At 37.9% G+C, this 276,475-nt stretch overlaps 1 protein-coding gene across 1 annotated transcript; it reads left to right on the forward strand.

Moving 5' to 3' along the window:
* The first annotated feature begins 10,362 nt into the window (after window positions 1–10,362).
* On the forward strand, window positions 10,363–205,466 carry mAChR-B (muscarinic acetylcholine receptor). Its single transcript, XM_083144624.1, has 2 exons — window positions 10,363–10,489; window positions 201,659–205,466. The coding sequence occupies exons 1-2, from the start codon at window positions 10,374–10,376 to the stop codon at window positions 204,186–204,188; spliced, it is 2,646 nt and encodes an 881-aa protein (XP_083000750.1). The 5' UTR covers window positions 10,363–10,373; the 3' UTR covers window positions 204,189–205,466.
* Window positions 205,467–276,475: the final 71,009 nt, after the last annotated feature.

Genomic DNA, 276,475 nt, shown 5'->3' on the forward strand with positions numbered 1-276,475 from the left:
ATAATTATAATTGAAACATTATCTTCAGCTACGCTGCCTACCGTGCGGGCATTACCTCGACTAGAATAGGCTGGTTAGCCTGCTACGATAACTATATGTAGTTGATATACACACACAGTCCGACAATTAAGTAATGAGACAGTCATTATCAAACGGAATGGAAACAACATATTTGAACATTACCAGTTTATTACCCAATGCACATCCTTCCTGCATCAATACAGCAATTGGTACGGTTGGCCAACGATTGAGACGACACCTGCAAGTCTTCATGTGGTATGACTTGAAGATTGGACGTCACAGCCTGTTGGGTGTTGCTGTGTATATCAAAAGTGCGTTAATTTCAGCAGCAGATTCACCTTCGGAAACAGGAAATAATCAGAGGGCGGAGGGATCTAAGCAGTAGAGAGGATGATTCAACACCCTAACTTGTTATTGAACTAGGAATACGAAGACAAGCACTGCTCGCTGCCAACGTGTATTATTGTGGAGCAGAATCCAACTGCCCGGATTAGGATGCTGAAGTCGGACACGGTCAGTTCTCTTTCATAATCATTCAGAGCACTACGATAGCAACAACAAATTACGGTTTCACCCTCTGGAACGTGATTAATACATGATGAATAATGCTTTTGCTGTGGTGAAAGAACACAACATTGTCTTGACGTTTGTTTAGTGACTTCCATTCTGAGTTTCTTGTTGTTTCGTAGGAGGACCGTAGCAAAAATGCTCTGTTTCATTCTCTACAACAATGGACTTCAATTACCGCTAGCAGTTTTCAGAATCTATTTCATGAAACTTGATGTTCACTTGCTGTTCCATGGCGATTACGTGACAACACCTTTACACCTCCCTCGCGACATGGTGGCATAATTCCCAGCATTCCCATTGCAATTTCATGAGGTGTTGCCAGGTTGTAGATTATGGACGACAGTGCACACGTTTCTTCACATATTGAATGCACACGTGGGACAACAAAAATCAGTCTCATTACTTAAGTGTCCGACTGTGTATTGCGTTCAGTGTCGTGAGAAAATACCATTCTTCATATATTTAAGTATTATGGAGCATACACTTCTCATTGATATAATATTAGGCCTATTGATCAGATGAAGTTTTCAAATACATCGTCATTAAATTTTTAACCGGCAACACAAATATTTTTAACATTAACTCTGCTTCAAAAGAACAGTTAGATACCTAAAAATTTCAGCGATAAATGTTCAATCAGGCTCGCTGATATTTCTACGTAGTACATCTCATGTGTGCCAAAATAATAACGTAATACTTAGCTAGCTTTGTGCAGCTATATAGTTAGTCCAATTACCATAAAAGCATTTTCCGAAACCATTTTTCTGTGTTTCTACCATTCTGTGTTCCGGTAACTGAACTGTTGATTACCATTGAGCTTTTGTAACTATTAGGAAAATGTTCGTTCCATTTATAAAAACATTCGTTCTGTATCGCTTCCGCTTCGCCATTAGGTTCGCCATTTTTAATGTTTCCCAATGTGACTTCTGATGCAGAACATTATATAAAATTACATGTTTTGTGAGTTATCGACTTGCAAACATCATAAATAGTGACCTCGCTGAACACACACTGAGATAACAACCTACGATTTATTTTCGCATGGCTGTTTAACACGATGTCACTAGTGTTACCATCCTGTGCTATTGAAAAATTTCGCGAGGTTGGATGTAACAAAAACTGAACTGAACGTAACAATAGACATGTGGCAGGAAATCCTTCTTCACTGAGTTAAGTGCAAGGACAATTGTATCAGCCCTTGGGGGCAAAGAAAACTAATATTACAGTATTCGGTGAAAAACAAAAATAATTTTACATTCTCTGAAACGTTATAATATATCAATCTAATTTGTTCCATAGCGTATGTAAAAACTGTACAAACGATGGAATATATTACTGCAATAATCAATTTCGAAAGTCTTCGGAAACACAATGCAAAAATATTCGCAGTTATTCAGAGAACTGTAAGGTGACTTGTGTGCGACATTACTTAGAATGTTATAACATTGTATGAGCCAAAAAATTGTAATTAATTTTATTTAGGGTTTTTAATTGATTGATTGATTTGGTGTTTTAAGTCCACTTTATGCACAGTAAGGCAAATAGGGACTGGACCTACAGTTTTAAAGTGAGATCCGAACCACTTATGCCTCCACCGGGTATCGAACCCGGGACATTTTTATTTAGGGCTTTTTTGCTCCTCCATGAAAAATATCCTATTCTACTGTTAAGATTATTTTCTAGTTTTTTGGTGTGTATGAAACCACCAATAAAACATTCGAGTTCAGGGTGAATTTAATAGCACTGTACAGTAGGAGATTTTACAGAGATCCACTTCGGATAGAACGGTAAGAGTTGGGCACGAGATGCCGTGGACAATCTCATACGTGGATTCTCTTGAATTCAAGGGTCAGTGCGTTTTTGTCAACTTTTTGATTGTTTCATAGAATGTATTTTGATGAAATTTTTTTATATTTGCACGAGAAATAATTTTTCTTCAACGAAAATTTCAGTCAGTATTATCTGTCTGTTCTTTGTTTATTTCAGTGTTTCATGCAGTATTACGCCAATACTGAACTTCGAATAATAAGGCGTTGAAGAGATGCGCAGAAAAGCCTCAAAACATATTACAATCTGACTACTTTATACATTTTGCAAATACATTTACACCAATAAATACAACTCGAATTTTGAATATGTTTTCCAGTATGTGTAAACTCCTTTAGATTTATCTTAGAACATTTCACATTAACACGGGCTTGTTTGGAATCGTAATTATTTTTTTGCAAGTAAAGTTAATATCTCTAAGCCTTAGGTTAAGTATATAAGAAATTGCAATATGATATTTTTTTATATCTAGTCTCATAAATTACTATGAATTCTAAAATGGGCACTTAGTTTTATATTAAAATGTAACGTGAAACAAAATAAACTTTAGACCAGATGTACTAAGGTTCTAAATTTCTCAGTGGGGTGATATTCAAATTCATATTTTATCACTCATTTCTATATTCTGTATGCCCATTGCATTTCATCCGTGTAATATACTAAAACATTGAATAATGTCAATACAAACTGTGTTCGCATTGATGTATCGCTATGATAACTAAATTGCTGGGAAGTTTGGCATCTCTTTAAACTTTCTAGTGAGCAATTTTAAAACTTAATTATATCCTATTATAACCTTTGATATTAGTAGAAATAACTTATTTAGTTGACAATTCACATAAAAGTTTTTATTCTACATTTTTTAAAAAATATATCTATCTCTTACAGCGTAACTGTTTTTAAACATCTGTGTGAGTAAGTTTAAATGTTTTGTATGTAGCAGCTTAATGTTGCTATATATCCAAGCAAAAAATATAACCTTTTACTCTATTAGGGATTTGTAAAGAAATTATGCAACATTAAAAGTCTTCCTAACGTTTATTGTATCTTAAATCTTATAATTACGTTCCGCCAATTTACAACGCCACAAAGTCCAAAAGGTGCCAAGGGTGCAAAAATTATTATGGCTCTGTCTTTTTATCAACTTGCCTGGGCCCAACAGTAACACCTCAAATATTTCTGTGAGCAAATGAATGATTTGTAATATTGAACTTATTACTATGTTATTGTTTATTGTATTTATGTCAATATTAATATAATAGTAATTATATTTGATGATAAGAAGAATGTCCAATCATAAATCTGATAAATTTAAAATAAAAATAAAAAATAGGATTAATTTCTAACTGAATCAAAAAATGACTTGAATTTCACTAGCTCTAAATCAAAACGTTAAATTCGCACCCCGATTTCTCTCGATTTGTGTGGGGGAGGTTCATATTCATTTAAGAAATATCCTAGAGTATAATCGTTCTTCCTAGACCTAAATCTGTCTCTGTTAATCGTGATAAAAGTTGAATGTTGATTAGATGAAACAAGTGAAACATCAATATATTGATTCAACAAGTTGAAGTGCAAAGCAGAAATAGACTGTGTAATGACGTCCGTGTTGCATTAATCTAAAGTACTAAGATTTTTTAATCGATTGAGTTAGTGTTTAAAGTCCACTTTATGCACAGTAAGGCTAATCGAGACTGGACATACAGTTTAAAGTGGGATCCGAACCACTATGTTCCACCACCGGGAATCGAACCCGGACCACTTGATACAAGGCGACGACGCTACTACTACGCCATCGGGGAGGCCCGTAAAGTGCTAAGATACAAGGCAGAAACACATACACGTTATTTCTGTAACTGACATGTTTTGTTTTTTTGTTTGTTTATTTTATACTTAGAATGTTTTACGTCCTCTATATACATCTGTATCACGACAATTTAGATGGGTTCTTCTTCTAAAAGATAGATAATCAATCACAATGAAACATTCATGTCTTACGTAGGATTCAAATTTCAGAGCCCCTGGATTCTTAGCGCGTAACACTAACCCATTAGTCACGAGAACTGTAATAGGAGCAAAGGGCAATGGAAATATAACTGACAACTTTCAAAAGTCGAACTGATTAAAAAGACCAAGGAGAAATAATAAAAATTATAATTGCACTGAAAGTGACAGAGGGAGAGAGTTACTTGGGAAAGAAAGTAAGGAATTTAGGAAGGCAGCGTAAGGATTGACAAGTAAGAATTGAAGAGGTTCAAAGTATTAAATGGTTGCATCTGAAATCCCAACACAACATATATACCCTGTCCCAAGTTTCTATGAAGCAGGCGAAGGAAAATAAGTCTGCGCAAATAGTGACGCGAGACGACTCCGTCAATGAACACGTGAGATGAACGGGAATGCGTGGAGGGGGAAACCGACTGCAGTTACCAGCCTTCGCTCTGCCCACTCGATTACCTCCCCATCTCTAATGCTAAAATACAGCAATTCAATCAATCAATATTGCTAGAGATAGGTGGGTAACATGAAATTTACAACTGAACTTTATACGCAAGATCGTGTAGGATTCGTGCATCAAAACCTTAAGACGTGTACATTAATACTACGAAACTTGTTACTCTACTAATTGTAAATCCAATGAGTAGAGTTCATTTGAACAAAGTGAGAAATTGTTATAATGTAGTTAAAATGTTCAAGATTCAAAGGAAGAAAAATCAGAAGTTGAGGACTAAAAGTGGTAAACGTTGTAAGTGCCAAAAGCGAAAGTGTTGGGAAATCGCATCGTTCAGCACATTAGCTCGTAAGAACGTGCATACTAGTGACCTCTTTACACGTCCTTTGAACTACTTAGAGGGCTACCAGCCACATTTCACGTTTACCACATTATAAAGCATGGCACATTTCACAGTTTAACGTGGAAAACGGAGTTTGAATTATTGTGGCACTTACAGCGTTTACCAATTTTAGTCTTCAGTTCACTGTAGCTGGGACCAACTAGATTCTTCGCCGCCCCTCTCGCCCTCTCCCGACGGCCCCGGTTTCGGCTTCCATGGCACGCACGGTACGTTTAGTTAAATTCTGATACATATGATTTACTGTGGTACCAGTGATAAAACTGCACTACTCGGAAAAAAACGAATGTGAATATATTTTTTCCGCTTCTGTGGTATCAGTTTGAGAGATCGGTTCACCATCTTACAATCACAGCTTCTGGGTTAGAGTCCTGATCCAAACATGGGTGTTCCCAAAGGAAATAATTCAAGCATTCATCAGTTTCATAATGTATCGTCGAATTTAGCCTAAAAGGGTAGAAAAGCGACGCAAATTATCAAAATGCGGCACAATATCTTCGTTCCTTGAGGGTGGTCTGCATTTTACAGTTATTCCCGATATCACACCCTAACACTCTTTCTTGCTATGTTACTATTTTGTACGTAGTACACCCAAATGTCAACCTCACTTTCACGTAGTACACCCTGGACTGCATTTTGAAGGCTGTACCTGCGGGCAGTATAATCCTCGTAGGGCTGTGGGTGTTGTCCTGTGTTCTGTCCTTATGTGCGCTGAGCGACCCTTCACAGCCTCAGCTTTTTAACCCAAGTAAGAATATTTTAGTCCTCAGACATTATAGTCATGTCTTATTAGTTATTTTATTTATGGTAAGGGACTGGACCTCGTATAATGTGACGAGTGCAAAATAGCCGAAGTGCTGACGCACTCACAACTTCAAATTCAATCAATCAAGCAGTTACATTCATTCACTTTTACAAGAAATGTTCCCGCTGCATGAATCTAAGCAGTAAGTAAGCAGAAGCTCAGAATTTCCCAGCATTTGTTCATGCTATAGGTATTTTCTACTCTTGCGGCGGGCGCTCTATATGCTCGCAAAGGAAGTGGGGGCCGGGGAATAAGCAGCAGACCAACCAAATAACAGCGCTGGCGCCGAGAGTAATGACGTCGAGGGAAGGAACTATTACGTTCGCCTAGTACAGGCTGCTGAGTTCTTATGGGGCTGGATTGGTCGCTTGCCCGCTCCCCACTTCCCTTGCCAGCATATAGAGCGCCTACCGTAATATTGGAAAAGAGCCATGCCAAGGCTATGCAGAAATATCACCCTTCCTCTTCTGCGAGCTCTATGGCAGCACTTTATATCGTATTTCAAAGTAAAACACAGACCAACATAGCATATGCATTTGCAATGATCTTGTAACAAACAAATGCTTTGTAAGTTTATCACCTTGATATTCTCTGCACTCTCGAAACTTTTTGGTTGCGAATAGTGAAGAGACTATCCGGAACTTATACCTGCCCATGAAGAGTATTTAACTCGTACGTTCTCTACCTTGCGAGCCTCGTGTAGCACAGGCAACTCACGCTTCCACGCTATAACATACATGTTACGTGAAGAGTGGCCCCGTGGACAAAGGTTTGCAGATGATTCGTGAAAAACTTATTTATTGATGCCGTTATTGTTACAATTAATACGAACAATTTTAAAAGTGTGGATCAAATGGACAGATGTACAATAACTTTTTTCATATTTATTTTTCCATTTCACTTAAATCTGATCAGTAAACAAAACAGCATTTTCCATGATGATCTGTTTTCAAGTTTTTCCATTCTGCGTTTGGCCTTGAATTATTGCTGGTCAGATCCTCGAACGATATCGATACAACAGTATAGGTGGGTCTCATGTGACGTCAGGAAGCGCACAGCCGCCATGTTTGCGGACAATTTTATTTGTCGTTTCCAGGGAAATGTCCACCACGTAAGGTTCCTTACATCTACACGAACTCCACGTTTGTTTTAAATCACGAATTACTATGTTAGTATCTCCCGCCCACCCGGTTGGATTCCGTGTGCTTACAAGAACTGGCCTCAATCATGGCTGCTCGAAGCCACAATGCAACAGTGTGTGACGTAGGTGAAACACACCTATACGGCAGGCAGAGTCATGTTACAAATAAGAAAAGACTCAATTCTCAGAAAAAAGACAATAACAATGCTTGAAAAACAACAATAAATATGCTGTGAGGCAAGTATGACTCACGTGGAGTGCAGCGGAATATTTGATTCTAGGGCCGGGTGAGTTAGTTGCATAGGACTCACGCACATAAAATAATTCAAATTAGCTACTTTTAAACTAATCATCGCGAAACATATTGCTTTCAACGTTGTTATTATTATATTCTCGAAATAACACATTGTGCCCCTAGGGATTTCTTTTCTATTGTGTCATCCATTTTGTACACTAGCGAGGGCCGGCCCCAGTGGCAGACGCCAGGGGTCACTGGTTCGAATCCTGGCATGGGCATGGATGTTCGTGAGTGTCCATTCATCAATTTCATCATATCATCACTCCTCCTCATCTTCGCAAATTAGCCAGAAGTGGCACAAAAAGGGAAGTAAAATAAAGCAAATCAATGAATCAGACTAACGAGGGGCTGGCGTCTGGACTCACAGCCTATATAATCCTCCGTGAGGCTCGCGTTGTGTCGTTCCTACATGTTTGTGATTACCCATTCATCCATCTGATCTTAACGTCATTCATCCTCATTTTCGCGATTAGCCAAAAGTGACAGAAGTAAAATAAAACAAATTAATCATTATTCTTCTTTAAAACTCTGTTTTTTGTTTCTTCGTAACTCTTTCCAATTGATGTACACTGTCCTATGGAATGTACTAATTCCTACTTCGTTAGCATATGCCTATTGCACACTGCGCTATTTTGGACAAGAACCGAATTTATGTTTCCAAACGAAAGCGGACAGAGCAATATCGTACAATCAGTGGCAAATCCTCCGATTAGACAATGGCGTGTTGATTCAATTCTGGATGCAGTGGGTTTTACAGCCAGTTGAGCCACTACATGCTCAGATTTCGTTTAGGGAAAGCTCTCTCACACAATCCCCTGAAAACCCCGCTTTGTGTCACAATCCGCGTCACTTCTCGTTGTGAAAGATAAAAAAAAACATTATCTCGTTTTTCACGAATCTCGCCAACCGCATCCGATTCTTTCTGGAATGTATACCCAATGTCCGCAGCAGTCAGCTAACGATATCCATTTAATTATATTGATTGACTGGCGATTATATTCGTCATGAGAAAAATCTTTAAAATTATAAGTATTCCGCAGTAGACAAAAGCAGTTTCCTATCTATCCTTCTCAAAACTTCTTAATTTCACTTTTAACATAATACGGGACACTTCCGTAGTAGTTGAGAGTGGTGTTGTGATGAGGAGCACAGCTGGCGATACTCTGTAGCTTAACACTTGAGTGAACGCAGATTTCGATTTCAGTTTTTCTAATCAAGCACTCCCGGGTTCGATACCTTGTAAAGGCACATTGCACAATATTTCGGATCCCACTTTAAACTGTAGGTTCAATCCCGATTAGCCTATCAGTGCGTATTATAATATAATAATAATAATAATAATAATAATAATAATAATAATAATAATATTTGCAGATGACCAGATTATGACGGCAGCAAGTGAAGATTATCCAGTAAGGAATTTTTTCAAACTTCAATCAATTCTTACAAATTATAACACGAAACTTTCAGAGGATTAAACAAAATCAATAGCAATTAAAGGTAGGAAAAATAACATACTATAATGGAAATAGTGATAAATGATAATATAATTGAACAGGTAACTTTGTATATTTGGGAAGTCATATTTCACAGTTCGAACACCAAAAAGATATTGAAGAAAATTAACAAAATATAATATATTAAATGGAATTTTAAAAATAAATTTGGAAAACTTATGAGAAAAGAATTTCAAAATAGATACCGTAACATAATTTTGCAAACCGGTTTATGTGGTTTATATCGTCAACATGATTTATTTATTAACCAATCGCCTATAACAGAGCGAATGCTCCAATTACAATAGGCATTACAATTTGCTATATACAATATAATTTACATAAATATATAATACATGATACAAACACATAGTAATTATTACACAAAACATTAGATAAATATGAATACAAAAAGTTATACAAATACAAAAGTTACACAAATACAAAAAATTACATACATATACATATTACAAATTTTGAACAGAGGAGAAAACTAAAGGACAGAAGAAACAAAACATAAACAAGTAACAAACTATAAAAGCTTGAGAAGAATAAAGAAATTATACGAATAGCACTATTTAAATAGGAAACAGGAATAATCAATACAAAGCAAAAGTTCAAATTTGAATTCGTTTATATGTATACAAAATTTAGAAAGCTATAAATTGTATTTGAGACTATAAATAAATCACTCTAGAATTAGATCTGTTTTATTTGTATATTATATCTAATATGTTGTTTAAACTATATAGATAGTTTTTAATATTAAAAGCAAAATCCAAATCAATTCCATTCGGGACAATATTATTATGTTTACTTAATAATCTAATGATTGGAGAATTTTGATGGAATTTTGTGTTTGATTTATTGCAGTATAATGGTTGTCTTACTCTTAATACCTTATAATTGACGTTAAAGTTTATCAACTGTATAAGATTTTCACACTCAAGTATACCATTGACAAGTTTGTATAGGAATATATGGTCAGCCGTGATAGAACAAGAATAAATTGTTCACAAATGAGATTTTTGCATACAGTGTATTTAAAACCAAAACTCAAGCAGATTTCAATTCCTGATCAAGGACACAAATAAATCAGTATTGCCAGTACATATACCGATAACCTAATGTACTACCACGATACCAACTCTAACATCCATACATTCGTTTCAGGCAACGTCCCCCTGACTTCCTAGCTTCTCCAATATAGAGCAAAGTCGTCTCACTTAAACGTGGTTTCGAGCTTCTTGCAATAGTAATTAACTAATCCCGTGCATGTTGTTCTTGCAGATCATATACGCAGACAGGGGAGAATGGGAACGAAGCGGAAGAGAAGAGGAGTCTGTAGCTAATTGGATGAACCATGGAGGAGGGGGAGGAGCAGGGGGGGAACTACACCGACCTCTCGAACAATTCCACCGAAGGATTTAACAAAACAACCCCCATCTACTCCATCGGAGTTGATTACATCTTGCAATGGTAAGTATAGATTTTCTTAACCCAATTAATACTCGTGTATGCCTCCCTCTGGAGGAGTTGTAGTGCAATATATAATGACTTTTACCTTTACTGATCTCAGGATTTCAGTGAATCTACAGTCTGGGGTTGTTGTTTCCTAGGAGTTGCGCTGCCCTGTACTAAAAAACAGGATTTCTGAAAACATTGCTGACCTCGAAAGACTTAACTCCAAACGTGTTAGTGATTAAGTTTACCTTAACGTTTAGTGGAGAACATTCATGACACTTAAATAGGCTCTGCCCAGTTATAATTTATAGGTCTCATTTATAGCAACCAACTCAAGAGACCTTTTTATCAAGCATCGTACTTCCTCTTCTGACGTCAGGCTAAATACTTTAGTAGTTTGGATAAATGTAGTATTTATGCTAAGAAATTTAAACCTAACAAGCCTAAACTAAAAAACTAAATCATTCCGTGCTGATGAGTTGTGTGCGATGAGTGATAACCATAATTTATCAGTTGAGTTAATCGTGACTTCGTGCATTTCTTTCTGTATTCAAGATAAGAGCTGAGGACCATGGAAATTTGGAACCGAGTTCTGGACATAAGGCTTACATAACATTTGTTTCTAACAATTAATTATTATTTTTTTCCACTATGGTAGCTTAAATTGTATTTTTTACTGGTTTTCTAACGATATAAAACAGTGTTTTGCTCTTCATACATGAACGTGTTTATACAAAATACCGAAAATTACAGTTGCATATAGTGAAAAAACATAAGAATCAAAAGAGTTTCACAAACTATCATATCTGGGTGGGGGTAACGCCACATACTTTCTTGATCCGGTCTTGAGTGGGGATAAATGTGATCAGCATCACGCCCCTGACCGTCTTTACCCCCCAGGGTTTCCCCCAGCTAACCACGTCATTCGATCCTAGTTGGGCATCGGGGTCGCTTCCAAAGTTCCCGGATTTGAACCACCCGGGAATCGAACTTGGGACCTCTAGCATGGCAACCAGGCACGTTACCGACTTACCAACCGCGGCCACTGTGATTGAAACAAACATTCGCAGATATTTCTGGGTTTAAGATCTCGGCGGTGAAGCAATGAATGTGTAAAATACACTGATTTATGAGGTAGTTCAGAAAAATACAGTTTATACAAGCCTTGCGGTTTGACGAACGGATAGAAACCAGTATCACAAAATGTATCCTTCCATACAAGTCCATTATTTTCTTGATTTAATCCAACTTCCCCCTCATTGTAATTCAGCCTACAGATATGCAACAACCAATCAATCACCTGACTGCTCCCATCGCACAACTCGCAGACGACTTTGCGTGATAAACCGAAACTTTAGCTTACGTACACTTCAAAGGAATTCCTATATTTGGATCTTGCATTAAAGTAACGTAGCACATGGAAGAAAATCCATGTCTGAATACTTCAAAAAGTGGCAAAAGTTCTTATAAACATAGACCAGAATTATAAGGGGTGTCCCTAAAGTCACTTACTTATATGTCTGTGAACGAATGGATGAAAAGCAGGTAGTTATCAAATCGCGCTACGTCGCCAGGGGCCCGGGTTCGAATCCCGGTATGGACATGGATGTTTGTAAGTGTTCATTCATCAATTTCATCATATCATCACTCACCCCGATCTTCGCAACTTAGCCAAAAAAAAGTGGCACTTATATTACTCTGGAATGCTAGATAAACATGCATAAAAGCCTATTACCGGACCGGCCTTAGGAAGAAAGAAGTGGCATCGGAGCATTGAGGACTGCCACTCGAAGGACATCTAAAGCATCAATTTACAATAAAATTAAGAAATACGATTTACGAGTTAGCACACATCAAGAGTTACTATTCAGGTTCGTAGATAGATGCAAGAATATGTTGTTACATTTTCAAAATAAATTTAAAGTTATATATTTTTCATATTTTAAAAAAAGTCAGTTGTTTTTGTCAGTTGTTTATATTGGCTTATTTGTACAGTGAGTGTCTTGTGTACTAATTTTCCGTGTTTGTGTACTATTGTACAATTTTTATCCCGTAACGACGCTGATCAAATCTCTCTCTCTCTCTCTCTCTCTCTCTATCCCCGTTTTACAGTACGTTTGGCAACATAGTGCGTATCCGACGCTCATTTGTTTCGTCTCCCAGGAACTTGCGGTGCCTTGTGGCTCGAAAATGCCCGATGTCTGTCGAAGAGAATTCAACTTATCGCTGATTCGTTGTTTCCCAGCCGCCTTTTAGAAGTATAGACCGTATAAGCCAAGAAAAAGTTTTATGGATGAATGCAGAAACATAAAATACGGTTCACAAAGAGAAGTTTAGTCATTTTACATACGACTTCTTCTTCCACCTTGGAATCATATTTTAAACCAAATGTTTTCATTTTTCGTTAACATCACTCCACATGCTAATTCTGTCGTAACGTCGTTCATTGGCATCTTAGGTGTCTTTTTTTTAGTTCTTGCATTTTTACATGCCACAGCGTGAAACAAATATCGTCAGACCTACGTAATAAGAAAGGTAAAGTGCTCCCCTATGCTTAGCATCACGCCATGAAGGCGTATAGGTGGTATGGGGGTAATGCCCTACACTTTCTTGATCTGGTAGTGACCTACATCTACCTTTAATAAATACAAATCGCAAATGTTATTTGCACTGGGATTTACCACAGATATACAATCCTAAATAATATTATAGAGAGTGTCCGAGATGTCCCCGTATTATACACATGTTAACCCCAGATATATATGTGATATTTTTTTATTACTGTAACATATGTGTCTATTCATTTGCATTATAACATACTTCCAAACTATATACATTACGTTACAGTACATAGTTTTCCCCGTGCGTTGTCGTTTGTGCACTGACACATGTCACTAGGCGTAGTTATGCATTGAGTAATGGAGCAATAACTGACACGGATTCGAGCGAGCGTTCCATCTGACCTTCAGGGCAGGGTTGCCAACCACGAAAACGAAATAATCCCCAACAACCGACTACCGGCCAATTTTCAACACTGTCCCAACAAGACACATGCAAGTAGGGGTACGGAGACTTCTAGGACATACTGTTCCTTGTTTCATTTTTCCATATTGTTGTATAATAGGCATAGAGGTCACCTTTTTCCTCTATATCAAGTAAACTGTTTTTTTTTGTTTGTTTTTTATCCCAGTGGCAAAATTGTGATAACCGTCTGTCCCCGCAGTGGAATTGTCAGCCAGTGTGATATGAGATGTGATATGTCTGGATGCGGAGGGAGTTGAATAGTGTTTGCAAGAACTTTAGTTGACAAATAATTAACGAAGGAAACACTGGAATTTTAAATGTTTTTTTCGTTCAAATTATGAATGTGTTAAGAGTAAGAGTATAAGGATGCCTAAATGATCAACCAAGGCCTAACTTAACAGTTTATATTTTATAAATGTAGTGTTTATTTAACCACATGCACTTTTAATTATAACAGAATGGATATATTCAAAAAATATAATTATAAAACTATCAAAGATATGACAGCCAGCAATCGGTATGCTATTAAAATACCTTGAGTGGACGACCGTTATTGGTCACGTACCGTAACCACAGCTCCATCGTGCCAGTACCGTCGACAAAATCAATGCGTTCTAAAATCAACTAATTCGTCACGTTCTAGCCCTATCGCCAACACCACCAATGCCCTAATTTCCCTTACTTGTAAAATTCGATCCACCCTTATCACCTTATAATAAGTAGGGGAAGAATGCAAAGTTCTTAACCTCGATTTCAAGGAGCTCATTGGTGGCGCTCAGAAAAAAGTTTTCCAGTCAATATCGACACATCGAACGCAGCGTGTTTCTGTTACTATGGTGACAGGCCGATTCAATGGTTCCGCATGTTACGCCGGTTGAGCCGCAGAGACTTCTGCATGGCCACACACTCAAGGTACGCGGGCAAACATCTGGGCAGAGTCTACCTCCAGCACAGCTCAAAGGTGGGACTGGGTGCTTTTCACCTATGCAATGTAATCACGAGATTTGATTTTCGTTTCGTTCTAATTATGTTTATTCCATGTCAAGGTGCTCCTGCATCTCAATTTTTAAAATTAAATGCAATGCTGTAACTTTATAATATCTTGTGAGTGAACAATCTAAATTTGTCATGTGCATAAAAATTCATGTATTATACATAATTAAGTTAGGAGGTTTTAAATTGTTGTTTTAAGTCCACTTTATGCACATAAAGGCTAATCGGTACTGGACCTACAGTTTAAAGTGGGATCCCAACCACTATGGGCTTCCACCGGGTATCGAACCCTTGATTACAAAGCGAGGACGCTACCACTGCGCCATCGGGGAGGCTACTTAAGTAAGTTAGGAGATATTTCACATATTATTATTATTATTATTATATATTTTTTAAACTTCTTTTATTTACTTTTGTTTTCTATTGTATAACACCAAAAAACAACTAATTTATTCTCTAACTATTACATTTCCCCCTTAACTCCATTATAATATTCAAATGTCAATTACCTTTTCTCTTTACGGGTTCGATACCCGGTGGAGGCACATAATGGGTCGGATCCCACTTTAAACTGTAGGTCCAGTACCGATTAGCCTTACTCAATCAATCAATCAACCTTCTTTCTTTGTCTTTAATAATTTATTTTTCATCATCTGACTATTCACAGAAATTAAAATAAATTTCTTATTAAGTAAACAAACAATGTTCCTTCTATCTCACCCGTGACACAAAATTGTTCACTTATAGCTATAAATCTGGGAAGGTATTTTAAGGGTACTTATGTTTAATCAATAGTGTTAAGTATCGTATTTCATTGCACAAAATCTGTAGGAAAAATGTTTCTTAAGTATCAGTAGAATAGTTACTTTAATTTAAAATAATGTAGTCAGCGTGTCCCACCCGTGACATTGGAATGCCCCTTATATTTTTCATTTTCTTTACCTACTTCAGATTTGTTTATTGTGGACAACAATTTCTTCATTTCCTTTTATCTCTTTTCATAATCCCTTCCTCTCTCAAATTGATGTAGTAGTTTGTTTTGTGAGAGTGTAAGGGTGTATGGGTTGATACTTTCCGAAGAAACCAAAATGTCTACCTCCCTTCCACGTAGTACACCCTGGATTGCATTACTCAGACTAGCGAGGCTCTGGCGTCTGGTCCCACGACCAGTATAATCCTCTATGGGACTTGTGTTTGCGTTTGGCCTTCATTCATTTCATGTTATCACCATAACACGTACACGCATGTGACGTGGATAGGTTAAGCAGGTCAGGTTTGGTGCTGTTAGCTTATTCGTCCCAAGTTGCTAAGGCTGTCGCTAGGCACTCGTAATGGAACATCTCAGCTCGAATGACCCCGTTGTGCATCTTCGTGGCTTCTTACTTCTTACATCATTCAGGGTTCAAGTACAAGCCTAATTTTGGTCTTGTACCTCATAATTTTAATTATATTATCGTTTTACCAACCTCATCGTCACGAATAGACTAGAGGTAAAAAAAGCGACGCGGAAGGAAAAAGGTACAAATAATTTTTGTAATTTTACCCTCAATTTTACGTGCGTTTCAGGGTAGAGTCTTCCGCGCAATACTCCATCGGCGGCTATTACACCGGGCAGCGAGAGCGCGTGGATGCTACATCCGCGTAAATGGAACCACTAGCTATGTAATGAAATAAGCTCCTGCAATTACACGGACAGTTAACATCAAAATGAGCACATAGCTTGTTAAAAGAGGTGTTGGAAAAACATTTACGGCATATTTTTAAGAAATTTTCAGTAGCACACACAGAATGTCTTCCGAAATTACTTCAAATTCTCTCCTGATATTTTCTTTCAATTCTTCTAATGTATGGCTTTAAAAGCTTGGTAGCTCGCCATGCATACGTCATGCAAATGTCTGTTTCTTCTGCAAAGCGCCGGAGTGATTTTTTGAAAAGTGTGTAAGAATCATGCTCCAACGTCGTCTAGTATCTCCCCAGTAAGCACACGCCGTTTCACCCTTCGCTTCTTATCAAGAACAGACCCTGTTTCCCTAAATTTGCTCATAAGTTCTCGAACATTGTCTCAGTGTGGAACAGGAACATCTTGGAATTCTGCTGCCAAACTCTTTCTGACTTCCCTACAAGAATTCGTAGTGACGTAAGAGTCGTACATAAAAATGCGTTGTTTTAAATTGTACGTGGCATTAATAGACTGCAGAAAAGCACCAGTAATAAGTAAACTAAAACAAAACGATCTAAAACACTTGTTAACACCGTAACACTTCACAAACACGTGCAAACTGGACACCAGCTATCTGGATACTGAAGCATTGACGCGTCCAGTGCCCAGGTCAGCGTACAGATGTGGGTCTAAATGCCGGTAGACGCGCTCCCACCTGCCCGGTGAGCGGGCTGCTGTTTCGTGGACAACGCGCCTTCTCCGCTTTTTATTCAGATTTTTTCTCCCAACTCGTGTGACAGTTAACAATATTTGTATCTTTTTAGAGAACTTATGAAACGAGGAAATTTTTCCGTAATTTTTACACTAACGTAAGTGTGTTACTATTTTTTTGAGTAAACCCTCTTCGATTTAAACGATAGTTTCCAAATTTGTTCATGACGTGTGATCTAATGACTGTTTCTTTCTGTGAGTATGGGAATTTTGGGCATGAATTTTCTCCCAGTAGTCACTCATTCGTCAGCTGTTCGCTACGTTGTCAATTAAATGCCCAGGAGGAGTTGTTTTTTAGAATTAGTAGTTTTTGGTCGCAAGTTGGAATATGTCACGAAAATCTACAAACTGCAATAACTCGAAACCCATTGATTTCCGACCACCGGTGCATAGGGTCATATTTGCTGCAAATGTGCTCTAGTATTACCCCTTTCCAGGAATAGGTCGAATTACAAATCACCCTGTATGTATGTGCATGTGCATGTATCTATATGATATCACTTTATATAGATCTTTCCTGCCTCAAAATAATATATTCTCTTGAAGAATACACTCACAGCATTTTACGCTTTGTCAATTATCATTTTTTTGATTTCTTACACTTCGGCACATTGTATTACTTCCTTATAGAGCTGTTTTTTTCATTTTAACTTTTAGTCAGAGTTCCATTTTACAGTTTCAGCCTTTTAGTTCTCTACAACTATTCGTGACTCTCGTCTCTTACATACACATCTTATTTCTAAATTCCATCATTCTTTAATTTCACCTCTTAGTCACGCTTTTCCTACTTTCCTTTACAATCAATGCTTTTAGACCATTCTCGTTAGTTCTTCTTTTTTCGAAATATTTCACCTCTGCCTCAGTCAGTCGATTTATTCTCACTTTCCATTTGTTCCGGTTCCTTCTTCCTATAAGAGCCAATTTGTTCCGTGTTCCTCTCCAGCATTTCAGACTTTAGGTTCCTACTTAGCATTCATTATTCATTGTTATTCATTAATTTAAATTTCCTTTTTCTTGAGGATATAAGTTCTTGTGAGTCGTATTTCCTTGTAGTTAAAACTTCATTCCGGAAAAATATTTTTAAGCAGCGAGTCTCATTTTCATCATTAAACCTACTGAAAACGTAATTTCATCCAAACTTTAATTTGTTCGCATTACATGGGCCGATTGATACAGTGTTCAAACGAAAAAAACAACAAAACTTTATCAGGTTGAAATTAATATATTTTTGAACATAGTCAGTTTAGTTCAGTACACCTCTGCAGACCAGTTTGTTTGAATTAGTTTTAGAACTCAAAAGAGCCACTTTCGGTATTCGGACAAAATGTCATTTGTCGTACGTTCTTGGCATGCCTGCCTTGCGCATGCGCAGTGTGTGTGGATTGTTTTTAGAAGGAGCGTGTAATTTCGTGATATTATTGCATCCAATACATTGTATTATACATACAAGGAGAGTCATTAAAATCTAAGACATCTATGCATGTTTCATTGTACTACCAGAGAAGCATTTGCATTCACGAAGTTACGCTAGGAGCAGCAGGAAGGGGGACTCGTCGACCAGTACTCTGCCATGCTGCAACTTTGTTTCAGTGTCGGTGACCTTCATTGGGCTACATCGGGATTGCGCACACTTTTCCGGTCTTATCAGTGGTATCTGATAAGCAGTTGACAAGCTGTCACAATGTATGGGATTGCGCACAAAAAAATGAGTCGATGTTGTCAGATGTAAAATGTTCTCAAGCCCTTCTCACTTCTGTTGTGTTTGTTTGTGTGTGTTTGTGGACTTCCACGTGTTTTTTGCTGGAAGGGTAGCATTAGATAGGCATAAAGGATGAACCTGATTGGTGGACTAGAATGTAATGGTCGGTGTATCTCCGTATTTATACCGAAGGTCAAGAGCTTCGATTGACAGAAGTGTTTGTATCTGGTCTTGGTTGTGTGGATTGCCTTCTCACGCTGAAGAATGGCGGATTTCCGATTATGTGTTACTGAAAAAAGGGTTGGCTTGTGTGATTAAGTATCGTCGATTTCGGGAAAATAAGAAGTGATCACAGTGGCGGTAAGTAAATTAAGGTTTCGTCCTAACCTAACCTAACCTAACTTAACCTATCCTTATGAGATTTACTATGTTATTTCTAATTTCTATATCTCTTCTTGTCTAAAGAAAAAAACAGTTTTGCGCACGGATTCTAAAGCTATCAAAGTGGCAACGTTGGATCAAAATCTGTGCGCAAAACAGGTCAGTGAGATTTGTGTGCAATTCTGGATCTAAAATGTGCGCAATTCGGTTGCGGTGCTTACTTGTTACTCGAAAATTTTCTTTCAAACTGCATTTTTTTCAGGTTTAGAAATAAATGTAAATCGAACGGATGATAAAGCGGATGATGTAGCTATTTAGACCCCACCTCGTGAATTTTAGTCATGGTAACACTTGCAGTGTGGGATGGCCCATTGTCGCCATGGAAAAGCAATCTTCCTGTAGCCACATGTGGTTGTCTTATCTTGATTTCATGCCCTGAACGCTGTAACAATTCTAAATGTTAGCCCAGCCTAGTTCGTTGCATTTCTTGACTATCTCTGCACGATGCAACACCTACTCGTCTACTTCATTGATTTGATGTCAAGTAGTTTTTTTGGTGTCTGCACCACGTTCTGGAGCGGTGTAGGGTCACGTGGTGGGTGCTAACTAATCAAATGAACATTTAAAGCAGCAGACAGGAATTTGTTGAATCTTGTGACCTTGAACACAGCTTATCGTCTACTTGGTTGAACGTCATTTCCTTGCACCAGTCTTACACCGAGATACACTTGTTTCTACACCAAGTGTCAAAAGGTGGAGCGAACTAGACTGGCTAACACTCTCCTTGATGGTTTATTATTTTTAAAGATGGTCGACGAAAATTGTTTCACGCACATTCCCAAACACTGTTATTATCACTTACTTTGGCCTTCTTCGTCGATGGAGATTTGGAATGGTACCAACCCGACGTTGCTTGGTTTCAGGTGCGTAATGGCGAATCCAAGTCTCATCTTAACGTCATATATTCTCAGTCCCGGCTATCTCTGGAACGGGCGAACGAAAGCAAGTCTCTGCGCAAGTACAGACCATTCGGTTTAGCTTGAGCTCTGGCCTTCACCTGCGCAGAAGCCTGCCGCCAGCGCGACGATGCGAGTTTTCCACTGAGAGCAGAGTTGCTAACCGCTTTAACAATTACCTACATCCATAATCGCTTCAGAGCTTATTGGTAGGGGTGTTCGGTACTTGCATTAAGTTTTTTTTTTTAGCGACAGTTTGAGAAGGTGATAGTTCAAGGAAAAGAATGACAGGGGATTTTTTGTCGGTAAAACCAACATTGATTAAGCCCCCTTGGCGAAAGAGACATCCTCCCTCCCCTTCTCTTCCTCTCCAGGGCGGGGGTGGGGGACAGATCGTGTAACCACGAGTAAGGTGAATGTTGACCTGTGTTGCTTAGGGTGTTTTTATTCAACGGAAGATGTGGTGAAAACTGGAAAGAGTATTGGAGAAAGCAAAGTGATTCACAAAGTAGAGAAATTAAATTATGTTAACGTGCATAAGCTATATGAAGAAAGAAGCTGACAGTGGTCTTACGTTCAACGTGAAACAAGTGCAAAAGCGTCTTTCCGCACTTACTGATATGTCCGTAAGTACTTTGAAACGAAAATGATGGCTACAAATTAACTGGGAACGAATTAGTAACGCATAACAAACCAGGCAGAAGAAATAAATTTAAAGTGATGTGGACGATTTTGACAAGTGTGTTATTCGTAGAGTAATTTTTTTAATGAGACAACAGCATATAGCTTTTGCCAGTTTCATGTCTAGTAGAATTGTAACTTCCGCGCATTGCAACACTGCTCCTATGAGTCACGACAAACATTTCCCGCTTTGCGCATGCCAGAGCTCAGGGTAAATCGAATGCGCTGTAGTGACTCCGGAGGACTGACTAATGAACGCGTGCGAGGGGACGGGATTGCATGGAGGGGGAAAGCGACTGCAGTTACCAGCCTTTCCTCTAGGAGGGTAGGTCCCGTTGACCAATTGGCGGCGAGTCAGAGGTAGAGCCAATTACATTGTCCACATTTCTAATAGGTATGCGTATTCATATTACTAATACAATGAAGCAACTTACGAGGAGATGTGAGCAAGGGTGAGCACACTGACGGGAGATTGCTTCCAATCTGGGCTGCTGTCCTCCATCTTTGGTTCCCGTTTCGAACGGCTGATGTTTTCCTGAGGCAGATTGTTTGCTCGTCTTATTCGTGCTCTCAGGAGTGGGGCAATAACTGGAATTTGTTCCGTGTAAGGCCAGTAACGTTATTATTAATCGGGTAGGGAGTCTGAACTAGTGGCGTTACAAAACTCAGCTGACTATTTCATTCAGCATTGTGTTTGCCACTGTGCAAATTAAGCTTTTTTGTTTTTGGGGCATGCCAACTTATTGGCGTATGTGTGGCTTCATCTCTGGAAGTACGTTTTTTTTTGGTACATGATACCAGACAATCAAGAAAACTATTGCCTTGCGGTTCTAAGTAACTTAGACATTATTTCTGACCTTATGAGAACATTTACACGTAATTTATAAACATTTTAGTATGTTCACATGATAATAAAACCCAACTCATACACAAAAAGAGCTATCCACCTAGTAACACCGAAAACGTGACCAAACTTAATGTTAACCTAACCTACATACAAGTTTCGTCTGAACACTTAAATATATGTAAATATTAGCACTTTCCCAAGTGGAAACAGCCTGCTGTTGACGCATCGTGAGGTTCAGCAGTTGCTTCTGTAATCCACAAGGCTGCAGGGAAATCTTTGATGAGTGGACACGAATGAACTTTTTGAAAATTGCCCTTGACTTGTGAAATCATACCTTCCTTCAAAACAATTTTAATTAAGCCACCAATTGCATTTTCTGTGCGAGTTTTCTTCGTGAGGTCCCTTCATCAATTGCATTCAATCATAATTCATCCTCATCTTCGCGATAAGCCAAAAATGTCACGAAAAGTGACGCTAAATAAAAAAAATACTAAAAACGAATCCTGTATTCCAGATGAGAAGACTTTCTATTTGTGTTACTTTACGTCACTTTTCTAACTCTTGGGTTAATCGGGACAATGAGGAGAAATGACGAAGTGTTGAAACTGTGATTGGACAAACACAATGAGACCATTATTGACCAAGGTTCGAACATGGGAACTTTTGACAACTCAGCCACGGAGGCTCGCACACCACTTACAAATCAAACCAATAATGTGTTCGTAATTTTGAATATGTTATATTTATGTAGATAAGCTGAGATTGACCCGGATTTCCAAAGGTCTATGCTTTCTCACCACAAGCATGAAGCCTATCTTGAACTGAAGATTCGGACGCCAATTCTATATTAGCTACTGTCTTGACCAATTATGGACGATTTCGTGAAATGCGTTCTTCTCATGGAAGAACTATCCATAGTGTGTGCATAATTATCATTTTCTTTCATGGTTTATTGTTTTGTGTTTTTCTCTTTTGCTCCATGTTAATGAAACATATAGAAATTAAAATTTTATTTATCACAATAAAGAAGAGTATCTAGTTAAAATATCATGTGAATAATAGTTTATGTGCAGTTGAATGCATGGAAGACATTGCTGTATCATAACCTAGCCTTTCTTGTGGATGTGTTTTAATTTTTTTTTTCAGTTTTCTTATTTTACGTCGCTTTTCTACCTCTTTAAGTCAATCGCGACCTTAAGAATGAATACTGATAGGATGAAATTTATGAAAGGTTGCACACGGACACAAAAGAAAGCCAGAACTCAACTTGACCCTACGGTGTCGATGCTATGAGAGTCAGTGGCATAAATATGTTGGCCTCCTGAGCTAGCCTGCACATTCCTTGTGTTTTTATTCATGCATGTAGTCGGAAAATATAAACATTCAAGCATTTTAGGTTGTTGGCCTATGTTTTAAAACGTTTCAAAGTTAATGATGGTATGAAAATTACTGACGTCATTCCCTTTCGGTAGATGTTTAATGTCGTTATTCAGTCTCTTTGAACCAGTGCTGGGTTTCAGTTCTCTCCAATGTACAATTGAGCAGCGTTGAAATGGTTTAAAGGTTCTTGCGTGCACGGTTTCCTATCGTGTGCCACTTGAGCTTCCTTTAAGGCTCAGTCTTAAACGTTGATAACCGCATGCGGTGGCTGAAATCCAGTCGGGGGGGAGGTTAATGTAACAACAGGTGGGGAGGGGGAGGTTCTAATCCAAGCTTGTGCGCAGAGCGGTGCGTGCCTTCACCGCAAGCGTAGGGATCGAGTTCGACATTAAAGCGTGCAGCTTCGATACTTCCTTGTTTCTGGCAGATAATCTAGGAGGAGTTGACATTAAGACGGCGTCACGTAAAGCTTTCAAACAGGAGGGACCTTTTTTCAGAAAATGAAAATGGATTTGTGTGTGAAACGGGATCGAGGAGTAAATGCAGTGTGAATTTAGGTGCAAATTACTTTACCTGCCTGGAAAACTGCTTGAGGTAAAACAGCGACGGCTTGTAACTCAAGCGGGGTTGTAAATGGTCCAGGAATTTTAAATAAATTCAATTCCGGTCCAGGAGAGAAATTCAGTGTGCGTAAATTGGTTCTGGACCGTAAAGAACATTTTTATCTGTAAAGAATTTAAATACGGTCCAGGAACCATTTTTCCGGATCAGTTTAAATAGGATCCAAGTACCGTATTGAATGAAAGAATACGCAACTTGGACCGAATTTAAATTTGGCGAGAAAAGAAGTTCCGGTCCTGTTACGGAATCCTATAGAACCTATTAGAATTTATGGGTTCCTGGATTTTTAACAATCCCAGGGTTGCTAAAGGTCCAGGAATTTTAAGTAAATTTATTCTCCCTCCGGAAGAGAAAATCAGCAAATGTAAATGAATTCTAGTCCGAAATGAACATTTTTATGTTTAAAGTATTTCAATTCGGTCTAGGAACTTTCTTTCCGGATCAGTTTATAAGTGCGGTTCAGGAGCTCCAGTCCCGATTAGCCTTACTGTGCATAAAGTGGACTTAAAACAACAAATCAATCAAATAAATCAGAAAAAATATTGTTATCCGGGAATCCTTTATTTTCGATTTCATACGACCATCGGCGGATTATTGAAATGGGCGATGGCGCTGGAAAACTAAGACTAAATTGCCATTTCTTACCCCTTTGACACTTAAAATTACCCTAGGAGGTACTTTATCAAACATTCGTAAATCTAACTCCTTGAAAGTCAGTTTTAACTCTATTTAAGCTGAAATTTAGCTTTTTTATGTGCATCAGGTTTGGCAACACTGCCAGGATTGCCGTAGGGGGAGGCAAGGAGAAATGTATTTTGCTTATGGGAGTATTATTTGATTTGTTCTCTTGGGAATAACAAACTTCCGATGGCATAGAAAAATATATCAACGGAAAGACAGATTGATGATGATTTTGACCAGTGGAAAGGTCGAAACTTCGAATTAATAAACTTCAACTTGAAGATAAAAGTTGTTGAGTTTTATTTCTCCATAAGAAATACATGGGATTATGAAAATACTCACTCATCATATTTTTCAAGCATCGTGTCTAGCTTAATAATCGACATACAAAAACGCTTCCACTTGCAACATGGGGAGAAATTCATACTCTTGCATACCCTCAGTTTTTTTAGTACCTTTCCCCATTCCGACGATATTGAAATAAATGCACACATGGTGCGTAACTGTAACTCCTCACCTTAAGGCCACAAACCTATGAGTAATGCATTCGTCAAACGGCTGCTTCGTAGCTGAAGTAACGGTTCTTTCTGAATTACAATATTTGCTAACGAAGAAAGTTTTTCTTGTGAAATTGTATTCCTGAGGCATGTGTTTAATGTCTGAGGCATGAAAAGCTTCTTCCACGGACGTTTAAAATTCACACTGCAGCACTTGCCAGATTTCTTAACTTCTTTACCAACACTGATTGTTAGTGATTCGTTAGGACGCCCCCATTGTAAAACATCTTTTTTTTTTAATTTGGTCTTTCCGACGAGAAAATGAGATTTCTAACAAAACACACAGTAAGGAAGATTTCACACCGAAACAACAAGCTGGAAGCGTAATTTGTTTCTCTGCTCCGTTCGCATGATGATACCTATTTAATTGCACATCAGCTTATTAATCACCAGAAGAAAACGTGAGAAGATACATTGCAATTTGTAAATGATGTAAAATGTGTGCAAGTTATTTAAACTCGGGAGAGGCATGTTGTCCATGAGAAAATGAAGAAATCATATGCACTGACCTCCACGCTAGACTTTTCGCTTTCCTTTCCAACATGGATAAAGCAAAGTCCTAAACACTAGAGCAGTAGTTCTCAACCTTGGAGATCGTGGCCCAGTATTTTATTATTTAAGTCAATGCTCGGATACCAAGAATTTTCCTCGTAAATACCTTTACAGTATTTAAAATTTTACACATGAATTAACATGTGTTAACCCTTGAAATTAAATAATGATAAATAAATTCCGTCATGATCATAAAGAGTGATAGTTCAATTACGTCTAGGCTTGTTGACTAATTTTATAAATATGGATGGCGTAGCTGTAACGTCGTCGCATTTTAATAAACTGATCCTGGGTTCGATAATCAGTGGAGGCACATAGTAGCGAAGATCCCACTTTAAATTATAGGCCTGTCTGTGCAAAAAGCGAACTTAAAACAACAATTCCATCATGATGTTGAAGGCAAATTACAGCGGATAACTGCACCAACAAACTTGACAAAGCCAAAAGAACGTTGTGTTTAAATCTTGAAACATTGTACGAATTGATACTTTATTATATCAACAAAGTAGAGGTTCAAACATGCTGCCCTACCGGGGGCGGGCTCTCTGCGAGTTTTAATATATAGTTCATTGGGGCGAAGCATTCACTCCGCATGCCCGAACGCATGCGCGTTATTGAGAAAACAGCCGAGTCCTAGCGACACGCAAGCGTCAACGTGTGTGTCAAGTCACTGTGATGCGAAGGGTTGCATTCATTTCTGAAAATTCGTTTCTAAGTAACAAGTATCGCCTGGACTACATTTGCATATTATAAAAAAACTCAATGTACATACACAAATCGAAGTTATCAGTAAATATTCAGCAGCACATCTTGATATCATGCATGTTTTATTAGCTCAATTGTGGCAGGGGTTAGGAAATGGATTGCCTTGAATTACCACATTCACTCTTTTCTACGTATATTTGATAGAGTCTGTGAACAAAATGGCTGAATGGACTTCTTTCAAATTCACGTAAGGCGCTTCTTTATGGTATGTCACTTCGACCAACACAAAAGGGTCAAGGGCCTCCGCAATGGCGTAATGGTTGCGTCGTCCCCTTGTAATCAAAGGGTCCCGGCTTCCATACCCGGTGGAGGCACATAGTGGTTCGGGTTGCATTTTAAACTGTAGGTCCAACCCCAATTAGACTTTCTGTGCATAAAGTGGACTCAAAAAAACAAGTCAACAAACTGGATCGTGGTACTGGATCGTGATTGGAACAATGCCCTTCGTCTGTACTTTTCTCCCTGTTGAAGAACATCACGAGTGTATTGTTGTTTTCCTGCTGTTACTGTTTCATCATGAAATGGTAATTCAGTACTTATCTGAAACTATAAAATAAATAAGAAAATTACATTAAAAACTCAGATGATAAAAAAATGTGTCACCCATCTCTCTGGCAGGGTAGAAAACTTACCTTCCACATGTTCCAGTGCTTTCACCCTAAATGGTAATATCACACTTTAACCAACTCTTTACAGCCCCTGATTCCCTTTCTGTCCCACAAAACCACCATTGTTATCCTACCAACTACCATATTGATCCACGAAGAGATTTAAATTGGCATTTTGACAGACTCAATATGGTACAAAATGGGAATTCACTTGTTCCATTAAAGGTTGAATGTCGATAAGCTGTAGCGTCAGCGGAGGTTAAAGGCTCAAGCATATATTAACCGCCATTCAAGGATTATTTGTCACACAGAATGCAAACAGGCCACAGGTAGGGAACAAGAAACGTAAGTCAAGATAAAAACTGCTATTGAAAACCCAGTCGGAAAGTAACGTAAATTACGTATTTATGTAACGTTTGTATTTTTCTTGCCGGAAAATAGCTCCTGCATTTGCCATGTCACAGTTTATCTTTTTTCTCTTCTATTTATGTTTTCTCGTGTTCCTAGATCTCCCTCCTTCATTTATAAATTTCTGTTGCGTTCTGATATGTAATTTGTAAATATTTCCCTACAAAAGTATTACAATAATCTGTCCTTTAAACCATTCCTCGCACAGTGTTTAAAGACATATTTCGTCCATATGCTTTCCATGTTAATGTGCTTTTTCAGTTAGCTTTTCTACAAATATTTCTATGTACTGATTTTTTTTCCCTGGTAATATTCCTCTTGTTCTTTTATTCCATCCAATCATTTAACTTTCTTGTTTTTGAGCTTAAGACGTCATGCTTTGGGCTCCGGCTACAGGACGCGCGCAGGATCGTGCAACATGGTTTCCTAGCAAGAATCCTATAACCTGATCTATCCTCTCCCACGCGTGCCTAATGGTTGCCCATCAAACTTTTCTTGAATTAATTATTATATTAAAACAGCACTCGAATAAAGGTAATGCAGTTCAGTATTATGAACATTTTCTCCATTCATCTGTTTTGTCATCTCTAGAGTTTATGAATGGAAACAGAACCACAGTGTAATGTGCCTATGCACCGAGAACTCCTTGGTTAATAGGTGTCAGCAACTACGCTAAAAGAGATACCTTTGGGGCATTCTACGTGAAAGTGCCCCTGAACCTCAATTTTTAAAATTAAATGCAGTGTTGTAACCTTATCCTATCTTCTACGTGAAAAATCTAAAATTGTATTTTAGATAATAATTGAAGTATTATACATAATTAAGTTAGAAAGTAGAAGCTGTTTTACATAGTATTAGTTCATTTTAACTTTTCTATTATGTCCCACCCACGCTACCAAAGAAACAATTAATTTCTCATTTAACTGTTATATTTATCCCTCAACTCCACTAGAATATTCAAAACGTCAATTACCTTCTCTCTTCGCCTTAAATAATTTATTTTCCATAATTTGACAATTCGCAGAAATAAGAATAAACTTATTAAGTGAAGAAGCAGTGTTTCGTTTGTCCCACCCGTGACACAAAATTGTTCACTTATAGCTGTAAGTCTGGAAAGTATTTTAGGTGCAGTTATGTTTTGTCAACCGTGTTAAGTTTCATCATTCATTACACAGAAACTGTAAGAATAATATTTCTTAACTATCAGTAAAATAGTTACTTTAATATCGAAAATATAGTTCGCGTGTCCCACCTGTAACGATGGAATGTCTCTTTGTATTATCAAACTCTATCCAAAGTGATGCCAAAAAATGGTAAAATTTTGGATCTTTAAATTCTGAAAACATAGTCTATAGTGAGATTTGAAAATGTCAAGAGATTTGCTTTTTGTGCAATGTGAGGAAAATTACTTTTCTCGTTCGTCATCTTGAAAAGCTTCCACCGGTGGTTTTTGAATGCAAAACCACACAAGTCCTCCATCTAGCGATCTAAAAATTCAATTCATTTAGGACAGTTATTGGCACAATACAATTGTTCTTTTGACCCGTCAAAATTATGCATATACATCCTACCATAATTGAACTTTGGAAAATACACTTTGCATGCTTCATGCTCGATACAGACATTTTCTTCCAACCGGAAACACGATTTTAACGTCCACCATACAGAATGCAATTTGTCAAATCCACCGTGTATCACAAATAATTTTCAGTTCAATTTTTTGCAATTTGTGTTCTCTTCCTGCAATTTTAAAAATAATGCAGTAGAACGTAACATAAAAACGTACAATTGCTGAAGTAATGAGAGAAACATGTGACCTTCTTCAACACTACGGCGTACCAGCAACTATAACAATTAAGTCTTTGATTGTAGCAATACACAGAAACTAACTAAGGAAATGTCTTCATGAAGAGAGTGTGTACAACAGTAACATGCTACTCAAAATCGTTTCAGCAATACAATTCTTAGCATCTATGCAAAAATCTGTCAACAGTTATTTTTATATTAATTAAAAGCGAATTAGCCGTCAGTGATGAACATGGGCAATACAAAGAAAAAATCATACATCAATAGCGTATAACAACTGACAACTATTCTAATTTTCTAATATCTTTGGTTTTACCAGCAAGGAGAACAAATTAGCTTGGGGCATTCACCTCTCTAGCCATAGTGTGAAGCAGCATTTTACTCAGTTACTACAGTAATTCATTCTTGATTGAGTGGTGAGTGTATTTTGCATTTTTACGTAATGTGGTAATTTCGTCACGAATACGCCTGTCATGTTTAGCCGTGAACTCTGGTAATTCAAGAAAAATTCCTTTATTTTCACTGTGTTTAATTTAATCACAATCTGGGGGCTACAAAGGGAAGGGGGCTGAGATCTGTTTTAAGGGGTTTCAGCTCCCATGCACATAGTACGACACCACACGTTACCTACACTAGTTGGAAGTGAACCTATACTTTCTATTCTCCTTGTATTATATAATTGAAAAGTAGACAAAGATTTAAAAGAGCACTTCTGTCACAAATAATCAATAACATGACAACTGCCTTCGTTTTCCAACTCAGCGGAAATATGGAGGAGAGACAGCCGTCCCTTTGCCTTGCTTGTAAAATACCCCGGCCATCCCTTGCCAGTCGTTACCCAAGAACAAGTAAATCGGAGCCTTTGATCTTCCGAGCGGCTGCGGAGACAGAAGGTAGCAAATACCGAACGCGACTCCCGCGCAAATTGTCCTACTTTTTTCTTCTCCGATCACAGGTTATAAATAGTGTCAGTGCGGTGACTGTGAGCCCCATCTAGTGCCAGATTGATCAATGTTTAAAGCAGTCCTGTTGAGCGGCCATTCGTCTTCCATGGATTTAAAGCTGGCTGACGGGAAATAGGGCGCGTGCTTGAGAAAGGGCCGTGTTAAAAATGTTGTAGATATTGCATTTCGAAACCATTCATCAATGAATTTACCTGATATTTTTAATTGGGCCACTCTCATTGGCTCGCATGTTTAGTAATGGGAAACAGGACTAACTAACTAACTAAACTTCTTAGACCCAAAGGTTCATGGCTGCAGCAACACAGTCCCTATCTGAGCAAGATCTATATACTCTTTTCCATCTCAACGTTTTCCCTCCATCTTCGTCTGGGCCTTCCTACTGGTCTTACCATCAGGTTTCCCAACAATAATCCTGTAAACTCTTCTATCCTCTCCCATTTGTGCCACATGGCCTGCCCACCTAAGTCTTCTTGATTTAATTATTCTAATAATACATGAATACAAAGTATTTAGTTCTAAATTATGTAATCATCATCCCTCACCTGTGTCCTAATCCCTTTTAGGTCCAAATATTTTTCTAAAGATCTTACTTTGAAATACTCTCAATTTATATTCCTCTTTCAATGTGGCAATGGGAAACACGAGGCAAGCAAAAAAAGTGGAGGTCCATATAATTTTAACACATTGCATCACAAATACTTTAACACCGTGAGGCTGGATTAGATGACAAGGGAAGTTGATTATTTTCTTGCAAACAGGTGGTCTAAGCATGTCTAAGGTATTTTTGGTAGTCAACATAAACAGGAATTAGATCTTTTTCACATCTTTCAACAAACAAACAAACCAAAAAAAATTCGGATTTGTTTGTATTAAGTTCTGATATAAGTATTGTGAACAAAACAAGTTTCCTTTGCTTCAGTTACTTTTACATGTGTGAATTCTTACATTTTTGTACTTGAGAGACTGTTTTCAAAAGTTACTAAGGTTTCGTCATCATTGTAGGTGAGTGTCCCTGTAGTAAAATATCTACAAGTGCAATTCTTCTTGACTCTTGTCCTTGACTCCTTGACTGGTGGCCTCTCCGATGGTAAGGCATGGATGTTTGTTTTTATCTATCCTGGAGTCCTGAATGAAAGTTATAAAAATTGAGTTAAATTGACATGATGTTGACGTGGGTAACGCTGCTGCTTCGGAGTTTTCCTTTTAATTAAAAAAAAAAATGGCGTAGTGGTAACGTCGTTGCCTTGTAATCAAGGGGTCCAGCAGTGGCGGCGATTGGGTTCCAAACCCGGGGGGGGGGGGCCAAAGTACCAAAATTGGTGGGGCAAAGACAGTATATTTCCCTTTGTAGATAAGGGTTAGCATAGTAAGATGTCAAAAGTGGCGAAAAGTGAGGGCAACTGCCCTACCTTGCCCCCCCCCTAATCGTCGCCACTGGGTCCAGGATTTGCCCGCGGAGGCACAATGCACAGTGTTACGAATCCCACATTATACTGTAGATTCTGTCCAAATTAGTCTATCTGTGCATAAAGTGAACTTAACAAAAAAAAACGTACGTGACCTTTAGTCCCCAATGTGTCTTGAATTCTCTTCTTGTGCTTTTGAGCACTTTTCTTTCTTCACTTTAGTCTTACATCCTCGATTCCTCTTATTAATTGTGTTCAGCAGTTTGCTCCAGTGTAATTCTTACTTGAATAATCCAAAGTCAAATTGATGGTAAATGCATTCTAGTTGAAGGTAATTCCCCAAAGAATTTCACTGCCTGCTTTCCGCGTGTTCCATATGGAGATTTTTTTTTTTAAACATCGCTGCAAGGAACTCCACAGAGAATTTACGATTCTTGCCTGCCTCTTCTGTTTGAAGTCAAGAAGCTATATATAATTCACTCTGTGTTTTCGTATACCAAGAAATTGAAATGCGAGTGGATAGGGGATAGATTTTGCTGCAATACCTTGGCCAGTGGAAAAGATCTGAGCGAAACGAAAAGAAAAATATTCGGATGTATGTTGCCTGTTTCTCAAATATCTTCCCCTTCTGTGGGGTTCGGTTTGGTACAAATGAACAAGGGATTTTAAAGTAGTAATCACAGAAAACAATTAGTATTGTGGCCCTTCAACCACGACAAGAATGATCTTTGATTCTTAATCTACCACCCTGTCCCAACAGACAACTACCTATCCAACTATGCAGGACTGATGGATGACCCGACAGATGATGTGTGACAGCACAGTGCTACATACGTATTCATGAGTTTATGTTGTCTAGGATGAGAAATGCAACCATGAGATCACCTAATGTGCCTAACGTCATTATCCTCGAGTTACCTTTGAGTTAGGTCTCTCAACATGAGTAGGGGCAGAGACTACATCTTTTGACTGCGCGCCTTCTTTTCTCCTTCACAAGCTTATCTAAAATATCTTAGCTGAGATTTCTAACAGTTCCGTTAATCCAATATACAGGGTGTCATTTTAATGGCGCCCACGGACCACAGATTCGTATAGAGGACATCAAGACAAACAACTTTTCTCAGTAACATTTTTCTCGTTGATGAGTAGTTTCGGCGCTACAGTCCCTCAAAAAAGACCGTTTTGCCGCCTGGATGCTGGCAACCCAACACAACATTTGATCGTATCTGTGACGTCATTTCCTGCGACGAAACAGCGCACGGCAGGGTTGGAAGGAACACACAAATTTTGTGAAAAATGACAAACTACCAACCACATTATTAGCTGTAGAACGAATAGAGAGACGCGTCCAGTAGACCGAAGATCATTGTCTACCAGCCAGATGATCAGCAATCATCTCAGGGGAAGGGGGAAATGAACCAACGATATGAGAAAACGTAAAAACGTATTCAAAATGAAGTGTCAGTATCGGAGTTTATCTCAGTCTACATGTAAAATATCAACAATAATTAATTTTATTGGACTTACAGCTTACATGTGGCTGTTTACGCCCAGCTACATGTCAAATATTTGCAAATCTCGTTGCAAGGTTGATATCTACAGGTTTGTGTCCAGATGCCTTGTAATACTTTTATGCTGATAACTGAAGTATCCGAGGTTCACGTTGTTACATTACGGCTAAAACACGTACAGTGGGATCCACTAGTTTTGCTCGGCAAATTGTCCATGACTATTTTTATTAATTATTCTCAGATATCCTATGCGTTTTTAAGCGATGGATTTTTATGTATGCTGATGCAGAAGTTGTCGACACCTTGTTTAGAGTTTTATTTCTAATTATTGAAGCTTTTATTGGGTCAAATAAAGTGCACGAACATGGTGATGGACAATTTGCACGGTAATACTCATGGATCCCACTGTACAACCACAGTAACAGTCTAATGATGTATCAGTAGCGAATATACTGCCCTGCTCACAGTTGCAAAGTATTAAATGTGTATCCGGTGCGTAGATAAACACAGTTGTCGGAGAGTTTGCTTTACTGCTACTTATATCCCTGTATTTTCAACCATTTTGTCACTTGCCTCATAATGCCCTGAATATACATTATATTATGTGTTGCTTACCTTTGGAATTTTGAGTTCTTTCATTTCTATTTTGTCATCTGTTCAGTGTGTCACAGAAAACTAGTATCAGAAGGACGAAGTGGATAGACTAAATTGTAGATACCAACTTACTAACTAGATTTGCAAATATTTGACATGAAAGCTGAGATAAAATTCGATATGACCACTTACACTTGAATTCTACTTTCTTTCTACCATTTTTCGTATCGTTTGCTTACTTCCTGTTAGGTTACAGAACTTGTTTTCTCGTTTTGTTTTACGGTACATAATGTGGCTGATTGTAGCTATGTCATTTTTCACAGAATATGTGTGTTCCTGGCATCCCTGGAACGCACCGCTTCACGACGGGATATGACGTCACAAATGCAATCAAATGTTGTGTGTGGTTGCCAGCATTCAGGCGGCAAAACGGGCCTTTTTGAACGACTGTAGCGCCGAAATTAGGCACCAACGAGAAAAATGTTACTGAGAAAAGTGGTTTCTCTTGATGTCCTCTGCACGTTTCCGTGGTCCGTGGGCGCCATTAAAATGACACCCTGTATATATAGCCCCAATCCCACCACTCACTGACTCACTGACATAAATGTTCTCCATGAAGGAAGCCCCGGAGGCGAAAAATGCCCGATCACGACCCCCATGAAATCCTCCCAAAAGGCCGAGAAAATTAAAAAATCACTCAATCGGCCCTTCCTTAAGGGTGAAAATGCCCTTTTCTCACGTCCTTAGCAACCGTTGCCACGGGCATTTCTTTTGCACACATTGTTTCCTTCAATTCTTAATTGTCGAGATACATTATATTTCTCACAGATCAATATCACACAGATGAATGAACTCATGACTTTGAAAAGCTGCCTGAAACAAGGGTGACATTTACATAATAAGGAGTTTCAGCCCAGATACAATTCCGTAAATATTGTTATACTCAATGCGTAATTATCTACATCGTGCTTGTTTTAACTAAATGTTTAGGGGTATAATGACATGCAATTCCTTAGAGCTTACCGTGCCTGTTGTTGTCCATGGAAACGGACGTTGCTAGGGAACTTAAAGAAAGTTTGTTTTCACCCCGAAAACTACTGTAAGGGAATTATGCTAGACTCTTCGAATTTCAAAATGCGAGCATCAGCATTTTATTACAGAGGCAAGGTAGGAATTTGAGGGGAATGACGGAAAACAGTTATTATCCAATTACGTTCAAAAATGTGAAAATGACAAAAGAAGTAAATATAACATTTTTCAATTTATTGTCGCAATTTAATTCGTAAATGCAAAACATCCAACTAATTATCTTGAAACGGTTATTACTTACTCTGTTCATTATTAAGAAAATAGACAATAATAGTTTGAATATTTGTACCTTATTAGAGCCCATACATACATAAAGTTACTTTCTAAACTTTTCAAAGTTATATGTTCCCCATCATCCAATACAACATGCAGACATTTTCAAAGTCATTAAGATCATTGAGGAACCCCATCTATAACGTGATTGCATTCACAACGTGGCCGAAGGTCACGCATGCGAGCGTACAAGACGTGGCCGAAGGCCACGTCGAAAGTACGCGAGTCTGTAAGAATATACCGGCTGGTCCAAAAGTCCCTGAACGGTCACATATCGAGAGAAATACACATCGAATCGGAAAACGAAAAAATACGTGTTTAATAAGTGAAAAAAAGCTATTCAATGATATCACACTTGATTCCCCACCACCGCCCCCTGGGGGTGGGGCGGGGGGCAACTGTGAAATTTTAAATGGAAACCCCCATTTTGTATTGTAGAATCGGAAAGATGACTTCATTCTGAGTCCAACGAGCTATCAACCATTCTCATAGCTCAATTCGAAACGGAGATATAGCGGAAAAAAAAGAGCCGTGAAAATTTCATGAAACCCCAAAAAATTTCAGAGGGACGTATCTCTGCCCCTAATTGAGCTAGAGTGAAAGCGATTGAAGCGAAATGAAGTCCTCTTTCAGATTCTACAATACAAAATGGGGGTTCCCATTTAAAATTTCACAGTTGCCCCCCCCCCCTTCGCCTCACCCCCAGGGGGCAGGGGTGAGGAATCAAGTGTGATATCATTGAATAGCTTTCTTTCACTTATTAAACACGTATTTTTTTTCGTTTTCCGATTCAATGTGTATTTCTCATGATATGTGACTGTTCCGGGACTTTTGGACCACCCGGTATAAGGTTCTAATAATGTTCTTTGAAAAGTTTTTTTTACCCCCTTTAAAGATTAGCTACTATGTTCTAGATCATCCGCAATCTTGGGAAATAACAATGTCAAAAGCAGCTGCTGTATCTTACTTGCTTTTAGGATGAGTCGAGTAGCAAGCCGACTATATTACATTGCTGTGAGAGAATTCCCTTGGAAATCCATTCGTTGAGGGTAGTTTTATAGTATTTATGCCCTAGGATTGGTTTTCTAGAAAATATTACTAGATATAAATGTGTGAATTTTCTCGATGATGTTAAATTTAGAAGAAGAGAAACGTTGTATAGCAGTAACATAGGTATATTAATATATCTACAAATATAACCACGAAATAAATATGCTGCTTTTCAAAGTGAAGAGCTGTGTGCATTTGACACACAGATAATGTTACTGGCAAGGGAAGAGCACGGGTTCTCACCCACGATTCTCCTATACCTTTTTTTTAAAAAAGTAAAGGCATATTCAAGCCTAGCAAGTGGAAGAAGTGCTAGATTTCGCAGCTTCTCCAAATCAAATTGTTGGGAAATAGTCACCTTGCCGCCTGGATTAGAGGCTACAGATCACGTCCCCAATAAAGACATGGGCAGATTTGTGCTAAAGGTATTTAACTCTGTGGGGCAGTGGCGCAGGAAAGGGGGAGTATACGGGTACATTGTACCCTCCTAAATATTTGAGGGGCGTTCTGACCCCCTAAACCGTTGAATCAAGTTGTACCCCTTGTACCTCCCTCAGATAATTTACAGACATATGGTGTTACTGTTAAAATTATATATTTTCTAATCGCTCAATACAAAAGTTTATATTGTTTATAGCTTATAAGCATTATCTTCCTTACCACAGGAAAACCAGAAACAAGAAAAGTCTCTTATTTTTCTCAAGTCTCGAGACGAGACTGAAATAAATTTCTGCAAAACCAAACCGAGATGATCTCGTTGAAAACTTTGGTATCATATTTGAAGAAATTACTTAAAATAAATGTAAATCACTATGTCTTATACAGATATACCAAGTGTATATCTTATTTATTTTTCAAATAAGTCGTATATTTTGTTCATTGTAATTGCAAAGTAAATTAAGTAGTGACAGTTGCGAGCCTGTCCTGTCCGGTCTCATCTACTCAGAATACAATTCCGTATTTCGACAGTTCGATAGCGTCGAAACAAAATCTAGAGCAGAAAACCGTTATCCCGTTATACCGTTATATATATACTATATTGCTATAATGACATATATATTGTGAAAGTTTGAGTGGTGACACAATGCATTTGATTTCTTTGGTTTATTTTACTTCGCATCATGGCGAAGATGAAGATGAGTGATGAAATTAATGAAGGGATACTCAGAAATATCACCCACGAGCAGGCCAGGATGATTCGAACCCGCCACGGAGGCCGGCGAGGTGGGAATGTGTTAAACATTTTCTTTGTAGATGCGAAAATCTTGAGCTGGTGACGCACATAAGTTTTCGCTTACATTTTCACATAAACGAGGAATTGAAAAAACACATTTTTAGTATTTCATATAGAAGTACTTATGAAATGCGCTCTAGAAGTCTGAGAAAACACTGAATACATGGCTCGTAAATGGCACTGTATATGTAGACCTCTTCATATGTTGCGTTACTATATTTTTACATATGGCTAAGGGGCTATAAAATGAACTGAACTGAAGTGGAACCTTATAAGTATGATCTATTTATATGGTTTCCATATCCAGGTGGGTGAGAGATTATTATTCCTGGTTCGGATTCCTCAAGATAGAGGAGAGGGGAATCTTTCTCACACTCTTTAATCTCACCCTGCATTAAAATGAATCTAGATGTATCTTTGTTCGCAATTTTTACATTACGAACTCCTTATTTTCCATTCCGTGAAATTCAAAATGGGTCCAGAACAAGGTTCAGAGCTTTATATGTTTTGGAATTGTTATCTGGTCTTACAACCTGCTTTTAAAATAACCATAAATTCTAAGAAAAACAAGAAAATAAAAATTATTTATGAAATTTGCCTTTAAGAACGGAAAATTCGTGTGTGCTGTTGAAAAATAGAATTCCCCATGCTCTCACAATATACCTTGGTTTACATATATATATGTATGAAGCATACATACACACACACACACACACACACACACATATATATATGGGAGGCTGAATTTTGTACTACATTAAATGAAAAACGTTCCTGCGCCACTGGTGTGGGCTATATCATACCGTGTAACTGTACTGCTGATTATTTCCCTGTAATATGATTGTCACACAAAACATAAAATGAGTACACAACTGATATATTTATACAAAAGAATATAAATGTAAGTCGCACGATAGAAACAATACGTGATTGTAATTGTCGTTCAAAAAATGTACAATTTTTTCGTCTTGTTGCCTTCTCTTGAAACTGTTGTAAAAGAGTAAAAACTTGGACGTAAATAAAACACAAGGCATGTGAAAATTGTTAAAACTTCGAACCTCTTATCAGAATTTTATGTTTGTTCACTCTAAATCATTATACTATAATTATAAGAAGTCACTAGAAAACTTGGATCGGGTGAGCCGAAGTTGGATACTGATATTTTAGAGTGAGCAAGTACACATATACTGTAGTGTGTAAGTTTCACTCACATCTGCTCCCATTCCCACACTTTTCTTCTCCATGTTTGCTTATTAGCTATTTCTCTGCTCCAGTGCTCCAGTGCTCCAGTGATACCGGAACGTGAATCCGAAACCTTCAGTAGCGAGATCGAGTGTCGAGATCTAAATATAATCTGTTACTGAGGCGGCTCCAGAATATTCCTTTGTGAGATTTTGCATTGAATATTAATTATATTTTGTCATTTTTGCATTCCAAGCACTCTATACAGCTCAGCGTTTGACCTAAGTATGGATACTTTTGTTTTAGTTCTTAATAAGGATTGATTGATTCATTAATTTCGTTTATTTTACTTCTCATTTTTGCCACTTTTGGCTAATCGCGAAGACGAGGATGAGTGATAATATAATGTAAATAAAGAAGGAACACTCATAAAGAACAACCATGAACAGGCCGAGATTCGAACCTGGTGCACTTAGCCTCGTAGCACGTTGTGCTAACCACTGTGCCACGTAGGCCTGCTCTTAATAGAGAATTGATCCTTTCATTTCTTTTATTATGAATTAATTAATGTTCAAAGGGCGTTTTTCATTTAATTGTAAGAGCACGAACATCATTCTCTTTTCAGTAAGAAATAATTATGCCTCTTGCCGTATTTTTGCGACAGATTCGATTAGAAATTTCGCTAAACTATCTAGGTATAATTTCCAAATAAATATATTGTTGTAACATTACAGTCCCAGTGGTCGAAACGAGGCGGCGAACACATTATATTTGCATTGTTCATTCATCGATTTCATCATCATCTCCCGCCCGTGTCTCTTGCCATTATTGATGACACTCGAAACACGATGGAGGCATTTAGTCTTGAATTTCAGTCCGCATTTATTGGAAATTATTTTTCTTGGCTAGTTCGTAAATACTGTAAATACTTCTTGCAACATCGGAAGTACCATTATTCTTTTGAATTTTGATCAGGCAAGACTCGCAAGTTGTTGTTTCTCTTAACAAGGGAAGCTACTAGCAGCCCTGCACTGCGTCCCTGGAACGTATCGTACCGTTCTCTGTGTTGGGTTAGATTTTCAGCTCTTACAGTGCAGAAACTTTGCTCTTTGGAGGTAATGTTTATAAGGGAAAGTTACCTGTTTTTTAAAATGATATATACACTGTATATGTGTTTAATCTTGGTTAGAATTATCATTATTATTACTGACTTTGCTGCACTCTAAAAAAAATAAGATAGCATTTTACAAAATGTAACTTTCACACTATGTGACCAAAAAGACTGTTTTCTTGTTGATCAGCGTGTTTCGCAACGATACGTTTTGTTGCACGTATTCTTTGCAGCAAAGTTTCAAAAATAAATACTTTGTAAAGTACTCCTTTACTTTTTAGTGTTTGGGACCCAAACACCTCTCGACATTTTTGGCGTCAATGCTAGTGCAATGACACAATGCAGTTCTGGAAACACAGCAGTTTCTCGCAACATGAACATATATGAGATGAGGTCCAGTACATTTCATCATGTCAACTTCGGTCAGATGAGCTTTCTTTGTGGCGTGTAATTTCCCCTTTCAGTAGCTCCATGATAGCAAACGGGCTGTCTCCCATCTCCCATGCGCCATAAGTTAACCATGGAACACTAGCGTGTTCCTATATTGAAGTATAACTAGCGCTACGTATTTTTTACGTACATGCAGCAAAACATCATAAAAATAATATTTCGATTTTCTTTTAACATTTTTGGTATACTCTTATATTAAGGTTTATTTTTCATTTTAAAGTGTATAAACAAGGTTTTATTAAACATAGAATATTTATAAAGAATATCGTGATTGACAAGCTTTTACGTACATTTAGAATGAAGGCGAAAAGTTTAAACAATGAAAAACAATAACAATAATACTGTAAATAAGGAACAAAAAAAACATCTTACAAGAAAATAGTGCATGTCTAAGCTTCTTTTCAAAATCTAACTATCCACAGTCGGATAGCGTAGTGCCTGAAATGTGGAGCCATATGAACGTATTTTGTTCCTCGGAAATCAGATCTTGCATAAAAACATCATTAAGGTTCGCATATTTTACGTCTAATTTTCTCATTAGTATGTACAACTTTGTACAAAAACAGTGCAGTAGATCACCACTAAATAATAGCTTGAAATATTCTTCAGGTTGTTTATCGTTTCGTGTGGTAGGGGTTGGTCCAGGTCTAACTTTTACAAGATTTCTATCAGCAGTCTTGTCCTGACTTGAGTCACTCCTAATGTTCCATGTTTGCCTCTTAGAATATAAGCACCAGGAAATGACTAGAGGATCCACCGGAATTGTCTTCACCAGGTGTGACGGCTTTTGGAGATATTTTCCTTTGTTTTGGCTTTTACTGTCGACGTTCCACGGAGAGAATCTTCTGAGGTCTGCCTCCTCTTCTGTCTCCTACCCTGCGACTTTGATGTTTCTTCACAAATCTATGCTTTTTGGATCTCTTCACACATTTCTTGCACTAAGCCAGTTTCATAAGAAACATACTCTATCGTAATCACTGAAGACATGTTCCTTAACTTCTAAAATATCTTCTTCACTATCTTCCTCCATCTGATCTTCACAATTAACCAACAGTTCGTAGATTCTATCAGATGTCAGTAGTCTCTTACACATTTTCGGTACGCCTATTACCAGCGGCACGCAATTCTTACGTGGACACACACGCCGCTATTGCTAGAGGCACGTCGAAATTACGTTAAATCTTTTTCTTGTTTCACTAGAGCTACGAAAAACTGACGTACAGTGCACAACATAGACAATATCAAGGCGATCATTACCCTCATTTCCCCAGTGCTGCTTTACGCCTGACAGACTGCTCGAGGGACTGCTAGGTGGAGGGGTGAGTAGGTGAGAGGTGGGATTTAGGGAAGGGAATTAAAGACAAACACACGCAAATTTTACGTACACTAGTGTTATAGGGTTAGGATGCAATAACCAAATTCTTGAATGATTAACTAGATCTATACATTTATATTGTACTCATGTACTAGAAGGACCTGCTACAGGTTGTTACTATTGTTGCATTCGTATTCTCATCAAGGATCTGCAATACGTAGTCACCAAAGTCACGTAAGCCCTACGGGCTTCATATTAACTAGGCACATATAACTTTTCTGTCATATGGTTGGCCGTCGAGAAGACTGTGAAACCGAGCATGTTTCTCACACATACATACAGATTATATGTACCCTTTAATTACGGGGGAAATCCGTGCAAGTCGTTGGACAGAACCCTGGTATCAGTCACTAAGCATAGTAACCCAAATTATGTTAATTTTTCCACCTCTCCTGCTTTGCTTGCTTGATTTAATTGATTTATTCGTCGCGATTAGCCAAAAGTTTCAAAAAGCGACTTAAAATAACCTAATTCAACCAAGAAATCAATTGATTTATTTTAATCGCTTTTCTGCCATTTTTAGCTAATCGTGAAGATGAATAAAGATAAGATGAAATAAATGACTTTATGATTTTTGCACAGGAAGTCCATTTTATGCACAGGAAGTCTACCTAGTACCTAGATTTTAAAGTGAGATCCGAACCATTTGTGCCGTCGCCGGGTATCGAACCAGGATCCCTTCATTATAAGGTGACAACGTTACAACTACGCTATCGTGAAGGCCACGAAATGAATGAAAGGACAATCGCAAGCACTGCGAATTAAACTTTTTTCTTAGGGGGATGCCCACTCCAAGGCCGTACGCAAGATTTCTTGTCTGGGGGCATAGTAAGATTTCATATCTTGAACTTCAGTCATAGAAATTTGTATTTTATTATTATTATTATTATTATTATTGCTATTATATTATTATTATTATTGCTATTATATTATTATTATTTTATTATTATTTTATTATTATTATTATTTTATTATTATTATTACAAGTTCAGACTCCAGTCTGCTATCTAGATAGAAACTGGATTCCCCTTACTTCTATTCCATAAACATCTATCACTTTGTTGATGAACAGCAGTAGTTGTATTTGTGGTGGGATAAACTCGAGAAAGTATGAACCCCCCCTCAAGCAGATTTGCTATACTTAAAACTATCTCAACATGAGCATATGAGCTTTTTGCTCAAGTGTGGAATCTTGTCTAATCCAAGATTTTTGTGAAAATGCCCTCGGGAATTTTCTCAGAAAGTATGACCTCCTCAGATTGATGAGGCTACACTTATAAAAGCTACTTCTGTGAGATTGTTGTTCATAAATTTGTTAAAAATATGCTTCTCTTGTGGCCACACTTAAAACTAGGCTATCCACACACATACACACACATACACCCACATACACCCACACACACACCCACATACACCCATACACACACACACATACACATACATATTTACTTCTGGTTTAAGTTCAATTGGATACCAGCTTCAATTTGTTTATCTAATATTAAAACAATGTAATTCTTCTAGAATTGCTCTGTGACTCTCTCATTTCTTACATCATAAACATATGATTTTTCTCCTATGAGAATAACACTACATATGGTGTCTTCGGGTAATGCCTCATGGAATTCACAGATAATTTTAATGTTTGTCCTGTCATTCACTACAACTTGTTTTCTTTTTGAAGTGTTGATTACAAACATGGGTCTCTGTGTCTTGAATTCATCTGGTGAGTAATACATGTCAGTATTGCCAGTAGTGACCCTTTTGAAAGCCGAAAAAGCTTCATATAATTTAAGAAAATCATCCTTGGACATGTCTAAATTATAATTTTCTCTAGGAAAAACCTCATTTCTGCCATTTTTAAGATATATATTTTTGATGTTGCAGTTATCAAATCTACTTGAATTTTTTTCCTGATTATTGTGTCTCCCAGTCTGAAACAGTACCACCACAAAATCAGGCATGTCATATTGTATGCTGGAGAATGAATTTGTCGCATCAAATTCATAATAGGTACCAGTGGCAGGCTTCTGTACAGCTTGATATGTGTAAAATTGGAGAGGAATCTGTGGATTTTTTAGTATATCTGCTTTGTATTTAAGAGCGTAACTGGCTTCATATTCAACAACTGGAATTCTTAGCTCCATAGTCTGAATAATGCACTTGCCCTCATCAGGTAGGGTATTAGGCATAGCTTCCCCTGTAGGGTTTAATGTGCTGTACCTCATCAAAGCATTGTTATCATTGGCAGCTCTTCTAAATGTGATTCTTAAACCACCCTTCCACATAATTTCTTTGTAATCCGAGAAGAATCCTGGCAACAGGCGCATTGGGAACAGCACTGTGTGACTCTTGGATAATATTTTCTCACCAGCTTCAAATCCACCTATTTGGTAGTATGAAGCTTCGGTTTTGGATAATTTTAGTGTGGCCAAAGCTGTGGAGGTAATACCGGGATAATCTATTCTGTTTATAACAACGCCATGCTTTCTGATCTCAATTTCAGAGAACAGATGCGGCACAAAATTGTCCACCAATCTTATATTTGAATTTGCCGGATAATCTGTTCCATCGAGCTTTACAACATCAAATTTGATGTATAGATCTGCTCTGTGGGGGTGTATAAAGCCATCCCCTACATCAAGATCCACCTCTATCTCTGTGTTGGGTTGATTTAAATTTGCAAATGTCCTCCTGTTTGGGGGGAATGATTGCAGCTCATAACTCTCAATATTTTCCATTGTATGTATTTTTATTTAAATGTTAATCTCTATGATTGCAGTTGTTGTGGCTCCAGCAAAATCAACTAATTCTTCTTTTTCATTAGTGACCATCAATTCAATATAATCTATTCTATTATGGCACACGGGAAAATATAATGTTGGGGATGGATTGTAGATGATGGGCTCCATGAATTCAGAGTTAGGTTTGAATGTTGCAATGATGCCTGTTTGTTTGTGAGAGCCTATGCCATTTGATTTGGTGATCATACCCTCGGCCACATTACAGTGAATATTCAGAGTCTCTATGGCTAAGAACTTAGGTATATTCATAGCAGTGTGTTTGATGCCTGGTTCAAGTTTTGTGTTGTTCTCAAAACCTAGCAGCTCTCCTATAGTAGCCAGATTCACTGTTTCTGTAGCAGATACAATTTCTACTCTGTGAGTGACAGAATTTTGACTTAATACTATACCTCTGGGTAATTGAGCATTTAGAGTGGACAGATTATATTGCCCTGGAGTGATGACAATGTTTTGATCCCCTACTGCAATTGTGTTGTTGTGGTGTGTAATATTAGGGATTAAGTACATGCCGTAAAATGCCCTGAGAGCTATTGTTTTGGGATACACTATGTCATCATGCAATTTGAGTTTCAATATTGAATTTTGGCTGGTGAGATGGAATACCCCCATGATGTTTCAGATACCACAAGGCCTTTTGAAAATTTTCAATTGATGGTTTATTTATTTGAGACATATATCTGAGAACAGATAAGCACAGATGTCCGCAATTAACATCTTTGAAATTTTGAACACGGGCATTATTGTAATAAAGATTAGCTGATTTTAGATATTTTACTAAATTTTCAGGCGGAACACCTCCAAATGAATCAAACACAAATGCCTCATCTTTTAAATATTTAAGATAACAGATCCAGTGAGTGCCCTGATTTTTGTACTCATCCAAATTAACAATTCCACACTCTTTGTTGAGTGGTTGTTCTGGTAAAGAATCAGACATGTACACACCTCTAAAATGTTTGATGCCCAGTGGCTTGATTAAAGCTTCAATATCTTGGTTTGTAAGCGGCTCTTGTTTTTTTTAAACTTACTCATGGCTCTCTTAACACCTTTGCCTTTTTTCTCCATGGCCAGGTTATGGCGCCTCTGCTCATCTAATTCTGCCCTATTTTTCTTGGCATCTATTACTGTTTTTGCTATGGCGGCTGATCCCCCCGCCAAGCTCCCCACAGCCCCGAGAGCAGCTAAGATGGCAGGGATGGTAAATATGAATCCCCCCACATGTGATTTTTTTCTAGATTGTTGTAATTTTTTTAATTGGGGGGTGCTAAGCAACAATTTCATACCATGTCCCTTTGCAAGACAAGAATTTTTTTTCTTGCGCTGCTTTTTGGTCAAGAGACTGTCAATAGTTTTAAGAGATTTAAGACCTGCATAAGGTATTTGATACATAACACCCTTGGCCTTCATTGTAGGTTTATTATATACATGTTCACAACCCCCACCCCAGTTTTTGTTTGGTGCTCATAGCTATGGTGGTTCCCAAAGCTGCTATTTTTTCACTCAAAGAAGCATCTTTGCTTACAAATCTACCAAATGCAGCCTCTTCTAATTTCTTGTCTGCAACATGTCTCTTGTCAAGATCAGTATGTGTGTTGTATGCTATATCATGGTCTCTGCAAGCAGCATCTAGGGGATTAACACCAGGATCACCTCTGTTTAATCTATGGTCCAATTTTGTGCCTGGACCACAATACTGATAGCCTGGAATATGTAGTTCAAATGGCAACTTGTTTATAATGTCATTAACAAGGCCCCGGCCCTCAGAAATATTCCAAAATTTAGGTGGTAGAGTATTAATAATTTTTATGAGATATCCAATCCCCTTAGTGTCATTCACTATAAAATTAGACAATTTGGTGCTTATCATGTCCATAATTCCAACCTTTTCATTGTAAAAATTGTGGTTCACAGCATTTTCCTCCCCGGCTATCACCAGCAACCTATCTACAAGTTTCCTGACATCATCAACCCACACAAATTCTTTCGGTAGGGTGTTGTATTGTTTGATTCCACTACCTGTCTTGATCTGTGACCATATGGGCTTGATTAAATTATTGTATTTTGCCCCACTGCTCGACTTCACTCTTTTTTGTGTGGGATCATTGTTCTGGTACAGAGCATCTGATTTTATTAATATTTCTTTGTAATGTTCATAATCTTGATCTGTGTAGCTGCCAGGCCTTTTCCTAGTCATCAGTTCCCACAATCCAGGTGTGCCGGTGTACTTAACAAAAGCACCTTTTTCTCCGAGACGAGATTCTGAATATACAATTATATCATCTCCCATAAAAGTTACTCTGAAATTACCAATTCTATGTATGATGCTACCATCAAGCTCTGTGTCAGCATATAAGCCAAAAACCTCATCTTTGTTGTCTTTAGGTGTGGTTAAATATTTTTGAGCAAGAAGACCCAATTCAATAGGATCCTGACTAGCCTCAATTCTTCTAGGAGCAACAGGACTAGGTGTATGAATACTGGAAAGTGGGGTGAATGGATAATCTAATATGTTCCTAGCAGCTACAGGCACAAGTTCTGTGATCAAATCTTGATTTTGCTCTGTAACAGTTTTGATATTCTTACCTAAATTATTAATAGCATCAATTACAGGCTGTTCTGTTTGTTTGTGTTTTTCATAAATTCCCCGGTTCTCTGATTTCCATCCCTTAAATCTTTTTACAAGATAATCTCTTAACTTAAGATCATCAATGACTGGTCGTTTCATGGTTATTTATATACGTCTCTACGTCTAGAAAATCGTTGATTTTATTTCTGTATTTTCCAGTATTAGGTGTTCTTGTCATATCAATTGTGACAAACCCATAACTGTCCTGGTTCCAGCACCTGCTGCAAAACTTGGAAAAATCATTGTAGCTCAAGTCCCCACCTACATATTCATCATGTATGTGTTTGAGGTTGGTATGATCTTGATGAAACACACATATAAAATTGCTGTTGTCCCGAATCAGTTGCTTGGGTATTTTTGAAAAAGTCTGTGCCAGGTAGAAACAATCAATGTTTTTGTGCCGGCTCTGTGTAAAGAAATTCCTAACCTTGTTTTGATTATCCAGTATAACGTCATCAAACACAACAACAGAATTATCGAGACATTCGTGAAGTGGCTTAACATCTGGTTCAAAAGTGGCAATATCCAATCCATCATATAGCTTCATCAGCTGCTGATATTTTAATTGTTCCAAGCTCTTAGAGAAGACATACAAGTGCCTGTTTTTCCAGTCTAACCAGTTGGGTGCCAATAAAAAATTATCAACCATTAGTGTAGTTTTACCACAAGCAGATGGCCCAACAATAAGACACCTAATATTTTCAGGCAGCAATTTGCCATTTCTCTTATTCTGTTGTTCAGGTTCTGGCAGCCTTTTTATAACATCCCAGGTGCTCATATTATCACTTTGTCTGCATCGATCCAGCTGTTTTCCGGATGACCTAGCCATTTGACAAATAACTTGTTGCCTTTTCTGCGGATAATTTTTTCTATGAGATATGTGTCAGGCTGTTTAGTTTTGCTGAGCTCTTGTTCATAGAACCTGCCTTTGAGAATTTCTCCTCGGTGATCCTTTATTATATATGTGTTAAGGGTCCCGGGTTTAACTTGAACCACTGTAAATAATTCAGTACTCCAGTTTCTTGTAAAACCTCTCTTGAATAAGTGCTTATATTTGCTTATTCTTACTTGATCCCCCACCCTGTATTTGGCCCTTCTTGTTGTTGGCTGGTATCTAGGATAATAAACAGTCCTGATCAATTTTTGCTCATCAGATGGAGTTACTTCAGAGGGTTTCATGTTGATTGTGGAATGGACCGAGTTGTTATATTTATGTAGAAGTTCTGGAAGAATATTAATCCATTTATAATTACCTTGAAGTGTAAATTGTTTATACATAAGATTTTTCAAGGTTCTGTTGAATCTCTCTACAATTGAGGCTTTGAGATCACTGTAACTCGAGTAATGTTTTATTGCCTGGCTTTTAATAAATTGTTGAAACACTGAATTATAAAATTCTTTGCCATTATCTGTTTGCAAATAGCGCGGTGATCTTCCACTCTGATTGATGATTGTCCTGATGGCTTCTGTAACACATTTTCCAGTCTTGGATTTGAGTGGCACAGCCCAGGCAAATTTTGAAAATGTATCTATTACAGTGAGTAGATACTTGTAGCCCTTGTTGATTTTGTCTAAGTTTTTCAACTGTCCACTTGACAACTCAATCAAGTCGCTCTGCCATAAATCATCTATGCCTTTTGTAACTACTGGCAGTCTCTTAAAATTATGTCTGGCTTGTCTGTGTAATTCATCAACAATAATTTGTCTAGACATAATATGAAAACAAGAATATTGCAACTATAGGGTGTTCAGCAGCTGATACTGCAGGATTTTCTAAATATAATTTGTCCCCTATTTGTATTTTAAATTCCAAAGAGCCATCATCTTCAACATAAGATGTTTCTAATGTATTGGGGTCTGTAAAATCCTCCAATTCCACACTGGTCATTTTCACTTTGTTATCAGCATTTGTTATTGATAATGTGGGGTAATGATGTGCCTGTGGTTGATGCCAATATTTGATCTTGATTGGTCTAAGTGTGCCCCCAACAAAAAACTGGTAATAAAATTGTGCAGGGGACAGCATATATATTTTGCCACCTGGTGTAAATGGTGAATCATATTCTTTGTTGGGGATGCTGTACAATTCAAGAATTACTGTATGTTTAGGATTCTCGATTATGCCTGTTATTTCTTTTTCTGCTGTGAGCAATCTACTTGTTACAGATTCAAGGTGCTCATTGATGGTTCTAACAACATCATCATGGCCTGGCTTGATTTTTATGTCCACAATAAGTTTCTTGTATTGTTGCACAATCTCTTGAAGCTGGGTGGCAAAAACAGACAGAGCATTTGCTTGATTGGATTCCATGGTCCCTAGCTGTTGCTTGATATTAGCTACAATTTGTTGCAAATTTTCAACAACTGCCAATTTCGAATTTTGAGCAGTAAGATCATGGACTTGTCTTCTGATATCCTCAAACAGGGCATGCAGTTCATTAATATGTTGATTGGTTGGTAGAGTGGCCACTGTCTGAGTGAGTTGTTTGATCTCTGCCTGGATATTCTTGATATCTTCTGATTTCAATATCCTATTCACTGCCCTCTTTATATTTTTAAGTTCCTGTGATGTAGGCAAATTTGATACTGTATTTTGTAAAAATTCAAGTGCCAATTTCACATTGTTTAATTCAGAAGCATCAGCCACATTTTGCATAGCATTTTGGAGCAGGGCTATATCTGCCTGAGAGGGTGTTGATTGCTGTAAAATTTCAAGTTTTGCTTGGATATCATCGATCAAGTGATGAAAATGAGATAGTTCAGATTCAGTGTTGAGGTTTTCAAGCTTTGTGATTTGTTGCTGGACACTAACAAGGGTATCTACAATACCGGGCAGGCGGGATTCTAGTACATTTGCCAAATCACTTTGCACTGCTGCTATTGTACCTTCAAGATGGGTTATGGTACTTTGAATTTTTCCAAAATCTTCATATGTTTCAAGTTGCAGCTTAATATTTGCTACACTCCGAGTTATTGCATTCAAAGCATCAGAAGATGGCAAGTTGTTCATAAAATTTTCAAGTGTCTCAATTTTTTCTTTAACCTCGGCTATGGCATTGTTCAAGGGGTCCAGATTTGGTATTTGGAGTGACTGAATCTGTTCCTTTAGAGTGGAAATGACTAGATCAAAATCTTCTTGTGACTTTATGCTTTTGACAATTGTTTGGAGCTGTGTCTGGACATTATTAATCTGTTCTTCCAATTGCTGTTTCAATTGCTCAGAGTTGTTAGCCTGGGTCTTAAATTTGGCTTGAAGAGCTGCTACAGCTTCTTCTAAACTTTGAAAATTATCCAATGTGGCCAGATCAGTATATTTCTGAAGCAGCACTTTGAGTTCAGAATCAATTTTAAGAAGAGGGTCCATGCATTGTGATTGTAAATTTGTAATTTCTAATTGAAGACTGGCATTGAGTGTGGTTTGTAAAGCTTGTAAATCACTTCTTAATTTCTTGACTCTGACATCAAGCATAAGAATCTCATCACTGTGATCTTCATGCCTTGTATGGCCAAATATATCATTAGGCATTTTCTTTTAATGGTTATTTATTATAGAGTATCTGATTCTTAATTCTATAAAAAAGGGTATAAGCTTGTCATATGACCCAGGGACCTCAATATATAAGCAGTCACCAGCAGAAACAGTATATACAGTGCCAGAAATCATGTTTGAGTGCTTAATTCTATAAATATTTCTCCCTACTGAAATCTTGACATCACCCTCAGGGGTTGTAATAAATTGCAATTGCCCACCTACAGGTAATTGGTAATGATTTAAATTATTGTTAAATATGTACAATGTTTTGCCTGTTTCTTCATCATTATCTGTAAATATGCTGTTCAGATGAATAATTAACAAGCCACTCAGTTTAGACAGCATATCAGAAGAGGGTTGTGGTGTCGGCAGGTCCATAATAGCCTGTTTTTTGAACCCAAATAAGTTCATAGGCATGTTTATTTATTTCAAATCATGCTCTGTAATTGGGCATTGTTTCCCACTTTTCAAATCACAATGCCCCCAAGGTAAAGTATGCATGCCGCATGATAAAATGCATCTCTTGTCATCATGTGGGTCCAGGGCCACTTTTGTTACAATATTTGAAGTCAGCAAGTGATTCTCACTCTGAATTCTATTTTCTGATGTTCTGATTGAACTCTGGGATTTGATGCAATTTTCATAATCTTCAAATTGGAGATCTTTTTCAACAGTTACTTTGCCAATGCCCTTGGCCTTTTTAGCAACAGCACCACTACATGTTTCAAAGGTGTACATCTTGGCACTTAACCCAGCAAATGCCACAATAACATCACCAAGTGTCTCATCTTTTAACTTGCCAGGCACCTTTTTGTTGTGGGGTTGAATTCTTGTATGTTCACTGGTATCAAAGTATTGAAACAATTCAGGCTGTGACATATCTTGATAAACATCTTCTGTTTGAATATCAAGAATAAAACTATCCGTGTCCATGTACAATAATTTTACACGATCACCATAAAAAGGTTTCAGCACATCATAATACAATATTAACATATGTAATTTGGACAATTCCAATATCACAGCCCCTACATAAATAGGTTTATCAAACTTAATCTTTGTTTTCATCATGTTGAAAAGTGCCATGTGCTCATCATAAATTCTTCTATAATTGAAGTTGGGCTTTGCAACCAATTTTTTGCTCCGGCTGGGGTCAGTAATTATTTTAACATCGGTATGTTTCCTGACATTTTCAATTGTTTTGCCATATACAGAATTCACCATCAATTTAAACAAGCTCTTATCAAATTGGCTCTTTGCAGATGTTCGAAGCTCCGTGTTTGTGTCAATGTATGGTTTCAACCATTCTGAGTGCCTGAACCTTAAGACTTTGCCAACTTTGGTCACTTGAACACCATGTTTCATCAGGAACTGGAGGTTTTTGTAATATATAACATAATCCTGTTTCGGCTCCAGGGTCATCATGAGCTTCTTCTGTTTAGAGCCAGGTGAGCACTGAACCTCGGGAATTGGGGGCAGATCAGAAAATTTGTTGTGCAAATGATCTGGAATTATCAGATCAACCTCTAAGATGAGGCCACTGTCACTGTCATCAAAATCCTGAAGATCTTCAATATTGAAATCTTCAACCCACTCAAGCCCTGCATATGGCAGTTTTTGCATCATGGCATGACCATAAAGGTTGTTTGCATCTACATACAGTATATAATTTGATGGCCGTGCTGGATCATAATCAGGCATATGCTTGTTATTTGCTCTGGCATATCTCTGGGAACATTGCACCATCCCTCCTCTTATACATTTCTCCATAAACAGATACATATCTTGATCGTGGATTAGATCCAATTGCATTTTAGTGTTCAAAAACGTTGCAGCCCATGCTAGGCCCGGGGCACTGAAAAAATATATTGGGTCCAGTCCATAATTTTGCATGGAAGATTTTCTGAATGCCTGCAATATATCAGCTAAGAGAGTGACATCAAGTTTCAAATATGCCATGTGATAATCACCAAATGTCTTGCATTTTAAACTGTTCCACATCAATTTGGCATGGTAATAATCTTCATCAGTGATTCCAGATCCTCTGATTTTGCTGTAAAATGCTTGTTGTGGTGGCAGGGAACACTCATCAAATTTAGAAAAATCTGTGACATAGTCATATGGATATACACCTTTCCGCCTAATTAATTTCAGGTCCTGATTTGGAAACAATGCACGTGTGATTTTCAAGTCATCATCAGATAATTGAGAGGCCAGTGTAGCCAGGCTAGCAGATAAAAATCTGTGAGAATCAAGAAATCTTATGTGAATAGGAACACCATCAACTTTAATTATCTTGCTAATAGATATATATTTTTCATCATTTTCAGCTAAAATATTTAAATTCTGCTTCTCAAACCCCTCGTACCTGATCAGATGATGGAAATCATAATTGGATGCTCCATGGCAAAATATGGGGATAAATCTTGGTCTCTTGATCTTAATATTACAGCTATTACACAGGGCCTGTTTATATCGACCATCTGTATGAGAATGGTGATGAACCTTGATATTTGTATCTGAAAATTCAGAATCACATACCGGGCATTTTTCTGCTTGGTTGAAATCTTCAATCTGCTCCTCTGTTAAAGGCAACATAGGTTTTGATATTAATAAGATGTTAGATGCTATGTCACGGCACACATTTTCTATTCTATGTGCAAATATTTTGATGGCATCTTCTCCCATGTATGAATATTCTTTAATAACAACACCATCCTGTACAACCACACAACAAAAGCTGGAAGGTTCATGTTGCTGGTATGGTGTACTTGAAGATTCTTCAGGATCTGGGCTACAGAATGCAATAGGTTTGAGGTTCGATTCGAAATCACAGACAATATATGCTGGGTGTTCCAACAAGGCTTCAAACTTTTTGAATTTGCAATTTTCACTTGGATTAGGCATCACCATATGAACAGGTTTATGGTTCCCACAGTATTTCAGATGCTCAATTAACTTGTTTTTAGCAATTTCTGCACTCTCTTCACAAACACCATTCACCATTTTTCTACCATCAAATACAGTTAAGCATCTTCTGCACAACTTAAATATTTTTTTATATTTGTCTAGTTGTGTTCTCACTAAAGCTTCAAGATTATGTATCAGAGTGTAATGGTATGTGCAATCCCCTTCAATTAAGAGCAGATCAATCGGAATTGCAGATTCATCATCAATTGTACTGATTCTGAGAGGTGCTATCGGGCAATTGCCAGTGGAACAAATAAATACATTAATAGATAATTGTTTGCCATTGATATGCCTGGCCTTTTTTTCAAATTTATCAATATTCTGAACTGACATTGGATATTCCAAACCCTCCATTACATCGTCAAAATCGTGTTCATGCTGTTTGTAATAACTTATTCTCTCAGGATTCCTTGAAACTGGAAACAAAGCAGCTAATATACACCATAAAAAGCATTTCTGGTCGGTATTTTCTATATTAACCACGGCTCTTTTGTTTTTGATATTAGCAGGCAATGGCAGATATGTAGATCCTTGTAATGGGCTGAATTCAGAAATATTAATATATAACTTGTGTGATGAACCGCATAGGCTCCATCCGGACTCTTTTGCCGCAAATTCAGAGTGTTTGATATTTAATTGATTTATCAATCTGCTTATTATTTTGTCTGAATTTGCATTTGAATATACAGGTACAGTTTCTGTTAAGTGGGGATGTGTAAATTTTGTGCCGTTTGGCTTCTTATATTGTACAAACAATTTGAGGGAGAGCTTATAAGAGCCATTTTGTGCATTAAGAATTGCCTGCAGATTAGAATTTATACTGTTCAAGAAATTCTCAATGCCACATCTTGGCTCTGATACAAACCGGTAATCCCTAAGTTGGGCATTAAAACTGCTACGGATAGGTTCATGGCGTGGCTGCTTTGCTGCTCTGGCATTAAGAGGTGCTTCGTGCCTTCTTTTCAGTGCTTGTGAGGGCAATGTTGATGACTGTGCAGAGCAAGTATTTTTATGTATATATGTAAAATATTCCATGTTGTATTTTCTATTGCATTTGGGGCAAATTTTTGTAGGAGTTCTGCTTTTGTCTGGATTACAAATTTTTTGATGCTTGGCCCAATTGGGGCTGGATATATTCTTATTGCATTGATTACAATGTTTTTGATTTGGCATTTTTGTTGTTGTTTATTATATACAATTTCCTGGGATTCAAATCAAAACTTTATACTGAATAAAAAATATCAGTTGGGGTTCAGCACTGTACTTTGTGTGTGTGTATGTATATATGTGTGTATACACTTAATATTTTTGGCTTTGGTATTTATATACAATTTCTTGGGGTTCAAATCAAAACTCTATACTGGATCAGTTGGGTTCAGCACAGACAAAAAAAACTGCATAGCTCTATGTCAATTAGTTCTTGAGTTTTGTATTTAGGAACCACTTTGGCCCCCCTGCCAAAAATTGGCTTTTACTGCACCAGTGTATATTGTCTCTATGACATTACTTGGGTTATTCCGCCAAATTATATGCTTCAAGTCTCCTATACTTTGGTGGAGCCTGTTCAGGTTCTATCCCCCGCGATGTGGGTTCCACTGCCGATCCAGCAATGGTGAAGAATCTGCACTGTGCCCTGGCTTTTATAGTTTTACAGAGCCAATAGAAACACTGTGGGGTGCATTCAGAAACATGAGCTATTCTCTAACATTTTTGCCGAAGTACTTTCTTCTGAATGCACCTCCCGTTTTTCTGCTGAGCGTACATGCAATCCAGACTGCAGCGCCTCCCCGGTGAGGCGAGCGGAATTGTCTGGAACTAATCGATCAGAATAAAACTGCCGGAGCTCTAATAAGACTCAATGCAGGCAAATAGGACTGTGCACCGTGCGGAAAGTATCGATCCCACCGCTTTGGGGCCGTCATGCGCACATATTGTTCAAGTATTGATCTTATATCCTCTCGGTGCTTGATTTTATATATGAACAGATTACAACAAAGAAACTGAATGTAACAAATGCAAAATATCCCAGTTTCTATTCAATCCATTTATCTGAATTGAAGAAACCGGCAATTCACATATCCCCATATCATTGTATGCTTGTCCTATTATTTCACTAATAGGCAATGTTCTTGAAGAGTCCTAATAGGCAATGTTCTTGAAGAGGCCTAATAGAACAAGATACAGCGGTATGAGAAATATGTGAATTAAAGATATTTTAGTAATATACGACGTCTTAAGAAAGGCATTTTCAGCTCCAAAGTACTTTGTTTATTGCTTATTACCACTCCCTATTACTGGCAAAAGGAGTTAAAAATATTGACATAATAAAAAAAATTTACTTGTTCCCAAGTATTCACCGAGTTCAGGCATTTGTACATAGATGGCTCTGTTGTTGTTGCTTATCAAATATATATATTGAAAAAAATTGACTTGTTCCCAAGTGTTTACCGAGTTCAGACATTTGCACATAGATGGGTCTGTTGTTGTTGCTTATCAAATATATATTACATTGTTATAAGAATTACATTGTTTTAATATTAGATAAACAAATTAAACCTGGTGCCCAATTGAACTTAAACCAGAAGTAAATATGTGTGTATGTGTGTGTGGGTATGTGCGTGTGTGTCTTGGCCTAGTTTTAAGTGTGGCCACAAGAGGAGCATATTTTTAACAAATTTATGAACAACAATCTCACAGAAGTAGCTTTTATAAGTGTAGCCTCATCAATCTGAGGAGGTCATACTTTCTGAGAAAATTCCCGAGGGCATTTTCACAAAAATCTTGGATTAGACAAGATTCCACACTTGAGCAAAAAGCTCATATGCTCATGTTGAGATAGTTTTAAGTATAGCAAATCTGCTTGAGGGGGGGTTCATACTTTCTCGAGTTTATCCCACCACAAATACAACTACTAACAGCTCATGTCTTTTTGTACTTTTTCACAAAACACAGACATAAAACAAAACAGACATCACTTAATCTACTGTCCTTCACGTTACCTTTGATCTATGTTTTCACATGCCGAAGGGTACTGCAAAAGAAGAAATAATTGAACATGACTGGGTGTCGAGATCAGATCCCAACTTTTCGTAATTCCGAACAGGCAATAAATTCCAAAGGATCTTATTTTAGAAGAGGCTACTTCTTGATATTTTCTGCACTATAAGTGTCTGAAATTTCCTGAAATTAACGGTTTATATTAAAGAAGTGCAAACACAATCACTTGAAGAGGAAACACTGTGTACACTTAGAGATTTAAACCGCATCGGGAAATTTCGACAATTCTCCAACCTGATCGGGAAATGAAGAATTTTTTCAGTCCCGTACGTCAGGATTATTAACATTTCTTCTCAATCTGGCGACCAAAATTTTCCGCCCTGCGCATCCCTAGTTACGGCAGTTAACATGATTCTAATGTCTCTTGTGAAAACGTTTTCTCGTTATTTTGATGAACATGGCAGTCAATTGCTGTAACAGACAACCTGTAAATCGAAGAAAACCATATTCTTTGTAATAAAATATCGCTACAATTTCACCATTCGAATTACATTAGCTTTTTCCAAATATATTGGGGCGAGCAATTGCTCACCCCCCTTGCTGGCACGTTGACCCAATCAGGGGCGTATGTGTGATTTCATTTTGGGCGTGCAAATTTGTCGTATATATGTTACCAGTCAGTAAACTAAACTACTGCCTTGGTAGTACCTTAGAACATTGTCCATTGAATCTTACTTAATACATTTATGACGTAATTTAGAAACAGTGTATGTAGAGCAAAACACTGCTTTAATAGTTACCGAATCAAAGTAAGTAACCTGTAAGCTTAAGTGTAACCCTACTTCAAATAATAAATAATAGTAACCATAATAATTATTAATAATTTACATTCTAAGAAATCCCAAACTTGTACAACAAAAGAGATATCTAAAGCCCGCCTTAGACGAAAGCATATTTCTGAACATTTATGCGACGACCAAAAAGCTACCATTTAAAGTGAGAAATGTTATGGCATTTCAGATGCCATGGCATATTTCATGGCATTTCTCAATGATAGAACCCGTCCTATTTCTGTAGCATTTTTGGTAGCATAACCAATCAGAAGCGACCTCTAGGTCACGAGTGAGGATTTAATGGCGGCCGCGTGAGATGTAAACAATGTATCACTTCACATAGTCAAAAGCTGATAACTATTCAACCGAGAGGAATAACGTTTCGTATAAAACGTTATTAGATACAAAACAATGGCGCTGCTTAAATACATACTTTACAACGTTTACTTTACACGTATGGAAGAATATTTTATTTGTTTCAAATGTAAACACCGTGATTTCATCATAGATGGTGTAACTGGACGCGCCTTTCGTGCTGCATATGTTATACATTGCAATCGCAAAAGCTAGCCAAGTTACATGAAATGCTTTCGTGTAAAGTACTGTACAGAGGCCCTTGAACATAAATATAAAGTGTTATCTGCTATAAGATTTTTGGAAGCATTTACATAGCATTTATGCTAGCAAAAATGCTAACGGAAATGCTTTCGTCTAAAGCCGACCTAACTAGTTAACACCGAAAACAAATTTCCATTACCAGGTTCAACGTTCATGTCCATTTAACCTACCGGTACAAATTTCTTGTGAACACTTCAATACATGCTCGGTGACGTTGGTCAGTTGCATTATGTCCACAAGACTGCATACTTTTCGGCAGGGAAATATTTGATGACTAAACAATTAATGGACACGAATGATATATCAGTCATGTTATTGCAGTTAAGAAATGGTATACTGTATGCCTTAAATTCAATTTTATTTGAGAGGGGGTAAAAACATCCCTGGCAGGGATAAAAATAATTTTATTTTGCGGGGGATAAAATGTTTTGTGGGGGTAGGGGGGAAATCCCTGCCATAACAGAGCCTAGCTAGCCTGCAAACACCTGTCTCTTGTGAGTAGCAGTATATATATTTGCCCATTGTCTTCACAGGCAATTTGTAGAAATTTTTACACAAAATTTATACATGCCACTATTATTTCGAGAATATTAGGTTGGTGATATCGTTTAAAGAAAGATACCATTTTTAATACTCTGTTGTGTCAGTTATATCTATCTCGATATCCCAAAATTTTGTTTCTTTGAAAGGTGTGCAAACTGGAGTCGTAACAGGAGATTCACCTCACCTTGCAGAAGTTTTCAAGCTTGACGTCTCAGGTCTGACTTTGATTATTGCAAACTTCCGCCCTTCCACGCTGTCCCAGAAAGAAGAATGAGCCCAAAGAGCTCTGGGTCAACTTGTCAAACTTCGGAACCTGCCCGCTGCACGCATTTCCTGATAATGTCCCTTAACCGGATGTGACGTCAACTGATTGCTCGTCAGTGATCCCTGTCCTCCTGGGTTTTTTCCCTCGGGTGTCGGAAGAAAGCAAGCCTCGCTAGTCCCCCCTCTCTCTCTCTCTCTCTCTCTGGGCCGGGATGCTGCTTTATCTGCTACCACTACCAGAGATAAACTGGGAAAACATCTACATTCATCCCAAGGCTCAACTAAAGTACAGGGTGTTCAAGAAGTACTTGCCCATCTCACATTAAATAGACGCAGGTAACGTATTCCTTGAAAGTCACGAGCTCAATGAAAATAGTGCACTGTTTGCATTGTAATTAGCAACAAATTGTTTCTCTCTATCTGTAATGAAGTTACAATTGAAAGCCGATAATAATTGATGGATCAATTCAAGTTAAGCGGCTTGTCGTGTGTCCGAATTCACAGGTCCTCATTAACCACCCCTCTCCCTTTCGTTCCTCCATTCCAAATTTAGGGCATGTTGAGGGCCTGTTTGTGTTAATAGAAGCAGCCACACGTATATATACTTGAATTCTTTGTAGGGTTACAATCTGCATCAATGGTAGACCTTGTTGAAAGAGAATCTGAAATTCAATCGAAGTTTAGCATTAGGACAGCCTTAGACGAAAGCATTTTTCTCAGCATTTTTCTTAACATTTATGCCATGAACAAAAAGCTACCGTTTAAAGTGAAAAATATTAAAGAATTTAAGATGCCATGGCCTTCTTCATGGCATTTCTCAAGGATAGAACCGGTCCTATTTCCATTTTTCGTAGCATAACCAATCAGAAGCTAGCTCTAGTTCTAGGATGCGGACGAGGGAGATATTAGCCCAATCAATGAAGTACACAAAAAGGCCAATGTCGGGAATAATTCCATAAAAGCTGAATTTTGATAAATTGTTAGAACACTACTAGTACTGCAAAATCCCGAAAGTCCTCCCTCCTCGGGGTGCTCCCCCTTCCCCAGTGCCCCACAAACATCAATTTCGCGGACTCTCAGTTATTGACCTATATCTCCGTAACCAATCGTTGTAGGCTGGTAAACGTTTCTTAATCTTAATTCTCATTAGATGGGCTACAAAAAAGATTCTGTTTACTTTTTCGATAATGTCGGTGGTTTTGCCGTAATTTAAAAAATAATCTTCAAAACATGAATTTTTTCTAGTACTTTTTTAAGTTTTTGCCTTTTTGCTTTTGAACAAATTAAATGACAAGAAATTGTTTCGAATAAAAGTTGTAGCCTATTTTATAAGCTTTAAAGCGATATAAGTTTCAATGTATTTTAAATGAAGGGTACACCATAAAATGTGTCTCCAAATGGAGGATAGTACCAAAAAAGCATATTCATCACAGTCCGGCGATTTAGTCCGGAATCATTGACTGTTTAATAAAATAAAAGCATGAAACTTGGTAGAATTAATTGTTGTACCACTTAAGATATGTTCAGTCAAGAAGCCAATCGCCATCTGTGTTCTGACGGCCGCCATCTTGAAAAGATTCCGCCATATTGGATATTTTTGATTTGATATAACTCGGGAAAGGTGGCACCTAACAACATATTTTGTTCTTTTTTTTCAGAAATGTTACAAATAGTGTAAACATCAATAACATTAATAAATATATTTTTAAAAAAATAAAAAATGTAGTTTTGTAGAAGAACTAACTGTTTATAATACCTTTTGTGAATAACGGCAAGTTGAAAGTTTAATAATTATATCTAACTAAACAATAGTATTTGATATCTTGTAAGGTTACGAGATGTTTGTTAGAAGGCTTTAGACGAACTGAACCCTTCATATATGGTTTTTTATACTTATAAATTTATATTTAATAAAATTTTGTACAACTTATATACAACCCAATTTGATTTCTGAAAACGGATTGAAAGAAAAACACATATTCATTATAATTAATGACCCAAAAATAGTGAAAATTATTTAGAAAATATTTTGTTATGAATTTTTCATAAGATCGTTTCCTTTCTTTGATCAGGTTTCAAAATCGTATCCTTCACATTCGCATGATGTAGTGGAAGTAAGATTTTCCACTCAACACTTGGAACGTCCAGCGTACTGTTTGCTTGCTGCGTGTTTTATGATTTATCTGTATGTATGCAGTGCCGGATCTATAAGACGCACTACCCCGCAGTGCGGGGTCCAAAGATAAACAGGAGCCCCTTACCATTCATGTACATAATATAGGGTTCGCAAATATGTGTACATAAATCAATAAACGTAGTAATTTGTCTAGCACGGTAAAAGTAAATGAATAGGAAGGACCACTTTGTTTGATTACTTGAGTTCGTTTTAAGTACACTGTAAGCACAGAAACGCTAATATGGGATGGGCGTACAGTTAAAAGTGCGATCCAAACCACTAGGAATCTAGTTTAAAGTTTGAAAATGTTACATAATGAAGCACAAAAACATTTTTTCCATGCTGATTTATGCAGGACTACGAGTGTTTCTCTCAAATTAAGCATGTGGGGACGTAGTAGCCATGCAACAGCAAAGTATCAAAATCTCAATTTTCAACAAAAGTGGAATTTGTTTTTCCATTGTACTCTTCATTTGTTACTAAATTTAAGTTGGCTAACATGGTATAGTTTTTCGTTTTGTAACTTCTATTTAATAGTCCACACCACAAACTAAACTTCAATTTCTTTCTAACCACGATTTTTTCTTCCCTAGATCTGTGGTGCGGAGCTACTAATATACGTAGTATTAGCTGCTGTTATAACGACCTCATTTTCTTTTAGTGAGATCCTTACAATCCAGACTTAAAATAACAATTCAATTCTAACAATTCAGACATTTATTTTAGCATTTCTTTTATGTTCAACACACACACTCTTATATTATATAGAGGTAGATAAATAAAGGAGGCCTTTGGTAATATTTTGCGGGGAGGCCCAAAATTTGTATATTCGTGATTTACGTGATTCAGAATTCCTATTACACCCTTCTAGGTGTTGTAGAGGGGACTTAGTAGATCACGTTTTGATAAGGAACCCATGTCCGGAAACGTACCGTTTTGGTACTACACAGATGACAAGATCACATAGCGTTACCTGCGTCACTACAAGAGCTGCTCGATATGGCGACCCTGAAGTTCGTTGCAAACAGTGTACCTCCGAAGGATGTTTGCGTACACACGCTTAAAAATATGGTGTGTGATGAATCGTGTCTGCTGCAGCCATAACTCGTACAACCAGGTCTTCCTCCGACACTACAGGAGTCTCATAAACAAGACTCTTCATGTGGCCCCCTAAGAAAAAGTGAAGAGGAGTTAGATTCGGCGATCGTGGTGGCCAAGGAGTTGGTCCTCGTATGTTTGATTGAGATGTTCTCGGACGTCATGGGAAAAGTGTGCTGGTGCGCCATCATGTTGGAACCACATGTGCTGTCGAATGTGCAGCGTCACATTGTCCAAGAACTGCACCAATACTTCTTGCAGGAAGGACAAGTACCTCGGACCCGTTAGGCGGCCCGGAAAGAGGTACGACCCAATCAGACGACCATCGATGATACCAGCCAATACATTAATGCCAAACCGTTGCTGAAATCCATGAGAATGTATGACACCAGGATTTTCGTCATCCCAAATGTGGCTGTTCCGACTATTGAAAACACCTTCCCTGGCGAAATGCGCTTCATCCGTAAAGAGAATAAGCCAAGGAGTTTTGGGAACTTTCGCACAACGGTGTAGAAATCATGCAGAATACGCCAGACGCTGCTTTGAGATACATTCATGTGACGTGCAATGGTGCGAGTACTCGTCGTCGGGTTCTCGTCAGTTCGATGAAGGATCTCCTCTTCAACGTCGAGAGTGCGCCATGTCCGTGGAGTACCACAGTCGGCACTGTTAACTTTGAAGTTACCTGTTTCTCGCAGCCGTTGCTCTAATCGGGGAAAAATTGTATGTGATGGAGTGACACGATGCGGAAAACGCTCTGCATACAGACGTTGCGCAGCTCTACCATTACGTCCAGCTGCGCCGTAAGTTAACAACATGTCGGTATTGTCAGCAAACGTGTATTCAACCATACTGTACTGTCTTCCGCAACGACTGAATAGCAACTGACGTGAAGGTCGAAGCACACCGGATTGGAAACAAAGGACGATGGAAGCAGCACATATGGCATCAAGTGACTGAAGACGTCGCCCTCCGTCAATGTGGGTTGCCTACCGTGAAGCGGGAGATGTGAAAATATGTGATCTTGTCATCTGTGTAGTACCAAAACGGGACGTTTCGGACATGGATTCCTTCTCAAAACTTGATCTACTAAGTCCCTCTACAACCCTTAGAAGTGTGTAATAGGAATTCTGAATCACCCTGTATACATACACCCTGTGTGTGTGTGTGTGTGTGTTAATATAATTTACTGTTAAACGGTTATGTGTAGATGTTTCAAATGAAGAAAGATGCTTGAAGAATTAGTGTCAAGTTATATTCCTCACACGCACACACACACTCTAGTTAGTTTATTTTAGAGTCCTCTCTGTGCACTTGGCTAATCGAGACTCCAAATATCCGAACCTTAAAATGTATCAACTAAGATATACATGAAAGTCCCCAACTATTATCGAAAGAGGCTTTTAAGATAAGTTAACGGGCTAAGATTTTTATTCCAATTATCTGTCGGTTAGCACCACTGTATCCCCATGTCCACTTTACTAACCGTCGACAATGAAGCTTCCGGACAAGCTGGTGGCTTCAAGCTTTCATTTCCTCTTCCTTTTTTCTATTTGATTCCGATCCCAAAAGCTTTTACTCGGATCCTGCTATAGTCGCTGCGCCTACAACTCCTGCGAACCACAACCCTCGGTAGTCTTTGTTCTTCGGCTTCCACACGAAGTCTCCCACGCAAAAATCTCCTCATTTGTTTCCTTCAGGCGCTGTGAGGAAGCGTCTCCCATACGTCACAAACCATCTCTCGCTTCCATTTTCCCTATCTTTGTCGCTTCTTGTTGTTTCCTCAATGCTCCTTCCATCAGCTACGACCTTTTAGGAGACTCTAGCAAAAAGGGCGAGTCGATTGCAGCTTTGTTCTTTTCAGCAGAGTTACCAGTTCCTAAATTTTGTAACCGAAAATAGACCAACGGAATCCACCAGCTAGAAGTCCCGATGTAATGTTAGATGTTGACGTATCTTTTCTACACGTATGTAATATTTGTCACTATTAGTCCACTAATTAATGTTATTCAAAACGATTGATAGATTGATTGAATTGGTGTTTTAAGTCCACTTTATGGACTGGACTGGACTGGACCTACAGTTTAAAGCGGGGTCCGAACCAATATGTGTCTCCACCGGGTATCGAACCCGGGAACCCTTGGTTGCAAGGCTACGACGCTACCACTACGCCATCGGGGGGGGGGTAGGCTCTTTATTCAACACGAACATGATGCCTTAACTTCGCCATGTACAAAAGCCGATAAATGAAATAAAAATAAATAAATTATGGAATTGAAAGTATTGTGTTACATATACCGCACTTAAGAAATAACTTTTTAAATTGTAAATAGCTATTTAGATTGAATGTTCGATGTAATCGCCAGATATCATAATTACTTCCATGGATTGAGGGCATACCAGCAAGCATGTAGAAATATAGTAGATGGGTAAAGAGCCCAGAAATAAGAATAATGTTAAAATATTTATAAAACCAGCTAAAGAAATAGGGGAAGTTAGCAAAGAGAAAACTGAATATATTCTTACAGATCGAAACCAAGTGTTAGGTAAAGTCAAAATTTATTTATTTATAACAACTCATTTGAATCCGTTTTCAAATTCAAGTTCTTAGAAGTAATATTAACATATTAAAACAGGCATAAACCTTCGGGTTTAAGAATGCTAGAGAGTTAGTAAGTTAGCAGAGCAGAGGACGTAAGATATGCTCCTGTATCATAATAAAAAAAAATATCAGAGGAATCTGAGAGGTCTTAAATATCTAAGTTCCTTGTGTCTCCTTGATTGAAACACCCTGGTTTACATAATTGCATATGATAAATACTAAACAATCAATGTATTATATCTAACGTTTTACAACATGCAAAAAGTGCTAATTACAAGGAAATATCTCAAATTCAAAACTTATAAAACGGCAATGCAATTTAGAATTTATTTCTATTTCTGATGCATAACTTGTGTGTAATTACATGCAATTACAAAATCGGTTTTATTGGGAAACACTATTATTTTACCTATCAAAGTGGTAATTTTTAATAATATCCATCCAATATTTCTATCATAATTGTCATAGGAATCCGTCTATGCTAACACAATAAAAAATGGGGAAATGGCTTTTGCAGTGGCGGCGATTGGGTTCCAAAACTAGGGGGGGAGGCAAGGAGAGTATACTTTCCCTTGCTACATAAAGTTTAGCATAGTGCAGGGGCAAAAGTGGCAAAAAGTAGGGGAGCAATTGCACCTCTCGTCTCCATAATCGCCGCCACTGATCTCAGGATATAAAAAACTACGATGGCCTTACGAAGTGTCATCACCTATCTCAACAATATTCCTTAGTTATTGAATTGCAGGGCAAATACTTTTTCATTATTATTACGTTCGTGTTTAGTTTTCCAGAAATATATGTATTTCGGTGTATTCAAGATATAGAGGCTGGTAAATACTTTTTTAACCTTTTGCTGACCAAGCGTCTCGATCGAGATACCAAAAGTAACCCTCACGGAACCAAGCGTCTCGATCGAGACGCTGTGTCAAGGTCGTAGTTTTTACGTTATAACTTTTCTATTTTTGACTAGAATTTCGATTTTATTTTTTTATATTGTTCCTAACACATGTATTTAACAGAAATGGTTTTTTGCATTTTTTTTGTCTTCATGAAAATGGAGGGGAAAAGGCGGGAAAAGGGACTTCTCTTTTGCGTCTCTTTTCAAGGTCAATTTTTTGCCGACACAGGAAGACAATTTTTTAAAATAATTTTTGGGGGCTTACTCCCTTCCCCCTCCATATATACACCAAATTTGCATAAATTTTGCATTTTGTGCATTTTGACATTTCTTTTCGGGGCGGGGGGGGCGGGGGGCGGGGGGCGGGGTGGAAACACCATTTTTTTAAGAAAAGTATTTTTGAGGGGATTTCCCCCCTTTCTCCCTCCATATGTACGCCGAATGTGCATAAATTATATATCGTCTGAAACTGTGATTCATTCTGCGTACAACGGTATATCTTTCATATCTCTAGGGCATTTAGTTTCTGAGCTATAGTCATTTCAAGGTACCGCTGCATTTTGAAGCTTGAATCAGTGGCGTGCCGACAATTCCCTTTGGGGGTGTAACTCAAGTTACATTGGTCATATGATAATAATGCAAATATTTTTGTGTTCCTTACATGTCAGCGATCATTTCCATGTGCATGTCGACACTGCCCATTCCTTTTGGGGGTACAACTCAAGTTACATTGGTCATACGACAATGATGCAAATATTTTTGTGTTTCTTACATGCCAGCGATAATTTCTATGTGCATTTTGAACTTTTCATATCCTTTTTTTCGGGGGCCGGGGGGGGGGGGCGAAACCTCATTTTTTAAAAAGAAAAGTATTTTCAGGGGATTTCCCCCCTTTCCCCCTCCATATATACGCCGACTGTGTATAAATTATATATCGTCTAAATCTGTGATTCATTCTGCGTACAACGGTATATCTTTCATATCTCCAGGGCATTTAGTTTCTGAGCTATAGTCATTTCAAGGTACCGCTGCATTTTGAAGCTTGAATCAGTGGCGTGCCGACAATTCCCTTTGGGGGTGTAACTCAAGTTACATTGGTCATATGATAATAATGCAAATATTTTTGTGTTCCTTACATGTCAGCGATCATTTCCATGTGCATGTCGACACTGTCATGTACTTTTTGCTTGAGGGGAGGGGGGGAACAAAAACATTTTCCCCGAAATTTTGGAATTTTGAGAGTTAGCCCTCTCCCCCCCGCCACATATACGCCGAATTTGCAAAAATTTCATATAGTCTGAATCTTTGGTTCATTCTCTAGGTATATCACTCATCTCTCTAGGGCAATTAGCTTCCGATCTACACTCATTTAATTGAAACTCTGCATTTTGCTCAAAATCGGCTTGGGCAACCGAGGCTTACTTCTGAAAAAGGCCTTGGGCGGCAAAAGGTTAAAAAAAGAGACGCTGTGATCAACGTCAGACTTCAATATAACGGGAATTTATAATTTTGAAAAGTTATAAGTCTTGAACATCTTTCTTCACGTTTGATATTGAAATTTTGGAGAAGATAATATTTCTTATGTGCGTACTGTCTCCATCAAAAAATCCGAAGGATCTTTTACTTACCGAGTAAATAATGTTCCCACGGATAATGCATTAATGATGTCTCCTTTCAATCACGAGATATGTTTTTCGATTACTGGTGGATGTTCCATTGTATTAATTCAGATCTCAATTTGAGCTGTAACTCCGTTTTAGTATCTGAGGGTACAGTGGATTTATCACATAACTTTCGTGTGGTGTGACATATGTAGATCTTTCTGTCACCTACGTCCCTCCACCATTTGCAAATTCGAGAAATTCAGGACATGTCGGTTTCGGCTCTGAACTGAAAATGTTTTCCCATGCGAGAAGCTACGGACTCCGCACACACCACAAGGTTTGTTCTGAGTACCGACAAACCTGTCCCGCTACGAGCACTCGTGCTCTAAAATGTCTTAGAAGTGATTATCTCTTGGTCTTCTTTATAAAGATAACGAATGCATACGCACACAAGAACAAACTCTACGTACGTGTTACTAGAAAACCTTCAGAAGCAAAACTTCATGATCAAGGTATACAAATTCCACTTTTAAGAAAATTATGTAACAATTTTGTTTCCACGGCCATTTTTCGTCTCCATTGAAAAATTCACGATTCACAGATTATTATTCCAAAACCTAGACCTACCTAGGTAGTTAGATTATTACCCAGATTTTAAAATTTTTCGAGACATATTCAACGCATAGAATTAGCTAACATTAGCCAATCAACTTAGTAAGTATAAAGTCCTTGTATACTACAATAGTAAGGATCTGGGTATATTTATTGATTCATCGATTTCACTTCATAGATACAAATTAAATACGTAAATACATAATAAAAAAGTTAAATGATATGTTTTCTAAATGCAATTGTTTTAAGACAATGAATACTTTCAGTTTCATATGTATGTTGTTTCCGTCGAGTACTTAATATGGGTTTGAATTATGGTTCAAATTTGCTTGTCGTTAGGTGACAAACAGTTTGGTAATACAATATTTTATTCTGAAATTATTGTGTATAAAATTCAATTTCGCGGAATGGTTAATGTTTGTTAATATGAAAACACTGGCAGAAAAGAGAAACATAATGATATTTTGAAGGACTTTTACATGATGTTTCTGCAACTTGGGACTAAACCAAAAAGAATCTCCAAATAAACTTGTACAATAGTAATGTATTGATAAAAATGTTTGAATGGTGATTTAGTGATTACTAGGGCTAGGATTTTCATGGTATAGCATATTTTTTTCGGTAAGGGTGATGTGTTCCCTAAATATATAGAAATTCATATTATGAAGAAACTAATTAAATTAAGGTGCTTCTTAAGAGCATATTTTGCTATATTTAGCCATTTCTGGGTGATAGAGCATATTTTGATGTATTTTCGGTCATATTCAGCATATTTTCGCTTTTTCAAGAAATATAGTCATTTTCTAAGTGGATTCATTCTTACTCCCAGGTTCACTTTAGTTTTTTTTTGTTTTTTTTACTGCAGCAAAATCTTTTTCATTTTTATTCGAAAATTTACAGAAAGTATTCATTGTGGATTGCAGCTCAGGGCCCATAAAGTGAACTAAAAATAGTACGAATGCAGTTATAAGGGCATATTTTTCAAATTATAGTGCATATTTTGTACAATTTTAGGTGATAAAAGCATATTTTATTTTCCATATTTTCGTGATTTTTAGGTCATAAAATTTCCTAGCCCTAGTGATTACAATAATGATTTTCTGCGAATAGGGCATAAAGTACAAAACGTGCTGTTGTAATTGATGTGCTCAGTACCAAAGAAAAATATTCTCACTGCTATTAATTTTAGTTTATCAATTGTCCATCGCTCGTCTTTGACGCTTAGTTTCCCCTTCGCTCAAATCGAAAGTCTGAGTTATTAAAATGTACAGAGAATTTTTATTAAGAAACGTTGAAGTCTAATAGAAAATACATAAGTTCTAATTTTATACTTTGCATTCTAATAGTTGAATATGACAACAAAACATTTTCCTCAAATGTATATCATTCAAAATACCCAAATATGATGTCCGAATATCATAACACTACCAGGTAGAAATTCAACCACGTTGCTTGATAAATAGGTTGGCTATTATAATCGTAAGACTGTAACTATTATAAACAATAGTATTATATTGTTTCGTCATGGGTTCGAGTCCGCCTGGGTTCAGTCTCCGGGTTTCCGGCCTGTGTATAGGACCAGTGGCAACCCACCATAACCCACCATCGTGAGGAAATTGGGGAGCGGCGAGTGAGTAGCGTAATCCTATAATTGCTAAGGGTCACGTCACCCCATTACCGGTTGAAGATCTACACATCTCTAGGTAGGATTGTGAGAGGGAGATTGGTAGTCGGGAGATGGGCCAAGGCCCTTCAAAGGCTGCCGAGCCACAGGTTATTCTTATTATATGCTCATATTTGCCTTCTTGTGTGAAATTGCTTATACTGATATTATTAAGATTAATAAAATATAATAACCAGTATAACAGTATAACATTTGTAATGTTATGTTTCGTTTACAGTTGTTAATAACTGCAATGTTATATTAATGATTCATTCTCTTAACAACACTTAAATAAACATAATTTGTAACTTCAAATTATTAACATCCAGGAGCTATACAGTGTGTTTTCAATATTACAGGCGTAAAAACAAATCAGAAAATTAAAAAAAAATTAGCCATGCACCTGCTCCAAGTCTATTTTCCAATGTGAATGTGTCATACGGTATAAACATTCTTTGTGCTTATTAGTGCTTTTGTTTCGTTAAATTAATTATACCATGTACAGTTGGTTTCAAAAGAATAGTTTATTGATGCCTACATTCAATTGGTTTTAAACTATGTCACGTTCTAGAAGTGAAAGGTAAATGCGGGCAAAGAGGTACGTACCTCTGCTGAAGAGCTTCCATAATTGTTTTATTAAAAAACGCTCATAATGTAAAAGACAACGGAGTAAAAACAGCAATGGACAGATTCATGTTGTTGTTTGCGTCCCAACCGCTATCATTTTATGCGTTGTGTAGCATTCAGCAGATCCTGAGGGCTTGGTATGAGGCGGTTTTGGTCAATACCCTAAGGTTATGAAATAGGCTGTTACAAATATATTGTATTCGATATATACACACATTAAAATTGTCCACAGATTAAAAAATACAAATTTTCAGTTTGCACATGGATATTTTTATTGTTAGGCACGTATATTAATTGAAAACCACATGATTTTTCTAAAAGCAAACAATATTTAAGTGTTGCCCCATTTCTCACAATCAAGCAAGAAACGCAAATACATAGTATTTAGGTAAAAGTTCCATAACTTGTACACTATGGCACTGAATTTAGCGGTAAGGATGTAGAATAGAGAACTTCGTTTATTACAAAACCGGTTAAACCTGCTCGAATCTCGTGGAAGACACATTGCACAGTGGTTCGTGTTCCATATCAAGCATTGTGTCACTGAATTTGGTTCTAATGTAGTGGAAAGTATTTTTCTGTGATTTACTACTGTTCAAAGGATTCAACACTTTTCCTTTTTCTTCTTTACCCAGAGCGTCATTATAGATTGATATCTTGTTCTGCTGTGTCACTAACTACTGTATTTTCCACTGTGAATCCTTTCACGAAGTTAATTGAAAACACGATCGTTCATCCGTTCACTCCTTGTGGTGTTTCTGCTGGGAGAATTGAGGTTTTATTCCCATTTTCTCAAATAAAGACAAAGGAAATAAAATAGTTCATTCTCGACATCACTCCAACTGATCTTGAGGCACAGACCAGCAATAGGTTATCGCAGAACCAATGGGAGATCCAACAATGAGGGTCCAGTGGTTCTTTAATGGGAAGTGCATAACGCTAGGGTCCGATCATCATAGATGGCAAGAGCGAGAATAGCACCACAGAGCACATCGCGCTACGACGCCAGAGGTCCCGGGTTCGAATCCAGGCCTGGGCATGGGTGTTATTTTTGAGTGTCCCTTCAATCGTCACCACTGAAGAGTCTGTTTCAGTAGGTCTGATATAACAAACAATCAAAGCTAGTAAGTTTGCCTAATTTTTCTTCACTCTTAATGAGAGTTCCTCTATGAAGCCTTAATATCGAATGACAGTTCTTAAGTCTTTAGGTGGTGGGAGTGGTGAAGCTTCAGGTCAGAGTAAAATTAAGAGGATGGGTGAAGAAAGACTACCAGTAAGAGCTTTCAATGCACAAGGAGTGGGAGTAAGGCCAAGGGGGAGACCAAGATGTCGTTGGAAAGTGCAGATAGCGTGAAGTGTTAGGAGACGAGGACAAGATTGGAACACCGTGGAAAGAGAGGAATGGTGCAAGTCCAGAAGAAAGTGGAGAGGCTTCACTTGTATGCCGACCCAGCCAGTGCCAGGAAACGGCGAAGGACGATGATAAAGTGTTTAGGAGGCAGGTTTGATTTCTAAATTATGTCAGCACAAAGTTTGGTTTCTCCAGTCCCTCCTTTTTCTGGATGCCCATCAATTTCTCTCGGCCATTTCCTGTGACGAGAATAGCGAGGCGATCGACCTTCCTCACTTCCGTTGACATCTGGCCGCACAAAAGCCGCTATAATGGGGCGACCTCCAAGTATGAATAGATTAAATCAAAATTTTGCACAAGTAAGCCGTTAATACAGGACAGAAATTAGCTATGTTGTGGAGAAATGTTGTAACAGTTTAGACCCCCATTATATGTATTAAAGACTTAACAAACTTATAAAAATGGAAGCTAGATTGCATTTTAATTTGAAATATGATTGCAAATAGTTATTTTTGTTGAACTAACATAATATTGATGAACTCAACCATTGAAACATTTTGAGTATTTCGACCTTTCGTAATCCTTTAAGAAGAAAAAAAGAAGTATTGGTACTTTTACTTTGTAACAGTGCTCCATTGACACTAGTTAGAACATTGATATATCCCGGTTTATTAGTGAAAGTTCATTAACGATTGTATCAATCAAATTTTTATCTTTGTCTTGCGTAGTTTCCTAAATTGCCAAATCTAGATAACAAATTGTTTTTACTTTAGCAGTATTTTGCACAAAAATATCGTATTAATGTAAAGTAAAACAATAGAATACGTGCATACAATGCCGATTCTACTAGTTGAATATCCCATTAAACTAACGTAGTACAATATTTCATTTAGAACAATATTAATACAAATAATGGCCTGATGACCTACATAGTAAAACAAAACTATAGAAAAGCTACATCTAAGGAAAATTAGATAATTTTACGTAAGTATAATGTTCTATAGTAGCAAAGTAAAATAGGAAAATTAGTGTTATATGTATATATTGAAAGTAAACGGAAGTGTAAGGATATGTAGTGTAAATGGAATTGACTGTTCGAAGGATGGGGATAATAATTTTAGTATATGTGTGTGTGTGTGTGTGTGTGTGTGTGTATTTGTGTGTAGAAGCAGAAAGTACACTGACAATGATAAAGACGGCTGTACTGAGTTTGACCTTCGTCGGGAGTGAATTCCAGGTTACCGCTGGAGAAGGACTTGTGACCAAATCTGCTTTTGTTAGGTTTGGAAATTACTAAGTCTTCATGCAATATACTATGGAGATCCTTATTCAGATAGATGTAATGTATTCTTGAAGTAACTGTGATATGTTGTACCTAAGTCTTGAGCAATTGTTGGGGATTATTGTGTTGTGGGTGCATGTGAAGGTTTCTTAAACAATTGTTTTGGATTGTTTCAAGTTTCTCAAGATGAGTTAAGTTACCACCAAAACTAGGACTATAATCATACTCAAATACGGGCCTGGTATAGGAAAGTAAAAATGACGAAAATTTTGAAATACGTATGTGAATATTGTGATAGATTTTAGGAACATAGTTATTTACTTGGAGGTTGAAATTATTTGGGGGTCGATAATGATTCGTAGATACTTTGTATTACCAGTTTAGAAATGAATGAACTGTGCCTAGGAAGAAAGCACGACCAAACTCAAGAAAACTACGTACAGTAGTTTCTTAACTACAGAGGTTCATGATGAAAGAAAAAACTAAGTGACTTCTGTTTATAGAAGTATGGACATTCCTGCCATGCATCCATTCATTGCTCCCTGCCTGTGCCACACTGCTTGTCATCATTGTGGTGGTTTGGCGGAGATCACCAAAGTTCAGAGCGGGTGGGTGACTGTGCGATCTTGAAATTTTGCAAAGTCCAAGAATTCAAAGGAGAATTTTTCACATATATGAAATTCAAGAAGATTGACAGAGAAGGAGTGGATGATATGGGCAAATTTTTCTATGGGTTAAATTTATAAGGTGACTGACTCCTTGTGACTTTTCACGTCTGACAGTTCATGTGTAGTTTGAACGAATGGCATTTCCGTGGATTCACGGCTAGCTTATCAGGACGAGGAGAGGTGAGATACTTTCTTTAATGTTTTTTAATTAATTGTCTTGCAAGAATTGAACTACCGTACGTAATAGGTGATGTTCACGGTGATGGACTTCCGTTTCAAACAATTTGCGTAGATACATTTTATGACGGACAGCATGGACATTGTATCTTCTGAGCAAAGCAGGCCTTAGGGAGGGACAACTGGAACACTTTTCATCGCCCTCTGTCAAGTCGTTTTCAAATTAAAAGGGTGGTGCCGGACTCTTGCCTCACCCTATATAATGAAATTATAAAAGTGAAAATATTATTTTACATGAAAAATGTAAATTCAATGAAAAGTAAACGAAATAGAATTATGATAGAAAACGTTATTGGATATGATACAAAATTACCACTTTGATAGGTAAAATAATAGTTTGATATTGAAGATATCCAATTTCCTAATTGAATATAATGAACTCGCACCAGTGGTACGACGGAAATCAAATGAAACGCTAAATTTAAAAAAGTTTGTGTTTTTACTCTTCAACATGTTCTGATTGATCGAGTTGGTGTTTTAAGTCCAATTTCTGCACAGTAAGGCTAATCGGGACTGGACCTACAGTTTAAAGCGGGATCCGAACCACTGTGTACCTTCACCGGGTATCGAACCCGGCACCCCTTGATTACAAGGCGACGACGGTACTACTGCGAAATAGAGGAGGCCTCTGCATGTTCTGCGTATTGCTCTTGGGTAATAAACAAAATAAATAAAGTATTTGTTTATTAAATGTATTTTCTACAGTTACGGCGACCGATCCTAATGCTGGCATGGGGAGTGGGTAGCGGGTAAACGCTCAATCCAGCAGGATAAGAATGGCAGCAGCCTGCAGAACGAGGTTCACGTAGTACTTCTTCCCGCCACGTCGTGTCTCTCGGCGCCGCCGCTGTTGTCTGTTTGGTCTGAGGCGAAATCACCGCTCCTCATTTCCCTTGCCAGAACTAGGACCGCCGCCGTAAGAGTAGAAAAGACGTAAAGTTGCTATAATGTTTATAATATGATTTTATAGACACCTGTACTTCAGACTAAGGGACAACATTTTTCAGACCTCTGAAAAGATTCATGGTTATAGGCCCTGTATATTCGAGCGTGCTTCTGCAGTCTCACTTATCGCACGTAAGTCAAACACCTCCTCGGTCAAGCTCCGAATTCCCTCTCCTGACGTCAAGCTAAATACTTCGTAGTTAGGCTAAATGTATGGTATTTATGCTAAGATATGTAAAACAAGGGTGGATAAAATGTCCTGATTTATATTAAAAAAATAAAAACATTTCTGTTGATTTTTAAAATTTAAGTCGGATTTTTTAAAATTTAAATCGATGATTTTGATATTTTTTAAAAACACGCCTACAATTGCTTGCATGGCTTTTGACACCATACATATAGATATATCTTTTTTGTAGAAATGCTTCTCTGGCAAACGGCCCTGTAAAATATTGAACAGTTAGATTAAAGCAAATGAAGAAAAAATATATGTATACATTTTTCTGTTTCTGATACTGTATAGCCTATATGAACCTACTACGGAAATGTTCGTTGTGTGTGTTAATGGAACTATAATAATTACGGTAAATTTTGTTCCAGTGAAAATAAAACTTTCTGGATATATTATATAATTGTAACTTCAAATACTTTTTATAGTCTTTGTCGCTGAATTTTGGCATTTTTTTCATGATAGTTTGCAAATTATCAGTTGCCATATTTATTTAGAGTTAATATAATGAAACTATTTACGGTTTAAAATGATTAGTATTTTGTATTTTATTCTACAGAAAATATTTGCTATTTTTGCACATACAAATTACTGAATTTTAAATCAAGAGAAATGTAAGTGTGTTTACAGTGTACGTACATATTACATTTCCTTCGTATGAGCTTCATACCATCACTATATATATTTTTATTTATTTCTTTTCCTTCCTTAGAGCCTAGTAAACACCATTAAATAATTTCGAGATTAATGTACTTTCATCAAAAGTGATTCTGATATCTACAAAATTATTGTGTACGTTATTGTATGAATTATTTATTTAAAGTGATTTAAATCGGTGATTATCTTTTAAAATCACTTGATTTAAATCAACCTGATTTATATCAATCCACCTTGTGTAAAACTACAGCGCCTTGAATAACGAAGTGTGGAAAACGACCCAAGAAACTGGTTCCCCGAGACGATGACAAGTAGATGGCAGTGCGATCGACCCAGGTGCTAATTTTGTTATGAAAGTAATGCGGCTTAGTTAGTTTTTGGAATATATTGTGTAGATTTGTTTCTCTAGAAAGTCGGTAAGTGAATTGATGGAAACAGTTATATTTGTGGAGTGATTTGCAGTCACGAAATGGCATTAATTTGGAAAGAAAAGTAAAATAAATAAATAGCATGCGTAACACAAGAAGAAACATCGCAATGTGATTCCGGACGTCAGGTCTTGGACTGTGTATTAAGAGTTTATTTTTCTATGTTATTAGAATATAAATAGTATCCTGAGAGATATTTCAAACCGAGGCGACAAACCACAAATGTCGCTTGAAAGCGAGCAGTCGGAAATCAATGCAGCCTTTCGAACAGTAGGGACAAAAGCTCTGACTGCACCGTTTCCTCAAGGAGATTTTACACCAAAGCGACACGCGACAAACGATACGAGGATTTCACACCAAAGCGACACGGGTCATTCGGTCCAAGGCAACTTTCATACCGAAGTGACACATGTTGCTTGGAAAGGAGCCAATCAAGAGCAACATTTCACATCGTAGCGGCATGACGGGAAGCACAGGCCAGCGTTCGGTTGGTGAAATCCTCAAGCGATAAGTGTCGCGTGACGCTTGTCGCTTTGGTGCGCAATCTCACTAAAGCAAGACACTCATTGCATCGCGTATGCGCGAACAACAAACCACGGCAACAAGTTGCAAGCTATTGAGGAAATGGCCCAGTTTAAGCGACGCAGAAGCGTCAAAGCGACACGTGTGGCTTATCGTGTCGCCTAGATCTGTTGTTGTAATGTGCGGTTTATCATGTCGCCTATCTGTTGTTCGCAAGCAACGCTTGCTAATAGACTGAAGGCACCATGTCGCTTGTCATTTAGTTGGGAACTCCCCCTGTAGCGCGTCGCTTCGGTTTCAGCACCCTTCCTTTAAGGAACTTTCCGACCGAAGTAAAAAATAGCACGCGAATACGCCATATGAACGTGTCGTTTGCTGTTTGGACCCTCATGTGCAATGAATGCTATTTTACAGTCTGGAAGTGCGTGTCAGTAGTGTGACAGTGTGAACATCCCGTGTCGCTTGTCCCATTGGTTTGAATGTTGCCTTACACTCATCTCGATGGCACTAAGAAAGTTTTGTGGGGTTCACCTTGTCGTTTCATGCAATCATCATTATCATCATCGCCGCGATTAGTTTAAAGCGGAAGAAAAGAGACAGTAAATATCAAAAATACAAATGCTTCAGTGTGTATATCTTCAAAAAAAATTATGATGATGATAAAAATAATGAACCTAATTCATACACAAAAATTTAGTTGCCAAGAACATTCACGCGTATTTTTTCTCCCGTATTATTAACGAAAGTATGACGATAACAGGACGTGGTCGACTGTCTAGAATGTTCGTTCATATCTGTGCGACCACTGTACCAAATATCATAGCAATTATCACATTCATAGAAATGCTTCATGTAAAAGAATCAGACGTTGCAGCGAAAACTCCATTTACTTCCATTATAAGCAGTCGAACACCAAGCACCGGGGTCAACACCAGCGCCTCTAGCGGATCATTTTCGAGTGGAACCAGCCAGAGAGATCAGAACCATGCCGTTTTCCACACTACGTTATTCTAGGCGCTGTAGTAAAACTAACAAGCCTGACCTAACAACTAAAGCAAGCGCTTGCGTCAGAAGATGAAATACGACGCTTCACCGAGAAGGTGTTTGTCTTACGTGCGATGAGCAGTACCCTTGCTTTTGAGGTTAGTAATTCCTTCACCTTCTTCACGTCCATTCTGTTTGAAAAACCGCCATCAACCATGCTTTTTCCCGGTGGTAAAAATGCTGTTTGTACACCTGCCTGTCATTCGAACTGGAGAGGAGGGGGGTGAAAGAACCAGATCGCGTATAGCCTGTTTGAGGTTCCCGCATTCAGAAGGATTGCAAAAAAGGGAATTACATATGAGGAGCTTTTGTTAGCCGTTGTTATTCACCGCGGTCGGAAATCGAATTTCGTGATGACGTTAATAGGAATCCCTGAAAGTCTGGTTCTGGACGCGGGATTGTTTACCTCGGTGCTTTCGACAAAAGCGCGTATGGTTGCCGAACGCAGCGCCTGAACGCAAATATTGCGTCGTAAACAAGCCCGAGCAGACCTGCAAAACGCATATCACAGTGGCATTGCGAAAGGGATAAATACGCGAAAACAATGGCTCGTAGGACATATGATTTTGCATTGGGTATGAATCGATTGATTCATGCAACTGTAAAGCTGCTCTTTTCGCTGTTCCGCACAAGTGCGTATCTCTCAGTTAACGAGCCGTGAACCACTTTCTCGAATACCACCAGCGAACTTTCATGGGACAAGTATTCCACAAAGTACGTATCTCCGAAACACACCATTTGTCGTGCACTGTTGTGAAATCTGATACGATCAACCAATGCCTTTACAAAACTCGAATTAAACCTCTTCCCTTTATGCGAAACCCTACACGTAAATCGACTGTAAATTGGTTTACAATTGTTGTTTGATTCCGGAAAATATTTTAAATATTCTACTATAGTAACAGCGGACATCGAAACCAAAATTGTGGGATTCATTTCTAACCTTCTGAAACTAAATGAGCAAAATACTTGTTGTTTTTGTATAACATGAACACTACGTTCAACGAACTTATACAGATATACCCTTCCATTCGGATGAATCAATTCAGTATTGACAATGTGTACGAAAACTAATGCATAATAATAATAATTATTATTATTATTATCATCATCATCATCATAATCATCAGGGATTTTTGATAAGTTGGAAGTAACACCCCTTTTGTTAATTTATATTCTTTGAATTTCGTATTTATTTCGACATTATTTCTCTTCCTTCGTAGAATAACTTTTTAAAATAGCCTACACATTTTCGTGATATTATTTACAAATAATGTACATAATGAATGAATGCCATTACATGTCTATTTTGAGCTGTCATTTTACTATTTCAAGAATTAGAATTATATTTATGATTAACAATGCTTAAAATACTACGAATAAAATATATGCTAATGATTAACAATAAATTATTACCACATGTGATAGATATGTAATTTCGAAGGCCTCTACTGAAATATATTTCCACCTACTTGCCTGAAAGTAAGTATATTTGCACCCGGCTCACTGGCTAGTTAGTTCCACAGAGTGACGTGTTTGTAGATCGTTGGAAGAGCGTCTATGGAACTCTCCACAAATACGCCATCAGTGGATCTACTGCTTGGCAAGACATACTTGCTACGAGCTCATGAAACGCGACACAAACTGTGACCGCGAAAATGGAACCCTTGATTACCGAAGCAGAAAGGAATTAAATTACCCAGATACATGGAATGGTTATTTGAGTAAGATAAACATTAAAATTAATACCTTTAAAAAACAAACAACTATGTAATGAGAAGAGAACGTGGAAGCTATACTAAAGAGCTTGGGTAAATAGTAATACATATTAAATGTTATGGCTCTGTAATTAGGAGTTGTGGAAAAATAGAGGAAGAAGTGAATATATATTCACAGTAACAAGGACACTATATCATGCCATAAATAAAATGTTCATACCGTAAGTAAATATCAAATTACAAAGAAAAAAGTAATCCCCTTTACATAAGGATCGTATCAATCTCTTCTAAATTGAGATTTATAGCTAGCCTGAATTCATAACCCCTGTCGCCAGCCGTTGCTCTCTCAGGCATTCAAAGAATGTCACATCAGTAATTTACAAATCCTTCCTGGTCTATTGGAGTTAAGGTGCTGATCAGCTGGTATTTCAGGGCAACGACCAGGGAAGGAGGAAAGAGAACAAAACAGAGAGCAACGTGTGGTGTGGGGTCTTTTGCCTGGAATCGCCGAACAAGAAGGAACTGAGGAGATTGAGCGATCGAACACGTTTCGATATGAACAACTATCAGCGGGGAATTGTATCATCAGAGACAGACAGGTATTGTTACTTCCAACCATGTTGATCTAGACTTGAAGGTATAAATCCGAAAGCTTGTGTTTTGCCATTTCCAAGTGTGTAGTTAGTACCTCTCGCCCATTACCATTAGGCTTACCTTGAAGGGCGAGTGCTCAAATGAGGAGGATGAATGATTAAGCGAGCTACATCACCCCCCTCAATGGTGAAGGTTCTTGGTTCGATCCCACGTACTCAGAGTACGTTACGTGGATGGAGGTGCTGGAATTTTCATTCATTTCAGTTTGAAATAAATGAAAACTAAGAACATAGAACCGTCATGCCATTTTTGTGCACGATTTCGTTCATCTCAGGCGGAAACGCAAAGAAAAATAACATTTTCTTTTAAATTAGGCTTCCTCACCCTCCAGATAGGTTTTCTCATTTCTAGGCAGAGAAAAGAAAGGATGAAAGTTATAATGAAAACATTAAATGAATAACAGGCTGCGTACGTATTTAAAAGTAGAGAATTTATAGAGTTACACGTGTTTTAATGCTAATATCAGCTGGGGAGAACCATTAAGCTATGATAGATGTCGAGTTCTAACTTGAGGATGAATCAGATGAAACCTATGGACCTCAAGTCAGAGTCGGTCACCCGCAAAATGTAAATTGCGGAGGAACCTGCGCCCCAGCTCCGTCGCGGTTATCCGCGTCGGGCTGGCAATTTGGTATCAGGAGCGTCCGGCATTCCGCGTGGCGGAAGGTTCGATGTCGGATTTTAGGGAGGCCCATGTCAGCAAAATTGTGGCCGGCCCAGGGACGTCCGTGGACGATTCCCTATCAATCTGCTCCTGGTAGCTCTGTGGTTCACTCACGAACCCGGTACCATGGCTACAACAAATTCCCACTTGGGAAATTTTTACCATCCAGAATTTTAAATAAGGAATAAGAATAAGGCATTTAGATTTGATGATTTCTTGCATTGACAGTGATTTTAGAATTTTTTTTATATGATCTTGGATACGAAAATTATGACAACGTTGGTTATGAGGATGCAGTAAGCTATAGTCAGCAGTAAACGATTTTTTACCCTTAACATTTTAATTAATTAACAACGTGGATTTTAAAGTTATTTATGAATGAGGAAAATAAATTAGTGCCACCGAGTCAGAGTCAATCAGCACTATGTGCATTTTAACGAGTCATGGCACAGAGTATGCTTGTTTGAGTCAATATATTGTTATTATTATTATTATTAATTGAAATTTCTTAAAAGTTTAATTTAAATTTGGTTTAAAACTGACCGTAACTTGTAAAGGATTTAGAATGCTTGAACTATGACTGCTAAGACTTTTGCAACGAGGATATTACATTTTATACATATATAGTTTTGGGAACGAATAAGGCCCCGAGGACCACTCATTTATATTCTTAATGACTGAAGTCTCCTAGCACCTCATGAAGGGAGCTTAGATTAAGGAGATAGTCAAGTTTATACGAGATAGTCACTTGCCTTACGTTACCTTAACTTACGCATACATTGCCTGAAAATTTTAATTCATGTTAATATGAAAAGAAACAAAACGCCAATTATATTCCTCGACACGCATGTACAATGTTCGTACCGTGATTTAGGGTATAAACCGCCCGATTAATTAAAAGTTCTAGTTGAGAAGTAATAGATGTATAATTAGGCTGCAGTGACGAGAGATGTCCGTTCACAGGTAAGCAGTAGTGACGAGAATGAATCCGTACACAGATATACATATACTTATATGCTTTAAGCAAAGTTAGGCACAGCCAACTTATTTTGAATAACTAGAAGAGAATTATGAGAGCATTACACGGCGTGGACGTTTCTCACATATTAACGAGATTTTATTGTTAGTTTATATTTATATATTTTTTTTCCTGTCCGAAACATTGTTTCATTTGACAGTTGAATATTTATCCTTAGCACGTTGTAGCTTCGAATGTTAAAAACTTTAAAATGTAGTTTGTTTTAAATTTTAAAATATAAATATTAATATTCTGCTCCAAGTTACGGTATTTATTAAAGTGAAACAGGTCTAATATTTTAAATTCACTTGCATGACATAATAATAATTTATAATAAAATAGCACTAATAATATTAAAGATTAAAAGCAGACTTATTATTTAATAATGTGCTTTAGGCACAAAAGTTTTTTTGCAGTATGTAATAATACTAGCTCAGCGAATACATCACTAGAATTTTATAGTTACTCTTCAGAAGAAGGTATATGATTATATTAGCAAAGTTTATTTTAAGCGCCAGTTATGAGAATATTTATATTATATGAATATGTAGACGACGACGTCAAGATTTTTTTTGCGCTCCAATAACAAGTATTTTCCTGCGGATATTGGATTGCAACCGATAATCCTGGAAATCCATTCTGCCATCGCAGAATGATAATGATTAAACCACGACGGTTTTAGTTTCTAACTTTGCCACAATAATATGCTAAGCATATTTTAGAATGAGTAGAGGGAATTATAGATTCTTCATTTTTAGTGATGTTAGCATAATATAAAGTTAATTATCGCATGTTTAGAGAGTACTTTATCTTATTTTTTATGGTCGATTTCAAAATAAACGATTGTTAGCAGACGAAAAGTAAACTAACGAGACTAAAATAATAATTATCTTTTAAATAGTAAAGTTTGAACAAATTTAAACCAGAAAAGCCCCCATCAAGAAAAGTAAAACTTCAGGTAGGAAATAACGTTAGTTGTAAGAAAGAGTAACTGCGGTTGAGACTAAATATGCACAGGAACTTGTACAGTCAAGAGCAGAAGCATTACATAAATCGTGTCATCTTAACAAGAAACCAAAGTAATTTATTAATCATGTTCTTCAGAATAAGAATTTTCTTATTAAAACACCCTCGATTGTACTAAACTGCTTGCCTGGTAATTTGAAATAATATTGGGACATGGTTCGAGTCGCGTCAGCGCGATCGCCAGCAGCAACGTCGCTGGAATCAAAGTTTAAACCTCACAAGCTGAAAAACGGGAGCAGCGCCAAAAGTGTTAACACCGCTGCGGGCGAATCCTCCGCGATAACCAAGCAACCAATCACCGCGAGTCCAGCCCGACGTTATAAACATTAGAGAGAGTAAACAGTACAGTTTTAAACACGTGCATTTTTGTATGGGAGCGACCTAAGTTCAGCTCGGCAGCGGAGAAGCAAACCCCTCTCACTCCTCAAACCCCTTGCCATCCCGCAATCCTCCGTCGGTCATCTTTGGACCCAGTCGGCTTGTCACGACACATTTTTTTTTCCAAACGTTGAATTTAGTCTCCAGTCTTGAAGCCGTCGGAATGAAGAATTTGCAACGTAAGAAAATCACCCCCCTTTCCCTCTTGTATCGAGTTACGCAGCAAGAAGCAGCCACTTCGGCCGCGAAAGACATGTATTCCTTTAACAGGACAACCACGGGAAGGAAAACTTCAATGATAGCAAATTCTTTGTTTGATACAATGTTGCCACTCCGGCGTTATAATTCCCAGAAACGCTTTTACGAACAGAATTTGCTTCAAGCGAAGCAAACTATTAGAATAAATTTAAGCGATTATATATCTTAACGTTTTATTTCCCAGTAAAAGTATGTATATTTTAAACCTCTCTCACCACAATGAGCCAGTACACGTTCAATTTTTAACGATAACAGGACTTGGTCGACTGTCTAGAATGTTCGTTAACAATAGTATAATAATAGGCAAAGTAGAGTTTTCAATGTTTATAGCAAGCTATTTTCCATTCAAAAGAGTAGTAGTAATTTAAGTTGAATCAAACGGAAACAGGACATTTCTCATAGCACAAGGGAAATTAAAGAAATAATTTCGATAATTTTAACAAATATTTCATTGGTTTCGTTATGAATTCTCACATAAATATAACTAACCTTATTCAGTATCAATCTAATTACATACCTTATTATTTTATGGTTATTAGCTTTCTTTATATTGCATTATCGTGGTAACTTATAAATGTTCATACGAGGAATGGCAAAGCAGTTGAATTTCTGTATTTGTGTTAATAAGTCTAGATCAACACCCCTTTCCTCATTTCCCGTTTACGAAATTATACTTTATCCTTTACCTAAGTCTGTCTATTCATCACACCAGTCAAGAGCTATCAACAGGAGAAGGCTTTTCCCAGCGTATCTATTGGGAATCAACATGCAGCAGTTTGGCCAATCACCAGCGAGGAGAACGGGATTCGAACCCGAATCTGCACGCATCCCGACGGTTTAGCTTCCCAGGACAACAGCATGCAACAGCCATGTGAGCCAGCCAGCCTGCCAGTATTTTAGTACATGGAACAAACACTTTCCACCCTTATAAGAAGAAACTCCCAAACCGGACAAAATTCTTCAGTCCCTTTCCCCATCAATGCTCCCACAAAAGAAGAACAGAAGAGATGCAGAAAAGAAGAACAGAAGACATGAAGAGGGAGCAGGGAAGAGAGCAGAATACCAGAGAGAAGAATGAACACCGTAGTTTTGTCCCCACAAACTACACACAATATGCTCCTGTTCCGAAAGTGCATCGCTTTCCACAAATATCACGGTACTTCAATCAAAAGTGCAGCTTACATAATCCAAGTCATCACTGTGTGTAAACGTTCCCCAAAATCCGCCAGTCTTTATAAATTTCACTCAATGAAGAAGCAGAAATTCATCAAGGACGTATCCTAGTGTTTACACTTCTCACCTCTGTACACTTGCATTACAGAATGTACATGACCCCTCCTAAAAAGTCATTCCGCAGTGTTTACGAAAGTGCATTTTTATGTGACATGTAATGCGTCACATTCAACTCTACAACTTTCATGTAAAGCAGTTTTACACCCACAAAGAAGAACCTTCCACTGTGTGCAACCTGTCTTTTAACGTCATGCACAGGAGTGTACTCAGTGAGTTTCAACGTCCCATGTCTCATTCACTTTTCCATAAATGCACAAACTATGCTTATCAACGGTGCAATTTTACATGGTTTAAGTGAATATGCTGCATGACAAAATCGTGTTTCGCCAGTGTCTACAATTTTGTCGACCGTTTCTCACTTAGTTCCTTGAAAGAAACGTTGAAATGAAAATCTGTGTGCAACCAGTTGTGCAAATTTTGCACGGGAGTGTACCATGTGAAAATATTTAAAAGTCGTTTATTCATCATTAAATACACCGAACAATACTAATCAACAGTGCTTTTAACACATGCCCTTGTCGATCGTTTTCTTACCAGCTTTAAAGAAAACATCGAAGCAAAATTGCTAAGTGCATCAACCTACAAAGGGAAGTCTCACAGTAACTCGACGGCATGTTTCCCCCAAGTGTACATGTGTGCTTCATGGATTCCAAATATTAATTCATACTTACATCCGTAATTCCAGTAGTGCCGAGAGTGATAACAATCCACTGAACTATCGTGACACAACTCCAAACACTTCCAGTGAATGCGTGTGCATCGCAATATAAAACAAGAAGAACCCAAGTGGAAATATATTTATTTTTAACACATACAAACACTACGTAGTGTATCCGCGAATTTACGGTACTTTTTAACTCAAGTGAAAATATGTGTCGTGTGAGTCCACTTGTGTTGACTACTAACGCACACGTGTGTTCACGCCCCCTTTTGGCGACCTCAGGTCATAAGCAGTCATCATTGTTGCTTGGCCACACCTTTAACATGTTACGTCAGTTATGTCAGTGATCATCACATGTCAATCTTCCGCATCTATTATAAAATTGACGGTACGCTCATTCCATGCATGATTATGTGAGCGAGTATCAAAGTGCAAGTTAAGCACTGTGCTATTTTTTTTTTACTAAGCGAAGATGCGAGCTTGTTATTTGTTTTTCTTACGGCCAGTTACACCAGACAGTACATTTATGCCTATGGCCAGTTCTCGCGTCTGAAGTATCGCCAAGTATTTACTCAATTACTATTCTGTTATCATTATTTCTTTTCTTTTCGGTTTTGGCGGAAACTATGGTTTTATTTCATTTTTATTTTTTCTATGTTTTTAATAAAAACTTCGATTTATAAGGATAGATCAACATGGATACCTTAAATATAAATTTCAATTCTGGAAATTTTTTCCAGAGGGGGTAATCGTATCAATCTCTTCTAAATTGAGATTTATAGCTAGCCTGAATTCATAACCCCTGTCGCCAGCCGTTGCTCTCTCAGGCATTCAAAGAATGTCACATCAGTAATTTACAAATCCTTCCTGGTCTATTGGAGTTAAGGTGCTGATCAGCTGGTATTTCAGGGCAACGACCAGGGAAGGAGGAAAGAGAACAAAACAGAGAGCAACGTGTGGTGTGGGGTCTTTTGCCTGGAATCGCCGAACAAGAAGGAACTGAGGAGATTGAGCGATCGAACACGTTTCGATATGAACAGCTATCAGCGGGGAATTGTATCATCAGAGACAGACAGGTATTGTTACTTCCAACCATGTTGATCTAGACTTGAAGGTATAAATCCGAAAGCTTGTGTTTTGCCATTTCCAAGTGTGTAGTTAGTACCTCTCGCCCATTACCATTAGGCTTACCTTGAAGGGCGAGTGCTCAAATGAGGAGGATGAATGATTAAGCGAGCTACATCACCCCCCTCAATGGTGAAGGTTCTTGGTTCGATCCCACGTACTCAGAGTACGTTACGGGATTACAGATGTGTGAATTATGATATTTACAACTACATAATTAATTGAAAATTTTGAACAAATTTTTTGTATGTTTATAATAATTTTAATATGTATCATCCCCGGCCGGTTCAAATCCGGGAACTTTTCTAACGTTGGAAGCGGTCCCGGCGCCCACCCAGCGTCGAATAACATGGGTACCTGGGGGAAACCCTGGGGGGTAAAGGCGGTCAGGGGCGTGATGTTGATCACATCACCCCTACACACGACCGGATCAAGAAAGTGTGGGGCGTTACACCCTCTATACGCCTTCATGGCGTGGTGCTAAGCACAGGGGAACACTTTACCTTTTTTTTTACCTTTTTTTATCATGTTTATCATGAATGCAGCAACTTAAGTAACAAATTCAAATTATGTAACCTTGAATGTAGAAGAAATACATTCTGTCGTCAGCTTAGAGGTAATAGAGCAGGTATAATAGATTGTAAAACAATTCCGGAAAATGTGTATATCAAAGTTCCTCAGTATAACACAGAAGACGACATCATATTGTAAATGCAATAAGCACAGTTATGAAGTCTAACTCCTCAAGGGATAAATTTGTAACGCTAGTAGAAGTTAAAATATCCCAGTGTATAGGAATGAAATCCGGCAAAAATGTAGGCTAATGTAAGGACTATTATGTTTTTTTTTACTTTTATTCTTATTTTAATTTCTCACTTGTATATTGGATCTATATTATTATAAGCCCTTTTTCTCAAGCTAACTAACTCTGTAAAATTGTTTTTATGTAATGTATGTCATATAAGGATAGTCATATAAGGATATTTGGTCAAATATGCTTCACGGTTTTTATGAAGAAAATCATAGAAAATCACAGAATTATCCAACACGTAATGTTGTGTTTTTTTCTTAATATGGCCCATTTTGCTCTGCGAGAAAGTCTAGCCATTGTAAGGACACACTCAACGGTGCACATGTGCACATCCACACGCTAATGAAATTGAAATTCAATGTAAATTTCGAACGTTGCCCGGGGATATTAACGTTTACGTGTAAGCATGCTAAGGTCGGTATTAATTAGCATTTTCTCTTTAATTCATTGTTTGGATTCTAACAAGAGTAAAAACAAACGTCAAGCGTACAGTTTACGAACCTTGGTGGAACATGTATTCTGTTTCATTGTTGTTGTTTTTTTCTTACAAAGATTGAACCTTTTCTATGTGAAGGGAATGCTGTGTTATAGTGACAACAGATTACTGCAGCACGCAGACAGAGTTTCTCTATTTTATAAGGGATTGCCAAACATGTTTTCTATGATTTTTCAGAAGAAAAAAATAATTTTTTAACCTACTACTGAAATCTATGAGAAATACAATTTGATGGGATATTTGTATTCTTGACAGCCCTTAGCACGCATTGTTCGTCAACAATCGAAGCCAATCGAGGGATGTTTAGTTTTCAGAAGTTTCTAAAAGAATAAACACATTATTTGGTGCCCAGTAGTTTACACTTAATACTGACCTCCTGTGGCTATAAAGGATTTCAATCATTGTCGTCTATAGTAATCAAATAATCGAAATCAAACAAAGCTTTGATGTCTCAGAATTAAATATACAAAATTTAATTTGGTTCACCGAAAGATAGTTAATTATACAAGAAGTCGACATTTCACTATTACCCGAGCTCCGTGGCGGAGTGATTAACAGAGAACTCAGATTCGAAGTATCCCATGAATTTTCCCATTCCTTAGTAATCTCCAAATTATTCAAATATTTAGTATTTTGAAGTATATGAATATATGGATACAAATACTTATTTTATTGGATATTAAATGTAATGTAGCTAATTCCATTTATTACAATTAATTAGTAACAATTGAAAATTGTATTAATATTTCAAATTAATATAATTAACCTTTCCGAAGGCACTAAATACAATAACTTTGGACTTCTAACATTCATGTTCACTAGATTACTATGAAGCATTATTATTGATCGAAAGAACCGTCCAGGATGTAGAATGAAAATTATACTGTATGACAGAAAGGCCTGGTATAATTCTGTAGTCATAAATAGTTGATTTTGTTATCTTTCACTTATAGTTTATAACCCCTCGATAACATCTTATTTTTTGATTTGTGAAGATGTGATCGAGTGGTTATAAGTTTCAGATCTATAGGACTTTTAAAAATACCATTATTCTTCTATTTGTAATTTTCGTGCATATTATCATCATTAACTTCATATGTGCAACTTTTTGTATACAAATGGAATCATGCCAGAACTTAACGATTTTGTTTCCATTTATACATCTTAAAATTTAAACTTGACTCGTGCCACCATTTTTGTTACAAGTACGTAATTCATTCTTCATTTTTTACAAATTTATACTTATCCGACATGATAATAAAGAAAACAATTCCTTCGCAAATATTTATGTACAGGTGTGTTTGTGTGTGTGTGTGTGTTATGCATCAATGAATATAATGAATATGAATATCAGTATCAATATGGTGGTAGACGCCATACTAAATTTAGCGATTTGCCCAAAGTAAAAAGGTATTATACATTTTTTTAAAAATATTCAGAATATCAGAAACGTGAGCAATTAAGATATGAGACATCAGTGTTAAGTTCGGTGAAACATACTTCTTTTAACCGTCGAATTCTGACTTAAGAAATTACCTCCCTTTCCGAACTTATGGGGAAAACGTCCCCTTGAGTATGTTGGATTTGTAAATCTTCCAATGTGTCTTATAATGATTCCAGGTATTATATCCATCCATTCCTCCATGTTTATAAGAAGCCCCTGGTTTGGAACCCGGCCATGGGTGTTCTTTGTGATTGTCCCTTCATCAATTGCATGATATTTTCATCTACAGGGTGGGTGAAAAGTAACTCCCTATTGTAAATTGTGCATAACTTTCTTATTTGTTATTTGATTTGCCTGAAATTTGTATGCAAATTTAAAATTCAACATGAGCACCACCATTGTCCATCAGTTCCCGTAATCGAATAGGGATGTTTGCGATAATGTTTACAAGGTACTCCCGTGGTACGTCCGTGAGAACGTCATGAATTCGCTCCTCTAAAGCATCAACAGTTTGTGGTTTGGTGCGATAGACTTGTTCTTTTGTCCATCCCCAAAGAAAGAAGTCGCAGGGTGTTATGTCGGGACTCCTAGCTGGCCATTCATGGGGGCCACGACGACCCAACCAATGTCCAGGAAAATAGGTGTCGTCCAACCACTCCCTAACAGGAATTGCAAAATGAGGTGGGACCGCATATTGCATGAAGATAAGGTTATGATTGTCCCCACGTGGATACAAAATTCTATTAAAATTTTTTTGAAGCATAAGGAGATACCGTTCCCCATTCATTGTGTCCCTAATTACGTATGGGCCAATCACTTTTGTGGATGTCATTCCACACCACACTGTGACCTTAGCACGATTTTGACGTTTTTTCAGCAACCACCTTTGGATCATGTTCTGCCCAGTAATAATAATTATGACGATTAACAAACACCGCAACATTGAACTCAGCCTCATCTGTCCATAAGATGTTGTCAAAAACATTGGGCCAGTCTTCCTACCAAGTGAGCATCATCTCTCCATGCTCCAACCCATGATCAAAGTCTTCAGCTGATAACTCCTGGCAATAATGTGGTTTCCACAGACGAAAATATAAAATATTCTCATTGTGTACCGTGTTAAACCACTTTCACGAGATGCTTGTCTTTGTGATTTGTGAGGACTTCGAGCGAACGTTTCCTGAATCACTTGAACATTTTTAACTGTCCTGGATTGTGAAATGCGGCCGCGTCTCTTCATATCTGTTACAGAACCTGTAGTCATGAGTTTTGAATGACAGTTCTTTATGGTCTTTCCATCTACCGAGGCACGAGGTCCTTTGATAGTTCCCCACCATATCTGCACTCTCACCACGGACCGCCATACTTGACAGCGTGATGCCAGCTGAGCCCGTTCATGCACGGCTAGACGTTGGGCCATGGTCCGCCACTAATACCTGCAATGACATTAAACAATTGTATCATTGTAAGGAACAACATATCCAAATTTCATGTAAATCAAATAACAAATAAAAAAATTATGCACAATTTACAATAGGGAATTACTTCTCACCCACCCTGTATAATCATGTGGTGACTAGCAGAAAAGCGACACTAAATTACAAATCAAATGAAATTGAACCATCTATCCTTTCATAGGGTTGAGTTGCATTGACAACTACAGGAGAGGAATATATTTTTATTATATATTTGTATTTTAATGCATTCCCTATACCTTCTTGACTTACACTTAAGTAATTTATTTGTTTGGAAACTTGTACCTTATTTTGAATTGAACCTCAAATTGAATGGCGAAGTAGTTCTCTGTGTAAGGTGCAAAATCTGTCGCTTCATGTCAGTTGCTTCCTTCAATATTTTCCATTTCTTTCCTTGTAACAGTGAACATTAACATTGATTGATTGATTGATTTGGTGTTTTAAGTCAACTTTAAGTACAGAAAGGCTAATCGGGACTGGACCTACAGTTTAAAGTGGGATCCGAACCACTTTGTGCCTCCACCGGGTATCGAACCAGGGACCTGCAACGATCCGCCCTGGATCGTACTTGGTTCGATGGGTCTATTGAGCCTCGGCTTCACACTCAGTATCTCTTCGGGGCTTGAGTCTCCTCGGCTCAAGGTTCGGGTTATTCCGGTTTCTTCAATCCTCGATGCAAGGTCCCTCGTAATTCTAGGTCAAAGGTTCTCAATGTACTTATAGATCTTGACCAAGATTCTAGAAGCAATCGACAATCCTTTTTCCCACTAGGTCCTGTCGATATTCAGTTAAGTACCCAACTTCCTTTTCTCTTTTCAGCCTCTGACCAGAGAACTGAAAATTAATCCGTGACCACAGAATAAGAAAAGGTGTTCCCTGACCAGGGACACAAACGTTGACTACTAACAGTCTATCGATCGATCCCGAATTCTGGTGTATCCTACGACAATCACAATCCTCTCAATTATATCTCCTGACCAGGAGCATAGAACCGAGAGAACATAAGCCTTCTGACCAGAAGAGCTAAGTAATTGTCCTAAAGATAATCCAGAATAAACTAATTCCTAGTAGCGACGTGGAAGTAAGCGCAGAAGTACGGGTGTGAAAAGAAAAGGCGGTAATACGAGTTCCGTATTTATCTTGAGTTCGAATACAAAAGGCCACGGGCCACCGAGCTTCGCTGCTTATGTAGGATTTCTCGGTGCCGTGAAGGATTTACAAACTTTTATCTTAACATCAATTTTACATTACAATAAAATACATATTAATAAAATATCAATGAGGAACATAATTAGTTACCTGCAGAAATTACTATTTTTAACCTTTTGTGAATATTAAATATGCAATATAATTTTAATTGTTACACTCAGCATTTAATTTGACTACGGAGTATGGCTTCTTCCAACTCCCCTCTCTCCCTGCAACGGCCTAGCGAAAAGACAACAAAGAAAAGAAAGAAAGTTTACAACGTTAAAATGTTAAGCATTTTTTTTTTTTAAATACAGGTTTTGTCTTGCGCGGGCATAACTTTCGTTTACCTTAACGTAACTAAATTCTGATTACACCGTCTTGCAGTAAAAGAATCAGGGATTAATATGATATTAGTTAAATTATTGTCCGCCAAGGGACACGACAGATATAGCGTGGGGAAGACAGCCTAATATTTCGTCTTTTCCCCGGTTTCAACGTTTACATAAAGTTGAGTCTGTCTGGCTTCTACACAATAGCGATTGCTTTCTCGCATTGTTGTCACCGATAATGAAATTCCAGCTCAGCTTGCTGGCAAAAAGAAACAAACTCTTTGAACTTATATTTAACATCAGGATGTATAGTCTATATACGAGGTTTGTTTCACTTTTCTTGGTAATTAAACATTAACACATAAAATTTATAAGTACCAAACAAAGAAAAATATTAAGTTTATATACATCTTTGTAACGTGAAAACTGCTACACGTTACAGACCCCTTGATTACAAGGCGACGACTCTACCACTGCGTCATCGGGGAGACCCAGTTAACTTTAACAGTTTGATTTAATATAATAATATGTTAAAATAGCTGTGATATTTTTCCAACTGCCATAAGGATTGTGTATATTTTGTACATCGAGATAAATTTTAAATCAGGTTCCTCATGATTTATAATTGTCACTTTTGCAAAACTGAACGGAAATGTTTGTTCTACAGATGCAGTCTTCATATTGCCAACAGGGATATATTCACCCTTAATAGAGAAGAAAATTAAGCTAGTTCTAACAGACGCGTGTTGTCGTGGGGCTAGTAAATAAGATTCCAAAGTAAAAATCTTCATTTTGTTAATAAACATCCAAGAGGAAAAACCTATTACAACCACTGATTGATTTCATTCATGATATGGATACACTGCCTTTCTTTTTCCTCTCGGTTGAGACAGATGGATCCCCTCGCAGAAGACTCGCAGCGACAACAGAAAAGGCGTGAAGAGCGAACAGCGGAAGAAAATGCGACGAAAAGAACCTTGAAGGATGCGAACTGGAGTTATCAGATTTTTACATCTCGCAGGAGACAATCGCGTTCCCCAAAAATTCTCCCTTCTTTATTTCCCCATCCTGGCAGATCTCTGGATTCGACAGTTGATTCTTTGACATATGGATTCGAAGCCCATCCTTCCGCCAACCCTTTCTCCCCTAAAGAAAAGCAGGATTGGGGATGGCTCTGCGTCATTTCAAGACCTAAGCCTCCTTCCAGGATGGCTTTGTACTTAAGCTCTTCCCCCGTCTCCTCTCACCTCGGCAGCATTCATCTTCATCTCGAAGTGATGCTTTTCATCTCCAGGTACCAAATGGTTCGCGAATTTTCTTTCCACTTACCGCGTTATAAGATGCACATTTCTTGTTCCTGACGGGTACATAGGGAGTCAATTTCGACGAGAATCGTAGAATTAATCAGGCTTGTCGTGTCCCAATTGCTTGGAGCAAGAGAGGTGGAACTGTTAAAAGATAATTGCTGAGAAAAGGAGAGAATGGAAGATATCATTAATAGTGAAGTGAGAAAGGAAAAGCAGAACCTGCATTAGATATACTACTTTCATGGGTAAACAAGAGTGCGTAAAGTGATAAATAAGCTACGATAACTGAATTTAAAAATGTATTCGGAGAATAAATAACAGAATAATTAGGGAAAAGAACAAAAGTAAACATTTTGATGAAATTCACTAAGTAGTGATATTGTTGTAGATGTAAGCAGGAAGATACCGTAGCAAGGTAGAAATGAGGGAAAATACATTGTGAGGAAAATAAGTAAGATTAAAATCAGAACAATGTGCTTGAAGGTACATTAACAAGGAAAACAAGCAAAGGACAACCGAACCGGAATAATCTCTGTTACATGTAGCTATTGTTAGGTCCACGAGTTCGCCAAATATTGACTTAATAAGAGTTATAGCAGTTTGAGAGGTAGTGAGAGAATGGAAGGACGGACAGACACGACTGGCGGATAAAGGTACATTCATAATTTAGCAAATTAGCGGTAATAATAAGGGAAAAATGGCGATAGATTATTTTTCAAAGTAAATAAAGACTATTAATCTTAGCACACGCGTGAAATGTTTGAATTTAAATTGAACCAGAGAAATATTCGCAGGAAAAGTCAGCAACAAAACGTATATATGAGAAAAAATCACATGGGAAAGCAAGTTCGAAAAAATGAGTGAATCTCATCATAAGGCTGATCAATTTTTCATTGACATTAAAAACATGTGATTGTGTTGAAAGAGATAAACTATATGAATTATTTGTTGAGTTTGGAATACCTAAAAACTTGTCTCGTTAAAATGGCAAAATTATCCTGAAGGAAATAGAAGGTAAGGTTCATGTAGGTAATCATATAACTTATAAATTTACAATCGCCTTCGTATATGCTGTTAGAAAGATAGAATGAAGTAATGAAGGGGTAAAAGTAAATGCTGTAACTCAGTTTTTAGCATATACAGGTGATGTGAGCATATTAGGTGATGATATAAATAAAATTAAGAATAAAAATGCACACAAGTAAAATCTGCAAAGGAAATATGTTTAGGGGTTAGCAATATCAAAACTAAATACATGCTTACAGGCTTGAACATAATCAGAACTTAATTATTGGTAAACAATTCATTAACTCAAAAGTTATTAGAAGCAAAACCCATAATGGAATGACAAAATTAGAACAGTGATTTTGCTTGCAGTATAAAAGGATATGCTTTTTACGCCAAAAGAAAAGCATAAATTAACAAGTTTGAAAATACAATGGTTAAATATTCAGATCTGTAGATCCAGTGCCCATTAGATTATCTGCGCATAAACTTTTCTAAACTTTTATAATAATTCTTTGAAATATAGTTTGCAGTTTAGGATAGAATGGCGGGGAACCAATCGCAGGCAAGAAACTATTTGTAACCACTGTACGTACCTTACCTTTATGACGTTTGAGATGAAATTTTCATGACAGTTGGATTCCTTGGAAGGATGGTTTTGTTCTTGTCTTTCAGGTAAATTTTGTCAACACGTTTAAAGGTGTCGGGAGGAAAAATCGATTATTCGCTATGTTGTACGAACTTCAAATTTGTTTCATTTTCTAATCGTTTCCTAGACTACATCCTGCCTAGGTTGTCAGACGTCCCTGTTTTCCGGGAAAGTCTCAATTTTTAATGAATTAATTCGGTGTGCCAAGAAATGATTTCATGGAACCTTTTAGTCCCTGTTTTGTTTTTCCTTTAAAATAGAACAAATTTTTCATTCAACTCTTTCTTCTTCTTCATATGATTCGAAGTTGACAGAACGGCTCTATCGCAGGATACTACAATGACTATACTCTGGTAAGTGTAAGTGGAACTCTAATTAAGGAAGAAGGAACCATCAATCAATATTGCTCAAATATATTACCTTCTACATTATCTTTCAGGCTGGCAAATTAAAATCCAACAAAGTAAGGCTTTTCGTTTTACCTTCCCAGCTACTTTTTTACAGAGCCGTGGTTGACGTGAAGGTAAAATAATATTGGTATGCGTTATTTTCGTTTTCATACGACCAACAGTGGATTATTGAGATGGGTGATGCCGCCAGATCTAGACGATGAGGATTAAGAATAAATTGAGCATTCGAATATCTAGCTCCTTGAAAGTCAGCTTTAGCTTCATTTAAGGTGAGATTTAGCTCTTTTATGGCCATCATGTATGGCAACACTGCCAGGATAGCCGTAGGAGTCGAGGAGAAATGCATTAGGATTATGGGACCATTATTTTATTGTTCTCTCTGGAATTACAAGCACCCAATAGCGTACAAAAGTACATGAACGGAAAATGGGCACGCTGAACAATTTCTTAGCAGTAGAAAAGTCGAAAGTCCCATTTGTTTAGCCATAACTTGAAGTTGAAGTTGATTTTCAATAAGGAATACATGGGATTCTGTAAATATTAATTCATCATATTTTCAAACAGGGTGCCTAGCTTAATAATCAACTTTTAAAACCACTTCCACTTGCAGTGTGGAGAGAAATTCATACTCTCTTGTCCTTTTTTTTCTTTCTTTCTTTTGTAGCAGTGCCCATTCCGAAGATATTGAAATAAATGCGGAACTGGTGGGAAATTATCACTCTTACCCTTAAAAGATGACGTCACACCAACTTGGAAACTGGAGAGCCTTACTTCCACACCTTGCATTTGCTTCAGTGTCATGATGAGATGCAACGTCGTAAGCTTTATTTTGTGAGAGAACAATATTTAATAACATAACATCACAACTGAAACGCTGAAAAAGTACGATAAACAACTTCTTGTTATTGGGCAATTCCATTGTGATGGGTGTGACATTCAGACAAATTTACATTCATTTTTTAATTATTTTCTTAGCATCTTCAAATATGTAACTCTTATCAATTCACGTAATTTCATTTTCTTTGATGAAAGTTATTTAATTTCAGAATATTTCTCCCCCGTCTCAATTTTCAGCTACAAAAACTACATTGTTTGTAATTGTGACGGGTGTGACACTTCTGAGACATGACCTGAGGACCTTCCTGAGTCTTTCAGAACACACTGTGAAACATTTCGGAGTACTGAAACAGTTTCATTTTACTTTCACAAAGCAAACTTTGCTCGACATTTAGATGCTTTCAGTTTCTAAAAATATTGCTATATACATATATATATATATTTGTTTTTGCCTGTGATGGATGTGATAAATTTTGTGACATGTGACATCATGCACATTATTTACTTTGTAGGATTATGGAACAATACAAAGTCTATGAAAATGATTATAAATACATTCTTCAAACTAATGTTTGTTTCAGAAATTAAGTATGATACTTAAGAGCTTAAAATATAGAAGCAATAAATGAGACAATTAGGACGAAAGTAGAATTTACTAGATGATTGCCCGGCGTTGCCCGGGTATTTATTTATCCCAATCTTCTATTGGACAGGAAAATAATTAATTCTAACTATAGTGTAAAATGAACTTGGAGTTGAACGGCTTTGGGAGTGTCACTATTGATCTTAGCGACCCCGAAAACTATGGATCCCACACTTATATCGGTCGTTTCCGGTAATGTTTACATCTCACCCCTTCCCATCCCCACCCCTAAGAGTGCCAAGAGTGTCTTGGAGTTGAACGGCATTGGGAGTGTCACTATTCATCTTAGAGACCCCGAAAACTATGGATTCCACACTAATAGCTATCGGTCGATTTCAATTATTTTTATATCTCACCCCCTTCCCATCCTCACCCCTAGGGGTGCAGGGTTGTCTTACCCCCACAGTACTTCTTTCCAGTTTACAAGTGATATGTGTACCAAGTTTGGTTGAAATCGCTCCAGGTGTTCGAGAGTTATGCCGGAACAAACATACATCCGTTTTTATTTATTAGACTAGCTGATTGCCCGGTGTTGCCCGGGTATTTATTTACCCAATCTTCTATTAGACAGGAAAATAATTAATTCTAACTATAGTGTAAAATGAACTTGGGAGTTGAACAGCATTGGGAGTGTCACTAATCATCTTAGCGACCCCGAAAACTATGGATTCCACATTCATATCGGTCGTTTTCGATTATTTTTACATGTTACCCCTTCCCATCTCCACCCCAAGGGGTGCCAGGGGTGTCTTGGAGTTGAACGGCATTGGGAGTGTCACTATTCATCTTAGCAACCCCGAAAACTATTTATTCCACGCTAATATTGGTCGTTTTCGATTATTTTTACATGTCACCCTCTCTTACCCGCACCCCTAGGGGTGCTAAGGGTATCTTAACCCCACAGTATTTCTTTCCAGATTGTAAGTCATACGCGTACCAAATTTAGTTGAAGAAACACACACACACATATACACAAATATATCCATTTTTATATATATATATATTTAATTTTCTCATGGAAATGAAACTAAATTAATTGGAGACATCAGACATAAAATCCCACTTCTACTATAAAAATAATAGGTTTGAAACAAGATGTTATTTAAAAGTCATGAAACTAATGTTTGAATTAATAAGTCCAAACTCTGCATAGTTTCACTTGTATAGCATATATACCAAGTGATACTTTGAATAGAAATAAAATTTACCACTTTTGACCACTTTCACATGGAATGGCTCTATTATTGTGCTACGTACCTCCACGTATATATTAAGAATTCGCCCTTCGCTTCTAATTTTGTGAGCAAGACTCTAATTACCTCAGTAATGGTAAACGAAACTCGCTTTAAACTAATGAAAGGCTTCTTCCTCTGTACTCACTCATAAACTACGTAGGACTCGGAAGTTGATGACCTGAAATATCTCAACAATTTACCCATGACCTTAAAATTGTTATGAAATGACCTAAAATAATTTTCGCTCTTGAAATGAAAGTGATATTTTTTCATAAATTACAAGGGAGTAGAGTAATTTGATAAAATCAAAAAATATTTATTTTAAAAAATGCAATTGACAGGCAAGAAAAATTGAAAAATGACAAAAAAGGCCCTTAATTTGCGAAAAAAATGCAAAATGAAAACATTGCTTTCTGGCTTTAACTTAAGGGAAACAGAATACTATCACGTTTAGAATTGTGTACAAAGCCCAGAAAAAAAAAGTCATCAACTTCCTAGCCCTATTAATGCCGTTTATCCAAGCATACTCCTGTTAAGTCGTTGCCATGGATATTTCCCTCATTGTCAGTTTGATATCTACAGGTTCCGTATCTACTATTCCCTTTTCCTTCTAATACTGGTTGCCTGTAAACAGTCCACAAAAAACCAACCTGAACAAACTTAAAATTCCAAAGCGATATAAAACTGTAATGTAATGTTCAAGGCATTGTAAGTGTTACCAATAGTTATCCCATTCTGCAATAAGTAAAACCTTGCTTACAGAGAAATCGCTGAAATCCTCTCTCGTAGTAGAAAGGTGGAGGGAGGGGGGCGTTCACAAGGGAACGAGAGACACTCATTTGAGACGTGTTCATTGGTCTCTCGCCAACCCTCGTTCTCGCATGAAGGAGTAATGTATGCTACGAATTCATTTGAAAGTTAAATATCATCGGTGGAACACAAAAGGCCTGGGCTGCAGGTTGAAGCTTCTCGCCATTTTACATAGCAACATGTCATCGCTTTATAATGCTCGCCGAGTCGAGAGGGAGGATGCGAAAGGTCATGGATCTTGTGCGTGCGACGAGTTTCAGGAGGAACTCCCAACTTCCACGGTCAGTATCCAGGCTTTCAGTTCTAGGCTCTCTGGACAGAGGAGACTTCCTATTAAATAATCAAGATTTAGACATGAGTCTTCTTTGGGTTAGCCCCACACCCGGACACGATTTTTTTTTCCAGTCAACTTGTGAATTCGGATTCATCTCTTGCTCTCTGATTGGCTGTGAGAATATCTTATTTCCTATTTTCAGCGCAAATATGCTGCTTTCTAATCTAACCTAACCTAACCTAACCTAACGTACAGCGCAAACAAGACATTCTCACAATCAGAGCACCGTAACTTTTCAACAGCCAATCACAGAGAAAGAAATGAACCCACATTCATAAGTTGACTGGAAAAAGAAAAAGCGCCACCCGGACACGGTGGAACAATGGGATTCACTTCGGCCACCAAGAATCTTCTGAGCTAACTGTTGTAACGATAAAGCCAGGGTCTGCCCCAGGTTAGGTTGGTGCGGGGCCTTGGGCACGCGGGACTTATAAGAACCAATTTTTTTCAGATTGCTTTTTGTTCTTTAGTCTGAAGCACAGTTGTCCTTCAAGCATATATTCACATTATAAACATTATTATAATTAATAAACAACATTAATAAACATTAATACAGTTAATTTATATATTTTGTATTATTATTACATAACAACAATAAGTAGATCGTGTTGAAAGTTAAAACGAAGAATTATGAGTCTAATAAAAGATTTAAGCTATTGTTTCTTTGCATTTCTGATTCGCCACTGGTGCGACTGGATATGTTCACTATCAAACTATTATATTACCTGTCAAAGTGACAAGTTTGAATCATATCCAGTAACATTCTATATCGTAATTCTCTTTTGTGTCCTTCTCATTGAATTTTGATGCTGTAGAAAATTTACGTGGTCTCATATAAAAAAAAAATATTTTCTCTTCATGACTTCTTTCCATTATGAAACGAATAATGATTGAAATATTAGAACAAGATTTTTACAAATATCTTTGTTTAGAATATGATTTCATTAGTTTTGAAAGTATGTAAGCTAGGTTTAAGATACAGTTTCAGCGAGATGGAGTGGTAGTAACAAGCTGCCTCCATTACGTGTGGAATGTCTGTTACATTCTCGTGATTTTCATTTTTCTTCGTATGTGATTGAAAGTCTACCTTATGCACAATATCGCTAATTGGGACTGGCAAGGCGACGACGCTACCACTACGCCACCAGGACACCTCGTGTGCGATGTGTATTCTTAGTAACTACATCACAAGGGTTACAGTGAACTTCGAGCAGAAAAATTAAAGAGTAACGCAATATGGATTGAGTTCTGGGTGGAATTTACATTGTAGCAATAAAATATGATACGAGGAATCCATAACTCATTATTACTTCATACAAACCTGTTCAAGTACCACCACGATTGCGATACTGGTCAATATTCATTAGTGACCCTTGGGCGACCAGGTCTCCATTTCAGACAGCCCCAAACCTTTCTTTCTTCGATGATAACAAAGACCAAATAGAACTTATAGAAGTACATCACTTGTAACGAACCTGAGCGTTAAAGGTTTTATATTTGTAAGAAGTTAAGATTTTTAAAATGTTTGTTACTTCAAATAATGTGCAAGCTGTCACAGACAACTATAGTTAGATTGATACAGTTGTGTTTGGAACTTGTATATATGTTTATAAATACGTCACAATCTGTTCGTGTTGACGTCACTTTCTCATCTCAGCAGAGGAAGTGAACCCACCTGAATGCTTTTCACCTGACGACAGACTCAGTTAGAAAACAGGTGAAGGTGAGAAATCAACAAAAACGTGGTAACGGTTAATGGAATGCCGGAATAGTGTAATTGGTAATTATTTTCGTTTCATTCTGGCTATACTCGAAATAATAATTAAGTACAGAAACTTTTCGTGTATTTACGTTTGTCTTGTCCAACGTTAATTCTATATGCCTTTGTGTTTAGTGATTGTGATGTGATTTAATATGCTATAGAGTTGTTCCTCTTCAGGCAGAAACGTGAGCAAATCTGTACCTTGCTTGTAAGTCCACATACGATAGGAAATATAAGTGATTATAAAAGTGCGTTTAACTTGGAATACTGTGTTGTGTTTCTTTTCTACCCAGCAAGCCCTGATGATTTGCAAAGATTCTCATGTTCCCTACTAAAGAAGTAGCGGACTAACTTTCTGACGCCTGGTGTACAACCGGGGGACGTTGCACACTTCAGCTTTGTTAATCAGTGTGCCAGAACTGAAAAATCTGAAAATTAGAATTGTGATGAACCCACTTCTTCAGTAGAAGTAGCAAGTCTTTGATATTTAAAAACCCGTTTATGATAGTAACCAGACGCCACCTCAGAAGTGAGCCATAAGGCTGGTTCAGTCGGATATTGGATTACATAAGAAAAAGTGAAGGATGGATCCTGAAATATTCTTGATTAGAAACGGAAGCCCGCAAAGTCATGCAACCTCCGTTGGCGTGCGAAACGCAACGGTAAGGGGGGAAATTAGTGTTGCAAATTGAGCGGTAGAAATTATCTCCAGGTCTAGGTTCAACTAGCCCACTTTATTTCAACAAGAAGCTGTTCCGTGGAACTAACAGTGTTAGAAGAAAGTCTGCATTAACGAAGCACTACGTTGAGGTTGTAGCACTCGAAAAAGGGAAGTGATCTGTAAACTAATACTATAAGAGCTGTGCGTAAGTCACATGGTATTATTTATTGACTGAAATATAGCCTGGATCATACGAGGCTATATTTCCTTCTCGTTTTCCAGTTGGGTTTGTACTAGTTGTGTGGTACTGGCTCATCTGCTAGTTTTGGCCTCACACGATACTTCTTACCGTACTTGCCAGTATGTTTTTGTTCCCACAAGGCATTGTGCAGAGCAGACAACTTAAAAGGATGGACGAGAGATTTGAATAACGTAGGAGAATAACTACTGCTGTTATTAAGAACTAAAATTGAAAAAAATAAAATAAAATGTATTTGTATGGACTAGAATTGGCTCGACAGAAAGTATGGTAGTCAAGGTGCACTCAACAAGCTTTTTAATAAACTCGGCTATGTATATTCATGATCGAAATTTGCAAGATTCATTCATAAGAATATGCAGGTTGGATTTCTTCTTCTGGGGGTTATGGGGTATGTCAAAGATTGTGTTTACCGCAATCCTGTTCAAGATGTTGCTACTCTTCGAAGAAGAATAACGGAGAGTGTCCTAACTTTTACTGGTGATATGCTGGGGCGTGTATGGGCAGAAGTGGATTACCGCCTTGATGTTCTGAGAGCAACTAGAGGGGAGCACATTGAGGTGTATGGCATATAAATGTGGAGAGTTGTAGCTAATTTTGCAATCAACAGCATTGTTCTATCAGAGGGTGTTCGCTTTATCTCCGGCCATTTTCGATTCGGTGCTGCCACCTGACGTATCATGCTGGAACTATGGGTCTGCTGGCGGGAGCAGTGTTGTGTCTGACCTTATAGGTGCGTGAGTGTTGGTAGTGAATGTTATCAAATGGCGCCGAAAATAAACCGGTATTGGGAGGGTTACGTAATGGCCCTTTTCGATGCTAAGTTTTCATACGTACGCATTGTGAAACAGTGTCCGGAGAGTGGGTTAACACTCGGGGTGACTATTGCGAAAGCTATTGTGACCCGTTACACACAACAGGCTCTCCTTGCGAAACATTCACCCACGAAAACCACCAGGAGAAGGGCTGCAAGCAAAGTGTCACCCTTAGTGCGAAGGGGATCCATCGATTGGCGTGCCAAGAAAATCTCCCGACTCAACGTGATATGGCCCACAGATTTCACCTCGCACCGTCAACTGTGAACAAAACAATTCGCAAGCGCCTTAGGTTGAAGTGTGTGCGGAAGGCCCGTGTAAACCACCTTCTACCGCGTCACATTGCCGAACGTAAGACGAACTGCAGGAAACTGTATGAAAAGTACCTGGCGGGTTCCAAATGGAAGAAAGTTGTCGCAATGGATGAATCATATGTCCATCTCGCTGCTGGTGGTCACATTCGGGCGATCACATACCGTGACATTGACGGCAAGGGGCGCAGCAACTTTGTTCGTCAGTGCAGGGAACGTTTCCCTCGTGGCTTTATGGTTGTGACGGGATTCGGATATGAGGGTAAGTTGATGATACGCAAGGTGGACAAGAACGTGAAGGTGAATACCAGATACTTCCAAGACTCCATTCTGACACCTATCTATCGGAGAGACATCTCACAATTGTATGGAATGGACGCGAACCAGGTGATGATCCATATGGACAAGGCTTCGAGTCATATCGCCAGAACATCACTACGTTTTTATCAGGAAATGGCAGAGGAATTAGGAATTCGTGTCATTCCGTTTGAAGACATTCCTGTGAAAAGCCCAGATGCCAGTCCAATGGAATTTTGCGCATTTGGACTGTTGAAACGACGTCTTCAACATCGCCGCCCGCGCACCCTGGATGGTCTATGGAAGCTTGCAGGTAGGAGTGGGACAGAATTCCCATGCCTGTCCTGCGTCGGAGCTTGCTGAAATGGAAACTGCGATGCCGGTCGATAGTCCACAATGCTGGGGGTCCAATAGAACATGATCGGTGCTGGCGGCGCGGTATCTCTTAAGGCGAGTACCTGTCAAAAATGGTCGGATATAAAGCGAACAACCTTCTGTATTGCATGTAGTTTCCGAGCTATATATTTTTTAATGGTACCAGGACTTTTCGAACACCCTGTATATTTCTTCAACTACATATGTCAAACATTTAATACCCTGGTAATAATAAGGGCCGGCCCCTTGGCGGAGTGGTTAGCACATCGCGCTACTAAGCCAGGAGTCCCGGGTTCGAATCCCGGCCTGGGCATGGATATTTTTTGAGTGTCCATTCATCAATTTCATCAATCATCTCCATCTTTGCAAATTAGCCAAAAGTGGCACAAAAGCGAAGTAAAATAAAGCAAATCAATAAACAATAATAGGAATGTGATTACACTACTTTAATGAAAATTTCCTAGTTTCCTTTTTATTGTTTTCAGTAATTGAATGATGTATACAATTTCGAAACACACATTTTTTGGCACTGAAACACCAGCAGTGTTGCCAATGTACAGTCTAAAAACAAACGATATCCCTAGTTCCCCCTTAAAGACGCCTCATCTGATTGGCTATCGGTGGTAATGAACATTTATTTCCCACTGCCATAGATGCCGAGCTAATCCACCTAGCCAAACTGAAAATTACCAACGGCATGTCTGTACATGTGTGTCATTTGCCATTTTTCATGCTTTGTAAAGAAAATCATTTAAACTTTCCGTTACATCTGGCAACACTGCGTGGACACTAATGAAACCCAATCATTGTTCCCCGGTTTAAATATATATGCATGAACAAGGCTTCAATTTGGTATAAGGATTATATGTGTAGTACCACTTCCGGTTCAAAAGTTGTACTATCCCCAACTACGGGTTGTGTGGAAAATGGAACACCCTGTATTAGCAACACTATATATATATATATATATATATATATATATATATATATATTTGTAAACTGTTTCAACCCCCGTGGCGGAGTGGTTAGCGTAGCTCACCACAACGCCAAAGATCCTGGGTTCGAATCCCGGCAAAGGCATGAATGTTCTTTGTAAGTGTCCCTCCATGAATTTCGTATCATCAGTCGTCCTTATCTGGCAGAAAAGCGAAGGAAATTATAGCAAATCATTCAACCACTAGTATTACTCAATTCGCTCGCACCACATGAAATATATTGCGCTACGTATTTTTACGTGAACAATTTTACTTTCTACAATGCGATAGGTGGGTTAATATTATAACAGAACTTTCAAATAAAAGCCTGCTTATGTTTAATCGGTTTGGGGGGGGGGGAGTTGTAGTCGGGCGATCACATTTTACTCTTACGCTAATTGATAATTTACTTTTAGTTTTAGGCATCTTGGGAAGCAGTGTCGAATTTATGAAAATGCAGAGAAGATCCAAGATTTTCATTCTGCATATTTTAAATATTTCTTGAAAGTTTATTCACGGCAAACTACACAAATTTATTTATTTATTGAAATTTCCAGAACAACAGAAGCCATTTTAAACAAGAAAGAAACAACAGTAGAATATTAGAAACTAATGACAAGCTAATCTTAATCTTCCCTAACAATACCACTGGACATTTTATCTAATAGAAAATTGCGTGACACGGCCACTGGGGGAGGGAGATGCCTCAAAGTGTGACCATCTGTTCATTGCATCCCAAAAATATTTATGGCCTGACCTGTCTCCGTGTCGATGAGCATGGGTCCTTGTGCTTCACCATGTTCTTACCCTGGCTTAGCCGTGATTGGCTTTGTTGGGGTGGCACACCTGTTTCGAAAACGACTAGAAACGAAAAATTTGGCAATTCAGAATACCACGAAAATTTCTCCTCACCACAGCAACTGGACAAAGTCGATTGTTTCAGCGGTTCATGTGCCCTTCCCTAGTTTTCTTCGGAAAAGACAAAGATATAATTTTGAAGTGTATCATTTCACCGAACAGGCTTTAGTGAACAAATCATGAAACTCTTTCCTTCCCTCCAGAGCGAACTTCTATGGAAATGGAATTTTTTGTTTCTCTTTTCGAGTTCTTGATTTCAGTCCACTTTACAGACATATAGGCTAATCGGGACTGGACCTACAGTTTAAAGTGATTGATTCAGTGGCGTAGCGCAGTTCTCTGTGCCCCCCCTGCAAAATATTAGGGGGCCCCTTAGTGACCAAAATAATGATGATGCCACAGTGGGACGGACGTATAATGTAGTTAGCTAGTCCCCTTCCTCCCTCCCTCCCTCCAGTTGTTCAAGAAATTATAACTTTTACCCAAAATACTATGCCTTCGCATTTTTTTATCGACTTATACATCATTATAGAATCTTCTTGAAACTAAAGCAGGATGGTCTGAATCTCTGGGAAGAAGAATCTTCAAATATTTCCTCAATTCAACGCAGCGGCACAGCCAGGAATCTTCTTGGAGGAGGAGAAAGCTTCTCGATGCCAATTATTTTGTTCGTGATCCTGTGATTCTCTTGCTTGAAACATTTTTTTTAATGAGGTTACATGTAACACATATATATATTTTTTTAAAAAAATACTGTGTTGGAGGGAAATATTTAAATGATAGTAAATACTTCTCTTTTGGACTTTGAGGTAAATGCCCCTTTAGCCCCTAAGCCATCCCCTGACTGAGCCAGGCCAAGATTCGACGAAAGAGCCGCTCACATTAGCCTTCTAATACTAATAGTGAGTAATATACTCAAGCAAAGATATTACTTTAGTTATGGGGATTGAACCGAACTTCTAGATAGTCGATGGTGACCTAACATCATAAGGTCAGTTGCAATTTGCTATACAAGGAAATAGCCGCGAACTGCAGCCTTGAGAGATATATAATAAAGCGGCCATGAGACACTATTCACTGACAATCTGTCACTCAATGAAATGCCGCTTGGAAGCACTGAACCCTCATCTCCTCCAAAAAAAAGAAGAAGAAGTTTGCCACACACATGGTGTTTAATTTTGATGTTACTGGACCTCATTATCATTATTCGTAATTTTAACGCTGCCATTTCTTTTCGATAGACCACTATATTTCTTGAGAGACTTTTTCATGAAACAAGAACCGTTCTATAAATAGATCATCAGTGCTCGAATTTGCATAAGCAACCTCCTCCACCTACTGTGTTGTCTTCAAGGATCCTTCCTTGTATCCCCAAACTCGAACATGGAAATTCGCAGCTAGGAATTTTCACTTCGAACACTGCAGAGCACAAAATCGGAACACATTGGAAAAGAAAGAACAACTAGTTCGACGAAAATGTCCACAAAATTTCAATATGTAGAAAAGTGAACTTCACAAAAGAATGGACACATTTAACTCATACGCTGTATTGTGTCAGAGGAGGGGATAATGGCTCTTAGGGCAATGGGATAATTGTCCCTGGACTCCACCTCCTACTGAGTTTTTGGGCCCCTTTTGAAGTAAAACGTAACAGGTGTAGACAATATGGGAAGTTCATTTCAGCTCCTATTTCAATATGAAAATATTGGGGCCCCTTTGAAAGTAGATATGGAGTGAAGTTACATTTTAAATATCACGGTAAAAGATCATGAATTACAAAGTTTCATGTTTATTGTAGCAATATAAATAGCATTTCGGAGGGGACCAAAGTGACAAGTTACCCGGGCTCCCATGGCTGAGACAATACGCCACTGCTTATTATCGCAGACTTCGTCATATGATGTTACTGGGAACCAGATTTCTGTTTCGTAAATAGATTTTTTATAAGCGACACTATCTGTGGAATCTTCGATTACATAAAATTTCAGAAGCACATTGCAGGGCCCTTACACCTAGCCCCCTCCCACCCGCATTGGGGCTGGTTGCTGGGGTGGGCGCTACGCCACTGGATTGATTGAATTAGGTTATTTTGCATCGCTTTTCTGCCACTTGTTGCCAATCGGAATGATGAGAATGAGTTAAGATACGATGAAATTGATGAAGGGACATTCACAAAGGACACCCGTGTCCACGCCAAAATTCGAACCTAGAACTCCTGACATCGTAGCGGACTGAGGGAACTACTCTGTACGGAAGTTTAAAGTGGGATCCGTACCACCGTGCAATGTGCCTCCACAACATATCTAACCCAGGACTCATTGATTTCAAGGCGGCGACTCCATAAAGGAGGCCCAATGGATGGTATGATTGTGTATGGAGAGAATCTGCATTTCTGTGAATATACAGCATTCTTTTATGAACACCCTGTACAGAGTAGGTTTAATTTCTTTAACTTATGCCATATGATCTCATTGATACCTACGAAAGTTACTTGTAGAGTAATCATAAAAATAATCGACTTGAGAGCGAACTTAGTGATTTTCTCGTAACCGGACCCTGAAAAACAGAAGGAAGTTAAAATTAACTCTTTCAATTTCTTTAAACTTTCATAGTTATCGCGCAGAACAGCGTTTAATCTCAGCTGAGAGGACTTTCTTTCTTTCTGCTTCAACAGCTACGCCACTGAGGTAAACACGGAGAAGCGATATAAGGTAACAAATCTTATCCGGGAAAGAACGTTACAAACTATCCCTGTCAATCTTCAAAGCCCTCTGGTGGGAATTGCGGAAAGCAGGAGACAGTCCCCCTTAGGGGGGTCTCGCAGTCCTGCGAACCATAAAATTAAACGTGTTCGATCGATTATCGATAGTCGTGTTCGCTTCCCCCCACCTCAACTCGGCACCAGAATACGAGAGCAAACCAAAGTGCGGTTTCAGCGACGGTTAAATGAGTCTTATTTCCCGCCTTTCCCTTGTTCCACAGTGTCTCCCTCTAGTTCCGAACGATTGTCACTTGTCTGTTGCTTTCTTTTAGACCTAATGCGAGTTTTCTGTTTCATTACTTTTCGTTTTCCTTTCGTCCGAACCAATCCTTATCTACCGTCTCATTTGCAAGGCTTTCCCTCTGCACTAAATGGCCGGGGAAGGGGATCGAACACGTCAGGCCGCCTCAGGTATATTGCAGTAGCGTGATTGTGCACAGGAGCAATGTTGCCAACCTAAGATGAAATAACAAAAAGAAATAAATAACTAAAAGAAACAAGTGTTGCTAAAAATTAAAGACTATTCGAGAGAGGGAGATACTTACTTACACCAAGGTAGTTAATGTTAATAAGAACCAAAGCAACACAGTTTAGGAACATTTATCCCGTCATTAAGAACTTCGATATATCCACTTTACACGCAAGTTATGGATAATAATGTATAAAAAAATGATTTATTACAAATAATGTTACTTTCTGCGATATATAGGCTGTCAGTTAAAATTGACTGCCATGTATATTTAGTCTGGACGAAACTGAGAAGGAAATAAATATTAAACTAATCCTGACATTCGGAACTGAAAAAAATCTCCATTTCCAACCAGTTTAGAATATTTTTGACGGGGATACGGTTAAAATCTAGAATTGCACAAACTATATCTCCTTTCAGACATTGTTTTTGCACATATGGAACAAAACTATTAATTTCAAGAAATCTCAGGCCCTTTTAGTGCAGAAAATAACAACAATTTACCTCTCTTAAATGAGATAATATGGATGGAACTTCTCGGCAGTTCAGGATTACGAAAAATAGGAAAATTATTTCCCATATTCGGGATCTGACCTTGATTAGAATGACCCCGTCATTTTGAATTATTACTATTTTTTACAGTACCCTTCGAAACGTAAAACCATGGGTCATAGGTATCGTGAAGGACAGTAGATTTAGTGCTCTCTGATATCTGTGCTTTCTGGAAAGGTACAAAAAGACAAAGAACTGTTCATCAGGAAAGTGATAGATATTTATGGAAAGGAAGCGAGGCGAATACAATTCCTAGCTACATAGCAGATTCGAGTCTGATCTTGAATAGAGCAGCAAAGTAGTTTCAATGTTATGATTTGTAAATAATAATAATAATAACAATACTACTAACATTACTAATAATAATGTCTATGACAGTAGGACAAGATATTAAATCTTACTCTGCCCCGCCCACCCCCCTTAGAAAAAATTCTGCGTCCGCCCTTGGCTTTGATATTGAACCATTTATAAATATAACAATGCTTCCATACTTCAACATCTCGGGACTACTGTATTGAATTACCTCATTACTTACTTACATGTATCTCCTGTTTCGACATGGTTTGTTATTTAGATGTTGTGGTATATATATATATATATATATATATATATATATATTGTAATACTTCGGTACAGGGTGTCTCATAAATCTGAAGAATATAAATATGATGTTAAATGTAAGCTTTATATTCCAAAGTAAATATGACAAAGTAGAATTTTTTAAAGTTACATTACTAGTCCAGTCATTGCCGAAACCAAGAAACAAATGACACAGAGGCGCAACCACGAATTTTTGTCGGGTGAGGCAAGTACCAGGATAAACGTACCAATAATAATAATAATAATTATTATTATTATTATAGTAATAATAATAATAATTCTAATAATAATGTTATTATAGCATTATTATTATGATTATTGTTATTATTGATTTGCTTTATTTTACTTCGCTTCTTGTGCCACTTTTGGCTAATTAACAAAGATGGGGATGAATGATGATATGATAAAACTGATGAATGGACACTCACAAACATCCCTACCCAAGCCTGGATCCGAAGCCGGGACCAACATTATTATTATTATTATTATTAGTAGTAGTAGTAGTAGTAGTAGTAGTAGTATCAAAGACTTTATTACCTTCGTAAATTATGAAAAAAGGGGGGTAGAATTTCGTGCTAAAACATTTGTGTTGGAACAAACGATTTGAATTATTATTTTAAGAAGTTCAATTTTACATTAATAATGGAAGACAAACACACAAACTATTTTTGAAAGACAGAAAATGATTGATATATGCATTCCAAATATAATTCCTCTTTACATAAACATGTACAACTTTCATGCACCATATGTTTCACACATATGCAACATGGAGTGGCGTGGACACTAAATTGTGTACGTATTCAAAGTTTCTTTAATACATATTAAATACATTAGACAACCAATTCATCCATCAAACAATAAACCAACAGCAAAAATTATATGAATTGTCTCTTAAATGTGCACGCTCCCTTTTCTGAAAACATGCATTTAAAACAAAATCAATTAAGACAAGTGTTATTTCTCTGTCTGGTAATTTACAATGCATTACAGAGAACAATGACACATTGCGAGCGAAGCGAGCAAGAAAATTTTTGTATCCAATCTATTTGCAGACTAAAATCAATATTGATTAAATAGGGCGCAAATAATTTCAAGGGACGCCAATGCAATCTCTCTTTTACAACTTTTGTGCCTCCCGGATGGTGTAGTGGTAACATCGTCGCCTTGTGATCAAGGCGTCCCGGGTTGGATAGCACATGGCACAGTGGTTCGGATTCCACTTTAAACTGTAGGTCCAGTCCCGATTAGCCGTTCTGTGCGTAAAGTGGACTTAAAACCACAAATCAATCAATCTTAACAACTTTTTTTCATTTAGATCGTTAGGGGCCCAGGGCTGTCTCCCGCCGTCCCCTAGCTACGGTTCTGATCTTGACAAGACTGAGAAAAGCAGGCATTGCGAGCGACGCGAGCAAGAAAATTTTACGAAAAGTATTTTTATTTGCATAAAATTTGAAGTTGTGGGCGGTAATTGTCCCCTGCAAGTACTACAGTTCGCCGTTAATGTTTGCGGCCCTAGAACTGATTTCAGTCCAAGGTTGGGGGACAAGGCCCCCCTGCCCCCCGCTGTGGTTGCGCCACTGATGACAAATGATTTCATGTCGTATTGTACTTATTACTCTTCAATGATTACTTGTAGTCAAAGCAACGAAATTAGGTGGGGGGGCATTATTTTTTGTACACATATTTGAAACATCCCACTTCCATGAACGTCCTGAAGGAGGCAAGGGGTGGCATATCAACCCATAATTATACATAGAACTACATATATAATATCATTTCAGTCGAAGTAATTTATGATATTTATTAGAAGGGCACAGGAACATAATAACTACAAACTGAATAAATGTTTTGTTTTTTTAAGAGATAGCATTGTTATGGTAGAAAAGGTGACTCCTCTGCCTCTCCCTCCCCTTTGAAAAATTACCTTGATCACCCCCTCACTGAAAAAATCTAGCGGAAATCGAACCTTACTCACTGCAATCCCTACCAAATTCCTGCTAACATACTTTCGTCATTAGTGAGTTGCGTTTCCTTTATCTGGCTGCAGGTAAATTGCTACAACAGTGGAAATGAGTAAATTAAGTGGAGTGAGTATCCATTTCCGTATCACTAAATGCACTAAATGTACGCAGGAATGTGATTTTCGGTTGGTCTGGGCATACCCTAGAAAGTATACACACGAATACATAGTTTGTTAAACAGTTAGTCAAAGGGCGTGTGCACGCCTATTGGCCTGCTTGTATTTTATAATTTTTCCCGTACGCTTCCATTCAATTCACGTCTTGTTGAACTTTATACTTTGCGTCGTTGTTGTTTTTTTCTGGTATTCCATATCATTATTCTGTACGGTTTTGACAATTTGTCTATTACACATAGCAAATAATAGAAATATATAGGTGAACAATTAAAAAAAACATATTTATAAAATAAATAGGCTATTGGATGTTTGAGAAGATTTATCGAAAGACAAAATATTTGCTTTTCTGATGCTTATTTAATTTGCTGATTAGTTTAATATATTGATAACAATATTGCTTCTTTAATTTAACCAACTACAATCCACCGACGCCGATTTCCGTAGTGGAGTGGTTAGCAGAGCTTACGACGCCAGGGGTCCCGGGTTCGAATTCCAGACCGGGCGCGGGTGTTCTTTGTAAGTGTCCTTTCATCAATTACTTCATATCAAACTATTTGAGGACTAAAAGTGGTAAACGTTGTAAGTGCCAAAAGCGAAAGTGTTGCGAAATCGCATCGTTCCGCACATCAGCCCGTAAGAACGTGCACACTAGTGACCTCTTTACACGCCCTTTGAACTACTTAGAGGGCTACCAGCCACTTTTCACGTTTACCACATTATAAAGCATGGCACATTTCACAGTTTAACGTGGAAAACGGTGTTTGAATTATTGTAGCACTTACATCGTTTACCAATATTAGTCTTCAATTCTCAATCTTCGTGATTAGCCAAAATGGGCAGAAAAGTGACGTAAAATAATCGAAGTTGTTTAATCATGCAATCGACCCACATATCTGTTGCATCTGTGTATAACAAGATCTAGCTTTCATGTGCACAGCGACCTCTTGTAACAAAACATGAAATAATTTTCCCTTTTCAACACTTATTACTTAACCTAACTTAAAAGCTGAAGAAATTACTTTGCATGCAATTACATTACATCTTTTAGTGTGGTCGTTTGCCGAGATTGGTCCAAATAATGATGATATCAATACATGTCTCACAGACAGTTTATTATCAACTAAGGATAGAATTTGTTCCTAACATTTAATATCGATGTTTTATACACAATATGTAACTGATATTTAAAATTCGGAACATAAAAATGTATACAACAAAACGCTTACTGTAATTATACTGTGGTAAGTTGGCAGGTTTTATCACACTCTCTCCCTCCTCAAAGTGAATGTTGAGCAAACGTAAATCTTTCCGATTGGACAGATTTTCAGAGCTGATGAGCCCCTACCTGATCAGGTAATCTTCGTGTACTATCACATCATAGCATAGAGAAATACATAAGCGTTCGAATCCTCGCCTGCCAGAAAAGCAACTCTAAATATAAAAAAATCAAACATATTTTCTAGGTGGAACTTCCGAAGAGGCATGCTATCAAACGAGAAGGGTGGAATACTCAAGCCCCTCACCTTGACTGAACGAGGCAGTTCATTTGCACTGGGAAGAGTTCCATGCCTGTAGGATAGATGACGATCCAATAGAATGGCAAGTGTACGCTGTAAAACGATTTTGACCAAGTTTGGTCACTTTGACGCACGTAGCTTTTCGGAAACGGTCCTACAGTTTTACTTGCCATCCTAATAAAAAGGATTTCTTCCCTTCCGTTATAGTGGGTTTTGAAGCCTGGAAGTACTGTATGCAAGGAATAGATGTCACCTATCGAGACTGTCACTTTTAATGTCTAGACTATCATGGTTGTATATGGAATCAGATGCTCTATGTAATCAACCAAGTATAAATATATGAATGCTATTTTCCTACCTATTACATGAATATTATGGAATTATTCTTAGATTAATGGTAGATAAATGACAATATAATATTTGGTTTACAACACGCATTACGAACTTTGATAAAATATAGTGTAAAGTTGAAAATTGTAGGAACAGTTACTTCAAACCACTCTGAATATTAACCTGCAAGCTATATTTTTGAGCAGCAATACTTTTATCAAATAACTGTGTAACCGCGAGACTTCTAAGGAGGAAAGCACATTAAAATGGCAAAAAACTTAAGTGCTACTTCTACTCACTATTATGTCAAAACCTTAAGGAGAGAACAGACCGTAGCATGTTGTAAATTAGCCTCCTATAGTATTATAATGCAATGAATTGAGTTCTGTTGGGTAAGTTCATAGTCCACCATTTATGGACTCTGAACCATTATTTATAAATAAATGAAAGTGGAAAAAGGCTCGGAAAATCCCTCTTCTTCTCCTAAGAGAGATCTAAAACAAACAATAAGTAGTTAATATGGTGCAAATAATGTAAAAGTAAATCATGAAAAAGATCTATTTTCTTGAATCGTTGATAGTATGGAAGTTATGTAATAAAATATAAGCATTGGTAACCCTTCAATTGAACCAAAATTATTATAATTGTCTAAAAAATTGATTACAGTAGTGTTTACATAGAGCTAGGTCTCTGGCGACGCTAGATAGGAGCAGGAGTAGCTTCCACCCCCAAGTCATCAGCTTCGACTCAACAGCCTAAACCAAACAGACAACAAGAAACACGGTGATTAAACGAATCTCGCTGAAGAGTGAGTGGAGTACATTCCCCTATAGAATTTCAGAGACAGCCTTTAAAAGTTCTGTAAGGTAAGATAAAATATATTTTTAATTTTTATTCGCCAGAAACAAGTTTTACGTTAACATAAGAGGAAAGTTCAAAAAGTTTGTAGCATGATGTTTAAGACATCATTTGACGAAACTGAAGTGTTTCTTTGGTTTATTTCTCGAACGAACTACTTTATTGGTGATGGGACCTACAGATAAAGATTTATACAGAAAACTATCATGGAGTAGTTCACAACATCCAAACAAATATATTTTTTTGTGAAAATTGCACACACCAATTCTGTTTTCATTTTCGGTAAAAGGTAAAGTAAAAGGTAAAGTGTTCCCCTGTGCTTCATTTTCGGTTAAATAGTAATTGTCTGTAGTGACTAACTACAACAAAGGCAGGCTTTGCCAGATAAATATTTGTTTCTATTTCTATTTTGGTTATTTTATTTCGCTTTTCTACCTCTTCGTTTAATCGAAACTATGAGGATGAATGTTGAAATGGTGTTGAGACAAACACAATCCTTCGCTTGACCAGGATTCGAACGTGGGACCCTTGGCGTCACGGTGCGTTACGCTGGCCACTCCGCCACGAAAGCAGCTAGATATTTGTAAATACAACTATGGATATTAGTGACCATCGGATGGGGGAGCAACATCAATTTATATGTTTCAAATTTGTCCGATTACTATAAAATTATATTATTGAGACAAATAGCATACTTTTTCCCAACACTACCTACGTAACGTTCAACTTTCCAGTTGTCCAACGATTTTCCATTGTCTTTTCTACACATTATACGGTAAAAGGAGTGCAGTTGAGTTCAATATTAATTTTCCTCACAAACTGGGACAGGAGGAAAGTTGTCCTTTACCATTGATGATTGAAACAGAAGTATTATGTATTTCCTACCTATTTAGCATGCAACTTACCAGTATTGTGTATCCTAGATAGTAAGCCCTGAGTGCAGTATCAACTTGTCTATCAGCATCTTCCTACTTCTATTATTTTCTTTGGTCGAACGTATAGAAGTGGATTCTGCTGAAATAAATAGCATAGGCTCCCCCATCCCTTTTCCGTATGTCCTTCTTTCTGGAATCAGCTGAAATAAAAATATTGCTCACATCGATACATAGATGAAATAATAGAAAAGAGCACAATTATCTATCACGACAAAAAGGAATGGAGTTACTACGTAATGAAGTTTTTGAGATTCTGAAATCCAAGCTCAGCTAAAAAACCAAAAGAAATGAAGAGCGTACGTACCCGGTTAATTGGTGAATGTGAAAATCTGAGGGATGGCTATACTAATTGGAGAAAATGTGTAGTTTCGTTGCGAGATCAGTGGTCAGAGGTAAAACTTTCATGGGTAGGTTACTCGCAGGGTGTTCGAATGTTGAAAAAATAGAGGATAAATTATTTTAATATGTCGAATCTTGCAACATATATTGTTTACTATGTTATTGTTCTCTCTTAATTCTATTAAAAATTAAGATGTTCAAAGATGAATGAGAATTTCAAATTCATTATGTACGAACGTACGTATTTCAGTCAAATCGTTGTCTTCATACAATTAATAATTTATGTGAGTTATTTAGGAACATGATGACTAAAACTTAGCATATTTTTTTTTGATAAGGGTTATGTGTTCCACAAACATATAGAAATTCATATTATGAAGAAACTAATAAAATTGAAGTGCTCTTTAAGGGCATCTTTTGGCATATTTGGCCATTTCTGTGTGTTAGAGCATATTTTGATGTTTTTTTTGTCATATTCAGGATATTTTTGCATTTTCAAGAAATATACAGTCATATACGAAGTGGATTTGTTCGTACTCCCATGTTCACTCGAGGATTTTTTTTCTTTGGACTGCAGCAAAATCTTTTTTCATTTTTAATTGAAAATTTACAGAAAGTATTCATTGTGCATCGCAACTCAGGACCCCATAATGTGAACTTAAAATAGTACGAATGTGAAAATATCTCAGCATTTGGATATTCATGTTTGAAACAGTCCAGTTATAAGGGCATATTTTTCAAATTATAGTGTATATTTTGTAAAATTTTAGATCATAAGAGCTATTTTATTTTGCATATTTTGGTGATTTTTAGGTCATAAAAATCCTAGCCCTATAGACTGAAGAAAGTAGATTACATGATAACATGAGTTAATTAGACATGTATTGATTTCGTTATACAGAGGCTGTTCAGCGTATATGTGACCAAACGCGATTCCTTCCCCCTGCACTCAGAATTAACTCACCCAAGCTTGGTCGGGCATGTTTGTCAGTGTAGTGTGTGATCTGTAAAAGAGTGGTAGTGTTTTCTCACTGGGCCGAAAATCCCGCCCAAACTGAGCCACTTTTGGGAGGAGTACGTTGTATAACTTTTCCAAGCGTTTGAGTTTTCAGGCTGGGCCGAAAATGCTGCCAAAACTGAGTTGCTTTTGGGAAGGTTATGTTGTACCCCTTTATGATGCAAAGTTCAAATGTGTCAATGATCAGGAAGTAGTGTAAGAGCAAGGATTGTGACGTTCGTTTGACTTTATTCAAGAATGTGATTGGCAAGTATAAGGATTGCATGGCCCCAGCGTTCGGTTCTCCAAGAAAGGGGACGAGAACTCGGCCGTGCACACAAGCCACCATGTGCAAGGTGCGGTTAACAGTTTCCAATGACATAGTTAGATGATTCGCCATCTGTCTTTGAGTCGGTGGATTCTCTTGCATGGACATTCTACGAAGTTTCGCCTGCATACTGGTGGTGGTGGCTTGTGTGCACGGCCGTGTTCTCTTCCCCTTTGTTGGAGAACCGAAAGCTGGGGCCATGCAATCCTTATACTTGCCGATCACATTCTTGAATAAAGTCAAACGAACGTCACAATCCTTGCTCTTACACTACTTCCTGATCATTGACACTGAATTTTGCATCATAAAGGGCTACAACATAACCTTCCCAAAAGCAACTCAGTTTTGGCATCATTTTAAGCCCAGTGAGAAAGCACTACCACTCCTTTACAGATCACACACTACACTGACAAACATGCCCGACCAAGCTTGGGTGAGTTAATTCTGAGTGCAGGGGGAAGGAATCGCGTTTGGTCACATATACGCTGAACAGCCTCTGTATCTTATGGATGAAATAACAATAACCTAAATCTAACTCTATAGCGATAGAACAATAAACATATAATGTATATATAATATGAACACATGATTTCGAAAACTCAAAATTAACGACCTTATATATAAAATTTAATTATCTTAACTTTGGTAGGACATTATCGTCAATCAAAACAAATCATTTGACGAGACAGCAGATTATCACTCTCAGAGATTCTTTTGTGTGTTAATTTGAAAGATTACTAATATAATGTCAGTCCGACTATAGCTAATAAGATGCTGTGCCGATACTTAAAATATATATATCTTGGCTTCGAAGGAGGCTGGAATTGTGAATATGGATATTGTGTAGCTGAATTTTAGGGAGACAGGATACACAATAAAATATTTCATGTTAACACTTTTCAGCTTCGTTTTAAAATTTGTTTAGGCACAGAACTTTTGAATTTACCACTTTTGGTTTTACCAGAGCTATTTAATGCTTTCATTTGAAAATTTTGATTTTCTCAAATTTTCGGAGAGGGCTCAGACCCCACCAACTCTCCCTGGGTACGCCTGTGCATCTGACAAAAACTTATATGCGTTTCTCTTAATTTTAAAATTTGCTTAGTTTTAGTTAATACCTCCCATCCATACATTTGTATAGGGTTTTCTAATAAAAACGATATGATTTTACAATGAAATTAAATAAAAGCTATTTCAGATAAAACCAAACTTTTTATATTATTTTGAAGCATAGTTTATTACATTATGTTTTGAATAACACATCGTTTAAGTGTCCACCTCGACTTCGTGCATACGACTGAATTCGATGAACCCAATTTTCGATGACTTTGTGCTATAACTCGGGCCTAATGTCACGACTGCAGCGTTCGATGTCCAATCTTAATACATCAAGGGTTCGTGGTATGTTTGCATAGACTATAGATTTCAAATAACCCCACAAAAAGCAATCTAAAGTAGTTAAATCACAACTTCTTGGAGGCCAACTAACAGTTGCATTCCTTGAAATTATCCTTTCACCAAACTGTTCTTGCAATACGTCTAAAGTGGTATTAGCAGTGTGACATGTGGCACGGTCTTGTTGGAACCACATGTCTTCCAAATCAATGTCATCTCAATTTGGCCAAAAAAAAATGTGTTAACATCAATCGGTACAGCTCACCAGTCACTGTAACTGCATCTCCTACCTCGTCTTGGAAAAGGAATGGTCCGATGATGCCACCATGCCATAAACCACACCATATAGTGACCTTTTGCGGATGCAAGGGTTTCTCGTGAATCTCTTGTGGATTGTTTTCACATCAAAAACGACAATTTTGTTTGTTAACTTATCCACTTAACCAGAAATGATCTTCATCTGAGAAGATAATTTTTTGCCCAAAATTATGATCCGTTTCAAGTTCAATAGAACGTCTATTTTCATAATTTTTTTTGGATAATAATCAAATGTTGTTGAAGCGTGTATTTAGCCATGATGAATTGTCACAGCATACTAAACACAAATGACAACTAGTGGCGGTTATAATATTTGAAGCATAGTTGCCAGTTCATTTCAAAATCATATCATTCTTATTGGAAAACCTTTTATATACCACAAAATTATCCAAATTATAATTCAACACGAATTATTTTCAAATTATTATATTATGGCAGTAATGTTGTTGCCCTATATTGAAGCGGCCCACGGTTTAGCCCCAGAGGAGGCACATTGCACAGTGGTTCAGATCCAGATTTAAAGTGCAGATCCATTTCATTTATTCAATCTGCGAATAAAGTGAAATTGAAATAAAATTTCATAAACTTTTTATTTTATATCTAGACTGTGCCGACTGAGTTACCTAATTTTTCGCTTGCACTGATTATTACTATGTTTAGTTGTTACTGCAATCGGATTTGATTTCATCGTAGATGAGTTCTCAAGATGATTAATTTTATATGGAATAGTCAGCAATGATTACTAAGACAACTTGTATTAAAGAGGGATCATATGATTAAAATAAACATCCTTTTTATTATTTTCGAATATTCCGAGTACGTTACTATCTTCCAATTTTAACGTAAATGGAACTATAGACTATGGACAAATATGAAGCACCAATATTTTCAGTGGTGCAGGATGATAATGAGAATTCCTGGAGAAATATCACAACGTAAGAAACTATAGTGTTCGTTGTAAGGTCTCTAAAGAAAAATTTCCATGCAAATGTATATTATAGACTGCAATTCTTGTAGGTAAGTTTTTTGTGACGTCAGGATGCGCACGGTCAATTTTATTTGTCGTTTGCAAGGAAATATCCACCACGTGGCGTTCGATACATCTGCACCATTGTTTTAAATCACGAATTTCTCCCGGCAGCCCGCTTGAATTCCGTGTCCTTACAAGAACTACCCTCAATCATGGCTGCTCCAAGCCACAATGTAACAGTTTGTGATGTAGGTGAAACACACCTATATGATAATTATTTTCTTCTGTGTGTGATTCAGATGTGAGAGATATTTAAATTACTCTATTTCAATTCTTAATAATGTTCAATCATATGAATGGCTAATATGACACGAATAAATCAATGGAGTAAGAGGTCTCTTAACTCCATGAAAGTGTTTTGTGAGCATTTATTTCAAAGTTTGACCACTTCAGATGGATCGAAGTTCGTTTGAAAAAACAAGCAACAGAAATGAATGAAAAGATAGTCAGGTAGCAGAGAAATATTTGTATAAAAAATTAGAGCTTTCGCATACTGGTGACCTTTCGCGCTGCCTGAAAGTCTAAATGTCAAACGACACCTTTCTGATTTTTGAGCGAAGCAGTGGCTTAGCAATTACCCGCAATTTTCACCCAACTTCCGGCGCATGATGAAATTATTTCCGGTTCAGGATTGACGCGGTTGTGCTCGATGTGTAACCCTGAACCACGTCATTCTGCGGGCGGTAACTACGATGCCTGTAGGAGTGTTGATTACGCCAGCGTGAATGTTTAGCATTGAAATTATTTATAACTCAATCAAAATATTTGACAAGTAATATTTAATTACTGACACACTTCTGGGTGTCGGACAGGCAAATAGACCAGCATATTTCATTCACAAGATTTTGTGCAAAATGTAGCTACATAACAATATAGGCTACACTGCATACATTTGTGTCAGTTTCGTGAATACATCAATATATTTTGCCCCTTCTCTGATGAATAGTGAATGGATGAAATGCAGGGTGATACAAACGCATATCTCAGGTTTTTAACCTAGGAACCTTGGCGTATTAGTGCAAGTGCGCTAACTACTCCTTCCCATAAGAACATAAACTGTTCCATACGTATGTGAGATTTCTCGAAGGAGTAGAAAGATAACAGCGAACGAGAAACAGAGTTCTCCTACATTACGTGCGCTAATTCTGCAGGACTGTAAGGATTAAAACTCAGAGTAATGTTACAGCATACATTCTGCGACAATAATACAATAAGGCTTCCAAAATATAATGCATAGTTCAGGAGGTTAGTGATAGTCAAATCCTAAATATTTTGTCTACGATATGTGCCATAGATTTAAAGCGTTGCATGTGAAAATTGTTCTATCATCTAGATAGCTTAAAGTGAAATGGTTCAACGAAGTTAAAAAGACAAACAAATCTTCCTATTTTGCGAGTATCTACTCTAAATTCTGTTGATATTTTCAACTCTAAGTATATACTACATCTTCTGAGATCAAGGTACAAGACATAAAGCAGATTTACGCCATTGATTAAGCGTTTATAAAGTGCGTGTTTAAAGAGGGTCGAAAGATCAGCAAACAAGCGTCTTGTTAGACGCCAAGTGCCTTAAAATTAGTATTTTTTTTTTTTTAGTTTGGTTTCAAGGACGCTTTTCATAGAACCTAAATACTTTGAAGGACTCCTCTGATTTTGCATTTGAAAAATCAATTGAAGCCATTATACACGTGGTACTTATGACAGACTATCTACGTCAACGCCAGCTTAGGGAATACCTACTTGTAAATTTCGGCGGCGAGGTTGCAAGTCGACCATTTAGCACCGAGTCGACGTACATACCAAAGTATTTGTTACGTCACGTATTATTTCCTTTTAAGGTTGATGACAACAAATGTATACATTAAATTGGTAATAGTCTCATATAATTTCGCAAGTATGAATATTTGGTTGCTAAATAAAGGAGAATGTCACAATTTGAAGCTTAATAAGTATGGCGGTAAAGAAGAAAAATCATTTTAATCATCACGTTTTGGTTGGTAGGCTTGTAGGGTGATTGTAAAGAGTCTTTGCGAACTGTCACAGAAAAATTAAATTTAAATGAAATTGAAATTCAAATTACTCAACACATTGTTAGATATGAATATGTAAGATTTCCACGTAAACTATCAACGTTACCAGAGAACGTATAAACTAATAACATATTCGTAATTAATATCAAAATATCATAATTAAACAGAAAAATTATGGGAAAAGCCAGATAAACAAAACGTTGCTTAAAACTCTTTAAATCGTTGAAATCAATGTCATGTACTTTTTATTCTACTGTTTAGAATCGTCTAAACTAAAAAGGTTTACAACATTATCTTAGTGATTTCGACCTGTCAATTTGATCCTTGATGAATGATCGTTGATTATAACATGTTTTCTAAAATTACCAGTAACAATACAGTGAATGATTTTCATATATGCTACTTCAACATATTTCAAAGATTCAAATTGAATTGGAATTGTTTCAATAAATTTCTCATTATTTTATGGCACTAAATTATTTTAACAATGTTTCTATCTTTGATTAATTTAAATGATTAAGTCACACTTAAATCAGTTCTGAAACAGATATGTTGCCTTATTTTACTGAATGACAGACAATAGTTTTTTAAGACAAGATAAAATTAATACAACTTGTTTTACATACAATCAATGTCCAAGTTGCAAATGTAAAACACATGTAATTTTTTACTCGTTGCTATTCTTTGAGACTTTGAAGGGAAAATACCCAACAAGTTTCTCTGCGACTCGCTAGCAAAGGATTCCCACTGTACAGCAAAGCTCTTTTCCAGCCTCTTACGGTATTATACGAAATCCAATTTGGCCGCAAATTGTTATCCGAGTTAAAAAGGGCTTTCGTAATGAGGCGACTCTACACATGCACCGGTTATTTTGCACGAATTAGTGGCTGCGAAATAAGCTCTCTACGACCGCTCATTTTCTACCAACGTTATTCAACTTTCTTCTGTGCTTTGATGCGGTTGTTCTAGATTTAAATAGGGTTTGCGTCTAGTCCTGTGTCTTGCTTTTAGCACATTATTCGCTTCTTCGAAACTCCTTTTTCACGGATTGTGGAGCTCTGGATTTTCACAAACAGTTTGCTGGGGTTCAGTATCCTCAGAAAATATCGTTGTGCATTGTTACCCAGCCTATTTACTATTTAAATTCAATTATTTTACAGGGCAGTTACGGAAACTAAGATGCTTCACGAATCTTTGAAGATTAGAGTAATGATAAATGAATGTTCTAATTCAATCGAGGTAAATAGGATTTCTGATTAGAATTCCGGGTATTAACTGCAGGATTTGGAATTAGGATTTAAAGAGGCAATGATTCAGATCAATAACATAGAATTCGAGTTTTGGGTAAGGAATACTTACGATTAGGTATTTAGTTAAAATCTCTGATATTGGAAACCTGATGACGGACCTATGATTTGAATGTCGAGGAACTAAGATTTATCTCGATAATATTAGTAATAATAATAATTCCTTTATTTAGCGGACGAGGTTCAGCCGTAGGCTGCTCTACCACCTAACCCTTAATAAATGGAGGTTCAGATAATTAGAACTAGTAGGGAATATTTCTTTGTCTGCAGGATTCTCTTGAACAAATGATTCAATAAATGAGTCGAACAGTTGGAGTTTTCACTTATTACCTTAATTGATAATAGCTAGATGTTTGACTGATTTGTTGTATTTGTTATTTTACGTCGCTTTTTCTCTCTTAGCTAATCAGGAGGTCCACTGAATTCGATTAATCGTTTGAAAGAGTAGTCGAGATTGCGTTCTGTCAAATTTAACGAATAGTATGAGCGAAAAATGAAGAACTGCTTTCAATACTTTGATTCAATTCGGGAATTATTCAAATTGTTCTACTGAAGAGTGAAGAACTGACTAGAACAAATATACATTCACTAAGACCATACGTAGGAATTGAAGCATTGAAATTTTCATCCATAACTAGTTAAAGTACTCCTAATATTTCATTTGCAATTCGATTTCAAAACACATAAAAAATTATAATAAGTACAAAATATTTAGGAGTGTTACATAATTGTATTAAATTTTTACTGGGGATAAAACGCCATGCAATCCTCAATTATTTTTTAACACAATATCTTCCAAGAATTAAAATCACTTTGCCCTCTTATATTTAATGTCAAGGGTATTTTCCAAATTTGGACACACACACACACACACACATATAATATGTATATGTATGTATGTATGTATATATATATATATATATATATATATATATATATATATACATATTCGAGTTACGCCATATCGTGTACGAACAAGAGGGTCGTTATTGACAACATGTAAAGATTATAAATACAATGAATTTCTAAACTCTATAGTTAGTAATTATAATGATTTTCACCAATCCTAAAGATCAATTGCCTTTTAATGTATTCATCAGGTATATTTTAATTTATTTATCATGTAGGTCTATACTTTAATGTACTATTTAATGTATTTAGTATTTATCTTTTACATTTACATCTGTATCATCAAATCTTGTATTATAAATTTGTATCTTACATATCTTTACATGGATACGTATTGCTGTACTAAGACTCGTCAGCTGTTTTTCAGCAGGATAATATCAGTATAGTAAATAAATAAATGACAGTGGTGTGTGCAACACTGCCGTACCCTTTCAAATATTCCTGGCGTCTTACGAATCACATTACAAGAAGCTACAATCCTTGCAACTAATTCCATGTCTTTGTCCACTGGGTCGCATAAGTGATCTGAAATATCCTCACACGATAAATCGAGTGGATTCAGGTCGGGTGACCTCTCAGGCCGGAGAATAGGGCCTCCTCGTACAATTCAGCGATGAGGAGAGGTAACTTCCAGATGGTTGCGGGCATCCATAATGAAATGTGGCCGTGCTATGGGTACGCTTGCTTCTCCGACCCTATGTTCCCTATCTCGAAGTGTTCAGTGGCACATCACCAATTTCCTGTTTCCTATTTGCATGCTTTTACTGAATCACCCTGTACATAAATTGTTACAGTCATTCAACTTTTGCGTGACCTAAGTTATCTGGCAATTCCTCGTTTTGTCTTCTGCTGTATTGATGTGCCCTGTTTATCATTATGAGCTGGATTCCTACTTGGATGTCTCAGATGAAATGGTGGACGTCCTGGAAGACATAAGAGGGTTTCTCGACACTGGAACAGCTACACAGCGATTTGGTATTTCTCGCACGGACGATGAATCACGAAACTTTTGCAATTAGTTCTTTCTTCGTTTCGTCCTTGTCAAAAAAGCAAATGTCATATCTCTAACAGACATTGGCATCGGCAGAAACTTTGTACGGGGATGAGTGGAAATTAGTAACAATACAAATTATTGCTATCATGGTTATTATTATTATTATTATACAATAATAACTAATGTATTATAATATAATTAAACTAATTCAATTTTATCCCAATTTTGTAATAATAATAAGAGGAATGATATCCTTGGAAACACATTTCAACTTGCTTCACCAGATGAATTAAAATCCAGCACAACTCTTTTAGATTTCACACAGTTAGTGTACTTAAATGCACTATTTTGTTATTAACTTTTATAGACCTCGTTCAAGACAAAGCTAAAAAGTTAGTAGCACATTTTAGTCATAATGTTTATGGTATTTGACGTCTCATATAAGGCTCTAATTTTTGGAATTTTGAAAACTGTCAAACCATTTATTCTTGTGTGAGGCTGAAATCAGTTATATTTTATATTATCTTTGCGCATCATGGCATGTACACTCAAAAATTTCAGTTCTTTTCTATCTATTAGGTTTTCGCTCACATTTTATTTACTTTAGTTATTGTAAACAAAAAAAGGTAAAGTGTTCCCCTGTGCTTAGCACCACGCCATGTAGGCGTATAGGGGGTGTGGGGGTAACGCCCCATACTTTCTTGATCCGGTCGTGAGTGGTGGTGATGTAATCAGCACCACGCCTCTGACCGACTTTACCCTCCAGGGTTTCCCCCCAGGTACCCATGTTATTCGACGCTGGGTGGGCGCCGGGGCCGCTTCCAACGTTAGAAAAGTTTCCGGATTTGAACCGGCCGGGGATCGAACCCGGGACCTTTAGCATGGTAGTCAGACGCGTTAACGACTGACCCACCGCGGCCACTTTAGTTATTGGTTCATATTATTTCCATATTTTAGAACATTTCTCATCATATACTACATGCCCCCGTGTGAGCGAAAGAGTTGGATGAATTTCTTGCGAATAACTGACCAAGTCCAAAGCGACGATAAACAAACGAATGTTTACGAACTTTATTGTAGCCTCGAATTTCGTTAATTACTAGTTTCTGTCATCCGAATAATAATACTTTGAAAGTGATCGAGCAGGCCATTGCTAACTAAACCCTCCTTACTATAATTGCGCGCCAAACAGCAACGCCAGAAGCAACGATTGTGTGGCACACATAAGAGATTCGCTTCTAGTGTCCCTTCAAGACAGTCACGTCAATAATTACAATACAATCCCGAGAGAAGCGCATTCAATTGTTTTAAAACTCAAATCTTATATTATTGAAAAGGTAAATTTTATCAACTTTAAGTCCATATTTAACTCCATATTTTGGAATTTTTTTAAATTCAAATTCAAAATATTTTGAATTTGAATTAAAAAATTTTGGGTGCGTCAGCACTGAGGCTATTTTTCACCCGTCACACTATACGGGGACCAGCCCCTTATCATAACAAAAATAAAAGCGTGTCTGAAAACTAAAATTTCCTTACCTTGGTTAAAAGCTGAGGCTAAAAATGGCGCTCAGCACAAATAAGGACAAAACACAGGACCACACAAAATTATACTGGCCATGGGACCAGTCGCCAGAGCCTCGTTAGTCTGCAGCCCAGGGTGTACTACGTGGAAGTGAGGTTGACTATTAGGTGCACTACGTGGAAGGAGCATCCCTTACACTCCTAAATATATATATTTACATATTTAGTACATTTTTACTACATATAAATCCGTTCTCAAAACCGTTCTGGTTTTCATGTAACTTGATATAAACGATGACAATTTCCAGGAGGTCGACGGACCGGATCGTCACCCCTCGCGACGCCCATGGTAACAGTTACATGGACACACTGGAAAAGATCTTGAGGGCTCTGAATCTGCTGGTTGTGCGGACGTTGAAGACTTCCTTGCACTGCTACATTCGGCATAGTGTGGGTCTTCTTTTACTGCAACTTTCATCTTTCCTTCTTCTTCTTCTTCCTCTTTCCCCTTTTGCCTCATAGTGTCGGAGTTGCCTCTATCCACTCCTTCAATCTCTCCCGTTCCTTTGCCATCCTCTTCAATTCTTTTATTCCTTTTCCTTTCTCTTGTCCTTTTTCTTCTATTCCTTTTTCGAATGTCTTCCGGGGTCTACTTCTTGTTCTGCTTCCCTTTGTTCTAGCTTCCATTAATTGTTTTGCTTTTCTATCTTCGTCCGGTCTTACCAAAGGTCCGAACCATTTTAATTGTATTTGTGTCAGTTTCTCTTCTGTTGGCTTCTGATTTAATTCTTCTTTGATTCTTTCATTACGTACTCTATCTGTTATCGTTTTACCAACTATTATACGGAAGCATTTCATCTCAACTGTCGTTATTTGTTATTTGCAAGATTTCACTTCCGTTTAGTAAAATTGATTCCACTACTACTTCTGACTTATACACTTGTAGTTTAGTTCTTTCTTCTTTCCAAGGACAAATGTTTTGCTCGAGAATAGAGACCAGCTGGTGCTGAAAAGCATGAACTGTTACTGGCAGCCAGAAATAATTACAAAGAATTGACAGCTTGGTTGATAAGCAAGCAAACGAATGAACTGTGCCTTGCTTATTGCTTCACTCAACCATCTGCACTTACTGATAACGCATCCAACAGTAAACCTCACTTTCCCAGGACTTTAGATAAAGTGTTGTACCGCAAAATATTAACAAGTGAAAGAAATCGGGGCGGCGGGGGTGGAGTGTTAGTTGTTCGCATTTGAAAAGTTAATATCTGAACAGAATGAGCGGACATTTTCTCTTTAAAATGAGTTCTGTTGCACCTCGCTCTGTCCGTGATTTTGAAAGTCGGGCATTTCCTTGTGAAGTGAAGAAGTACCTGGCAGATAATGTTACAGTTGGGCTACATTCTAAGGAATGTAGAACAATCGCGATGGTGGACAATTGCGATGAAGCCAAAATCACGGACGGCGAAGGTAATTTTACAAATTAATGTTAGGACAATTGCGACGAACAGGACCACAGAACTAATAATGCTGTAGAAGGTTGGAACAACAAAATAAGTATGTGGCTTGGAAGACTGCATCCAACAATTCATGATGTTCTGGCCTGCCTCAAGAGCCAAGCAGAAGACACGAACATCAAGTACATGCGGATGGAACTTAATTTAGGTCAGAAAAGGAAGAAGCGTGACATTAAAATCGATGAGAGAGTTGGGAAGTGTATTCGCACATATGAGGAAACGGGTGACTTTAAAAGGTATCTGTTGGCTATAACCCATGTTCAAAAACTTGATTGAACCAAATTCCCAGCTGAAAATATCAATATTTAACATCATTCTCTTGTAAGAGGTATTATACGTGGTGTTTAAGTCACCCTTCAATTTGATTGAATATTTAAAAAGTCATCGCAATTGTTCACCAGTCCTTTCACTTCTAACTGTGTTCATCGCAATTGTCGTGCTACCGTTCTAAGGAACACCAAACGTCTTCCGGTTTTGTAATCTAAGTCTCCTTGTCTCGCAACTGCAGCTGCTGTATTTCACGCGTAATTTACGTGTCATGTAGAAAATATATTTTTACTCGTAATTGCAATACCCTGAGGAGGTGATGATTGGCGCCAGAAGACGCAATCGGTTTTCTCCACGCGCTTCCTGCGAACAGACACAGAGTTAACACACTTCGAAGAGAGCCGCAGTTAGTGACCGAAACAGGCGCTGCTGAAGCGAAACAAATGGCAGGTGAAGTTCCGTGGGAACATTTGATGATTTGAAGGAGATGGTGTTCAATGAATAAGTATAATAAAAAATATTTGCATTTCAGATTTATTTGAGTGTGCAAGTGCGAATTTGCAAATAGGCAGAAGTCGCAAATTTAATAGTGTCCGTGTTTTTAACATTTAAAGAGTGTAGACATTATTTTGGAACACTCTGTATTTGCATGAACGTGCTATGTGTCAGGGTAAGTGGGTAAAAAGATCGCGGAGAAAAGCAAATGCACAGAAAGGCGGTAACGACTTGAAAGATCAATGTATAAAGCTTGTTTCCACTTTACAAAAATCTCTTCACAATGAGACAAAAATACACTTCCTACGAGGCAGCCTCGGGTTGCGCGAAGGGCACAAAAAAGGGTCTGTTTTGGAGGAAGCGAAGGCGTGTCTGGGCTGATTTATTTCCTGCTCCTTAAAAAAGGGCCCTCATGCAAAATTTTGAACTTCTTTCGCCTCTCATTTCTTCCGATTCCTTCTTCCCCTCTTCGGGCGTTAAATCCCCCAACGCGCCTGATGAGATTGTTGCAAATCCCCGCAGGAGGCACAAATTGACCGCTCAGCATTCGATTTTCCACCAGGACGGAATGAAGTGAAAGGGACTCTGAGAGAGCGGTCTGAATGACCGTTAACGTCCAGAAGGAGGAAGAGGGGGGGGATGGCGAAGGGCATTAAGCTCACTTGCAATGACAACGGAAACCAAGAAATTCTCCAATCGGCGCGTGTCGTTGTCGGAGTTTAATCTACAAGTTTGTCGCGTCCGCCGCTAGCTGTCAGCGCCAATGATGAAAGATGGCGGGTAGATGGAAAGCCGTACATTCCTCGGGTTACAATTAATTTAGTGGCAATTTAAGGAAGATGTTAAGAAACTTGATTTCCTCTAAACTTTCTCTGCCAGGCTCTGGCCCCTGAAGAGTTGCTGCGTCACGGATATAGTTAAACGAATATGAATTTATTGGAAGAAATACATTTCATAGTGGCGAAACTACTTAGAATTTTAAATATAGAATTCATCAATTTCCAGCACGTACTAAAAATATAATCCACGTCTGAAAAATCTGACATTTTGTCCCAAAAAATTTGAAAATTGTCTTCATTCCATCCATCCTTCGGTTGAGGCCCCATGAAAATCTACTTTTCCCCAGTCGTTATCCCGTTCACCTTCTCTTACATTTTCAAATTATGTCTTTCCTTGCCATGCGTGCTACAACACTAGAGTTCCCGGATTCGAATCCTGGCCTGGACATTGTTTTTTTTTTTTTTGTGAGAGTCCCTTCGTCAGTTTCATCCAATCATCGCTCATCCTCTCATCTTCGGGATTATCCAAGTGTGGCATAAACAAAAACCAAATCAATCAATCAATCAATCAATCATTCCCGGTTGTTCCTATTGGTGGAAGGCCGGTCGTGGTACTGACTCGTATGCTGTTCTTCCTTTGTTTCAGACCGACCCTGTGGCCGAGTGGTTAGCACATCGCGCTGCGACGCCATGGGTCCCGGGTTCGAATCCCGGTCGGGCTTGGTTGTTTGTGAATGTCCATTCATCAATTTCATCATTTCATCACTCATCCCCATCTTCGCAAATTAGCCAAGAGGCACAAAACGCGAAGTAAAATCAACTAAATCAATCAATCAATCAATTCCTTTGTTTCAGTCGGCTTTTCGTTTTTTACCTCAAGGCCACTTCAATTCTCGGTAGCTTCTGTAATTCACATCGTTCCGGATTTGTTTAATGTATTCTGTTCAGTCCTGGACTTACCAACAGATGTTTCTTCCATTCTGCCTTCAGTTATTGTTTTCATTCTTAAGAACAATAAGCTTGCCATTTGCTCATGTAAGGAGACATTCTCTTCCAATGTTTCTTCTGCATCGCCTTCCGATTCATTCATAACAGGTGGCGATGAAGGGTGATTTGTAACCCGAGATCTTACTTCCTCACTTTCGTTACTCACTGCCCTTGTCTTCAGCTGGTCGATATTTTCTTCTGGCGTTTTAAAGTAAGGTCTCCGAAAGGTTGACGCGAACTGCCATTGTCTGGTGTGCAAGGGCGCTTTCAAGAACAGGCGAGCGTCGCGACTGACCAGGGCAGTTGCAATTGAGAAGCGCCAAATAAGAATGGCTATTGTTTCAAGGATATTTGGATTTGTGTAGGAAGATATTAATTGAATTTTTTGCTGCCAAGCGAAATAAGTATATTGGAAAATCATGTAGCAATTACCTAAGATATTACTTTTATTTTGATGTAATTAAGTAGGCATTAAATAAATACTATACGTACAACCGTGTTCTTGAACAGTAAAAATAAGAATTTAAATTAGGCCATTATTTATTCTTCTAGAAACCGTATGAACATGGTCGTGTATTTATTGAGGGGTGGTATACAATGTGGGGACCAGGGTGGAAAGGTAGGGAGTAATAGGGAAGCAATTGTGGAGTGAGGACGCCAAAAATTCACCTCACCCGAGTGAAAATTTTATGCTCTGGGGTTTGTGGATTGCGTTTCTCAAGTGCTATGTTGTCACTTTGGAAAGTCCCACGAATATGAAGTAAACACAGTGGCGTCGCGTGCGGTTCACATACGGGTGTTCACAGTATTTTTTTATACTCAATGGAGATTTACTCCTCTCCCTTGTAACTTCATCTTCAATTGAAAAAGTAAGAACAACAGTTCAACTTATTATCAACAATTTCCCCCCCAAAATCACGCTGTATTTGAAGTAATACAAGATTTTTTATTCAATTAACACCCTTTTAATTACGTAATTTACAATTAGTAATCGCTAGTACAAACTAATTAGTATAACATGCAATCTCAGGTATGTACAACGCAAGACTACCATACTTCGCAATCTACTTTCTATTACATCGACCATATGATAACCAACGACATTCATTCAGCGTTGAAAACACTTGCATGGTTAGCGGAACAGAGGGATGGACGCGTCCAGTCCAGATAAAATGTATTTTGTGGATTAAGATATTTGGGTATTATACAGAATGTCTCCCCGCTAACAATAACTCGATTGTGATGCTTGAAGTGTAAGTCAATGTGACATTGCTCATATTCCTTCTTCCCTCGTGTTTCATATATTTCCTCCTAGCATCATGAATTGTTGTTTTAAGTCCACTTTGTGCACAGAAAGGCTAATCGGGACTGGACCTACAGCTTAAAGTGGGATCCGAACCACTATGTGCCTCCACCGGATATCGAACCCCTTGATTACAAGGCGACCACGCTACCACTGCGCCATTTGCGAAGCCCCTTCCTAGCATCATTTCGCCATGATTCAGAGAGATTGATTTTCGACCATTTCAAGCAAGGGTTCCCAAACTTCTTTGCTTCACGGCGCACTTAGTGTTCCAAGATTTTTCCGCGGCGTCTAGAATGTAGCCCTCTCTAACACTTGCAACGTTCAGTTACTTGTAAGATTGCATGCCTTGAGTTAAATATTAAACACGTATTTCAAATTCAGAAACATATCATATGTAAAAATGTACTAAATAAGCACATATTGAAACATTCATAGCATTGACTAACAATTCAGTGAAAATATTGGAACATTTCGCAGTGCCCCTGGACCGCGGCACACACTTTGGGAACCACTGATTTAAAGCGTTTAGTAACATTTGTTCATCGTCATCATTAACATGTTTACCCGTCGTCGCCTTGTAATCGAGGCGTCCCAGGTTCGATACCCGGTGAAGGTACATAGTGATTCGGATCCCACTTAAAACTGTAGGTCCCGTCCCGATTAGTCTTACTGTACATAGAGTGGACTTAAAACACCAAATCAATCAATCAAACATATTTATCATCGATGATCTTATGCATTGCACGAAACGAGTCATTTCAGAAGCTGTCGTTTGGAACCGAGTCGCTAGTATATGTGCAAATGGTAACAGACGCCCAGGATGTGTCCTTTATCCGTCCATGCATACGAGTGAATTGATCATTTACAAGAACTGTCCGATGAAAAAGATTAACATTATCTTTTAGATATATTTTTAAAATGTATCTATTGCAAACAAGACTACTTACTGATTTGCTCCAATAAGTGGCTAAAAGTGCATGTTTAGTGTATGTTCTTTAGCCAACTATTCGGGGAAATCAGTAAGTAGTCTTGTTTGCGCACGAACTCGCTCCTGAAGGATGACCGGTCGAAGACTATAATTGAGCTCTAGATATTACACAGAAAATAATATTCTGACTATGGGTCAAGTAATTTAACGCTACATACACAATGCAATTAATAACGATATCAAGAGAAATAATTAAAATTAAATTCTACATTATGCAACTATGTAGCGTACACCGTGTCGAGTCCCCCTAGACATGCCTTGCATATGCTACGCTCTGGTGCAAATGCAAGAACTATTTCCGCTTCCATTAGTGCTCGCACCACCGTGTTCGCACAGCGCAGTGAACATTTTCGGGGAATAGTGGCCAACAGCCCCTTAGCTGCGAGTTTGATGCAACACGCACAGCAGCTGTGTTCAACGCAATCCGTGGAACACTGTAGGAGTCAGTGTTACCAACTATCTAAAAAAGTTATCAGACGTGAAAGACGTCGTGTCAGAGTAAATTGTGTGTATTTACTCGAACATTATAGAAGGATTTTTTCGAATATATGTGTGTGTGTATTTAATATGTACGAAATTTAAAACATATACATGACTGTCCACGTGGTCATGCGAACATTATCAAGCGATGCGCCTGGGTAAACATTTATGTGTGCATTACAGATTGGATGTAACTTGTTACTAGTAACGCAGTTTACTTTTTTAGGAAATTAAACTGTGACTAGATACTTACAAAAACAAGTGACTGTAACAGGGATTTTTCTAAAATAGAAATAACGTTATGAACAGTGTTAAAAACTTAACAGTTACGTTTTTAACACTTAAATTCTTGAAAATTTGAAACGTGGAGAGAGAGAGAGAGAGAGAGAGAGAGAGAGAGAGAGAGAGAGAGAGAGAACTAAATTTTGCCAACTCTGTTTCCAAATATTTTCTTCTTTGGATGCTGGTGTAATGATTTTAATAATCTTGTAAGGAAGTTAGGCTTCGTTACATGCTAAATTTAGAGCATCTACAGTTTATTTCAATTCGTCATTTCTAATTGCATGTAAATAGTTCAGTCCTTTGGATGGATTGCTCCATTAATTTGGAAGTTGTTGTCAGCACGAAAGATGTCGCTGCATAATAAAAACGTGTTTAAAGTATGTGCGTACGTAGATAGAGTAAGATAAAATAAATCATCATTCAAGTGAAGCTGATATCAGTGGCGGCGAGGTGGGAGAAGTTGCCCCCCACTTTTCGCCACTTTTGCACCCATACTATGCTAAACCTTATCTACAAAGGAAAATAAACTGTTTTTGCACCCCCCCCCCCAGTTTTGGCGCCTTGCCCCCTACCTCCGGTTTTGGAATCCAATCGCCGCCACTGGTTGAAGTAATGTAAACATATGAAGACATTATACCAAAAACGTAAGTAAGTTTTCATATATTTATTTTACTACATTTCCTGAAACCAAAACCAATCATACACCAGCAAATATTTTTCAATTCCCTCATCTCCCCTATTCTTGGATACTGCTCCCCCTATCTGGACCATGGCTTCAAAAACTAATTTCTCCCGGATTGATTCTGTCCTCAACTTATACCTCGTCTGTTCTCGCCACGGAATACCTTCTCTGAGTCCCATCCATAAAACATAAATTATGTCTGTCTTGAATATCCAACCACCATATACTCGTCGCAAATTAGCAGATATTACATTTCTGCATAAAATGACAAATGGCAAAGTTAAACCAATTTCATCTACGACTCCCCACTCGGCCAACCCGCAAAGTAAAGCTCTTTCACTATAGCACCACAAGGATCTCCCTTCCACAACGGTCTCTCTTGCCAGAGCACAGTTTCAGACAATTGTTGTTTTTTGTTTTTTTTTGTGCCATGTTGTACTTACTCAATTGCAGGGCTGTGAAAGCTCCAGGAACCTATAAATTCTATTGGATTCCGCTGTAGAACAGGAACCGTTTTCCTCACACAATTTAAATTCGGTTCAAGTTGTGTTGTTGCGGCTCCGGACTGTTGTGCATCCTTACCGCTGATATTATGATAAGGAGAAAAACACTAGCGTAATGATTACACGTAGATATATTGTATAGAAACATAAGTGAAACGTAAGCTACATATGATAATGCAGAGCGTTATGAACAACGTATATTTAGACAGCCCCCCCACCTTCTCCGATTTGCACCAAAATGGTGCCAAACGTTAGTGCATCGTTTGTGCACGAATGTGCACGCAAAAATTTCGTTTGTGCACAACGGGAAATCCGAGATATTAACACCTTAACTTTTGGGGTCAGCCCCTTCACCTTTGTGTTTGTGGGGGCGAGGGATGAATGACTTATTTGAATTCCTCCTGGTTAATATTCATTATTCTACCAAGCTAAAGGTCCCGGTTTCGATCCCCGGTCGGTTCAAATCTCGAAACGTTTCTAACGTTGGAAGCCGCCCCGGCGACCACCCAGCATCGAATGACTTAGGTACCAGGGGGAAACCCTGGGGGTATAGCGGTCAGGGGCGTGATGCTGATCACATCATCCCTAGTCACTACCGGTCAAGAAAGTGAGGTGTTACCCCCACACCCCCTATAGCTACGCCTTCATGGCGTGGTGCTAAGCACAAGGCGGCACTTTACCTTTTTTTCTTCTTTTTAATATTCTTTATAACTGTGATTTGTAAGTTAACCTATATTGTTTATTTGTTCTATGCGACCTGTTTTGCAGCTACAGGGGACGAATGGAACGGTTGTCGATGTAAGGTGAGCTCAGACCGAGTAAAAAGATAATTTATATAAGATAGTGTCGATCACTTTGTCTTAGAGCCACTTGATTTTCTTTTGCGCATTATTTTAATAATTTGCAAAGTAGATGAAAGGAAAATCTTGTTCCTTTTGCTCCTGAAGCAGCTGTGTCGTAAGACACCTGTATGCCTAATAACTCCACACCACGGTATCAGTTCTTGATACACACGGTGATTCAAAAGTCCGGTGCAGAAAGCGAAAAATGTAAGGACGGAAAACGTGTCGTTCGGAAATATATTGTTTTCAGTCTAAAGCAGTGGCGGCGATTAGGGGGTTGAGGGGTGCAATTGACTTCCGCCACATTTTGCCACCTTTGCCCCCGCACTATGTTAAACCTTATCTAAAAAGGGAAATATACTGTCTTTGCCCCCCAGTTTTGTCATCTTGTATCCCGGTTTTGGAATCCAGTCTCCACCACTCGTCTAAAGTGATTGAATTTTCAACTTTGGTTCACCGTGGAGGTTGTATATTTGTACGAGTTTTAATGGAAGCAGAAAATGCCATGTTGCCACATGCTTCGTTCGAAATACCGTGCATCGTCGCAGTAGCGTACTGGATAAATTAAGAATTGGTGACGATTATTATGGGCAAAGTTAAAAATTAAACAACGTGATTACTTGAACTGTTACACGCGCAGATCCTCCACCCCTCCTCCCTGCACCACCGCTATTAGAAAAGGTGGAGTGTGTTTCATGTTGTAATTTTACGAATGCCTGTGGCGTCAACTTTTAGTTTTCCATGACGTCGTATGTCTTTCTCTGCGATTAAGCAGACACTTATGGAGTCAGCCATTTATCACGGGTGTACCCATATTATCACTTGTGCGTGTTTAGTCTTTTCTAGCGTACGAGGGAAGTGGAGGGGGATGCACGTGTCACATGTTTATTTCTCACTTTTTACAGTGCCTGTGCTTATTGCCAATAATTATTAATTTAGCCAGTACAGTATATTGCAATAAATATGATATTCTGGACAAAGCACGTGGTAAAAAAGTGAAATAAAAGTAAAGTGCCCACTCCTGTGTTTTTCACGACGCCGTGAAGACGTATAGGGGGTGTGGATCACGGTCGAACGTGATCAATGTGTTGGTCATTATGGATCATACTGAATTCTCTCCTTAGAATAGCTATTTAGTTATATGATGATTACGCCAGGAGAAGACTTACTTCAAGAGATCAACAGCTGTGAATTGCCAAGTTCTTGTTTATAGCATATAATCTGAAGATAGAGAAACAAGGATAGAAACTTGCATATTTTCATTTTCTTGATGCATATAATTTTTTTTATTTTGAACTAAATTCTTCAGAAATAGTAATCAATAAAAAGTTTTAATGTAAATTATAAGTGTATTGTATTTACAAATTAAATCTGGTATATAAAAATATGAATCAAGGAAAATGTGCTAATTGAAACATAGGCACATATCATGTATAAAACACAATTCAATATTACAATTTTAAGTTAATTGAACATTTATTATTGTTGTTAAAGACGAATAAAATTTATTACATTGATGCAGTGAATTTCTCGTTTTTTGTTAGTGTATCTCATTAAGAAATCTTTCATATCATTCTTCCAGTCATCATCATTATAAAATTATTTCATATTATACTTGCAGTTTGCAAACTAAGTAATGTCAATATATCACACTAGATTTGATATATTTTTTTTTATAACAGCATACGCATATACCTGTGAGTAGATGCAATATTTATGCTACTAAACAAGTAGAAGAATTCTAGGATTATCAGTTTCATCTAGAGTGATCTAGCATGCTAACTGATATGAGTACAGGTTCAATCAAGCAGGAAAATGTATTACTTGCTGGAAGTATGGATATGTAGGTGTACACATGGATAGACGTCATCATTGAAATTGATTTTTCATATTTTTTCCGTAAAGGAAAAAATGATTTAGTGTATTTTACTTCTCTCTTAAGACACTTTCGGCTAATAGAAGGGGATGAGTGATGATATGATGAAACTGATAAATGGACACTCCCAAAAGCCCATGCCCAAGCCAGGATTCGAACCGTAGACCCCTGTAGTCTATCCATGTTCTAACCACTCCAACACTGGGCCCGGCGTAAGAGAAAAGATATCGTGGTACAGTGTACCAAGAATATAACCGTGCAAATTGTCCATAACCATATTCATTAATTTTTATCTTATATCTTATGTGATTTTAAGCAATGAATTATTGTGTGTGCTCGTGCAGAAGTTGTCAACAGTTTGTTTGGACTTTTTTTTAAACTTCTTGAAGCTCTTATTGCCTCGAATAAATTGCACCAAAATGGTGATGGACAATTTTCACGGTAATACATATGAATCCCATTGCACATGTATTCCATATCGCACACATGAGATAGAATAGATGTACGCAAATTCACAAACGATGCACGAACGTTTGGCACCATTTTGGTGAAAATCGGAGAAGGTGGGAGGCTGACCCCAAAAGTTAAGGTGTTAATATCTCGGATTTCCCCTTGTGAACAAACGAAATTTTTACGTGCACATTCGTGCACAAACGATGCACTAACGTTTGGCATCATTTTGGTGAAAATCGGAGAAGGTGGGGGGGCTGACCCCAAAAGTTAAGGTGTTAATATCTCGGATTTCCCCTTGTGAACAAACGAAATTTTTGCGTGCACATTCGTGCACAAACGATGCACTAACGTTTGGCACCATTTTGGTGCAAATCGGAGAAGGGGGGGCTGTCTAAATATACGTTTATGAACAACGGACTTATGCAACGCAATCTGTCTCTGCTGTACCTCGACGATGTTCTGTTGTTTTTAGTAGTACTCAACGCCAAGAGATGGCGCTCGTTGGTTTTTGACACATTGTCTTGCGACTGACGGAACATGCGTTTTGTTTCATTGAAAAAAGGTTCCTGGACAGTAATTAAATTGATCTGGTATAAAGGTTTCTGCACCGAATTAAAATACTTTAGGCTACAGATAAAAGGGTTCTTTACGGTCGAGAACCCATTTACGCTTGTTGAATTTCTATCCTGGACCAAAATTGAATTTATTTAATATTCCTGGACCTTTAGCAACCCTGCTCTATTGTCATGCTTTTGTTGTTGTTGTTTTCCTGCCGTTACTGTCTAAGTATAAAATGCTCATTCAGTTCTGTTTGTGAAACATTAGAAAAAATATATAAATAAATAATTAAGAATCATTGATTTGTATAATTTTCACACAAGAAAATTTCCAGCGGAAAGCTACTTTTTAACATGAGTAACTCTAACTGCAAATTACTTACTCTTTGAAAGAAGTAACTACAACTGCAATTCCAACTCACTTACTTCTAGAAAGCAACTTTCCGAACACTGGTGAGAATGCACTCAAAGTTGTTGCGTTAAGTATCCCTCACTATTGCTCAGTACACGCACTTATTAAATGTTTTTTATTTGGTTAATTAATATCGGTTGTGTACATCTTTATCGTAATCGTGACGAAGAGGTTCAGCGATAATTAGATAAAATCCCCAAAATAATGCACAACGTCGGGACTCGAATATAGAACTTTCGCAGGTTCAATAAATATGAAGACTACCAAGAATGATACTTAGAAAGTTTCAAGTTGAAAAATTAGTAAACCCCCATTCGATTTGTATCTTACTATCAAACATTGTTTGTACGTACATACTGGGAATGCAATATCTTGCTGCTGCCAACGTTTGCACATTTCCAAGCTGGGGGAGCAAGATGTTAAAACTTGGGGAGGGGGTCAAGGACAGTTTATTTTCCCTTGGTAAATAAGGTGCGGAGGAAAAATAGCAAAAAGCGGGTGGCAACTGCTCACCCAATAGTCCCGTCTGATTAACATAAATTACTGACTGAAATTAAATTGTGTGTGTGAAATATGAAGCTTTACATTCGCATTCATTTTCCATGGAGGCAGTGCCCCTTTGCCTTTCCCCTGGACGTCCATGATGATATGTATTAAGTCTTATACTCCAAGAAAGTGGTCATAGAGTGTAAACATTTAGATATACATTGCAACCTCATTGAACCATGTAGTGAAATACAAAATTAAATTAGGGCCTTCCCGATGGTGTCGACCTCCGTGGCGAAGTGGTTAGCACAGCTCGCTGCAACGCCAGGGGTTCCGGGTTTGAGTCCCGGGTAAGGCAGGGGTATTTGTGTTTGTCCAAACGTGTAAACTGAGAATATTGTAAAAATTGAAAAAGTGTAAAAGTTGAAAAGTGTGAATGATGGGAGGAGATACCACCGCGTAGGGGTATTCCATTTAAAAAATGACGCAGTGGTAGCGTCGTCGACTTGTAATCAAAGGGTCCCGGGATCGATACCTGGTAGGAACATAGTGGTTCGGATCCCATTTAAACTGTAGGTCCATTCCCGATTAGCCTTAATGTGCATAAAGTGGACTTAAAACACCAAATCAATCAATCAACAAAATGAAATTATCCTTGCCTTTAAAAACACAATTTCTGAACCTTTCCAATGTAACCAATGGAGGTACGAAATACATAGTACATTGCAGTAGCGTACGCAGGATTTCATCAAGGGGGTGTTATTTCGAAAACTTTCACAAATTCACATTACCATTGTTTTATTATACTTTAATTAATAATAATAATAATAAAAAAAAAGGTAAAGTGTTCCCCTGTGCTTAGCACCACGCCATGAAGGCATATAGGGGGTGTGGGGGTAACGCCCCACACTTTCTTGAATAATAAATTAATTAATAATTCTTATAATTAATTAGTTTAATTACTACTAATAATTACTACTAATGCAGCTGCTATTTATGAAAGAAATAGAACAAAATTACATTTCTTTTGTTTCTTTGTTACAAAATAATTGTCTAGTCAACGGTTATTTGTATATGATAAGTGAGACATTTTAAGTATGAAGAAAATCCATAAAACAAGCAAATATATTAAATTTATTGAAATAATCGAAATATGAAACTCATTCAAGGAGCCGCGCTGATCTAGTCTGACAACCTCGTGGGAGATCGGGCTCGATTCCCGGAATTGGTTGGAATTTATCCAGCCTTGTCTCCGCACCCAGCCTCATAGCAATGGGTACCTGAGAGCAACCCTGGGGGATGAAGGCTGCCGGAGCATCGTGCTGATCACATCACCTGCAAAATTGTTCTAGATCGAGAATCTTTGGGGCCCACCACACCACTACGTGTGCCTTCATGGCACGGTGCTATATGCACGGGGGAATTTACATTAAATTTACCTATGGAATCGCCCAGGATAATGATGAAGTGCGAGAATACATGTTGCTAAATTCCACTGAGTCTATGTTTTCGTTGAAAAGTAAGTTTATAGACATTCCAACACATTTATCACTTCTAGGTGATTCACAAAGCACTTCTTCAACATTATTTAATGGTATGGATGTAGACTCAGCATCACTTGAGAGTTCACAAGGGGATGCAAAATCAGTACCGGGAAGAACGTTTGCAATAACGTCGGCACACTGCGACGAAGCAAGGAATTTTCACAATTCTCGCGAGAGTCACTGCGCGACTTTTTGCAAAAAAAAAAATTGCAAAATTGAACTTTGCGGCCGTTTAGATTGTGTTTGGAATGTTGTGTTTTTCTTCATTCTGCATGGGAATAATAATTCAAATTATTATTATTATTATTATTATTATTACTGTCGCAGAATTTTGACTGATAAATTAGCCATTTTTATTATTTTTTCTACAGCATTTTCCATAATATTTCAAAGCTCAAGGGGGGGGGTTAAACCCGGTAACCCCCCTTGCATACGCCACTGGTACATTGTACCTTCTGTCTGCCGCTTCAGGACAAATCGCAACTTAGTTTTCGTTAAAAGCCTTTCTGCCGCACTATCCACAACAATGAACTGTAAACTTTCTTCATGAACATTGGGCCTCTTACTGACGGTTTTTTAAAAAAAAACCTGAAATGGTACGTTTACTAGACATGTTACGTGGAACATAGAACATAGAACGTATTAACAAGAAAAGTATCCTTCACGTTACAACTCGCATCGCATTAAATAATTTCGCGAGTACGACCTGGTGATACCTTGGAAGCAGCTGAAATTTAGTCTCCAGTGGGAGGAAGAACAAGTAGCTGGTAAATAAACAGTTTATGAACAATGCAAAAAAGAAAAAGGAAAAAGAAAAACAACTCTAACACTAAGCTACAGGCAATTATCGAAAACCACAAACAGACCACTTGAAGAAACTAGAGAAGAAACAAATCTTAACAACAATGCTGACAAAAGAAAAAATCGGCCATTGATCTTTATACAGGAAAGTATGTATATCGGCATCTCTTTCAAGTGTTTTCAATTGAACGTAAGGGGTGCTGAAGGGGGGTGGGGAAGAAAATTAAGGGCTGCGCAAGCACCCCCTCGCACTCTCCTAGCGCCGCCCCTGAATGAATGCAACAGTTCCTTACTTTGTCACTGTACCTTATAGTAAAGGAAGAAGAGAGTTTGCGGAAGCTGAGGATAGATGAAAGCACGATGGCAAAATAGTTTAATAATTTTTCGTATATTTAAAATTAATGCAAGAAGTATGAAATCAGAAAGAAGAGGAGTAAATAATGATTACTAGTATAGAAAATGACAAATGAATAAAAGGATGCAGGTATATATTAATATTCTAAGTTTAATCTAATTTCTCGTAAATAGTAAAGAAACAAATTATAACAAGAGATAGGAAGAAATAAGTTTCAGTGTATATTAACAAATCTCAATCTGTAATGAGAGATATGTACTATTTTGTTTGATAAATTTTTGCTTAACACGATTGGTGGCGCCTTCAATCGTAGTTCCACAACACTTTTTCGGTTGCCCGACCGGCAAGATAGGACGTCCCAACCGCATCTCCGCGTTACGTTATTTGGTTGTGTAGTTTAGTGGGGAAAATATAGATCAATGTTGTATATGCACCAAGGGAGGGATGGAAAGAAGTTAAAACGTTAGAAGAAAGGCGTCTTAAGATTTATCGTCGAGTTGCTGCTGAGCTGATAGACGCGGAGGTTGACCTCATCGACACGAGTAGTTGCTGTGTTCATGAGCGGTTCCATAAAACGTCAAGACGCTGAGTTGCCAAGACGCCGAGATATTGCGAAGACGACGAGTTTCCAAGTGTAATGATTGAATTATATAGGTTTATGTAAATATCCTCTCATGCAATATATAACTACATAATCATGCATACTTATATAAAGGGCTCAATATTATAAAATAATATAAATTCCTCTAAGTTCAGGTTCCTTTATGGATGTATACACAAAATAATATCTGTTTAGCCTTATTTTTAATAAAGGTTCCTAACCCTGAGGTATAGCCATGGTAAGAATTGTTACCGAAAAGGAGGTAGTAACGTATAAATAGAGATTATGATTATTTCCGAAGTGGAAAACAGAAAACATACCTTTAAGATAACGTCTTTTTTTAGCACTTCTTGAATTTTAGATAGTAGTCATGCCTATACGAGTTTTAGTTGCTATCTTGTTAAAACAGGTTCTTACCATATTTACAATTTTTTATAGATATTCCATTGGGAAATAATATAATGTTATCTGTTGTGTTGATATGATGATACATGATTATAAACTATAGGTAAGAAACCTTATATTACTCGGTCTATACCGTTACAACGAAAATTCGCCGGATATAGTATAGTTCTGATAAATTTTCAGAATCAGGCTAGTTTGTTTTTTTTAGATATGATTTTAAGCAATGTAATTTTCTTCAACTTTATAAAGATCTTGAAAATAAGGCATCCTTCATAGATACTAACCTAGATTTAGATTCATTAGTAGAACTTTTGCATTTATCAGTTGTGCAGGTCATTAACGATAATGTGCCAACTAGAAAGTCTCTCAATCGAAAATTCACATCCCCTTGGTTCACCACTGAAATTAAAAGATTGCTGAACAAAAGAAAAAAATATTTTGAGACAAGAAACATTTCATGGTTTTTGAAATTTGTGTCTATTAGGAAAGCAGTAAAGAAGAAGATAAGAAAAGCAAAATGTAATTATTACAATGATTTAAATTTTTGTTTTTCGCATGACAAGAACTCATTTTGGAAAAAAGTGAAATCTTCAACTTCCATTGATTCTTGAATCCTGGATCCTGTTAACGGAATTTTACCTGACAAACCAATTATAGCTGATACATTTTGTGAAATGTCCGAAAATAGTTATTCTCTTTCTTGAAATGGTAATTATGCAAATAAAGAGTGGTCTACTATGCCAATGTTTCCTCCAGTTATTGATGAAAAGGAAATTTTAGATGCTTTTCGTAAACTTAAATCCAGAAGTGATTCCGGCATTCAACGCATTCCTAATTATATTTTCAAGGGGTGCAGTAATTGAAAACTAAAATTGGTCAACGCTGTAAGTGCCAGAATAATTCAAACACCGTTTTCCATGTTAAACTGTGAAATGTGCCATGCTTTATAATGTGGTAAACGTGAAATGTGACTGGTAGCCCTCTAAGTAGTTTAAAGGACGTGTAAAGAGGTGCGGAACGATGCGATTTCCCAACACTTTCGCGTTTACCACTTTTAGTCCTCAATTAACTTGTTCCTATTTTGCGCAGCATCTTCAACAGGTCTCTTATCAAGTGGTACATACCCCAAACTTTGGAAAGAAGTAACAATTATTCCTATCCCAAAAGCGAGAGAAAACATTGAGGTATCTAATTTTAGACCTATTTCAATTATTAATATTTTTAGTAAGTTGTTTGAACACCTTGAGTTTAAATCACTGTATTTTTATTTTAAGAATAACCAAGAATTAACCAACATGGATTTATGGCTTTGAGATCAATAAGTACAAATCATTCAGTATTCTTAACTGATATATCTCAGGCTTTTAGCAATATACACCAATTAGATGCTATCTATCTAGTTCTGTCTAAGGCTTTTGATTCTGTGAACCATAAAGTATTGGTTGCTAAACTTAGCAACTATGGTTGTACACCGATTTATTGTAACTGGTTAAGTAACTATCTTAGGCACAGTTTATTTCAAGTCAGGTTTCAAAATGCTCTTTCTAAACCTGGTTTTATTTTATTTCTAAATGATATCGAAGATGTTATAAAGTATTCGAAATGTCTTATGCTGATGACTTTAAGCTGTATGCAGAGATTAATGATGTAAATCACCATTATAAACTACAAACGAACATAAATTCAATTAAGAAGTGGTTAGATGATAATCAACTCTCTATCAACTTGTCTAAATCAGTTGCAATGACCTCACTCAAGAGACAACACTCCTGCTACAATTATAACATAGACAATGTGAATCTAAATGTTGTAAAAAATGTTAAGGATGTTGGAGTTTTTCTTGACAGGAAACTTAGCTTTAAGGTACACCTTAATCATATGGTGTCAACAAGTAGAAAACTGACAGGTTGGGTCATAAACAAAATGGCAAGGGCTGAACAACTTCCACCTTGTCTTAGTTATGTACATGGCATTTGTCAGACCCATTCTGGAATTCAGTTCTGTGACATGGAATTTTTACTGTGGCGTTGGAAAAAGTGACATTATTAAGAATATACAAGATAAATTTATTTCCTATTTAGATTTTAGATTTAAACTGTTAAAATTATTTTATAGCTATGAAAACCCATTGAACAAGTTAAAACTTTAATACCTTTCAACTAGAAGAACAGAAATGATCAAAAATTCGTTGAAATTTTTTTAGAAGGTTGTTACTCTGTCCCAATGCCTTTATAAAGAGTATATAAGAGCTACGCCATATCGAGTACGAACAAAAGGGTCGGTATTGACAACATGTACAGATTATACATACAATGAGTTTCTAAACTCCATAGTTATAATGATTCCCATCGAGCCTAAAGATCAATTGAATATTAATCATTCATCAGGCCTATTTTAATGTATTTATTATGTCTACTTTAATGTATTTATCATTTATATTTTATTGTACCTTTAATGTATTTCGTATTTCTTTTTTACAGCCATATTTTTAGTATTAATTTTTGTATTATAAATTTGTAACTTTTATATATCTACATGTATACGTGCTGCTGTACTAATGCCAACCATATGTTTTTCAGCAGGATAATACTAGCATAAATAAATATTGTCCGCAGAGCAATAAAATGTATGTTCGATGAAACTGGAATACTTTTTACTACCATTGATTGATGAGGCTGATCCATCACAAAATCCGTTGATGAAAATCCGTTCGGAAATAGTCCACCCTCAACCGAATTCAATTTCCGTATTAATCTCGATTGATATTTGCTTCATTTTGGGGCTTCAGGAAATAAACTGACCACATGCAATGGAAGCTACCAATAATCGTATTTCATCCACACTGTTGCACTCTGAAGGGGCTCTATGCTTTATTACATATTCTGGGCATAAGACTTTTTTCTTTTTCTCTATAATCTACTAGGTTAGGCCAACGAAGTCTCATATTTAAGTTCACTTGCACTTTCTAACTTGAAATTTGGTACACGAATACCGTTTTGTACATACAATAAATTATATATAGCGCGCCTTTGCAGTCGCCATCTTGGAAAATTTGCACCAACTTTTTTCTCTCTCTTATCTCACGATTTTTATTAGTATCATACAAAAGAAAGAGAATAAAATTTACTACATAAAAGGTGTTTTCGAATCTCGGGTGATTTTCTCACAGTCGCACCTAGAATGTATTACAGCTTAATGTTCCCATGTATGCAAGGGGAGATTTCCGGATAGAGTTAATGTAATTCGAATGGTAAAATTGTAGTGATATTTTAGAACAAAAAATATTGATTTCTGTGACTTACAGGCCATACGTTGCAGCAATTTTTATTATTATTATTACTTTACAGTACCCTTCGACACGTAAAACCATGCATCAGAGGTACAGTGGGATCCATGAGTATTACTGTCCAAATTGTCCATGACTATTTTCATTAATGTTTCTCTTCCATCCTATGTGTTTTTAAGCGATGGATTTTTATGCATGCTGGTACAGAAGTTGTCAACAGCTTGTTTTGAGTTTTCTTTTAATTCTTGAAGCTCTTATTGGGCCAAATAAAGTGCTCGAACATGGTGATGGACAATTTGCACGGTAATACTCATGGATCCCACTGTACCATGAAGGACAGTAGATTTAGTGGGATCTGACTCTGTTTGATATCTGTGAATTGTGAAAAAGTACAAAAACAAAAGAACTGTTATTCAACAAAGGGATACATGTTTATTGAAAGGAAGCAAGATGAATCCAATTTCTAACTAAATAGTAGACTCGAATCAGAACTTGTATACAACGCCATAGTATTTTCAATTCAATTTGAATTTTATGATTTGCATAGTAGTAGTAGTAGTAGTAACTAATGATGATAATAATAATAACAACAAAACACTAGCAATAATAATCCCAGTTATAATAATAATAATTATTATTGTAAAAGTTTCTATGATTTTGCCCCCACTGAGAAAAATCCTTCGGGCTCCCTTGCATGTATGCTTGCAGCAATCAATTGGTTCCAGTTGAATGCTAAACTCCAAGAATTATTTGCCTTAGCATTGAACTTGATATTCCTGTTAGTCTCTTTGTAAAGAATAATGTCCTAGCCAAGATGAGGATGCCATCTTGAATTGCCTCTGGTTCAACAACTTTTTTATTGTAATTACGTGCAATAAATAATTAAACGAAGGAGCCAATTTATATAAGTACTAAAAATAAATATGTAATAAAGAGATAGTTTGTAATTTTTAGCAGGTGCAATTATGCAAAAGCAAATTGTTTACAAAATTATTTACAATTACGGTATTGTGATGTCCTACGTATTTATAACACAAAGTCAAAATGCTTTATTTTTTTACAATTACCCAATTAATGATTGTCACAGGAAGGGGAAAAGCAAAGTTGGTCCGGTAGCCTTGTAAATTTAAATATACTTGTGTAATGGATAAAACAGATATGTAGGAATCCGAGTGACAAAATAGTAAAATCACAAGAACTCGAAATTAAAAAGAGAGTTTTATTTTAGCATATGCGTGAAAAGCTTTTGAATACAAAAGCAGTGAAAAATTTGCATAAACTTCAAAACATATTATAATGCAATAACTGAATCAAACAAAGAAATGTCACGAAACAACCTTCACCTCAATGTTAACTATTCTGTTTCATAATTACAACCAACCCTGCAATTTAAGCAAAATGTATCTCTATCAAATATTGCAATCGGACCAACCTGAATAGAAGAAGAAATCGTTGTTCTCAACAAAATATATCAAACTATCTACTCTACTAAAAAAGAAAAGTATCGCTAAGCACCACTACTCTCCTAATATTGTTCCACAGGACAAGTTCTCTTAAACTCGTGGAAGAAACATCTTTGCATGTAGGTACCCGCCTAATGAGGCAGAAGTGATCTTCCGGATGTGTCCTCTCTTTCTTTCCGACTTTCTCAACGTCATAATCACGTCCCTGACATTTACAAAACATCATTCAAAGGCAACACAGGGAAACAGAAAACAAAAAATTAGTTGTTATCTGTTACCTAGCATAAATCAAGAGGGCAACCAAAACTTTCGTAAGAATTATTATTGGTAGTCAAAATTCAATACTATATTTCAACATGTTTCTTTAAAGAATAAAATCTGAACCAGAGGGGGCATAAATTCTCCTCTCTCCCCCTTCGCACTGTAAACAATCTTCGTCACATCTCAGGTACAATAATGTCTTGCACGATTACACGACTTGATGCTGCACGAAACTCGACGCTTGCAGAACATAGTCCATTTGATGTAAAAAAACTTGATTAATGCAAGGATGGATCATTATGTTTGTCCCATTATCCATTTCATCAGTTCATCATTCGTCCTTATCGTCGTGAGGAACTCAAGAGCCAGAAAGGCGACGAAATATTACTGAAATAGAGAGAAAGAAATAATCCCTTCTCAAGCTATATCTAGTGGAATTCACTGATAACGAGTTGGCAACACTGTTTCTGTTTGCGGGAAAGACTCGTCCATGCGAACCTTTACTTATGCATGCTTCATCGGGTTGAATCAAACCCGTCGATTGTGAGTCAGTTGCGTTGAAATACCTGGTCGGCCTTGGTACTCCGTGCTGTAGCTGTGAGGAGCAGAAAAAGGGTTGCAGGTCATTTAATGAGCCACATCTTTTAGTATGCTACGTAACTGGTTTATTATTCACGTTTACCTTGGGTGCTTTGAAACTATAAAGCTGATACACTGAATATTTTCTATCCACATGTCGTGTTGAGGTAAGGGATATATTTTCGATCTACAGAGTGATCCAGCAAGTTTTATTTTCAGATCTGGAACTACCAGTTACTGTAGTGGTTGAAATACCACTCGGAACCGATCTGAGGTTTCATTAAATCATTTTTGGAGTAAATCAGGTGTAAGTTAATTGTATATTAATTACCTCACTATTTATTATGAATATTAAGAGAGCCGATTCTTCCGCTTCTGAAATTTAGAGCTGTGATTTTTCGAAATTTTTGGTTCTGCTTCTATTGAAATCAAATGGTGTAACGCCAACTACAGGGAAACACGTGTAACCGAAGCACGGAATTTCCGTTCCAGAAGTCTGCAGGTTATTTTAAAGGTAATCGCCCACTGAGGCGCCAGCAACTCGTCTGCTGCGTTCTGTTGCTGCGTTGCTCCGTGTCTCACTGGGCGTTAAGCTTAAGGGGATAAGGGACAATTTCACATCAGTTTCTATTTATTTCAATATCGTCCGAAATGGCAGTGCCACTGAGAAAAAAAGCTGATGTTCAACAGAGTATGAATTTCTCCACATGTTGCAAGTGAAAGCGTTTTTTAAAGTTGATTATTAAGCTAGATACGATGTTTGAAAAATATGATGAATAAGAATTTTCAGAAACCCATGTATTCCTTATGGGGAATGAACTTCAACTTAAAGTTACGGCTAATCAAATGGAAGTTTAGACATTTCCGCCTGTCAATTACTACTTCAGTCTGTCCTTTTTGCGTTGATATATTTTTCAATGCCATCGGAAGTTTGATATTCCCAAGAGAACAAATAAAATGATACTTTCATAAGAGCAATATATTTCACCTTGCCTCCTACGGCCATCTTGGCAGTGTTGCCAAACCTGAAGCACATAAAAGAGCTAAATTTCACCGTAAACGAAGTAAAAACTTTCAAGGAGCTAGATTTACGAAACTGGATAAAGTGCCTCCTGGGGTAATTTTAGGTGTCAAATGAGTGAGGTTATGGGTGAGGGCTGCTATTATCGTTACCTTTAAAGTGATGGCAATTTATTCTTAGTTTTCACAGTCTAGATCCAGCGGCATCACCCATCTCAATAATCCACCGATTCTCGTATGATATCGAAAATAAAGTATTCCCGGATAACAATATTACGTCCTCTTCACGTCAGCCAAGGCGCTGTAAAGAAATGTAGCTGGGGAAATAAGAGGGGGTGGGGTGACGCAGCCAATATAACAATATCACGCCGTTATGACAGAAGTTGTCTATGTAAGCCGGAGCCAGCGATGGCATCATAGTGGAGCAGGGGCGTGTGCTATAGTTCCCAGTCAAACGAGTGCACGAAAGAGCCAGATTTGGCTCCAAAAGAACGACGCTGGCAACAGTGATCCACACCTGCCGAACAGAGAAGGACTTAGGGGAAATTGTCCCTCTTCCCCTTAAAGCGGCTCTGCGGCTCACCCAGCGTCAAGTCAATGGGTGGTACCTGGGGGCAACCCAAAGGCGGCCGGAGCGTGGTGCTTATCACATCACCTCCAAAATGACAGATTGAGGATGTGTGGGACCCTTTCCCCACGTTCCCTAAATTTCCCTTCATGGCACGGTGCTATATGCACGGGGAGCTTTACCTTTTACCTTAATATTTTCTTTTAATTCGAATGTGTACATCAGTGGGAAGTTGTGAGTCTACATAGCACAATTATAATGTCCTGCGAAAAAAAATTACTGAAACAAGTTTTAAAGTGGAAAAATCCAATTTTGCCGCCCGAAAGCAACAAGAAATATTTGATTTAGAGATAAGTTTCTCTGGCATTTTCATGCCCAATTAAGTGGTTAACAGAACTGTTTATGTTTTATCCCCCTGCAACGTTCCTCCCGCGCGCTGCTCATTACACCAGGAAGCGATGCAAAAGTGTACCTATATACGCTAGCATTTAGCCAGCCGTAGACATGAACTCAAAATACCTCAGGGCTTGCGGGGTTTAGTAAGGAAAGGTAAAAAGTCAATCAGTAAAATTTTATTTACATTTACACACGCATGTAAATTATCAGTTTAGCTCACTTACGCCAGTTGACGTCACTGCTCCGAAGGTCTAGAATATAAGAGAGAGCAGCGACCATTCATTTATCCTCCGAGTGAGGTGCCTGGGGACTGTTAGGGACCGAATTTAATGTAGGGACATCAATTAGTGCGTGTAACCAATAGCAGCCTTTGTAGTCGTCACGTGCCGCGCCGTCTGGGAAAGCGTCCAGGTCAATTGTGAGGGACGAGCCGGTGGAGCCCGAGGAATCGCAAAGGTGTTGGGATCAAAGGACGCCGTGGAGTCACTTAGACCACTGCAAGGAAACGAACACGTCCGTTGGTATGTCCACGCAGTAGCAAGAGAGAGCGAGGTACAAAGGATAGGTCTGGAGCACCCAGGAGACTTGGGCTTAGGCCGCCACGACCTAAGGGAAACCGTTCAAGCTCGTATTGGGCAGACCTGGTGGGTAGGTTATCTGCTTATCTTCTTTTCCTCCTTCTGCCTGCTTGGCTGTTGGATCCTGGTCCATGCAGCATCCAGACTAGGTCTGGGAACCAGGTTTTTCGCAGTCGGCATATGGCAGTCGATTGAGCTCCGGGCTTTTTTATATATACGTATATACTCACCTCGGCTTTGAAGAAGCCTCGACTTTCAACCTCTTCGTTAATCTTTATTCAAGTACCAACAATTTGTTACAATCTTGCATCGATAATGTTTTATTTCGTAACATAACAAAATAATATAATATGAGAATTTTTACCTACCCTACTTCTCAAAGCAATATAATTGACCGGTTGCAACTGTCGCAATCCGGAAAATAGCTAGTGTTCACATAAAAAAAGGAAAAACAACAACAATAACACAACAAACATTAAGGTTTCAAGGCGTCAGCCAGGTGTAGAATGACCTGTTGCCGTTGTGTGGAGTCCAGAGCCTCTCGGATCTGCTGTAATCCTATTAGAAGCGTGATGAGCCCTGGGAGAACGTCTGGCTGGGAAAGTTGTTGAAGAATGTCGAGCAGTGAAGCTTGTTGCGTAGTCGGAACTGCCGCTGGACGAGAGACTTGACGTGTTGCTGGAGGTCGTGGAAGATTCGTCCGGCGTTGAGCTGGCTTCTGATTGGGCCGTCTAATGGGCGAGGTACCTTGACGGATGACGTCAAGGCAATATCCTGTCGAATGAGCCGTGTAGGTTCAAGTCGATTGTAGTCCTGTTGAGCACAACGATCTTCTTTAACCTTCTTGAATAGAGGGCAACCTCTATAGTTGGCGTAGTGATGTCGTGAGCAATTAGCACACGTCGGTGGTATAGGTTGATCCTTCTTTGGGCAGTCAAAAAATAAGTGGGCTCCTGCGCATTTAACGCACCGGGACTGGGCGAAGCAGTGGCGTTATCCATGCCCGATCCTCTGGCAAGCATGGCATTGAAAGATTTGTGACGAGCGATACTTTTAAACTCGATTCGAATACGTGCCGATATGATGAAGCCTGTAAATGCGTTGAGATTTCGGTAAATTAGGCATAACGACCAACAATAGAGGTTATGGCCGTCGGGTCGAAGTGGTACCACACGAAGCTTGGTCCGTTTTGTTCGGTTGCTGATGCCGTCCAACTGGTGCAGTAAGGCGACTCACACTATAGATTTGGTAGCCATTGCGGGCTATCAAAGCTTCGTATACGTCATCGGTGGAAACATTCACCGGAATCTGACGAATGATCACTTTTAGCTTCGCTGCAGTGGACGAGCCGTAAGCATATTGGAGCTTCTTGTTGTGAAGGAATTCAGGAACAGCATGAAATCCCTCTGGTCACACGTGTGAACTCTGCAACATCCTCTGTTGTAGGTAAAAGTAGCTCTGCCCTTGAGGAGATCATCTAGTAGAGTAGCTATCAACCTCATAAGATGTTGAATGCGCTCCTGTGGGTCGGTTAATGCTTGGAATCGTGCTAAGTCGTGCTGGGAGTCGTGCTAAGCCGTCAACCAATAGCTGTAATGCCGTGAAAGTATCAGGGTCTCATACCTGTCTTAAAAACCGTCGAATGTTCTGTAGAACTTCTGATGTCTGTCCTAGTACGGCAAACGTCGGTATAATGGCAGGAGACGTAGTGTTCGCTGATGATCGAAGTTGGGTTGACAGCTAGGCAGGTGTTTGTCGCTGCAACGCTGGAACCTCGGTCCTTTTTGTCCGAGTTGATTAGTTGAAAGGGGCAGCAGGCGTTGATCTCGCGTCACTGGTGCCTCGGGCCCCTTTGACCGATGCGTAGAGTTAGATGGAGCAGAAGGCGTTCTTCTGCCGTCGAAATTGTGATGGATGATCGCTATGTTGTTTGGGGCGATGCATCGAAGCGATTTTTCTGTACAAGGGAAAACCCTTGTTGGACCAGAACAATCGGCGCAATACGCTGGTACTTGCAGAGAACGTCAAGGACATCTGTCGATTCTATGTTCGCCGGCACATTTCACACAGCAGGGTTTGGCCTCGCAGAAAGTCTTCCCATGGCCAAACCGCTGACATTTATGGCATTGCAATATATCTTGTGGTCGGAGTTTCTCAACCCTAATCGTGAAATCGAGTACGGAGTCCAATTGGATTATTTCTGGGGCAGGACGATCTCTGAACCCAGGTCGAGGATCACCACGACGTAGGTTTACAAAGACGAGCGGGCAGAGGTGACGTTGTCTCACCCAATATCCAGTTTCTTCCTAAATCTTCTTAGACGAAGTGAATTGTCTTAAAATGAGACGCCTAACTTCTGTTACAAAAAAGCCAAGTTGCTGAAGAGCTCTGTAAATATCCCCGGTGGAGTAGTCCGGAGGAATGTATCGAATTATCACCTTTAGTGATTGGTGGGCGAACTGCACATGCTTTTCAATGCGGCCATCGAAAAGCGCTTGCCAAATGGTACTTCTTACGTCCTTAGTCGAACAAGGAACTTTGAAGCAGTTGCCGTTGTAAAAAAAGGTAAAACCTCGTCGAACCAGAAAACGTATTTTCTCTGCAATAGCCCCGCCATTGGCGTTTTAGATCAAGATTGGTGCCGGTTTTTCCCAGCGTCGAACAGGAAGCGAAGCCGATTCATCAAGTCTAGAAGCTTTTGTCGAGCGTGTTGAGCTTAGTGATGACACTTGGTCGTTTCGAATGATTCCCTGCGTCTCGTCTCCGTACACATGGAGTCCGCCGAAGGACAACCGCTCCTTCTAAAACGTGGCGCAGGGAATGTGAGTTCCGGGGGGAAAAAAGCGGACGAAATCTCTATAGTGCGCGTCAAATCTCCTGCATATGGCGATAGCCAATAGCAGCGCACTGCAGCGGTGCCATGTCGAAATCTCACACGGAAAAGAGACAGCGTGGTTGAACGAAACGCCTTGTCACGGAGAGCACGGAACATTAGATAATATAACATATAATAAACTTAATGGGAGAAAAGAACATACCTGATTATGCCAGAGGGACTGCATAATTGTTTCAATATTCTCAAGGTGGAAGTTGTACAGCCTTTGTAAGATATTTGTGTCCCGTGAAGAGTACGTTATCTTTTTGGCAGTAGAAAATTCGCCACAATCGTAAATTTCAAAGACGGTTCTACGAACTACGTCTTTTTCAAAGTCATCTAAGTTTGTCGTTCTTTTTTGGTACGTTAATGTGCTTTCTAGGTGATTGAAACATTTGAGCAGGCCCCGATCCACATTGTTTTGCCCCCGAACATATCCGAGAAACGGTAGCTTGATTCACACCACACGCTTGAGCTGTTAGAGCCTGGCACTTCTTAAAGTCGATTTTACTGCTCTCTTCTTCACTCGAACATTTTTTTTAAAAAAAAATTGTACACCTAAAAAATCACCTGTCGTGCCTGGCTTCGTACAACACTGCATTGTTCTCTCTTCTCTCGCTATCACTACCACTTGGTTTACTCAACGACATGCTGCACACACACACACACACACACACACACACACACACACACACACACACACACACACACACACACACACACACACACACACACACACACACACACACACACACACACACACACACTAAAGACGTGGGAAAAACGAACAGTGACGGTATCCTCTTCGTCAATTTCTCCTTCTACCATTACTGGGAACGAACCTGCTCTGTTCCCTTCGCTAATCGGAAAGTTTCGGAATGCGACAGGAACGAAGGGAGAACAAAAACGATACAATGCAAATACGTTTATAATAACATTGCTTCTACAGAGGGAACGGTATAAGCTACAATCACGCTTGTTTTTCGTACATACTCGCAAAATCATTATCTTTCCATCTGTTGAACTACTGACACTTGAAATAATATATTTATATCCGAGCGCCAGGTACACGATTTAGTGGCGAGGTGAAACAGGTTCTGAACTAGGCAACGCCGCACGTCTGTGATTCGCTGGTGCTGTTCAGCAGTTCAAGGCCATATGCAGGAGATTTGACGCGCACTCTAGTTGCTCACCAGATGACGTCGTAGCGGCCCCGGGGAATCCCCGGCGATGACTCTTAGAACCATGGGTTCACTCATAATCTCATCGCATGGTTTCCAGGTGCATGTAAGTAACACTATTTTCATGAAAATTCCCAAGTATCTTTTTTTATTGTTTTCAAAAATTGCGTGATGTATACAATTTCGAAAGACACGTTTTCTGGCACTGAAACACTAGCAGTGTTGCCAATGCACAGTCTTATTTCTAAAAAGAACGCCTCATCCGATTGGCTATCGGTGGAAATGAACATTTCTTTTTTCACTGCCATAGATGCCGAGCTAATCCACCTATCCAAACTGAAAATTACCGATGGCATTTCCGTACATGTGTGTTATGTGCCATTTTTAATGCTTTGTAAAAAAATTCATTTACTCTTCCCATTACATCTGGCAACACTGCGTAGACACTAATGAAATCCAATCATTGTTCCCCGGTTTAAAAATATATGTATGAACAAGGCTTCAATTTGGTATAAGGATTTTATGTGTACCACTTCCGGTTCACAAGTTGTACTATCCCCAACTCCGGATTGCGTTGTAAATAGAACACTCATTATAAATGTTAAAATTAAAAAAACACTGGAATATTTCCAGATATCTGGAAGAATGTTTTAATTGTTCCGGTAACATAAACTAAATGAAATTAATAACTGTAGACTTCCAATTATTTTGAATACTGTGGGAAAGGTTTCTGAACATGTATTTGCTGATCATCAACGATAATCAACATGGCAGATATCATTTCGTTTATCGACATCTTGAACAGTATAAAGGCTCAAAGAATCAATTAATTTCTCTCTCTCTCTCTCTCTCTCTTTCGAAATAGCATGAGAACATCACTTTCGAGAATTGTAAACGTAACTGCAACTATAATATCGTCATTGCTAACAGGGTCACGTTTGTGTCTGTGTTGGTGTGTGTCTGTCTGTGTCTGCGTGGGTGAAACTTCAAACTCCCACCTTAGAAGATGTCGACAAAGCTTGTTAATGTTGTCATGGTAACAACGTTCCTGTTTTCTGCTTGGGGGAAAAGTTTGGAACCTTGTTAAAGAAGCAACTTCAGTTCTTTTGTGTATTCTTTCTTTCTTCTGATGCCGTTCGGAGATTCCCCTCGTAACCTTTAGAACCAGACATCAGATGGATCTAGTCTTCTTGGATGAAATATTGGTGCGATATACTTGCCATATTTTCACCCGTAAATTAATAATGTTTCTCACTGTGCGAATTAAGCTTTTGTTTTGGTGCTTTTCTTTATATATACGAGATATGCAAATTTGTACATTTTACCAATCATTAAAGTGAACTGTTTCCTTGCGGTTCTAACCTGTCATTCTACTGAACTGCCCTTCTACACGTGTCCTAAGGGACAAATGGATGAAAAACTTAACATGGATGGAGGTGATAGAAGTGGTAGACAACAGAATAAAGATAAAGGAAGCGGGGCAGCAAGTGGGGAAATACCTAGGAGAAGTAAGAGAACGGCGGGGGAAAGCTATTAGAGAAGGCAGCGAAATGAGTGATCATGCTCCAGACGTGCCATGTTTATAGTGTAAGTGCGTGTAAAGTAAAATGTATGCGTTTTTTGGTGAGAGTGCAGGAAAAGAGAAGTGGGTGGAGGAAGAAGGAAGAAAGACTGGAAGAAGAACTGTCGAAGGAGGGGAATAATATGTATATAGGGGACAAAGTAAGAGACAGCTTTAAAGAAAACTAAATGTAACAAAATATTGTAGAAAAATCAAAACTATGTAGTGCGTACAGCCTATGGCTCGCACAAAAGGAAAATACATCTGAATCTAAATCTTATGATAACATTTACACGCAATTTTGAAAAACAGTATATTTACATTCTAAAATAACCTAAACACACACAAAATGCGCTATTGAACTAGTTTAGCCGAAAACTTGACCAAATTTCTATTGCCAAATCTAAAATTAACGTCCGTGTCCGTCTAACCTACAGTTTCTTGTGATCACTTCAATGCATGTAAAATATAAGCAAACCTCCTTTGCGGTTACTGTATACTGGAACGGTGGTCACTAAGTCAAATCCCTGGTTAACGGCCACAGCCATTTCCTCCTTAAAAATGGTTGATACCGGCGTTAATATTTCTTCCCGCGCTCTCTTTTTGGAATTCGCAAGTCGTTTTCTGATCTCGTATTCCTCTATGCTTTCTGTTCGCCTGGTGCAGGCGTGCGAAAGAACACCCTGATTGCGACGAAATAAGAAACCGTGCGAAGAAACACGAAAATGACTTTCGTGCGAAACAACACCGCACCGTAAGCACTATGCCAAGTGGAAAGAACCCTGTTGTCTCGGCTCCGCGAGGTTGATCTGTTGCAGACTGGTGGGCTGCCTACTTTTCGGCAGGGAAATCTTTCATGACTGGACTATTAATGATGAACACGAATGATTTTTCAATTGTGTTTGTTTATAGTTAAGAAATGATATACAATAAACTTTCAATTCAATTTTATTTAAGAAGGATACAACATCCCAGCAAGAATAAAATTAGTTTACTTTTGCCGGGATATATTTTTGGAGGAGATAAAGTTTTTACCCCCCACCCGTTATTTCGCACACTGATGTTTCTCATTGGATATCAGCTGAATTTTATGGAAAATGTATGGGTGCGGAAACAACCTTTTTTAAGTGTGTGTGTAACTAGTCTTCGTCCTTTTCTATTATTTCATTATCATAGTTTAAACTTATAAACGTTAGGCATGTTCCTGGTAGAGCCATATTTCGACGTCCAGGGGACAGGATAAATATTTTGACGCTCACCGCACCAAATTTTCAAGCACCCCTCCTCTCTGCTTGGGATAAATATATTCACCTTTGTCCTTCTTTTAAAGATTTGAACGGGAACCACTCCCCGACCACGGGAGGCACCCGTAGCGACAAAATGTTTTGCTGTTTCTTACCTGAGTAAAGCTTACAAAGACAGTGTCTGCTCCGATAAGAGGGCTTAAATGAGTATTGTCACTATTCTTCTTCTGCTGTATTGGATAATAAACAATGGATTGCTTGCAAATATATTTAATACAATTATTACAACTTAGAAGCATATCGTTTATACAATAGTATTGATAATGTATCAACATTGTAAAAATTATATTATATATATAAATTCTGTACAAGTGAACGGTACAAGAAAGCATTATTGTCGAAATAACTTAATAAATAAGGGGAATGTTTTTCACGAAAACACCAAAAGTATATTTCCCGGTTTTAGAAGTTTCAGATTTTGAAAACGTGCCTGTACTACATCATCATGAACAATTCGCTCGTAATATGTGATTTTAATTTTCATTGTGACTCTTATACAAAGAAGAATTTTTTACATATATTTCTTCAAACTGACAAGAGTGTTAATTTAATAGGTGGCAACCACCTTCGTTCTTCTCCTTATTCGGCACCCTTTTGCCTCGGTCAACGCCCCCCCCCCCTCTCGTATTTACTGCTCTGGTACCTATCCTACCGCTAAGAACTCGTTCCGACCACCCTGGCACAGTGTCAATTCTTAAACAGGCAGAAACATCCGTCTTCGATATTTAATTACGTCGATAGTATAAAAAAGTGAAAAGAGTGTTCCCCTGTGCATAGCACCACGCCATGAAGGCGTATAGGGGGTGTGGGGGTAACGCCCCACACTTTCTTGATCCGGTCGTGAGTGGGGGTGATGTGATCAGCATCACGCCCCTGACCGCCTTTACCCCCCAGGGTTTCCCCCAGGTACCCATGTTATTCGACGCTGGGTAGGCGCCGGGGCCGCTTCCACCGTTAGAAAAGTTCCCGGATTTGAACCGGCCGGGGATCGAACCCGGGACCTTGAGTATGACGCGTTACCGACTGATCCACCGCGGCCACACGTCGATAGTATACTATAAATTAATCTTAGACTTTATACATCATTAACAAAAAAACTTTTCCTCGTGATAACAAGATTTTGTTTGTTTCGGGCGTGTAAACCTATTCCCGACTGAATAACAATGTTCTCATGTGGTACATAAATTGAGCAGATGATATAAATAAAGTACGGCGAACGCAAATTCAGTAATCTTCAGCTTGAATGGTGCTTCAGCTGCTCTGTCCTGTTCGATCTTTTTTATAATAACCATCGTCGTTGTACACTGGAATCACTGTTGTCAAGCCGTATCAGTAACATATAGCTAAACCGCACCCAGAATTCAACTAGAAATAACAGCAAATTATACACCGTGTCCCAAAATGATTATCGGGGATTCAATTAGTTGGTATATTGCAACAGACGAAGGTGAATGTTTATATCGTACATGTACGATAAGAACGGCTGTGGAAGTTTGCAACCCTGAGCGCTTATCAGTTGTTTCCCATCAGTCACAGCGGCGTAGGTGTATTACAAGATGGCGACTCCAGTGCAGAAGTACTTTTGTGTTATTGAATTTGCAAGGTGTGCAGTTCAGCTAGCTTTTCGACGGCGATTTGGAGTGATGGTTAACAACAGCCATCCCATCGCAACCCTCTGGCGTCGTCACTGCAACAAAATACCTTACCCTAGGACTTATGAGGGCATGGTCATGCTGGAATACGATGAGAAGGTGCCTGATTCAAATTAATTTGCTGTACAACTATGATAATCAAAACTGAACCAACGGCACATACTCTCACTTGGCGTACAATGCGGATCCCATTGATTACAAGACAATGGCACATTATCCTCTATGGCCTAGATAGAAAAGCAAACAACTGAACAAACAATTATTATATGATATTAACTCACGTAGAGGGGAAATAATCAATACCTCATTGACAATCTGTCATCCCTCTTAGAAACAAAGTAAAATATCACCTGAAAAAGTAAAATTTAAAAAATGTGTACATCATAAATGAAAATTTATACCCTAGATAATGTGATAATGAGAAAAAGAATTTGAAAGAGGTAGAGTGTTGCAGCTACGATGTTCCTTCGAGCATTTCAAACTTTTTGGAGCTAAGTCTGTGGCAGCTGGTGGTCTAGCTCTATAAGTGTGAATCTGAGGCTCCATTCAGAAGAAGTGTTATCAGGGGTGGATTTATATGCACTAAAAAAAACCAATACACACATGCAAATATGCATTAAAAACAGACAAATTATGTACTTAAAAACATAAACTATATATTTTCAAAATATATCCTGAAAATTGTGTATTACAATATATATATATATGCTTTATGACTGCACCAATACCCTCCCAGTTGCTGGGGGTATGTCACTGCCCATATATTCAGAGTAGTGAGCTAATATAATTGCTCAACATTGAAAGTGACTATATGGCATTTCTTACATTTGTACTTTTAAGGATAAAAACTGCTTACAAAGCAGGAAATTATGACTGGTTGCTGGGGCTTATTTCAGATTTTATCATCAAATAACAGGACCACCATGCACTAGATAATTTAGCTAAACAACTGTGAAAATTTACAAAATTTGTAAAATAAATTAATAAAATTGCACATGTATAAACATTAACTAGTTTCACGGAGTCAAAACATTGTTGAATACGCTGTTGTACAAGGTTTACAAAGCCATGAAATCTTGGCTCAAACCCAAAGAACCAATTTCCTACTTTAGTATTCATTCCCATTTAGGGAATACATGGACATGGTAACAATTAAATAATTCAAACCAAAAAGACGCCTATTAATTGAAATCACTAATTTTGAACGCCATTGAGGATAAATGGCTGTGTTCTGATTAAAAAAAGAAAATCGCCAGGAATTCGAAGAATGAACCTCGAACTTTGAAAACGCTGTGTTTATCCCTTACAACATGTAAGTAAGATGGGAACGACGCATGCTGTTCACGGTGGAATCGTGGCCATGATGGAAAGCGAGAAGTTAGTGTGTGTGACAATAATAGTGTGTATAAATTTCTATGTGAACCACAATAAATTATTCTAAATGCCTAAGATATTAAATTTAATGCTTATACGTGCTCAGAGTAGTTTGTTGAATTGGTGTTTTAAGTTCAGTTTGTGCACAGTAAGGCTAATTGGGACTGGGCCTACAGTTTAAAGTATGATCCGAACCACTATGTGCCTCCGGGACCCCTTGATTACAAGGCGACGACGCTACCACTGTGCCAGAGTAGACTTGACATTAAATAACTGGGGCATCAGTAGTAACTGTAGCTGACAACTCTGACTGTAAAAAACGTATGTCAAGGATCAGCAATATGAGGCCATTGATGTTCCCAAGGTAAAATATTCCGAAGGTAAAATAGTTCTCCATTCGGATCTCCGGGTGGGGACTACTTTGGGAGGTCCCTGGACCAAGAATGGGATGTACAGTAGGAAAAAGGATATAGAATTAGGTATCTGGAATGTTCTGAGCCTTTACCGACCTGGCGTATTTCAATCTACATTCCATGTGATAATTAAGTATCAATTAGACATAGTAATGTCCAGGAAGTTAGGTGGGCAGGAGAAGGTATTTGTAAAACTAAAAATAATACTTTTTTCTACGGTGGTACTCAAAATCATAATTTTGGAACAGACGCCTTCACATGTAACAGAATTATCTCGGTTGTCAAAACAGTAGAATTTATTAAGGATAGTATGTCATATGCAGTTTTACAAGGTACGTGGTGTAAAATTAATTTAATAAACATTCGTGCACCAACAGATTTTGAAATGAACACCGACTGAATATTCAAACTTATTTAATTTATTTTTGTAATAAATTGCAATTCTGTATTAAATTATTTGTATTTTTGTGATAATAATTCATTTCATAGTGCAAGTAATACAATTTCTGGAAGTTGTTTTGAAGCAGGGCAGCGATGCAAACCTAGCGTAATGATGCTAAACCTAGCACAATATGAGTTTCGTTCACACCTAGAGTTGACGAGCTGTATCTTTGCGGGTGAACCCTGCCCAAGCCCGGCTGCGGAGTAGCAAAGGGGAGGAGCTACCGGCTGAGCGTCATTATCCTTGCGTTCTGTCCTTGATGTCGACCACCCAAAGAGCGAAGATGGCAACTATTTAAAGGTATCTCTCTCACACTCTGCTCGGAGTAGCCAAGGCCATCCGCAAAGATACAGCTCGTCAACTCTAGCAGTCTGTGATTGCGTAATGGGAAAATTTAACATAATTTGCAAACTTGCTCCTCTTGGAGGGAGAAATTCACTTCAAAGAACGATATTTTGAGAAATTAAAAATAAAATGACATATAGATCTTATTTCCGGTCTAGGTATATGTAGTTCCAACCACACCCTCTCATCTTCATCTTTTCTTCATTCTCCCGTTTACGTCGCGAGGAACATTTGATGGTAAGAATCGGTAGAAAGTTGTGGGGCACAAATAAAACAAATGTTCCGCTTTGTAGTAGACGAATGAATCATCTAAAACTTTCTCCAGCTTCAATGTCGAAAAATAGATGCATAACTTAAAACTACATTCATCCTAAATATAATCATAATAATAAATTACTGTTACTAATTATCAATAATAATAATTCATTGTTATTAATATTTATATCCTAGCACAATTCATCAGCATTTAGCATAATTTCAGAGATTAAACAGCTTTTTCTTATCGGGAGGTTGGCAACGCAAAGCAGAAGTCATCAGGCTTTCGTGCATTCCCTCCAAGGTCAGGGCGAGAACCCCGATTCTGTCGGTGCGTGTGAAATACACGCTGTCGGTATCGGCCCTGTCGCGGAAAATTTTCCAATCTTACCGATTCCCTTTAGGTCTATCTTAACGTCATCCCTCCATTTTCGTCTTGGCCTTCCTACAGGTCCCTTACCATCAGGTTTCCGAGCAAGAGCCCTCTAAACCTTCCTTCCTCTCCCATTTGTGTCAACTGGCCTGCCCACCTATGTCTTCTTGATTTAATTATTCTAATAATATCTGCACATCAGTACAAAATTGTGCAGTTCTAAATTACGTAACCTTTTCCATTCAACGGCCTCCTCATCCCTTTTAGGTCCAATTATTAATCTTAAAATTTCATTTTCAAATACTCTTAAATTATGTTCCGCGGTGGCTCAGTCGGAAACGCGTCTGACTACCATGCTAAAGGTCCCGGGTTCGATGCCCGGCCGGTTCAAATCCGGGAACTTTTCTAACGTTGGAAGCTGCCCCGGCGCCCACCCAGCGTCGAATGACATGGGTACCTGGGGGAAACCCTGGGGGGTAAAGGCGGTGAGGGCCGTAATGCTGATTACATCACACCCACTCACAACCGGATCAAGAAAGTGTGTTGTGTTACCCCCACACCCGCTATACGCCTTCATGGCGTGGTGATAAGCACAGGGGAACACTTTACTTTTTTACTTTTTTTTTAATATAAGGGACCAAGTTTCACATCCATACAATACTATAGGCAGAATTGCTGTTTTGTATATATTAACTTTTAGTTTCTTAGATATTATACGAGAAGATAAAAGTTTATGAAGAGAAATTTAACATGCATTTCATGAATTAAGCCTACTTTTTATTTCCTCTTTAATATCATTTTCATTTGTCAGTATCACTTCTAAGTACTTGAATTTGGAAACTGGTTCAAACGATTTGTTAGCAATAATTAGATTTTTATCATTACCTAACACTTGATTTCGGCCTGTAAGCATATATTCAGTTTTCTCTTTGCTAACTTCCAAACCTATCTCTTTAGCTACTTTTTAAAATATTTTAGCATTACTGCTTTCTAAATTGTATTTATATCATTCCCTAGAAAGTCTGCATTATCTGCATATGGTAACAACTGCGTCAGACCATTTAATTTTAGTCCATCATTAGTTTCTTTTAACTTCCTAACAGCATATTCTAAGGTAAAATTAAAGAGCAATAGCGAAAATGCATGTCCTTGTTTTTACCCATTATTAGGTATTCCAAACTCGATAGTATATATTACATAATTTATCTCCTTTAACCGAATCATATGCTTTTTTAAAAATCAATGAATAACTGATGGACATTTTGATTGTATTGTCACTTTTTCTCAAGTGATGTGATACTGATGTAAAAAAAATGTGCAATTGATCTGTTAAGTTTAAATCCACATTGATAATCACCTATAATTTCATTAGCATACGGGCTTAGTCTTGTTAAAATAAATGTAAGATAATATTTTATATGATGTTTGAGAGGAGAGAAATTCCACGATAATTTTTACAGTTCATTTTATTTCTTCTTTTTCCATATTAAACAAATTAATTTATGAATTTGACATATTAACGAATTCCCACCATATTTAATTAACTCAGCTGGTATTAAATCAATGCCAGGTGCTTTGTTACTCTTTATCCTTTTATTAGCATCTCTAATTTCAATCAAGTTAGGGTGTGAAACTAAAGATTCTACCGAGTGTACTTCATTTACTCCTGATTTATCTCATATACGAAGATTTGAAAGGTCATTAAAGTAGTTCTTCCATCTATTTAAAACATCCTTTGGATCAGCCAAAAAATTAACCGTTTTTATGTTTTAGCAAGTTCACTTTAGGTTACCGCCTATTTCTAAATTCATTTACACCTTCATATAATTATCTGATATTTCTATTTTTGCTATTTCTTTTAGTTTCGTTAATTTTACTTTTCAAGTAATCTTTTTTACTTCTAAACGTGCAGTTAATTTCTCGCTAATTCAATTATAATTGTTTAAATTTATATCACCAGAATTATTTAACCACTTAAGTTTATCCTGGTTTCTAATTTCTTTCAGATTATAACATTCATTATCAAACCACGGCTTCATTAGCTGCTGATTCTATTGCATTATATGGTCCTAATTCTCATTTCCGTCTGTTTCGTTTATATCTTCATAATTTAAATCCTGCAAAATATCAAATCCATTTCACACTTTAATTGGGTAATCTCTCTTAATTTTTTTATCAGCAAATTTCCTGTATTAAACTTTAGATTTTGTTGCTGATAGATTTTGCTTTTATTCAACAATTACTTAATAATGGTCACTGGCACAGTCAGAACCTCTATGTGAACCAACATCAATCATACAAGTATGCCTTCTTTTATAAATTAGAATATGATCTATCTGATTATTAGTTCTACCATCTGGAGAAGATCAGGTAGTCTATATGCATGTCTACCTTTATGTTTAAAAGTTGTACTTTTCACCATTACATTCTCTGAGGTTGGAAAAGTAAGTAATCTTATAACATTATCTTACTTAATTCATGAAGACTTTCTTTACCAATCGTGGGTGTAAATGCCTCTTTTTCCCAACCTGTGCAATGCAATCACCTAACAGAATTTTCATATCATGCTGGGAAAATTTATCAAAGACCTGTTCTATCTCTGCATAAAATTCATCTTTAGTATTACCATCTTGGAACTTGGTCCCTTACATTAAAACAGAAACATTAATTAAGAGTATTTGAAAATGAAATCCTGGAAAAATATTTGGACCTAAAAGGGATGAGGAGGCAGGTGGCTGGAGAAGGTTAGATAATGTAAATCTGCAAAATTTGTATTCATGTCTAGATATTATTAGAATAATTAAATCAAGAAGACTTGGGTGGGCAGCCCATGTGTCACGAATGGGAGAGGAAAGAAGAGGTTACAGGATTCTTGTTGGGAAAGCTGATGGTAAGAGACCTGCAGGAAGTGCAAGATGAAGGTGGAGAGTTAACGGGATGGATCTAAAGGAAATTATGAGGGTGGATAAGATTGGATTGAACTTGGACAGATGGAAGGCTTGTGTGCTGCAGCCATAAACCTTAGGATTTAAGAAAGCTAGAGAGTTAGTTATTTAGTAAGTTAGTTAGAATTAACATCTTTATCTTCTGCTGGAAATTAATGTTCACAGATTATGCTAATATTCAGCTGTAAACATTGCAGATTACAATGAAAATAAATTTCAGACTAACTTTGAAAATGTCATTTGAGTGTGTCTGTATATTATGAAAATATTTATGATAATTGACACGTTGACGTCTTTGCGGGGCTTTGAACCAAGGTCTACCTCTACCATCAACTGTACCAAAAACCCGTGGAAGAAACAACATGTTTTGGAAATAGAGACTTCTCCTTCGAATAATACTGGTGCTAATAAATCGAGACGATACTACAGTAGATCAAGAAGGTTCTTTTTTCAGTTTGTTTTTTTAAGTCCACTTTATATCTAAGAAACTAAAAGTTAAAATATACAAAACAGTAATTTTGACTGTAATATTATATGGATGCGAAACTTTGTCCCTTACATTGAAAGAGGAACATAAATTGAGAGTATTTGAAAATAAGATCCTTAGGAAAATATTTGGGCCTAAGAGGGATGATGAGACTGGCGAGTGGAGAAGGTTACATAATTTAGAACTACATAATTTGTTTTCCTGTCCAGATATTACTAGAATGATTAAATCAAGAAGACACAGGTGGGCAGGCCATGTGGCACGAATGGGAAAGGAAAGAAGAGTTTACAGAATTCTTGTTGGGAAACCTGATGGTAAGAGACCAGTAGGAAGATCAAGACGAAGATGGAGGGATTATGTTGAGATGGACCTAAAGGAAATTGGCAGGGATGGAAAAGAGTATATAGATCTTGGTCAGGATAGGAACAGATGGAAGGCCTGTGTTGCTGCAGCCATGAACCTTCAGGTTCAAGAAGGCTAGAGAGTTAGTTAGTTAGTTACTTTATGCACAGAAAGGATAATCGGAACTGGACCTACAGTTTAAAGTCGGGTCCGAACCACTATTTGTGTCCACCGGGTATCGAATTACACGAAGAAGGTTAATAACGTTAATAACAGTTGTCTTTGTAACGTACACAGTATTAACGAGTTTACGTACTTTGGTATTCCCCCACTGACGTATGTACGGGGGGGGGGGATTTGATGGGTCTACATCCCTGTAAGCCTTGTTGTGTGTGTAATTTCTATCTATACTTGCACAAGACATAAAAAACACGTCGGTTCAAATTATAACCACATAACTTTAATGCGTGGAAGCAATTCACGTACATGTTACGTCAGGTTACTATGACAACTAATAAATAACATGCTAGAAATACAAATTCTTCTTCTTCTTCCTGTCACGTGTCTATCATCTCCTCCTGGAATCTTCTTATTTTGTTTTAAGCGTTGGTCTGCCCATATCTATCTGGAGGTCTTCTAAGTCAATGCGATCTTCTGAGTGGTGTGTTCCCTCTGTCTGAATTTGGATGGTTTTCGCTATCTCTTCCCTCTGCATCCTCAGGCTGTCCTGCTGGTGTTGATTCGAGGTTTGGATCAGGTACGTGTAGGTCTGTTGATGAGGGATTTGGTTTACACTCACGTTTTCTTAGCCACCTGGCGTGTACAGTTCATGTCGATCCGTCGAACAATTGCACTTTATATATTATTAGGCTGTTGCCAACTCTAGACAAGACCATTCTTGGTACATGCTTCGGTGAATTTACTTTCGGGGTCTGCACCCAGACTGCATCATTCGGAAGATATGTAGTTTGGTCAAGTCTTCTCCTCTCTACTCGGCCCCGCCGTGATCTAAGAAGTGGTTGGCTATCCACTCGCCTTTCCCACTCAATTACATTTGTTACCATCCACCAGAGCTTGGTTGAAGTCACAACACGGAAGCAGAAGGCAAACTTTGAGTTTTAAACTGGAATTCCTCAAAAAAAGAAGAACTTCCGCGACCCTCGCGTCCATTTGTAATGAACTCAAATTGTGGTGCTCCAATGCCAATTTTCTCAAATGGTCTTTAACGGTGCATATATATATTTTAACCATTCCGTTACTCGGGCTATGGTACAGAGGCATGGTTAGTGCCTTATTTCGTATTGAGAACAGAAATTCTGGAAAGTGGCTACTGAACGCAGGACCATTATCTGCCACAATATTGATTTAGATTTAGATTTATTCTTTCTTTCATGTGGGAGCCATAAGCTGTACGCACTACATAACATTTGGATTTTTCTACAATACATACATATATATATATATATATATATATATATATATTGTATCTAGTTTATCATATATGCTGTCTCTTAGTTAGTCAGTCCCCTGTGTATACATATTCTTTCCCCTCCCCGAACAGCTCATTCACTCCACTCGTTCTTCTTCCAGTCTTTATTCCTTCTTCCTCACCTCACTTCTCTTTTCCTTCACTTTCACCAAAAACACTCCTACTTTCTCCAACTTTTCCACACTTGCTGCACTCTGTTCCACAACTAATTTGAGCGCTTCTTCTTTTCCCACACCCGACTGCCATTTGTCCTATAGGGCGAGCGTTCCCTGGCATGCAAACAAATGATCCGTCCCGTCATTCCCCTTACCTATTAAACATTCATATGTACCTCCCTCTCTTTTCACCGCACTGTGTCTCCACATCCAGTCTCAGCCATACTAATCTTGTCTGGTAGACCTAAGTAAGAACAAGACTGTAATATCCAACGTATGGTTTCAGCTGAATCCAGAGAATGAACTGGCCATATGTCAACCCATTTACTGAATGCGTCGACTAGAATAAGAATTTTTTTCCTCCGAAGAAAAAGTGGTCTACATGTATTCTCTCCGCTACGCGTAAAGCTTCAGGCCACTCATTTATAGGGCCTTTTCTTACTTTCCTCCTTTCGAATTGACATCAAAAACTTTAGCATATTTGCTAGATAATAGCTGCTCTCAAATCTTCACTTTCCGATATTTTAGTATTAAAATCTGGTTATTATTTCGTTCACACCCCGAGTTTGTTAACACTGTTACATTGTGCTAACATGTTGCTCCAACCTGGATGAATACTGTCGAGCCATGAACATCCAATCAACGGATAACGCAGTTCTTCTTCACAGAGAATAACTGGTAATCTATGCGATACATCATTTAATAATACATCAACCATGGCTAGACCTTTTAACTTTCATGTATTATTATCCACACTTCGTAACTTTAGTGTAGTGAATTGTGTTCGCCGATGGGGAAACAATTTTTTGAAAGACTTGTTATTAAACATAGTAACTGTAGATCCAGTATCTAGTTCTCTTTTATGAATACACAAATATACTACGCACGGTTCTGCTGACACAAAAATTTACGTGCCATCTATAGCTTGTGCTTTTGGTTTAAACTAACTCTCCTTGCATCTGAACGAGTGAGTGTTACATCTTGAACTTGTGTATTTTCTGTACAAGGGCTATCTTCGGGCGGATGAGAATCAGTAATATAGACAAACCATGAAATTCGTTATGTATGCTTTGTTCACCAACAATACGGTCTAAATGTTTAATATTCGACTTAGAAGTTTGATCCGAGGTAATTGTCTTACTCGTAAGTTCATGGTTCTTTTTCCTAAACTTGCATTTTACATGCCAATGGCCATAATGCTTAAGGAGATTATCCTTGAGGGTAGAATACGTTTGCCGTTCGACTGATTCAGGTGCAAGGATATTTTTCAGTACTTTGAAAGTTTCAGCTCCCATAACTGAAATAAGTATGGGTATTTTTCTGGTTTCATTAACATCATGAGCCAAACAAGACTGTTCGAACATCGTTAAATAGTCTTCAATCTCTTCCAAGTCTAGCCGGAACTTGGATAATATATTCAAACCGAACACATTCATTATTGTGGACAAATTAATATCGCAATATCGTAGACACAATCCGTATCACACTGATTTAAATCTTTGCCCTTGTACAATTATTGTAAGCAATACAATAATACCGTATAAATTGATCAAGCCGATACAATTTCTCTGTACATAAACCTATGCTTGAAGGATGATCGTCGCGTACTCTTCGTGACGTCCTCATTCATACTTCTTCTAACGAAGAAACACAAAGAAAATCCTACCGACTACGCCATAGATGTAAGCCTTGTTGTGTATGTGATTTCTTATCTAAACTTACACAAGACTCAAAAGACAACATATTTTTTTTTTATATATATATATAAATGTATATTTGGTTGTAGCTATGCTGCTATGCACCAGTTACATTTGTTTTACATTTTATAATGTTACAAGTTCATAATTTTACAATTTCATAATTTTATAATATAATATTTTCTCTCACAATATAGTTTTGAAGTACATATATTATTTTCTTCGTTGGGTTCCTCAAAAGTGTTGACAAGGCGTATGGGACATTATATCCTGCTTCTTTTAGGTCTCTAAAGAAATAAGCATTCGTAGTTGCATTAAGATGACATTCAAATATAATATGATGAGGTGTTCCTTCAGTTGCACCACACTGACAGATTGGGGATTGAACAATCTTCCTAGTGTACAGGTCTTTAGGGGCTAGGGTGTAATTTAACCGACATCTAAGAAGGTTTGTTAAAGAGTTTCTTGAAAGATTAATATCTTGATACCAAGGTTCTTTAGGTATACGTGGTTGAATTGAATAATATTTTTTCCCATTAGTCTTCCCTGTAATTGTTCATTGTTTCTGCCAACTTTTCAACAATTCTGTTTCAGCATGCGACTCTAGCGATTTTGCAGAAAATTTGATCCGAAGCGATCGGTGACTTGATTCTTCAGCTGCGTACTTGGCTAATGCGTCTGCTATGTGGTTCCCTTCTATGGATGTATCCCCAGGAGTCCAGACAAAAGAAATACTGTATCCTGAGTTGGTTAGTTTGTGATACAAAATTTTTATGTTAACAATGTACCAGTCTACATAGTAATCAGCTGTTATCGATCCCAGGGAGTGTAAGACTGACGCTGAATCAGTGGCGATCACTACCCTCTTAAGGTTTTTCTCCTGTATAACTTTAATGCGCTGAAGCCATTCACGTACATGTTACACCTGGTTGCTATGACAACTAATAAATAACATGCTATAAATACAAATTCTTCTTCTTCTTCCCGTAATGGGTCTATCAAGCCCATCCCGTAATTTTGGGAGGATACTTAGAATCGACCTTCATTTGTTCGTTCACCCTGCTTTAAAACTTTCATCGAACATTTTTCCATCGCATAAAAATAGTGTCCAGAACTATTTTGCTAAACAACTGTTACAGTGGAGAGAAAGATAGAGCACTCAGCACACGAAGGTGATTGATTTGCCGGTAACTAGAACAATGTTAATTGACATTCAGCTGTTGACAGGTATGCACATTAACACAAAGATTAAACAGTGAAAGGTAATTTTGAACGTTTGAAGCGTGCCACAACTTTAGGCACAAGCTTTAATTCAGACTTTAAGCTGTCCATATAACAACAGTAGTGGGTGTCTAAAGATTGTAGCTTTTCATCGTCACTTTCTGAACTGAAACAGCTAACTCTAATCCACTATCCTTAGTAAAGCTTTCCTTTAATTTAGAAATTAGATTATCAAGAACTGGAAAATGGATCTTAACTTTAATATAATCATCACATGTAACTCCTTTGCTTTCACATGCTGGAATCGAAATGGGATACTACGACGGCGTTCCGGTTTGTGAATATCTGGAACCATTCCGTTTCACCTCAAATGGCGACGGACCGTTCCGGTACGATTAATTTTTATACATAGCTATTTCGCTACATTTTTATTTTCAGTGCACATTTTAATGTTAACCAGTATTAATTGTAATACAGCGCGCCATTTCACTAGTCCTTAATCTCGTCGCTGTAATGAGAGGCAAAAGAAAAATACAGATAAATAACACCATGTTAACAAAAATAAAGCGTTCAGTTTCGTGAAAATTTATATTTCGAGCCCTGACTTCATGAAATATGTCTCCACCAGAGATCGAACCCAGACTACTTTGTTACAAGGCAGCAGTCTTACAGCTAGACTACCGGAGTGGATAGTACAATTTTAATATTTCTAATTATTAGCATTGAAGAAATAGGTTGATTCCTTAACGCCGTATTTCTCCGTCTCGGATATTTCCAACAATAAGGTTAATAACTATAACGCGAACGAGAAAACATTGCTAACACTCATATTGCCTGTACAAATAGAAATGAAACTCGACGGATGTTGGATGTTGAACGTCCTTCTACTTATAAAAATTCATTTTTCGCAACTCTTAGATCTATTCGTAAAAATAGTGATTCGATTTATAGGGGCTAATAATTATACACATTTAGCTGTATATGCACATATACTTCGTCACCGTTGAAACCTCCAACCAAAGAGCACCCTCACAGCCGATGAATACCTACCAGGCAGGCAGCAGAGTATCATGGCAATTTAGTAGCAAGTTTGGCGACTCATGATTGACCAAATTGAAATTTTAAAATGGAAAATATTAAGTAATAAAATTCCTAGTTTTTCTTATTTTCGGTCGAAATACTGTAAAAATCTGGGATGGCTACAAGGGGGGCTGAGGTCAACATTTAAAATTTTCGTTGAACCTCCAAATACATACAAGTCAGAGCGTCTAAATGACACCAATTCCTACGACATTGTAAATGTTTTTAATTCAAACCACTGACATTTTTAAAACTATTTTTCATCTGTTCTTGCATCATTGAATACGCTCGCCACTACACGCCACGCCCTCTTCCCTTCCTTTCCCGCCCTCCCCTCATTTGGATTTCGATGCTATGCTCGGAACGGAGTGAAGTGAGGAAGATCGAAATTTTGCTTTGGAGAAAAAAAATCTTCAATTTGCAATGATGCGGGAGGTTGTTCTCGAGTCCGTCATAAGGCAAGGAATGGAAAGATTGCAACGCTACATGACGAAGAGGGAATAGCGCATGCCCGGAGGTAAAGTCCTGGTCTTCTTTGGATGACCACTTTACATCAAAGAAAGTTCTGAAAGATCAACGCAACTCCAACTGGCGGCTGACCTTGACGGCTATTTCTGGCCCTCTCTGTCCCCCAATCGTCTTCGGGGATGTGTGGCTCGATGGGCGTCAACAAACTCAGTTGCGAAAATGTGGTGGACCCAAAGCTCATTTGTTTCGTCCCGCGAACAACGTTCGGTACCTTGTGACTCGAAAATACCCGAATTCAGTCGAAGAAAATTCAACTGATCGGTGATTTGCTGTTTCCCAGCCGCCAGTTGGTGTTGCGTTCAATTTAACAACCACATGTTAGGTCGAGTCCAATAAATCATCCCCTGAAACCTTTCCCACGAATAGCGTTCTTTCAAGAAATGACAGCTCTTGTCAACTCCACGTGGAGTAAATAAGATGTTGCTTATTCGCTTTCTTTAGAGATTTCTGAACGCGAGGTTGCGGTTCTTTATCTTTGCAAGGTTGTGTTACTGTGTTGTGCTATTTTTTTTATACAATATATAAACCTTGGGAGTATAACGTCACAGTGAATGAATGGATATCTAAACACTGCAGGCAAAAGTGACAACATCGCTTTACAGAAAAACAGGTGGTGGTTAGAAACCAGATACGGGCCCGGTCGGCTTCCTCTGGGGTTGTGTCAAAGATGCCGAACTGGTAATGCGTTCAAGTCTTCAGCTATACTATGTCTCAATTCTTGGTGCGAAAGAGTCCGAGAGTCCACTGATCCAAGCCATGAGAAGAGCCGTCGAACACAACGCCACTTCGGTATGCACCCGTGTGCACTTCCCAGTTTTGTCCATGCACATTCGACGCGCGTTACTCAGCTAGAAAAGCTGACGTAAGGAAGTAAATGGAAGGTGATGTGATCCGTGTATATTTTATGTTTTGAAAAATTAATTACATTACTCATTTATTTGGGTGTGCACGTGCGAGTGCGCGAATAGGCAGCAGCCGCTACTGCTGTGTCCATAAAATGTTGAAACCAGGCAGCACAGTTAATGAAATAGCTAATCATAAATTAGACATACTAGCTGCCCAGGAATTTAGGTGGCCAGGAGAACGTAATTGCAAAACAAAAATTGTACTTTCTACTACGGTGTTACTGTAAATCGTAATTTGGGAAGAGGCTTCTTGATAACTTAATATATCGATTCTTAAAACAGTAGAATTTATTAATGATAGGATATGTGCAGTTTTATAAGGTAGGTGGTGTAAAATTATTTTAATAAACATTCATCCACCAACAGAAGATAGAGATGATAATACTAAATAAAGATGACTTTTATGCAAAATTAGAACAGGTTTTTGATAAATTTTCCCAGTATGATATGCAAATTCAGTAAGGTGGCCGTAATGTTTGTTTGAATTATTGAAGCTTTCTTTTTGTAAAAACCAATAGAATTATAATGATGAATGATGATAAACCATTTGCTTGTGCACCCCACTGTATTTGTGTAATAGGTTGCGATGTTGATCTAAAAAAGTTAAATTGGAAACATTGAGTACAACTGGGTCGCTATGTTCTGCTCACACTGGCCATACATCAGTGTGGCCAGACTTTCAACAAATATCCCACGTTTCGTACTGACATGTACGTCTGTACGCACATCTTACAGAATAAAGCAACTATTGTGTGTTACATCTCTTCTTCCGGCTTCTCGGGGCTCTGTCTGCCTCTTACGTGCAGCAATTTCATTTATTCATCACCTTGTGTACAAGGTATCTGAGGAGCTTTCGATGCCTGACCGCTTCCAAGAGAATACGCGATATCCTCTCTGAAGGGCCGGATGTGTCTGACGTCACGGTAAACACGAGTTTAGTGATGGTCCAATGATTAGGATCGAAACCCGAGCTAGATAATTAAGTAGCCGAGCAAGCAAACAGCGAAGGAATCATGGGAAGATATCTTCATGGACAATCCCTTCAGCGCACGAACGCGAGCTTCTGAAAATTGCTACCAGAGGATTTGTGGCGCACACACTACGTTGTTTGCGTTGAAGGGACAGGATAAGTGTGTGTAAGCATAAGTTCGCTACTGATCCTCTTCTAGTTAAAAATGACGTGTAAACAGAAAATAAAATGATTCATTTAGAGAATATGTTTTGGAACACGAATAAATTTGTTTTAAAATAGTGCAGCATGTTATTACGTATTAAGTGACAAAATAGAAGTTTGATGCTTGCAAGCGAGGAAAATTCACCCAAAAGCATGAATCATGTTGGAGTTCCGTTTACTGCGTAACCTCGATATGGTGCATTTGCATATGCCTAGTTTATTGGTTATATATTTTTAACGAACTACTACCTAATCAGTAGACCTCGGATTTTACGTTGTTTACCTATTTTTTCCTTTGAAGGTAAATAAGAAATAACAAGTTATATATGCAATTCATTAAATAAACACAACAACTGATGAAGTTTTATAACTAACTAACTCACTCTCTAGCCATCTTATACCCAAAGGTTCATGGCTGCAGCAACACAAGCCTTCCATCTGTCCCTATCTTGAGCAATATATATATACTCTTTTCCATCCCTACCAATTTCCTTTAGGTCCATCTCAACGTTGTCCCTCCATCTTCGTCTTGGCCTTCCTACAGGTCTCTTACCATCAGGTTTCCCAAGAAGAATCCTGTAAACTCCTCTCTCCTCTCCCATTCGTGTCACATGGCCTGCCCACCTAAGTCGTCTTGATTTAATTATTCTAATAATATCTGGACATGAATACAAATTATGTAGTTCTAAATTATGGGTGCGTTCCGAAAGTCTTAACGAAACGAACGCATTCAACGAAAATAACTGGGCTCGTGAATCTGGTGAAACCAGTTATTTTATGGACTTATGGGACACTCTAGGCGAAAGCGCAGGCGCAGCGTTTTGTTTAGAGAAAGTTTCCGCATGGCGTCAGCGGAAGGAATGTCCTTATGGCAAAAATAAACTCTATTATGGCCACTGTTACTCATTTTAATCACATTCTAAGAACGGTCAAGCCATACTTATCTTGTGCATGTTGCTTCATTTCGCTATCTGTTAAAATTATAATACATTTTCCGAACTAGTGCAGTTTGAATCCATCAGCACGCGCTTTGTCTGCAAGGAGCAGACGATTTTCACGGAACAAACCAGCATCCTGGCCCGTGCGTTTGGTGAATCTCGTTCTTGCACGAAACGCACGGAATGCGACTTTTGGGACAGCATAATGAAACTCACGAAACGCACGGAAGCACTTATGGAACGGCCAGTTGCCATAACTCGTTTAACGCGTTAAACTCGTGCGACTTTCGGAACGGGCCCTATGTAACCTTCTCCACTCACCTGTCTCGTCATCCCTTTTAGGTCCAAAGATTTTCCTAAGGATCTTATTTTCAAATAATCTCAATTTATGTTCCTCTTTCAATGTAAGGGACCAAGTTTCTCACACCCATATAATACTACAGGCGGAATTACTGTTTTGTATATTTTAACTTTTAGTTTTTTAGATATTAAACGAGAAGACAAAAGTTTATAAAGAGAGAAGTAATATGCATTTCCTGAATTAAGCCTACTTTTTATTTCCTCTTTAATATGATTTTCATTTGTTAATATTACTCCTAAGTATTTGAATTTGGAAACTGATTCAAACGAGTTGTTATCAATAATTAGATTTTGATTATTACCTAACACTTGGTTTCGGCCTGTAAGCATATATTTAGTTTTCTCTTTGTTAACTTCCAAACCTATCTCTTTAGCAGTTTTGAAAAATATTTTAGCATTATTCTTAATTGTATTTATATCATCCCCTAATAAGTCTACATCATCTGCATATGCTAACAACTGAGTCACACCATTTAATTTTAGTCCTTCTTTAGTTTCTTTTACCTTCCTAACAGCATATTGATCTGTAGTTGATCTGTTACGTTTAAATACACATTGATAATCACCTATAATTTCATTAGCATATGGGGTTAGTCTTGGTAAAAGAATTTTAGATTATATTTTATATGTTGTTGAGAGTAGAGTAATTCCACGTGCAGTTCATTTTATCACCTTTTTAAACACAGGAACAATTATGGATTCTTCCCACTGTTGAGGGATTTATTCTTTATTCCATATTCATTCATTCAATTTTTTCTTCCCTTGGGCAGGTCTTTCCTTGCAACCTCCATGCTGTTCGATGTTCAGTTGCAAGTTTTCTAGGGAAAAATAGATGCGGTAGTTTCCCATTACTTTCCGCATCCCACTCTCTCTTTCTCATCTTTTAAAGATCTAAGATCCCAGGGGGCCCCAGCCAGGAGGTGAGGAGAGTGGATTTAACTTCATTTGGCCCTCCGGACTTTTCCGAAATTCAAAGCACCAAACGCAAAGGTTTAGATATAGGTTGAATATCAATTCCATCAGGGTTTTTGATCCATTGAAGAACAGAAAATCCCAATAAGTCTTCGGCCCCTCCTATTCCATATTAAACAAATTAATTTATGAATTGACATATTAACGAATTTCCACCATATTTAATTAACTCAGCTGGTATTAAATCAATACCAGGTGCTATGTTATTCTTTAGTCTTTTAATAGCATCTTTAACTTCAGTCAAGTTAGGTTCTGGAACTAAAGGTTCTGCTGTGTGTACTTCATTTACTTCTGATTTATCTCCTACATGAACATTTAAAAGGTCATTAAAGTAGTTCTTCCATCCATTTAGAATATGGCTAGAAAATCACCATCTTTCTCTTTTATCAAGTTTACTTTAGGTTACCACCCTTTGCTAAATTCATTTACACCTTTATATAAATCTCTGATATTTTTGTTTTTGCTGTTTGTTTCAATTTCGTTAATTTTGTTTTTCAAGTAATCTCTTTTTTTACTTCATAACGTGCTGTTAACTTCTCGCTTTTTTCCATTATAATTGCTTAGATATGTATCTTCAGAGTTCTTTAACCACCTAAATCTAGCCTGATTTCTTATTTCTATTAGATTATGACATTCATTATCAAACCATGGCTTACTTTTTTCTTGGTTTATTGTATCCCATACTTTCTTAAGCTGCTGATTCTATTGCATTACGTATGTGCTCCCAATTCTTATTTACGTCTGTTTCATTTATATTTTCATCATCATTTAAATCCTGCAAAACATCAAATCTATTTGACAGTTTAATTTGGTAATCTTTCTTAATTCTTTCATCAGCAAATTTTCCTGTATTAAATTTTAGAACTTTTAGATTTTGTTGCTTATGATTTATCACTGCGAGTCTTTCTCTTAATTTAGCAATTACTAAATAATGGTCACTGGCACAGTCAGCACCTCTATGTGTACGAACGTCAATTATACTAGTATGCCTGAAGTTTTATAGTGCCTAAAATAACCTATTTTGATTGTTAGAACCTATTTTATGTTTATGAGCCTAAATCAAACCTTTATTAGGGTTTTTTTTACGTTTTTGAGGATTTTTATATCATGCAGAAGTATATTTCAATGTCTAACGTGTTTGAAACACACTCTCTGTCGATTTACCTCCCTCCAAGTCCGCGGTGTTTTTTCAAAGCTCCAAGCAAATCAAAATTCCTGGCGCCACTGTTACTTGCACAGTCCAAAGGGGCAAACTTCTGATCCATGTGGTCTTGCTCACTTTCGCGTCAGTTCGTGCTTTGTGCTTTGTGGCATTCACGCGTTGCGAATTAACGTTTCAGCATTCAAATTTTCACCACTGACAATGCTTCTGTTGAATGACCATTTTCAGAATATAAGATGATCCTCGCAGACAATTGGCGGAGTTTGACTGTGGATATCATGAAAAATGTTATGTAGTGATGATGCATACTCTACGTAGAACAATGATAAGATTCAAGTATAATTCCCGGTTTTCAAGGCGAACTTTCCAAAAATTCAAGGGTACAAGCAGGTGTTTTCTCTATTTCAACCGTTTGTATTGCCGCCTCTAACCACCCGCACACAGGAACACACAACTATATTAACAATATAAAGAGTCTGTGTGATTCCGATGTAATGTATTCAAAAGATCTAATTCAATTCAATTAAATGGTATTCTATGTATTTAAACTATTTAATTTAAATTGCCGACTTTTAATTTGCCATTTCACATATTCAGGCTCGAAATACATCTAAAAACACGTCACAAATGTTACGGGCTGTACTAATCTAAGATTTTTTTTATGGTATTAGAATTTCACTCAAATTTACCTAATCAACTTCAACTGATCTTACTTTGCAGTAATTTTTCGTCTATCAGATAGATTGTTCTGCAAAGGCCAATAAGAGATTGAGAGAATTCTGTTGTATTACGACGCAGCTTTCTTTTCCTTTCTCGTGAAAATCTTGCCTTGGCATATATTCAATGGGATTTGGATTAATAAAACTTGCAATTTTTCACATGTATGGAGAAAAGTTCATGCATAATTCCCGGAATACCCAGCAGCGCCCTGGTATTGTGCAACAAATTGTACATAGAAAATTCATTTTTCATTAAACAAGTAACTTTTGATAACAGAAGAAGTATAGTTTTACAATAATTGGTGGACAATTTTTAAAATTATGTATGCAATTGAAAATTTGGTTATAAAATTAATATTTGTTTGCCATGTATTAAACTTTCTTACGGTTCTTTTCAAATTTTGTTTTTAACGATTTTACCTAATCAATATTTGTCAGGAATTTTGAACGATTGAAGGTTTTTTGGAACCTACTTCAGGATTTTTAGAATCTGATTTAAGATTTTCAGAACCTATTTTAAAATTTTTAGAATCTATTTTAGGATTTTAGAGCCTATTTTAGGAACCTAAAAATCCGAGGTCTACTAATGAGTGTAATGATTGTTTCATTTTAATTTGCGTCTATTTTTCTAATTTCTGCCATTTTTGCCTAATCACGACGATAACGATGAGCGATGATATGATGAAAGCACACTCACAGGGAAGACCCATGCATGCCGGGATTGAACCCGGAACCTCTGGCGCGGTAGCGCGCTATGCAAGTCGCTCTTCATCTTATTATTATTATTATTATTATTATTATTATTATCATCATTATTTAAATAACAACCCCTAAGCAGTAGTTACTCAATTCTTTGCTTTCAAATTGATGACAAATCCAAACATCCATATATTACCCGAGATTCGAACCCGGGATCCCAAAAGTCGCAGCGAGCTGTGCTAACCACTTTACCACAGAGGTCGACACCTCTCTACCACGGAGATAAAATTTTAAGAACATAGTGGTTAAAATCCAGGTTCAGTTGGCCCTACAGCACATAAGAGCAGTGAACCTCCAACAATGTACAGTATTCACTTTGAATGCGAACAATAAACAATGTCTTTACCTTTTCTAAATTTTTCGCTAAAATACCTACATAGTAATTAATGTAGTTGTGTGGGTAACGCGACGAATTATTTTACTGGAAGAGGGAGACCACGGGTTGCAGAACCCCCAGGACAACTCTCAACCATAGTAAAGGAGGGGGGTATAAAATTTGGGCCCCTAGGCTATCCTTTGTTTTTGGCCCTGCCGATATTATTATTATTATTATTATTGACAGTTTTGTTATCATGGTACTTCACTTCCATTAACTGCTCTTTGTTTTAATAACACTTGTAAACTTTAAAATATAGACACATCTGATTAAAAAATATTCATTAAACTTCGATAAGACAATACACTCGCCTAAAATTGTTTTTCCTTCTGGCTTTCATGGCAGCAAAGTGGTGAATGAGAGACTCAAAGTCAATTTCTTGTAGGACATCAGAATTCAGAATTCACTACGAAGGACGCCAAACTAGAAAGTCTGCTGTCCGACGCTGAATTTCTGAGAGAAGTTTTTTTTTATACTTAACATGTTGTTTTATTTTCACGATATTAAGGAAATTTAATAGTCGATGGTGTTTGTCACTTCTGCCCCTGAAACGCCTCCCCTGGACTTGCGGCCCCTAGGCTATAGGCTAGAATAGCCTAGTGGCAAATCCCCCCTTGACCATAGTTGAATTTGATTTTAAAATTGTGGGAGCGTCAGCACTTAGGCTATTTTGCTCCCGTCACATTATACGGGGACCAGCCCCTTATCATTACAAAGAACAACTCTAACGTTGCATAATTAAAAATCTTAAAATGTTCTGACTTTCGTTAAAAGCTGAGGCTGTAAAGGGGCACTCAGCACACATAAGGACAAAATAACAAGACAATACAAACAAAATTATACTGGCCATGAAGCCAGTCGCCAGAGCCTCGTTAGTCTTCAGTCCAGGGTGTACTAACGTGGAAGTGAGGTTGACATTTGGGTGTACTACGTGGAAGGTCACCCCTTACACCCCCCTTGACCATAGTGAAAGCTTCGGATGGCAGACAGACGCTCTAGGTAGGCGTACGGTAAAATAAATGCAAATGGATGCAAAATGATCGGGACACCCAGTTCTCGTTTCGGCTCCCCTCTAATGGGGCTCAAGGTATAACTTTCAACATGATTTCATTTTGTAATAATTTCACAAATTATTTAAGGGCTCTGTGAGAATTCTGTTCTGAAATGGACATTTCACTCCATCTTAGTATTTCTATTTCCAAATACACAGTTAGTAATGAAAACGCATGATATTATGATTATGTGCGAGAATAGAGGAAGGAGCGTGAGAATACTGTATTCCTCGTATTCTTAAGTGAGTCAGTCCATCGAAAAATAGGTAGGTTCATTTGTTTTCCACACGAATGTAAGGGACTTCTAACTTCCATTGTCGACGCCTATTGTCGATCTATCGGTTATCCAATGTCGTGACCAGAGAGAGGGATTGGGGGCATTGCCTTCAACCTTGGACGAAAATAAATTCTACGGGGGGGGGGCAAAGATTGAAGTAAAATAAAGCAAGGCTGGCAGAATCTAAGAGTAGTGGACAAAGGGGGAATCAAGATGGTATTAATTTTCATGTGTTTCTTGCATTTTTCTTGCAGATTGCCAAGGGCACCTGCAGGGGGGGGGGTACAGAGAGGCAATTGCTCCTTGATGTGAAATTTTATGCAAATAAAATACATTTCGTAAAATTTTCTTGCTCGCTTCGCTCGCACTACCTACTTTTCTTCTTCATTTCTTAGTCCCATCCGGTTCAGAGCCGTAGCTAGGGGACGGAGAAGGACTGCTCTGCGCGACAAACAATCTAGATGAAACAAGTTGTAAAAGAGAATGCCATGTCGTCCTATTAAATCAGTATTGTTTGTAGTTTGGATCTAAAAAACTTTTCTTCCTCGCCTCGATCGCAATATCATTGTTTTCTGTAATGCACTGTAAATTACCAGAGTGATAAGTAAGCAAATATGTACTTCAAGCTGTTGCGTTAAACAGTTTTGTCTTAAATGCCTGAACAATTGTTTGGAGGAAATGGAACGTGCACATTTGAAAGACAATTTATATCATTTTTGCTGTTGGTTTATTATGGGGTGGAGGAATTGATTATGTAATGTATTAAAATATCATAATATATGTGATATATATATATATATATATATATATATATATTTGTATGAAATAAACTTCGAATACGTACAGAATTTAGTGTTAACATATTGAATATGTATTTTACGTCGATCCATGTTGCATGTGTGTAAAACATATGTTGAACATGAAAAATATGTGTGTCATATGTACAAAAATGAATATATTCAGAATGCATTTATCATGCAATTTACGAGAATAATAACGTCTTTGATACTACTACTACTATACTACTACTATTACTGCTACTACTACTACTACTAATAATAATAATATTGGCACGTTAATCATGGTACTTGTCACTGTTAATCAGGATTATTTTTTTTCTACTTATACCTGCAAACATATGTATGCTACTTCATGCTGCATTACTGTGGCTAGTGTTACATTTTTATACAATGCGTAACGTACTTTAAAAAATAGCTATGTTTGTATATGTGTATTAAACTCCCATAAAGAATTATGCGAAAAAGTACAGTATATAAACAGAATATGATAAATAAATTCTCAATCAAAAGTTACATATAAAGTATATTATGTTACAGAAATATAAACACGCTTCCAAAAGTTAAGCACGTGATGTTAAAATTAACAAAAGTGGAAAAGTAAAGCTTTGATTAACACAAAATTGCACATGAAGGTAGCAAATGTGTCTATGCATTAAAAAAAACAAGAATTGTATACAAAGATGAAAAACAATATTTACTTTTTGTAAGTTATATGATGACGTCACATTTGGGTCATTAACCTAATTATGTTTAAAGGCAAACAAATCAAACAAAACTTACAGTAATATGTATATGTCCGAAACAAAACTTACATTATTATGGTATGTCACCATCCCGGACCTTCACACAAACTTTACAACGATTTTCCATGCCTTTAAGGAGGTGATCCACCATCGCAGATGCGAGCAATGGCTATTCCTCCATTAGGGCAGTTTCCAACTCTCTGAGACTGGTTGGAGGAGGTAAACGTGCAGAGACAGCATGCCCGAGGGCATCCCAAAAGTTTTCAATGGGATTAAGGTCGGGGGAATACGCCGGCGACTCCATACGAGAAATGCTCTCACTTCCCTGGTACTCTTCAACGATGTTGGCTCGATGGGGACGGGCATTATCGTCCAAAAGGAGGAAATCAGAACCAAGTGCTGCAGCGTAGAGTCTCACAATGGGGTCTAGGACTTCATCCCGATACCGCGCAGCCGTCACAGAACAGCCTTTAAAGATGTGCAACTCGATACGATATCCCATTGATATTTCAGCTCACACCATGACGCAGCCACCTCTCAATGCGTGATGTTCTTGGCCTGATTGCGTGTGCCTCGTTCTCTTCACGCTTATCATCTGATTCCAGGGCAAATCTGGAATTGTCCGTGAACAGGACGTTGCACCAAACTGAGACAGTCCAATTGACATGTTGACGACACGACACTACTTTAATCTTGCCCCTCTGGCTTGGACGGTTAGTGCAACACAAACACGTGGTACTCGGGCATACAATCCCTTCATGTGGAGCCTTCGGAGCACAGTACTGGCAGATATTGTCTTACGCAGTGCCGCTGCAACCATAGATGTAACAGTTGTGACGGTCGCTCGTCGATTCCGCTTGGCTACTATAGCAATATATCGATCATGAGAGGGTGCGGTAACCCTTGGATGACCGGGCACAGGACTCCGGACAACTGTTTGACTTCTTTGGAATTGTTTCCATAATCTTGAAATTAGCGAATGAACAACGGCAAAGAAAATAGGGACATCCTTGATTGACTGCCCTGCTTCAATGCGTTCTACAGGACGCCAGCGCTCACTATCTGTGATTCGTCTTCTTTCTGCCATAGAAACACGAAAATTATAAAAAAAATCCTACAAAAGTTAAAAACACTTCGTACCAGCTTTTAAATGCACCTCAAACTATTCAAAATGCTGCCGTCTTCAACGAAAGTGTGATGATTCTTGCACGAAATCCTCGCTTTTATGCTATTTCAGGAGCACAGATTAATCACCTAGGTACAGATGATTCACTCTCTACTTACAAAAAGGAAGGTAAACATAAAAACTGACATCTACATCCGAAGCGATTTTCAGCCACTCAAATTCACATACGCTTTCGAAAATTTGCATTGCGTGCTTAACTTCTGGAAGGCAGTGTATAATCACAATATAATGATTTTTTTGTCCAGCTCATCAAGTTAGATGTATACCTTGATATGTATATTTTTGTTGTCAGAGCTAGTAATTGTAATTACAATTTTTCAAAGGTTAACTCAAGTGTGTATACTCTTAAGTCTATGTAAACAACAGATTGAACACATTTGTTCTTGTTCCTCGTGATTACACATTATATAGGGTGTTTTTTTTTAGAGTGATAGAACTTTGAATTGAAATAAAACACATAAAAAAATAAGTTTGAAGCCAATTGTGTTTTCATTTAAAAGATAACTTTCTGACATTTACTTTTTGAAAATAATTTCCGGCATATGTCCACCACGACTAGCTGTGATGAACCGGATTCGATCAGTCCAAATTTGAACCACTTTTTCAAGTAATTGGGGACGTATGTCGTTAATAACATGAGTTATGTTGGCTTCCAAAGCATCAATTGTTTCTGGTTTATCAGCATAAACCAGAGACTTTAGATATCCCAAAGAAAATAATCCAGTGGCGTTAGGTCACGTGATCTTGGGAGGCCAATTCACTGACAGCACCGATATTTCCGAAGTGCTCTATACGTTTGGCGAACAGAACATTGATTTTGGAAATATATTTCCACAATTTTTAAACGTTGTTGCGGCGTCAGTCTTTCCATGGTCATTTGCCAATGCTCACTGATATGAAATGACAAAACAACATGTCATCAAAACAAAACAAATGACAGCTATCCCTATCGAAAGTTCTATCACTCTTAAAAAAACACCCTTTATCATGCTTAATCACAACAGAACTTGATTCTAATGAGGGGAAGGAATAATTCCACTACTGGCATGATGTCCTTGTTTTATTTCACGTTAAGTTTCTACAGTTCTTATCTAATCGATACAATGTGAAAGAATTGTGATTAGCTAAAATAGGAAACACTCATGCACAAGACACAGAACACAATGACAGAAGATTACATTGGATGTATAACGCTGTAACATTCATGAAACCACTGAAATTCTGATAACCTATCCCGGCATTTCTGTATCTGTGACGTGTACCAGCGCTGGAAGCAAAGCAACTTCTTTCTCGTCACAGATGCCATCAAACAGTTGGAGTTTGCTGACGAGCCAGCATTCACTGATTATCACCAATATGGCCTCACCTGAATTGTCGTCGACCACGTAGTATGAAATTTCATATCGAATGTCCCATCGCCTGAATGCGATGTGATTTTCCTTTTGATGTGGTCGAAGCAACGTTAATAACATTCCAACCCGTTCGTGACGGATCGATCACATTTGGTTTCTTGCGCTGCCATGTTCTGTGCCTGTTTGTGCGTGAGGTTTTGTCCGGGTGTGAGGCGTTTAGGGTATTTTGAACCAACTGAGTACGTGCAAAGGCATTTTTAAGGAAGGAGGCCATCGGTGTTCATCCCTTACGAAATGCCTCGACCCTACAAACGATGTTGTACATATCTCTAGGATTTCATTTAATGTGGACAAAATGGCAAGAAGACATTGAAATTTCGAAAATATTCCAAAACACTTTGTAACGCATTTCCCATTAAAATTTGAATTATAACAAAAACATCGAAAATGAAATTAACTAATATTTATAGTGTGTTAAGGTTACCACTACTCAATAAATCTTATTGCATATTTTATTCAGCTTAAATGGTAGTACGGTGGATAGACACGTACGTACATGAAAGTTTTGTTTGCGTGTTACGAAGTGCTCCAAGTTGGACGTGTAGGTAATCACTCTGGAAAGGATTTTTTTCATAATATCGTTAAAGAAGTACGTGGCGGGGGCAGACGGGGGTTGTGAACTGGGAATCACTAGTGGAGAGAGAACAATCATATCATATACATTTTAATTTAAAGAAGAAATAGCATTCATTCCTTGATGTGCACTCTCTACTTATTACTTGTTTACTTCAATCCATAAAGTAAAGAAATCCTTACTTAGTAATACATTACACTACGTACACAAAGTTAGTGTACAGAAGATTTCTTGGCACACCGCCAATAAATCACACAAGCAAAGGCACAGCTGTATGCGACGTTGGTTATAATCACTGTACTTAGTGCAAGGAAATTGCAAGAAGCATGAGACTTCACACTGATGTGTCTATAAAGAGAAAAATGATCCATGCACACACACCCACACACACACACACACGTACGTATGTATTTACTATATGCATGGGCTAAATCGTATACATGAGCAAAATGTTCCGGCCTCCGTTGCGGAGTGGTTAGCATAGCGTGCTACGGGTTCGAATCCCAGTCTGGACATAGGTATTCTTTGTGAGTGTCATAACATGATCACTCATCCTCATCACCGCTATTAGCCAAAAGCTAAAAAAATAATAAACGAAATCAATCAATCAATGAGCAAAAATTTAACCACCTCATGGCAAGAATCTCCCTTTAATTATTGTAAAAAATAAAAAAAAAGTGTTCCCCTGTGCATAGCACACGCCATGAAGGCGTATAGGGGGTATGGGGGTAACGCCCCACACTTTCTTGATCCGGTCGTGAGTGGGGGCGATGTGATCAGCATCACGCCCCTGGCCGCCTTTACCCCCCAGGGTTTCCCCCAGGTACCCATGTTATTCGACGCTGGGTGGGCGCCGGGGCCGCTTACTGTATGAAAATAATTTTGTGCCCTCAACGTGCGTTATGTTTAAGTACACAAGTAACACATATACTTGGAAACACTGTTTAGTTGTAATTAGAAAAAAGGGGATAGTAATTATCATACCATAAGAATGGTAATGGTTATTGCACAAAAAATTGAAAGAAAGTGAATGTCACCATTATCTGCTCGATGAATGAATGAATGGTTCCTTTAGAAATGTATTAATAGGAAGTGCACTTCGTTGCCATATGGGGCTCGGGTTGCTTCATTCCAGGGTTGGCAAGGTAATTTACTTGTTGCGTCTGACAACCATGCGAGAGACACGGGTTCAATCTCCGGCGGGGGAGAACCGGGATTTCTTTCCCATCTGTTCAAGCGGCTCCGACGCCCACCCAGCGTCGTATAAAGTGGGTACCTGGAGGAAACTCGAAGGGGTGGGGGGGGTAAAGGCGGCCAGGGGCGTGGTGCTGATCACATCACCCCCACCTTTGGCCATGATCAAGAAAGTGTGGGGCCCCAACTTCACACCCCTATACGCCTACATGTTGTGGTGCAAAGCACAGGCGAACACTTCACTTTACGTTTTTACGTAAGTTACGCGTAATTTACTAGTAAAAGTATTAATTTTCTTAAGTAAATTAGTAATATAAAACCTACTTTAATTACATTACATTTTAAACTTGAATTTTCTTACATATTTCAGCACACAATCATTATTTTCTGAATATTATTTACAAAGTCAATTCACGCACTCACCCTCACTTACAGAATTTTAAAATAGAACTGTTCTTTAAAAATTTTTTTTAAAATTGAAAACACAGTTGATACGTATGTACTTCTTGCACTATAGTACTTTTATATATAGCATAAAATAACGATTAACGACAATATATTTGGATTGGATTTCAAAGTTTTAGTAACAGATTCAAATTACTTTTCCATACGTGCACATAACTGTTGAAAGAATAACACGTTGATTGTTAATTGTTATACGTTATACTGAAAAAGAAACTACTGAGTGAACAGAACATTTAACTACTTGTTTTACAACTAGCCTATTTATCTTCAAACATTAAAAAAATACTTCTCGTTATTTTAATTTTCACTGAAAAAATTGTTATACATTTTAAATGTTTATTTATAAGAGCACGTACAAATTCGGAAGGAAATTTTTTAAAGCCTTTTTTTCTGTCCCTGCCAACTGGCATACATAATAATAAGAATCGCGAAAAACATGTTTTCTTTTAACTTTTATATTTGATTCTAGTTTTCTATGTACTTTACGTTTTATACGAATTTTACACGTTTATTACGCGAAATTTACGAGTCATTAGAAAATCTTTTTTTACGCGTATTTGCACAAACCTGCTTCTTTCATTGCTGTAAGTTGGTAAACTATACTGTGAAATGCTGGAAATTGTGACTTTTAAATATTAGAAACAACGGAATGAATAATTTGCTACTCGTCCGTCTAGACTGTACAATATCCAAACAGAGAGTTGGGTAAGTGAGACAGTTCTCATCCTGGAGTTTCTTATTTATTTATTTATTAATGCCTTGTTTTAAATGGCGGAGTTAACGACGTACAAAGCCTTTTCTTCCACTCAACCATACATTTAAAATTATACATTATTATATTATACACAAAGTACACTAAGTCATTTAATATAGGTCCACACACACACATTATACTCATACACACAAGTCTTAAAGCCCTGAATATAACACACAAAATACAAAATATATAATACACAAAAAACTAAATATGGAATGAAAGAATGCAAAATTTAAAATTGTATTTAAGTAACTACAAGGTATTTTAAGAATTCGTTCACTTGCACATGCATTTTAGTCTGCTTGACAGGGGAAGATCTAACGACTACTCTGAAGAGAGTGGCGAACACGTCTGCTAAAGGAACCGACGGAGCTTACTGCTCTAGTGCTTTCTGGCAACTGATTCCACAGCCTTACAGCCGATACGGAGAAGGAGTTGGAGAAGAAGTATGATCTGTGGACGGGGATAGAGAGAACTGGGGAGCTGCGTGATCTGGTGTCGCGATCGTGAAATTCGTGAAGAAATTGGAAGCGAGAGAGAAGATAGGAAGGTGACTTGAGGTTGAGAACTTTGTAAAGTAAAATCAGAGTGTGCAGCGTTCGTCTTTCTTGCATACGTAGCCACCCCAATTTGAGAAAATAAGGTGATAGGTGGTCCCAATATTTTAAATTAAAAATGTATCGTACGCAGGCATTTTGAACGCTCTGCAGACGTCTAGCTGACTCACCTGTTAAGCCGGAATACACTACGTCACAATAATCTAAATGGCATAAAACTAGGGACTGACATAGTTTGGCCTTGATAGAGGTGACTCTTGTGAAAATAACTAAGTCTTTCCTTCGTTAATAACCTTAGTAATATTTGAGTCATGCTTACTGTTTGCTCATTATCAAAACCTAACCAATTGTACGTTCGTGTTCGATGATTAGTTTAATAAAAATGCTACTTTGAGTTGACTATGATTTGTGTACTCAATCCCTCACGCACATGTGTTGCATTTTTATACTGGATACCTTTCTACATGTTATGATCATATATGTATAACTCTACCGCATCTTCCACAGTGGCAGTAGCCAGCCTATATAATTTATCAACCAACACTGTAGGATTATTTCTGCCGTTCACCCTGTACACAACTCCTTGTTGAAGGAAGCTACACTCTTATTACAAACATTTTTCAGACCACGGGAACTTATCCTTGTATCTTTTGGATTATTCGAGATATCGATAAAACTTTCACAGTTAGTGCAAGTGTCATCGGTAGAACTGATAGTACCACCACAGACTTTGTTCACTTTACCTCAGTTCTCCGGACGGCTACAGTTGGCGATGGTAGATTCTCGAATATTTGTGAGTCCTCTGTTATGATGTTATGATCTAACGACTACTCTGAAGAGAGTGGCGAACACGTCTGCTAAAGGAACCGACGGAGCCGCCTACCCAGCGTCGAATAACATGGGTACCTGGGGGAAACCCTGGGGGTAAAGGCGGTCAGGGGCGTGATGCTGATCACATCACCCCACTCACGACCGGATCAAGAAAGTGTGGGGCGTTACCCTCACACCCCCTATACGCCTTCATGGCGTGGTGCTATGCACAGGGGAACACTTTACCTTTTTTTTTTTTTTACCTCTGTTATGATGTTGCAAGGTTCGTTTCCTTGAATTATCTTCAGCTCCGATCTGAGATTCTTCAAATACATTCATCAATTCGTTTAAGTTTTCAGATTAAAGGACAAAGAGAACAACATACCTGTTTCTGAATTAAGAATGCACTCTCTGAAATCAGTTCCAAGTATCAGAAGTGAAGTGTATGTTTGTAATAAAGTTTATTGTTTGTGTCCAATTCTCAACATTCATTCAGTTATAACTTTTGAATTCTCGTGTTTAAGTTTCAATGTATCTGTTTACCCTTATACCCAAAGGAGTTGTAAGGGGTGACCTTTTCAGATGGCACTCAAATGTCAACTCACTTCCTGCAGTATTGCAGACCAATGGGGCTCTAGTGCCTGAACCTAAGGCCAGTATAATCATTCGTGTGTTGTGTGTTTTGCCCTTATACAGGGTGTCATTTTAATGGTGCTCACGGACCACAGATTCGTATAGAGGACATCAAAACAAACAACTTTTCTCAGTAACATTTTTCTCATTGATGCGTCGATTCGACGCTACAGCCGTTCAAAAATGGCCGTTTTGCCGCCTGGATGCTGGCAACCCAACACAACATTTGATCGTATCTGTGACGTAATTTCCTGCGGCGAAACGGCACACGGCAGGTTTGCAAGGAACACACACATTTTGTGAAAAATGACAAACTTCCAACCACATTATTGGCTGTAAAACGAAGCGAGAAACGCGTCCAGAAGACCGAACATCATAGCCTACCAGCCAGAAGATCAGCAGTCATCTCAGGGGAAGGGGGAAGTGAACTAACGATATGAGAAATGGTAAAAAAGTATTCAAAATGAATTGTTGGATTTTGTCTCAGCCTACATGTCAAATATCAACAACAATAAATTTATTGGACTTACAGCTTACGTGTGGCTGTTTGCGCCCAGCTACATGTCAAATATTTGCAAATCTCGTTGCAAATTTGATATATACAGGTTTGTGTCCAGATGCCTTGTGGTACTTTTGTGCTGATAACGGAAGTATCCGAGGTTCACGTTGTTACATTACGACTAAAACACGTACAACCACAGTAGCTATATGATGATGAATCAGTAGCGAATATACTGCCCCGTTCACAGTTGCAAACTATTACATGTATATCCGGTGCATAGATAAACACAGTCGTCGGAGAGCTTGTATTACTACTACTTATATCCCTGTATCTCTTAACCATTTTTTCCACTTGCCTCATAATGCCCTGAATATACATTATATGTGTTGCTTACCTTTCGAATTTTGAGTTCTTTCATATCTATTTTCTCATCTTTTCATGTGTCACAGACAACTAGTATCAGAAGGACGAAGTCGATAGAGTAAATTGTATATGCCAACTTAGTAACCAGATTTGCAAATATTTGACATGTAAGCTGAGACAAAATTCGATATGACCGCTTCCACTTGAATTCTATTTTCTTTCTACCATTTTTCGTATATTTTGTCTACTTTCTGTTAGGTTGCAGAACGTGTTTTTTCGTTTTGTTTTACGGTACATAATGTGTCATTTTTCACAGAATGTATGTGTTCCTGGCAACGTCGCTTCACGACGGGATATGACGTCACAAATGCAATCAAATGGTGTGTGTCGTTGCCAGCATTCAGGCGGCAAAACGGGCTTTTTCTAACAACTGTAGCGCCGGAACTACGCACCAACGAGAGATATGTTACTGAGAAAAGTTGTTTCTTTTGATGTCTTCTATACGTTTCCGTGGTCCGTGGGCGCCATTAAAATGACACCCTGTATATTCTGAGTGCCCCTTTACAGACTCAGCTTTTAATTAGGAAGGAGATTTTTTTTTCTCAGACGCAGGTGTTGATTTTTTCTATGGTAAGGTGCTGGACCCGGTATAATGTGAAGGGTGCAAAATAGCCTGTGCTATAATCAATCAATCAATCAATTATATCCAGAGTAATATAAACTCTGAATTGTCTTAGGATACACCAAACTCCCGTACTATTATCTGGTACACTTCTCTTTCAAGTAGGTCCTCACCAATTGTCTTCTCGATACTATGTGAACTCTAACATTTTGAACTTGCCATGATTGAAACCGGGGCGAATTACATCAAAGTGGAAATCCAAACTATTTAACTAAATGGTTGTTCTGTTACATCTTGTAACAAATGGAATTCATTTTTCATACCCTGTACATTTTAAAATTGAAAATAAAACTTCAGACGCAAACTGTTCATAACAAACGGTTAGATTACGAAACAATATGTGCACGAAAACTTACCTTCGTTAAATAGCATATTTAAAAAATATGTATCTGCAACGGTGAATAAAATATGGTCTGAAAATCTAGATTTAGCCAATATGAAAGTTGTATCACAAATGATACGAGGCATTTAGTATGTTCTTCATGAATGCACCATTAAATTTAATTCTTGTGCATGTTTTTTTTTATTTACACAAAACATTATGGCAATCTCACTCCATTATGTCGTTTTTCTCTAATATCAGTACCTGCTCGAAGTGCAGGTGACCCTTAAAGTTTTGATGATAGCAGGTAAAGTCCCCTTTGAAGACAACATCGCAATGCAGCCATTTCATGGTATTTCCTGTCGTATTTTTGACATGCTGCTGCTCAGACATCCAGACCTGCACTTTCACAGACATGCATACAAGATTATCGAATTATTTTGAAGTTAATCCGAGTTTATAATTCGTTGTGAAGAATTTGTCTCCTATATAACCGCCTTCATATTCGATCATAAGGGAATCGAGTACCCTTTTACGACATCGAAAGTATGTTGTAAAAACGCGTGTAAAACGAAAAGTTATGTGATCGAACATATCCTCAAGATGTACTTGGACAGCTGACAGTAAAAACCCACGTAGCTGGTGACGTTTACTGCAGTAGAGCAACGTTGCCAGGTCGTAAACTTCAATTTCCTCCTTTTCGCGGTGCCTGCTGGGAGGAGAGGGCTTTGATGGGCTGGCTGGTTGCAGCATATGGCTGGTCTGTTCCTGCAATTTAAGCGCCGAATTTCCGATCAGAAGTGGTGTTTGCTTTGACATAATTCCAGCCTTTAAAACGCTGGTACAAAATTGGCTCTCATATCCAAAGTTTCTATTAGTCTATCTGCCTACAAGTCTGCAAGGGCTGATCGGAAATTAAGGTACCGTACGTCATATTTTGTTACGTTGTAATTACAATTATTTTGACTAAAAGAATATGAAAGTATGGAACATATTTAAGGTTACGTTAAGCCATGTGTGGTGGGTCATTATTAGCCCTAGCTTACACGTGAAGTACGAGAAACTTACTTAAATGAGGAGGCCTCGCAGGCCTTGAGAAAAAAAATGTTATTTAGTCGCTGCTTTCTCTGTTGTTTGTATAGGTGCAGTTATATAATAATTATAAAAATAATATCATTAATAAAGACAATAACCAATTATTGAATGAGTGTCACACATATATTTATTAATTCACTAAACCTCAAAAACGGTTTATTAACTTTAAATTAATGTTTTTTTTGTTTATTTACGTGTGGTTATATGTTAATTATAATAATTACAAAAATTACCACCATTTCTAATCACTGTCACTGCAATGAGTGTCAAGAAGAACACACATCCAAAGCGGGTGCCTGATAGGGCCACTTAGTGAATTTTGCCTCCTGTGTATGTTTACTTTATGTTTTATTAACATAAGAAATGCAGAAATATTGAAAACACTAAAGGGAACAATGTACGTAACTTATTTCCAATTTTTTATAAAATATTCATAGTTGAAAAATCGAGTAACAAGAGGTGGTAACAGATATCTTTCATTACGTTACTTATTTAAGGAACAAAAGTAGTAATTAACATTCCATAAGTTGCTTCAAACATTGATCGAATAATATATTTTTACATTATTGAGCATATGAAGAATAATTGTTTATATTTTCATATGAGCGTGGTTTGCATTCTGCTTCTTCATTCTTTGTCTATTATTAGACACCAGTTTTATCTTTGTATGCTTTAGATTTTTAGTTTGAATCTTTGTCTAAACAAGATCCTGCTTGAGAATGGAAACATTAATATTATTATTTATTATCTCAATGGGGTTACAGTTAAGCCATACAACATTTCATTTAGAACAATATTAATACAAATAATGACTTTATGCCCTATGTAGTACAAAAATATACAAGAGCTACATCTAAGGAAAATGTGATGAATTTACATGAGAATGTAGAGTGTTACGTAGCAATGAAATAAAGAAAGTTTGAGTGGATATGAGTGTGTATGGAATTATTGTTCCAAGGATAGGGATTAAAATTTTGAAGCATATGTGCGGGGGGGGGGGGGGGGTAAGCACTGAAAATAATATTACTGTGAGTTAGAATTTATAGGCATGTGAACGTAGAAGACGACAGAATTGCGCTTTGCTGGTACTGAGTTTGACCTTCGTCGGGAGTAAATTCCAGCTTACCGCTGCTGGGTACGAGAAGGACTTCTGGCCAAATCTGCTTTTCTTAGGTTTGGGGATTACTAGGTCTCTATGTAAGGACGATCTGGTGTTTCGGGTGCTGAACTCAGAGCGGAGCTTAAGCCTATTATGCAATGGAGATGATTTGTTATGAATGCTATGAAATAACTTATTCAGGTAGATATAATGTGTTCTCGAAGTGACTGTGGGTTTGTTGTAAATCTTGCGCAATTGTTGGCAATTATTTTCTTGGGGTGCATGGTTCTTAAGCAATTGTTTTGGATTTTTGTCTTGTTTGGTTAGTTCATAGTGTAATATTTTACAATAAATGCTGTCTTTGTCATGATTTACAATGTAAGTTGTTATGTTTTAAGTTAAATGAATCAAGAAAGGTAAGACGATTGAAGTGATTCTGTGTTTGTTTTTGATTGGTGTACAGTTTTTAGACTTGCATTTCAAGTAAACATTGCTTCCAATCTGTTCGAAAAATCTAGTTGAATGGGAAGGGCTGGTTTCGAAATGACTCGGGAGTAGTCATTCTGCCACCTATAGGATAATGTTCGAAAAACATTCTCCGGTCAGGATAGTTCGGGTAATCATCCACACCTGTTTCACTGTCACTATATTGAACAATATCAGCACCCCCTTCTACCTGCCCTCAAGGCTCGATCAACCCTCTTCCATTTCTCCTAGGAATTTCCACTTCAAGCCCTACAATGTGTTCATAAAATTATAAACTTATCAGTGCTTGGTTGATTGATTGAGTTGGTGTTTTACGTCCACTTTATGCACAGTAAGGCTAATTGGGATTGGACCAACAGTTTGAAGGGGGATCCGAACCACTATGTCCCTCCACCGGGTAACGAACCCAGGACTCCGAGGACGCTACCGCTGAGCCATCGAGGACGGCCTTTATCTTTGTTTGGAAATGGTTACTACAGGGTGTCCCAGTTAAAAGTAGCTCGGCTTCGATCAACAGTTACATGCCAAGGACCATGAAAAGAAATGAAGTGTGTGTACTTACTGATTACAGAAGATGCTGAAAATGTACCATAGCGTTGGTAGTAATATGTAATACTGCAACAGCAACATGTAAAATGTACCATATTTCACTGGTGCAATATTGTCGTCATTTTCCTCACAGATAATAGCTACTTTTAACTGGGTATTATAGGTAACAGTTATTTTTTTCAACAATTCTAACTGTAACTAACTACTTTTTAAAGTAAGTATCTGTAACTGAGTAACTTTTTGAAAAAGAAGTAACTTTATCAAATAATAATAATACTAATAATACTAATAAATTTTATTTCTTTATTAAGAAAGTTTCAGCCTAGGGCTGCCTTGCCACCTAAACCTTGTCAGTGTATATACACTATACACACACACACACACACACACACACACACACACACATATATATATATATATATATATATATATATTATATATATATATATGGGGGTGGGGTGGGGTGTGTGTGATAAACTGTGTATCGAGCAGTTAGCTAGATGTAAAATAATAATAAAATAATAGATATACAGACACACCTGTAAAAAATGCACCAAATTAATTCGATACACAAATGTGTAACTAACTACAATTAGAAAAGACAATAATAATAATTCTAATAATGATAATAATATAATACAATTTTACATAGTGAGTGGCTTGATACCTTCATTGTGTGTCCCGTGACTCTTCCATTGTTCCATTAACAGGAAATCGAATCTTTTACTTTACCTCTGAAACATATGAGATTGTTAATGCATGCAACGTCCACAGGAAATGTATTCCATGCTTTGGGAGCCGAAAAGGAGAAAGATGATTTGAAGAATTCATGGATATCCCTACGAGAATGAGCAGAATGCATAAAGGCTTCATAACACACGTCAAGATAATTTCTGTTTACCTTTGATTTTGCAATAAATAAACACGTGACGTTTTTAGTTTCTGCGCTGAAGAAACTAACTTTAAGCATGAAAGATTCGGTCTTTCGCTGTCTTTCTCCTCGAGCTGTAGATGACTCTGGCATCGTTAGTGGTTTTCCCAGACACCAGAGCGTGTTGCGATGGCGATGAGACATCACACAGCTGCTAGAGTTTGTCGAGTGGATTTGAAGTGTTCTTTGTGGACGTTGAGTGGACCAGAAAAGAGATTTGTGGAAAGGACCGCGGGAAAAGGGGGAATTTACGAAAGGAAGGGTTGCTCCAGATTAAGATGTTGCAAACTCTTCGAGCTTAAGATACATATTGGCGTATTCAGGGAAGCATTTTATTTTCCTCTTTATGTACAGCAGGCGAGCACAGAGACATTTTTTCTTCTGAGTCTACTTCTGATTTATTTGGAGCAAGAAACCGAGTTGTGGCGAGTTGGCGGATGGAACAAGGCAGTTTTTGGCCTTTATTCAATTCCTAAAAAGTCAGTGCTTCAGTATCCAGATAGCCGGCGTCCAGTTTCCACGTGTTTGTGAAGTATTAAGGTGTTAACAAGTGTTTCAGATTGTTTTGTTTTAGTTTACGTAGTACTGGTGCTTTTCTGCAGTCTAATAATGCCACAGAATCTCTACAATTTGGAACAACGTATTTTTATGCACGACTCTTATGTCATTACGAATTCTTGAAGGGAAGTCAGAAGGCGTTTGGCAGCAGAATTCCCAGACGTTCCTGTTCCACACAGAGACAATGTTAGAGAACATATGAGCAAATTTAGGTAAACAGGCTCTGTTGTTGATAAGAAGCGAAGGGGAAACGGCGTGTGCTGGGGAGAAACTAGACGACGTTGAGCATAGACCTCACAAATCCCTCCGGCGCTTTGCACAAGAAACAGACATTTTCATGACGTTTGCATGCCGAGCTACGAAGCTTTTAAACCTGAAACCATACATTAGAAGAAACGAAAGCAAATATCAGGAGAGTAATTGAAGCAATTTCGGAAAAGTAACTGATACGTGTTAGTGAAAATATCCTTAAAAAATACTGTAAATGTATGGAAGCAAGAGAACATAATTTCCAACACCTCTTGAATTGCTCACTTTAATTTTAACTGTCCGTGTAATTGTACGAACTTATTTCATTACATAGCTAGCGGTTTCATTTCCGAGGATGTAGCATCCAGTTTGCCGGCCGACGCGCTCTCGCTGCCCGGTGTGATAGCCGCCGCTCCGCGGAAGACTCGACCGTGAAAGGCACTGTATTTATACAGATAAAATTATGTTTATGTCAATAATCCCCCTCCCCCGTCAAAGTACTTGACGCGTTGGTGCTACGGATAGTAATGTCTTTTACGAAAGAAAATTCAATACGAAGATAGGAAATTTGCAGGGAACGGGTTTATATGTAAATACGTACATATTTATGCCTGAAGCTGAAATCAGTTATATTTTGTATTATCTTTGCGCATCATGGCATGTAGACTCCAAAAATTCAGTTTCATTTTCCATATTTGTACATATATTACGTTTTGGCTCATATTTTACTATATTAGGTTTCGCTTCATATGTGACATTTTTTAAGTTTTTTTACATATTACTTCCATATTTCAGAACATTATACTCCATATTGGTGCAATAACTACATGCACCTGTGTGACCGAACGAGTTGTGTGAATTTCTTGTGAATAACTGACAAATTTGAAATTACTTCTTGCGATATTGAACGAAGTTTTAGTCAATATAAGTCCATTTTAAGAGACAACAAAAGGAAATTCACGTTCGAACACTTACAACAAAATTTTGTTATTGATTGATTTGGAAACAGAAAATGAAAACACATTTTCTGTTTTTTTACAATTAATGTCAATGTAAGCGTACTGTATTTTATATAGCTCATGTAGTGTCTTATATTATTGAAAAGGTAATTTTTTACAATTTCAAGTCCATATTTAACTCCATATTTTGGTGAAAGTGACTAAATATGTTTCTACATATTTAGCACATGTTTACTACATATAAATCCGTTCCTTGGTAATTTGTAATAGTTGAACTCTTTCTCGCCAGATGGCAAGATGAGGGATAGAGTGTAAAAAATAATTAGGATGAATTAATACTTCCGCAGACCATGATTTGATTTGATTTTTGTTATTTAGCGTAGCTTTATTTAGGTTCATTTGACTTTGCTTTCTTACCACTTTGACTAATCGTGACCATGAGAACGAATGAGTGATGATATTATGAAATTGATGAAGGGACACTCATAAAGAACACCCACGCCTATGCTGAGATACGAACCCGGAATTACTGGCGTCGTAGCGCGTTGTGCTAACCACACGGCTTTTAGACAATGAAATATCTGCAGAAATAATCACCTTGTGGTTTATTTGTTGTCTTCATTTTATTTTCATTATGACGAACTTATTCTGGATCATAACAAGTTAGAGTTGATTATGTTTATTGTAACAATCAACCTGGTTAACATCGTATTGAGCTGGTATCTAGAAATGCAAATTAACGAAAAAATCGAGAATATTTATGAAATATGTGTGTTTCGAATCCTTTAATTGGTGTTTTTTGTAACTTTAGTTGTTTTTAAGATGTCAAAGTTAACAATAAAGTTATGCCCAGACTGTCTTTCAGCCTCCAAACTTGTATTTCTCTCTGTGGTACTTTTTGAGGTATTTACTAAGCTTGATTGTTGACTAAAACAGACAAACGCAAAGCGTAATCCAGATTGTATGAAGTACAGTGCCTTGAATATTCAAGGCGCTGTAGTATGAAGTATCTAGTTGATTGATCACAGTTTTCTCAACGCACTATATTTCATATTACTAGCTTGAATTTTATCGAAGATGTCGCCAAAAAAGCTACTGCTGACTTTCAATTATCTTGTGGGAAACCCAAAATTACGTTTAAGCTGAACGATTCCTTTCCCATTTCTAATGAAAAATCCATGTTGAAAGGTATTTCATGCAAAATTGTAACAGTAATATAATAATACCCAAAGTTATAATATGTGTTCTAGAAAATACAAATCCTGTCCGCAAATGTGTACTGTGAAAATCTGATAAATGCTAGTTATTATTCTATCAATGCCGGGCCCCGTGGTTAGCACATCGCGCTACGACGCCAGGGGTCTCGGGTTCTAATCCTGGCCTGGGCATGGATGTTCATCAATTTTATCATGTCATTATTCATCCCCATCTTCGCCAATTAGCCAAAAGTGGCACAAAAAGCGAAGTAAAATAACCTTGCGCCATAATATTCTCCTGCAACAGAACAAACCTCATTATTTATGACAAATATAATTTGATAAACAATGTTATGTATGATTTGTTTCCCGTTTTTACTACATAGTTCTCTCATGTGGTACTAACGTTGTCACTATTATTTTTAATGTCGGTTTTATACGTTTTTACGTACGACTAAGTTAAGCAGATTGTGATTTGGGATTAATGTAATTTCAAAGTTACAAAATCATTTCCCATGCTTTCAAAAGAGCTTGGATTTGTTTTTAATTGGTCAGAGCACATGAATTATTTCATAAGGAACAAGCGTTTCTTTTTCAGCACTGCTACGAACTCAACCTTTTACGTTTTTACTTTTGTAATTACAGTTTTATTTTGGTCTCATATGTTGTATATCCTTCTTGCATGTACGAGAAAATGTGACACCATGAACTTTACATTGGGCGTGTAAGGAGTCACCTTCTGGTAAGACACCCAAACGTCGACCTCAGGTTTACGTAGTACACGTAGTACAGGCCAATGAGGTTCTGGCGTCTCGACCTACGGCCAGTATAATCCTCTGTAGGACTCTGTGTTGTCCTCTGTTCTTGTCCTTATATGTGCTGAGAGCCTCTTTATAGCCTCAGCTTTTGAAGAGGTGATGACATTTTAGTCCTCGGAAACAAGGGTTGATTTTAGTTACGGTAAGGGTTGGACCCCGTATAATTAGGGTTACCAGATCGCTATAAGTGAAATGTAGGACATAATGTCCCAAAATGTAGGACACAAAACATTCACAATACGTAATACACATTTCCAAAACATGTTAGAAAGTAATTTAAAAATTACAATTTTCAGATTTAAAAAAAAAAAAATGAATCCTTAAATGTAAAATTTCCAAAATTATATTGAACTATACACAATACACTTCTTAGTACTTGTTTTAACTGATACTTCTCAGAGAAGCCAATTTTTATTAAAGTTTCATATTTAATCAAAAAAATATATATGAGACACTGAACAGTCAAACTCTGTGAAATTATACTGAACCCCAGTACAAACTGTCTGCAGACTTTTTGGAAAAAAACAATATTTTTCTCTTGACTTCGTTATGTTGCTGGTAATAAAAGTAATCTCTCATTATGACCTGGAATGGTAAACAAATATTCAGCAATTCAGCAATGGTTCCAGAAGTTTCATCTAGGGTAGTTTTTAATTCAATAACTTTGTTTTCTATACTCCCTGCTTTAAGAATAGGAAACATATTGTTCCATCAGTATAAACCCCAAGGCAAGAAATTCCACTTAGACACTGAGCAGTGACATCATCAGAATGTGGCCCCAAAACTTTGCTCATTAATTGCTTCCTATTTTGTTCTACCAGAAACGTTTATGTTCTTGTTGGTCAATGGCTGAACCAAAATAAATTCCACTATTCAGTTTGGGAGCGCGGTCCATAGACTTGTAACTTGTATAATTTCTCCTTGTTCAACTGAAACACGTATTTTCATAATTAATATTATGTGAAGCTCAAAATGTAGGACGTTTATGATATTTTTCGAATTCCTCCCGCACGCCGGACATGAGGATAAAATGTAGGACACGTCCGGGAAAAACCGGACGTCTGGTAACCCTACGTATAAAACCAACGTATTGACGCATTTCAGTCCATCAAACATGAGCTTTACTTAATGTGTATTGAAGTAATGAAGCCATTTTCGTTACAAGTTCTTACATATTTTTTTTCTCGTTACAGGAAGCAGAAAAAGCAGAAGGAGAGAGATTGCAAACAAAGCTACAGGAAACTCTTCTCCCCGGAATGTGAGGAGGTGGCAAGGATCATCAATGTCACGAAGCCTTCTTGGGACACGGGTTTCTTCCCCCCTTGGGGTGACGGGGAGCCGTTCACGGACACGTACAACGCATCCCTGCAGGCGAGCACCGCATCCATCTTCCTGGAAGGCTGCGATCCAGAGAGTCCCTGGTATGGTTCCGGGAACTGTACGGTCGTCAATGCTACCGCCACTACCGGCTACTACAGCCCCACTCCTCCTTTCTTGCTCTGGCAGACGATCCTCATAGCCATTTCCCTCGGGATCTGCATCGTCTTGACTGTCGGAGGAAACGTCCTGGTACTCCTGGCTTTCATGGTCGACAGGAATATCCGCCAACCTAGCAACTACTTCATCGCCTCACTCGCAGCGACGGACATGCTTATAGGAACCGTGTCGATGCCGTTCTTTGCAGTTTATGTTCTCATGGGATACTGGGATTTGGGACCCTTGCTCTGCGACCTGTGGCTTTCCGTGGACTATACTGTGTGTCTGGTGTCCCAATATACGGTTCTTCTGATCACCATCGATAGATTCTGCTCCGTGAAAATTGCCGCCAAGTACCGCAGCTGGCGCACGAAGAACAAGGTTCTCTGGATGGTCACGATCACGTGGATCATCCCGGCACTGTTGTTCTTCATAAGCATTTTCGGGTGGGAGCATTTCGTCGGATTCCGGAACCTTCAGCCGGGGGAATGTGCGGTGCAGTTTCTCAAGGACCCCGTGTTCAACACGGCTCTCATCATAGGTTATTACTGGACCACTTTGGTAGTGTTGTTCGTGTTGTACGGTGGCATCTACAAGACTGCTTACGACATGCAGAAGAAGTCGGAAGCGAAGCAACGGAAGATGCAGTCGATGGTGGCCATGAGTGCCGGTGCGATGTCAGGCATGGCTGGGAGGGCGGCAGGACTAGGCATATCAAAAACCCAAAGCACGCTTTTGAGTCAGGATAAGCCGAAGACGGGAACCCCCGGCGGTGTAGGTGCGGCGGGAGTCACTCGAAACTCAGGAAGCTTGATGGTGTCGGGGACGGTGGGTGTCGGATCTGGAGATTCCTCGTCAAGTCAGAAGACGTCTTCCAAAGGTGCGACGGAGACCACGAGCTTCTCCGACAAGAAGTACGAGGTGGAGAAGTCCGAGAGATCCAGCAGCCCGGCGTTCGACTCCGACGACGAGAGCATAGCCCCTAAGAAACGACCCTCCGTCGGAAACAGCGGACCGGCGGTGGTGGCCGTCAACAGCAACGGACTGGTGAAAATCGATCCTCCTCCTCCGGCACGGAGGACGCCGCCTACGGAAGCGCTGCCTCAGATCCCCGAGCAGAGCCTCCTGGACACGGACAACCCCGTCTCCACATCCACGGAATGCTCTAGCAGCACGCTTACCCCGGTCCCAGCCTCGTCTGCGGCAGCAGTCACTACCGTCCAGCAACCAATCATTCCACCCCCAGCTCAGTTCCAGAACAATCCTTTCCAGCAGGAAGCAACCGAACTTACCGAAACGCAAGAACCTCCAAATCCACGGGCGGAATCTCCGGAATCTTCTGACAATACTCCTCAGCTCTCGCAGGCGAAGGCGGAAGTGCCCAAGTCTCTCCAGGCTAACACCCACGGCGTGTACACGATGACGTACGACATAATCGTCGGCATGGACACTGCCGATCTCAGGTACATGGACGAGAGTTCGGTCGTGGTCCCATCCCCCATATTTGAGAGTCCCCCGTCGTCGATGAGTGCCCCCAATCCCGCCAACTCTTCGCCGCCGTCGCCGGGACACACCGTGAACCCTCTTCTACAAGCGGCTCTCAAGGCAGCCGCTTCGCAAGCAGCGAATTCTGACCAACCGACGGCCCCCAAAGCACCGACGAACCCTCAACCCCCAAAGACTCCTCCTGCGGAGGAAGCTCCCCCGGTCGTCAGTCAACCTACGACCACTTCCTCCGGAGTGAAAAAGGTGAACACCACCGTGAGCTTAGACGACAGAAAACCGGTGACCAGTGTAGTTTCTCGATCTTCCATCACCGACACGATCGAAAGGGACGAGAGGCCATCCGCTTCCAGAACGAACTCGCACCAACTCTCCAAGAAGAATTCCTCCGAGGGAAACTCCAAAAAGGACTTTGTGAAGGCAATCGGGAAGAAGTTGAAAGGGAAGAGGAAGAAGAAAGAAGGACGACAGAAATCCAAGTCGGAAAACAGAGCCCGCAAGGCTTTCAGGACAATATCATTTATCCTTGGTGCTTTCGTAGCTTGCTGGACGCCTTATCATATCTTAGCTCTCGTAGAAGGATTTTGTTCCGAACCCCCATGTACGAACACTCACCTCTATATGTTCTCCTATTTCTTGTGCTACGCCAACAGCCCCATGAATCCGTTTTGCTACGCCATGGCCAACCAACAGTTCAAGAAGACTTTCACGAGAATACTCAAAGGAGACCTCCATATGACTTGAATCCCGAATTTGTGTTTTATGTTTTCTCGAGTAGCTTGAAGCGGGATTACTTCAATTTTTATTTCGTCACGTCCCCTGCTTTGTTCTCAGAGTTTCAGACCCTAATAACTACGCTGGTTCATTGTGGGACCCAAATGCATGTGCAAAGGAGTATTTATTCCCCGTGAGTATGTTGATATGTGATGTATGTTTGTGGAGACCAAAAAATGACTTAAGAAAAGATAATGACGGAGTATAAACAAACCAGATCAAATTCCTATTGAAGCTCCGATATTAGAATTAAAGAAACAATCGTTGTTTACAGTTTGTGATATAAATCAAAGTGTGTAGTAGGAGAATATGTGAATCTGCAAGACAAAATATTTCTAGTGAGTTTCTGCGTGTGACGTGTATAGTGTCAAAAATATCTTGCCGGAACTAGTGGTGCTGCTACATATATTTTGAGATATACATGAAATTAATTTCGTAACATGTACGATGTATATACGTATTGAACAATCTTTTAACAAAGTGTCTTTCTTAAAAAGCAAAACAACAACGGACACTTATTCGGTTCTGCATGCACTGGATGTCGAAGATTAGTTTCAGTCTGTGCTTAAAATTACTCTTTCTTGCTGGTAGCAGCGTGGCACATGAATGAGCCCTGAGGCCCACTGCTCCAGCAAAGAAGAAATTTCGCACCAAATTCTGTATCTTCAACCTTTCCAAAAAAAGAACATGGTGATCTCCTGAAAAACAATCAGCTACTTTACTTCATACACTTTCATGACACCATTGTAAGGCTATCCACGACTTAACGTTAACAATAAGGCAAAACCCTTGGTTCTCCTGAGCCCGAACCAAGCGGAACCATTTTGCCACCTGAAATATAATACAACGGTGGAACTTGTGCCTGAATCAAACTTAAATGACAATCTAGTGCATGCACTCTTCCGATATTTTGTAGCATTCTATACCTCGTCCCTTATTTTTATGAACATACCAACGCTTTAATAACATTGTGAATACATTAATATACAAATAGCATGTGCTTTTCGCACAAGATGTACAAAATTTATGTTGCTGTGAACTGACACATAGATATATAAAATGAAAATATTAGTCTTTAGTTATGGTAGTGAGGTATATGCTTGTTTATGCTTTCTTTGTGTGTCATGAAAAGGGAAATATGTGAAGTGTAACACCAGGCAACATGATGGATACTTAGGTAGTCAACCTTGCTTTCTTGTCTTTAGGAGTCTACAAAATATCACCTATATTACCAAACGGACAGGTACTAAAGGCTGATAAAACAAAGAACAATAAAAGTTAATTTACCCCTCTACACAAATGTACCTGTATTACTTCATCCCTACCCAGCTAAATCCTTAAAATATTCAATTAAAATAAAATGACCGATTTCAGTAAACTATTGTAGCATTTTCTAATTAACTTCCGTTGTGGATTGGTTTTGGTATTGAATCAAAGTTTTAGATTCAAATTCTTGAAGCAACATGGTTGTTTTATATTTTCTAACATATTCCAGCTATTCACTGGTTGTAGTTAATGAAAGTATTAAAGTACATGATAAAAACAGTTGGCACGCGGAAAAATAAAGGTAAAAAATCTACATAATGGGTATATTAGTGAAAAGTTAGTCTATTTTTATATTTTTTGAAATAATGGTTATTATTGAAGCTTAAGAGCCCATCCTGTGAGTTTTGATTTCTATTTCTGGATATTTTGTATTCACATCAGGACCTTACTGTTGTTTTAATTTCTTCATACTTTTACTAAAACGGTCACTGTCCAAATCTTTGTCAGGTAACGAATTAATTAAAACATTCCCTGTTAATCTTAATCATTTCCATTTTCCGAAAGTTTTGGCAAGTAGTAACTGTATTTTGCGACGTTTCTGGCAACTAGATATACGTGTACATCAAATGTGTAAGGGCAATTTCATATGTGACGGAATTACTTTTTGGACAACAATCTAGTTACATATTTCCCTCATATACTGACATATAACGTCCAATGTGTTACAACAATATTTACAGCCAACACGTAACGAACCTTAAAGTTCGTGGGATCTTAAGAGCACCTAGAATGTTAACCAGTTAATTGATGGGGTGATGTAAACTACTCATCATTCATCCTCTTGATGAGACCACTCGTCATTGACATGACGAGTTATTGCTTGGCATGCGAAAGGTACAAATTACACAAAGGAATTAAACTACTGAAAAGACAATGGACACTCGTTGTGTTTTGTGAACCGTTGAACCTGTATCATGGCTGGGTGTAGGATAATTACCTGTCTAACTGAAGTCTTTAGCTGAATGAAAATAGCGAAGTCCTCTGTAAGCTTCTCTCCTATTTGTCGACCAGAGCTCTGTTGTACTCCTCACCTACTGACTTGCTGACCACCTTCACTCTCTCCACTCAATCTCCAAAGTCAGTCACCTCCCAGCTTGTCTCACCTCTATATTCCCTGGCCATCGAGCTCTTCCTCGATGCCGAATCGCCGAATCGTGTGTTTCATATAATTGCTACCATGCAAACCGCTGACACCAAAACCAGAAGTGTTACCTGTTTCCTGAATGCTCAGGAGGTTTGCATGGCACAACACAATGCATTGTAAACATGCCTAAGAGGCTTACAACACCAAGCTTGCAAAGCATGTAAATTTGCTGTATGTACTTTAATCCATTTGAAGGAATTAGCTTCATGTAAACCTTCTGAGCAGGTGCATGCTGACATTATCATATTTCTGTGAATTATGAACTTTTGTCTGAAATATTATTATTTTGAAAAATAGTTGAAACATGTTCATCATGACAAAACACGGCAACTGAAATTGTATTTGTATTCTGATATTTTTTTTAAAAAAAATGGCGTGTGACGGAATTACGATATGTTCAAATACTCTATACATATTTAATTGCCGAGTTGATTTCAAAATAATATAATGAAGCCCAACTGAAAACTTATTTTAATTATAGATATGTAATACTGTATTGGTTTTCTGAACAATACAATAACAGTGTGACAAACATATTTCATATTAGGTGAGAAAGAGTCAAAAAGTAAACCGAAATTGTCAATTTTTCAATACAGAATCTACACATTTGGAAACTATATTTACATAATTGTTTTTGCCTAGGTCTACATTGCATTGGACTGTCAAAAACTTAACAAACCCGCTGTTCAAAAACAGTTCTTTTTCAAGATGTGTTATATAATCTTCTTCAGTCCACTGGTAAAGATATCCATTCCATGTAAATGTAATGTTTCTAATTAGACTATATTTTCAAACAGGTATATTTGATTTAACTGGCTGGCTGAGAAGAATTTAACCCTTTGGATACAATGTAAACACTTCTTACAATAGCAACTTCAAAAATCAATCGACAGCAAATTTGTCATGATGCAGTTTGACTTTTGATTGACTTGCTTTATTTTACTTCGCTTCTTGTGCCACTTTTGGATAATTTGAGAAGTTGGGGATGATGAAATTGATGAATGGACACTCACAAACATCCAGGCCCAGGCCAGGATTCGAACCCAGGATCTTTGGCGTCGTAGCGCCATGTGCTAACCACTCCGCCACGGGTGCCGGCAGGCAGTTTTTCTTGAACTATTACAAAAGAATCGGTAGGAAAACCACTCCAGATGCATGTTGTAGATAGGTAACTTGTTAATGGTTCAAATGTCTGGATTGAATCTCATCCTGGTTGATAATTGTGAAGTTTTCAGCCAAGTCCACTTCATCACAATTAGCTCTCTCATGATAAAATGAATGTTTCATTCTGTTTCCTTCTTATGAACGTTTATTACTTGAAATATGGCAATTGCTTCTCGAGCATCTTTAAGCACTATTCAATAGTATCATCAGGGGTTTTCTTAGTTCGTCTGTTGCTACTACATTCCCATTGTTCCCAGGTAAGTTACATGTATAAAGGAGATATGGATTCGTTGTGACAAAATTAGGATCATTTTCTTTTGTTGAATATTTTCTTTATTTTCACATTTTTTAAACTTAAATGCAAATATATACATTTAGCTGAACCTACTTCTCTTGAGATTTAGAATTGGAAAATGGTTCCGTACACACAAGTCAAAAACAATCATCATCATTATCTGAACTTTGCTCATTTACAGCACTTTTCCGTTTTAACATAATCTGTAATTTGACAGCTGTAACAACCTTCCCCTTACTTTTGTCACAGCTAGCCCCATATTCACTTTTTTACTTCTAATCCTTGTCACAAGTACAAGGGGTAGCCCTTTCTTTTGTCACAACTAGCCCAATATGTACTTTTTCACTTCTACCCTTCAATCTCAACTTCAAGTTTAAATTTACTTGAATAAAAAACTCTTACATACTGACTAGAAATAATAGAATTCTCAGGCTATATTGAAAACTGTAGAGAAGAAAAAATATTTACCACAGATATTAGGTAAAACCCTACAAAAAAGAAACACCCATCTAACTCATCTCCAGGCAGAAGCATACAACTGGCAAACAATAGATAAGAAATGCGCGAGCCAATGAGCCATCCACCACTGCCAACATCAAACGAATATCACTAATAGTTTCCACGGAACAGTGCTTACCACAACCAACCCCCGTCACAACCAACCCCGGTCTCCTCTACAGTGGGAAATAAAGAAGAGATATGGTAACGAAATTTAATTGCACACTTTGCACAAGAACTATTAAACATGCATGATACATTCTCTTTACCACATATGACTGAATTCAAAACACACGAAGTTGAGAAGGCACTGGCTGTGTCTGATATACAGCCTTCGAAAGAGCCTTGAGTAGCTACTGCATATTCTTATAATACGTATCTGCACAAACAAGCATTTGACATAAGATAGACACAGCCTACAGAATTTGGACAGGCTACATTTTATATATGGATGCTTTCACTGAAGAATTAAAACGCTTCTCTCAATATCATCAACATATAACGCTTCTGCTTTGATTTACTTATCCCTACATAATTTTTCGCCATGGTGGCAACCAACATATGCCATCTTCATTGTAGAAATCTTGCACAATGCTAATCACGTTATCACATTTTGATGAAATATACCTGATGCGCATGGTGCTGGAGCACTGCACTGATGGTCAAGGCACTGTTCAATTTTGTGTAACGTTCGAAAACTTCTGGGGAGACTTAGTTGAACACTGCGGATAGTTTACCGAGACTTTTAAGAAATCTTGTATGGCGAGATACACTTGTAGAGAGCCTCCTTGATGGTTACCACTGCTGTTTGGAGTGCCTGACGCACCTTAATGTCATTCCGTTCTGTTCTCTTAATCTTATCAGTTGTCTTGAATTCATCTGCGTACTCATTAATCGCTTCCCTTCATGGCCCTTTTCTTTTATTTTATAATAAAAACCTGTTTTCTTCCTTCTCTGCCAACATTCACATTGACGTTCAGCTTCTGTGTTAGCCATTATACTCCAGTAATGTTACAGATTTGCCTGAAAATGAGTTAGCAATATACAGATAATACGCTAACATTATGATACAAAATAACACCATTTGGAGCAATTCGAAGATATCACTGGTATTTCCATTACACACAGTTGGTAATTCCATCACAGCGATGTACAGCCATGCTATGAACATGTGAGTGTTGCACATGTAAGTAGACCAAAACATAGATTTTCAGGAAGAGATTTTCTTCCGTGTTTCAACAACTTACGGTTTATGTTAAAAACTCTGAAAATTGTGGAGGGATTACCATTTTGCCTTGTGTATTAAAAGACGCGTATGTATCTACTTACATACACACACTATCATAGTTAAATAAACCAATTCGTTCTTCTATGACATGTTAATGTTACCATATTAGTTCTTTCTTCCCATATACAGCGAGTTAATGGATCGTTAAAATGCACAATCAACATATCATGTCATGCACCTTGCGGCCATATTGCAAAATAGTGTTTCTAACCAATTGCCTTATTGCTTTTAATGAAACATCTGCATTTTCCATTAAGTACAACATAACTCTCGTATGATATAATCTTCACTTTTATGTACAAAGCTTTTGAGTGTTTTGTCTGGAGGTTGACATTTCTGTGGAATTGCCCATAACATCCAGATCATGAGATGACCCATTAAATAAACACTAAGCAGCTAAAAAAAAGTATTTACTTTAAAAGTTTGAAATTAACAACATATATAGTACCTACACTGTTATGATCACACAGACAATTCATTGGAATACATTCATTTTATATATTTATTTACAGATATTTGATTACTAAACGTACAACCCTTTACATAAAACAGAAATAGAATTATTTTGAATATAATCTTACACGTTCACATCGAATTAGTTACGTACGTATTTGTAGTTTCATATAGTAAACCAAATAGAACTTATGTATTTATTAACAGTTGAGATCTCGGAAGATGTTCATAGGATATGTACGTATTTATTCTAAAGATAATTTTGGATAAATTATACTTTAACACGACGCATTTTCTCCATAAAACTATATAACAAAAATTATCCACCTTCTTCAAGGTTTTAATGTTTTCATATTAGAAATATATGAAAAATATATATATAAAATATACAATTTTTATGATTTTCTTTAAAAAATATGTTTTTTCAAATATTTTCAATATGTCATTTTGCTAAGGGTGATCTGTAAAATAGTCAATTCTTTTCAAATGGGCTACATACGAAACAGAAAACCACATCATCATCATTTATCCATTTCAAGCAAACAACAGTTTCTAGGTTATCCATTTTACGCTAAACCGGTTTATAGATTATACTTCTCACTCTAAAACAGTTTCTAGGTTATCCGTTTTACACTAAACCAATTTGTCTGTTATCCGTTTTAGGCTATACCTGTTTCTCTGTTATCCATTTCACGCTAAACTGGTTTCCAGGCTATTCATTTCACGCAAAACCGGTTTCTAGGTAATTCAGTTTACGATATAACCGTTTCACGCTAAACCGGTTTCTAGGTTATCCATTTTAAGTTAAACTCTTTGCAGTTTAGCCATTCTACGCTAAATCGGTTTCTCTGCTATCAACTTCACGCTAAACCCGTTTCTAGGTTGTTCGTTTCACGATAAACCGGTGTCTAGGCTATTTCACACAAAACTGGTTTCTAGGTTATCCCGTCACGCTGTTTCTTATATTCATTACAACCAGTTTTTATGTTATCTATTCACGATTAACCGGTTTCTCTGCTACACATTTTACACACAACATAACCGTTTTACACTAAACCAATTTGTCTGTTATCGGTTTTACGCTATACCTGTTTCTCTGTTATCCATTTCATGCTAAACTGGTTTCTATGCTATTCATTTCACGCAAAACCGGTTTCCAGGTTATCCATTTTACGCTAAACCGATTTCTTATACGCAAAACCGGTTTATAGGTTGGCCATTTACGCTGAACCGGTTCCTAGGTTGTCGGTTTTACGATGAACTGTTTGCTCCACTATCCATTTTACCCTAAACCGGTTTCTAGGTTGTTTTTTCACGATTAACCGGTTTCTAAGTACTCCATTTCACGCAAAACCAGTCTGTAGGTTATCCAATCAAACAAAACGGTTTCTCTGTTACTCATTTCAAGCTAAACATGTTTCTAAGTTATGTATTTCACGCTAAACGGGTTTTCTAGATTATCCATTAACGATGATTTTTTATTTTGATTTGCTCTAATTTACTTCGCTTCTTGTGCCACTTTTGGATACTTTGCGAAGATGGAGATGAGTGATGATATGCTGAAATTGATGAATAGATACTCACAAACATCTACGCCCTGCCGGTATTCGAACCCGGGACCCCTAGGGTCGTAGCGCAATTATCCATTCACGATGAACCGGTTTCTCTGCTATCCATTTCACGCTAACCCAGATTGTAACTTATAAATTTTACGCTAAACCGGTAACTAGGTTATCCATTCACTATGAACCGGTTTCTAGGCTATCCGTTCCAGGCAAAACTATTTTCTAGTTTATCCGTTTGACGCTAAAGTGGACTTTCTCATTCATTTGACCCTAAAGTGGTTTCTCTCATCCATTTCACGTTAGATAAGTTTCTAAGTTATCCGCTTCACGTTAATCGGTTTTTATGTTATCTATTTCAAGAAAAAACTGTTTCTAGGTAATTCATTCACGATGAACAGGATTCGAAGCTATGTATTTCACACAAAACCGTATCCAGGAAATTCATTTGACGCTAAACCGGTTTCTAAGCTATCCGCTTCAAGCCAAACCGGTTTCTAGGTTGTCAGTTTCACACAAAACCGGTTTATCGTTTCTAGGTTATCAATTTCAGGATAAACTCGTTTTTGGGTTATGCGTTTCACGCTTAACCGGTTCCTGGGCTATCCGTTTTACTATAAACGTTTTCTCTGTTATTCTTTGTAGGTTACACCGGTGTCTATGTTATCAGTTTCAGGATAAACCCTTTTCTGGGTTATCGGTTTCACGCTAAACTGCTTTTTGGGCAATCTGTTTTACTTTAAACCGGTTTCTCTGTTATCCATTTCACGCTAAACCGGTTTTTAGAATGTCCGTATCACAATAAGCCGGTTTCTAAGTACACCATTTCACGCCAAATCAGTTTCTAGGTTATCTAATCAATCTAAACCAATTCCTCCGGTTTCCATTTCACACAAAACCTGTTTCCTGTTTCAAACAAAACCAGTTTCTACGTTATCCATTACACCTTAAACCGGTTTGTTGGTTATCTATTCACAATGAACCGGATTCTTCGCTATCCATTTCACGCCAAACAGTTTCTAGGTTATCCACTTTACGCTACACCGGTATATCTTTTATCTATTTCACGCTAGACCGGTTTCACGCAAATCCTGATTCTAGGTTATCCGTTCACCCTGTGTTCCTGATATTCACTTCAATGTAAACCGATTTCAAAATTATGCCTTTTACTCTGAACCGGTTTCTAAGTTTTCCGCTTCAAGCAAAAACGGTTTATATTTTATTTATTTCACGATAAACCGGTATATGGGTTATCCGGTCCACGCTAAATCGATTTCCAGGTTATCTATTTCACGCTCAATCCGTTTCTAGGTTATCTATTTCACGCGAAATCGGTTTCTCTGTTATTTATTTCAAGGGAAACATGTTTCTAGGTTATGTATTTCACGCTGAACTGGTTTTCTAGATTATCTATTCAAGATGAACCGGGTACTCTGCTATCCATTTCACGCTAAACCGGATTGTACGTTATACATTTTAACCCAAATCGATATCTACGTTAACCAATCACTATAAATCGGTTTCTAGGCTATCCATTCCACCCAAAACTGGTTTCTAAGTTATTCATTTGATGCTAAACGGGTTTCTCTCATCCATTTCACGCTAAACAAGTTTCTAAGTTATCTCTTTCACGTTAACTGCTTTCTAGGTTATCTATTTAAAGAGTAGCCGGTTTATAGATCATCCATTCGCGATGAACCGGGTTCGAAGCTATGTATTTCATGCAGAACGGTTTCCAGGTAATCCATTCACGTTAAACCAGTTTCCAGGATATCGGTTTTACGCTAGACCGGTTTTACGCTAGACCGGTTTCAAGGCTATCAGTTTCACACAAAACCGGTTTTACGTTTCTAGGTTATCTATTTCAGGATAAACCCATTTCACTTTCAACCGGTTTCCAGGTTATCTATTTTACGCTAACCCGTTTTCTCTTTTATCTATTTCACGCATAAACCGGATTCTACGTTATCCATTTTACGCTAAACCGGTTTCCAGGTTATCCGTTTTACGCTAAATCGATTTCAATGTTATGCATTTTACGCTAAACCGGTTTCTCTGTTATGATTTTCACACTGTACCGGTTTTTAGATTACACTTGTCACGCTAAACCAGTATTTAGGTTTTCTGTTTTACGATAAACTGGTTTCTCTCTTATCCGTTTTACGCCATACCTGTTTCTCCTTTATTCATTACACCCTAAACTGGTTTCAAGGCTACCCAATTCATTCTAAACCGGTTTCTAGGTTATTCATTTCACGATATTCCCGTTTCTGGGCTACCCGTTTCAAGCCATACTGAATTCTGGTTTACCCTTTTCACGCTAAACCTGATTCTGGGTGATCTTTTTCACGCTAAATATTTTTCTATGTTATCCATTTTAAGTTAAACCTGTTTCCAGATTAGCCAATCTAAATTGGTTTCTCTGCCATCCATTTCATGCTAAACCGGTTTCTAGGTTGTCCGTTTCACGATAAACCAGTTTCTAGGGTAATTCACGTAAATCCTGATTCTAGATTATCCGTTCTCGCGCTGGTTCTCATATTCATTTCAATCTAAACCGATTTCAACGTTATCATATTTACTCTGAACTTGTTTCTAGGTTATCCGTTTCAATTAAAAGAGTTCATTTCACGATAAACCGGTTAATGGGTTATGCGTTTCACGCTAAACCGGTTTCTAGGTTATCTATATCACGCTAAATCGGTTTCTCTGTTATTCATTTCAAGCTAAACATGGTTCTAGGTTATGTATTTCACGCTAAACTGGATTTCTAGATATCCATTCACGATGAACCGGTTTCATTGCTATCCGCTTCACGCTAAGAAGTTTCTAGGCTATCAGTATTACACAAGACCGGTTTTATTATTCTAGGATAAACATGTTTCCGAGTTATCCGTTTTACGCTAAACAGCTTCCAGGGCTATCCATTTTACTTTAGACCGGTTTCTCTGTTATAAACTCCACGCTATACCGGATTCTATGTTATTCGTTTCAAGTTAAACCTGTATCTCATTTATACAATTCACGCTAAACCGGTTTCTTGTTTGTCCGTTTGACGATATATCGGTTTGTAAGTAATCCATTTCACGGAAAACAAGTTTCTAGGTTTTCAATTCAAGCTAAACCGGCTTCTCTGTTATTCATTTCTAGCTAAAACTGTTTCTATGCTATTTCAAGGTTATTCAGTTTAGGTTATTCGGTTTCAAGGTTATCCTTTTTACAGTAAACCGGTTTCAAGGTTATTCATTTTACGTTGAAACCTGTTTAAAGGTTATCCATTTTACGCTAAACCGGTTTCAAGGTTATTCATTTTACGCTAAACCGGTTTCTAGGTTATTCAATCAATCTAAACCGGTTATTCTGCTATCCATTTCATACTAAACCCGTTTCTTTATTATTATTACCATTCCAAGTTAAACCAATTTCTACGATATCCATTTCACCATAAACGGGTTTGTAGGATATCTATTCACGATGAACCGGATTCTTTGCTATTCATTTCGCACGAACCGTTTTCTACGTAATCCATTTCACGGTAAACCTCTTTCTCTTTAATCTATTTCACGCTAAACCGGTCTCTAGGTTGTCCGTTTCATGATAAACCTGTTTTTAAGTAATCCGTTTAACGCAATAGCAGTTTCTAGGTTTTCAATTCAAGCTAAACCGGTTTCTCTGTTATTCATTACAAGCTAAAACAGTTTCTATGTTATTTCAAGATTATTCAATTTACGCAAATCCGGTTTCAAGGTTATCCTTTTTACGCTTAACCGGTTTCTAGGTTCACTGTTTCGCGATAAACCGGTTTCTCAAGTATCCATTTAAAGAAAAACCAGTTCATAGATTGTCCATATCACGATTAACCGGTTCCCAAGTACTCCATTTCAAGTAAAACCAGTTTCTTGGTTATCGAAAACTCAAGAAACTGCTTCTAAGTCATCCATTTCACGTAAATTACCGATTTCTGGGTTATCAATTTTACGTTGATACCGGTTTAAGGTTTTCCATTTTACGCTAAACCGGTTTGAAGGTTATCCATTTTACGCTAAACCGATTTCAATGTTATCCTTTTTACACTAAACCGGTTTCTATGTTGCCCGTTTCACGATAAAAGGGTCTCTCTACTATCAATTTCACCCTAAACCGGTTTCTAGGTTGTCTGTTTCAGGATGAACCGGTTTCTAAGTACTTCATTTCACGCAACCAGTTTATAGGTTTTTCAATCAAGGTAAACAGGTTTCTCTGTTATTCATTTCAAGCTAAGCAGGTTTCTAGGTTTTGTATTTCACTCCAAACCGGTATTATAGATTATCCATTCATGATGAACCGGTTTCTCTGCTTTCCATTTCACGCTAAACCGGATTGTAAGTCATACATTTTATGCTTAATTGGTATCTAGGTTATCCGTTCACAATGAACCAGTTTCTAGGCTATCAATTCCACGCAAGACTGGTATCTAGGTTATCCAGTGGTTTCACTCATCCATTTCACGCTGAAGAAGTTTCTAAGTTATCCGTTTCATGTTAATCGGTTTCTAGGTTATCTATATCAAGAATCACCCCCTTTCCAGGTTATCTATTTAAAAATAAAACTGTTTGTTGGTTGTCCATTCTCGATGAACCGGGTTCTAAGCTATGTATTCTACGCAAAAATGGTTTCCAGGTTATCCATTTGACGCTAAACCGGTTTCTAAAGTTATCCGCGTCACGTTAAAAATGTTTCTAGGCTATCAGTTTCACGCAAAACCGGTTTTATAATTCTAGATTAACAATTTCAGGATAAGCCCTTTTCTGGGATATTTGTTTCACGCTAAACCGGTTTATGGACTATACATTTTACATTAAAACGGTTTCTCTGTTATCATTTTCAGGCTAAACCGGTTTCTAGGTTATCCATTTCAGGATATAATATACAAAATAATTTGACAAAACTCCAAAATTTAGTACAATATATTAAAAATGATTTCAATGTCGAACAGATGAATAATGCTATCACTAATTTACGCGAGGAACTTGAATCTTACCTAAAAAGCACTCTGACATTAGAAATAATTTAAAAAAACATTTCAAGCGGAAGAAATATACCTTCCTACCTCCCACGAACTACATACTATCAAAATAAATATTGTACACATGCGTAAGCAACTAGAATCAGAAGCGACAAACACAGATTCAATTCAAAATGATATTGCTACGCTTCGAAACATGGTGTCCACTTTTCCTACGACTCAAAATGTGACCCAACTCCATGTCCAGTTTACGGAGTTGAGAAAACTAGTGAATGATCTCACTGATAAAAGTTCTAAACTGAATATTGTGGAAAATCTTCAGCCAAATTATATATGCTCCACGTCCATAGACCCTATTACAGATTCTTACTTGATGGTACTATTCAATTTCATGAATTTTTCTATTTGGCTCATGGCATACAACCCATTGTCCCGACGATGAGTTTGATTAGCAAGCGTGGTTTGATGAAAGCTCAGAACATACACTTTGGCACTTTGGGACGAGACTCATTCTGTGTATCAAATAGCCGACGATGAAGAATTGTCCGTTTTTGACGTAGAAGGTGGTGATCGTATGTTTGTACATAATAGCAACGAGGTGGCTCCTTCTAAACATCCATTTATACTAGTTATTCTGTTCAAACGTAATCCATTACTGGATGTCTAGGCAAGGTATCGTCAACGAACTTCACAGGTCAGCTCGTTCGACACTACAAACGTATTCCAATCGTAATGAAAGGTATCGAGGATCTCGGGCAAAGTGATCTTGTGGAATTGAATAGTGGAAACCTAAAAGGCTTGTATAAAATAAATCAAGGTTTTAAGTATATGTTTACTGTAATTGATAGTTTTAGAAAGTATGCTTGGGTCGTTCCTTTGAAAGCAAAATATGCTGTTCATATCGTAGATGCTTTCAAACATATATTCAGTCAAGACAGCATACCACGTTTTCTGCAGACAGACAGACGAAAATACTTCAATTGTATGTTCAGTAAACTAATGCCACAACATGGTATCAAACTTTATTCTACGAACAGTAACTTCAATACATGATCGAGAGCTTCAACAGAACATTAAAAAAACACATTACCCTATCTTGTCCATCGTTACAATAACATAATACACAGTACCTTAAACATAAAACCCTCCCAAGTAAATAAGAACAACCAAAAGCATTTAATTTCTACTGTCTAGTGTCCCAAATATCAACCTACATCCAAGAAATCAAAATATAAAATAAGTGATCAGCTAAGAATCAGTAACTTTAAACGGACGAACTAGAAAGGATTCACTAAAATTTAGAGTACTGAAATGTTCACTGTAGCTGAAATTTTACCAGGCACCAGGCATACGTACATGATAAAAGATAAACAGGGAGAGATTTTGAAAGGGCGTTTCTATGAAGAAGAGCTCAGTAAAACAAAATACCTAGATACATATCTTATTGAAAAAATAATATGTAACAATAAAGGTAAGTTACTTGTCAAATGGCTTGGCCTCTCCGAAACCGAGTGGATCGAAGCAAGCAAGGTGATCGTGTAGTGTGGGATGTGGTGAAACGACTCCCGGATCAAGAACACAATATGGATTGTAATGGTAAATTGCTGTCAGATCATGTTCGCTGTCTCATCGTAGGTCTCTCTTGTTGTGGTAAAACTACCTTACTCGTAGAAAATTTCATTCTTGCACCAGGTTGGTTGGATTGGAACAATAGATACTTGTATGTGTTCTCCAAAAGTCTAGAGCAACCTAAATATAAACAATTGATGAAATTGTACGATAATCTAAACATTGCTGTATTCTCACCTCAAATTAAACCCCTTTGTCAATGTCGCGAAAATTCTGTTATAGTATTTGATGATGTGATTCTCGAAAATCAAAATGAAGTTAGAAATTATTTTACACAAGGGTGTCACAAAAATATGGACTTCTTTTATCTCTCTCAAACTTTCTCCAAAATTCATAAACAACTACTTCGCTACAATGCTAATTTCAAATGTTTATTTCGGCAGGACCACACAAATTTAAAACATGTACATGATGATTAAGTGGGAGGTGACATGGGATATCAAGAATTTCAAACTTTTTGTGCACGTTGCTGGGAAAATGCTTTTGGATTTGTTACCATCGACATGACAAGAAAACATAACAATGGAAAATATATAAATAATATGAATGATTTTTTCTAAAAATACCACATAAGTTAATATAAGGAAATAATAAGAAGATGACGAAACGAAAAATTGATGATAACTTAAAATTTAGCGAATATTTGGCCAAACGTTTTCAAAGTTGGAATAATGAAAATCGCTGCTTCTACGAACAACACAAGCGTCAAGAGCAACCTATTATCTATGCTATTGGTAATCTTGCTAAAGAAATTAAAGCTGTCACCAAACAAAATAAAGATTTCATCACAGAACTCGTACTGCTTGCTGCTGGAAATATTCCAGATAATCTTCCTATACCCTTATCTAGCATTCACACTCCAACGACCCTCAGGTAGCCATCACAAAAATGACGCCTGATCACAAGGAAGCGATTGAAATAGGTTGCATAGCACAAAAATATTTGAGATCCAATAAAGATGACAAAGATGAGATGTTTGGTTTGTATTCAAGCACCGAACTTGACGGAAGTATAATTCACAAAATTGGCAACTTAAGAATCAGTTTTACAAATGATGATATTTCATTAATATAGGAGCAAAAGATTAATGGTTGAGGTACTCAGGCACCACCGGATTATGCGAACTTAGTACTCAGAAGCGTCCTAACCATTATGCCAATGAGGATTATGAAACATATGCAGAAATTTAAAAATGCTCAGATGCATTATATCGAAATTATCATCCCACACAGAATAGAGTGAAATTTAGCAGTGGTGAAAAATATAGAAATCTTATCAAACTTATTTCGAATAATTTGAAAGTGGGAAGTAGCATTAAACAGTATACCACTTTGCCAGAACAATATGTTTGGGTAGATGATGTAACAAAGCTTATAGATCGTTTGTTGGTCATAGCCGGAGAAGAAAATGGAGGTAACAAAAAAATATTACAATGAAAAAATGTCTAACATGTATATGATCAGTACAAAGCTCACTAATTTTATTGTGAACGATATGAGAAGCATCGGATATTTGATTAAAATTATCAACACACTCCCACCAAAATTCTGGAACGTGGCTGTAAGAAAAGGTCTTGTAAATGATATCAATAATAAATTGCCATTCTAATTACATATCCCAGAATATCAATATTATGGTCCTGGTACCAAACTCGAGAAAAGATTAGAGAGAAGATCAATGTGTGAATCCACTGGATGCAGCATGCAAACAGCATGACATCGCTTGACAAGTCCAAGTATCCCTAAGCATTTAAGGTTCCGTCGATGGAAAATGGACTAACTAATTGTTTTCCACGCAGCATGCCACACCATTAACTTACCAGCACTAGCCATTCGGTTGTGATCTGTCCGAAATGGGTTATCACATAAAAAGCATCAGATATTCTGTTTATGAACTTCCTTATGAACATAAACATTAGCCTTGTCACCGTGAAGGACTTTTCATTCAATGGAAGCATCACACTGTAATTGTTCGAGACAATTCGTATTGCGCAGTTATTCGTGTACGTATCCGATTAAATTCGTGTGCAATGCCGTGCGAATTTCTCTCCCTAGACGTTGCTTTGATCTTGATGCGTTACTGATTCGCTAAAGACATTTTAGTGCTTTTTCTCTGGCACCTCGAAAAGGAGCATATTTGTACAAGAATTCAGTCATAGCTTTTTACTGGTTAAAGATACGTCGCAAAAACCTTCACCATTACATTTCTCGAAAAATTCTAGCCTGATTTGATATATCATGCACCCCCTTCCCATTTAAACTTTTAAATTTGATTTCAATATGCGGCCGTCATCATCATATGCTTTATAACATTATCCTCCACCCCTGTTACAAAACTACAATGTTAGTCTTGCGGAACAGTATGTCACTTAACTTTTATTCGGCTGTCTCCACACTTTTGGAGCACCCTGTGTGTGTGTGTGTGTGTGTGTGTGTGTGTGTGTGTGTGTTGGAGGTGTAATATTATGGTATTGAGGTATTGTGGTTCACCATCCCATATAGCACAAATCTCCAATGGATATCCGCTGGATATCCACAATGTCCAGATCAGATCCATGAATATTATGGATATCTATTGGATGTCCATTAGATATCCATTTCTGGATATCTACTTCTCGATATCCATTCAACGTCTATGGGATATCCAGAACTGAACGTCTGAAACTCCACCAATTCTAGATATCTCAAACATAGCCCAAACGTGTATTGAACTGGCTGTCAGAAACATTGTCTAATTCCATATAGCCAATTCTCGTCAGATCTTTCCCAAAACAGAATATCCAAAACACATCCAATTCTGGATATCCAAAACATATCTAGATCTTGTCCAAAACTGGATATCAAAAACACATCCATTTCTGATTATCCAAAACATATCTAGATCTTGTCCAAAAAGGGATATCCAAAACACATCCAATTTTGGATATCCAATACATATCTAGATCTTTTACAAAACTGGATCCAAAATACATCCAATTCTGGACATCCAATATATAGCTAGAACTGGATATCCAACAATGAACAGAAATAGGATCTGTTTCGGATATTAGAAAATGATCATAGTATTTCCGTTATGTATACTTTCTCATACTTTCTCGTGGAATTGAAACAATAATTTGCATTAGCGTTTATAAACTTATTTACCTGTGATTTATTTTTATTCTTCTTAGAATCAGAAAATTTCGATTTAGCTTTACTCAACGTCAATCCTGCTTAGTGTCAAGCTGGAAAACCTGTTCCTTATATTTAGCATACACAGTAGTTATAGTGCAAATGTATAACCTTTTCCTCAGTGTATACGTTGAAGACTAACTTGAATGGTGAATTTGCAGCTGGTTCTGCAACTTTCTCTCCGTGAGTTTTGCATCCAATCGCTATAACGATCGAATTTTATTGGAACCCTGTTGGCTTGAGAAGAAAATAGCCTGCGAGTTGATCTAATATTGTTATAGGTATTGTTGGTGGCGTCGATCCCACCACGAATTCAACATCGATAGATCATCGCAGAGTATAGTAAGGTTAATGACACGGAGTTATACATTTTTCGATCACCCCCCCCCCCCCGGTTTCATCCTAATTGCGAACAGTCCTATTTCCGAAAATTCCTACTTGCCAGCACTTGCTAGCTGAGCACGAACAACCTGGAAGGGTTGTGTCCTAATTACAAACACATTTGTCAACCTTGGGACCTACAACTTCCTCTCAGATTTTTTGAGTCTTTTTAACGAAATTTTAAAAGGACTCACTTCGAGACTTGAGACTGGTCAGAGACATACAGATCACTGATGGTTTAAAACTTCAGATTGAAGCATATGACTTGGAACCTAAAGAAAATCCTACTTGATTACAGTTGTGGTCGAAGTGTACACAATTCAATAATAAAAGTGTGACCTGATTTCTTTATACGACTATACGTGCTGCACAATTCTTAACTGGAAAGAGCTTCGTCAATTACAGTATTAACACAGTTATGAAAAACTAAATACGCTGACCAAGGCAGTAATTTATTTTATTAAAAAACATAAACTAACGTAACGTTTCAACCTTCTAGCAAGGTCTTCTTCAGACTCTGTATCAAGTACAAAAGTAACCAGATACAACAAGAAGGGTAATATATATACACAAACATTACTCCCTCCAGACTATTTAGAAAGTTGTTTGGAACTTTCTAGCAGATGACTTTCACTTTCAAACTTTACTTTCACCTAAAAGGCTAAACACTTCCATATAGAATGTGGTTGGACTTTTTAATCTCACGCTCTTTTCCCTTCATTTTTCTTCCTTCTCCTCTCCTCTTTTTCTCTTGTCCTTTCCACTCTTTCCAACATCTTCTTCCATTCTTTGTTTAACTTCAGTCCCCCATTCCAGTTCATTGTGTCTTCTTCGCCTTTCTTCTCTATTTCCTTGGCTTCCTTCCATTTTCTCACTAGCATTCTCTTCTCCCTTCCTATCTGCTTAGCCTCATCCCACTCTATGTCATGTCCTGTTTCTCTCGTGTGTTTAAATATTGCATTTCTCTCTCTCTTAAGTCGTACATCATCCCTATGTTGTTTCAACCTGTCTTTCAGCCTTTTTTTCGTTTCTCCTATGTACACACTCTGACATTCTTTACATTTTACTTCGTAGATAATCCCTTCTTCTTCCTCTTCTCTGTTTTCCTTTTTCTTGTTAGCATTCCTCGCTATTCCTAAGATGCTTCTTCCTCCCTTCCTGTAAGTTTTAATTCCTGCTTTCCTAAGCACTTTGCATATCTTTTCTGTGGTCTTCCCCATACTCCTTATTCCAAACCTTCTCTCCTCTTTTTCTTTCTCTTCCAATTCTCCCCTGCCCGTTTTCTTACTTCTTCTGTTTATGTCCAGTCTATCCTGCTTCTCATAGCCATTCTTTTCCAGCTGTTTCCATAGGCTATTTATTATGCCTTCTTTTTCACATTCTTTCATGCATATTTTCTTGATTCTGTCCTCCATATTCTTTATAAAATTTATTTTTGTCACCTCACTTACATCACTTCTTTTGTGGCAGAATACCCCTGCTGCACACTTCTTCTGATGCCAAGCGGTTTCAATTTCTTGTCCTCTTTTCCTTTTCATCAATATATCTAGATAGCTTAACTTGTCTTCTTCTTCTATTTCAAGTTCCAATAATATCCCTCTTTACGTTAGTTTATGTTTTTTAATAAAATAAATTACTGCCTTGGTCAGCGTATTTAGTTTTTCATAATCATGGAAACAAGGCTTAATGGAGTTATAACAGTTATGAACTTTACTTAGTCAAATTTCAAAGCATATTTATTTATTTATTTATATAAGTCTTGAATTATACTGTTGAGAAATAGCATACATGCCTAATAAAGCAGTTTGCTCACACAATAAATACAATAAAAAAATAAACAAGAGTACTGCATGACAGAATACAGCAGGGACGACGCGACGGGTGGGCGAGGGTAGGCAAGTGCCCACCCAAAAATCCCTCTGCCCACCCGATTGCCCGCCCGAAAAATTCAAAACCTAAGAAGACCTAAGAAGACCCCGCGACAGGTTAAGTTTGCAGCAACTTTTCGCATATATAGACGCAAACATGCGCGCAGAATATAGTTCCGCCGCAATACTGCCGATTTTCTTACTGTCTGTGATATGAACAGCTCGGAGCTTGAGGCAAGACTGGCACGGAAATGCTGATCGCCATTCTTGCGTGGATTAATACATAAAACCTGCTGCAAATTTAACCTGTCGCGGGGCTTAAGTGTTTAGGAAAATATGAATGCTTCAATAAGAAAAAAGGTATATTCTTGTCTGACTCTGTGCACATATTTCCTTATGAATATTGTACACTAAAAAGTGTTACAAATTATCCTACAGGAAGTTTCGCTGTTTTTGGATTTACATTACTTTCCTGCATAAGAAAATGAAAATCGTTAGAAAATGTGTTGATGAATAATACCTGTCAAATTTATGTCTTATTTAAAACTTGAAACATGAATCCAAAGTGCGCGATTTCCGTGCTTGGGAGTACAAAATCATACAGAACGGAACAAATATCTTAATTCAACCAAACACGTAAATAGAAACACGTTACTTCCATATGGTACGAAAAAGAACTTCTAGGCTTCCGTATCCTACCGTTTTGGGTAATGGATGTTTTATTTCGATAGTACTACAGAATGATAAAAATCAGAGGGTGCCAACCAGGGTTGTTAATGGTCCAGGAATGTTAAATAAATTCAATTCCAGTTCAGGCCAGGATTGAAAATCAGCACGTGTAAATGGATCCGTTTTATCTTTCAAGTGTTTCAAATCTGTCCAGGAACCTTTCTTTTTTTTTAGATCATATTAAATTCTGTCGAGGAACCTCTCTTTTTTTTTAGATCAATTTAAATACGGCCCAGGAACCTTTTTTTCCGGCTAAATTTAAATACGGTCCAGGGACCTTTTGGAAAATTTTCTCCTGATCAATCCCAGGATTGCTTAAGGTCCAGGAATTGTAAATAAATTTAATTCCCGTCGGGGAGAGAAAATCAGCAAGTGTAATTGACCGTAAAGTATTGCAATTTGGCCCAGGAATCTTTTTTCCAGATCAATTTAAATACAGTCCAGGAACCTTCTTTCAATGAAACGATACGCAACTTGTACAGAATTTAAATTGTGCGAGAATAAATGTTCTGGTTCTGCAGCGGAACCCAACAGAATCCATTAGAATGTATGGTTTGGATCTTTAACAACGCTGGTGCCAACTTCACATAAACATTTGAGGGAGAGGTAAGATTGACAGCAATATTTTTTTTATTATTATTAATGTATATGCTTCTTGAAGAATTTGGAGAACAGAAAGCGCATTGCTCCTCTTAAAGTCGACGCCTATGGTAATAATTGTAAATAAATGAAACTTTATCCAAGAGTTTCATAAAGTGCTATGAACAAGAGAAGAAATGTTATGCGTAGCTACCATGATCAAATTTGATAATTTTTTTGGTCTACATTAGATTCCAAAATATAGCATATAAAACTATTTGCTTTCCAAAGTGCTATGCATAGCCTATTTCTATTGAACCCTATCGAGAAATATATTTTCCTGCATAGGCCAGATGAAGATTTACTTCAGTAAGTGATCGCTTCCGTAATAGCATCGATTTTTCGATATTCATTTTACGCAAATTCCTTTATTTTTACCATTTTTCAGCGATATCTTGTGTGAAAATACTAGTTCTTGTGTTGGGAAACTTTAATGCAGAATTAGCAAAAATTGTGCGTTCCTTCTGTGTGTTAAAAATTTCACAATAAGACAATTAACTAAATGCCAAAATTCGTATGCACTTATCAATTTGTAAAACCCTCGTGAGCCAAGTAAAAGGATCATTCATTAACCCTCATCCAGGAAGCCGCACTCCTAGTTGGAAACTCACAATATTAAAACTGCATGTACAAGATCATTCGATTGAATTATGGAGAAAAGTAGAAAAAATCTTCACTGTTGTTGGTGTTTACATACCTTCTGTCGCCATTCTTGAATATATAATGTACTTACAATAAGTATGTGTCTTGTATCGAAAGAGGAAACAAGGTATTTCGTTCTGTAAAAGACGTTAAAAGTGGCAAATAATGGAGGGCAGTTGAAACTTGACGCAACTGTAAATGTCGTATTTTGGCACAATTTGCTTTCTGAATCTAAAACGCCAAAATTACATTTGATTTTCTAGAGTATTTGTTTTAAGGAACGGGGACTGGGCATACAGTTTAATTTGGAATCCGCACCAATGTGACTTTTCAAATATTTTTGATGGTAAACGATTTCCCTCCATGACTCTCTCCTAGGATTACGCTCATGTGAGTGTGTGTGTGTGTGTGTGTATGAGAGAGAGAGAGAGAGAGAAAGGGGGAACACAAGCATAGGAAAATGTAAGTAAAGGGTAAATAAGAAAATGTACATCAACAAATAGAAATGGGGAAAGAAATACAAACGAAATCGGAAGAGGGGGAGGGGGAGGGGGAGGGGGAGAATGAATGTTTGTGAAACTCATGTATATGTATTTTTTATCTGCCCACCCTAATTTATCAATAAATGGATCCTGCCCACCCGGTGAAAATTTTCTGGCGCCGCCCCTGGAATACAGTAAGAAGACCAATTACGTTAAAATAAAAGAATTACAAATTTATAAAGTACAATGCAATCACTTATACTAAGAAACACGTTAAGAGTAAAATTACACATGTTATTTTCATAATAAAAGGTTATTAGACTCCAGTGGATTATGACCATTGGGATATAAGGAAATTAAAATACCTATTATGTCTAAAATAAGAAATGACAGACAATGCAAAGCAGTTAGTTCGGAGTGCATAGTGACGAGTCTTTAGTATAATTTTAGATACTAAATATGGTACATCAAGTTTTCCATTAATTAATTTGCAAAAAAATTGTAATCGTTAATATTTCTTCTTTCCAAGAGGCAAGAAATAAAACGTTTGTCTAATAAATTATAATATTCATAATAATACCTAAAAAGTCTGAATTTAAAGTACTCTTACAAAAATGAAACAAATCTTTTCTGTACATTTTCAAGCATGATTTTCACATTATTGTTACTCGTACATGCAAAATTTCAAGTTGTTGTGCTGTATTTCAAAAGAGGCCGACCTTACATACAAAGTGAATAACTGAAGTAACAATAGTGCATTGTTTGAATTTAACGATTTGTTGATTTAGTGATCGCTTTTCTTACAATTTCATATACATTATCTTTAAAATCAAGCCTCATGTCTAAAACGACACCCACATTTTTAATAACTTCAACTCTTTTAGCTACACGTGAGTCTAATCTATAATTATAACTGCACCACTGAATTGTCCTTGTTAAAGTGATAATAAAGGGTTTCTCTGTATTCTGTATCAGCCACCCAGTTACTGCATTAAGATCAGATTGCAACTGAACATGTCTATCATCAGTGAATATTTCAGTGTATATCTTGATATCATCAGCATAAAATATATATTTGCATGCTTGCTTACTTTAGAAATATCATTCAAATAGATAGCAAAGAGAAGAGGTCCCAATGGAGATCCCTGGGACACTCCTTTGTGTATTTTACCTGGAGATGAAAATATTGATTTAATCCTTACACAGAAAGTAATATTACAAAGATAACTCATGAACCGCACAATATATAGGAACACATCCATAATTGTTGAGTGTCTGCACTAATAAATTATGATTGACACTACCAAAGCTATATGACACTGTTCTTCAAAACTTTGGAGTATCATCACACTCTCGTAGTTTGTCCCGTTATCTTTTCTTCCAATAAAACATATTTCTTCTTCCCCTTTACACCTTTCATGTTAATTTCCATCCTAAGATTCATATCATTAGACTTTTCTGCATCAGGCTTTCTCTGCCACCCTTGGATGTGGTCTTCCTAGCTCACTGTTGATTTTGTGGTTCCATGCCCTCCACTGCCTTATTAATCCGATCATGCCTCCTGTTTGGCAGTAAAGGGTTTTCGAACAAAGCACAAGGTCTTGATGATTTCCATTTTCATAACAACTGCACTTGCAAGACACACGAATGGAAGTTAGATTACGTTGACAGACGGGAAGGGTGGAATGAAGGGTTTGTTAGATACATGTATTCACAATGAGGATACTGCAAGCATCCACCAATCCTTTCCCACTGTGGATTTTTGTCAAGGTTTAAGAATATGAATGTTGAACATCTTTTTGGAGCGTTGATTCACTGATGCAAATATATTTCATAAGGAAACGGTACGTTACAAATGAGCGAGTTAGATATGACTTGGTGCAGTTTGTGGCTACAGTGGGATGCACAAGTATTTCTCCATAATTTGTCCACGGTTAATTTCGTTATTTTTTCCTTGTAAACTACATGCTTTTACGCAATGGAATCTTAACGTTCTCTGGTGCAGAGGCTATCAGCTGTTTGTTTGGTGTCTTTTTCCAATTCTTGAAGCTCTCATTGGCTAAAACAAAGAGAAAAAAAATGGTGATAGACAATACTCATGCATCGCACTGTGCTACAAAATTGCACATTCCGGAATTCCCCTCTTATTGGGTTGAAGAAATATAGCATTATCTTCCTTTTTTCTAGGGCTAGTTAACTTAACTCGTTAACGTAGTTCTGCTACAATGTGTTTGCCTTCTACTTTCGTCTCGTGTACATTTATTTATGTGATTTGGCCATTACTCAAGTGAGCTTATAACACACAAGCGACACATGTCCTGTGTCGCTTCGGTGTCAAATATCCATGAATAATTGTTGAACATTGTATATAGTAGTATTGCTTTCCACTCCTCATTTGTTTTTATTTTACTCCCGCTGGGAACTTCTTGTAAGAATGCGGAATTCTGGGAGAGTGAAATTCTAACACAGCGGCATGGTGCATGTCGGCTCGCGGCAGCGGGAAGAACATTTTTCAGCTAGCCTATCGGATGTGGGCTTTTGTGTATCTTATCAGTGTGCAAACATATTTAATTACTGTATAATGCCAAGTGAATTAAGTTACCGGAATGATATACAAATTGGTTGCTGTATCCGTTGTTCCAGCCCTATGGTAAGGTATTCAATATGGCGTCATCCCCAGAGATGCTAGTTTCTTTCATGGTGCTACCTGGAAGGAATCTACAAACAATAATGTTCTTTCATTTTCCCGCAACAATTGACTGAGGAGCGGATTATAAAGGCTCTTAACTTTGAACGCGACAATTAACGTCTGCTGTATTTCAAATTTAAACACAGAGAACGAAAGAAAAGGAAATTGTTGCTTTGTTCTGTTCATTTTTGTATATAAATACAGTAAAACCTCGTTAATCCGAAACCATTTACCCGGACTTTGCTTAATCCGGATTGGCCAAAAAAAAAGAGCAGAATGCAAAGTTTTAAATGTGGCTAGAAGTCAACAAGAGAACTTACCAAAGAAATGGCAGTCAACCACTGATGAAATTCTGTTTTCCGCAGATTTTTTACTGCACTGTATAATGTATTTAGGCCTATGCCCTTTAAATACACCATAATAAACGTGTTTTGTTGCTACAAACGGAGTTTTAATGCATTTTCTACTGTTCTTTTAAGGTTATTTCAGTTAATCCGGACTTTCGTTAAACCGGTCAACTTATTCCCCCATTAGTCCGGATTAACGAGGTTTTACTGTATTAAACCACGATTCTTACATTTAGTTAAATTAGCAGTATTATTAAAATTGTTAACAGTATACAAACTGATAATGTACAAAAGCAATATCAACATGAATGAAGACACATAGTGGTTCGGATCCCACTTTAAAATGTAGGTCCACTCCCGATTAGCCTTTCTGTGCATAAAGTGGACTTAAAACAACAAGTCAGTCAATCAAATCAATATCAACAAGAAAATAAAATACAAGAACATGCTCCAGTGTAGACTCTAAAATACTACTGCAGCCCTTATGTTTAAATGCAATCACCAAAAAATGCGTATTTATTTATTTAATTTTTAAATTAAGTGAATTCTCTAATGCAATATGCCTCCTTGTGTCAATTATGGGTACACATTATTCTACCATAAACGACATTTTTTGAAGAAGTTAAATGACTTAATGGAAGCATAACCCAAAGCTAATGAAAACATGGTCTCTACTTAAGGTTTCACATACCTCTAAAAATTTTGGGACTACAGCACTGCTACTTTTAGTAAACTGTTTCTTCCCTCTTCATAAAAGTGGAAAATTTCTAATGAAGCCAGGCAAGCGAGAGAAATAAGGGAATGTATGAATGAAGTTCTGCCATTTTCGATAAGATTGCGGCAAGCGATACATTGCAAAACGATAAGAACTCTACAGTAAATTTCACCGCATCCTGGCAACACTGTCGTCATTTTTTCCTTCAAACTTAATGTCTGATGAGAGAGAGGTCAGAGCAAGAAACACGTCATCAATCACGTGGTTTGACCCCTGCCTGACGTCACTGCGTGTCACGTGATATCCGCAAACAGCCCCTCTGATGTTCACCCTTATCCCCGTACTTAAAAACCGTTCGTAGGGGATGTTTTGTGTGGTTTGGAAAGAACGGGATTACAGGGTGGCAGATATAAGGGGGATGTTCCAACTGCCAATGTGAAAAATGAATTGACCTTTGAAATTTAAAACCATTCAACATTTCAGCCCTTCCCTCTCAGCGTGTTTCGCTGGGATTTCTATCATCTTCGTCCCCCTCCCCCCTTGCCGCTCCTCTAAGCAAATTGGATCCCTCTTGTTGGTTACACATCGCTCACTACCCTCTTTGTTGTGCCGATAATTCTGGCGTAACTGCAGTTCCTTTGGGAAGATAATAAAGTGTGGACTGTAAGGTTACGCAGCAGAATGTACACGGTGTTTCACTACCTCTCGGCCCCTTATAAAAATCCAACTATAGTCATAATGTAACGAAATTAGCTACGGACATACCTTAGTATATGAGAAGCATGGTGACCGCACAGCGAATGTTGGAAGTGGTCGCCATTAGCATCAATGCATGCCTGCCCCTGCACACGCCTCTAAATGTTACAGAAGGTGTCCAGCAACACACCAAGAGTCACAACGTAAATTTCCCGCCGAATGCTGTCTTACAGTTCTATGATAGTCCGTGGCTTGTTACGACAGAACTTTCCTTTCAGCATGCCCCGTAGGAAGACATCTGGTGGGGTAAGGTCAGGGGATCTGGGTGGCCAATGTCCTTTGGAAATGACACAATCTTCAAAGATGTACAAGAGTCCTTACGGTGCAATATATGTGTTAACAATAATATATAAAAAACAAATCTTAACTCCAAATAGAAATATCGACATTATGACGCAAAAACTGCGACCTTGTCGAGGTATCTATATATAGATAGCTGGTAAACAAGGGGTATACCTAGAGGTATCTATTTATAGATAGCTGGTAAACAAAAGGTTAAGGGGGCCCTCAGCCATTGATATAGTAGAGGGTTCGTATACGCGTATGTAAAAGAAAATATATACGTAGTTACTCAGGGGTACAGAAACGAATACAATATATACAAGCAAAGGTAAAGTTAAAGTTCCCTATGCATATATCACCGTGCCATGAAGGCACATTTAGGGTATGTGGGGGTAGGGCTTTGATTTGAGGCTGGGTGGGTCCTAGATCCGCTTTATGCGGGAATAAAGTCAGAAAAATTCCTACTTTAGATCATCCACCCCGCGTTTCTCACGTGGCAGTCAGACTAGAATCAAATCAGGCTAGATTTTCATGAGAAATACAGTGGTGAAGGTCTCTACAACCTATCTTTAATCAGGAAAATATTACGACTGCATGATTGTAACAAATGTATCATATTGCAGGTGTGAGAAAACAGTGTCATATATATATATATATATATATATATATGAGGTAACCCCAAAGATAAAAGTCAGGAGCCGCAAGATCGGGTGATGTTAGCATAACGTCCAGCGCTTACCGTCACCGTGTTACCGTGCTCATTTCCGAAAAAGTAGGGGCCGATGATTCCACGAGATGATAATGCACACCACACTGTTAGTTTTTCTGAATGGAGAGGCGTTTCATGGAGAGTGTGTGGATTAATTTCGGATGGGCGGATTTACTCTGAGACTCCAACAATGTGTGCAAAACCAAGGACGGCATCTTACTGACACCATATTCAAAAAATGAACATTTTTCAGGTACACTAGTAATTTCAACTCATGTACAGTACATTCATGTTCAAAAATTAACTAATATTTGCTCTCTCTATTTTTTGTGATTTTTTTAAATCTTCCCGTTTGAATGCCTCATCCTATATATCACATCACCCCCTTCCCATTTAAAAATTTTAAGTTTAATTCAATATGGCGGACTTCCGCTTAGAACACAGCAATGTCGTTGGTTCCCCTAAAACTAACCTATTTCTATAATGACCAATTGTAACCAGCCTAACTCCTTTACTTTTTACAGGAGGTGTTAAGGGACTTTTGAATCCCCCTCTAGGTCCTTATATGTCAACATGAGATCAAGAATAACGTACGTGTACGTGTGTATGTGTGTGTGTGTGTAAAGGTACGTGTTTCGGAGGAGAAAGGATTTCTGAGAAGCCCGCGTAAATCACTTCGCATTCTCTCCGGTAATTTCTTTGCACTGTAATGATTGATTTGGTCTCTGCATACCAGAATACATATTGTGCGCGCTGCTGGGAGTCGCCATTGTGCTTTATGCGATTGTGGCGCTGTATAGTGAGAGAACGGTGAACTTCGAGGTCATGCAATAAAATTATTTGAGTTTCTCTTTCATCTAGTACCACTCGCATTCCATTATGTTCCATAACCTTTTAGCAATGATCAATTGAAATGTGGGAGGTTTGAATGGATCACGCTTTATGAGTTTATAGGATGTTGAATTGTTGATGCTTCCAACTAAGCAACTAGTGTGATTTTTCCTGACTTCGTGGATTCTTGACATACTTGAAATATCCAGAATTACTGAAATTACATTATAATTCTACATAAAAATCGTCTTAAAGTATTTCATTCAAAACCAGTTAATATGCACTGTTCCTTTAATCATACAATGAAATCAGGAAGTTAAAATATTATTTTATGTAAAACAATGTAAATGTTTGTACAGCGCAAAATTCAATGAAAAGTAAACAAAAGAGAATTATGATATGATATGTTATGATAAAAATTACCACTTTGATAAGTAAAATAATGGTTTGATATTGAACACACCCAGTTTTGCAATTAAATATAATGAACGTCGCAGCACAGGAACATCGAAAATGAAAATAAACACTAATTTAGAAATGTATTGCCCTCTCATAATTCTTGGCTTTAACCATCAACATTACAACATTCTATTATTTGTATTAGTAACAACTATAATAATTGTTACCACGGTTATAATTGTTATTTTACAATAATAACTTGTAAGCTAAGAAAACAAACCAATTTTATTCCAAATTTAATAATATTATTATAACAATGTGCAGACATTACTACTGGATCTGTCAGATTAATGAATATCATGAACTACTTTTTTCCATTTTTTTTTATATTTCATGCAGTTAATGCATTGAAATTCATAGTCATTCTATTTATTTTTAACTATTACACACCTCGTTCAAGAAAATGTTTTAAAAGTTGTGTAGAAACGTTACTCATCCAATATATATATAGCCCCAATCCCACCACTCACTCACTCACTGACATAAATGTTCTCCATGAAGGAAGCTCCGGAGGCGAAAAACGCCCGATTACGACCCCCCATGAAATCGTCCCAAAGGACCGAGAAAATTCAAAAATCGCTCAATTGGCCCTTCCTTAAGGGTGAAAATGCCCTTTTTTCACGTCCTTAGCAACCGTTGCCACGGGCATTTCTTTTGCACACATTGTTTCCTTCAATTCTTAATTGTCGAGATACATTATATTTGTCACAGATCAACAAAAGATGAATCAACTTTTGGTTAGAAAAGGTGCTTCAAACAAGGGTGACATCTACTACATAAGCAGTTTCAGCCCAGGTACAATTACGTATAGGTACTTATATTAGTAAACTCAATGCGAATATATTTACATCGTGGTTGTTTTAATTAAATGTTTAGAGGTATAATAACAAACAAATATTTACAGAGTTTCCGGTACTTGTTGTTCACCATGGAAACGGACGTTGCTAAGGAACTTAAAGAAAGTTTATTATCACCCCGAAAACTACTGTAAGTGAAATATGCTAGACTTTTCGTATTTCAAAATTCAAGCGTCAGAATTTATTAGAGAGGCAAGGCAGGAATTTGAGGGAAATAAAGGAAGACAATAATTTTCCAATTACGTTTAGAAATGTGAAAATGACAAAAGACGTAAATATTGCATTTCCAATTTAGTGTCGCTATTGAATTCGTTTATGCAAGACATCCAGCTAATAACCTTGAAACGGTTATTACTTACTCAGTTTATTATTAAGAAAATAGACAATAATGCTTTGAATATTTGTGCCTTATTAGCGCCCATACACACACAAAGTTACTTTCTAAACTTTTAAAATTAGTGAAATTATACACTTGTCCCCCTACATCCAATAAAACATGCAGACATTTTATCCCATCTATAATATGATTACGCCCACAAAGTGGCCGAAGGTCACGCATGCGAGCGTACAAGACGTGGCCTTGGCCACGTCGAAAGTACGCGAGTCCAATATATATAAAGCCCCAATCCCACCACTCACTCACTCACTGACATAAATGTTCTCCGTGAAGGAAGCCCCGGAGGCGAAAAATGTCCGATTACGACCCCCCATGAAATCGTCCCAAAAGAGCGAGAAAATTAAAAAATCGCTCAATCGGCCCTTCCTTAAGGGTGAAAATGCCCTTTTCTCACGTCCTTAGCAACCGTTGCCACGGGCATTTCTTTTGCACGCATTGTTTCCTTCAATTCTTAATTGTCCAGCTACATTATATTTCTCACAGATAAGTAACACACAGATGAATCAACACCTGGTTCAAAAAGGTGCCTTAAACAAGGGCGACATCTACATAAGGAGTTTCAACCCAGAATCAATTACTTACGTATATATTGGTAAACTCAATGCGAAAATGTTATCTTCATCGTGGTTCTTTTAACTAAATGTTTAGAGGTATAATAACAAACAATTATTTAGAGTTTTTGCCGTGCTTGTTGTTGTCCATGGAAACGGACGTTGCTAGGGAACTTAAAGAACGTTTATTTTCACCCCCAAAACTACTGTAAGGGAATTATGCTAGACTTTTCGTATTTCAAAACATGAGCGTCAGAATTTATTACGGAGGAGAGGTAGGAATTTGATGGGAACGACGGAAAAGAATTATTTTTCTATTACGTTTACAAATGTGAAAATGTCAAAAGACGTAAATATTGTTTTCTCAATTTAATGTCGCTCTTGAATTCGTTTATACAAGAAATCTAACTATCTTGAAGCAGTTATTGCTTACTCACTTTATTATTAAGAAAATTGGCAATACTATTTTGAATATTTTGTAAATTTGTACCATATTAGAGCCCGTACACACACAGAGTTACGTTCAAAACTTTCCAAATAAACGAAACGTATATATTGGTAAACTCAATGCGAATATATTTACATCGTGGTTGTTTTAATTAAATGTTTAGAGGTATAATAACAAACAATTATTTAGAGCGTTTGCCGTGCTTGTTCTTCACCATGGAAACGGACGTTGCTAGGGAACTTAACAGAAAGTTTATTTTCACCCCAAGAACTACTGTAAGGGAATTATGCTAGACTTTTCGAATTTCAAAATACGAGAGTCAGAATTTATTACAGAGGCAAGGTAGGAATTCGAGGAGAATGGCAGAAAGATTGCATTTCCAATTTAGTGTCGCTATTGAATTCGTTTATACAAAACATCCAACTAATTATCTTGAAACTGTTATTACTTACTCAGTTTATTATTAGGAAAATAGACAATAATATTTTGAATATTTGTACCTTTTTAGAGCCCATACAGACATAACGTTACTTTCTAAACTTTTTAAATTAGCGAACTTATACACTTGCTTGGCTTCATCCAATAAAATATGCAGACATTTTACCCCATCTATAACATGATTACGCCCACAACGTGGCCGAAGATCACGTATGCGAGCGTACAAGACGTGGCCAAAGGCCACGTCGAAAGTACGCGAGTAATTTTTATATTGTGTGATCTCTCATGTAAAACTATATTACATTTTTAAATTTTTGGAAACTATGGAACCATTTATTCTTTGGATTAAATGGTAGAATATGACAATATAACCTGGTTTCTGTATTTTGCACAATTTTTTTCGATGTAATGCAGTTTTACACTTTGGTTATTTTGTTCCAATTCTAACTAAATTATATTTATTTATTTTATTAACAATAAAAATTACAAGCTTTCTCCTTCTTTTTGTAACTTCAAACTAACGATATCCTTTCGACCCCCTCCCCCCATTCCGACGGCCGTGGTCACTAGACAGAGCTTTTGAACGCCGCAAGGATACCGGGATAATTTAAGTCAGTAGGTTTGCAACACTGCGAGACTCCTCCACTCCCTAGGCACGGAGCTCTTCTTCTTGTCTTCCCGGAGTTGGAACCCGGAACAAACCTATCAGGGTCTTCCAAGTCAGTAGCCCGCGTCCCGGAGCCGACAAGCTGAAGAAAGAATGGGGGGAGGGGCGAAAGGCGATTAGGGGGGTCTGTTCGGAGTCGATCTTCTTAAAAGCCAGCCCTCTTTTTCCTGTTTTGTGGTAATCCAGAAAGAAATCTATAGGTTTCTATTATAAGCATTATTACAGGCTTAAAGGGGGCCGTAAGCCACGTACCTTTTCTCGAAGAGATTAGATGGATTTATGATTGGTTTGTTGTTTCTGATAATTTCACGTCGCATTGCTGATTTTAAGGATAATAATTGAGTAAGACAATATATTGTTGGAGCTTGGATAACGACACCATTTTAAAGGAAATACGCGGAAATACACGTATAATGCTCCTGTGGCCTTTGGGCCTGTCTCACAATCAATCGTTTCCAGCAACACCTTTCATTTCGAAGAATTTTTGGAATTGTCAGCTTGAAAGTACTCTTCGTCTGTGTTGAACTGGACGTTACCCAGATCCTTCTTTTCTAACACAAAAATGGCACCACAAAAATTATGACCAGGGGTGGACAAATACAGTGTGCACTGGCGTAAATAACTACCCGCAACCCCCGCGGTAACATTTATAAATTAAGAAAGACCAAATTTACAAAAGTTTCCTTTTGACGTCATGCAGTGGTTGTTTTTTAAAGCCCATTTGGAGAGAGAGAGAAAACCTTCTTGCACACACTTTATTCCACTTCCCAACGTACCTTAATCATGACACAGAGTAACGCACAGATATTTTTTTTACCGATTCAGCAGTGGCGCAAATAACCCTTTAATGATACATGGTGTAAAGGGAAAATTAATGATTAGAAAGGCTTAAGACGAAAATCAAAGAGATGGAGTTGCTTTCTCAACAGGATGAGATCGTTAACGCTATATGTGCTTTTCTAAATTGAAAAATGTAATCTTGTTATAGGCGTATCACGGCAACGTTTCGATTTCTTTAAAATAGAAAAGTGAAATTGAGTCTGGAATGATTGTTAGGAGAAGCTACGCCTAACATCCCCCTTTTTCTTTAGAATTTTGTATTTGAAGTAAAACTGAAGGTAAATATGTATGTACTGTGCAATAACTGTCAATTTTATTATATTATATGTTAAGGCAAGAAAGTATCCAAGTTACGCAGTGACCAGGCAAGGAATTATAGGAGGGATAGGAGATATATATTTATAACCTTTTTCAGGCATCTAATGTTTTATTTATGAGAACACGAAATGTGCCGAATTCAAACAATGTTGAAAATTGAAGTTTAAGTTCACTTTATGCACAGATAGGCTATTCGGGACTGGAGCTTAAGTGGAATCCGAACCACTAGTGCAGTGCGGTGACCATTTAGATAGCACTGAATATATAATTTTTAAATAAACAATACTAAATCAAGGGGTTCTGGTGTTGGCCGTCCATTTTTAATTATCTCATTTTTTTTCTGAGAAAGAGAACTGCTTGGACAAAAGCTCTTTTAAAGTACACATTGTTCTATATTACTAGATACTACCTGGTATACTTCACACACTTTCATATACATTCGGCAAACCAAACCCGTTAACTGAGGAAAACCGAAAACAATACGAGTTAAAATACTCCGATACACTTTCTGCCTCTGTATAGAGCAAACTAACCCCGTGTCCGATGCTAGCTTCGTTTGCAGCAGAAATACACGCACACGGCCCGTGACCTTGAGGTGCGCGCGCAAGTATCTGCCACTGCTGAACTGATGCGAGAGGGAGATCGCTTCGGCTCAACCTCAGTGCAGGCCTGCAAGGGCTGATATTTGTTCTACAGTGCGTTCAATTTAAAAGCGGTATGTAGCACAAATATACAATATACAAAATATACAAAGTAAGATTCTTAAAGCAAATGTTGAAAATGATGACCTTGTTCTTGAATACACATGTTAACACGTTTTTCCATATTTCTTGCAACATTATGGAGGACATCTACATTTATACTCCTAATTTCCTCAGTGATGTGGTGCCTCAGATCTTCTAAGGTCCGTGAATTCTGCTTGTATACTTTTTGCTTCAAAACCCCCCACAAGAAGTAGTCCGGACTTGAAAGATCTGGAGATCTGGCGGGCCACAGTCCCTTTGAAATAACCCTGTGTCCAAAGAAATCTCTTAACATAGCCATAGTCTCATTGGAAGTATGCGGAGTTACGCCATCCTGCAGAAACCAGCATCGACGTTCCTCTGGTTCCAACATTGCAACAAATTGCATTATAATGTTTTGGTAAGTGACCACTATCACTCGCTGCCTGGATATGGCACACCAGACACCAACTTTCTGAGGGTGGAGGGGGACTCCACGAAAAGATGGGGACTTTCAGAGCTCCATGTTCGATAATTTTGCGAAGACACGTAACCATTCAGGTGAAACCATGCTTCATCGGAAAAGAACACGTAGTCCAACACAGTGATGTCATTCCCAATGAAATCCTTCAACCCTTGACAGTAGTGCACACGATTAGGGTAGTCAATTTGTTTTAATTCTTGAAAAACTTGAATTCGATATGGATATAATTTCAACATTTTCCTCACTGCTGTATGGGCCGATCCTACGGACATTTGCGTCTCCTGGCTTAGGCGTCGTAAAGGTTTGTGGGGATCTTGTCATTATTTCATTAACATTAGTCACTGCCTCTTGTGTTAGTACAGTGTGTTTCACGTTACATACAGACCCTGTCTCACGGAATTTATTGACCATTTTATGAATTGAACTTACAGTCGGAGCACCCTTACCGAACATTTCCGTGAATTTACTGCACTTTTTTTTAAATGAATTTGTTCTGAAATATTGTTCAACAATAAAGGCACGTTCCTGAACACTGAATGGCATCGTAGAGGGCAATTTCTCACTCACTCAACTCAACGAAGAACAAATACAACCCAGCAGTACAGCGGAACACCTGCAACTGACAATGCGTCCGTCCCCTCCCACTCCTCGTCACCTCCCTTTCCCTCCCCTTCCCTACCCCTTCCCTCTCTTCGCTACAATAAACTTTTCCTGTAACAATGGGCATAACGGAACGGACGGAACATAACGGACGACGACAACAAAAACAAGACTCAAATATACCTTACGTACCGCTTTTAAATTGAACGCACTGTATGTAGCAAAGAAATGGAACGGTTTTATCTAGATACTATTGAATAATCGTGTGATTATAATAACATAATATATTGTTACGTTATTGCATATTGCATTCCGAAGCAATACTTCGGTAGCTTACATTCTATGCACGCCACCGCCACAATGTGTCTCCACCGGATATCGAATCCGGGACCCATTGATTACAAGACAAGAACTCTTGGCATATATTTTTTTTACAGATTGTCTTGTTGTCTTAACCTTTTGTACCAGTTTTTACATTAATTCAAATTACATGTACGTAATATTTGTATATTCCTAATATAATAATATAAATGTCGGCGTGAATTAATATCTTAGAAAAATAAACTTTTCTTTAATCCAGTAGGGAGCGCACAACTGAAAGTTGCGGGGGGGGGGGGTCGCAGAGCGTATTAGTTACGCTACTGACAGTGCGCCCTGTCGCTAAGAGGTCTGAAAATTCTTACCTGCCACCTGGATTTTCAAATTTAGTTCTGTAAAAGATTTTATTCATATTTCTACAGTCCCTACCAAAAGTCCTTAGAACTGCAAATGAACCATACCAATTCCAAGGTGAGGGTCGACGCACTGGATCGACCCCCCCATGTCATCGACGCCCTTCCCCAGTCCCCAGAACCACGGTACTCCTGGCTGCAGCATTCCCTGATGTTATACCTGAAGGTGTTAATGGGCGAAGCGGTGAAAGGAGTTTCCTCGCTCCCTTTCACAAACTGCCCATCATCTCTTCTTTTCACCCCTTTCGCTCTCCTGTCCTCTTGCCTCCAACGGCGAACTTAACACTTGTTTCAGGGACTTTTCAGCTCCACAGGAAAAGGGAAAACCAATCCGAGGCCCTGTCGTTTTTCATTTCTCGTCTCATCTCTTAATTACGGAAGTTGAAATTTCTGGATGCTGACCCGGAACTCGGTGGGGCCCCCCGCGAGTCATTAGGCCTAACAGAGGAGCGCCCCCATGGCACAAAAGCCCGGTAATTGGCTTGCTCTCTTATCTGAACTTAGGCATCAATCTGGAGATGTCTTCCGTCACTTTCTTTCTCGGAGCGTGGAGGGAGGAAGGTGTCCAAGGGCGAGACAAGGGAATGCGAGGGAGGGAGCCCTCCACAGACGAAGTTAAAGGGAATATGAACATATGAATTAAGTTCTCTCGTTACCGAGACATCGGATATAAATAGTACGTACTTCTTCAAGCCGACCTCCGTGACGTAGTGTCTAGCAGAGAGCGTTACGATGCCAGAGGTCCCGGTTTTGAATCCCGGTTCGGACATGGATGTTTGTGTTGTCGATCGTTCTTGAAAGGAATGATATAAAAGAATTTAGTGAAAAGTGATATGAGACAAAGAGAGTGAAGGGGGAAGCTGCCGCTTAGGGGCTTTTCTTTAATAAAGAAAAAAGTGTATAGCACATTGCACTACGACTCCAGGGTTTCCGAGTTCAAATCCACGCCTGGGCATGGGCGTTCATTGTGAGTGTCCCTTCATCAATTTCATCATATCATCACTCATTCTCATCTTTGTGATTAGCCAAAAGTGTCAGAAAAGCGAAGTAAAATAAAGCAAATCAATCAACACCGTATTTCTTGGAATTCAAGCCAAGCCATCGAATGAAGGCGCGTCTTAAATATTGCTTCATCTGCTTTTACTTTTGATGAAAAAAATATTACTTAAAATTTATTGCGCACAGATGCACATACCGGTACATTGTTAGGCCAATACCATAGTAAATGACTGCTGTCGTTGGCCTCTCCAGCAATGATATACGATAAACAGAAAAGACAAAAGCAACTTCTGTAAAAGTACGCTGCCGACAAATTTCTGTAAATGTTGTAAATGAGAAATACGTGAGTAATTAGTACTGCTTGCAGTGGATAGATTGTGCAACATCTAAGATGTTATAATATCTTTGTATGAACTAACTAACTCTCTAGCCTTCTTAAACCCGAAGGTTCATGGCTGCAGAAACACAGGCCTTCCATCTGTCCCTATCTTGAGCAAGATCTATATACTCTTTTCCATCCCTACCGATTTCCTTTAGGTCTATCTCAACGTTGTCCCTCCATCTTCGTCTTGGCTTTTCTACAGGTCTCTTACCATCAGGTTTCCCAACAAGAATCCTGTAAACTCTTCTTTCCTCTCCCATTCGTACCACATGGCCTGCCCACCTAAGTCGTCTTGATTTAATTATTCTAATAATATCTGGGCATGAATACAAATTATGTGGTTCTAAATTATGTAACCTTCTCCACTCACCTGTCTCCTCATCCCTTTTAGGTCCAAATATTTTCCTAAGGATTTTATTTTCAAAGAGGAAATTGAAATTTATGTTCCTCTTACATTGAAAGAGGAACATAAATTGAGAGTATTTGAAAATAAGAATCTTTGTATGTAGATATTCAATTTTTTTTGATAGGTTGTCAAGCATGGAGTTTGTCGTGTAGTAATATTTTGAGTTATGCATTAAATTGTTATTTTATATTAAATCGAACCCGCATAAGTTATTTTTTTACCGTTGTTGGCAACACAGCACTTTCTTTCGGGCTCGCTAGTATTCGGATCCTGCGGACCTGAATGTTACGCTCCTGGTGGAGGCTGATAGGTATGCGTTATATGATGTATAACTGCAGGTGTAATTGTTAAGATTGGTGTAACTTAATGTAAAGAGGTAAAAGATAAAGTTCCCCCTGCATATAACACCATGCCATGAAGGCAAAATTAGGGGATGGTGGGAGCGCCCTACATATCGGTCAATTTGCATATGATGTAATCAGCACCACTCTCCGGCCGACTTTACCCCCCAGGGTTGCCCCAAGCCACCAATTGATTTGAGACTGGGTGAGCCCCAGAGCAGCTTTATGCAGGGACAAGGCCGGAAAAAATCCGACCTAAATCAAACCCGGATCTCCCCCGTGGTAATCAGTTGCCATACCGACTAGACCACGGCGGCTCAAAAGTTAATGTTGTTGTTGGGTTGTTTGGTTGTTTTCTTTAGTTTTTTATTAATATTATAATTGTAAGTAATGTTAGTCAGTGGTGCAGGCAGTTTGTTCCATTCCCTAATCCCTGTAACAATGAAGGGTTTGTTACGTGGAAGTTTTGTGTTTGGGTATTTTTAGATTTTGTTTCTTGCGGATATCGTGTTCGGCCGGTGTTCTTTGAGAACAGATCTTACCGGATAAATATTTTGGGGAGCCGTTCTTAAGATTTTGTGCAAGGTCAGTTTTAAGTACTTCATTTTCGTCTATTGATGGTGTTTAGCCAAGAGAGTTTTTTTTATTATTTTTAATACGGGGATACATGTTCTTTTTTTAAAGTTAAATATAACATTATCCAACAGTTGTGATTTTTTTAAAGTTTATAGTTTTGGCCCTGCGAGATATTGCTGTATAGTGGAGCGAAATAGTATAATAGTCTGTATGGATGGGACGAGTGCTTGCATAAGGTGATCTTTAACATTAGCGTCCAGAGCATGTTTTAATTGTTGCAGAGAGTTTAAGTTTCCCCATACATTTCTTCACAATAAATTCGACTTGTGCCTTCCAATTTAAGTGTTTCCAAAAGCAATCCCAAGTTTATGCTTGAATCCACTTTGCTTAGCGGTATACTGCCGAGTTTTTGAGGAAAAAGGGCGTTATTGTGAAGTTTTTTAAGGGTGCCATGAGTTCCTATGGTCGTGAAGCAAGATTTTGTTGGATTTAATTGGATATAATACTGTGCACAGAAGCTTGCAATATAAACGTAATTCATTAGTAATCTAAATATAGAAAGTTCCCGAAAATAAAACACATATGAATACAAGGATTTTGGACATTCTATTATGGATAAGTAAATATATAATTGAAAACTAACATTTTAGAGCCATACTCTTATTTATGAATTTCTCGTGCGAAAATGTTGTCAATTGATGTGCAAGTTTTCGTTTCTCAGTATTAAATGAAACCACTTCTAATACTTCTAATCATGAAAAAACGATATTTTCAATATTTTCATGCTCTTTGTTATATGTCGTTATTCTTCCATTTTGGATAACTCCAAAGATGAGGATGAACGTATGAAACAATATTTTTATCGATTTGTGTGTTAAGGAAAGGTGTACTCTAACCTGGTCAGTAATTTGTTTATGCCTTTTCAAGGCATCAGTTATAACAATATAAATTCATTTGGTGCAATTCCCATTCATAGTTTTTACGTTTTCCCTCATAATGCTCATTGTTGTAATTCTTACCCGACGTTTCATTTCTCCCACTGTAGATTTAATAGCCACATGCCCTTAAAAATGAAAATTGATTTTTTCTGAAGACATTTTCTTCTATCTTGATCTTCTTCTTTCTCTTTCGTAAGCATATAAGGCGGGTTTAGATGATGTTGAACTTAAAGAATTGAAAAATTGGATTACATATCCCCACCCTTTCAAAGGAAAGCTGCTTCTAATGGCTCCAGTGCTGTCCTTCATGTGTAGGGTGGCTCAAGGGAAATTTGTGGCCCCTAATTTCTGCCTTGCCAACCTCTTCCTTTCCACCATGCTCCCCCTACTTTCTACCACCCCTCAAGAAAAAATATGACCATGTTATGTATTTACAGGTTTAAAGAGAGAAGAGAGAATTACTTTATATTCACTAAATACCTTAAGTGATACTGTTAAAAACACTGCTTATTGCAGTATTTATTTAAGACTACATAAGGATATCAAAATAACAGTATTCTCTTAGTTTCAATTGCTACATAATTTTGCAGTACCCTTATTTTGTTATGCAGCATGTGAATGAGCGAGCCCGGTTGCCACAGCTAGCTCGCTGCACCCCTCTGGAAGGGTGAGTGACCTCTGCCTCTTGCTAGCTCGGCCTGTTTGTTCGGCTGAGGAGGAGGCGACACGAGAGTAAGTAAGTAAGTAAGTATTTATTGCTCATCTCATGTGCGAGCCATCGGCTGTGCGCACTACATCTATTCGTATTACACAACTATGATTTTTCTTACACACTACACTTTCCATTACATTTCGTATGGGTGTAAAATAGCAGTTCTGGTTGTTTTAACTGTTCTCACTTAAACTAACACTTATTCCTCTTCCTTATCCCGTCTCTGTGCAACACTTCTTTTTCCCCTAACTGTTTGTAAATAAACCCCCACTTTTTCCAATAGTTCCATGTTCCTTTGCACTACGATTGATTTGAACACAGTTTCCAAGCTGATGTTGGGTAGCTTCTCCTCCTGCAGAACGCGCGTGTCCTGACATAAGAATAAATGTTCTGTCCCATCCTCACCATTGCATAATACGCATTTATATATCCCTTCCTCATTTTTTACTGTGTTGTGTCTCCATCCCCCTAGCCTGATCCATGCCAACCCCTTTCTTGCCACCATGCTCACCTTCTTGATGTACGGTACCTGTCCCCATTCCCGCGGTCCCCTTCTTTGGAGTTCGAGCGATCTCTTGGTTTCACATTCCGCTATTGTTTCCTGCCTATCTATATCCTCTAATCTTTGTTTCACTAATTGCAATGTCCCCTGGTCGACGTGTTCCCCCTCCCAGATCCATCCCAGTCCAATTTCGTATAGTTTACCTCTGATCTCTTTCGCCCATGTTCCCATTTCCTCCCCTTGCACCTGTTGCATCAGCGCTTGCCCTTTTACAGAGTTCTCCCTTCTCGATATTAATGTCGCCCAGTATTTAACCCTTCTCAACATACCCCACGTATTCTCCCTTACCAATCCAAGTTCCCGTAGTACGCCGCAGTTTGCAGTGCCCATGCTGATATGCAAAGCCCTCTTGTAAAATGTGCATTGGATTCTGTTTAGTGCATCGCCCCCCTTTGCTCCCCATATCTCCCTCCCGTACCCTATTGACCCTATTAATAATGTACGATACATTTTTCCCACAAAATGTATATCGTATTTCTCCAATTTCCATACTGTCCGCATTATTTCGTTTGTTATTGCCCCAGCCTTTCCTTGTACCGTTTGCACATGTCTTGTCCACGTCCCTGCCATAGTGAGAACTAATCCCAAGTATTTTATTCTTTTTACCCTTTCTAATTCTTGCCCTCTGAAAGTCCACCTTTCGTATTTTCCATATACATATCCGTTCTTGAACATCGGCAATAGTGTGCTAGCGACGTCTGCTGTTAGCCCGCGAAACGCTCTTTCTAAGGCCTCCTGCACTATAGCTTGAAGCGGAAGTGGCGGAAAAGCATTGTAAAATAAGAAAAATGCCAATAGCAAGAGAGTGGCGATGAGAATTTACAATCTTAGAATACTGAAAAAATATTATTTTTGCTTCCTCTGTAACAGTCCATCTTACATCGGTCTGGTAGGAATTCAGGTCCCAAGAAATACCCCAAAACTAAAAGCTCCTTAATGAAGAATCAAGGAGCATGGAATGGGGAAGGGGTCAGTACATAATCCCTCCACTTCTTTGTGTACCACGAGTATTAATCAAGAGACATGATTTATATTCTGTCACAAACATGTCGTAAAAACCGCATTGATGCAAAGATCAATAAACTCAAGGGAGGAAGGGGGCGGTTGATGGGGAGGCAGGGGCGAACGTCTGTTGTCTAGAACAATTCCAGAGGATTTAGGCTTGACTGCCGGGAAACGTTAAGATTCGGAGAAAGAGGGCGACTGGCAGAAACAATGCAGAGGCATTCACTTCCATTCGTGTGTGAGAGGATTGGATGTTGAAGCGACTGCCAGGCTAATTTTCTTATTTCTCCGTGGTTTCTACTCCCCCCTCTTTATTCCTCCCCCGCCCCTTCCGCCACCCCAACACATGCCTTCTCTCATTCATCTCTCTGCTAGTTAAGAACCGAAAGTTGACCACGTTAGGTAGAAATTGATTTATCAGTACAAAAATGTTATTTATTACTTATAAATACTATTTATTATTTAATTATAGGGTCATTCCACATCAAACAAACGAAAAAAGAAATATCTTATAAATTGCTCTAATGTCTGTTACTCTTGAGACCCTCGATACAAGATACTCTTGCACACATTTTACTTTTTCCTCCTGAACCAATGATCAGATTTCTTTGAAATTTTACACGAAGCTCAATGGAGTAATGAGGATTTCAGAAAAAAATACGTCAGCACTCAAAATATTTATGAAAGCCTCAAAGAAGACTAACAAAGGAGTTATAATTATCGCAACTATCTGCAAAGGCCAAGAATGCTGAAGGACTTGAAACAAAAATGGCCATTTGTAAACGATAACACGACATATTATGAATGTTGAGCATCTTTTCTCTAATTGTAATACTTTGGGCATTTTATGTTGACTAATTCGTCGCACGTCATGCAATGACTAGTGCAACATGGTTCGGTCACTACGTTCCACGTTTAAATAGTTAAGAGTCCTCAGCACGGCCTAATATACTGGTGTACAGTCACGGACACTTCTGGGTTGCAACAACATCATTACAACCTAGAAGTACCCGTGATTGTACAGCCAACGTCAAAGATAATACTAGGTAAATTGTCCATCAGTATTTTCATTATTTTTTTTTCTATTTCCTGTGTTGTTTTAAAATATAAAATTCTGTTGATGTGAAGCTGATATTGTCCTCTGCTTATTGACGTTTCTATTTCAATTAATAGCCCTCCCACTATGGAAAACAGACTGACTGAAAATGGTGATGGACAATTCGCAACCGTTTCTTTTGCCGTTGGGTGTACAAGATCTTTGTCCACTCTCACCGTCTGTCAGTCATCCAGCAGGCTTCTACGAAACAGTTCCCATCTTTTACTGCTTCATAAATCATATTACAAAATATGTGTCACCGCATATTGTATACGTAGCAGTTACCATTCTGCCCTTATCCATTATGAACATTCGAATGCCACAGCTACCGATCTTCACAACAAGACTCAAACCTATTTTCCGGAACCAACGACTAATCTATATATAGGGAGCCATTTCATCGCCTTCTTGACCTTGGTGCTAGGTGCTTCAGGTGTTACTTATTCAGTGGACGTCGAGGAGGACAGCATATTGAAAGAATGTTTTCAAAACTTAGAATTTCAGGAGATGAAAGGAATACGGGAAATAATTGTCTGCAATTGATCCATCGACAAAGGAACCTATCTCCTTTGTTGCTCTCTGGACTTACTTGCATTTCTCTAATGATAATTTTAATTATATTATCTGCCACTCAATGATACTCACTTTCATTATAATTGACGATGCAGTACAGTACGAGAAAATGAGCGACTCAAACTTTTTTTTCGCCTTGCAATCACTATAATCTACTTTTCATTCCTCCCCCACACATCCCCTGGTCCAGTCCGAGCAAACTCGGTAGAATCACTCATGAATTTATGGCTTTCCTTCTGTTCTTTCTTTCTATCTCTCTCTCTCTCTTGATACGATTACGAAAATAAGTATGTGTATGCCTGTGTAAAGCCATTCTATTCTGTACTATTCTAAAAAAAGATTAGACTTGTTGATTGATTGATTTGGTTTAATTTACCTCCGCTTTCTATCACTCTTGGCTAACCACGAAGGTGACGATGGGTGATAATATGATGACATTAATGAATGGACACTCATAAATATCACCCATGCCCAGGCTGGGATGACAACCCAGGAGCCGCCCTCCGTGGCGGAGTTGTTATCACGCCGCACTATAAAGCTAGGGGTCTCGGGTTCGAATCCCAGTTAAGACATGGACGTTTGTGTTCGTCTGTGATTAAAGAAAAGAGCTTTGATATTAATTGATATAAGTATGATGTTTGTGGAAGGCTTCTGCTTAGGGGTCTCACTTGAAAATAAGGAAGAGTGGTTCGCACACTGCGCTACGATGCCAGAGGTCCGGGTACGAATTCTGACCTGGGCATGGGTGTTTATTGTGTGTCCCTTCATCAATTCCATCATATCATCACTCATCCTCATCTTCGTGGTTAGCCAAAAGTGACAGAACGGAAGTAAAATAAACAAAATCAATCAATCAATGAATCAATGTGTCGAACCCTTGACCCCGGGCGTGGTAGCGCTCAGTTCTAACGACTCCGGCATGGAGGTAGGCTCTAAAATAATAGAAAACATAATAGGAAGAAGAAAACCAGTATTATATTGTTATACTAAACTTCAAACACCTCAGTCCAGGGTTGTTAAAGACCCAGAAACCCATACATTCTAATGGGTTGTATTGGATTCCGCAACAGGACGGAACCTTTTCTCTCTAGCACAATTTAAATTTGGTCCAAGTTGCGTATTGTTTCATTGAAAAAAGGTTCCTTGGCCGTATTTAAATTCAGCCGGGGAAAATGTTCCTGGACCGAATTGAAATTCTTTGCATATATAAAGGTTCTTTACGGTCCAGAACCCATTAACGCTTGCTGATTTTCTCTCCTGGACCGGAGTTGAATTTATTTAAAATTCCTTGGCCTTTAACAACCCTGTCTCGGGGCGTATTGTGTTGTGTGAAGAATACACGCAAAAAGTCCATTTAATATGTAATGCATGTAAAATGGTGTCAGCACATCTCACACAAACACGTGATGTATGACGTCACTGCATTCCAGATCTCGACGAAAAGGGAGGACAGGGATCGTCTAGTTTATTCCTCGCAGTGAGGGGCCCGGGGGGAATAAATGAACCTAATTTTATTTATAGCATTGATTGTAGGGTAAGGAAATCACAGGCACCCGTCGATGTCACCACACTGTATGTTTGTAGCTTTATTTAATTTTGTGAGAGCGAAGGTTAAACATTATGGAATGTTCGATGTCATAGAGAGTCAATTCGATCGTGGTCGTTTACATCATATAAGCTTAGTATTGTATAGTTTTCTCTCCACAGAAATTTTTGTAGTGTTAGCAGAGAAATCTATAGCTATGTATTGATTGGATTTGATTGTCGACTAGAACTGGCAACTGCTTAGGCCGATCGAAAAGTTAGATATTGCTTTATGTAGAAATTTCCACCCACGAAATTTTATATTTATAGTGCAAATGGTTTCGGAGACGCACGAACATCAAAAATGTGTCGAATGTTGATTGTCAATTGTTCGACCTCCACAGATGAACGAGGAGGCCAGTCAAAATAATTTCTGTCACTAAATACACTAGGACTTCATTTTCTGAAAATTTTACAATTTGACATTTGCTAATTTCCGATATATCGACAAGTTACTTTGATCAATTTTTTCTCTCAAGGCCAGACAGACGGACTGGTTACGTGCGTTAAGTAATCGCCACGGAGCATATTAATGTTGCATCTCATCTCATCTCATCTGCAATCTTGACGGTTTTCTTTACATATTGAAGTTTCGGCAAGATTTGTTGCCATGCCTTCTTATTTCTTACTTCTGCCTTTTAACATGTCTTCTTCTTTTCTTCATTGTTGTTGTCACAGTTATTCATTTTGCACATCTGTCGTGCAAAGTGAGCACGTGACATTATAGCCTACATGTGAAGTAGGATTTATTTATATGTTAAACTTGGCTGGGTAGTTACCAGACCTGATCTCCTTCTTTTCTGATTTTTTTTAAAGAGAGAGATAGACAGTCAACGTTATAGGGTACTGCTCAATTTTTGTTGCTTAATTTGCTTTTCAAAATTACTATTACTGGTTCATTTTAATGATTGGATGACGCTACCTACGTACACACCCATCTTGTTCTTCTGATACTGAAACTGCGATTTTATTTAATTAAGTAGTGGCGATTTGTGAAATATTTGGTTTATATAGTTGAAAATATAATAATAAAAAAATTACCATCGTTAGCAACACGTTTTACACTGTTACTGGCACGTGTGTCGTGTTGGAACACACGGGAAACACACGTCTCAAAGGGGAAGGGTCACCACGTGACTTTTGCCTCCTACGAGGGTCACTATTTATATTTTGAGCCTAACAATGAAAAAACAGGAATTTGGCATTGGAAACTGCTTTATTGTTTTTCGAAGTATTCCCCTTTATGGTCAATACACTTTTGCATTCGTTCGAACCATTTGTCAAAGCAGTTTTTCCAATCTTCTTGAGACACCTCCATAATATGGTTTTTGAACGCATCAACGGCGTCTTCCGCCGACGAAAATCATTGTCCACGCAATTTATTCTTGACATTCGGGAACAAGAAGAAGTCATTGGATGCCAAATCAGGACTGTACGGCGGATGACCATCAATTCGATTTTTTGACTGTTCATAAAGTCGGTTGATAGACGAGATGTGTGACAGCTGGCATTGTCTTGATGAAGAATGATCCGACGGCGTTTGTTTGTTTTCCGTATTTGACCGAAGACCTCTGGCAAACAAATTGTTGTGTACCATTCAGAGTTGACCGTTCTACGTTCCTCTAAAGGCACAGTTGCCACATGACCAGTTTTCCCGAAAAAACAGGCGACCATTTGTTTCGATGTGCTTCGAGCGCGAACAACTTTTGTTGGATTGGGTTCATCTTGAAACACCCATACAGTCGACTGCTGTTTACGTTCCGGCTCATATGCATATATCCATGATTCGTCACCTGTTACAATCTTATATACTGTACGTCTTTTGAAGCACCACGATTGTATTTATTGAGGATTTGTTTGCACCAATTGACGCGAGCGTCTTTTTGAGTTTTTGTCAAATTGTTTGGGATCCAACGAGAACATACCTTTCTCACAGCTAAATGATCATGTAATATTTTATATATGCTGGTGGAACTAATGCCTATGGTTGCTTCAATCTCACAGTATTTCACATGACGATCTTGCAGTATTAGGTTTTGCACAGCATAAATGTTTTCTTGAACAACAACTGATTTTGGACGATCTTCGCGAATCTCGTCGGTGAGCGAATGGCGGCCACGATTAAATTCGTTATACCAGCGTTTCACAGTGGCAAAGGATGGGGCTTGATCGCCAAATGTGGAAGTAAGTTGATCGATGCACTCTTGTCTTGATAATCCACGTCGAAAATCATAAAATATCATCGCACGAAAATGTTCACGAGTTAATTCCATTTTATTGTTGTCGCGCAATCTCCAAGGCAACATAAACAACACAAATGAAGCTATTGACAAAACATTTGAAGTACGTTATGGTCAATAATGCCAGACGATTCCGTGCAAACGTCAAATCGCGCCTAACTTCAATCAGTGTTGCCAAGGCTCAAAATATAAATAGTGGCCCTCGTATGTAGGCTATCTTCACGATTTTATGAACAAAGTAATACAGAAATATTGTAAACCTCCTAGGGAACAAGGCAACTAATTTTCAATTGTTTTTAAAAATGTTCACAGTTGAAAAATCGAAAAACAAGAGTTGGTGACGCTGGCAGCTCCCTCGGGTAAGCTAGGATTACATTCAGCAAAGAATGATATGAGAGAATCAGATCACAGCTGTTCTCTAACCACCTACGCTTGATAACCGCAGGCTGCCCGCACCCTCCTAAAACACTGAACGGAACGGCTTCCGAATAAAGGCAAGCAAAATGCCCCCAAGAGCGATTCCCCTTGTCAATTTCTTATGCATCAACCACCCATCGAGTTCCCACTGTCCGCCGATCGGCCTGCTTCCGTCCATCGTTTCTTCTCGAATCTTTTTTCTTCTCCTCTTTCACCCCGCGTCCCCGTGATCTTTGGCCCGGCTCCAGTGCATTGTTTGTGAACCTTGTTGTGGAGATGTTGGTGGAAAGGTCTAAAAGGGCACTAAAGACCCACGACAGCTTTTACGTCAACCACTTTCCTGCATCTTTACCCTCCCCCTCCCCCTCCCTTTATGTGTGCTCTCTCAAAGGCCAAAACATGAGCGATTTCTTCCACCCGACTCCCCATTAATCACCTCGTGCTCTGTGTTTCCTGCTTGCCTCTCTCGAACACTAGGAAACCGTACAGTTTCAGTCAGTCTATCACGAAATGGTACAACAACGAATAAAAGTCACTTGCTACCGGAACCACCTGAAGTTCTAATGTTACGTCTCAATTAGGGTAGGCAAGGTAATTTACCCGTTACGTTTATTTCGTAAGTTACGCGTAATTCACTTCAAGTAAAAAGCAGTTTTTTACGCAGATGTAAAAAAATAATTTTCATTCGTAATTTACTAATACAGTGCGTTTGTCTTGGCTCTTATAACACAGGTTAGTACTTATTAGGCAATATAAATGTAATTGTCTACATGCTAAAGATATGGGCGTAAATAAGTGAGGCGTTTTGGGGCGAAAATGCCGGCATCTGCTCCATGCCACACGTTATCTCGGCGCAGAGCCAAAACGAAAGCACGGTATAAAAGCTACTTTCATTACATTCCATTTCAAACTTTAATTTTCTTACCTACGACGCCAGGGGTTCCTGGCCTTGGCTTGGATGTTTGTGAATGTCCATTTATCGATTTCATCACATCATCACTCATCCCCATCGCAGCAAATTAGCCAAAAGTGGCACAAAAAGCGAAGTAAAATAAAGCAAATCAATCAATCAATCAATTTACATTTCTTACATATTTCATCACAAAATTATTATTTTCTGAAGGTTGTTTATACAGCCTCCTCACACCCTCACCTCACTAACAGATTTTAAAGAATAGTACTGTTCTTTCACATCTTTTTAAAAAGTGAGAAACCTGTTGTTATTTCATGAAACATAACATAATGATGACAATTTATTTGGATTGGATTTCAAAGTTATTGTCACAGTTTCAAATTCCTTTTTCATACGTATATATAACTGTAAAAAAACACGTTGATTGTTAATTGTTACACGTTTTACTGTAAAAGAAACTTCTTATTGAACAGAAAATTTAACCACTTATTTTAAAATTAGCCGATTTTGCTTCCAACAGGGGAAAAAAATACTTTGTCGTTATTTTAATTTTCACTGAAAAAAATTATCCGCTTGAAATGTATTTATAAAAGCACATACAAATTCGGAAGGAAAGTTTTTTAAAGCCTCTTTTTGTTTTCTTCCACTACCAACTGCCATATATACAAATAACCATCGCAAGAAAAACATGTTTTCTTTTAATTTTTACGTTTGATTCTAATTTTACGTACTTTACGTTTTATACGTATTTTACGCGTAATTTACGTGTCATGTAGAAAACCTTGTTTACTCGTAATTGCACAACCCTGGTTTCTATTGGACTTGTTGAATATGTACCCGGTGGAGGCACATGTGGTTCGGATCCCACTTTAAACTGTAGGTCCAGTCCCGATTAGCCTTACTGTGCATAAAGTGGACTTATAACAATCAATTGTTGAATATGTAATGAAAGAGTAAGTGCATGAAAATTTTTGGGTGCGTCTGACCATTTGGACAATTTTGCACCCTTCAATTTCGTCCTACATGAGAGAACCAGAGGAACGTAACTCCCAAAATGCGATTGTCAGTTTCGTTAAAATAAACTTCTCTGCAGAACACATTATTTCCTCTCTCCAGTAAATTTCTTAAATTGGAGTTACCTCGCTCTGATTCTGACACGATTTTTTAAGAGACGAAAATTTAGCTTATCTTAAAATTCGTTTCCTGAAAGTTAAAGAAGGGTGTGAAAAGCCCTTGAGAAAGATTAAGGGTGCAAGATTGTAAAGGAATCTGCACGGACAAACGCAATGCATTAAAAAGGTACGGAGACACTAAAAACTTAATTACAGTGGAAAATGTCCCTTTTTCTGAATAAGCTAGAAACATCAGTTAAAATAAAACACTGCCATCTCGTCCCATAAAACGTCAAAGTGGAAGACAGAGAACCATGCAATATTAGGAAAAACTTCAAAAATTCGAATGGTGAAATTGTAGCTTGAAAACATGGACGAGGGGTGTCATAAAAGACAGAACGCTGATATCTGGCATCGTGAAATAGTACAAAAATATAAAGAACTGTTCATCAACAAAGTGATAGATATTTATAAAAACGAAGAAAGGCGAATTCAGTTTCTATTTAAATATTGAGACTCGCGTCTGAACTTGACCACAACACAAACGTATTTTCAATTCAATTACAAGATTTGTATAATGATGATGATGATAATAATAATAATGAAAGGTAAAATATGCGTCTTTATGACTGAAGTGGAAATTCCTAGCTGGGGGATGCTTTTCTCAGGTTGGGGAAAAGATGCTTTATTGGAATTTTCCTAACTGGAGGATAATATCCTCCACTTTGAGCGCTGCTGCCCTCTGAGAATAACATTTTGCGGACAACCTTGGTGGAGGGTCCAGCCCTTGCAGGAAATGACGATATGTGAAACGAAAATTCGTCAATCGGATAATGACCACGACATGCATGTGCTTGTGTAAAGAGAAATATTCCTCAGTGATCTTCTCTCTGGATGTCTCTTCAATGCATTTTGCAATCAAGGCGATTCGATTTCCATTTCTGGAGGAACTGTGTTTATGTAAATGTATTAGAGTCTACAGAACGCAATGTGAATAAACTTTCACAATCATTTCTTTCTGACTATTAGTTCAAATGCCATGGGTCAACATTGATGTCCTTCGATTGTAGGCCCAGTCCCGATTAGCCTTTCTGTGCATAAAGTGTACTTTAAAAAACAAACTCTTAGGGGTTCAGCTTCACAATAATATTACGATGTTTTCAACAGCCTTAAACAATTGCAACCTATTGTATCAGCTATGTTCTCTTAATTCTTAATTCAACCGCAGGAACACATTATACTGAACAACAGGTTTCAAATTCAACTAAATATTGCTGATTTTCAGCTTCTAAAGCAGCATTTTGATTAGAGGAGAAGGCAGGTGAAATTTTTAAACATGTATTTGAGTTATTTCGAAACGTTTACGAAGTAGCATGATGTGGCATGTATGAAAACTATTTCGATTCCTTGAGAAGGGATTGTATCTAAGTTTGATTCCTTGTAAGAACTTCTTTATACAGGGTTTCTCAAAAGCAATAGCGCAAATTGACAGGTGAAAGTACACGATAATAGAAGGAAAAAAGTATCAGTAAACATGGGTCCACAAACAAGCCGTTTTCGAGATAATCGCGAATGTGTGGTTACAAGCAGCCACAGACTTCATTGTTTATAAACGTCGTCCTAGTTGTTAAAATGCTAATAATGTGTGCGAATGTGTGGTTAGAATTGGTAACAAGCATGTATAATTCTCTGTACTGATTGTATCGACCCTGTTTGATTACAACACCACATCTTGGAAATGTTCTGTTTTGTAAACAAAGAGCAAACCTCGGAACGCGCAAGGAGTAAATCACTCGGTGTTTCAAAATGCAATCAGTGACGGCTTCTAACCACATATTCGCACACATTATTAGCATTTTACCAACTGGCACGACGTTTACAAACAATGAAGTAAGTGGTGGCTTGTAATCACACATTCGCGGTTATCTCGTAAACGACTCGTTTGCAGACCCATGTTTACTGAGACTTTTTTGCTTCTATCATCGTGTACTTTCAACTGTGTCAGTTTTCGCTACTACTTATGAGACACCCTGTATTTGGTTCACACTCTATTTCATCAGTTCATCTTCATCATCGTCGTTAACCTATCACACAGAGGCAGAAAATAACTGAAATCCAAATGGGAAAGAAATTCTTGTTGACGCAGATCAATCGCATTGACGTTGTAAATGTTCATCCTGAGAAATAAATAACCAGAGTACAAAGTCTTTTTGTCGGTCCCGTTGTATTTTATTCAATGTATATGGCGACACCACATAGCCTATACATTATTTTCCATCGCAAATATTCAATTCCGGGTTTTGAATTCTATCGCTTTATGTTTCGTGTTTGTAGAAAATTCAATTACAAGGTTACAAGGTTAGATTTGTCTGCAATATTATTACGGTTCTTGATTTGTGTATATTTAATTAGAAATTCTCTTTGTGAATGTTCTCTGCATCATTTACAGAGTCCAGTTCAAAAAGAAACGCAATATTGGCAAGGCAGGTATTTCAGGATCTAACCAACACACGATATTAGCCCGTCTTCTCATTACTTCAAGAAACAAAGTTCTATTTTCAGATATTCTTGGAAATTTATTAACAATTTTACCTGAAGTTGTATTTGGAGATCGCTGTTTGCGAATATACAGGGTGTCTCATAAGTAAAAGCGCAAACTGACACAGGTGAAAGTACCCGATAATAGAAGCAAAAAATTCTCAGTAAACATTGGTCCGCAAACGAGCCGTTTTCGAGATAATCGCGAATGTGTGATTACAAGCTGCCACTGACTTCATTGTATGTAAACGTCGTCCTAGTTGGTAAAATGCTAATAATACAGTAAGAAAAGTCATTGGAGATCTCATTGCTATAGATCGACCACAAGGAAAAAAACCTTGGACAAAAAGTCCCCGCGCAGCTTTTCCTTCTTCCCTTCAGCTCGAGCCATAAGGAAGCATTGTCCCCTCCCCCCTTCCCTCCTCGTGGGAGTACGGTGCACAGGAGTCTCGGATCTGCGCAGGTTGTTTTGCTTGTGGTTCCACTATAGACTGTGCACTGATTGTATCCATCATGTTTGATTCCAACGCCACCTCTCGGAAATGTTCTGTTTTGTAAACAAAGAGCAAACCTCGGAACGCGCAAAATGCAATCCGTGCCGGCTTCTAACCACACATTCGCACACATTATTAGCATTTTCCCAACTAGGACGACGTTTACAAACAATGAAGTCAGTGGCGGCTTGTAATCACACATTCGCGGTTATCTCGAAAACGGCTCGTTTCCAGAGCCATGTTTACTGAGACTTTTTTGCTTCTATTATCGTCTAGTTTCACCTGTGTCAGTTTGCGCCATTACTTTTGAGACACCCTGTATTGTTTCCGGTTCCGCAGAGCAAATACAATCCTTTTCACTGTTTCTTCAGATGTCATGTGTCATTGGATGCAATACGATTAAGCTCAGATGAAACGTAAGTGATTAAAACGCTGATAATGTGCCTGGATCTGTAAAAATGAATTTACAGATGGAGATATTATAAAGTGAAGTACATAAAAATAGTCGTTGTGCCAATGAGCTAATCAGCTTCATAAATTGAAGTGGGAAATTTCGACGTTTCAAGTGTCTTGTCCTGTTTTAAGGCACTAATAAACAAAAGTTGATAAAAGGTCGTGTTCGTCCGTCTACCTATCTGCCTGTCTATCTGCCTGAGTAATGCCCTGAACATCACATTACCGTTCTAAGTTAAGAATTTTAAGTTAATTCATTTTCTGTTTTATCACTGTTTAGTGTGTAAGAGACAACCAGTAAACAAGAACAAGTGGATATATTAGCCTGTAGATGCCATCTTGGTAACGAGACTCGCAAATAAATGACGACGAAATCCGACTTTCTTTTAAATACAGTAAAACCTCGTTAATCCGGAATAATGGGGGGGATAATTTCACAGGTTTAACGAAAGTCCGGATTAACTGAAATAACCTAAGAGAACAGTCAAAGTGCATTAAAACTCCGTTTATAGCAACAAAACACGTTTATTATGGTGTATTTAAAGGGCAAAGGCCTAAATACACTATACAGTACATTACAAAGTCTGCGGGAAACAGAATTTCATTGGTGGTTGACTGCCTTTTCATTGGGAAGTTCTCGAGTTGACTTCTAGCCACATTTAAAAACCTTGCATTCTGTTTTTTTGTTTTTGCCTATCCGGATTAACGAAGTTTTACTGTATGTTGTTTCCCACCGTTTTTCGTATCGTTGGTTCACTTTCTGCTTTGTTGTAGGACGTATCATTCCTCGCATCGTTTTACAGCACATAATGTGGTTGATAGCTTGCCATTTTCACAGAATTTTTGTGTGTTCCTTGAATCACTGCCATATGTCCGTTTGACGACATGAAGATACGTCACAGATGCGATCAAATGTTGTGTTGTGTTGCCAGCATACAGGAGGAAAGTGTGCTTTTTGGAACGTTTGTAGCTTCGAAACGATGCATCAACGACAAAAATGTTACGGAAAGAAATGGATTGTTTTGATTTTTATGTACGTTTCTGTGGTCCGTGGGTGACATTGGAATACAAATTGAAACAGTTTGGAGCTGCATTGACTCTGTAACGATGCTTTTCTGCCACTTTGGCTAATCGCCTCCATGAGGATGATCCATGATTAAAGTCGATTGATGATGGAGCACTCACAAAGGAACGCCAACGCACAGGCCGGGGATCGAACCGGGGATTTTCACTGAGTTGATCACTCAACGCACTTACTCACCAACGGGTAACAATTTCCATATCCAGTGAAGGTACACAGTGGCTCCGATTCTGCTTTAAACTTTAGATCCAGTCCAGAAAAGTCTATATGTGCATAAAGTGTAAAATACGTATAACTAAAACTCAGAAGCTTGCCCACCAAGATAGTGTCAGATTTTTCTTTTCACAGTTATGTGGGTGGAATTTTGTGATAGGTTCAGAGTATGAATTCATAGTTGTTGTTTTTTTTGTTGTTTTTTTCAACATGCAGAATAATGTATGTATACAGCATGGTGAATTTCAAAGAATTGTAGTAATAAATATGCGTTCTATTTATATTTTATTTGAATTGTTGGGCTTTAGATTTTTTGAACAGTGGAAACCCATACATGGTAGGAAACCGCTCTATGTTATTACAATTCTAAATAATAATTCCGTATATTACTATGTAAGACTCAAATACAGCACATGTGAAAGTATGCAATATCTACAGAACGAAACGTAAAATACATTTACCTGGGTATATTGAGAATACCGGAAGTTTCTCCAATTGTTTTCAAATTCGGCATACTCACTAATTTTGGCCCCGTAATCACGAATCTGCAGTTAAAATTTGGCGGTCACGTCTAGAAATTGCAAAATAAGCTTGTCAATTACCGCTGTGATTCTCCATACACTAACATGGAAACCGAAGACGTCTTCCTTTCCGCACAAAGGTCTTGCTACCGTAGTCATAACACAACGTTGCTCAAGTGTTGTTGCATGGAGCGTTCATTTGCATGTGAGAAAATGGCGTCTTGCTTCAAGGTTGAAAACATGTTTGCCCCACGAACCATTCACGGTAAGGTTAGGTTATAACGTTCAAATCTTGAGTAAAAGGTAATTCATCTAATTGCCCGTTATTAAGAATTAATTACAATAGGTAATATTAAAATCCGTCGCGAGTAAAGATGTCCAGCAACTGCTTTATACAAAGCGAGCTTGCTCAACCACCATTTTTCGCCCGAATCCTGATTTTACATGCATTCATGTGGAGAATAACAGGAAAAGAGGACCTTCTAAACTACTGGACCAAATTGGATGAGATTTTAACCAGCGGAAGACCATATTATGAAAGTACAGATTCCAGAATTTCAGCGTACTCAGAACCGAACTACGGGAGTAATAAATTATTAAAAATCGAACGCTGGGTACAATGCAATAGGGCATCCCCGCTGACAGAGGCCTCGCTGGACGTGCGAGACACATTAGCGAAGGAGTTAGCCTAATCTCTGCCCGAGGGGCTGCTAGCAGAGGTCAAGGAACGGCATTAGCACAGACCAACATAGGAGGGCAACGGTCAAAGCACCAGAAACAATAAATAGGCACCTAAACACAGAGCTAGAGCGTCACCACGTTCAAATCTAGAATAAAAGAGATGTTTGGAGATAGCCCGAACACAGTTCTCCCAAGAATCGACACCGGAGTGTGAGCTACGTGCGACCTAGCTCCGAATCGCGATCAGACGCGTGGTCTGAATTTGTCTTTTTAACACGAGTGATTGTTTAAAGCCATGGAGTAGAGCAAGGTAGACCCAGGGGGTCGTTTCCCCTCGCCGTCAATGCATCCTTGTACATACGTGTGGTTAGGTGAGAATAACACCAGACACGCCCACCTGTGTCAATCGTCCGGAACAACGCCCTAAGTTAGTAGAAGTTAATAACCATTGATAGCAAAGTTAATACCGAAGTGCATAACAGTCAATACCAAAGTTAATAACATTCAAGATCCATGTGTGTCCAGGTGAAACCGCGAATGGCTCATTACATATGTTCGTCTCAATGCCTAAGCCATGTATCTTTACGTATGACTTACAGCAAAGGACTGACCTACAACTGTGCTAGTTTTCGTATGGAGTCGACAGTGTACGAGTACCGTCGTGGACGTGCCAACGAAGTAAAGCATCCGATGATGCCATATGGAACTTCCGAGTGATCCACTTTCGCCGACCAGGATAACCACGAAGTACAACACCGGAGTGTGGACACCTTCTAAACCTGTAGGACCACTTTCACCCTACCCAGGTCAGAGGGAATGCAGCCAAGGTAAGATCCAATCATGTGTGTGTGAGAAAGATGACACCAAGCTACCGCGAATTTGCGTAAATCATTGCATATCTTAACTCAGTGCTATGGCATAACTAGACATCCTTATTCCGGCGGACAAAATCAGCGTTATAGAACGAAGTATATGTTAACAGCCAAACAATAGTTAATTGAAATATATTTGTACCTTCAGAAACAATAAAAGGGTTCGCACAAAGAACAATTGATCGCACTGTAGACACTTATCCTGACCGTTTTATAATTCAGGTAATGGTTTGATTGGAGTAACAGGTGTGTCAAGGTAAGCGATTCTGTGTTGTTTTGTTGTTTAAATTTGCATGGAAAAGAGTCGTCTCACAAGATTAGGGTAGGCAAGCATAGTTAAAATTAAGGGTGATCGTAAACATAGTTTTGAAACGCTAATCATTGCAAAAAAATAGTTGTTTTCTTCATAAATCAAGGGTGTTACTCCGTTCACGGACCCACTTTTTTCGACTTATTTTGCAATTTCTAGACGTGACCGCCAAATTTTAACTGCAGATTCCTGATTACGAGGCCAAAATTAGTGAGTAAGTCGAATTTGAAAGCAATTGATGATACTTCCGGTATTCTCAATTTGCTCCCAGACCTGCCTAAGCAATTACAAATATCGTATCACAGTGCAACAAATGCGTGATAATCATTGTTCACTTACCGAAAAGGATAGTCATATTCTGCAAAATAATAATGCAGTTATAACATTCAATCGAACATCATCTCAATGTGACAATAATCGTAGAAGGCCGCCTAGGCAGTTTCTGCCCATAATCATCTATTTCATTTTCACACATCTCTGTAAGATACACAAAACTGCATTTTAACATGGAGATGATGACTTTGTTCTCTTATTTTTCAATTTCACTTCGTATTTTATTTCACGATCCATATTTGAGGACCCACTACCATAGACAATTGACGGAAATACTTGTACTGTGGGATTCATAACCGCGCAAATTGTCCATCACCATGTTCCTACACTTTATTTGACCCAATAAGAGCTTCAAGAATTAAAGGAAAACTTAAAGAAGCTGTTGACAACTTCTGAACCAACATACATAAAAATCCATAGGATGTAAGAGAAAAATTCATGAAAATAGTCATGGATAATTTGCACGCTAATACTCATGGATCCCACCGTACTAATAGGGTTCGAGAGTTCGAGTGCATTCCGCTCGTTCGGTTGTTTTTCGCTCGAGCGGAAGAACTATCACTTCTGAATGTCATCTAACGTTGCCCGTGAGAACTATTTGCCACTCGAGCGAAAAACGCTCATTGCTGTACTTTTGTGTTTACCAACTATAATTAATTGAACTACATGTTTAAATATTCGTGGAAATGTTTCAAAGGCCTGCATTCGACAATTGCCTGCTTTTAACTGTAATTCATACTTTTATTCCAACAGTTCATATTACTAAAAATAATATGATAAAACTTTTTGCAACCAGACTACGCACCTACAAAGTATAGCAACGTTTATCACACAACGGTGCTGCACTATTACAATTGATAATGCCATGCCGTTACTGTAGGGTTGGCATACTTTTGTGTTTACAGGACGTCGTGTATTTTACAAAATCATGCAGCTCAGTAAAAGTTGTTTTAATATCGTATGTAATGTAACCTGCGGCTTGCGTGTCATTTCCGTTCTGGTTCGGATCCTACTTTAAACTATAGGTCCTGTCTGTCACGTGCCAGTTCCGAGGACACAATGAAAAATGCAAGGAAGAAATGTTTCCCGAGAGCGACGATAGATGGCAACACGCCATGTAAAGAAGAGAAGAGTTCATTGTAGGAACAAGGAGCGGAGAAGAGCGATTATATATATTATAGTAAATGCAAAATACATAAAGGAAGAGTATAAAAATTATAGAAGGAGTGAATAAAATGTTGTAAATAGCCAATTAAGATAATTAAGAACATGCTCATGTATGAAACAATTAGGAAAGTTAGTGAGCAAATGAATTAAGAAATGTATCTCCTTTTTGATCCTAGTGATCAAAATTTGATTTAATACCTCTGACGAGGAAAACATCGTCAGCTTTTGTATTTGTCCGTCCCTCGGTGGTGCTGTGTTCAATTAGACGCCCCGAAGCACTTACGGTTGCGCTCCTTATTAGACGCACTGGGCCATAGGCAGCGCTTGCTGTTAGCGATCCTGGGCTATTCCCCTTTTGGTCGTTACATAGGAGAGAGGTGGCGCTACTGTCAGTTTAGACGCCCTTAATCTTTCTAGTATATTGTAACCACGCACCATCTGATATTTCATTCCAGCGTTTACACATAAGACGCAAATTGCCTGTCGGGACTTTCAGGTCCCATTAGTTGTAATGAACACTATTTCAATGTCTGATAATTTGTTCTCAATCCTGCCACAGGAAATCATACCAATGCATATAAAAATACAAACTGACATTTTGTTTTATAACAAAAATTCAGGACGAAAGGGTTAAATATGTTGCTTCGGTCTTAAAGCTCCCCCAAGGTCGTGCATAACTTTTCGTAGACTTAACCACACACAACCCAAACTGAGTCAATTGACACGAAGTTTGCCACAGTAACACATTTAAGTGCACAAACTGCAAATGATGCACATTTTGGTAAATTAAAATGCATATATTGTATGATATTTAAAAGCATTTCTCACGAATATATTTTACGAACCAATCTATCGCATTATCGCCTGCACAAGTAATGTGCAAGCGGAAGCCTCTCAGCAACGCCTCCATAGGCAGCTCACGAAAGCCTCTAGCCATGTAAATTTATTCATAGATGCCACACTCTGGCAATATGAATGCGCCATCTACCGTCATTAACCTTTGGACTTGGCGTTTCGGGAAACTTTATTCTCCTTTAATGCGCTTGTGCCAAAAGTTAGCAACAGCAATTTCCGGAGACAGCTTCTCTTAATGATAATAACCTTATTAAGCCCAAGTTGAGGAAAGGTGAACGTTTCACGACTGCAACTGAAGGTGATTTTTCTCACAGAGTTGCCTTCTAAAGGAAGCAGTTGCTATCTTCATATTCACAATGGTTCCATTGTCTCTTCTTCATTCATACTTTACCAGCCTTGAAGGAATTTCCAAATGTTATATGCTTCGTTTGGGCACAAGTCACAGACGACGCCAATTTTCCCAACTAGCAAAATTTGCAAGTATCATTCCTCCTACCCAGGGCGTAGCCACCTACAAACTATGAAACCCGAGGGGGGGGGGTGATAACAGAGGTAGCCTCCCGACCCGCCCATTGTTCAATCTGTTCTCCTGAAATTTTGTATAATACCATTTATTTGATCCGAGTGAGTAAATTTCACACTTGCCGTTGGATTTTACATTGATCGGATATAAACCTAAGCCATGATACTCTTTGATTTTGGGTCGCTTTTGGATTTTATGGCGTCATGAAAATGCCTCTACCTTCCCCGTTTACTTATTATGGGGCTTTCCAAGCGATAAATAAATTATAAGGAGTTTTAAGCAACACCGCGCATAGCAGTAGAGAAGGGGGAGAAAGTAAGTGCACAGAGAAGCAGTACTCAAATGGCTGGTAACGGTGGTCGCGTTGCCCCTTCTTTCCCTCTCGTGCGTTCATTGGAAGACCCATTTCGAGTCACCGCTTGCGCACAGGACTTGTTTTCGTTCGCTTGTTCCACAAACTTCTGTAATAAACTGTGATTCTTCCATAGTAAGGTTCACAATGAGATGTCGAAAATTTTCCGGACGTGGGATTTGTGTTGGCTCCAATTCAAAGTAAAGTTTGAAAAGTATCCATCCTCGGGGACTCATCCCTCGCATGTCCTCCCTGTGACAGAGCGATCAGGTAAAAAAAAAGACGAGAGAACTTTAAAGCTCACTAATATTCGAATGTAACATTTTATATTCAAAAAGAATTTTCACGTGAAAATACGCAAATTATTTCGACTTTTTAAAAAAATTACAATTTTTGTCCCGCCCTCTTCCCCAACGACTGGAAAAACATTTCTTGACGTGAAATATGTACTTCAAATACTTACTTTAAAAATTAGTATACAAAAATTTGGTTGAACACATTTTTACTTTAAAAATTATACGAAAACTTTTGTTGACGAAACAATTTTACAAAATCGATATTGAACCTCTTTCTATTCTTAATTTAACAACTTTGTATATCCGATTATCATGATACTGTCTGTGGGGACACGTGTTCCTCATCTGCACCTTCTGCTGTTGTAATTGGTTTGAAAGATCTGCGCGAATACTTTAATTTTCGCGATTAGCCAAAAGTGGCAGAAAATCGAAGTAATATCAATTAATCAAATCTATGAGTAATTTCGAAAACTTTAAAAGTATATGGCAATTAATATCCAAACGAACAAACATATTTAAGTAATACTTCACATAAATTCTATTTAAATTATGAAATTACAAGTATTTTATTTATTTATTTATTTATTTATTTATTTATTTATGAACTCAACAGGTACATACCTAATTACAGAGCCCATATGAAGGATACATAGTCATTACAATTACATATATTTCTGTAATATAGAGATAGAAATTATATATAAATATATATACATATATACATACATACATATATATGTATATATATATATATACATACATATATACACATACACACATACACATACATATATATATATATAAAATATTAAAAATATTTTTATATATATATACACTTTATCACACAATTTAAATACAAACTTATGTGTTTAAGCTTAGGCCATTGTGTTAATAGTGGCTTTACTGAAGTCCCTTAGGTTCATAGAAAAGATGTCAATGGTGTTATTCTTGATTAGCAAGTTATTGTAACTGGTGCACATTCTCCACAATGGAGATTTCTTTTTAATTTCGGATCTAGCCTTTTTTATAAGGAAAACTTCATTCTTTAGTCTAGTTTTCGACGACGGAATTCGAAAATTAATCTGGCAGAGTAGATGTTCAGCATCTATTTCGTGATTTAACAATTTCCACAAGAATACTATTTCATGTAACCTTCTTCTGTGACACAGCTTTGTAAACCGACATTCATATATTAGGTTGTCGTAGTGTTCAAATGTGGGGTAAACTTTCTGAAATTTGTATTTTAAAAATCTAAGAAATCTCGATTGGACTCTTTCAATTGCTACACTGTACTTTGCTGTGTCTGTATTCCATATAACAGATGCATATTCGAGTTTGGGTCTTACATATGAATAATACAAAACTTTTAGTGTCTCTATACTCTTGAAATCCCTCCCCATTCTAAGAATAAACCCAAGGTTCTTGAACGCTTCACTAATTATTTGTTCTACGTGTTTATTAAAAGTAAAATTTGAATCAAAAATAACCCCTAAATCCTTGACTGTAAAATTTCTTCCTAGAGTATTGTTGCATATTTGATACTGAAATTCGACTGGGTTTTTCTTTCGAGTATATGTTACATAATGACATTTACTGATATTTAGCGTTAAATCATTGATTTTTGTCCACGTTTCTAACTTTGTAACATCATTTTGAAGTTGCACACTGTCATCTTGTTTGCTTATTTTCCTGTAAAATTTCAGGTCATCTGCAAACAGCAATTTGTGTGAGTTTTCAAATGAATCCGGCAAATCATTAATAAGTAATGTGAAAAGAAGTGGCCCAAGGTTAGACCCCTGAGGTACTCCTGAGGTGACTCTTATCTCGTCGGATGTGTGGCCTTTATACGTTACGTACTGCTTACGGTTCTGCAAATAGGAAGCGAACAGTTGACGCAGTGGTTCAGAAATATTGAAGCATGCTAATTTACTTAATAGAATATCATGGTTAACCAAGTCGAACGCTTTGCAAAAGTCGGTATATATTACGTCAACCTGACCTCCTTCGTCCAATGTTGAACTAATAAAATTGGTAATATCGGAGAGATTGGTCAACACCGATCTACGTGGTACAAAGCCATGCTGAAACGTTGATATTACAGGTTTTACGTGGGTAAATATGTAACGGTGCATGATTTTTTCGAATATTTTTGCTGGGGCTGATAATATACTTATTGGTCGGTAGTTTTGTACGTCATTAGTGTTATTACTTTTGGGAAGTGGACAAATTGCTGTGGCTTTCCATTTTTCAGGAAATTTGTGTTTTGCAAGAATTAAATTGAAAATTAGATATAACGGGTATTTCAATATATTACTGCAACCTTTGACTACATAGGGCGGTATCTTGTCCGGTCCGGCTGATTTCTTAGGTTTTAAGTTTTTAATTGCTTTTTCTACGTCCTCAATTCGTATCTCTGTAATATTAAGATTATCCAAAGTTTCATATTGCTTATGGTTAGGCAATACTTTCATGTCATATCTAGGGGGATCTTTTTTATACACCGACTGAAAATGCTGTGCAAAAGCTTCGACTACTGATAGTCGGTCTGACAACACTTTGTCTTGGAACAATACAGGATCTTTGTTACTTTTCCTGCGTTTATTTGTAACAAACGACCAAAACTGGGTGCTATCTTTTGCAATATTTATTTCCGAATTGGCAACATAACTGTTGTATGCATCAATAATTTCCTTACTAACTATTGTTCGAAATTCGCTAAATTTATTGTAGTGGTATCGAAAGTCTCCCGCCTGTTTTTTCCACTTCTTGTGGTGATAATGTTTCCTATTTATATTTTTAATAATGCTGCTCGTAAACCAACACGGGTACTGTCTTTTGCGGCTTTTCTTTAAGGGGATACATTCATCGAATATTTTATATATAATTTCATAAAACACGTCTGTAGCTTTATCAACGTCATTCTTTGTTTTCAATACATCCCAGTTCGTGTTAAGCAGCTTGTGATAGATTGATGGAAAGTCGGCTTTACTAAAGTTGTACTGTAGCTTATGACAAGTTTTGTCGCGGGTTTCTTTGACATAATTAATATCTACTAGCAACGAGGGATGGTGTGTGTCTTCAGGAACTAGCGGCTGTGTGTTTCGTGTTACTGTTATTCCCTGCCCATTTATCAAAAACAAATCGAGTGTTTTCCCATTGCTATTTTTAATGTCGTTCAAGCTTTTTAGTTGATATACATTAATAAAGTTGTTTAAATCGAAATACGTTGTTGCTGATGAACTAGTTAGATTGTAATTGCTACCAGTTATATCTGTCAGATTAAAGTCCCCGCCTATCAGGAGTTTAGCGTCACCAGGTTGACAGTGCTTTTCTATGAACTTAAAGAATAAAGTGTATGTGTCTTTGTTACTACCAGGTGCTATGTACACAACGCAAATATATACAGTTCCTAGTCCATTTAACCATAGTTTAATCAAAATGCAGTCTATATTCGGATGTAAACACGGCGAATCTATTAATGCACTCTTAGCGTTTGATTTCACTGCAATGATTACACCACCACCCATTCTTTTACCAGACACTTTTTTGCTTCGGTCCCCCCTATATACAACATATCTTTCATCGAAAAGTTCACTATTCTCGTGGGAATCTGCTAACCAACTTTCAGTTATCATTATTGCACTAAAGTTATTACAAAGGACATTCGTGTAAAATTCTCTTGTTTTGGTTCGGAGACCCCTAACATTTTGGTAACATAATTGAAACAACGAAGTGTCAAGTTCTGAAATACATTCGGAGTTGCCTGTACTTACTTGGCCGTTATTTTTGGTGAGATCTCTTTTGTCACCGGGTTTGCTGACCTCTAGCCTGGTACGTGGAGGGAAATCTTCTATTGTGCCTCGGGGGTAAGTTATTGTGACTCGTCGAGGGAGGGGGAGGATTGAACACTCTTCTGTCCTCGATTCCTGCTGCATACCTGCGGGCGCCGTTCTGCATCGATGATTGTGGTGCGTCTAGTTTCCTTGTTGCTTCACTGTATGATTTCCTATTCTTGGTTTGAGCTTTTTGGGGGGAAGGGGGTGGATGCTGATCAGCAAAGTTCTGTGATGATGATGATGATGCTGGTTCTGTAGGTGATTCAACGGGGAGAAGGGGCTGGGTGCGGAGATGTTCAGTTTCTCGACCGGCACTAGGAGAGACGACACACATGTCATTAACTAAATGATTTGAATTTTGAGAATTGGCAACACTTTCACTTATTACGTCACTCGCTGCACACGGAAGTCCATTTTCACTCAAATGGCTTAAAGTGTACGATCTGCCTTCTATCACCAACTTATCAAACCTCATGACTGCATATAGGTTCTGTTCTCTTGCCTGTTGCAAATAGTTTGCCAATTCCCTCCGGGTTTCGCGCACGGCCCTTGAAAAATCCTCATGCACACTAATTCCTGTTCCTCTAAATAAGCGAGCCCTTGCAAGAATCAACTGCTTGAGTTTATAGTTAGAAAATTTAACTATTATTGGTCTCTTAGACCCAGTCCCTAGCCTGTGAGCTCTATCTATATCGAAATCACCGGTGTCTATTTCCAATAGGTCCCACAAAGCATCCCGCACTAGACGTTCCGAGCATTCCCACGTTTCACCTTGCATTTCGTTGAACCCTCTAAATATCAAATTCTCTCTCCTCGATCGGTTTTCGAGATCGTCTAATTTGTACTCACAAAACTGAAGTTTTTCCTTTAACATGGCGTTTTCTACCTTTAATTCTCGTAGTTCCATTGTTAACGACCTTACGTCATCTTGGACGTTTGATGTTGTTCGAGCCATATTGTCAAGTTTTCCGTCAATCGATTGCAACTTTTCGATAATATCGTCAGTAGTGTATGGACCGGGATTCTGTTCCACACCCGAAATAATCAATGTCATTACGATCACCAATCCCAGGAAGAACAAGCCGCTTAGATTGAGAACAGTTTTTGCTTCCACTTTTGTCACTGGCAACTTCCTGGCCGATGCATTCCAAGCACCGATCGCACAACGCCACTGCTCTAAGGAATTTCCCATCTTCGCACACTTCACGCTTCACTGAGCACGGGAGCCTCGAGATAACACGTCTGAACCGTCGTACACACACTACTTAGGTTTTAAATTTTTTCTACAACTTGGAACGTCTATCTTGGGATCGTGTCAAGAATTCTGCATGAATTTTGATAGAAGTTGAGAAAAAGATGTTCCGTACAGTTTACAACCGAAAGTAAAGGCTGAATTGGATAATTTAGTTCATTTGGGAGTTTTGTCACCTATTCACTATTCTGATTGGGGTACACCTTCAGCGGTAGTAAAGAAAATAATGGTGATTTGTGTGTGTTGATTTTAAGGTAACCGTCAATAAAGTGGTAGAAGAAGTAACTTATCCTTTGCCACGAGTGGATGGATGATTTACTTAATTCTTTAGTGAATGAGGACACATATGTAGTGTTGGATCTAACTAAAGCATATCTTCAACTATTACTCGATGAGAGTGCTAAAACGTTCTTGGTTCTCAATACTAAATGGGGATTGTTTACTTATAACAGGTTACCAATGGGATTAAGCTGCCGTGCACAGATTTTTCAAAGAACAATGGATCAAGTACTATTAGATTATACATTTGTCAAGTGTTACCTGGATGATTTGATTATAACAGGCCGTGGAGAAGAAGAATGTTTCAATAACACAATACTAGTTTTAGATATACTGACATATTACAATATAAAAGTTCATCTGGACAAATGTCAGTTCTTCAAGAAAGAGGTAGACTATTTAGGTTACAGAATATCTAGTAATGGTAATCAAGAATAAAACAGCAATATTGAATTGTCCTGAGCCAACAAACGTTAAAGAATTGAAATCATATTTAGGGATGATTTCATTTTATCATAGAAGCATGCCAAAGTTCTCTATGAAGATAACACAGCTTTATGAATTTATAAAGAAAGAAGCAGTGTGGTCGTAGACAGATCGACATGAAACTTAATTTCTTGAATCTAAAGAAGCATTGCGATCTTTAGGCGAAAAAGCATATTCAAAAATATCTGGTCTTACATTTTGTAATCGAGCATCAGACATTTTGATGATCTCATAAAAGCCCAAAGTTACCCAAGATGAAAATGTATCGTAGCTGAGGTTTACGATTTCAGCATTGAGTTGTATAGGTAAAAAAAAAAGATAACACCATTAAGCCTTGTTTCCATGATAACGAGGTGGCCGCGGTGGCTCAGTCGGTAACGCGTCTGACTACCATGCTAAAGCTCCCGGGTTCGATCCCCGGCCGGTTCAAATCCGGGAACTTTTCTAACGATGGAAGCGGCCCCGGCGCCCACCCAGCGTCGAATAACATGGGTACCTGGGGGAAACCCTGGGGGGTAAAGGCGGTCAGGGGCGTGATGCTGATCACATCACCCCCACTCACGACCGGATCAAGAAAGTGTGGGGCGTTACCCCCACACCCCCTATACGCCTTCATGGCGTGGTGCTATGCACAGGGGACCACTTTACCTTTTTTTTACCATGATAACGAAAAACTCAATATGCTGACTAAGGCAGAATTTATTTTAAAACATAAACTAAACGTTACGTTTCAACCTTCTAGCAAAATAGATTCTGCCTTGGTCAGCATATTGAGTTTTTGGAAAAAAAAGATACTTACTGTTGACGAATAAAAATTTAGTAATGTTATTTCATATCTTTCTGACATGTGTTTCCATACATGTCACAGTATATATTGATTCTGGCAGCACACATTCTTGAACCTTTGATATGTAAAACTCACGTTGACACATGCACACCAACACACACAAGGAAGGATGTGGTTGTGTAAATGTTGCTCGATATGCTACCTTTTATTTCAAGAGACTATAATTAAATTACATTAACAACAAAGATAACATAAGGAGCCAATTAAAATTTCCAGCCACTGATCTGCACGTGTATCATTTCGTTTGAAGAAAAGTTACCTGAAAACACATTAATAATGCTTTGTGTGCCTCAAAAAAAACTTTCCGTCACAAGGCTTCGTGCAACTCCATCTGTAAATAGAAACAAAACAATGTTTAAATGCGCAGTTGTAAAACGAAGTAAGAACAATTGAGTGCATAGAAAGCACCCAAGCGACGGAACAATCCCGTGGCAGACACTGGAAACAAAAGTCTGAACTATGACGCTTTGATCTATTCCTGATTGACGATTAACTTGCCTTTTCGTTTTTGATTTTCTTTATTTTACCCTTTTACATTTACTCAGCAACCAATATAAATGATTTGTTGTTTTTCGGGGCGTTTTATCTATTATAACTCATTATACGCTTTCAACTTTTTTATTTATTATTATTATTTGAGACAACATTGTCACGATATTCAACGGAGAAATTTACACTTGGAATGTTCTTTTTCCCCAAGTAGTGGTAATGGTATGTTTCTAAAGATGTTCTTGAGACGCTAAGACATAACTTTCAGCGTTCCCCATCACACAACAGCTACGCGGAGCCATACACCAACTTTACACACTTCAATGAGGTGCGTGGAAAAAGTTTTACCCATTTGTACTATCTGTATATCAGTTGAAGAAACATAAGACTCTAAAATACCTCAGGGCTTGCTGGGTGAAAGTGAACAGCAGTGAGGCTCGAAAAGAAAAGTATGAATTCTTTGTGAACAACTAAAATCATATATTATGTGTAGACTGTGGTAATTTCAAATCTAGTAATATATTTCTAGGCTTTTCGGGAAAAAGCAAGTAAAAAAATGCCATTTTACTATATTATTTTGCAGTTTTTAAATATATATCACCAAAGACAAGTGTAATACATTTGTCTGTGATAACACATGCCTTTAACCATATCAGAAACACATATACGACTAGTCGAAGGATGGTGTTCTGAACTATTGTGGTATCCTACTGGGGTGTATCTGGTAAAGGTATCTTACATATTCGGGAAAATTTATCGTTGTTCCAGTTGAAAAAGATTCTGCAATTAGTTTCACTTGTATGGTATATTACTTCTTGGTTGCCAGTACATGTTGTAAATTATAGTAATTTAGGGCGTGATGCTATATAAAACTAAATTTCTCCTGATTTTACATGGTGGTCCGGTTGTCTTGTTACCCTCTGCCGAACAATTTAAAAAGTTACCGATCCAGAAGGGAGGGATCCCCCCCAAAAAAAATATCGCCGGCAATACGAAATTATTTTTATCTCTGCCAGTGATGTTTTTACCCCCTCAAAGAAAATGGAATTGTTGTTAACTATGTTTGATTGATTTATTAATTTCCTTTATTTCACTTCGCTTTTAGTGCCACTTTTGGCAAATTCGCGAAGATGGGGATGAGTGATGACTTGATGAAATTGATGAATTGACACACACCAACATCCATGCCCAGTCCAGGATTCGAACCTGGGACCCCTGGCGACGTAGTGCGATGTGCTAACCATTCCGCCAAGGAGCCCGGCTTGTTAGCTACGTAACAAACACAATTGAAAAACCATTCGTGTCCATTAAGTGCCACGTCATCAAAGATTTCCCTGCCGAAAAGTATGCAGCTTTGTGGATTAAAGGACACCATTTTGAAACTGACAAATCTTTCCGTCCCGAGACAACAGCAGGCTGTTTTCTACTAAAGTTTTAATGGCATAGTCCTGGTATTTTACACGTATTAAAGCGCATATTTCGAATATTAGTATGAGAGTGTTCACAGTTAAATGGATATTAAGTTTGAAATTGGGCAATAGAAATTTGGCCAAGTTATCGGTGTTACTAGTTCGACAGCTCTTTTTGTGTACGAGTTTCGATTTTCTTAAAATGTAAATACAGTAAAACCTCGTTAATCCAGACTAATGGGGGAGGGATAAGTTGACCGGTTTAACGAAAGTCCCGTTTAACTGAAATAACCTAATAGAACAGTATAAAGTGCATTAAAACTCCGTTTTTAGCAACAAAATACGTTTATTATGGTGTATTTAAAGGGCATATGTCTAAGTACACTATACAGTACAGTAAAATGTAAAGCAATACAATGAAGTCCGTTACGGAGCAATATGACGAATGTGATTGTTGACTTTTAGCCACATTTAAGACCTTGCATTCCCCTTTTTTTTTTCTTCTTTTGCCTGTCCGGATTAAGCGAAGTCCGGCTTATCGGGATCCAGATTAACGAGGTTTTACTGTATACTAAATGTTTATAAATTACATGTAAATATTAACATAAGATTTAATAATGAAGCTTATAATCAACGTTTTAAGGTGCTTAGAATCGCAAGGTAATAGTTTAGTTACTGACTGGAATATTCACAAATTTGCATTCACGAAAAGCCAACCTACCTTCGGAAATGAAATGACAAAGGCGCCGCTGAGAGGGCATCCACCCAAATGGAAAAGCTTAATTTGCAAAGTGTTTATTGTCTTGCTGGTCTGTGGAAGTTCATGACTCTATACGCATGCTGCTCACCATTCATCCACACTTAAGTTACATTTGTCAGCCATCTGAAGGCAGAGAACAAATTTAATTAGTTCCTCTGTGGATAACCACGCTGGAGGCAACAGGACATTCGGACCATCCTGTACAGACGTGCATCATGTATTTGTAAAGCTTGCACTATAATTTTGATTTCGTCTACCTGGCTACTGTTTTAAACATAAGCTTCCGTAATTTTACCAGAAAGCGTCAACACTATTTCCCGAGTACAATAAGGCGAGCCGATGCTTCATCCGCCATTTTGATGACGTCATAAATCTCGTAAGCGTGCCGCTGGGAGGCAGGTTCATAATTTGTCAGCGAACGACCCTTCCGGCCTTCTTTGCTTGCAACAAGGTTTGAATTAATTAAAAGAAGATCGGGAATTAAATGTTTGCGGAATGCACGGCGACAAGCGGCCATTGTTCAGGGTCCAGAAGGGCCACGGTTCTCCCCTGGCGGCTGGCGCTCAAAGAAGGGGAAGCGTTAAGATGGCTGAGCCGTGGATGGGCTCCATTCATCACCGGGAGCGGAAAAATACTCAGAGCGAGACATTGATGACAAAATTATTTTTTCATGTCGTCCCAATTAGAAGGGACGTAAGAGGCGAGGGTCCCCTGAAATAATGTTTTCGTGACAAATATTGACAAACTCGCTTCCTCGAATTTTAACTACCTCGCAGCTGCCTTCGAAACTTTTCATTAGTAGGGAGGGAATCTTATAAGAGAGAAGAAGGCAATTTTTATTTCTTTCAGAAGATAAGCTTTGCTTTTTTTTTACCTTCAGCTTGAGTGCGAATTGAACCAATTTCTTCGGAGACGATGCGCGATTGCTTTGTTAGTGTGTATGCAGGAAAAGGATGGTGACAGATGAAAAACGGGTAACCCCCGTTCAAACACGAATGCATGCGCTATTTTGTCCTGGTGCATTTCATTAAACCAGGACGTACATTTGGTGCTTTGTCTGTTTGATTCTCTCCCTAGAAGTCCCAAAGTATAAAAATTTATGTTATTGAGATAATGGAGTAAAAATAAAAATATATGTACACCAGAGGCGTCTCGTGAACGTTTTTTAGGTTACTGATTTTGAATATGAAGTCAGCATTTCTCTATTGGGCCCCATTTTTTTGTAACGCGTTTACATTTCTCCTCTTCTTGTAACCCATTTTTACCAGTAAGCTCTAATTATTATAAAGGGAGGTTATTTCAGTCGCTTACCGCCAGCGTGTCGGCCGGTCGGCGGCCCCTTCATGCAACAGGTCCCGGCAAATTGCGTTAGAGGAAGTCCGTAACATAAACCGCTTGTTTGTAATGTTTCCACTTTTCACAATTACAGTTACAATTACAATTGAAATAAGCACGTACCTTGTCGCAAGGATGCTGGAAAAGGTGTCCTCCCAAATACAGATATTTCTGGCACCTTATTTCTGACATCTAATCTTAGATTAGACATCGCTACTTTATCCTCAGTTGTCACGAGAGCGCCGGCAGCTTATCGTGGAGTTGTCAGCCGTGAGAGGGCGCTTCATACTGCACCTGTCGGCAGTGATGCCAACCGTAGGGACATGTACCTAAGCATAGGGACTTTTCACTATATTTCGCCCGCGTAAGGACAGATTTGCCAAATGAGGGAAAATGTAGGAACTTTTTTCAATCTTGGAAAATAACATTTTATTGTGCAAAGGTGCAAAGCTTACTCGCCAGTTAGTTGCACTTTCTTCGTTCTCGGTTTGGAATGAATAGATTAGTTTATCTGGATACTTTAGCGAGGAGGAGAAAAAAAAACTAACTAACAAATCTCCATCAGAAATTTGGAACATGTTATCGCTTACCAAGAACTTTCAAGGCAAGTTCTTTTTTGAAAACATTTCCACTCTCGAGAAAATAGTGCTAACATTGCCACATTCTAACGCGGAAACGTAAAGGATAGTTTCAATGTTAAGTGATACAAAAACAAAAAAGAGACATAGAATGGGACCAGAATTGTTAAAGACTGCAGGAAATACAGCATCACCAACCAACACATATCTCTTCACAGCAGCAGCAGCAGCATGTATGACTTCAAATAACATAATCAACAGTAAATGACTCAACGTTATTCATTAGGGGTGCGTAGCCCCAAAAACCATTAACGGATAGCCCAAC

This window comes from Lepisma saccharinum, chromosome 1 (genome assembly GCF_977018435.1).
Source record: "Lepisma saccharinum chromosome 1, izLepSacc3.1, whole genome shotgun sequence".
Lineage (NCBI taxonomy): Eukaryota > Metazoa > Arthropoda > Insecta > Zygentoma > Lepismatidae > Lepisma > Lepisma saccharinum.

Bases quoted from the DNA above. Each gene is read 5' to 3' on its own strand.
- mAChR-B (XM_083144624.1), top strand. From the start codon at position 10,374: ATGGAGGAGGGGGAGGAGCAGGGGGGGAACTACACCGACCTCTCGAAC. The intron at 10,490-201,658 runs GTAAGTATAGAT...TTCTCGTTACAG, and splicing joins GTTGATTACATCTTGCAATG to GAAGCAGAAAAAGCAGAAGG.